The sequence below is a fragment of the Neofelis nebulosa genome, chromosome 9 (genome assembly GCF_028018385.1).
Source record: "Neofelis nebulosa isolate mNeoNeb1 chromosome 9, mNeoNeb1.pri, whole genome shotgun sequence".
Lineage (NCBI taxonomy): Eukaryota > Metazoa > Chordata > Mammalia > Carnivora > Felidae > Neofelis > Neofelis nebulosa.
In genome coordinates, this window is record NC_080790.1 from 594704 (window position 1) to 845467 (window position 250764).

A 250764-nucleotide genomic window follows, 5' to 3' on the forward strand; every position below is an offset into this window, starting at 1 on the left:
GTTTCTATTTCTCATCTACAAATATGCTCCCGATTTCTAAGCTCACGCGCCCCAGTATTCTGTATGCTTTTCAGACACAGATTTCTGTGTAATGAGATGCCCCTATGCATTGGGGTTTGAAGGACTTAATTTTGGTGTTGATTTTCCATTAATGTTTCAGCTTGTACCTCATGATGATTTCAACCCAACAGGTACAAATTTTCGTTGTCATGAGCCTTCTAAGTGTTACTTCCCCTGATGACGACAGAGATACTGGGGAGTCTCCGTTCTGTGCACATGAACTTCTAAACCTGGGCACAGGTTCGTACCCGGAGCGTGTCCATCAGGAGAGCCTGCCTGACCGCTGGGTGTGCTGGGTCCTGGGGTCGCTCCTTGGTTGCAAACTGAGTTTGCTGCCATCAGGGGGCACTCAGGACCCACGCACTGGCCCGGGTCCCCTCTCCTCGTCCCTGAACAGCCGACCCATGGCCTCCGATGGCAGAGGCCACACCTGGGAGACCCTACCTGGTCTAGTCTCTTTATTAACAGCTGGTTTTATTTAACCGCCCTTCATTCACCACGCAGCTCCCCCAAGACAGGCATCTGTGCTGCTGGCCACTGTATACATGGCCTGGGATACAGTAGGAGCTCAAGCAACAGCGAGTGGCTTTTTTCAACTTCCACCGAGCATCTAGTTAGTGGCCATGGCCCAGCCTGGCCCAGTCCCGCCCTCCTCCCTGACCTGGGGCCGATGCACACACTGTGCCCTGAAACTGGCAAAGACGCCCCACCCCTGCCCCCAACCCTGGGCAGAGGGGCGGGCCGCTTCTCACGGAGACAGAAACATGACAACGACTGAAATACGGCCACCTTCAGGTCAGCCCTTGGAAAGTGGCGGCTGAGTCAGGCTGGGATGCTGGCATCTCCCTCCCAGCACAGCTGAAGGGCCGTGAAGCTGGCCCCCCACCCCAGGTCCCCCACCCAGGGACCACCCCAGGGACCCCCCAGGGCCCCACCCCAGCCCCACCCAGAGACCACCCCAGGCAGGTGTCACCCCACGGCGGGTGTCACCGGTCTCTCTGTGATGGCTGCCTGACTGTCCCAAGGCGGGTGTCACTGGCTAGTCTCTGAGATGCCTCTGGAGGAGCTCCATCCAGTGAGAAGGTTTCGGGCCGTGTTTACTGACTTGAATTTCCTCTGTGTGTGGATCAGACTCCACCCTGCGAATTGCCCCTTGAGGACACAAGCTCCCAGACGTAGGTGGGGGTATGTGTCTCCCCAGGGACTCCAGCCCGACACCCCCGGGGAACCCGTGCTGTGCAGATTTCAGGCTGACCTGGCGAGCAGTGTCCCCCTGGGCTCAGCCCTGGTGCAGGGGCGAGGCACAGAGGGCCGCCGAGCCCACGTGTGCACACAAGGTGTCATAGCCCTGTGACCTTGGGTGTCCCTGTCCTTCCCCGGCCTCAGGCTCCTCATCTGCAAAATGGGAGATTTTACTAGCTGAGTCCCCAGCGGTAACGCTGTCCTGTAGCTCAGGCGCTGAGTCGCACCGGGCGGGACAGCAAACACTGCAACTCCTTGTAAGGAAGGTGAGGCTGGGATCAGCCTTCCAAGGCAGAGGGAAATCTGCGGGAGCAGGTGCCAGGACAGACCACGTGCAGCAGAGTGTAGATGCTTGGGCGAGATTGAAACGCGTGGAGAGGGAAACGTCAGCAGGCACGTGGAGTCCGGAGGGCGCACATGCTGCCTTGTGTAACCCCACGGTCATCCCACAGGAAGCACGCGGTGTTCCCTCACGGTGACCCGGACCTGTACGCCCTCCGCCTTCTGGAGACCACGCAGCAAGAAGGCGCAGGGGGAGGCTTGCAGGGGTGCCCGGGGCACTGTGGGAACTTCACACGTTTTCACGTCCAGCCCAGTGATGGTTTGGGGTTCACGAGCCACATTCTGTGCCAGCTGTTACAGTTCGTACACTTTTGGGAGGGACAGAGGAACCGAGCACTCAGCACCCCCCACGGTGCCTGCAGGCGGGAGCCCCGGTCCTGAGGAGCCCTGCGTGGCCCGGCGCCTCCGAGAGGCAGTGTTCTGGGTCCCACGGCAGGAGCCGGAGGGACTCCAGGGCACCCGTCACCCCGACCCTTCACTCCTCACCCCTGCGAGCGCAGCGCCCATCACCCCTCACCCCTGCGAGTGTGGTGCCTGTCACTCCTCACCCTGCAAGTGGGGACCCCTTCTCCCCTCATCCCTGGAAGCACAGAGCCCATCACTCCTCACCCCTACAAGTGCAGCACCTTTCACCCTCACCCCAGAGAGTGGGGAGCCCCTCACCCCTCACCCCTGCAAGTGGGGAGCGCTTTGCCCCTCACCCCTGCAAGCACAGAGCCCGTCATTCCTCACCCCTACAAGTGCAGCACCCTTCACCCTCACCCCTGGGAGCAGGGCCCTTCACCCCTCACCCCTGCGAGTGCGGCGCCCGTCACTCCTCACCCATGTGAGTACAGCACCTGTCATCCCTCATCCCTGCAAGCCCAGTGCCTGTCACAACTCACCCCTGTGAGTACAGAGCCCATCACGCCTCACCCCTGCGAGTGCAGCACCCTTCACTCCTCACTCCTGCGAATGCAGTGCACGTCACTCCTCGCCCCTGTGAGCAGAGAGCCTGTCAGGCCTCACCCCTGCGAGTGCAGCGCCCTTCATCCCTCACCCCTGCAAGCGCAGCGCATGTCACGCCTCACCCCTGTGAGTGCAGTGTCCGTCACTCCTCCCCTGTGAGTGTGGTGCCCTTCACCCCTCTGAGTGCAGTGCCCATCACCCCTCACCCCTGTGAGTGCAGCTCATGTCACTCCTCACCCCTGTGAGCGCGGTGCCCTCACGCCTGGTTTCTGTCGGAAGGACTCATCTCTGCTGAATTTTGGATTCCCCTGAGACCGGCGCACTCCTCACCCAGGGTGAGGGGACATAGGACTCTCCTACTGAGGAGTGGTTGTCACACCCGCTGGTCTGAAAAGATTTCGCGCCGACGCCCCCGGGAGTGCTCCCGCCGCACCCCTCCCACCTAAGGCTCACCTGGCGCCAGGGAAGCCCACCGGGCTGACGGAAGGACGTGACCTTCCCAGGCCTCCTATCAGACCCCTTCAATATAGTCCTGCTGCAGGACCTTGCTGCCTCTTCCTGGAAGTAAATAACTCTGAGAGCAGCATAAAGTGTACATTTTACCAAACACAGTCACATTTCACAGTAAAATGAAGACCCACAAACCCGACACTCAGGGGCCAGCAGGAGCGCGGGCAGGACCATCCACACCTCCTGACCAATCTCAGTGGCCGGGGGGGAGGCTTCCTGGGCTCGGGCCTCTGCCTCCCCCCACTCCCTGCCGTCCACACCCCACACACCTGGGTGCGAGGGTCTCTGAACAGTTGACGGTGCCCCCGTCGGGCTCCTGAACCAGCCAGGGTCAGCACCAGAGGCTCAGGCAATGCCAGAGGCCACACTCCAGCCGGCTAGGGAGTCCTGGCCGGACGACGGGACTTCCCAAGCGCCACGTCCACCGTGCCCACGTCCAGTGGCTCATCCAGCGGCTCTCCTGGTTCTGGAGGCCGCGGGTCTGGTCTCCCCTGAAGCCTCTCCACTTGGCTTGTGGGCAACCGCCCTCACCCTTGCCTGGCGACCGACCCCTTGCCTGTGTCCAGACGTCTCCCCTGAGGACACCAGTCAGATGGGACCAGGGTCCAGCCTGATGACCTCGCTTAACCTCAGTCACCTCTTTAAAGGCCCCATCTCCAAACGCAGCCATATTCTGAGGTGCTGGGGACTTCAGAAACCGAAGTTAGAGGACACCATTCGGCCCATAACAGGGTCATCAGACGAGTCCTTGCGCGAGGACTTTACACGAGAATCCGCCTCCAGCCGCCAGCAGCTGTGCAGCAGAACAGCTCCCTCTCTCCCCCTGCAGCCCCCTCGCTGCACCAGGTCTGTCTGTCCCTCACGGCTCAGCTTAGCCTCCCCCAGAAACTGCCTACAGCAGACGCTGCCTGGGGATCTGCAATTTCCACCGTTTCCCACGGGTAGCACGTCCTATCACAGCCTTAACTCATCGTGAGCCACTCGCTGACTTTTCTTCCCTCTTAGCTCTCCGCTGTCAGGCCCCATGAAAATGGGGACTCTGCACATCTAGTCCATCAGTGCAGCCCCCACATCCCGGTTCTGGGGGACAAGTGTCAACCGTCAGAGAACCAGGGCCACGGGGCAAGCACACCCCGAGATCAGAGGGGGACAGCAGCTGAGGGCTACTCACCAGCCGCAGAAACCATGAGGGGTAGGAACAGTACCAGTGATGCGGATGGGCCACCGCACTGGGCCAAGCTCTCGTGGCCTTGTGGCTCCAAAAGGGTTGGGACAGGGGGACAGGACACTGAGCGGCCCCCCAGACCATGTCTACAGCATCCCAGGGGACAGAGCTTACCCGAGGAGACACAGAAACCTCTCCCTCCCTGGGGAGAAGCAAAGGGGGTAAAATGTCCATGGGGGACAGCAATAGAAGGGGGACGCTGTGGCTGGCGGGGGAATGGGGGCTGGGGTCTCCTGGAGGGGCACAGAAACACCCCCCAACACGCAGCCCGCGGGAAGGCAGGGTCAGTCAGAAGGTTACAGACCAGCCCCTCAGCGCGGGGACAGAGGGTCAGTCAGAGGTGGCAGGACGCAGAGTGTGGGGAGCAAAGCACAGGCCCCGGGGCTGAGATGACAGAGCTCCAGCCACACAGCACAATGCCCTGAGCCCACGGCCCTGCTCCACGCGTGTGACGTCCAACAAGAATGAATCAGGCAAGCCGAAGGGCAGGAGAAGCCACACTCCGAAGACACACAGCGATCATGAGAACCAGAGCCAGAGGACACAGTCAGAGTGACCGTACGAGGCACGGGGTGCAAGCGTGATGCACGCGTGAGGGTCTCTAGTGGGAAAAAGGGACAGACTGCGATGCCAAGGGGGTCGTCATCAGGCAGATGAGTGCCATGTGTATACACACGGGGGCGGGGGGGGAGAGGGAGGGACACCAGGGCTCAAAACACGGTGACACAAAAGAAGTACCTTCGGTGACCTCAGGAGCTGACTTGACACATCGCAGGAAAGAATCGGGGAGCCCAACGGGAGGTCAATAGGAACTTTCCAGATGCAAAAGAATGAAGAGGACAGAGGCCCAGACACCCAGGGACATGCATGAGGTTGGAGCAGGAGGAGAGAATGGGGCAAAATGAGTCTCTGAAGTAAGACACCAAACCACCCGACGAGACACAGGAAGTGCAGAGAACAAACACTACCACATCCCGGCGCCCCGTCCCCCCAGCATCACGGGCCCACGACCCTCATCGTCCCGTATCCCGGCGCCCGGTCCCCGCAGCATCACAGGCCCACGACCCACATCTGGAAAGCCAAGCTTGTGTGCAGGGGCCAATCTGTGGAGTTCACGGAAGATGAACATAGCTTGCCTGATATCCTAGGCTCCAAGACCTGACGACAAAGGCACAGGAAAGGATTAGAATCTGCCTGTTATTATTTTTATTAGTTCTCTTTATTTGTAGCAATCATTCACTCATTTAAACCTCAAAAACATCATCGTCTTTGTGGACATGAATTTTACATCTGCTTGATGCTGAAGGCTGGGGGCAGGAAGCCAGGTGCCCAAGGTCACAGGCAGGTGCGCGGGGCCTGGGCCGACACGGACTGACGCTGATGAGGAGAGCCACAGGCCCCGACGGCCGTCAAGGCTGTGCTCTCCCCTTGTGCAGAAAGGCAAAAGAGCATTCTGAAACACTGAAATAAATGGAAAACTGAGAATCAAAAGTTTAGCAAAATTAATTTAGGTGACTATTAGAGTTCTGCAGATCAGTACAATAAAACAGTAACAGCGTTCCTTGTGATCTTGATTAAAAACACACTCGTGAGTCTTTAGGCCGGGATCGCCGCAAAGGTTTCCTCCACATCTGAGCAACGCCTTGCCTTTATCTCAAGAGCAAAGCGCATCCTGGCAGAGACACCCTGATTTGAAGGCATCGTGGAACCAAGGTCATTTCTAGGGGACGTCATCCGAAATGCGTTAAGTTCCTTTAAACAGAAGACTTGCCCTTTATATGCTAATTATTTCAGTTCAAAGAACAAGCCCGCTGTTTAAAGGACAAGCAATGTTTGAGGAGATGTATATTAGAGACTTCGTGACTGAAACAGGCGCCCGGCTTGCGGGATGCTCGGCCCCCGCTGGCCGGGAGGAAATGACATTGGCTTCTGCTTCCTCAGTAATCATACCTGACACACTAATTTTTCTGTAGCAAATAGAAATGGGCAATGTTTAGGCGACATAAACGATTCTGAAATATGTACTCCCAATGTCACTTTCCTCTCTTGGAGTTTAATTCATGAAAAACTTTTGACCTCCTAATTTATAACTCAGAAGTGGACTCAACGCCTTTATTGAAATTCAGCTCACGGTACCTTTATTAATTATAGATTTTAATGTGGCTTTAACATCTTGTGTCTCAACTTATTAGAAAAATATCTCTACTTTAGGAGACTATTTCTATGGATGAACTTGGGTGTTCTGCAGCTAATTAGAAAGTGGAAGATATGGGACCATGCTGCCTGGTCCTATGGGAACCCCACAGCTGAAGTTTTCCTTTGATTTTAGAAGCTGCCTTCATGCTGAACGTTTCAGACGAGAACTGTTCTGCTTTCGTGATGTGACTCTTTTTCCTTCAAGTTTTTAAAATTCCAGTATAGGCACCTGGGGGCTCAGTTGGTTAAGCATCTGACTTCGGTTCAGGTCATGATCTCACAGTTCATGAGTTCAAGCCTCGTGTCAGGCTCTGTGCTGACAGCTCAGACCCTGGAGCTGCATTGGATTCTGTGTCTCCCTCTCTCTCTGCCCCTCCCCTGCTCATGCTTTGTCTCTCTCTCTCTCTCAAAACATGAATAACCATTTAAAAAAATTTTTAATCCCAGCATAGCTAACATGCAGTGTCGAATTGGTTTTGGACGCACAATACGCTGACCCAACAGTTCTACATGTGACTCGGGGCTCATCATCCTTATTCCCCCCACCTCCCAAACCCCTCCCCACTGGTAACCATCACTTTGTTCTCTATAGTGAAGAATCTATTTTTTGGTTTCTCTCTTTTTGTTGTTCATTTGCTTTTGTTTCTTAAATTCCACCTATGAGTGACATCATAGGGTGTTTTGGATCTGGCCCTTGAAGCAAGGGAAACAAAAGCAAAATTAAACTATTGGGATGTCATCCAAAGAAAAATCTTCCGCACAGAGAAGGAAACAATCAACAAAACAACAAGGCAAAGTACTGAATACGAGAGCATAATGTGGTTCTCAGCTTCCAAGAGTTTATTACACACACACCCCCACACCCACCCACCCACCCACCCACACACCTTTTACTGAAAACATATGACATCTCCCTTGAGGCCAGCTTGCAGCCCCAGCTGACCCCTAGCCGTTACACACAGAAACTCCTGTTCCCATGACCCGGAGGCTCAACCCAGGTGGGTCCCCACGCGGCGCGCTCAGCACAGTGGGTGCAACCGTGCTCCGGGTACACGCATGACGGGGGCTCTCACGCTGAGCCCGCTTTGCTGGCAGCGGCTGCTTTGGATCCGGCCCTTCTCCGACTCTGCGGCCAGTGTGCTTCCCACCACAGTGAAGAGTGGCTGACACTTGGTCCTTCCTGCCTCGCTCTCGGGAAGTGCTGTGTCCACCGATGCCCAGGGCGTGTGAGCACCTCCACCCCCTCAATGCTGGTAGCACATGAGCATCACCATCCCTTCAGGAGACGCTGGATGGGCCCAAGAGCCCCAATTCAGGGTCTGTGGTCAGCCTCAGGAACCCATAGGAATCATCTCAGGTCACCAAAGCAGCCACATCACAGACAGCTCTAGAAAGTAGAGCAGGAGTGAATTCTGGAACTTACAATCCGTGAAAAGCTGTGTGGTGTGCAAGGATGTGAGCATGAGATTCAGGCTGGGTTTGAGAATCATCATCCACTGGCTGCGTGACCTTGGCATTTAGATTTGAACTTTCTGAGCCTTGACTTTTTCATTGAAAACAGATGTAAAGTCCACATAAAAGGCTTAGCGCACGGTAATCTCTGAATAGTCATTTGTGAGATTGTTTGGTCAAATGTTGCATCGGCACCGAGTTCCTGAAAATGGCAGTTTGTATCAGAAAACATACAAAACCGTATTTTTTAAAGGTTTGAGAAGTCCCTGCTTTCAGAGAAAGACACTGATTTCTTTTCATTCTCAGTTAATACTTCATTTTCATTTGAAAGAATTCTAACGCCATACAGGCCTGCAGATTAATGAGACGGTTGTACATCCGTGTGGGTTGAATAGTGAGTTCTCATTACACATTGAATATCGAGATTCCACTTCTCTACCAAATCAAAGCAGCACTTCCAAAAATACTTCTGAGTGATAATGTTATTATCACTGGTTTTTATTTCCATTTTTGCCATGATTAGTTATCCTCGCGTTCTCTTTATTTTTAATTTTCTAGCCACATCTTATAAGCAAAGGAATCTTAAGATGTGTTGGCTAACTTGTGGGCTTTGCTCTAAATGCCTGGGTTCAATCCCACCTCTTGAAGTTACTGAGTTGGTTTGGGCAAAGCACCTGGTCTTTCTGGGTTTGCTCTCACATCTCCTCATCAAGCTACAAAACGCTCAGAGTCTTGTCTAGCACAAAGCGATCACTCAAAAATGTTAGCCACAATTACAGGGAATAAAGGAAAACAAAAGTAATTTAGCAGTGGGTACTGAAGAGGGCACCTGTTGGGATGAGCACTGGGTGTTGTATGGAAACCAATTTGACAATAAATTTCATATTAAAAAAAAGAAGAATGTGACACAGGAAGGAAGATCAGGGAAGAATTGTTTGTGGCTGCGACTAAATTCATACAGCATTTATCCAACTCCCAACCACACAGAATGAAACACCATTATCAGGATTTAAATTTGAAAAAACTCACATGGCTTGACTTTCAGGGAGCTACAACTTACCATTTTACAAATGCCCAGATTTGTACTGTAGAGATAGTAATGAATTCCAGCCAACAGTGTTTTCTGCATTCTCAACATTAAATACAAGGCAATGTTTCAGAGGACAGATAAAATACAAAATGACAATACCATGGATTAGACAGCAACAGAGAAAGCTGGCTTGAAGAGACAACAGTGGAATTGCAGAAGTAAAATGGGTAAAAACAAGTGATGAGCAGGAGGCATACAGCCGAAAGCAAAATCAATATTGAAGACTGAAAGTACCGTTAGACTAAAACCCTTCAAATGATAGCACTTTTATCATCATTATAACCAGTTTTTAAAGAAAGATTTTAAAATGAAAGGAGGTTTATAACAAATAGCATATGAGCAGCTATTCATAAGACAATACAAGGCTACTTTAGCCTAAAAAGGCCACGCCTGGACAATGCCTGTCCACGAGAACTGAAACCACGGAAGCCACATAATGTCCACCAAGGGGGGACGGATAAAGAGCACGTGGTGTGTGTGCACACGGGTGTAACTTCTCCTGTACAGTGAAGGCAACCCTGCCATGGGCAACAGCACGGATGAAGCTGGAGGGTGTCACGCTGGTGAAATGGGCCGAGAAGGGCACATCTTGCGTGATTACACTTACACGGGTCCCTGGAGTCCTCAGACCTGCAGAAGCAGGGAGCAGAATGGTGGGCACCAGGAAGTGGGGAGGGCGGGGGAGATGTGGTTCGGAGGGCGTGAACCTTCAGTTCTGCAAGATTCGTAAGTTCTAGAGGTGTGCTGTGCGATGGTGTGCCTGCAGTGACTACCCACTGGATACCTAAGCAGTCATTAGTGAGTACTTACTGTATACATAAACATTCGTTAGAGAGTACGTACTGGGTACTTACCCATTCATTAGGAAGGGGGTGCCTGGGTGGCTCAGTTGTGGAAGCATCAGACTCTTGATTTCAGCTCAGGTAATAATCTCATGGTCATGAGTTTGAGCCCCGTGTAGGGCTCTGTGCTGAGAGGGAGGAGCCTGCTTGGGATTTTCTCTCCCTCCCTCTCCCTGTGCCCCTCCCCCACTTATGCGGTCTCTGTCTCTTTCAAACTGGATAAACTTTAAAAAAAAGCCATTGTATTTATTTTCAACAGTAACAATTAGAATATTCATGGAGGGGCGCCTGGGTGGCTCAGTCGGTTGAGCGTCCGACTTCGGCTCAGATCATGATCTCGCAGTCCATGAGTTCGAGCCCCGCATCGGGCTCTGTGCTGACAGCTTGGAGCCTGGAGCCTGCTTTGGATTCTGTGTCTCCCTCTCTCTGCCCCTCCTCCACTCGCACTCTGTCTCTCTCGGTCTCAGAAATAAATAAACATTAAAAAAATAATAATAATAATAATAAAAGAATATTCATGGAAAAAAGATTCCACTTATACTAGAATACTCAGTTACCAAATGATGATACTAATATAAGATGTACAAAAACTTTAGAGAGAAAAGAGTTTAAAGTTCTCAAAGACAAAAACCCTGAATATATGGGGATGTACACAATGGGTATAGATGAGAAGACATAACACAGTCCATATATCAATGGTCCCTAAATTAATCTAATGATATGATGCGTTTTCCATCAAAATTCCAACAAGATGCTGAAAGAATGCTTCAACTGAATTTAATATCTGTATGGAGGTATGGTGGCTGGAGGCCAAAGCTTCAGGAGACCAAGAGTCAGACAGAAGATTCCCAACAAACAGCAGGAATTATAAGTGGCCTATCAACTTACACAATATGTCATGGATAAGAAAAGGAACAGGTGGTCAGCAAAAGGACACAGATGACCTAGACAGATGTAACAATAGTGTATGGATGTATGACAGAGTTGTCACACAGAACAAGGGGATAAAATGAGCTATTTAGGGGGGGCCTGGCGGCTCAGTCAGTTAAGCGTCGGACTCTTGATTTCAGCTCAGGTCATGATCTCACAGTTGTGGGTTCAAGCCACATGTTGGGCTCTGTGCTGATAGCACAGAGCCTGCTTGGGATTCTCTCTCTCTCTCTCTCTCTCTCTCTCTCTCTCTCTCTCTCTGTCCCTCCCCCTCTCTCAAAATAAATACCTTAAAAAATGAGCTATTTAAAAATAAATTCCATAAAAAAGAAGATACCACCAAAGTAGATATTAGGAGAGAATACTTACAACATACATCAAAGTATCACCAGCATGTGCTGAAACCCCACTTGCACAGCATGTTCGTTGGCCAGGCAGCAGACCAGGGGCATAAAAAACAGAATTTATTTTCTCACAGTTTGGAGGCTGAAACTCCAAGATCCAGGTAGGACTGGTTCCTTCTGAGGCCTCCTTCTTTGGCTTGTGGACGACTGTCTTCATTCACATGGAGACATGTCTGTCTGTGCCCCGGTCTCCTTTCCTTATAGTGACCCCAGTCATGTTGATTGGGCCCCCAAACAGCCTGATTTAACTCACTTGCCTCTTTGAAGACCCTGTCTCCATTCTCAGGTACTGGGGGGCCCACTTCTACATGTGATTTTCACGGGGACAAAGTTCAGCTCATAATAATAACAACAAGAAAGTGTCGACTAATTGAAACATGGACAACACACAGAACACGGTAATTTGTAATAAGGAAATGCACAGTTAATCCTCTGAAAAGGTGGTCAGCCTCGCTAACATTCTGCATAAAACAGAACTCAAAAGAACCATGTGATGTTATTTCACGGGCCTAGGATTTGCCCACATGAACAGGTGTAAAGATGTGCACAAACGGGCACTTTTGCACGCCAAGGCAGATGCACAAATCGGTCGACGTGGTTTGGTCAACGTGCGGGAAGAACCTTGCAGAGGCGCTGACTCCACGAACCCACGTGTGTGATCCCCGCAGAGATCGTCACACGCAGACACTACTGAGGCAGGACTCCATACTGTTTGTGATGGAGAAACACTGGAGTCCACACAAATGTCCATCAGTAGAGCAAACACCACAACACCTTCAGTGCCCACTGTGGGCGCGGGGACTGGTGCCAGGTACACAGCGGTTGGGAACAATAAGCACTTTCCCACCCACGTAAAACTTACCGTCTGGCCAAGGTAAATATTCAGAAATTCTAGTCTGTCACTCCCCGGACAGACTGAGGTGCTGTCCTTCCCGCACCCACAAGGAGAGAAGGACCAGCCATGAGTGAGCCCAAGAAGCACCCCCATGAGTGTTCAGCACACCCCCTCCCAGGCCGATGTGCTCAGGACTCAGCTCCTCACACACCTGTCCCATCGTGGCACGTGAGCACACACCTGGAGATCACGGGCCATAATGTCTTAACCCCGTAACCTCAGTGCCCACCGTGGGACTGGGAACCCGGGGTCCCACACGCTGGACAGGATGAGCAGGAAAACATCTACTCGTCAGCCGAGGCTGGAGGTTTGGGGCGAGGTGACCCAAGAATTCCAGTGAGAGGCGAAACAGGGAAAGCAACGGTGTACTTCTTAAAGCAGGTGTGCAGTGCTGGCTTTGGTGACAGAGCAGTAGGAATGACTCCAGTGCACAGAGCGCATCGTTCAAGGTGCCCGTGACATGGGCGCTTGGAACACCTAAAGGAACAACTTCCAACAGACTCAAACACGACTCTAAAGGCTGTGTTTAATGTGACAAAGTGCTTCTAAAACACACTTGAATTAACTGCAGAATGACTCTAATAATTCTGTTTCTGCATTACATTTTCAGCTGAACTTTGTTCACTTGTCTAAAAATACCTTCCTCTGAAATCCACCTGTCATCTTCAGAATCTTCACATAAAACTTTTGAAGTGATAATGATAGTACGTGTTCTTATTAAAACCTTGAGCGAAATGTAAGCCAAAAATATTTCACATTGTTTTTCCAATGAAACCATATTTAGATACAAATTTGTTACTTACGCAACAAATATTTCTAGGATCGATTGTAAAAATATTTTTAATACTGAATTTTCTTTTTTAAGAAAATCCAAGTCAAAATAGAACATTTATTTTCCCACACCTCTATTCACATATGTAGCCTACACACTTCATTTAGAGCATAAACTATATATTACACACACATCAATAACTGTGTCGTCCTCTCTTCTTGACCTTTAAGGTCATAAGCCAGTGAAAGAAGTCATCACAAACGGCAGATGGGCAGTCTGTTGCTGCACTGAATCCAGTGAGGACAATATACACTGAAGGCTCAGAGGAACCCTGACAACCTGTACACACCCAACGCTGTATGACACGAGTTACCCACTGGCTGCAGGGAGTTCTGGAAGGCAGCCTGAGAAATTTATGTGATGAGAGAAAAACACAACAGGGAGCTGCCCCCTGTTATACATGTGCCATTTTTAGAAACTTCAATCCTCCTAGTAGAAATATCTGGAGTTTTAAGGCTGCAACCACACACTGTGTTTTGTCTTAGCCCACTCAGCTGCAAGACAAACTACCACACCCCCGGTCAGATACAGACTAGACATTCACGTCTCAGTGCTGGAGGCTGGGGGGCCCGGGTTGGAACACCCCTACTGGGTGAGGATCCTTCCCCAGAGTCCTCACCATGTCTGCATGGGAGGGGCGGTGAGAGGGCTCCCGGGAGGGTGGAGCCTCCTGACCTGATCCCATGGCCCCATCTTCAACCACCAGCACCCAGGGCACTAGGATTTCAACATACGGATTTGAGGGATGCGAACATTCAGACCGTAATACGTTTCAATGACAAACTTTGATAGTGGAGAAAAACGCAGCAAACAAATGAAAACCCACCCAACACCCCACGCACACACATGCACACACACGTGCACACACGTGCAGGCATATACGTGCGTTCAGCACACATACACGTGCATATGCATGCACATGCACACACATGCCCACAAAGCACACGTATGTACACTCACACCTGTGCACACACGTGTGTACATACATGCACACGTGTGCACACAGATTTTATTGAGGCCAAGGCTGTGCTGTAGGTTTCCTTAAAACTTAGATAAGAAATCACCTGCATTATTGTTTCTCCCTCCCCTTGCTCAAAAAAAATAGAGAAAAACTTACTACCTTTCATCCCTGATGAACACGCCAGGATGGGGCATTCCATTCGGGCAGGCATGTGGCTTTATCTCCAAGAACCATCTGTGTTTAGAGTAAAATAGGTGACAAATGAAAATCTTAGGATCTACAATGTATGTATTTTTATAAATGGAAAGACCAGATTGTTCGTTGGTTTATTCATTCTATTTAAAAGATTTGTCTAAAAACGTCTTTATGAAAAGAAACTAAAACATCAGGGCTTTTTTTCTCATTTGAAAAGTAGCAGACACAGACCTCTGCTACCAGCTACATGGAGTGACTGGGCCAAGCTTCATCTTGGGACATAAACATCCAGAAAATGGGACGGAATATTTGAAATCGGTGTCCTCGGGTGCCAGAAGTCGGGCAGCAGAGGGCTGGCCCCAGACAGACAGAAGGAATGATGTCACTCTGGGCCCCTGCGGTGGCTGTGGGAGCAAATCCTCGGGGTAGGATGTTGGATTAAGAAAACTTTAGGAAAAAGTAAGACAGTAATCATCAAAGTTGAGTTTTGGTAAGGTGACGTCCCCCTCAGACGCTACCACGGGCTCAAGAATGAAGTCTCGTCATTCAGGGACTCGGATGGTGTAGTCAGTGTGTGACTGACCCGTGTCTACCCTGCACGAGGACGGGAGCCCGGGGGCCGCGAGGCTGCAGAAGGGAGGGGGTTTCACCGCAGAAATCACTGCAGCTCTGCCCTCTCGCACCCAGGGTGGCCACCCGGGGGCAGAGCTCTTCTTCCCGGTGAATTTCACGTGAAAACAGAAGAGGAGCTCTGGGTCCGCTGTCGAGACTTAGTGTGGAACTTGCCTGGCTCGCCCCCCCCCAGCCCCCCAAAAACGCTTTCTTGCCCGGACGGCGTCTGATGGTCATCTGCTGAGGCTCTGGGCAGGGTAAGCGTTGGGGGTCCTTCCTCGCTGCTTAGGTCTCCGTGGCCCAGGCGGAGCCCAGTGTGAACGTGCGTGTCCGCGGTGCCGGCAGCGCCTCCCCGCCCCCGCCCCAAAGGACCTCTGTGCCTGTTCTGTGTTCTGGGAGTTTTTATCACTTACCCAGCCCTTCCTCTGCCTGCCAAGGGGCAGAAACTTGCTTTTGGAGTCAGAGGCCGGCGAGCAGGGGGCCTCATCCCGGGCCGCTGACCGGGTGGCACGTGGTGGCGCATGACCCCGGGATGGGCGGGGTGCCGCAGCTGGGCTGAGGGCGTCTGCCTTAGACAAGAGCAGACCAGGTTTCCCTTTGTGGGGAGAGGGAGAAGAGGACACCGGTGCGCTTCTGGTGGGCGGCGGTGAGGCCACCGAGTCAGCAAATCCATGTCACCTCTCCCCGTGCACGGAGTGGCCAGGCCACCGAGCAGGCCAGCCATGCGGCGCACAAAGGGTGACGCGGCTTCTGCGGCCGGAGGCCACCACGCGGGGCGGGCTTGCCCTTACAGCAGCTGACGTCACTTCCTGATGCCGTGGCACCGCCCACCCGCTGACCGCAGACGTCACCTTCCCGACGCTGCAGTGCCATCTACCCGCTGACCACTGACGTCCCCTCCCGGATGCTGTAGCACCGCCCACCCATCCGGCTGACCGCTGACGTCACCTTCCCGACGCTGTAGCACCGCCTGCCCGCTGACCGCCGACGTCACCTTCCCGGGGCCAGGGCGCCACCCACCGCTGACCAATGACGTTACCTTCCCGAGGCCCACCCGGTGACAGCTGAAGTCACCTTCCCGACCCTGTAGCGCTGCCTACCCGCTGACCGCTGAGGTCACCATCCTGAGGCCACGGCACCACCCACCCGCTGACCGCTGACATCACCTTCCTGAGGCCACGGCGCCACCCACCCGCTGACCGCTGACGTCACCTTCCTGAGGCCACGGCGCCACCCACCCACTGACCGCTGACGTCATCTTCCCGACGCTGTAGCACCACCCACCCGGCTGACCACAAGCCTTCTGCCGCCCCCTCACCCCTCGTGCGTGCAGCACGGTTTGGGTATATTCACACTCAGGTAACACATTTGGGTATATTCACACTCAGGTACCTAACACACGAGCTGCCGTGCACGGAGCTCAAGGATCGTATTTCTTGATGAAATTCTAATCTGCTTGCACCCCGTCTCCATTAGCTCGCTGGCTTGCTCTGTGTCGATGGCCTGTCCCGTGTTCCTGAAAACCCCTGCTGGGTGACGTCCTCTTCTGTCGTCCTTGTTTGCAGGGTAGTAAGCCTTTCCAAAGTGTTGTCTGGACGGGGGGTAATAACACTGTTCTACCTCCTCTAGAGAAACATGAAATATTCGGTCATCTGAAAATACCTTCCAAGTTGTCCCGTAACAGGATTCTACGGCATCTTTGCACAAGGGAAAATGTGAAAGAAATAAAGGATTACTCAGTAGACACTGCCAAGTGGCTTTCTTTTAAACCTAATGATGAGAGGGTTTTTTTTAAATTTTGTAAGGAATATAATGATTTGGTAAAAATATCTTTTACAACTTACAATGAAAATACGGTGAACATTTATTCTGTTAGTATTTTCACAAAACATTAGAAGTGCTCACTGTCACTGAAGTGTGCCATATGAGTATGGATTTCAGGAGTCTGGGCATAAAATTCCTCAGTTTTTCTCAGAGCTTAGAGTTTGTTTTAACTTGTTCTAAGAAATACTCATACAATGCTGAAGTGCATAGATTTCAACAATAGTGGAATTATTTTCCCTGAAACCACCCAGAACATTATTGTAACAATTCTTCATGAAAAACCAGTATGATTAACCTTTCAATTTATCTCTAACTATGGAGGATGCATATTTCAAAACAGGCTCTGGACCTTCTTTTGTCCTGTGAAACTAGCAGTATTTCATGGAAAATACGCGATGCAATCAGTGGATGTCTACTTTGGGCCATGATTTCTACTTATGAAAAAATATAGTGAATTCAACATGGTTCTTGAAAGCATTTTGAAAAGTTCTTTTTTCCTGGAAAAAAAAATCTCATAAATATGAGTAATCTTTCTTTCCATTAGTACAGCATGACATTTATCTTTGTAGGTATAAAAACATGAATCAGTTGGCAACATATTTCTCAGGCAAGATTGCAGCCATTTTATTAGCTGGTCATTAACTGGAACTGTGGAGAGAGCTGAGTCATCACGGACCGTGACAGGAGCCGGAACCTGCATTCTCGTCGCGCAGTGCAGCACGAGGTCCTCGTCATATATGTAGTTACCTACTTGTTCCGCTTCTATCGAAACAGCGACTGGTAAGTGTCCTTCTTGGCATTGGGGTTGAGGGTGTTTAGGTTACTTAGGCAAAGTGAAAATACATGGCAATGGTTTTGTTATCTGTGAAGGAAAATATCTTCTGACATTCAAAACTAGTCTTTGTGGGGGTGAGGGATCTTCTGGGGCTTGGTGCTTGCAGATCCTTTTCCTGCAAATAAACTTCAGATATATTTTAAAAGACCCTTCAACCAAAAGCCACATATGCACGCTGGTGCCTGTCAGAGAAATGAGGCAAAGAAAGCCCGATTCGTACCTCAAGAGTCACAGTCCTTATGGGGAAACAAAATGTTCACACGCAAAGTATTACAGGACAAGATATATAATAAAGGCAGTGGTTCTGCTCAGCCCTGCAAAGTGGAGTCATGTATGTTTCCCTGACATTTTTACTGACCATGGAGAAATTGTGCCTCCTACAGGTACAACCCGAAGTCCCTGACAGATGATTGAGAGATGACAGACAGATGATCGATAGAGGATAGATAGATGAGAGATGACAGATGACAGATGATTGACAGGTAAGAGATGACAGATAGATGATAGATAACAGATGATCGAGGCTGATTAGGTGGCTGGATGGATGCAGACAGACGTGGACACTGAGACACTAGTACAGGCACCTGGCGGGAAGTTCAACCAGTTCTGTGTCTTTTGTCGCCCCACAACTGACGGGCACAGTGACTAGGATTTAAGCCCAGGCCTCCCAACTTGGAATCCCATTGCCAGTCTTACTCCTGCTGGGCAAGCTCTGGGACTAGGGGAGCGGCAGGGTCTTCCTCCCTCCCGCCCCCCTCCTCCCCACACCCTCGCAGCCCCCATGTCCCCTCAGATTCGGGCTCCCTCCCTCCTAACTTTGCTCCTCCTACACCTCCTCCTTCCCCTCTTCCTTTTCCCTCCCTCCTGCCTCCTCCCCCTGCACCCCTGATTTTCAAAGCTGACGTCACTTCGCCAAGAGATCCATGCAAAGGAATCCGAGGACACAACCACATCCTTGCACACCCAATGCGGTCGGCCCTGGGCTCTCTGTTTTCCAAGTCCGGACTCCAGCGTCAGACCCCAGGCCCCCTTCTGGGCCGTGCCACATCCGGTCCAGGTGGCGTGTCTGCCCTGTGGGTGGCGCCGGGGACAGGGAGCAGCAGAGGCACATCTGTTCCTCTGCCTCGAAGCCTCATTTTCACCCCCTACGACTTCACCTCCGCAGCCCTGGACGGCTACAGAGTCCAGCTCAGACACGCAGCCTCGGTTTCACAGGTGACCCACAGACAAGTGTGCAGTGTTTGGGGCCAGAAGTCGGTGTATGGGATCAGTGCGCCCTCCTCCTGTGCTGGCTGAAGTTAAGGAGCTCCCTGTATAAGTGCCCTTGAAGAAAGCCCCACGAGGACTCAGAAGGATAACGTGCTCCCGCAACACCGCGAGCAGGGCCTGTGCTGGGGCATTGATCCCCCTGAGACGGTCGGCCGAGTGCAAACGAAGCCGTCAGCCCTGCGCCTCTGCAACCAGGCCGGTCCACACTCGGAGAGGCGTTGGCTGTTTTTCCAGCACAAGATTCATGTCGCCTTCGGGCACCCCCCGGACGAAACGTCCACGAGGGCCCGACACCAGGCATGGAACCCGCTTCTTCGCTACCTCTCAGCGACACTTCTCGCACCGGGACTGAGGCTGCTTGGGGTTCGCGGGGCCAGCGAACTGGGAACAGGACTCGCGCTTGTGCTTTCCGAGAGGCTGGAGCCAGACCTGGGCGGGCACGTGGCAGGGCGGGGCCTCCAGGAGCTGCTTCCGCTGAACACAGCCTTCCTCGCCCGCCTCCTCCTCCCCCTCCCCCTCCCCCTCCCCCACTCCCTCCCCTTACTTCTCCCCCTCCCCTTCCTCCTCCCCCTCCCCTTACTCCCCCCTCCCCCTCCCCTTCCTACCCCCCCTCCTCTTCCACCCCCCCCCTCCTCCTCCTCCTCCCCCTCTTCCATCGGTCCCGGCTGAGCACACCCGCAACAGGCCGCAGTGAGAGCGGTCCCGACTCCACAGTCACGTGGCAGAGAAGCGCTCCTTTTGCAAATTACCCGGAATGGAGCAAATGCGAGGTCACGCAGGGCCCACCTCCTGACGCCACAATCTTAATTAGCTCTTGCAGACCCGACACCTGGGGCACAGGTGTTAGGACTTCCACGCAAGAATCCGGGAGACGCTCGGCATGTCACAAGGGCCGGCCGTGTGTTGAGATTTGACGGAAGGAGGCCTTGGATGGGACCCATGTGGGCTTTCAGAAAGAGCAGGAGGTAGTTTCACGGAACGTCCCCAAGAACGGTCAGTGCGTGCCCGTCACACGCCCGCAGCAGAGGGGCCGGGAGAGGCCTGGCCTCACGGAAGCTGCGTCCGGGTCGGGGCCTAGGAGGAAGTAAGAGGGGTGGTGGCGTGAGGCCCCCCCCCCCCCGGCCTCTGGGGAGGATGCCGGGGGCCCCCCCGGAGGCAGGCGGAGGAGCAGGGACCCGCCGTCATTGCGGAGACGAGCCGGCAACCGCCCCCGGAGGGACCGGGTCCAGCTCCGCGCGCCTGGGGCCAGGGCCGGCCCGGCCAGGACAGAGAGGCCTCCGGGAGCCGAGGGCAGGGCCCACCGGAGCCCGGCTCCAGACGCTGCCCTCGCTGCACGTTTCCCTGGGCGCAGCCTCCCAGCTCGGAGCGGGTGGCCGGGCCCGGGTCTGCCGGGGCAGAAGGGCCACTTCCTGCAGGGAGACTCGCCTGAGCCACCCGCACATGCCACCTAGAACACGTGCCTCTGCGAATCCAGGATGGCTGGATTTTGATGAGGATGAACTCGGCACTTCCCCCTACTTTCAGAAGTGGAAAACGTATGGGCCTCTCGGAAATACCTCCTGTAGGTTAGGTTATTGGTCACGTTCAGGTATATCTGTGATCTTTAACATCCGTGTGGGTGTGGCTTGGCCACAAACGAGGTGTCCTCACTGTGGCCTCACCATCCCCCACCCAGGGGATTCCAGTCCTCTTCCTATCCAAGGCACAAAGCCCAAATCTTTAGCTGTTCCTCCCTTCTGTCAAGAAAAATGACGTCTAGATTCTAAGTTGTCTGACTGCACACGCTTTCCCCTCGGTCCCTCGGTTCCTCGGTCCCTCGGCCCCAGAGGAGCAGGGCACTGGCTCAGGCTCCCGGGTGCCACCGGCCCTCCCCCTCCTCTCTGTGGGTCTGGTCCTGGCTTCACTTCGAGACCTCTCCCAACCCCAGGCTCAAACCCCAAGCTTTAACGCATCCTTTATTTTCTTTTATTTTCTGTAACGTTTACAATATTTATTACGCTCTGGTAAATGAGTATTTGTAGTTATTATAATTATAATTATTATATAGTCATTGGGTTATATAGTTATTATAGTCGTTGAGGGAAGTCTCATCCTAACATAAACCCCACGTTCAAGAGTTACCGTGTCTCACTTTTCCAACAGATCACCTGTGGACATCACTTCCCCTGGTAACTGGTCCCGGGCGCTGGCAGTAGGGACTCCAACCTTTGGACTCACTGAAGGAGCCTCAGAGAACGATGTGGTTCTCCTGTGGATCCTTGGTTCTGGAAATGAAGTGCCTCGGGACTCAGTTTATTTGTGGAATGAAGCATTCAACTAAATGAAGGTAAAAATAGGGAACCCTACAAGCTTTCTGCATATAAGATACAAGAACAGTTTTTTTCAGTGCACCTGTGCCTGGCACATTTTCCTAGGGACACCGCAGTCCTCCTGTTTGCCTCCAGGGTCGTTGGTCACTCTGTGTGACATTCAGCTGGTCCCCAGGTAGTTCTCCCAGATGTTACACATGCAGCTGGTCTCAATTCCTGTGCTTCCACGTGACATTTTCATATTATTTGAAGACTCTTGACTTGGACCGAGTTAGCATAAACCTCACCGGGTTTACTGTTGTGACACATGCCCTGTGTGTTGCTGGGCCATGTGTTTCCCTGTATAACCCGCCTGGTTTTTCACAGCCAGAGATGGGTGTAGTTAAAGCGCTCCAAATCACAGACCTCCAAGAGTTGATGTACCTTTTTGATACATCTCCCTCCTGACAGGTCTACTTTTTTTCCACCTGGGCCAAATGGTAATGTAGTTTGGCTGATTTTCATGTGCTTGGACAGCTGTCCCCGGAGATCCCCATGCAGCTTGGACGACTGTCCCCAGAGACCCCGGTGCAGCCCGGACAGCTGTCCCCGGAAGCCCCGGTGCAGAATTAGGGTTTTCCTTGGAGAGTCTTGCTAATCCTGTTCACTCACTTTTGTGAACAGTTTTATGTTAGGACATGAACAGTACGTTTATCCAGTTTTCGGGAAACACAAAGCCAAGAAGCCTAGTCTATGTCAAGTGATAGTCCTGGCTCATGACCACTGCAGAGATGAGATCAAGGGGGCAAAACGGATGAAATGAAATAACAGAAATGTCAAACCTACATTTGCATTGGAAACACACACGTACAGAGTGAGGAAGAGTGGGTTAGATCATATTTCAGCTAAAGGATTTATGGGATTTTAATTGGGATCAATACAATAAGTGACACTGTGGCCAGAAATGGATAGTACCAGGTCCCCTCCATCGACTCACATGTGGAAATGGAAAAGTCGGGAGATCCTGGCACCCAACACTGATCAGTGAAGCTTTCAGCAAAATAGCTAAATAGAGACACAGATAAAAACACTCTGAAGAGCACTCAGCACAGAGCATTGGGCAACCATCTCAGGCATCAGCTAGAAATTATAGCATTTTTGGGGCGCCTGGGTGGCGCAGTCGGTCGGGCGTCCGACTTCAGCCAGGTCACGATCTCGCGGTCCGTGGGTTCGAGCCCCGCGTCGGGCTCTGGGCCGACGGCTCGGAGCCTGGAGCCTGTTTCCGATTCTGTGTCTCCCTCTCTCTCTGCCCCTCCCCCGTTCATGCTCTGTCTCTCTCTGTCCCAAAAATAAATAAATGTTGAAAAAAAAAAATTTAATAAATAAATAAATAAAAGAAATTATAGCATTTTTGATATTTCACATCCTTGTTATGAACACTTTATCATGGGAGGTGGAAATGCTGTGTGTCTCGAAATAATGTGAAGCGATCAGATGAACTAGGTTTTTGTCGATGACTGGCCGCTCCCCGAGGCGGGATGGGCTTACAGATGGCAGTTACAAGTGGTGTCGTGGGGCAAGGAAAACCGTCTCCGCCAGGAGCAGGAGGCTGTTGGGTCCCACACACCTGGAGGCTCACATTCCTGGCTGAACCAACAGCTGGAAGAGAAGTTAGGGAAGAAATCCTACAACTTTTAGGGCTTCTTGTAAAAGAGATTCAGTGATTATTTGATTCAATAACCTTGTATGTATCTTAGTAGCTTTGTACTTTGGGACAACATTCAGAGCTTTGAGAGGTAAAACAGACCAGGAGCCGGCAACAGTCCTCAGTAAGTTGCATCAGAACCCAGAGGTATAAATGCTTGCAAGTGGCAACTTTGTAAATATTTGGCTCAAGTAATCTTTTCAGATCATGTTTAGTAAGTCTTGATGTGTTTCAGTTGTGTTATGTCTGAAGATGTATTTCTTCTGTAGCTTCTACGGCCAGGGCGAGCAAGTCCAGCCCTATTTCCTTTGAGAAAGCAAACACAACTGCACCATCCCTTTGTCTCTGATGTTCTAAATGTTTCTTTAGAGCCTTTTCTTGGAGGGTGGTCAGTGCCTACCACGTGAAAATGTCCGGTGTTCTCGAGTGTGTAAGCATCCATCTGTGTGTGGGTTCTGCTTAGCAGATTGCTTCCGTTAAAAGATTTGCCTGATAAGCTCTTAAGTCGTAAGCATGCTGGTGTCTTCTGCTTCTAGTCAGTTGATTTAAGTGAATCTTAATCAAGACCCTCAAATCTCGCTCAGTAAAACGAATGGACCCACAAAGCTAGTATCTGGCCGTCACCTACAAGTTCGGAGTGGATGTACGTCTGCACACCCATGCGTATTAATCTAACCTGTGGAAGGAGGAGGTCTGTGGTCCAGAGAGCCTGATTTAACTCCGGTAATTTCCCCCACGTAGCGTCTTGGTGTGAAGGGCCGCAGGAAACACACCATGATTTTTATACTTTAGGAGGAAAGGTGGCTTTCACAATGTGTCAGAATCTTTCAGTGCAACGAACGGAGTCTGTGCACTCAGAAAACCTGTTTTGGATTTCTGATCCTTAGAAGGGGTTACTCTTGAAACACTGGAGTAACCGTGGCCGCTAGCAGGTGCTTTAACAACCGAAGTCTGAAAGTTCGGCAGCAGACTGTGGGGTACGTCCTGGCTCCCAGGGGACTGGTCGCCCCGGGAAAGACCATAAGCATCGCCTGGGACGCTGGGGGGCCGGCGCTAGGACCGCCCCTCTGACGCTGCTGCTGGCTCGGGGGCTGTCTCCAGACCGCCTGTGATTATCTTCTCAGACTGTGATCCCGCGTCTCGGTCACCAGAAACCGTTGGAATCATCAAGAAGCCATGACGAGGACTGGCTCAATCACGGACTGGCTGCCTCATTCCCTCCAATTCTGCTTGCAGACCCGAGAATGTGTTTCCGTTCCTACTGCATTATAAAGAAGCAGGAGAAAACTAGTTTCCTGTCCTGCACACGTTAATGTTCTTTAGGTCGTTTTCAAGGGTGACGCCGTGTCTTCATTAAGCGACTGGCAGAGAGACTGACCAAAAGCACCTTGGTTTGCATCTCAGTAGATGAAAACGTGCCTGCAGGTGGAGATCTGTGTGGGCCGACCACGTGCGGACTCACCGCTTATGTCACCTGTCCCCCAAAGGCCCAGGAGCGCCCAGACTTCCCTTCGTCCTCAAGTTTGCCACTTGGTGAGGCTGTGTCTTCAACACCATCACCCAGACAAAGATTTCTTGTACCCGCCTATACTCTCCTGCAGCATCACAGACCCATCATTATGACCTGGCATGTGCCAGCCAGCGCTCACTGGACGATGACACCCCTGTGCCCTGCCTCACGGCCCACAGGCCCCTGGGGACAGAGAGCAGGCAGTGCCGACCGAGGATAAGACAGACAAGGTCTACGCGGTGAAGTGCTGCTTTCCTTAATAGAAAGGAAGAAACAGAAATGAAAGTCGCTCGTGTGTTCAGAGGTCCCCTGAGAAGCCAGGACCAGAATACCTACAGCCACATGTGAGTCAGATGCACCCCTACAGACACAGTGTCAGCCGCCCAGTGACCCAGTCTTACCTCCCCTCAAGGGCTCCACCGAGCGACCCATGTCGGGACTTCTCAGGGACCGAGGGGTCCATGATCCCTCTGATGAGGCAGGACGGCGCCTGGTCCCCGGCCATTCACAACATGGAGACACAGCCATGGCCCCCGCTCTGCACATCTCCTGCAGATCCCGACATCCCGCTGTCCTTTGGATTCTGTAGTCCTGCCTCAGTCCCTCCGGCACTGCCCTCCCGTGCTCCGGGTCCCCAAAGCTTCCATGCAAAGTTCTGTGGCTTCCATGGGATGTTCCCTGGGGCCACACAGCCCCGGCACCTTGTCCGTGCACAGGCACGGTGCCCTGCGGGAGCCCTAGCAACGCCCCACAACGCACGCCTTTCGTCCGGTTTCTCTGACACAACTGACTTTAATCGCCAGCAGAGAAGACTCTTCGGCAAGCACTGAAACCCTTCAATGTGCACTGTCTACGTGGGGTCTCAGGATGTGTGTGGCACGAAAGCCAACAATGAGGGTAACACACCGCCAGTGTTGCGGTGTGGGAATCAGAGCCGTTGCAAAACTTGCAACGCTTGTCGCTGAGATTTTCAAACAGATTTTCTCCTTTTCAGATTAATTAAATAATGTATCTACTTTAAAGGACTTGCTACCATATTTGTCTTTTGTCGGTTTACACAGAAGACCATGGCAGAGGACGTGCACGCGGTCACGTTAAGGAAACAGCAACTTCGGGCGCCGGCTTCCTAAAGCGGGACGCGTTTTGTACCTGGCTCGGAAACTCCTCTCCGGAGGAGGCCTTCTCCATCTCCGTCTTTATGAGGTGTTCTAAAGGTCTTCCAAACTTTCCATGTTTTTTGGTTCCCTCTATATCTCTGTCTCTTGTTGTTTATCGTAAGCTTACTTGAAACGCTTGTATGATTTTATAGTAACCGTTCACACTGTGCTTCATGTACACGAGCGAATGTACCTTGTATGACATTTAGGATCCTTGGTGTCAGGTCCTGACTCGGCACCGTGTTGTCTGCAAACAACAGCTCCCGGCCAGTTCCAGCCGTGGCCGTGTCTGCACGGCCTTCAAGTTGAGAATGATTCATCCTCATTGCCTTCTGACGCCTCACCACTGACCCCACACACAGACACCCACATTTATGGCCACGGTTTCTGCTGGAGTCCGGGATTAGGCGCTTGGGATCTCGCAGGCTTCTCCCAGGGGGTCGGCCTGGCTGCGTCCTCATCCGCGGGCTCACCGGGGGGACCATCTCCAAGTGACGCAGGTGTAGGTGGAATCCAGTCTTGCTGCTGGGAACCACGGGCCCTCGTTCTCTGGCTGTCTGCGTCCTGAACACGCCGAGACCTCCACAGGCAGGTCATATCATGGGTATTTCTTCATGGCCAAGGCAAGAGGGAGAGACCCTGCGGAGGTGTCCTGTAACATGGAGTGCTCACTGGAGCGATCGATGGCTTGTCACCTCTGCCGTATCCTCCAGGTTGGAAGCAAGCCACAAGTCCCACCCACGATGGGCCATGGGGTTCCTCCAAGGACATCAACATGGGAGGCAGGACCATCACGGGCACTTTATAGTTTCCTGGATGCACCTTCTTACGCTTTCAAAGGTGGTAAACATTTTTAATTCAATCGAAAAGGATAATGTGACAGATACTTCATATATGGCCCATAAACCCCACAATATTAGTATTGGGCATTTTACAGAAACTATTTGCACACCCCAGACTTCATGGGCTATGCTGGGTGTGCAAACACAGTGTAGTGAACGTGCCCTGGTGTCCCCATGTCAGTTATGAGGAAGAGGAAGAGAAGACAGGAAGTCAGAAGCTTTGTTCTTTGTGTTGTGTTGTCCATATCATCAGACTGTGTTAACATACACAACACCTGTGTGTGAAGCCAAAGCTGAAGGAAAAAAGACATATGATCCCGGTACTTTGTGATGACATTCACTTTCCCTTTCCTTTGTCACCTGAGGCTCTCCCCTGCCAACTTTCCCTTGTCCCGACCCATAGGCTCTCCACCTGCTGAACTTTTTTTTTTTTAATGTTTATTTATTTTTGGGACAGAGACAGAGCGTGAACAGGGAAGGGGCAGAGAGAGGGAGACACAGAATCTGAAACAGGCTGCCGGCTCTGAGCTGTCAGAACAGAGTCCGATGCGGGGCTCGAACCCGCGAACCGTGAGATCATGACCTGAGCCGAAGTCGGATGCCCAACCAACTGAGCCACTCAGGCACCCCCTGCCGAACTTCTGTTGCTGGTTCACTGCACGCCTTTGCCCTCGACAGCCAACTCAAGATTGAATTTCAAGTAGTTGAGATTTTCCTTCTGGAAACTTCCCCCCTAGTCCCCAAAGCCCGAGTGACAAGTTCTTCCCACAGCCTCTAATGGTTGTGAAATGTGTCCTTACTTTTCCCTGTCCCTTTCTGTGCTGAATACACCAACAATGAGCAAGAATTGTGTCTTTATTGTTTATTGCTGTGTCTACAACTCACATCAGAGAATGTGAATATGTGTGCATGCATGTGCACATGTGTAAGTGTGTGAGAGTGTTGCACATGTGATGGTGTGCGCAGGCGTGTGTGAGACTAGTCATGTGTGTGTGTGCATGTGCGTGTGTATGTGTGCATGCATGTGAGTGTGTGTATGTGTGAGTGTACATATGTGTAGGCATGTGTGTGAAGGTGTGTGTGCAGGTTAAGTGTGAGGCTATGTGTGAATGGGTGTATATGAGTGTGTGCACATGTGAATGTGTGTGCGTGTGTGAGACTGAGTGGGTGTGTTCATGTGAGTGTGCATACATGTGTAGGCATTTGTGTGAATTGTGTGTGTTTGCACATCTGTGACTCACATATGTGTGAGACTGTGAGTGTGGTCCTCCATGTGAGTGTGTGATGTGCACATGTGAGTGTGCGTGTATGTATGTGTGTATGTATGTGTGAATGTTCAGGGAGGGGTGTGACTGTGTGTGTGCAGGTATGTGAGACTTGCGAGTGTGGTCCTGTATGTGTGTGTGCACGTGTGTGTGTGCACATGTGTGCAGGCACGTGTGAGAGCATGTGCATGTGGTGTGCGTGCAAGTACACAGAGCCAACCGCATGCAATGTGACTGGACAATGGTGCCCCAACACATCATCATCTGTTTTGTCTCCAACCTCGCCCTGATCTTCCCCTGCGTCCCCAGCCCTGTCCCGAGCCCTTCACGGGGAAACCGGAATTGTTGACCACGTCCTATGCCTGCACCGCATCTGCCCAGAGAACTCAGAAACTCTGGGAGAACGTTTCCCTACCCTCCCACCTCCAAAAACGTCCTGTTTCCTCTGCCCGTCTGCCCGTGACAACCTCATTACCTTCCCACAACAACTTTGTGGCTCTTGGGTCTGCAGCAAGACTCAGGCGTAAACCCTGAGGTCGATAAGCAAAGGGATTATCGGTAGAAACTTTCTTGAAGCTAGCAAAGTACTGGGGGCCAAGAAAACTAAAACTCAGAATTAGAAGTGACCTCATGAAGGTAACACGTGGGAACAAGAAGAAACAGCAGCAAAATGTCCCATGTTAGATGACTTTTCTCCAAGACCTCAGGACCCTTCGGGAGAATCTCCCTGGAGCCACATGGGAAGGAAATTGTCACGAGGGTCTCTATCACGGTGTGTTCCGTCCTGCCGGTGTCCACACAGTTCCGGCTGCCAGGCTGGTTGTTTTGAAAATCCCTGGGCTGTGCAGCCCCCGGGGGCTTCAGTCTGGGAGCCCCAGGGAGGAAGGCAGCCTCCACGGGGAGGTGCTGATTCAGACGGCACAGGTCTGAGGAACCGATGCACTCCGAGTGTCCGAGCAGCTGTTTTCTGGGGGGGAAACAACATAACAAGACGGAAACGAAAGAAATTCTTCACAATAAATAAAACTGATCTATTTTAGCTCTATTACACACAATGGAAAAGTCACACCAGAAAAGACTTATTGAAAGTTCCTCCTGGCGCCTACATTTGATAGTTGGTGTATAACCCCCTTGGGAGCTGTATTTTTGGCTCGCAAGTTTCGTAAGATGTGGTGGCAAAGAAACTGCAGTTCTGTCGAGGGCGAACTTGTTCAAAGTGACTTAAGCAAATCCACTTGAAAATGTAGTCAGACCTCTAGAGACAGCTCTCCAAAAATAAGTCACTTTCTGATTTCTCCAGACTTGAGTAAGCAAAGTCACCTTCCCGGAACGTCGAAGTTTGCTTCAGGCATCCACCCAGCAGATACTCGCAGGGCACCTACTGTGCGCTCTTCGTGAGTATTCACGCTACTGATAATGAAAACACAGACGTTTTTCCTTCAGGTTCTGTGTAGAATAGGTCGTGTGTGTATGAGTAACAATCAAACCAGGTACAAAAGGATAAATAGATTCAGAGGAGGTGGGATCCACTAAAAAGAAGGCAGATAAAAAATCTCTTTCTGGATACAATGCCCCAAACAAGGAATTGAAAGTATGAACTGAATTTCACCTACAACTATTTTCTAGGCAGAAGCAAATGTCCAAAGGGGTGTCTCGGGAGTGGGGGGTCTTTGTATAATACTCTTTAAAATCGCTAAGGGGGCAGGAACATCAAAAGTAGCTGTATTAGGGTTCTCCAGAGAAACATACTGATTTAGATATCTGGATAATATTGTAATAAAATATGATATGACATGATATAACATAGCATTATAACACAATAACATTGACATGATATGATATGAGAAATACAATCCATAAGCTCTACTCTAAGGAATGTGACCATGGGACTGAGAGACTGACAAACCCCAAATTCTGCAGGCTGGAGCCCCAGGAAGAACCAACGTTTTGGGCGTGGAGGAAGGAAAAATCCCACATCTCAGCATGACTCAGGCACAACGAGTTCCCTCTTACCTGGGGGAGCTTCAGCCTTTTTGTTCTACTCAGACCTTCAAGTGGTTGGATGAGGCCCACCCACACTGGGGAGGACGGTCTGCTTCACTCAGTTAACTGCTGTAAATGTTAATCTCATCCAAAAACATGCTCAAAAATATCCAGGATAATGCTTGGCCAAATATCTGGGCACCTCATCACGGTGTGCATTGTGATGGGGGTCCCCATCAAGTCAATACATAAAATTAGCCATCACAGTGTTCGACACCATAAAATGAGGTAAAATCTCATGACACATCCCAAAATGGAAATGTTGTGTAGCAAGGGATTTAACCTTATAATTACACAGACCAATGTTTAAATATATTTGAGCTGGGAAAGCGTGACAGCATGCTTCAATGCCCAATAGCACACTGGCAAGATAAAATATATATTACATTTAAGGTAAGGTATCTTCACACATGCAGGAGGGGTAATATGTGAGAAGATTTGCACCAATGGTTAGAGCACCGTAGTGGAATTTTGGTTAACATTTTTCTATAGTTCTGAATATCTGGATTTTCTTTTTCTTTTTTTCCAATACCTTGACTTACTTATAAACTCAAAGTAAGGGGTGAGTTTATCATTGCCCATAATGGAAAGATTTTTTATAATGACTAGAATAAGTTAGAAGTGAATTCAAAGCAGTCTTCTGAAAGTGACTGATTAAGACCCTCCTGAACCGTGATTAATTCTGCTTAGTGGAGGCAGGGGCCGGCAGCTTTCAGAGCGATCCACGTGGCACCCAGGGTTGGTGACAACAGAGGACAGGTGACGTTTCCAGGAGTGCTAACTTGCTGGTGACCTCTAAGCAAAGCTGGAAAGAGCAAAGAGCCGGGACAACAGGAGATTAACCGTGTCCCGAGGAACCTTTCTACCAAACTGCCTTCATCATCACTTCTCCTGTGTTTAGCTCCATATGCAGCCCTAGTAAGCCTTCCTGTATTAAGGGCTTATGTCGGAGGAAGTGTATTCCAAACACCTACTGAGCATCCAAATGTTTTGAAAAGATACCCTAATGTGAGTTTGCAAGGGCAGAGAATTTTCTTCAAGGCACTAAAACACTGCAAATAATCCATTGCTCACTTCTGTGACGCTGCCCTCAACTCCATCTGGTAAAGATAAATCATCCTAATAAAACAGCACCGTGGCTACATCCTGCAAGTGAAATCAGTCTTGCTTCCACTGGAGCCACACCACCTAAAACAGTTCCCAGCACACAGTGATCACTTGAAAGTAGGTGATGGAATAGTACAATTCTTTGTTAGTTCCGCACTTTTAAAAACATTGTATGACGTTCATTTCAATTCTCACAAATAAATAAGATGTAACAACTTCCCTTATAATAGTACTACAGAGAAAGAAACCCCATCTGTTTACTTATTTAACAAATACCGTGATTTTTTTCTGTGCTAATTAAGAAGTCCAGAGAGTTGAATTTATGGGGTACAAGATCCCAAAGGCCTCGTTTCCTGCGGAAAGCAACGCATAAATGAGCTATCGCGGCACAGCCAAAAGCTGTCACTCGGATCTCCGAAACTGCATCCTTGGCTTTCTGCACATGCCCCGGGGACCTGAGGGAGAGTTCTGTGATGAGTTATAACAGGTGTGGCTCTGCCCGAGAGGATGTCTGATGACATCTTGATCTCTCCCACCTGACACGCACCTGTCACATGTGACGGTCCTACCCCACTGCCCAGGACAACAGCGGATTAACCCTCAGCCACCACATCCACGTGCCCTGTCCCTCCGGCACCTTCCCCGCCACCTGCTCCCAGGAAAACACTGGATAGGAAGATAGGTAATCGGGAGGCCCTATCTGAGTTAAACCTGAGATCTCAATAAACATGAGAGATTTATAACTCAGTGTTTGCTGGTGAATTGCTCTGATCTCCCACCCCTGAGGCCTCATGTTGTTACCATACTTTCTCTGTTTTCTGTTTGCCTTTCTACCTATGTCTGAAACCTACTGGAAATATGTAATGAGATAATACATACAAAATGGTTTTTTTGTGTGTGTATTCATAAGTTTGATGTTTTCCAAAAGTACAGATTTGATGTTTGTATTTTTTTGACATTTGCCTTAAAGTGAAAAATTCACACTGAGCCCTCTGTGTAAGTGTTGATAATTTTCAAATAAAGTCATATAAAGCATTTGTAGTAGAGTCATAACTTCTGTGTCCATGAAGTTAGGTTGACATTTCAAAACAGCCAGGTAAATTCCACATCAGTTGGCTTAAATTTGCAAGGCTCTTTTCCACTTGGTAATGTCGTAATTGACTCTATGTTCTATAACAGCAAAATATTAACAAACCAATCTCTTTGAAACAGTTTACTTATTTCCATAAAAAGGGAAGTTTAAGAAACTCATTGTAACAACTGATACCACTCAGAAAATATTCTGCTGAAATGAAATATCTGATGTTGAAATATTACAATTAAAACATAAAGACCATTCTTGTTAAACGAGAAAGATCAAAATGCTTATGTTCACATCAGTAAAAAAAATAACATTAGAACATAAGGCAAATGAACAAAGCGTTAAGAAAACTTCCTACTCTGTAGAATTAATTAGCCTCACTGAAGTACACTTGAAGATATTAAGTGTAAAATGGAGACATTTCCTTAACTTGGCCCATGGTTAGCAAAGGACACATAATGTAAACTTCCTACAAATGACAAAAAAAACTATTTCTCACATCTAAAATGCTAATCTGAGGAACAATAGTTAAACAAGCATAGGATTTCAGCTTTTTCTATTGCTACTAAATGAAATAAACTAAATCAACATTCAATAATCCTTTCCTAAATAAATAAATAAATGATAAATAAATGAAATCGATTCCCAAATTGGGAAGGTCAACTGTTACCAAACAGTCTGAATATTGTGGCGGTTCTGGATATTCGACTCCAAAATCAATCATCTGGAAAACTGTAACCAACCATCAGACTGGAAAACCTGTCCCAGCGATGGAAAATTCTGCCCACCTGTGTTCTAATCAAGAAGGTCGTTGACACTGCAGAGTAGACCAGGTCTAGCGCCCCCACTTGTGCCCTGCGGGTCCCCTATTCCCAAGGTTAGCTTCTGCTCTGGTGACCGGCAGATGGGTGTCTGTGGCACCGTGAGGGGATAGCTAATTGGGCATGGAGCCCTAACGCCAGGCGTCACCTGGATGTCTGTTCATGACGGTCCCCCATGCTCCTCTTGAGGATGTGGTAGGACGACACGGTGTCCACAGCCAGAGAGAGGCTGACTCGTCGTCACCAGCAGGCTGCGGGTGCTCCAGGGACTTCCTGGGGTCCACCTCTAACCAGCAGGGGCTTCATGAGATCAAGTAAGTCAGGACAATCCTCAAAACAGGGTGACGCTTGCAAAGTCAGAGGAGCTCTTTCGTTTGCTCCTAAACTCCGGCTTCCTCTGTCCAAAGCATCGAGCCCCGTTCCCGGGTCAGTGGGGCTTGTCTCCCTGCCCCTGCTTCTGAGACTGGGAGCCACACGGACGGAAACCAGACCAAACTCTACCAAGAAATGGTTAAGATTTTTCTACCCAATGATAAAACAGGCAAAAAGAGGGGCGCCTGGGTGGCGCAGTCGGTTAAGCGTCCGACTTCAGCCAGGTCACGATCTCGCGGTCCGTGAGTTCGAGCCCCGCGTCAGGCTCTGGGCTGATGGCTCAGAGCCTGGAGCCTGCTTCCGATTCTGTGTCTCCCTCTCTCTCTGCCCCTCCCCCGTTCATGCTCTGTCTCTCTCTGTCCCAAAAGTAAATAAAAAAACGTTGAAAAAAAAAAAAAATTAAAAAAAAAAAAAAAAAAAAAAAAAACAGGCAAAAAGAAATTAGACCTCCTTCCCAGGACCCTTGCCCAGCAAGAGAGCACCAGTGTCTGGCCATCCCATTGGCAAAGAATTTCTATGTGAATAAATCAGAATTTCATCGAAAAATGCATGGCGAGAAGAGGTACAAAAATTGGGGGAATAAAAAGTAACAAATCCATCAGATTTTCTAGAGTGAGGCTTAAGAATGTGACATTGGACATTTACCTTATCAAAGTTTTTTCAAGAGATATGAATTTTAATAAACGTGTACCTCGTGTGCATGTAAAAGGGTATGAGTATCACGAAACCAGGTTTGAGGATCAAAAGTGACGATTCTGGGTTCACAGGAATACTACTCCGGACTATGACGATTCTTGGAGAGTAGCTAAGCGACGACAGAGCGTTCTAGAGCAGGAGAGAGGGAGACGTCGGTCTGTGGGGGGGCAGACCCCGGAATTTACAGGCACGTGTGCACGGAGGGCGCGCCCCTGCCCTCCCGCTGCCCGCCCTGTGCACATGTTGCCTTCAGACTTCCAGGTTATGATCTGCAGATTTATCGTCGTACCTTTTCCCGAGGAAAGATGGCGGCTCCTGCTCCGGACGCACGTGCAGCCCACGCCTGGGGGGTTGGATGCGTCACGCGGGCTGGTGAGCCAGGGAGTAAGCGTGAGCCCAGCGTCTTCACGATGCACTGGTGGGCCCAGGATGAGAGGGCTTAGGGGCAGGACTGTGGCCGAAAGCCACGGTGTCCGCCAATCGATTATTGAGAACACGTTAGGTTTGAAATGGAATTTCTTACAAAATTCTTTTTTCATAAATGTTTACAAAATAGGAATAAAATATTTTTGATAGTGAACGCACATCCAACTAGTCCTTAACCCCCTAAACTGAGGATGTTGAAATTCCATGACCACATAAAAGTATTTTCTGGGGATGAAATAATTTTAAATTAAAAGAGGGAAAGAAAGGGGCGCGTGGGGGGCTCAACCAGTCGAGAGTCCGACTTCAGCTCCGGTCATGATCTCGCGGTTTGTGGGTTCGAGCCCCGCGTCGGGTTCTGTGCTGACAGCTCGAAGCCTGGAGCCGGCTTCAGATTCTGTGTCTCCCTCTCTGTCTGCCCCTCCCCTGCCCATGGTCTATCTCTCTCTCTCTCTCTCTCTCTCTCTCAAAAATAAATGTTAAAAAAAAATTTTAAATAAATAAAGGCGGAAAGATTAATAAACTGTATTTTCATCGTTAGTGTCTAAATTATTTTTAATCTCTCTCCCTGATAGATTGTACAATTTAAGACAATTAAGTTGTCCTGTTTAACATTTTTGGACATCCTTTAAGATACAAGATCATAAATTTAGTATTTGGAAACTACATACACCAAATTTAATACTTCTCTTCCTTGTGCTCCCTCGAGGTACTGAACTGAGTACACGCCCATCTCCCCGTACACGGCACCTGACTACGACTCTGTTCAACACCCCAGCTGATGTTTATGAGGCACTCGCTCTGAGCCCAGGGAGAATGAAGCAGTTTTCACATTATCTCACTGATTGTCAAAATGACGTTAGGAGGCAAAGAAAACTGCCCTCATGTTACTTGTGGGGAAGCAGGATCCACGTGGCAGGCGACATCCTTCAGGCCACACGCAGGTCCCTGCTGAGCCCTGATCTAGCGCCTACATGGCTGCCTCCCTGAAGACTGCGGGTCCTTCAGAGGTAGGGGTGGGGGCGGGCACCTGCGCATCCCAGCGGGACCCACGGTTATGGCCCTCTGGAAGTCCAGGGAGCAGCTATGGCAGCACGTGGCTGCAGGGCACAGGGGGGTGGGGAACATCTGGTTCAGAGGGTCCCAGCACCTGGAACCCCTCTCCTGACTCTCCACCCGCGTTTCTTCATCTGTGGTGAGATGGACTAAATGTGAAGCATCTGGAACACGCGCATACATGCACGCACACATGCACATACCTGCACACACGTGTATGGGTGTACGCATACCTACACACATGCGCACACACCCCTCACGTGTGCACACAATGCACACGTGCTCATATGTACACATAAGTGCACACACATGCACACATACCCTCACCTGTGCACGCAATGCACACATGCCCATATGTGCACGCATGTCACGCACATGCATGCACACGTGTGCACACGCCCTCACATGTGCACACATGTGCACATGATGCACACGCCCTCACACATGCATGCACATGTGTGCACACACGTTCCTGCGTGCACACACATGCACACACGTTCCTGCGTGCACACACATGCACACACGCACAAGGACAGGACACCCCTCACGAACCCCTGGGAAGGCTGCCACCTGTTCTCAGAGCATGAAGCAGGGGCCCTGAGGGGGTGTGGTCATCAAGAGGTGGGAGGCTCAGCTCCACCACCACCAGCGTCCGGATCTCTCTCCAGTGGAGTCGCAGGACTGTTCGGCGGCGCGTGAGGTGAAGGGCCTTCTCAGGGACTTGGCAGGTGGCTCTTCTGCCTTGTGCCTGCGGTGGGGGGCGGGCAGGCCTAATACCTGGGGGTTTGCTTCCGGCAGCGCAGAGCAGGAGGTCGCAGGCTCTGGGCACGCAGGCCTCGAGGGTGGACGATGGACGTGCCCGGGGACAGTTCGGCCACGTGGATGGGGCACATGTGGCTGACCTGCGACTCTCGGGGCGTCACACCATCCCTTGCCCGAGCCGTGGCTCACAGCCACGTTCACGCCGCACCCCACACTCAAAGAGAACACGTCCCGCCTTTGCTATTAAGTCAATGTTTGCAGTAAGGCAGGTTTGGGTGGATCCCTTCCTATAGTTAAGGTAGAACCTTTCTATTCTTGGTTTGCTGAGAATTTTTGTCGTGAATGGACATTCACTATATCCAAGGCTTTTTTTAATCGAATAAGGTGATCATTTGATTATTTCTTTTAATGTGTTAATGTGGCAAATTTAATTGACTAGTTTTTTAATGTTAAACCAACTCTTTGTTCCTGAAATAAACTTTGCTTGGCTATAATACTCCGTGTTTGATATGTATCACTGATTATGGTTGCTGATATGTTTACCGGCTTTGCCGAGATAATTCACTTGCCGTAAAACTCGCCCATTTACAGTGTATGGTTGAGTGGGGTTTCTGGAACATTCACAGCTACGGAACAATAACCACAGTGTGACCCTACAACGATTCCGTCCCCTGCAAGGATGCTAGTATCTTCACACACGAGCCCCTGGTGGGTTTGCCTGTTCTAGACACCTCAAATAAGTGAAATCCCACCATTTTTGTCCTTTTCTGGCTGGTTTCAAGGTCCATCCACATTGTAGCAAGTATGAGGGCCTCACTCGTTTTGTGTCTGACAATATTTCGTCGTACAGGTGATTGTATGGACACGCCGGCTGTTCCCACCTTTGGTCTCCCGTGGACGTGTGGCTGTGGACCTGTGCACAGGTCTGCGTGGGGGCCCGAAGCAGCTCTCCTGCACGAAAGAGGCTGGAGGGCCCGACCCGCCCTCGTCCACAGCACGGGTGCGGGTGCCCCGCGGCCTAAGCCATGGTCATCCGCTCCATACCGGCCTTTGGCAACACAGAGCTGAATAAAATGTCACCTCCGGATTTCCTCCAGCCGCAGAGACCTCCCCGGAGAGCCCTTCCGCCCCAGAAGGCCGACCGACTGGAAGGGACACTGGCCTCTTCCCAAAGGCAGGGCTGTGCAGAGCTGGCAGCAGGCACAGCTAGGATGTCTCTGTCCTCCAGTCCTCGCCAGAGGTGCTCCTGCATAAGAGCCAATCTGACGCGAGCGACCTGGTCCGTCTCGGGAAACCGGAGCTCTGCACCACCCTGCCAGAATCTGCTGCTACTGCCTCCGGCTTCTGGCTGGGGTCCGTCTTCCGATAAAAAACGGGTGGGGGAGTGTTCCCTCCTTTTCTATTTTCTGGTTGAATTTTTGCAAGATTCAGTGGTAAACTTCTTTGGGTTTAGAATGCTCTTCGTGGGAAGCATTCACTTACAAGATTCGGCAGGCTTAGCAGTTCTGGAACATCCATGCTCCATACCTACCCCGCTTAGAAAGACGCATCGTTCAGGGATTTCTCCATATCACTGAGTTTTTTGTGTATTAATATCTGCTCACCTTACGTTCACGTCTTGTAATTTAGTGTAACCTTTGTAACTATACAGATGAGGGAAACACAAAGCTGAAGCTATTACAGCCGTCGAGAGCACAGACATCACAGCTTCTGCACGGGCCCGAGGGGGTCCGTGTTAGCCCAGGTTCCCCAGAGACCTCGAGTCAATGGGGTATGTGTCCACCCACAATGTGATAGCATCCCCAATCGTCCCTCCACACGCTGAGACAGAGGGAGACGGACCAAGGGCTGCAAGGCTGGAATCTGCAGGGCAGGCCAGCACCTCACTCATCAGGCAGAATTTCTTCTTTGAGAAACCTGGTTTTGCTCTGGAGTCCTCCGCTAATCGGGCGAGGCCCCCCACACCGTGGAGGGAACGCCGCTGTACTCCGAGGCTGCCGACCACACCTACAAGAGACCTGCACGGTGACACTCCGGGTGCGCCTGGACAGCCGAGTGGACCCTGAAGCTGACCATCACAGCCCCGTTCCCGGCTTTCAGCCAGGAGTGCTGCTGTCCTGTGTGGCCAAGTCCTCGGCAGAGAGTGGGGACTTGACTCATGACGGCACCTGTCCAGCAGAGAGGACAGAGAACTGGGTCAGTTCATCTTTTCCTGTGTCTGACTGCACGTGACTGTGTCATCTCCGCTCGGAAGGAGCAGCCCTCTGGCATGAGGACCTGTTTGCCATGGTTCTGTGTGACTTTGGTCTGCACTTGAGCAACTAAAGCTACAAGTTCTCTGTGAGTCTGTGCGCACAGTAGTTGGAAAAACGCCTTACCTGTCACTGTGGGACAGTAAATATCTTCCTGCCCCGGAGTGTACTAATAAATTAGATTATGGGGCCCTCGTAACCAAGGAACTCTTCTCTGGCTGGTTTGTAGTCTAATAGGTGTTTATATAAAACTAATATTCCTTGAATTCCAAGAAAACTGAAGAGAACTACCACCTAACATTGGAAGTACACTAGAATTTTATGAAAAAAAAGAAAGAAAGAACTTTTCTAGAGGAACCGCTAGCACAAAAACATTTTTGTTCCCCATAAGAAAGCAAATTCAGGGGCGCCTGGGTGGCTCAGTCGGTTAAGTGTCCAACTTCAGCTCAGGTCACGATCTCGCAGTCCGCGAGTTCGAGCCCCGCGTCAGGCTCTGGGCTGATGGCTCGGAGCCTGGAGCCTGCTTCCAATTCTGTGTCTCCCTCTCTCTCTGCCCCTCCCCCGTTCATGCTCTGTCTCTCTCTGTCTCAAAAGTAAATAAACGTTGGGGCGCCTGGGTGGCGCAGTCGGTTAAGCGTCCGACTTCAACCAGGTCACGATCTCGCGGTCCGTGAGTTCGAGCCCCGCGTCGGGCTCTGGGCTGACGGCTCGGAGCCTGGAGCCTGTTTCCGATTCTGTGTCTCCCTCTCTCTCTCTGCCCCTCCCCCGTTCATGCTCTGTCTCTCTCTGTCCCAAAAATAAAAATAAAATAAAATAAAATAAAAAACGTTGAAAAAAAAAAAGTAAATAAACGTTAAAAAAAAAACTTAAGGGGCGCCTGGGTGGCGCAGTCGGTTAAGCTTCCGACTTCAGCCAGGTCACGATCTCGCGGTCCGTGAGTTCGAGCCCCGCGTCGGGCTCTGGGCTGATGGCTCGGAGCCTGGAGCCTGTTTCCGATTCTGTGTCTCCCTCTCTCTCTGCCCCTCCCCCATTCATGCTCTCTCTCTGTTCCAAATATAAATAAAAAACGTTGAAAAAAAAAAAAATTAAAAAAAAAACTTAAAAATTAAAAAAAAAAAAAAAAAGAAAGCAAATTCAAAGAAACCACAGATAATCCTTTGACAAAACAATCTAGTTGGATAATTCTGATTTACAAACTCAATGTCTGATACAGTTTTTCATTTAAGTTTTATAAGGCCTCTGTTTTGTCATGACAAGTCTAGTTAATTTCAACTTCCTAAATTTCCTCTACTACTTACTGTTTGGATAAACTAACGACGTGTTTGTATCATCTTTAAGATTATAAAGTATGTATAATTATACCTTCAACTAAATGTGGTTGTGGTTCTGACCGAGGAACCTCTTCACCGCGACAGTAGTTACGTATCGTGTGCGACCTTACAAATAGTTGCTAAGATCTTTAAACTAAGACCTTGGGGGGCGCCTGGGTGGCTCAGTCGGTTGAGCGTCTGACTTCAGCTCAGGTCAGGATCTCGTGATCTCTCGGTCCGTGAGTTCGAGCCCCGCGTCGGGCTCTGGGCTGATGGCTCAGAGCCTGGAGCCTGCTTCTGATTCTGTGTCTCCCTCTCTCTCTGCTCCTCCCCCATTCATGCTCTGTCTCTCTCTCTATCTCAAAAATGTTAAAAAAAAAAAAAAAAATTAAAAAAATAAAAATAAACTAAGACCTTGGAATAATAGAACTTAGCTTTCTCCTGTTTTTAAAGTGGCTATATCTTTGGGTCATGTTAATGAATGCATCCGCTTTTATACATTATGTAGGAATTTTAAAATGTGCTTCCCCAAAAAGAGTCAGATTACGTAGCTTTGCTCATCTGCAAAATGCTTCTGGAAGGTGAGGTTCTCAGTTCCTATCTCTTGCTTTCCTCTGTGAAGTAGGAATTAACTTACCTGGTTAGAAGTTTCCATGGTTATGGGTGGTTGAGACCATCCCAGCAGCAATGGTGATGGGTATACAGATGAAATGTCCATTTAATGAAGGGAAAAAAGAGAATCATTTTCCTTAACGCTGCTGGTTAATCCTGTATGTGAATGAAGAGAGCTTGTGAATGGACATTTTATTTGCTTTGGGTTCTATGTCTGCAAATAATGAATTAGCACAATGTGTTAATATCTTGGCAAGTTTGGCTCCATTTTGATGGATTCATTCATCAGAGTTTTAAAAAGGATCTTGGGAATCCATTACAGCCAACTGCTACCTTAATGCAAAATTGACATTACCTCTGTAAGAATGACAATCTAGCCTTAGAATTTTCAGCCTGTTTTTTTTTTTTCAACGTTTTTTACTTATTTTTGGGACAGAGAGAGACAGAGCATGAACGGGGGAGGGGCAGAGAGAGAGGGAGACACAGAATCGGAAACAGGCTCCAGGCTCCGAGCCATCAGCCCAGAGCCCGACGCGGGGCTCGAACTCACGGACCGCGAGATCGTGACCTGGCTGAAGTCGGATGCTTAACCGACTGTGCCACCCAGGTGCCCCTCAGCCTGTTTTAATAGCAAGTAGTAACAGGAGGCGGCTTGCCTTCCGTGTAATCCACCGATGGCAGATATTCTGTTTCTTGCCACAATAACGTTCTGTTCCGTGTGTTCACTCTCTCATTTCTTTCATTATTAAAAAATTTGGAAATGGTTTCTCACTTGTGAGGGAGCAAATGGTTTTCAAAATGTCATGGCTTCTGTGTTCTGTTTGAGTCTGTATCGTCACCGATTCACAGGCCATTCACTGTCCAAAGACACCGAGGATTGTATCTTCATCATATTTCTTACTATTTTTTTGATTTTCAACATTACAAACCCAATCTCACCCCCCCCACACACACACACCAGAAGAAATGTTCAGGGTGACTTTTATGCTCAGACTTCCTCTGCGATGTCCCCCATGGCCAAGGAAGTGCCTCTGAGATGAGCCTCACCTTACAAAGAGATGACCGCAAGGCCGCCCTGTTTCCCTGGGATACCGCACACGCTGCTCGCGGACCACAGGTGTGAGCCTGTGGGGAGAGGCGTCCGTCCGGAGAAGCCCGACCACCAGGTGACTTCTGTCCGGTAAGTGGATGCAGGCAGGTCTCAGAGATGAGCTGTTGGGGAAGACACTGGCCATTTCCAGTGTCCTTGCCGCGTGCAGGGTGTCCTCACCTCAGGGGGGAACAGAGCGTCCAGACCTAATGAAACGACTGTGTGTTTAATGGGAAAAGAGGGTGTGACTTTCTTCTGTCCCAGTGTGGGAGTCATCGCAATATATTAACTATGTGTCCCATCATCATCAACAGCTGGGTTTGCATTTGCTCTGCTCTCCCCAAAAGCTAGAAATTAGGTTTCTGTTAAGAAGGCAGCCTTGGGGCGCCTGGGTGGCGCAGTCGGTTAGGCGTCCGACTTCAGCCAGGTCACCATCTCGCGGTCCGTGAGTTCGAGCCCCGCGTCGGGCTCTGGGCTGATGGCTCGGAGCCTGGAGCCTGTTTCCGATTCTGTGTCTCCTTCTCTCTCTGCCCCTCCCCCGTTCATGCTCTGTCTCTCTCTGTCCCAAAAATAAATAAATAAATAAATAAATAAATAAATAAATAAATAAAAAACGTTGAAGAAGGCAGCCTTGTGTCCTCCAAGGGAGAGCCTGACGCTGAGCTCTGACCCACCACGGACCCTCAAGGACGGGCTGGAGGGCCGATCAGATAACTGCGGGGTAGTACCCTGTTCCCAGAACTGCCTTTGGTTTGGTAACAACTGGCTCCATGAAACAGGTGACCCGAGAGCCAGCACAGTGAGAATTAATTATGTCTCACTGATTACGGCCATGTGTTTTGTCATAGAACAAGGTCTGTGTAGCTTTCCTCTCTATTTCCAGACAGGTTTGTATAGATGTCCCTGAAGCTCTCTCTCTGTTCCTTTGTTCCTCCCCAGAACAGACGGTTACTGTCTTAGTAACCAAGCGCTTACCATGGAAATAAAATATTCAAGAGCAAATATTTTTGCGGAATAGTTTTACTTTCAATGGCAAAGTAATCACTTTCATGGGTTCAAAAATAAATGATGCACTTTTTTTTTTTTTTTTGCCCCAATCAGTTGTGCAAATCACATCATAATGGAGTATTGTTTTGGAGACTAAATCTCATTTGACCAAGTTTGGAAAGTCCATCATTAAGAAGCAAGGATGGGGGCGCCTGGGTGGCGCAGTCGGTTAAGCGTACGACTTCAGCCAGGTCACGATCTCGCGGTCCGTGAGTTCGAGCCCCGAGTCAGGCTCTGGGCCGATGGCTCGGAGCCTCGATCCTGTTTCCGATTCTGTGTCTCCCTCTCTCTCTGCCCCTCCCCCATTCATGCTCTGTCTCTCTCTGTCCCAAAAATGAATAAACGTTGAAAAAAAAAAAAATTAAAAAAAAAAAAAAAAAAAAAAAGAAGCAAGGATGTCCTTTGTCAGTGGAACCAGTGCCTACAAAGCCTTTCTAGGAGCTGACCTTGTGTGATCCTGTGGTTTGGGGTCCTAGCTCTAAGAGCGTAAGGAATGTGTCTCCCAGGCAAATCAGGAACTCTGTCAGGTTGAACAACCTCGGGGAGAGACACACCTAAATTTCTAGGAAGCAGGCAAAACTGAGAGAGATGGTTTTCTTGAATTTGGTTTCCTACCCTTAGAATAATAGACAAAGAAAAACAGCAAAACAGTCTCTGAAATCCTGGAGGGTGTTGAAAACACAATCCTACATCCCTCACAAACAAAAGAAGTTTAGCCTCTGGCGCAAACACTGGGTAGCGACTTACTGGTGGTGATGAACAAGCTCTCGGGCTTATCCTGGCTCGTTCACGTTTCTTGCGGACCAGTGTAAACAAACCACACCCAGACACAAGGAAACCAGGCTCCCTGGGGTCGTGCACAGTCTGGGGAGGGTACCCAGCGTGGCAAGAGGAACACTCGAGGCCGACCAGGAGGTCAGAGGGTTACTGTCTGTCTCCAGTGTCACGCTGGGTGTCGCCGGGCAGACTCCCAGGGTTACCTGGTTGGTGTTTCAGGGATGGGCCCGTTCCCTGACTTTCCACATGTTAACACACATTAACTTACAGAAAAATGAGGGTGCGGAGACCCCTGTCCCACAGCAAAGGAGGTGTATTTGTCCAGTGAGCGGTCAGTCACCTCTGCAGGCACAGGAGTCCTCGGAGGTCACAGCCCCTCCGGTCTGTGCGACATCACTCTGTTGGAGGTTGTGTTTGCAACGCTAAGGCAGCATTCTTTACGTGAGCCGACGTAAGTACCTTGTTCTAACTCACGATGAATCAGCCTCATCTTCCTGCTTATTACCTCGTGAAGGCATCAGTCGAAGTCTATGGCATGTGCTCCTTTAAAAAATACTCAAATTTATGGGACTTGTCCATGCTCGTTACCATCATTTGCTGATCTTGCCATTTCTGTATGTACAGCTGTCCGCGGCTTCCAGAGTATTCTGTCACACAGGTGGTGGCCAGGACTCTGCTCACTGCTGATCAACGAGTCACGGAAGAACAGGTTAAAAGCGGGGACCAGCGTGGGACAAGTGTCTGCCAACGTGTGCCGGTGTCTACAAGCCGCAGGACGAGGTTCTCCGAGACGTATTCCTCACCACAAATATGCTTAATAGGGTGTTAACTTGGGCTGCGGAAATCACCACCATGAGGCGTGTGACGGGTTGTGTTCAACATAAAAGACGCGCGGAAGTCCTGACCCCTAGCGCCTACGCAGGTGACCTTATTTGGAAATCGGGTCGATGAAAATAAAACACGTAGAGATGAGGTCATCCCAGGGTAATAAGAGCCCGAATCCAACACTCCTGGGTCCTCATACGGAGGCCGGGAGGGGTGATGTGTCCACAGCCCAGGAGACCACAGCTGGTCAGCTCACGAGCCACAAGGCTGTACCCCCGTGGCCCCGGGGGAGCCCCCCCAACACTGCGAGTTTCTGGTCAGACCCTTCTGGTCTGAGCTGTGAGGCAATAAAGGTTCATTGTTTTAAGCCACTCAGTGTTCTGACGGCCTGAGGCAAGAAATTAACAGATACCCCTGAAAGTAACCAGTAACATCAGGTACCTTTTAATCAACGCTCGACTTCCCAGAGTTCGGATGTTTTCTGCTTTCTTTAAAAGGTAAACTACAGGGGTGCCTGCGCGGCTCAGTCGGTTAAGCATCTGACCTCAGCTCAGGTCACGATCTCACTGTTCGTGAGTTTGAGCCCCATGTCAGGCTCTGTGCTGACAGCTCAGAGCCTGGAGCCCGCTTCCGATTCTGTGTCTCCCTCTGTCTGCTCCTCCCGCTGCTTGCACCCTGTCTCTTGCATTGTCTCAAAAATAAATAAACATTAAAGAAAACAAAAAGTTAAGCTGCAAACACCTTGAAAGAGATTTGATGCTGGGCTCATTCTCAAGGAAAATTTCTAGTAGACAGCTTCTAGTTTTTATTTTTAGTGTAGACCATGTCTCCAGGGGTCACTTCTTCATTTCTTACATTTGCGACCTCTGTTCAAGGAAGGACACCCCTGCCCAGGCCCCTCTTGTCACGCAGGGACATGACCTTGCCAGCAGTGGCTCAGTGGAGGGACTGCGAATTATATCAGAGAATTAGCTCCTTCCACGAAGCTGCTATGGAAGAAAGCCATTCCCACTACGTTTTCCCTATTCACATATGAAAAAAAAAGGAGTGGGGTGCCTGAGGGCTCAGCTGGTTAAGCAACCAATCTCGGGCCATGATCTCATGAGCCCAGTCTCTGTGCTGACTGCTGACAGCTCAGAGCCTGGAGCCTGCTTCAGATTCTGTCTCTCTCTCTCTCTCTCTCTCTCTGCCCCTCCCCAGCTCGTGCTCTGTCTCTGTCTCTCTCAAAATAAATAAATCAATTAAAAGAAATAAAAATAAAGGAAGTTCAGGGCAGTTTTCTCCTGTCCTATCTGGATGGTGCAGGGAAGACATAACCCTTGTCCTTATCACATTGATCTGGTCTGTAGGCCAGGAGGGTGTTGAGGTGCACGCCAGCGATGGGGGCTGGCCCCCCACTGGGGACGTGCACAGGAAGCAGGGAGAGACAGCCGAGTTTGCATCCCTGAGACCGTGCCACGTCTGGGGCTCCAGCTACTGTGCAAGGCCACCCCACGGCCTTTCCTCATGAAACCAACCAAGCATGGGCCTTTCATTTCTTCAGAGGCTCCTGACCCTGAGCGAGTCTTTCTTTCGACCTGCTGCCCTAAGGCCTGCCAGCCTCCCTGCAGAGCCCCAGGGGCACCAGGTCCCCTCCACCCCCTCACTTCCCCAACACCTGCAGCCACAGTGCTTTTTCCATGTTTGGGGCCTTGACCCCAGGGGACACAGAGCCCAGCTGAGGGTGAAGCAAGCTGCCATGAATTTCCCAAGAAAATGCTCTCCTCCTACGTTTATGTTCATTTCAGCACTTTCCCTGGAGGTGTCACTAAACGGGCAGAAGTCAGAGCAGAAAGGGCTCTGAAGAAAGTGTGTCCTTTTCTCCTGCTGTGTAACCACCTCCAGATGTGGGCCGTCCCCTCCCAAACTCGCTCCCTCCACGATCGTGCCGTCCAGCTGGCAAGAGCCGGTCACACGTCACAGGTGCAGCTGTGTCCCTCACAATCCAAATGGTGACCTTCTAGCCCCAAACCCTCAAGATGTGGCCTTATCTGGACAGACGGTTGTTGCAAATGTAATTAGTTAAGTTAACCTGAGGCCATTAGGACGGGCCCTAATCCAGTACAATCCTCGGCAGACCGAGCAGGATAGCGCCATCTGGAATTAGGCAGAAGTCTGGGGGTGCTTCTCCAGGCCGAGGCAGCAAGGACTGCCCGCCACCTGCCAGAGGTGGGGGACAGTCTCCCTCACATCTAAGGGCCCAGCCCGGCCGGCTCCTGGATCTCAGACTTCTGGCTCCAGAATGGGGAGAGGATATTCTATTGTTTAAGCCCCCAAATCAGCGGTACCTAGGGCTGAGCCGGCAAGCACACAAGTGGAGCTTACCCAGAATCGGGGAGCATGTGTTGGACGGGAGTGGGGAGCTGGGGGCACGCAGTGGGGCGCAGAGAGGCCGTGATATGGGCAAACACAGTTGCAGCAAATGCACACGAAGGGACAGCGTGTCTCTTGATTCTCTTGACTACAACTCAGACAACTTGAAAACACCAGGAAAACCTTTCTGAAATGTGATTTAATTTTCACATAGAGTCATAAATTTTTTTTAATGTTTATTTTTGAGAGAGACAGAGTGTGAGTGGGGGAGGGGCAGAGAGAGAGGGAGACGCAGAAACCGAAGCAGGCTCCAGGCTTCGAGCTGTCAGCCCAGAGCCCGACGCGGGGCTCGAACCCACGAACCGTGAGATCATGACCTGAGCCGAAGTTGGATGCTCAACCGACTGAGGCGCCCAGGCGCCCCTCATTTTCACATAGAGTCTTGAAAGTGCTCTTACCCAGATTCATTTTCAGAAATATTGATGTAATAATTCAAAATTAAGGCAGAGATTTACACAAAATTATTCATTTCAATGTTATCATCAGTCTTCATGAAAGTTAAAATTATGGAGTTTAAATTGGATAAATAACAATTTTACACACCTAAAAGTATCTTCCCACAATATATTATTTACAAAGAAGAAAGTGGCTGTAATGTAGACAACCCCAATGGATGCCAACGTGATCAGTGATCTGTGATCAGTGTTATAACTTCACCAGGAGTGAGACCAGGTCCTCCAGAGACATTTGCTGCCACTGACTCTTGGCTCATCCGGGAAGTTTCAGCTTACCCACCCAGTCTCAGCTGGATAGAGCCTCCAGAGGACTGTCCCTGGGCTAATAGACCTTCGAGAAGATGGGTCCTTTGGGCCAACAGTCCTTTGGGAGGACCTGTCCTTTGGGCCAGTAGGAGGGCCAGTCTGTCTCAGGGTGCAGCACAGAGCTTCCGGCTCCTGGCAGACCCTGGAAAAGAAGTCGGTTCCCATGGCTCAGTGATTGTCAATGGCCTGGCTGGTCTCAGTGCCAGCTGACTAGTTCAGCATCCCTGGAGTGCTCAGGAGTGAGGGCCCCCCAGTACCAGGACCACCCAGGACAGAGCACTTGTGTTCCCCAAGTTTGAAGTCCTGATGGGAAGGCAAAGCTGTGTGCTTGTGGGCGTGTGCCTGCGTGTGAGTACCTTCAGTTTGCACTAACACGAAGTCGTTTTTCTTTTAATTTTTAAATGTTTATTTTTAAATTTATTTTGAAATTTTTAATGTTTTTTATTTGTTTTTTGAGAGACAGCATGAGCTGGGAAGGGGCAGAGAGAGGGAGAGACACAGAATCTGAAGCAGGCTCCAGGCTCTGAGCTGTCAGCCCAGAGCCTGATCTGGGGTTCGAATCCATGAACCGTGAGATCATGACCTGAGCCGAAGTCGGACGCTTAACCAACTGAGCCACCCAGGCGCCTCCAAAATCGCTCTTAAAAAAATTTTTTTAACATTTATTCATTTTGAGAGACAGAGCATGAGCATGGGAGGGGAAGAGAGAGGCAGACACAGAATTGGAAGCAGGCTCCAGGCTCCAAGCTGTCAGCACAGAGCCCGACACGGGGCTCGAACTCACGGACTGTGAGATCATGACCTGAGCTGAAGTCGGACGCTCAACCGACTGAGCCACCCAGGCGCCCCTAGACACATACATTTTTACATAAATCGTCTTAATTTCTGCTTTTCATAAAGTGCATTATGCACTGTTCACATCTTATGACTTTATTTTCTTCTCTTAACATACTGCAGACCTGTCTAATGCACATGAGTGGAGACCGACCTCAGAGTAACAGCTGCATAAGCGGTATGCACGGGCTGCATTTATTTCACCTCTCTTTATGCACAAAGGTGGTAACTTCTTTTATTAATGAAGCTTAATAGATGTGTGCCCACGAGTGTTTTAATCACGAACTGTGATAAATTCTTAGGTACAGCATGGCTGAGTCAAAAAGCTTACAGATTAACCTCTTCAGCACCTCACGTGGGGAACCACTGCCTTCCAAAACTGTCTTCTGTACGTCTCCCTTTCTTGACTCTGCTTTCCAAAGACTCAAGGACCCTGCTTTTCTCTTCAAAGAGGAACAAGGAAATCCCGTTCAGATATGGCTTAGGGTCCAAAGAATTGAAAATATATTTTTAGCTTTGCCTAGATTACTCCTGAATGGCCATTGGGTGGTTTCTTACATCTTCCAGGGAAGGTGATCAACGTTTTAATTTTCCAAGTCTCCACTTGCAAGGGGGCCTCCAGGTAATTACAACAGACCTCCTCCTCTTTCATAAATCAAGTACTCACGTTGATAATCACTGAAGGTGCACCTGATACACGGTGACCTGACTGTGTGGGAATAGGGGTGTCATCACCGGAGCCCGGACAGGGCTGAGGGTGGGTGGGGCAAGGCCCTGGCAGAGCACTGGGAGTGAGGTGGAGGGAAGGCTGTGGTCCCCCCTGCAGAAGCCAGAGGGCAGGAGGGCCGAGCGAGGGGTACCAGTCTCCAAGGACCAGGAGAGGGAACAGTTTACTCCTCTCAGTGCAGGACACGTTCCAAATGGGTGAGAATATTCTAGCAGAGCACCAAGAGAAGGAGACAGAATACATAATTGCAAGAAAAGGCAAAGCGACAGCTTCCATAGTGCAACTGGGGCTTCTCTCCCCTCTGAGTGGACATCAGGAAGTCCTCCGGAAAAAGTGGAAGCAGAGAGTCTGCAGAAAAGCAGAAAGGGGGTAAATGTGATTGCAGGGTGATGGGCGAGGGGGGGGGGCTCCAGCTCTTTTCTGGTTTCTCTCTGTGGGGTCAGGAAGCAAGATGGCAGCAGCAGAGGGAATGGGAGCAGAGGGGAAGGTAGGGAGAGAATGGGGAGGGGAGTGCAGGGGAGGGGAAGGGGAGAGAAGGAGCAAGGGAGAGGACGGGCAAGGGAGGGGTAGGGAAAGGTAGAGAGAGAGCAGAGAGGGGAGGCAGGAGAGGGGAAGGAGAGGGATAGGGAGGAAGGGAGCAGTGAGGGGAGGGACTGGAGGGGGGCAGGGAGGGGGAGGGAAAGGTAGGGAGAGAACAGGGCAGGGAGGGCAGGGGACGGGGGAGGGAAGGCTGGGGATCCAGGGCCTGGGGAGGGTGGAGAGCATTGTGAACGGCTTTGTGGTTTCCTGCAGGCTCAGGTGTGTGTGGGGACAGGTAAGGAATGCAGGGCAGCTGGGCATAATGGGTTGTGGTTTCTCCAGGCAGGTAAGACAGGGCAGGGCTGAACGGGGCGAGGGTAAGAATGGGCTATAAGGGGCTGGTAGTGGTGGATCTCATTGGTCAAGCAGAACAGGGGAGAAGTGGACACTTGTTGAGGGGGGGGAGGGGGGTCAGTGGATGGCGGTGAGGACAGGTTCCAGTCCTTGACTGGACGTGTGGAGTGAGACACCTGGGACTGACAGGTCAGTGAGCTGGAGGGCAGGACCAGGGTCTGGAAGGGGAGGGCTGCTGTGCTGGGGCGGGGGGGGGGGGGGGGGGGGCAGGTACCACATCACGTGGTGGGTGGAGCAGTGGCCCAGGTGAGGACCCTGGTGGGGCTGGGGGCTGGGGGCGGTGGGCAGGGTACTGATCCTTCACATGGTTCCCTGATTAATGCCAAGCCCTCCCGATTCCCCTGTCTGCTGCTCCCTGTGCTGTGCATCTGACTGAGGCGGGACCTGCCCTTCCCGTCCAGTCCTCCATGGAACACAGTGTATCACACAAGTTCTGTCCCTAGTGTGGAATAAATAATGAATGAATGAGATAAATGACCACTTCATCAGGTCACGAAGCAAAGGAACCCCATATGCCTTGGTTACGGCCAGGTGTTTGATGAGAGCACTTTCTTTCTTATAAAGAACGATCTATGGACCACAAGTAATGTTCTGTAGGAACAAGTGAATAAATCGTAAGTTCCGACTTCTCAAATTCATATACTTTATACATTTCTAAAGTACTTAAGAGAATGAAAGCATTGAGAAGATAACCTTATAATTATCTTCATCACGGCCAAAGTTGAGAACCATATAAAGTTGTTCAAATACTTACATCCATCTTACTTAAGCCTGTGAAAACCTAAGTATCTCTGTGTTCAAAAACTGATTCTCTCCTCAGAGCCTCTGCACACTTACATAACTGAAAATAAGGGTTGAGTACTTGGTTATGAGTCAAGCCTAAATATATTCACGCTTTATTCCTATTTGGAGACCATTCTAAAAATTGAAGTGCATATTTGAATATTCCAGTGCCTACTAGATATTCTTTAATATCTTCTCCAAATATCTTACTCAGGTAAGGATATGGTGACTTACCGCGTCGTGCGCTTTATTCATTCTCAGAAATGCTTAACACGTGTATGTGAAGAAACTCGCTTGTGGACATTTGTATGACCTGGGTAAGAAAACGTCAGCAGTGCCCCTAGGGAGGGAGGTACTCTTGTGTCAGCGATCCGCTGGACGCCGGTGAGGACCCACCGCTCTTATGTCAGTCGTACCCCAGCATCTGCAGAAGCAGCTGAGCAGCACTCGGTCAATAGCGGCTGAGCCTGGTGACTGAAAAAGTACCGCAAACTACAAGCGGCAAAAGACACAAAGATTCACACAGTTTTCGGCATTCACTTGGGCCCGTGGACACTGGTGCTATCACAGGGACTAAGTCCTCTGGAGGTGAGGCCACCCCCCAGATGCCCCCAGAGGCCCTGGGAGAAATTTCCATATGATAATCCAGGTCCCCTGCTGTGGAAGCCTTTACCTTCTCTTGTTTCCTTTTTCCTTTCTCTGAGTAGCTGTGAGCGTGGAAGATCTCACACCTTTCTTTATAATGTAACACTACCTTCTTTCCGAAAGAGCCTCAAAAAGAGTATTCACTTCAACTCCTTAGCATATAAATATCAACACATTTCCACAACAGTGTGTGAGTTTCAGACATGATTCCTATACGTATCAGTTTGGAAAGGCTTACTCGATCATAAGTGATGTTCTTTTCTTAAATAACTAATAAACTTTCTTTACTCTCCGGTAAATTTTCACAGTTTAAACAACACCAAGAAATTATGTCGTATACAAACATATTTCTTCTGTAGCAAATATGGTTTTAAACCCACACAAGAGTCTGCTGCTTGCAGCTACTCTGGGGAAACCTGTATTTGATCATCCCTCTGAAAACGAGCAAATATAAAAGCTGAATAAAATACGACGTAAGTTGTGACTGAGGAGAAGAAGCGGCAGGACCAGGACGGGCTGGCTGGAGACGTGGGAGAGAAGGGGAGCTTCTGGGGTTCCTGTGTCAGAGCTCACGGAGGCTCAGTGCCTGCTGCGGTCCAAGGGCTCTGGGGACATAGAAACTGCCTTCCCACAGCTCTGGGGACATAGAAACCTCAGCTCCATGCTACCAAAATGACCAGGACTTGAGGGACTGAGGCCACGAGAAAAGAAACCACAGCAGAGGTGGAGCTGTGGTGTCCTGTGTGGCTTTGCACCCGCTCCTCGGAGCTGCTGGAGGAATAGGGGCCACACGCAGAGGCCAAGGACCAGGACAAGGTTGGCACAGGCCGTGTGAGGTGAGGCGGGGCTGACAGGAGCCTGTGTGTTTGGGGCCACCGAGCTGATGTGCAGTGGAAGAGACACCTTCTGAGAGCTTGGTTAGACACCGGGGGACTGTGTAAATTGTAAATGCAACTGAGGATCTGCCCCTGATGGAAAAGGGGGACAGAGCTCCAAAGGCGGCAGCCAGGAAAACTCTGCACTCTTTGCAAACGCTTTCTTACATGCAACTTCAAATAATGCTCTCTCATACTTCCTCGTCCTTATTCTAGATTTTGCTGTAGACAAAAAGTACTACAATATTCCTTGCCAGTCCATCCAAGACACTTATTTTGCTTGGGGCCTACCGTGCCAGGGATAGAAAGAAGACCAGATTTCTGTGTTTCAAGAGCTTATGTTCTAGTAAGCCACTGAGTGTTAGAAGTGTTAGAAGCTCCAATATTCTGTACAGGATAGATGGGATACTAAGGAGAGAGAATTCTGGAAAGGCTCGCTCTTTTTGTGCATCTGGGTTAGAAGCCCAGACCTGCTCAGCAGTCAAAACAGGTTGTAAACTAGTGCGGCTGCTATGAAAACCAGTGCCTCGGTTCCTCACAAGACTAGAAATAGAATTACCATAGGATCCGGCAACCCCCCTACCAAAGGAGGTGAAGACGGGGCATGGAAGAGATCTCTGCACTCACACGTGTACTGCAACGTTACTCACAACAGCCAGAATACCGAGAGATCCTGTGTCCAGCAGTGGTTGTATATATGGATAGAGAAGATGTGGGTGTATGCGTGTACGTATCGTATGTCATACCTATGATATATATGCTGTAGACACATATTTGTGCATAGGCGTATATGAACATGTATGTTTGTATGTATATATATGTATATATGCATATACATATATATATGATGAAATATCGTTCAGCCATGAGAAAGAAGGAAATGTCGCCAGTTCCAGCAACATGGATGGACCTTGAGGAATTATGTGCAGTGAAGTAAGTGAGACATAGAAAGAGAAATACTGTCTAATCTCACACCGTGGAATCTAAAAAGAAGCAAAGAGGGGGCTGGGGTGGGGGTGGGAAATGGGGACACGCTGGTCACGAGAGCAGTGAGTTGTAGGGAGTCTAATGAACAGCATGGTGACTACAGGTGTTAATATACTCCACACGTGAACGTTGGTGAGAGAGTAGAGATTTAAGTGTTCTCACCACCAGAAAGAAGTGGCAATTGTGTGACCTGGAGGGTTTAGCTAATGCTAGGGTGGTGATCACACTGCAGTATGGAAGTGCATCAGATCAACACCACATACACCTTAAACGTACACAGGGTTACGTCAAGTACATCTCAGTAAAGCTGGAAAAAAAAAACCCCAGGTTGGAATCTGATGTTTGTTCAGTATATACCCCCCGCCCTCCTCCGTCAGGCGGTCTAGGGACTTAGCTTGGGGCCTCTTCCAGGCCTGGGCAGCGAGAGGAAGGGGGATCCCGGGCAGGAAGAGCCCCCCGTATGCAGGCTCCGCCCAGCAGGGCCCCCGCGGCCGGGCACGTGGGGCTGAGAAAGGGAGGAAGACACGTGGTTGCTTCTTTACAGGTTGGGGGCCTTGTGTTTTTGCGTTTCTTCCCCAAATGTGGCTCAAATCCACATTTGCATTTAAACGAGGAGTATTTGGGTCTACACCGCCAGTGTTACCGGCCCGAGAGCGGTTTCCGCGGAGCCCGGGCTGGGGGCTGGGACCGGACTCCCGACTGGGCCCAGGGCGGGGAGGCCGGGGCGCCACGGAGCGGTGACCCTCGGGTTCGGGCTGGACGAGTGCTTGGGGAAGAGCCGAGGCTTCCGCGCGCTTTCCTTCGCGGGACGGTCCCCGGGGTCCCACGTCACCTGCGGTGAGACCGGCGACGGCACGGGGGTGGGGTGGTGGGTCCCCAGGGACCCGAAAAAAAGCTGGGCTGTACCGAGTGAGGGCGGGGAGGGCGGAGGGGAGCCCCCCAATCAGACACCCTGGAGACGGACGCGGAGGGGGCGCCCAGCCCGGGGTGGGGGCGCTCGCCTCGCGCCCGAGGGAACGGAGCATCCAAGCTCTCCCACCCTTCCCGCCCCCCGCGTGCGGCCCTAGTGCCCCCTCCCGACCCCAGCCGGAAGCGCTCCCCCGGCCCGGGGCTCCTACGCCCGCCCCGCCTCCGACCCCTGCCCACCCACCCCCGCGGGAGCGCTTCGTGCCCCGGCCCCGCCCGTGCCCCGGCCCCGCCCACCCGGAAGGCAGCGCGCCCCTCCCCCCGGGGGCGGACCCCCACGTGGGCGGAGCGAGGAACGCCCCTCCCCCTGCCGCCGAGCCCGGGAGGGGCGCGGACCAGCCGCCCGCGGGACCCTCGGACGCTGGCGCGGGGCCCCGGCGCTGGGCGGCCATGAGCGCGCACGGCCCGCCGCCCCCCGCCGCCCCCAGCGGGCGCCCCGACCACCTGCTGGAGCCCGCGCGGGTGAGTGCGGCCCCTCGGCGCCCCCTCCGCCCCCCGGCTCCCCGTCCCCCACTCCGTGCCCCTCGCCCGCCGGCGTCCACCTCGGCTTCCCGCGCCCCGTCGTCTCCGCGCACCCCTTCCCGCACCCCTTCTCTTAGCCCTTCCGCTCCGCGAGTCCCCCTCCGCCCCCCGCGCCCCTTCCCCTCCCCGCCTCGCCTTCCAGTGCCCCGTCCTCTCCGCGCACCCCTTCCCGCGCCCCTTCCCCTCCCCGCCTTGCCTTCCAGTGCCCCGTCCTCTCCGCGCACCCCTTCCCGCGCCCCTTCCCCTCCCCGCCTCGCCTTCCAGTGCCCCGTCCTCTCCGCGCACCCCTTCCCGCGCCCCTTCCCCTCCCCGCCTTGCCTTCCAGTGCCCTGTCCTCCCCGCGCACCCCTTCCCACACCCCTTCTCTTAGCCCTTCCGCTCCGCGAGTCCCCCTCCGCCCCCCGCGCCCCTTCCCCTCCCCGCCTCGCCTTCCAGTGTCCCGTCCTCTCCGCGCACCCCTTCCCACACCCCTTCTCTTAGCCCTTCCGCTCCGCGAGTCCCCCTCCGCCCCCCGCGCCCCTTCCCCTCCCCGCCTCGCCTTCCAGTGCCCCGTCCTCTCCGCGCACCCCTTCCCGCGCCCCTTCCCCTCCCCGCCTTGCCTTCCAGTGCCCCGTCCGCCCCGCGCACCCCTTCCCACACCCCTTCTCTTAGCCCTTCCGCTCCGCGAGTCCCCCTCCGCCCCCCGCGCCCCTTCCCCTCCCCGCCTCGCCTTCCAGTGCCCCGTCCTCTCCGCGCACCCCTTCCCGCGTCCCTTCCCCTCCCCGCCTCGCCTTCCCCTTCCCGCCTCGCCTTCCCCTTCCCGCCTCGCCTTCCAGCGCCCCGTCCTCTCCGCGCACCCCTTCCCGCACTCCTTTTCTCACCCCTTCCCCTCCGCGAGTCTTCCTCCGCCCCCCCCCCCCCTTCCTTCTCTGTCATCTGGAGCAGCCAGTGCCAGTGGGCGGGCTCGGGGACCTCGGCCACAGTGGGCGCTCACCTCCTGGCCGCCTCTCTCTGTCCGCACCCCAATACCCCGGCTGGAAACTGGATTTGCTGTCTGACGTCCCAAAGGGCTTGCAGGAAGCGCGGGGGCGCCCTGGGCCATGGGAACGGGGTTTTCCAGAATCCGGCGTTTGGGGTTGGCTGGTTCCTTCGTGCGAGCGACTCCGGGTCCGGGGGTTTGGGGTCCGGGGGCCCGCGTCCTGGTTGCGGTCCCGGTTTGCCCCCCCCCCCGTACCCCTCTGTCTCTCCGGTGCCGGGGACACCCACAGCCCCGTGCGCCGTATTCGGATTCGGAAAATGGACGCTGTTGGGACCCCCTATTCCAGTCCCTGGTTCAAACAGCCCCCCTGCCAGCTTCGTATTGTTGAATAGCTGAACTATTGACAGAAAACAGAAATGTTGGCACAAACAAAAACGGAAAGTTCTTGGAAGCCTTCAAGTTGCCACCCACAGCATAACCGAGCTTCCTGGAAACAGTTTAGGAAAGCAGTGGATTATCAGGAGCCTCAGGAGGCTCTCTGGAGACACTGAAGTGGTTCATGCAGGTGTCACAGAAGCACCCCTGTGGGGCTCGCCCCCACGTCCCCTCACCCCGTGGACGCCGGTGAGAACCCAGGATACACTGGCTGTACTTTTCGGGGTACCTGACAAGTGTTTTCAGAGATGGTCACGGGTCCTGATGCTTCTGAACAAGGGCAGGAGTAGTAACTATGATTGTTTTTTCTCAATCTGTGAGTAGATGCCTTTTCCATCACGTTATGCATTTCTGGGATATTGTTACAAAATCTTAAAACTCCATCCCAGGTAAAGTTCTGTGTGTATTTTTAAAGTACTTTGTGACATGAACCGCTCTCCAGCCACTGCGGGTGGCGATTAAACCCGACAAGGTGTGCTTGTAGTAAGTGGCAGTAAACTGCTTAAGGAAATACAGACACTCAAGCCAGAAGCTTTCGTTTTAGTGCTGCTTCGAATTTTAAAGCGATTCCCCCCATGGTTAGAATTGTACGTTTTCCTTGAGGTATTTTTCCAACAAGTCCTGTTTATAACCGTTGCTCTTGTAGTGGAAGAATCAAGTGGATTTATTATCATTGACCCAGTTGATGAATTATTGGCAGTGACTTTGGCTTTTAAAAACTATCAACTGCAAGTCGCCCGATGAGTACTCTCCACTGTGCTAAGTGTTGATTCCTCTAAGGTGCTAAATTTGGGCTGTGCTAGGCCAGATGGAGTCTATTCACCAGTTTGGGTAAGATGTGATTAGTGCTTTCTTTGTAAGAAGAGCCTTGATTATATGATACAACCTATGTGAATTATACTTGCAAGTAAGCTCTTGTTAGGATTGGAGGCCAAATATTAGAATCATGATGGACAGCGTGGTAAGGGCGAGAATAATAACTTTGGGTACATAAACAGCAAGCTGTTCTCAGTGCTCCACTGGGCTGCAGTGTAGGAGAAGCTTCAGATTCCTCTCTGTTTAAACCCATCTAAGTATCCCGTTTACATGTTGTCTTTAAAAACATGAGCATCCAGAGCATGTAATCGTGGCTTAGGTATGGGAAACGGCACTATATGTGTTGGATGGTCATTAATTTTTACTGGGATGATTGGGGTCCGGACAACCACGCAGAATTACGAATTTTTGTGTCAGTAACTTTACGTAATGTCATTGAATTTGCATAGCTATTCCATCCTTTCTGTTAAGGAAGGAACTCCGTGCTTCTGATGAGAAAGATTGATGACAAAAAAGAAACTTGTTTTAAGCCCATTATATTTCTAGTGGCAGATATTTTTTCGGAAGTCACAAATGCAGCACAATCTTTGCAAGGACTGGTTGCTTGAATCTTGGGAACCTGGCCAAACGTGAATGTCTCTTCCTTTGCAGTCCCTTTTCCATAGCTGTTCCATGGTCTGCTCCCTCTGGGTTCTGCCAGTACAGGTGCGAGGGCCCCTGGCTCCCCACCTCCCCACCCCTGCTAAAGTGCATTGCTGGACCCCGGCTCCCCCACCCCCCACCCCTGCTGAAGTGCATTGCTGGACCCGGGCTCCCCCAACCCCCACCCCTGCTGAAGTGTATTGCTGGACCCGGGCTCCCCCACCCCCCACCCCTGCTGAAGTGCATTGCTGGATCCCGGCTCCCCCACCCCCCACCCCTGCTGAAGTGCATTGCTGGACCCGGGCTCCCCCAACCCCCACCCCTGCTAAATGCATTGCTGGATCCCGGCTCCCCCACCCCCCACCCCTGCTGAAGTGTATTGCTGGACCCGGGCTCCCCCAACCCCCACCCCTGCTGAAGTGCATTGCTGGACCCGGGCTCCCCCAACCCCCACCCCTGCTAAATGCATTGCTGGATCCCGGCTCCCCCACCCCCCACCCCTGCTGAAGTGCATTGCTGGACCCCGCTCCCCCACCCCCCACCCCTGCTGAAGTGCATTGCTGGACCCCGGCTCCCCCACCCCCCACCCCTGCTGAAGTGCATTGCTGGACCCGGGCTCCCCCACCCCCCACCCCTGCTGAAGTGTATTGCTGGACCCGGGCTCCCCCAACCCCCACCCCTGCTGAAGTGCATTGCTGGACCCGGGCTCCCCCAACCCCCACCCCTGCTAAATGCATTGCTGGATCCCGGCTCCCCCACCCCCCACCCCTGCTGAAGTGCATTGCTGGACCCCGCTCCCCCACCCCCCACCCCTGCTGAAGTGCATTGCTGGACCCCGGCTCCCCCACCCCCCACCCCTGCTGAAGTGCATTGCTGGACCCGGGCTCCCCCACCCCCCACCCCTGCTGAAGTGTATTGCTGGACCCGGGCTCCCCCAACCCCCACCCCTGCTGAAGTGCATTGCTGGACCCGGGCTCCCCCAACCCCCACCCCTGCTAAATGCATTGCTGGATCCCGGCTCCCCCACCCCCCACCCCTGCTGAAGTGCATTGCTGGACCCCGCTCCCCCACCCCCCACCCCTGCTGAAGTGCATTGCTGGACCCCGGCTCCCCCACCCCCCACCCCTGCTGAAGTGCATTGCTGGACCCGGGCTCCCCCACCCCCCACCCCTGCTGAAGTGTATTGCTGGACCCCGCTCCCCCACCCCCCACCCCTGCTGAAGTGCATTGCTGGAGAAGCAGCAGTGCAGTGGAAGAGTGTGCTCTGCTTCTGGGGTCCGAGGCTGCTGCTGGCGGTTGGTCCCGAGAGCACATTCTGGGTGCCCGAATAGCAACACTGTCCAGTCCAAGGGGCTGGAAGCACGAAGCCGCGTGGGCCAGCAGCGCGCCTGCTGTTGTGTGCGATGAGCTTGCCCCTGGAAAGGCGAGAACAGGTCGCTGAAACGTGCGGTTGGTAATTAGAGATGTGAATTACTGTGGGAGGTCATGTACGCGTGCGACCTCCCGGCAAGGCGGTCCCTTCGTTTTATGCTTTTGCTACGTGTTTCTTCTCCTTGCTGACTCATCTTTGGTTTCAACTGTGGAATTTCTGGTGAGGTCTGTGACATCATAAGCAAGATTCACGTAATTTAAAATGAGGAATCAGATTTTACCAGGAGATGTAATTGCCAGTGAACATTTTAACAAGATCCGAGTTAGAGACATGCTTATTGATCGGAAACCCCGGAGGTTGAAATCGCCTTGTTTCCCAAACGTACACACGCGGGACGACAACCTTTTACAGCAGCAGGTCCGTCTGATACCTGAACAGAGAACCTGTATTTTAAAGCTCCCGACTGTAGGTAGCTCCACTTCCCAGGATGCCCCGAGACCTGCGTTGGGAGAGGCCGACCGTATTCCATCCAGGGAAGGACTGACTTCCTCGGGCTCCTGGCTCCCTTCTGACGGGAAGGAGGGAGGAGAGTCTGTGCTGTTGGCTGAGAAGGAATTAACTTAGGTGGGCGTTTCGCCCAGACCCTAGAGCTTACCTGTCCCTGGGGGCAGCACCTGGTGACCTCGGGCCCAGAAGGGACAGTTCCGGAAGGGGAGGGGCCCTCCATGGCTGTCTGTGTCCTGTTGGCAGGGGGCAGGCCCTTCCCCCCTGTAGTGAGGACAGCCGTACAGCCGGTGGTGTTCCCTCCCTCTGGTGTCTCACCCGAAGAATGTGCTGTTTGGGTGCCCAGGGTGGTTTTGAATCTCTGATGCAGCACCTGCTATTTAAATAGAACCGACAGGTATTTTACTGAGAGAAGGAAGGGTAAAAAATGCCTCTGGAGGAAAAATGCCTGAGAAGGTCCAGAAGAAACGTATTTGCATTTTAAAGGGGCTGGTACTTGTGGTTACCCTCAGGCTGGTCACCTAGTCCTGTCGTCCAGGCGGTGGTTCTGGATGAAAGGCTTCAGATTCTTTCCAGTGAACAGTAGATGTCACTCGTCCCCCCCAGTCCGTGCCCACACTGAAGCGGCTCGACCTCTCCTACTTCTGTGTCAAAGACTAAACCTCCCTGCTCTTGGGGACCCAGAGCCGTGAGGCCTGACCCCTCGCCCCTGAAGCCCGCCCTTCCGGACCGTGCTGATCCCACATCTGCTTTGATGCCGAACAGTTATGATTTTGTGATTTTTCAACTAAAGTTATTGGGTAAAATAGTTGTGTTCTCTAAAGTGTCTGCTGTTGTAGAGCCTGTAAATGTTATTAATTAGCTATGCTTAATTAAGCAAAGACTGAAGATTTAGGGAAATAAACCTGTCTACACTTAAAGGAATGCTGGGCTGACGAGGCTGGGTTCTAACGAGCCTGGTGCCGTGCCTGTTAGTTGTTGGGAACGAATAAATCGGACCATGCCGTTGACACTTGACATCGACTCTCCTTAGTTTTGATAGTTGTTTTGAACTCTTTTGAAATTTGGACAGATACCATTTTGTTACGGCACTGAATTGCACAATTATGGAAGCAATCACACGAAATGTGCAAGTTCAGCATCGTGAATACCGTCACGCTCATTAACATCCACTCTTTATTTTTCACGCATCTCTGTTAGACTCCAGCTCGGGAGGACAGACATCCCTCGGGTACCCAGCGGGTTAGTGATTGATTGCATTGAGGAGTTAACTAGTGAGGAATTAACTGTGATTATTTATATTTTAATCAAAAATGGTTTAAATGACACACTGCAGTTAGAATTAAATCCCATCTAGAATGAATGTTCCTGAAAGGCAGATATTTTATTGTCTGTTTTATGAATTATTGTTGGTAAAAATGTAACCACAGAAATGCCATACGAGAATGTTTTTATTCCATATGAGAATTCCATATGAGAATGTTTTTATTCTTTGAGTTAGCGTTTAGAAAAATAATTGTATTTATAAAGTGTGACATAACTCTCAGTTATTCCTATCAAAAATTATAACCCCTTCCACGGAAAATAAGTACTTTATGGTTAGCAGTGTTCACAGCAAACCTTGGAGGACGAGCTTCCGGAAACTGAACGCAAGGGCTCTGGAATGTTCTCTAATGGGGAAACCGGCTTCCCTTTGTAAAACAGAACTACGAGATGAAGGGGGCCTGAGCCCTGTGCCGTCTTTCCCTCAGTCTGAGCGCTGCCCACAGCTGCCTCTGTGCTCAGCCTCCGTCCCTGAGACACGAGGGCCCTGTGGGTCCCCAGACCTCAGCCTGTGGGAAGCAGCAGTGGCTTCCAGCTCCCTCCGGACACACCCCTGTCCCACATCACAGCCTCTGCTTCACCCCTTCCTCCTTGGGGTCTTTGGGTGACCAGCCCTCCACTAGCCTTCCGGGGTAACCTCCCCCTGCTTAGGGTACCCACCACCCGGCCACTGGACACCACTGGCACCCCCAGGCTGTGTCCTCAGCCACTCAGCTCAGACCTCTGTGTCTGTGGCCTGGCTCTTCGGTTACCATCCCCCAAACCAGTCTCATAATCTCAGTCCTGAAACCCGGTTGCCTTTCTGTGTTTTCGTGTCAGAGAGTCATATAGCACCACCCACAGAGCACATGGCAGCGTCCAGACCCTGCCCTCTGAAGCTTCGGAGGCACCCATGTTCCTTCTGGCTGCCTCAGGCCCTTTGCTCATGCTGCATCCCAACCCTCACCTCAGTCCCAGCCTCCCGTTAGCTCTGCTAATTCCCAGTGGCTGCGGCAGCCCTGCTCCTCCCTGATGGCCGCTCCCTCCTCTCCTGCGGCCAAAGCCCCGGCTCCGTCCAGGCGTTCGATGCTCCCAGGCCTTGTGGGCCTTGTGGGCCTTGTTCCCATCCACATGGTCGGTGCTCCTAGGCCGCATGGGCCTTGTTACAATGGCCAGGTTACAATTTGAACCAACCTAAGTCATGATTGCCTTTAGAAAGGCATGTCTGCAGTTTGGCCAATGATGCTGTTTAGGAGCGAATGCGAGTATTTCCCTTTCTCTTAGAAAGAGCCAGAAGAGGGGCGCCTGGGTGGCGCAGTCGGTTAAGCGTCCGACTTCAGCCAGGTCACGATCTCGCGGTCCGTGGGTTCGAGCCCCGCGTCGGGCTCTGGGCTGATGGCTCGGAGCCTGGAGCCTGTTTCCGATTCTGTGTCTCCCTCTCTCTCTGCCCCTCCCCCGTTCATGCTCTGTCTCTCTCTGTCCCAAAAATAAATTTAAAAAAAAAAAAAAAAAAAAAAGAAAGAGCCAGAAGACTTGGCTACTCGTATACGCGGAGCGTAGCCGCTGACAAGCACACGCCCTCCCGATCATGTACATACCTGCGTCCGGGTGTGATTCTGTGAGTGGGAGGGAGAAGTTCTGATTCTGGCCTTTATGCTGAGAATTTATTTTACATTTATCATTAGCTGTTTCGGGTTTGAATAAAATCGCACCTTTTATTTTTGTGATAGCAACATTCTGACATTGCTTTGACAAATGAGTAGAACTCTTCATGGTAAAATATAGTTTATTCTGTTTCTTGTTTCTGTCCTGCTGAATATTACCCTTAATGATTTCTCTTCAGATAGGTGTACTTTACCAAATGGCTCATTGTAATTATCTTTTCAAATGTTTATTTATTTTTAATAACTTATTGGCGAGTGGGCCAACATGCTGTATGCAGTGTGCTCTTGGCTTTGAGAGTACGTTCCCGTGGTTCATCGCTTACACACGACACCCGGTGCTCATCCCAACAAGTGCCCTCCTCAGTGCCCATCACCCATTTTCCCTAAGTGTCACGGACTGAGAAGTACAAAATTACCTCTCGTGCCGTAAACCCCAGGACATTCAGAACCCGATGAGTTAGAAGCAGTCCTTCTAGAAAGGCGTGCGGTGTCGATGCATCATCACGGGCCCGTGTTATCTTGATGAAAGAAATCCAAGTCTGGTCTTATTCCGAAAAGTTTCATGGTTTGCGTAGCAAGGTAGAGAAATACCCACTTCTCCCCGTGTGTCACGAGAAATGCCAGAGACGCCAGGCTTCCTGCAGAGGAGGGAGCAGACGGAGGGTGGCCCGGGAAGCTGGCACCACGTGGGTTCTCCCCGGCTCAAGGATTTCCTGGGGAATGGGCACTTGGCGACGGGAGAATTGCGTGTCCTCTGGAGAAGGGCTCTGTGGGTGTAAATGTTACACCCGTGCACACACACACACCACTTACAGGACAGTGTCTGCGCTGGAATCGGAGGCAGAAGCAGAGAGGTCCAGGCAGAGGCGCTGGGTCGAGCCAGCACCACAGCGGGAGGGAGTCCCCGCGTCCTCCTGGGGCTCCTCCCTGGGCTGTGGGGGGCAGTGTGCTCAGGGGCCTTCTGGAGAGGTGGAGGTCAGGGTTTGCGGAGTGAGCACGTGACACGTGGTGGCCAGTCTTCGTGGGCATTGTAAGGGGAAGAGGCATGTGCCGGCACAGAGGAACCCCTGTGTTACCCAGTGTGGTCGTTACGCATGCAGGGCAGTCCCGGAGCCGTGGCCCAGACACTTGAGGCGGATGCACAGAAGCCCTGGGGGGACGGTACGTGGGAGCTGCGGGGACGGTCAGCACAGGTGCAGCCGGGAGTGGCTTGGATTCGGGGCAGGCGCCGGTTGTGGTGCCTGCGGGGACTCTGGGGGAGGGGCAGGAGTGGGGGTGCCGCGTGTAGGTGCACACACATGTGACACATGTGTGCACACCACAGTGTGCATATGCATCACACATGCACAGTACACACACCACAGATGTGCGTGCACACATCACATACTTGTGCACACGCACCACACATACTGCACGCGTCACATGTGCACACATCACACATGCACATCACACGTGCATATGCATCACACACATGTGCACACACAGCAAACACTGCACACACACACATACACACACCTTGCACATGCAACGCACACCCCCCATGCATATACACACACGCGCGCACATGCATTCTTCCCACATACACCAGGTTTCAGAGCTCTTTAGGGGGAGTCTCTTAGAGCCCACATTTCTGTTTTACTCTCCATCCGGCGTGGAGGGAAAAGTCCAGACCCAGGGTCTGAAGGTTTTCACACACAGAGCAGGCTTCCTCCCCAGACCCAGTGTTTTCGGGTCACGGAGCAGAGGCATTACCCACTGGGGCAGTAGGTTCTCAGTGGTTAAGCAGAATCCCTCCACATCGAGGCGGAAAAGGCAGAGCTGTGAGTGGAGGCCCGTGAGGGGCTCTGGTGTCTCAGCAAACGCCTGCTTCTTTCTAGTGAGCAGAGTGAGACACAAGGTCCAAGTGGTTTGAACTTAAGTAAGAACTTTTCCCTAAATGTGCAATCTCTGCTCTCTGTGGAGTGTGAGCTGTGCATCATTCACAGGCTTGCACGTCAGAGTCCTTGACCCTGGGGCCACAGTTTGTTTTGTGTTAACCTAGTCTAGCTCAAGTTGTTTTAGTTTGCTACCTGTTCTTTGTATGCTTGTCCTTTGGGCACCTCTCCTGGTCCACTATTCTGGCTGATTCTGCGTCCTCGGCTAGCATACCAGAAGGACTGAGAGTGCAAAGCTCAGGGGCCGATTTCTGTGGACTGGGGTGGGTTACGGAACTTCTCTGTGGCTCACCAGTAAGGTGGGGAGAATCACAGTGCCCACAGTACAGGGTTCTACGATGGCCCCGTTCGTAAACGACTGTGTTGGGAAGTGTGTAACGGGGGTACTAGTAACAACTTCACATGTTTTTACTATTATTATTAGGCAGGCTTCATTAAAGGTGAGTCATTATCATAGTACGACTATGATGTCTTAGGCGATTTGTATTCCTAATTTTTACTGTGTCACTATCCCGAGAACATAGGGCCCAAAATTTGATCTTGTGTGGTTTGCAGGTTTTGTCTTAATGAGACCACATAACTGTGTAATATGTTGTAACGTGGAATTTACACACAGCATCATCTACTGTCAGAGGCACAACACAATCCTTCTCTCCTCACTAGAAAAAACAACGCAGTGCCAGATGGCTCTGTAACTACACACTCCCGACAGTCACTGTTTCCACTGGAATGCTGCCCCAGGAATTTGTGTGTTAGGACTAATCGTAATGGGCTTTTCTCGGTCAGAAGGTTTGTTTAGGACATTACTCAGCATATTTAGGGTTTTGCCTGTGATTTTCCAATCGCCCAATGTGTCTTCTGTAGTGGATTGGGTGGTGGTTCCCAAGAAGATACACCTATGCCCTAAGAATCCCTGCAAAGTCATATGGCCAAAGGTGGGATTCAGAGAAGGGTCTTGAAAGGAGACACTTGTCCTGAATTATTTGAGCGGACACTTAAGTGTGAGTACCTGTGTTCAGGGTGGGGGGGCAGGGGGACAGATGCACGGAGCAGAGGGGAGGTGAATGGGGAGACAGAGACCCGGATGCGGCCACGAGCCTGGGAGCTGGGAGAGAGGCGAGCCTCTGATTTCATTTTGTACTGAGGCCCTCAAAGACTGGGAAGATGGCCTTCTTGTTTTGCACCACCAAGTTTGTGACAATTTTGTTACAGCAAGCTGGGACACTGACGCACCTTCAGTAAAGAATAGTTTGTGGGGCACCTGGGTGGCTCAGTTGGTTGGGCTTCCAGCTTCGGCTCAGGTCATGATCTCATGGTTTGTGAGTTCGAGCCCCGTGTCAGGCTCTGTGCTGACAGCTCGAAGCCTGGAGCCTGCTTCAGATTCTGTGTCTCCCTCTCTCTCTCTCTGCCCCTCCCCTGCTCATGTTCTGTCTCTCTCTGTCTCAAAAATAAGTAAAAAAAAAAAAAAAAAAATTAAAAAAAAGAATACAGTTTGCAAGGGAATCTGAGCACAGACCTGCAGCTTCAGAAGTAGGTCCATAGTTGTTACATTTGCTGATGCTCTGGGGGAGCTCCTCCAGGGCCCCCAACCCTGGGGAGGTCGTGTCCACACCACCCAGCTGCTGGCTGCAGCCCTGGGCATCTGTCGTGGACCCACACTCTGGGTGCCCACAGCAGCCGCCTCCCTCCTGTGTGCACCCTGCAGAAATGGACCTTTGGTCATGTCGTGTGAAAGGAAAACAAAACAACAGGAATTGGAACATCAGAAATTGGGAGGGAATATGTGGATATCTCCTTAAATCACCCGATTTATTTTATTTTATTTTATTTTATTTTATTTTATTTTATTTTATTTTTTATTTTATTTTTAATTTTTAAAAATTTACATCCAAATTAGTTAGCATATCGTGCAACAATGATTTCAGGAGTAGATTCTTTAGTGCCCCTCTCCCATTTAGCCCATCTCCCCTCCCACAACCCCTCCAGCAACCCTCAGTTTGTTTCCTTATTTATGAGTCTCTTCTGTTTTGTCCCCCTCCCTGTTTTTATATTATTTTTGTTTCCCTTCCCTTGTTTTCATCTGTTCTGTGTCTTAAAGTCCTCGTATGAGTGAAGTCATGATTTTTGTCTTTCTCTGGCTAATTTCACTTAGCATAATACCCTCCAGGTCCATCCACGTAGTTGCAGATGGCAAGATTCCATTCTTTTTGATTGCCGAGTAATACTCTATTGTATCTATAGACCACATCTTCTTTATCTGTTCATCCATCAGTGGACATTTGGGCTCTTTCCATACTTTGGCTATTGTTGATAGTGCTGCTATAAACATGGGGGGTTGCATGTGCTCCTTCGAAACAGCACACTTGTATCCCATGGATAAATGCCTAGTAGTGCAATTGCTGGGTCGTAGGGTAGTTCTATTTTTAGTTGTTTTTTTTTTTAATTTTTTTTTAACGTTTATTTATTTTTGAGACAGAGAGAGAAGAGCATGAATGGGGGAAGGTCAGAGAGAGAGGGAGACACAGAATTGGAAACAGGCTCCAGGCTCCGAGCCATCAGCCCAGAGCCCGACGCGGGGCTCGAACTCATGGACCGTGAGATCGTGACCTGAGCTGAAGCCGGTGCTCAACCGACTGAGCCACCCAGGCGCCCCTATTTTTAGTTTTTTGAGTGGCTGCACCAGCCTGCATTCCCGCCAACACTGCAAAAGACATCCTCTTTCTCCACATCCTCGCCAACATCTGTTGTTGCCTGAGTTGTTGATGTTAGCTATTCTGACAGGTGTAAGGTGGTATCTCATTGTGGTTTTGATTTGTATTTCCCTGATGATGAGTGATATTGAGCATTTTTTCATGTGTCAGTTGGCCATCTGGATGTCTTCCTTGGAGAAGTGTCTATCCATGTCTTTTGCCCATCTCTTCACTGGATTCTTTGTTTTTTGGGTGTTGAGTTTGATAAGTTCTTTATGCATTTTGGATACTAACCCTTTATGTGATATGTCATTTGCAAATATCTTCTCCCATTCTGTCAGTTGCCTTTTAGTTTTGCTGATTGTTTCCTTTGCTGTACAGAAGCTTTTTATTTTGATGAGGTCCCAGTAGTTCATTTTTGCTTTTGTTTCTCTTGCCTTTGGAGACGATTTGAATAAGAGGTTGCTGCGGCCAAGATCAAAGAGGTTTTTGCCTGCTTTCTCCTTGAGGATTTTGATGGCTTCCTGTCTTACATGGAGGTCTTTCATCCATTTTGAGTTTATTTTTGTGTCTGGTGTAAGAAAGCCGTCCAGGTTCATTTGTCTGCATGTCGCTGTCCAGTTTTCCCAGCACCACTTGCTGAAGAGACTGTCTTTATTCCATGGGATATTCTTTCCTGCTTTGTCAAAGATTAGTTGGCCATACGTTTGTGGGTCCTTTTCTGGGTTGTCTATTCTGTTCCGTTGATCTGAGTGTCTGTTCTTGTGCCAGTACCATACTGTCTTCATGATTACAGTTTTGTAGTATAGCTTGAAGTCTGGGATTGTGATGCCTCCTGCTTTGGTTTTCTTTTTCAAGATTGGTTTGGCTATTCAGGGTTTTTTCTGGTTCCATACAAATTTTAGGATTATTTGTTCTAGCTCTGTGAAGAATGCTGGTGTTATTTTGATAGGGATTGCATGGAATATGTAGATTGCGTTGGGTAGTATTGGCATTTTAACAATATTTGTTCTTCCTATCCAGGAGCATGGAATCCTTTTCCATTTTTTTGTGTCTTCTTCAATTTCTTTCATAAGCTTTCTATAGTTTTCAGTGTATAGATTTTTCACCTCTTTGGTTAGTTTTATTCCTAGGTATTTTATGTTTTTTGGCACAACTGTAAATGGGATCAATTCCTTGATTTCTCTGTCACTTCATTGTTGGTGTATAGGAATGCAACTGATTTCTGTGTGTTGATTTTATATCCTGCGACTTTGCTGAATTCATGAATCAATTCTAGCAGTTTTTTGGTGGAATCTTTTGGGTTTTCCATATAGAGTATCATGTCATCTGCGAAGAGTGAAAGTTTGACCTCCTCCTGGCCGATTTGGATGCCTTTTGTTTCTTTGTGTTGTCTGATTGCAGAGGCTAAGGCTTCCAATACTAGGTTGAATAACAGTGGTGAGAGTGGACATCCCTGTGTTGTTCGTGACCTTAGGGGGAAAGCTGTCAGTTTTTCCCCATTGAGGATGATGTTAGCGTTGGGTCGTTCATATATGGCTTTTATGATCTCGAGGTATGCTCCTTTTATCCCTACTTTCTTGAGGGTTTTTATCAAGAAAGGATGCTGTATTTTGTCAAATGCTTTCTCTGCATCTATTGAGAGGATCATATGGTTCTTGTCCTTTCTTTTATTGATGTGATGAATCACGTTAATTGTTTTGCAGATATTGAACCAGCCCTGCATCCCATGTATAAATCCCACTTGGTCATGGTGAATAATTTTTTTAATGTATTGTTGGATCTGGTTGGCTAATACCTTGTTGAGGATTTTTGCATCCATGTTCATCAGGGAAATTGGTCTGTAGTTCTCCTTTTTAGTGGGGTCTCTGTCTGGTTTTGGAATCAAGGTAATGCTGGCTTCATAGAAAGAGTTTGGAAGTTTTCCTTACATTTCTATTTTTTTGGAACAGCTTCAAGAGAATAGGTGTTAACTCTTCCTTAAATGTTTGGTAGAATTCCCCTGGAAAGCCATTTGGCCCTAGACTCTTGTTTTTTGGCAGATTTTTGATTACTAATTTGATTTCCTTACTGGTTATGGGTCTGTTCACATTTTCTATGTCTTCCTGTTTCAGGTTTGGTAGCGTGTATGTTTCTAGGAATTTGTCCATTTCTTCCATACTACCCATTTTATTGGCATATAATTGCTCACAATATTCTATTATTATTGTTTTTATTTCTGCTGTGTTGGTTGTGATCTCTCCTCTTTCATTCTTGATTTTATTTATTTGGGTCCTTTCCTTTTTCTTTTTGGTCAGACTGGCTAGTGGTTTATCAATTTTGTTAATTCTTTCAAAGAACCAGCTTCTGGTTTCATTGATCTGTTCTACTGTTTTTTTGGTTTCAATAACAATAATATCTGTTCTCATCTTTGTTATTTCCTGTCTTCTGATTTGGGGTTTTATTTGCTGTTCTTTTCCCAGCTCCTTAAGGCGTAAGGTTAAGTTGTGTACCTGAGATCTTTCTTCCTTCTTTAGGAAGGCCTGGATTGCTATGTACTTTCCTCTTATGACCGCCTTTGCTGCGTCTCAGAGGTTTTATCAGTGGTGTTATCATTTTCATTGGCTTCCATATACTTTTTAATTTCCTCTTTAACTGCTTGGTTAGCCCATTCATTCTTTAGTGGGATGTTCTTTAGTCTCCAAGTATTTGTTACCTTTAAAACACCTGTTTTAAACTTGGGTCTTGGGGCAGCAGGGTGGCTTTGTCAGTTAAGCGTCCGACTCTTGATTGGCTCAGGGTGTGACCTCACGGTTGGTGAGATCAAGCCCGAGTTGGGCTCTGTGCTGACAGCACGGAGCCTGCTTGGGATTCTCTCTCTCTCTGTCCCTCCCCCCTCACATGCGCTCGCTCTTGTGCTCACTCTCTCTCTCAAAATAAATGAAGAAACTTAAAAATAAACCTGAAGCTCCACTACAAACCGAGAATAGTTCACAGGTCAGACAGAAGGCAGCGGTACCTGGGTGCGCACACGCACACTCGCGATGCCGAGAGGATGCAACCAGGTATTCAGTTTCCAAAGTTTGCACCTGAAGCTGGGCTTTGCTTAAAAAAAAATTAAATGTGTAAGTTGAGTTTAAAATTGGGGAAGATACCCATATCTTTAAAAAATGATTTTCAATTAATTCTTGAGGACTAAAGCTTTTAAAGAATATTTTCCCTTTTGAGTTTGCTTGGAACTATATTCTAAGGACCTATTTTCAGTATTAAATATTTAAACATTTTCAGTTTTCAGTTTAAAATGATAAAATACGTGGTTTAACAAATTTGGAAAAATATAATCTTTCATTTCTTAGAGAGGTTCCTTCATTTTCCTTGTAAATATATATTTGTCAATCAAGTATTTTAACTTTTATCCTGTATTCTGTCATAGTGGTGACTGGTAAATATGGAATATAGGATTTGGAGATGAACGTGGCATATTTATTAATTCAGCAAAGATATGACATTTCAGTGAGGTTGAACAACTGAAGTTTTGTGAACATCTCAACAGTATTTCTAGAAAAATCTCCAAAGTTACCATTATCTACATTGATTGTTAGGATTTGAAATGCAATGGAAACCAGGGTTTACAGCTAAAATCTGTTGAAATCAAAATAAATGGCATTTTGGGGGCGCCTGGGTGGCTCAGTCTGTTGAGCATCGGACTTCAACTCAGGTCATGATCTTGAGGTCCATGAGTTTGAGACCCATGTTGGGCTCTGTTCTGACAGCTGGAGCCTGGGGCCTGCTTCGGATTCTGTGTCTCCCTGTCTCTCTCTGCCCCTCCCCTGTTCTCATGCTCTCTACCTCCCCCCCCAAATAAATAAACATTAAGAAAAATAAATAAATGGCATTTTAAAAAGAAATTTGTTCATTTAAAATCCAGAGAGTTACTTAAAAAATTCTTTTCCCATTTTAACTCTCTGGATATAATACAAGTAATAGATACGTATTTTATATTCTGATGTTAATATGGTGACAATGTCAAACATCCTTAATTGACGTTTAGGATATTGGAATAATATTCACCTAAAACTGTTGTGTTTCTCTAAGATTTAAGAAATTGGAGTCCAGCTCTGAAGTGCTAATAACAAACGATAACAGAGAAACAACACACGTGTAAGGTCACCTCTTTGTATAGGCAATACCTTCATTCTGGCATCTGAAACGAAACGGGGCAAAGTGGGACGTACAAAGCTTAATGGATCAGATGTAATTATATTAAAAAATTTAATCTTTATTTGTTTTTGACAGAGAGAGAGAGAGAGAGAGAGAGAGACAGGGCATGAACGGGGGAGGGGGGGGGCAGATAGAGAGGGAGACACAGAATCCGAAGGAGGCTCCAGGCTCCGAGCTGTCAGCACAGAGCCCGACGCGGGGCTCGAACCCACATCCCATGAGATCCTGACCTGATCTGAAGTCGGACAGTTAACTGAAGGCCATCCAGGCACCCCTGATTTAATTATACTTTTAAAAATTAATTTCTAAGTTGGATAATATTGGAATTTAAAACTGGCTTGACGTGAAAACATCGAACACAGTCTGCTGGGTTAACAGAACCCGGAGCGGAACCAAGAGCACAAAGTTAGGAGCTAGGAAAGAGCAGGTGAGCTGAGGAGCTTCCCACCCGGGCAGGACACAAACCCCAGAAAAGTGAGGGTTGCCTGGGCCACAGGAGTCACCCACCTTGTAAGCGCAGGGTGCACAGGTCTCTTTACTCTTCCTCCTCTGACTCAGGTGAGGACCAGCCCATGTCCTTGCAAATTGAGTGCTTCAGGCATCGGATTTATTTCCTGGTCTTCACTTGATCAGATTCCATTGCAGCCCGCAGATTCGTTTTCATTAGGGTGGAATCAAATGCTCTTAGCTTTGTGATTTCCGTTTTCGTAGGTGGGATGGGGGGGGGGGTGGGAGGAGTCTGCACAGCCCGTCCTGCGTCCCAGCGGTGGGTACTGGGATGTGCCGGGCACACCAGGAGCGTGGCTCGGTGGGCGGGCGGTGTGGCCCGTGGGGCCCTACGAGTTTCACGCTGTTCCTGCTGAGCCAGTGTGGGGTTCCAGGAGGCACAGAGCACCCGGGAGACACAGGACAGCCCTGGACCACAGGAGCAGGGCCACCGGGCCCCCCCGGAGCCCATCCCCAGCCCTTCCCCAGCATAGACACTGTGCGCAGCCCTGACAAGGGTCCCTGTGGCCTGCTGGTGGGCAGGCTAACGTCCCCTGCCTCCCTGTGACCTGCTGGTGATAGGCTAACGTCCCCTGTCTCCTTGTGCCTTGTCTGCACTGGCCAGGATTCCCGGTCGTGAACTCTTCTTACCTACAATGTTTATCTTGCTTTTTAAAATTCTTCGTCAGGAAGTAGTAGTTTTCAGTTTATTAAAGACTACCACTCGGTGGTCAAATCTCAGCCACGTGTGTGGTATCAGATGCGGCTTTGCACGGTTACTCCCGTAAGAGGGGGTTGTAAGGGTGACGCGGTTTGTCCGTGTGGGGACCGGTACCAGCCGGTCCACGCCCCTCCCCTGGGAGCTCTTGGTAGCAGCCACTTGTCCATGGGTCATACTCCCATAGGGACCAAATGCCGATTTCCCCGCGGTTCTCGGGCGCAGTCCCATCGTGCCCATGTGTCAGAAGTGCACCCGCAAGTTAAGCTCCTTCAGGCAGGTTTGCGGTGGGTTGTTCCGATCCTGGTGCCGCATCCTTCACAGCGGGGTGAAGGAGGGGGTGCAGGGACATCCTTGTCATCCCCTGAGTCTGTATCTACGGAAGTTCATCGGGGCCACAGGAACAAGAGAAACATCTCCAGGTGGATTTGTGGCCCCATCTGCCCTCAGACAGGACCTGCCTGGCACCTGCTGGGGCGTGAACCTCAAGCTGTATACGTGGGATGTCAACGCCATCTGGAGAATTTAACTTCCAAGTGAGAAGTGAGGTGTCCTGGGGTCAGTCGTGGTCCAGCCCTCCCCTTGCCCCTCCCCCGTCCCTCCCTTCACCCCTCCCCCGCACCCTCTCTCCCTCCCCCAGCCCTCCCCACACCTTCCCTGCTCCTCTATCTGCACCTCCTCCTGGGCTCACTCTTCCTCTAGACCATCCTCAGGAGTTCCTGTGATAAAGGTGTCTTTAGTACGAAAACCTCTTATTTCCCTGCCCCCTTTTTCTGGAAAGAGTGGTGGGATTCTAGTTTTACTTTTCATCGCTTTTTGAGGTTTCATTCGTTTCCTCCTCCTCCCCTTGTTGCTGGTGGGAAGTCCGCGTCCTCCCGGCTGCACAGAATGAGCCAGCAGGCCTCCTTCCAGACACAGGTGGAACCGCACGCTCAGTCTGCGGGCCGGAGCTGAAGGTCCTTGGAAAACAGCTTTGAACCTTAGACATTCTTATCGTGCAGTGCCAGTAACACATACCAGTGAAATTAGCCCGAAATTCTGAACGCACGAGGCGTCACAGTGCTGTTACTGTGGGGCTGGGTGAGAGCCCTAGGTCTTTCCCGCTCGCTCTCACCGGTGAGCTGTGCAGGCGCGGGTCGGCCCCTTATCTCGTTCAGGGTGGAGTTTCCTCGTCTACAAAATCATTTATAAGGAGACGCTTGATGACGTGGTTTGATCCTTCAGCGTTCTGTACTCATTTTTGAAAATTGAGCTCTTGGTGTGTTGCAGGTTCGGGACTAGGCATCGAGGACTCAAAAATGAGTAAGGCAGGGGCCCCTCTCTCCTTAACTCAGTTTCACGGGAAGAACTGAAATGGAGTTAAAATGTTACCATAAACTGGACGGTCGGCCGCACACGGTCTCTCTGGGGGAGCCCGGGGGGAGAAGAGGCCTGACTTTGCGCGTGAGGGGACTGCCCTGGTGTAAATACTGTCGCGGCTCGTTTCAGGCTGCCAGTGGTTTCATTACAGCTTCTGACATCCGACTGTTCAGCGGTCCGCTGTCCTGTGCTGGCACAGGGACGGCTTCCGTGAGCGAATCTAGCGGAGCAGGTGCAAACTCAGTGCGGATGCCGGTGGCCCCTGGGGAAGCAGGGCTGCCGTGCGTCTGCCTGGCCGGAAGGACGGACAGGAACCCACCCGCCCCGTCTCGCGGAGCGCCTGGATTCCGTTAGCCTCTTTGTGACCGTTGCCTCTTTGGGATCGTGGGTTAAGTGTCACATCTCCATGATCTGCCAAGATGCCTTTTGGGAAACCGGAGGGCGTCTTTAAACACACCCAGCAGCTTTGCTGCTAAGAAATTACCTTCTTCAGAAAATGGTTTTAGGGAAACCTCGCGTTGTCTGTCGTCTTTTTCTGTTCTTTTTGAAGATACCTGCCTGTCTCAAAGCTGCAGGACCAGGAACAGATCATTCCCACCAGTAAGGCAGACGTGTGGGTTTCTTTCAACAGGCGACGAGGCCATTTTCCACTCTTAACGCGATGTTTACAGTGCAGAGTTTCTTCTTTGAACAAAGTTAGTGCTGAAATTTACAGAAAGACAAGGTAATTTGATTTCAGTTGTATTAGATAAATAACGTGAGAGAGAATCATGCCACTTTTTTGTTATGAAGTGGCTATTAATCACCATTCAACATTTCTAATGGAATAAATTTTCACAGGTTAGGTTATTTTATAATTTTATGCTTTCTGTTGAGCATCTGTGACTTCTGCTGACTGGTATGTTTGAAATAAAACCTATCTCAAATCCAGAATCATCAGATCAATAGTTAATTCTTAACCGTGCACACACACCAGGCTGACCAAGTGTTCCTGTGTTAAATGCGTCAGATCAAGTTTTCAAGTTGCAGCTCAGCCTTGTGATTCTTCTTTATAGGTGAACAAGTGAGAGGTGATTTTCATAGTAGACCTGGAAACATCCCGTGATTAATAATTCATGGAAAAATTTTTGTTTCCAGTAGATTTAGTACCATAAGGATATGTGGTAGTCCTGAGTCATGGGGTCGCTGCCAGAAGAGAGAAAAGAATTCTGGATAATAATATCGACATTCCCATCCTGTTTTATATTTAAAGCAAATGTCCGAAAGTGGAATGTCAGTTTATCATCTATTTTCGTTTCTACAAAGCTCGTATATTCTAGATGTTTACTTGAAATATTTTAGCTCCGTGAGCTACTCAATAAAAGTGTAATTAAGTACACAGATCTAGTGTTATTTACATTTTAATGAATAAAAAATAAATGGTGTAGTAAACCTTGTTTTAATATTTGACATCACCAAAGGAAAATACTCTTAGTTTTCCTTGAAAGGAACACACATGCACACACATGCAGGTACACAGGCATACACACGTGCACACACATACGTGCACACATATACACATATATCTGCACATATGCACATATATATCTGCACATACACACACCTGCACACATATACGCATGTGCACATATATGCCTGCACATACACACAGATACGCACATGTGCACACATACACATCTGCACACACCCGCACACGTGTATACATTCACACATGCATATACATGTGCACTTGTACGGCTACATGAGCGCACCTGCACACACTTGTGCACGTTTGCACATGGGTGTACATATACACTTGTGCACATACACGCACACACACATGTACACTTGTGCGCTTATGTACACGCATCAAACGATATGCTTGTCCACGTACACACATGCATACCCATATACTCTTGTGCATATACCCACATGCGCATATACACACGTGCACTTGTCTACGTGCACATATACATTTGTGCATGTACACCCATGCGTACACATACACACATGCACCGACACACATTCCTGTGCACATACACACCTGCACACACATACTTGTACGTGTACACACATACACACTTGTGCCTGCACACACGTGCAGGTGTCCACGTGCACACATACATGTACACACACTTGTGCATACACACACATGTCGTCCTCTTGGAACTGTCTCTTCCTTGTGGGCGTCCAGCAGTAGTGTGCAGTGTGGGACGGCATTGCCTTATCCCTGGGACAAGAGACAGTGCTGAACATGTAAATGTATTCTGAGCAAGGCAAGGAGGAGGCAGCAGGCAGACCCCATTGCCAAAGTTGAGGTTATGGTGACGTCACCCAGAGACACTACTTGCTTGACCGCAGAGGAACGTCCAGTTTGTAGCTCTTACAGCTGCACCTGACGTCCGCACTCCGGTGCTGACTGTATTATGGCAGAGCGGAGGTTTTGTTATCAGAATGTAACAAGGGTTGATGTGAATCTACCTGCTCCTTGTAAGGAGTTTTCTTCTGTCACACTAGAAAAGACACAGCACAGGCTGCACAGTTTGCCGGCACAGATTTCTGGGCAGAAGCACGTTATATGTCATTTTTCTTCCCGGGAAACTTTTCTTTTTTTTTTGGAAAGCAGTCACCTCAATTTGTGAAGATACAAAATCCAATCATCGAGAGTTGCCAGAAAACCAAATATATATAAATCACATTCATTCTTAGACACAATCTGGTTTCTGAAGGGAAAAATGTATCCCCTGACGAAAATGAGTCGGGCTCCCCTTGAGTAACTGCCTTTTCCTCAGTTAATGTGCATAGGGTTCCAGAAAAATCTACCAAGACATATGTGCCTGCTTCCATTAAACGTAAAGACTAGGTAGTATTTTTTTCTGTTTGGCAAATGTAGAAACTGGTTAGAATGCATTTTATGCCAGAACAACTTCTGTAATTAAGATATTTCCTTTCTCCAGAATAGAATGGTTTGTTGGGTGACAAATCCCGCTTTCCTTCTCTCCCAGTTGGCCTTTTCTTTTCTAAGAAGTGGAAAACCCGGCTTCCTGGCTTGAATTTGGGGCCAGTACTGGTGATAATAACATTATGCACCTGTGTTGGGAGGCTCCCCCCACCCCCACCCCGCCCTGGCACAGCGCTGGTCCACGAAGAGACAGCCGAAAGGATTCAAATGTACCAACCAAGGACATGTTGGTTTTTAATGTCAGAGGATTTCTATAGAATAATTTTATTTTGAAAGAGAAACTGACTTGTGATAAATTGGTCTCTTGGAACTGTGGTCACAAATTCGGCTTTTTCTCCGGCTGACTTTGTGGGAACACTTGCTCCCCGCAGGTAGGGTGACCCCCTGTGTGCTCCCCACAAATTGGGTGACCCCCCGTGTGCTCCCCGCAGGTGGGGTGACCTCCTGTGTGCTCCCCGCAGGTGGGGTGACCCCTGTGTGCTCCCCGCAAATTGGGTGACCCCCTGTGTGCTCCCTGCAGGTGGGGTGACCCCCTGTGTGCTCCCCGCAGGTGGGGTGACCCCTGTGTGCTCCCCACAAATTGGGTGACCCCCAATGTGCTCCCCGCAGGTGGGGTGACCCCTGTGTGCTCCCTGCAAATTGGGTGACCCCCCCCCCGTGTGCTCCCTGTAGGTGGGGTGACCCCCTGTGTGCAGGGCTGCCGGGAGCACCCAGGCGGTCCTTGAATCGTCATAAGCGTTGCTGCCCTATCATGAATCGTCGGAATTACCCGTCCTAATCCTCTCGCAGTTGTTGTCAGTGCTAAGGTAGGCGAGCATCGTCAGTGTCATAGATAAGGAAGGAAGCAGAGGACGTTGTTGTGTTCAGAGAGCCGATGTGTTTGTTCTTTTTCTGGAAATCAAAGCTCAGAAGGGAGAAGAGGAGAAGTCCTTTTGTTTGTTCTTATTATTTCTGGGGTGTGTGTGCATCACCGGGTCACACGTATTCCCTGCGAGTAACGATAAAACATACACACCATCCCCCTGTGTGTGCGTGTGGAGAGACTGAGGTGAGACAGGCTGTATTTACCAGATGTCCCTTTTCCTCTGGCTTTGGGTGGAGGAGAGGGGACGGGGGTGGGGGGGGTGGGGGGGGTGGGACGGCCGCCAGTACAGGTGCGCGTGGGCGCCTCTGGGCGTCCTCTCCCCCGCCTCTGCCGGGGCCGTTTCGGACGGAGCGGGAAGTAACTGCACCCTTTCTGTTCTCATGTTGAACGTTGGTAAAGACGCCCCTTCACGTAAGGTGACCTACACTCAACGAGACGCAGCGTAAACTTAATGAAATCGTGCTCTCTCTGGAGAAGCTGCGTTTAGCAAATGCTGTGACTCAGATGGCCATGCTTAGCAAAAAGGTAGGACACGAGATGAAACGCAGAGAGGGATCTGGACGGCTCCGGGTGAGGCAGGAAGGAGGCGCCCTGCAGGGATGCACCGGCTCGCTGACCTCTTTTCCAAAGGCCCACCGTGCAGTCTCCGGGGTTCTGTGCGAGAATTGCTCTGTCAGCGTGCGGGATGCTGTCTCCTTCCTTACATAGAGGACTTGTTCTTTTAGTGCAGAAGGCAAAATGTAGTCCTGTTCTCATTAAAGCACAGATCGTGTTAAGGAGAATGTCCCCCACATTCTGGAAAGATAAAACATGTTAGAAAAACCAATAAACTCGTAGCATTTTTAGGATGCCTGTCTCAGGGGCTAATTTTACAGAATGTGCTTAAAATGTAATAGTTTTTCTCTCATTAATAGCTTTAAATTAAATTGAAACTGTCTCCTCTGGAGGTAACCCCATTATCAGACCTAACACACATATTTTGCACAGATTTTTTCCAGACTGTTTTGTCTTTTTATTTCTTTAACTGTGCATTTCATAAAGCACACATTTTTAATTTCAGTGAACTCTGGTTACCCAGTTTGCTTCTTTTCACTTTAGTTTTTTTTTGTTTGCTTTTACTGATCTCACTCCTCTTTCTTGTGCTAAACCTGCTGCCATAACTTTCTGCTTCTTTCTTGAAGTTTTATAGATTTTTATTCTTACACGTAAGTCTGGGATCCATCGTGGGTACTTTCTGTGTAAGTAGTGAAGTACAGACCGGGGTTCATCTATTCATAGATGGCGCTCTGACTGTTCAAGAGGCATTTTGTAAAAAAGGCTACTCTTTCCTTATTAAACCTTGTTAGCCTTTTTTAAAATTTATTTATTTATTTTGAGAGAGAAGGAGAGCATCCCAAGCAGGCTCCATGCTGTCAGCACAGAGCCCAATGTAGGACTTGATCCCACGAACTACAAGATCATGACCTGAGCCAAAACCAAGAGTCAGACACTTAACTGACTGAGCCACCCAGGCACCCCTTTTCTTTGGCCCTTTTAATTAAAAATCTATCAGCTATATCTCTGTGGATGTATTTCTGGACTCTCATACGTACACACACACACACCTCTTCTTATGCCTGCTGATTGTTGTAGCTTTACAGAAAGCCTAAAAATCACCTGTGTCTCTCACCACCCTACAGTCGATCCCTGAACAACACGGGTTTGAACTGTACCGGTCCCCTTATACATACGTGAATTGTTTTTTCAATAAATACAGCACAGTGCTGTAATGTATTTTATCTTTCCTGTGATTGTCCTAGTAACATTTTTTTTTCTCTAGCTTACTTTATTGTAAGAGCACAATGTATAATACATATATAAAATATGTGTTAATCTACTGTTTATGTTGTTGATATGGCTTTGGTCAACAGTAGGCTGATAGTAGTTAAGTTTTGGGGGAGTCAAAAGTTATGTGTGGATTTTTGACTGTGCAGAGATCAGTGCCCCAGCCCTATGTCATTCAAAAGTATATAGAAAACTTGTTATTAATCTGCATGTTTCTGCTGGTAATCAGATAATTTAATACTGAAGACAGAGAAAACCAGATGGCAACTTTATTGTTCTGTAACTTTAGGGATTATAGCTGAGTCTCCTGAAAGTCTGTTGCAAGTATTAATATCTAATGAATTTCAAGGATGAATGCCAGTCCCTCAAACAAATGGTTTGATTTTCTAAGTCGTGTGACTGTTAAATACAGTCAGTATGTGAATTGAAGTTCTGAGGGCAGTGGGGATGGAGGGGAAGATATAAGTTCTATAGTATTTGAAAGAACAAAACCATGACTTTAATTCCAAAATTAATTCTTTTTAATGTTTATTTATTTTTGAGACAGAGATAGAATGCGAGTGGGTTGGGGCAGAGGGAGGCACAGAGTCTGAAGCAGGCTCCGGGCTCCCAGCTGTCAGCACAGAGCCTGACGCGGGGCTCGAACTCAGGCTGTGAGATCATGACCTGAGCCAAAGTCGGATGCTCAACCGACTGAGCCACCCAGGCGCCCCAATTCCAAAATTAACAACGCACACTGTAATTTTGCTTCCCAAAAGTAAGTGCCTTCTTGTATTAGGATGCTTATATTCAGTAACTCACTGGAGTTCTTTACGTTTATTTTATTTTCCATACTCCTCTTAAAGCTTTTGACTTCATAATCACGTGTTGAGACGTGTGGCAATTTTTTGCCCCAAAATAATGCCCAGTAGTAACGCGAACTGATCGTAGGAGGTATTTGGGTAGCTGAGAAAAAGCATCCGCCGTATGTAATTCAAAACCAGCCAACTCCACTGGGTGGGGCCCCAGGGCCCCTTGTAGGACGCACACGCCTTCGGCAGAGAGGACACAGCTGCTCTTCCAGGAGCGGATATGAGACCTGGCGGCAGTGGTAGGATGAATCCCCCACAGTTCACCGTAAGCATTAATAAATAAATGATGAGAAGTTTCCCAGAAGACTGTACGCGTCACGTTGCCCTGGAGCTTAAACCCGGAAGGGGGTGAACTGGGCGCTGAGAGAGACCATGGAGAGGTCACCTGCTGCTCAAGGCGGGAACCGAAACGGGAGTATCTTTCCCCAGGGGCTGAGCATCTGTGTTGTGAGGCGCACCGCACAGATGAAGGAAAGAACGTTCGTTAGGACTTCCTGTAGAATATGACATATTTTTGTATGAATTACCAGCACCACGTGCCACACTGAAAAGCAAACATTTGACTGTTTTATAGAACAAAAAAAATGGAAGAATGCTTTAGCAGAAATAAGCAGAAAACAGATGTAGAAATTAAATTCGTGATATTGAGAAAATTAGGATTTCTAAGAATACAGAGCAAAGAAAGACAAAAATATGATAAAGAGGATAAAGGTATGGAAGACAGAGCAAATTACAGAAATTCCAAAGAAGAAACGGAAGAGACACAGTAATCAAAGTACAATTACAGAACTTTCTCTCTTTTTTTTAAACGTTCATTCATTTTTGGGAGAGATAGTGGGGGAGGAGGAGAGAGACGGGGAGACGGAGACTCCCAGGCAGGGTCTGTGCTGACTGCAGCGAGCTCGACAACAGGGCTTGAACTCATGAGCTGTGAGCTCACGACCTGAGCTGAAGTCAGAAGTCAGACGTTCAACTGACTGAGCCACCCAGGCGCCCTTTGAAACTTTCTTGTACAGAATTTATTTCTGGCGTCCTCAGAAATACACTGTTGACTTAGGAAATTCACAAGTGAAGGAGAACGAAGACTTGAGGGATTCCTGCAGGGCAAAGTAAGTAAATCCGCAAAATGAAATAAAAAGATGATGGTCATTAACTGAACATAATTCCCCTTCTCTTACAATTCACCTCGGGGGCACCGACCGATGCTTTGGAACGGCTTCCCAGTTGCTGGGAAAGAATTCTCCAGCAGGCACACCGTGTTTCACGTGTCAGGGCTTGGAGACGCGGCCAGGTGCTCACTGTGGCTCCCTGGGCACAGCCCGGCCGGGTCTTGGTTCCTGCTGCTCCGTATTTTCTTTACGGCAGATACATAATTCACACACCGCCCTCTTCACCCAAAGTGAGCAGTTTAGCGGTCTGTTGTGTCCTCGAGCTGTGCTGTCATTGCCACAATCCACTTCAAGGACGTTTCACAGCCAGCGAAAGAACTCCGTACCCGCCGAGCACTCCGTCCCCGCTGTCCCTCCCGCCAGGGTGCCCGTCTGCTTTCCGTATGGATCTGCCTGTTGCAGACACTTTACAGTAAGAGGATCTCACGGTGGTCTTGGTGACTCGCGTCTTTCCCTTATCATGACTTCGAGGTTCGCCAACATCCTAGCAAGTTTCAGACTGTATTTTTTGTTGCTGCAAAATACGTTCTGTGTATCACATCTGTTTATGGACGATTGGGTGGCTCCGGGGCTACCTGAACGGTGCTGCGGTGAACACGCGTGTGTAGGTTTGGGGTGGGACCTGCAGGCTCAGTCCCGTTGGCGGTCTGTGCCTCGGAGCGGAGTGTCACGGAGACACTGGGTGCCATGGAGACTCTGTTTTGGCCAGTGGGACAGACGGCTTGGCCGTTCACCACAGATTTCCAGCTCGGGTTCACTGCTTTAGAAACCCCAGATGTCAGGACGGTATCTCTGAGTGACGGCAAGTGTGTCGTGAAGGTTGTGCCTTTTTCTGCCCCCACCAGCAGCACGAGAGCGCGCCAGCCTCTGGGCGTCCTTGCTGAAACTCGCTGGTGTTCCTGCTGGAGAGTTACGGTCACAGCAGTGGATGGGACGGAGTATCTAAGTGGTTTTGATGTGCATTTCCTCAGTTCTTAAAGGTGTTAAATATCTTCCCATGTATTTAATGGCCATTTGTGTGTCTTCTTAGGACAGTTGTGTATTCAAATTGTTCACCCATAGTTTAATTGGATTCTTTGCTTTTATTCAACTATAGGGTTTTTAAAAAGTATTTTGCATACAGATCCCTTATAAAAACAGATATAGGATTTGCAACTATTTTCTGCCATTCTGTGGGTTGTCTTTTTATTTTCTTCATGGTATCACAGAGTTTTTGTTTTGGTCTGCTTTTTCTTTTGTCATTTATTTTTTGGTGTTTTATCTGACAAAATAGTGCCTTACCAAGTTCCTTTAGATTTACTCCTGTTTTCTTCCAGGACTTCCATAATTTTAGTTTGTTTTTAGGAAAGGATCCATTTTGAGTTAACTTTTGTGTATGGTGTGAGGAAGGAATACAAATTAATTTTTTAATTTTTATTTATTTTTATTTTTAATGTTTTTATTTTAGAGAGACAGAATGCAAGCAGGGGAGGGGCAGAGAGAGAGGGAGACACAGAATCCAAAGCAGGCTCCAGGCTCCGAGTTGTCAAGCACAGAGCCCAGCACAGGACTTGAACTCACGAACGGTGAGATGATGACCTGAGCTGAAGTCAGGTGCTTAAACGACTGAGTCACCCAGGCGCCCCAAAATTCATTTTTTGAAATGTGAATATCCAGGTGTCCCAGCATTGGTCAAAAAGTGTATTCTTTCCCCCATTGACTTGCCCTGTCAGTGTTGCTGAAAATTAATTGATCATATAAGTGAGGGTTTTTCTGGATTCTTGGTTTGATTCCATTGATCTATGTGTCTGCCCTTGCAGACTTTTATATATACCCTCACCCTCCTTGCTAGCACCACACTGTCTCGATTCCTGTACCTTCTAAATTTTGAAACTGGGAAATGTGAGTTCTCCAGTTTTGTTCTTTGTCAGGACTGTTTTGACCGTGTTGGATCCCTTGAATTTCCATATACTTTTAGGATCAGGTTGTCAGTTTTGGCCAGGAAGCCACCTGGCCTCTTGACCGAGATTGCACTGAGTCTGTGGATCAGGGAGTGGATCACTGGCATCGTCGTTCGGAGTCTTCTGGAGTCTTCTGACCCGCGAACGCGGGGTCTTCCCATTGAGTTAGCGCCTCAGCTTCCTTCCGCGAGGATACATAGCTTCCGAGTTTCCATCTGTTTTCGTAAAGTTGTTCCCAGATATTTCATTCCTTTTTTGCTCTTATAAATGGAGTTTCCTTATTTTCGTTTTTAGATTATTCACTGCAAGTGTGCAGGGATACAGCTGCCTATGTGTTGATCTTGTATCCTGCCACCTTTCTAAACTCAGTTATCGGTTCAACTGATCTTTGGGCGGATTCCTTGAGATTTTCTGTACATAAGATAATGTACTTTGCAAATAGAGTCTTCTTAATTTTTAGTATAGTTGAGTATTAGTTCTTTTTTGATTAGTAAGACTTTTTTTTTGTTTTTTACGGAAGTTTAAGACTCAGCAAAGTTGAGGGGAAGGCACAGATGTCCCACATGCCCTCCGCCCCTCACACATGCACGGTCTCCCTGGTTATCAGCACCCCCAGCAGAGGGGACGTTTGGTTTGGTGATGCCCGTGGACGCGGCATCACTGCCCACAGTCTGTAGTTCACCTGAGGGTCCACTTGTGGTGATGTCAACTCTGAGTTTGGGCAGATGGGTGAGGAAATGTGCTCATTGTTGTATCACACGGAGTCGTCTCACTGCCCTGAAAACCCTCTGTGCGCTGCCTGTTCTCCCTCCCCTGCTCTCCGGAGAGGGACGTGAACGTGAACAGAGGCTCAGGGAGGAGAGGCAGGGGCGCATGAGGGACGGCAGGGCGCTGGGACAGGCGGTGGAGAAAGCAGGTGAGCCGCGGCAGTGGGGGCTGTGTGTGGCCACGAGGCCTGGCGCCCGGGAAGAGGTGAGAGGCGTGTGGGGCAGGGCGAGCCGGGACAGGATCCTGCTTGTGCTCTGGAATCGGGGTGCCTGTGGAGGAGATGGAAGGGGAGACTGCCGGCTGCGGGGCCTGGGGGTGGGGGTGGGGAGGGTGGGGCGGCATGAGCACTGGGAACGGGGTGGGGGGGTGCGGCGTGGGCACTGGGAATGGGATGGGGCATTGTGGGCACCGGGAGTGGGGTGGGGGGGTGCGGCATGGGCACTGGGAACGGGGTGGGGGTGGTTGCGGGCACCGGGAACGGGGGGGGGGGGCGGGCGGCGGGGTTGCATTACAGGCACCAGGAACGGGGCGGGGTGTTGTGGGCACCGGGAATGGGGGGGCCTGGGCACTGGGAACGGGGGTGGGGGGGGCAGTGTGGGCACCGAGAACGGGGGTGGGGGGATTGTGGGCACTTGGAACGGGGGAGGGCGGTTGTGGGCACCAGGAACGGGGGGAGGGGGCGGCGGGGGTGCATTGTGGGCACCAGGAACGGGGGGGCGTGGGGACTGGGAACGGGGGGGGGGGACGTTTGCGGGCACCGGGAATGGGCGGGGGCGTTGTGGGCACCAGGAACGGGGGGGGGGGTGTTGTGGGCACCGGGAATGGGGGGCGTGGGGACTGGGAATGGGGTGGGGGGCGGCATGGGCACCGGGAACAGGGTGGGGGGGCACGGCATGGGCACCGGGAATGGGGTGGGGCATTGCGGGCCCCGGGAACGGGGGTGGGTGGGGGTGCAGTGTGGGCACCGAGAACAGGGGTGGGGGGCAGTGTGGGCACCGGGAATGGGGGTGGGGGAGGCAGTGTGGGCACCGGGAACCGGGGTGGGGGGGTTGTGGGCACTTGGAATAGGGGGGCGGTTGCGGGCACCGGGAACGGGGGGGGGGGTGTTGTGGGCACCGGGAATGGGGGGGCGTGGGCACTGGGAACGGGGTGGGGGGCGGTGTGGGCACCGGGAACGGAGGGCCCACTCTGCAGCTGCGGGGAGGGAAGGGCCCCCAGGCTTTGGGAGATCTGTTTGCAGGCGCAGGTGCTGGCCGGGCTGTGGTGGTGATGGGGGGATGGGGGGCAGAGGGGAAACACTCGGAACAGCACGTGGCCTCCGTGGGCCTGGGCTGTGCACACGTGCCGTGTGGCGGGCCATCCCCCGTGTGACTTCTGTGCACACTTGGAGACATGGCATCTGGCCTGCACACAAACTTTCAAAAAATGTTCAGGACACAACTTAGAAGCATTACGTAAAGGGTCAGTAGAACAGACTTTTAGAGCAGATCACAAAACAGACTGTAGCGAGTCCGATTGAAAATTTGCCTGCCTTACAGTGAAGACATCTACATGTATGTAGACGTGGTTTTGTCCCCCCCACCCCCCCCCCCGCCCCAAAGAAGCATAACTCAGATTAACTGATAGAGCATAGGCTGCAAAAGCACGTTTTCCATTTGTATACCGAGGATTTATTTCCATATTGTGTAAATAATTAAAAATTAACGAAGAAATACCGAAACGCCCCCGTGGTATAAACAGGAAATCCAACACATGGAAATCTCTAAGGGCAATAAACATAAATGAGGCTCGGGTGGCTCACCAGTGATCAGGGAAATGGAAGTTATCGTTCAGGATGAATGACTTCACAGCTACGAGGTTGAAGAATAAAAAACATGTTAATCCCAAGTGACGCCTCCTTAGTGGATTGTGAGAAACTCACATGCGACTTTGTAAATCTCCACAACCGCCGTGAGGAGCGGTCCGGCTGGAGAGTTTAAAACCCTCCTGCTGCTTTTACCGTGATGGTGGCGTGCAGGGGTGAGTGGGGAGGAGGCAGTCCAGAGCTGTTAAGAAGCGTACCCCACTTGTGAACCGAAGGGGGTGTTGTGGGAAGAGGCACGGGTTGTCAAGTTATAGAAGGTGTTGGAGGCGTGGTCCCCGGGGGACTGACAGGCCGGGAGGGCTGGGGTGAGGCGCCCGCGACACTCGGGAGCTTGCATAGCGGCCCGGGGAAGGGAGTGGAGGGGAGGGACCCCTGGCTTGGCGGCAGGTGGTCCAGACCGCCCCAGCTTTGCCTCCGTTAACGGGGTGTCTGCTCACGGCCGTGCTGCAGATTTCGGATGAGTGACGGCCCCAGGGGGCATGCGACTGTCACCGGCACGGAGACCCGGGGAGCCGCCGATGGCTGTTGCTGGCAGTGATTCCGGCGCGCCCCTGTCCACAAATGAACGCCAGCTGTGTCTCCCCTCCCTTAACTGAGGGGAACGAGTCAGGCCTTCCCACGTGCGCACATGCAAGCGTGCCCCCAGGCTCCGTTTCCCACAAGGGTGGTGGCGTGGAGAGGGTGGACCCCCACCCCCCACCCCCCACCCCCCACCCCCCTCCTCGGGCGCTCCAGACAAACAGCTGACGGGGGGCGATAGGTGTGTGCGTACAGGCAGAGAAAGGGGTTTATTGTGAGGAAGGGCTCATGGCGGTTATGGCGGCCGGGGAGTTCCTCCACATCTGCCCCAGGCCAGCGGCAGACCCAGGGGAGCCCGTGGTCTCCGAGTCAGGAGGCCCAGTGATGTGGTTCAAGCCTAAAGGCAGAAAGAACTGATGTTTCAGTTTGAAGGCCGTCTGGCAGGGGAATTCTCTCGTTCTAGAGAGCATCCACTTTTTTGTTCTAGCAGGCCTTCCTTCAGCTGAGGAGGTGAGGCCCACCCACATCACGGAGAGCAGTCTGCTTTACTCACGGTCCGCTGATTTAAATGTCGTTCTCATTCAAAAATGCTTTCACGGGAACATCCCAAATAAAACGCTTGACCGAATATCTGGGTGCCGTGGCCCAGTCAAGTTGACGCACAAAATTAACCCCCACGGGGGGCGAATGAAGTACATGAGTTGGTCTCTGGGAACAGAGATGCGATCCAAGTTCACTCGGTGATCTACACTCTCACGGGAGGGTACGGTGTCCCAGAGCGCCTAGGAGGTCAGCGAAGGCTCCCTGCAGGTGGGGACACGAGAGCTGAGACAGAATAGGAAAGGTGAGGAGGGAAGGCTTTCTCAAGGAGACGGAACGGTGTGTGCACGAGCTCGGCAGCACGTGGAGGAACTGGTGGCGGTTGAGTGTGTGGGTTTGTACAGCCGCCACGAGGTGACCTGTGACTGGGGGCCAGAGATGCAGGTTTTGTAGGGGCTGATAAGAAATTCAGGGGGCGCCTGGATGGCGCCGTCGGTTAAGCGTCCGACTTCAGCCAGGTCACGATCTCGCGGTCCGTGAGTTCGAGCCCCGTGTCGGGCTCTGGGCTGACGGCTCGGAGCCTGGAGCCTGTTTCCGATTCTGTGTCTCCCTCTCTCTCTGCCCCTCCCCCGTTCGTGCTCTGTCTCTCTCTGTCCCAAAAATAAATAAAAAACGTTGAAAAAAAAATTTTATAAAAAAAAGAAATTCAGACTCTGCTCAGTGCAGGGGAACTGTTTATGCAACGTGGGATGATTGATTGTTTTTTAAAAAAAATTTTTTAACGTTTATTTATTAGAGAGAGAGAGAGATACAGAGCATTAGCAGGGGAGGGGCAGGGAGAGGGGGAGACACAGAATCCGAAGCAGCTCCAGGCCCCGAGCTGTCAGCACAGAGCCCGACGCGGGGCTCGAACTCACAAACTGCGAGATCACGACCTGAGCTGAAGTCGGAGGCCCAACCGACTGAGCCACCCAGGCGCCCCTATTGGTTGTTGTAATGTCTGTTGAATGCATTTTTCAAGTACCTGGTTTGGTCGTGTGACAGACAGTGTTTTAGCTACTCTAGCACTGGAGCCCAAGAGGTGGATTAAATCTTCACAGAGCAATTCAGGTGAGGGGCTGCTTTGAATTAGGAAGGTGGCGGTGACATGCAGAGAGTGGGAGGGTGGGAGCCAGGGAGAGACGTGTGGTGAGGGGGCCGCAGGGTGACGCCCCGCTGTCTCACAGGGGCCTGATCGGCGATGGCAGGGCCAGTGTCTGAGGCACAGTCGGCAACCGGCAGGTCTGAGCTTTGGGGCTGGCTGTCCCCGGCTCTGGCGTCTGTGCCTTTCCTCTGCCCCTGGAGCCTCATCGCCAGATGGTGACTGAGAGGAAACTGAAGCCAGCAGACGGCAGCAGAACCTCAGGTCACGTCTCGGGGGGCGAGCTGCCCGCGTGGCCCATCTGTACAAGAAGAGTGCTCTCCGCAGAGTTCATCCCCCCTCCGTCCACGTGGGGTCTGAGTGTGCTGAGTTTGTGTAATGATTACTGCGGGTTTTCTCCAAAGTTGTGTTAGTGACTATCTTCTAAAACACAGAAAATTTGGAAAACTACCCCAGTAGATTCTTATATACCCATCACCCAGATTCCATAACAATGTTTTTTGGGCTTTTTTGTTTGTTTTTGCTTATTTTTTAGAGAGAGCGCAAGAAGGGGAGGAGGGCAGCAGGAGAGAGAGAGAGAGAGAGAGAGAGAGAGAGAGAGAGAGAGAGAGAGAGACCTCAGCAGGCTCCACACCTAGCACAGAGCCCGACACGGGGCTGGATCCCACGACCTTGGGATCATGACCTGGGCTGAAATCAGCAGTCGGACACTCAACCGACTGAGCCGCCCCCGCGCCCCGTGACTGATGTTTTACATTCTTCTCGTCTACGTGCATGTGCATTGCAGGTCAGGATTTCAGCCACAGACATGTCAGCCTGTCCCTCACGTCAGTCTATCTGTTATCATGATCTGAGTTTCTCACTTGGTCAAGGGAGTAACTCAGATCTCAGCCTGTCCCTCACGTCAGTCTATCTGTTATCATGATCTGAGTTTCTCACTTGGTCAAGGAAGTAACTCAGATTCTCTCTCTCTCTCTTTTACTAATGGTAAGCGGCTGGCACCATAAATATGCTGTTTAGCAGCAGTTTTTAGCCCGATGGTGTTAGCACTCGGGCTAACCTTCTGAGTCCGTCAACCTAGAAGTCTGGCCAAGTGGCGACTCGCTGATGCATTTCTCAGTGGCCTTGTGTGAAGACAGCCTTCCCTCGTCCGCTGAGACGTGCTGCAGTGCTCTCAGAAACACAGGGTCAGTGCCTCCCAGTGTCCAGCGCCCTGGGCCTTCCGCGCTGGAGCTGGGGCCCCGTCAGGACGGCTTTGCCTGCTCTTTCAGAGTCTTTCTCCTTACTTGGCCGAGCGGCATTATATTCCCAGGCCGCGTATTTACCCAGTGTGAGCCATCGGTTATGGTCACCCCGGCCTTGGGTGTGAGACAGCATGTGCCCGGAGCGGGCCGCCTGCCTGTCTCCTTGGGGTTTGTCCCGTCTTCGCGTCCTGTTCTGACGTTAAATGATCTCCGCTCACCCTGTAACCGCTGCTGAACCCAGTAATGTGGTCTCCTGCCTCCCAAGCAGTGGGGGCCGCTCTTTTTGTTGAGTTTAATTGAATATTTAGAAACCAAAGCTTCCAGGACTGTTCGCTGGACAGAGCAAGAAAAAGTATTTTTAAATTGTCGAGACTTTCAAATTTCACAGTATAAGATTTTCACCTAGATTTGATTTTTCTTTTCTTATTTCTTCGATGAAAATCTCGGCTCCTACTAATCTTATCATCCTTGCTTGTTTACTAGTCCTGTGTGTACACTGAACACTCTCCAAGTGGTAATATCAAACTCTCAGCACCAGAATGATTGACTGAAGGTTTATTTATTACTCCTCTTTAGGACGTCGTCTAGGACGTCGTCAGTGAGGAATGAACACACCCGTGCCATGTGCACAGTCCTTTTGAAATGGTTATTTTCTGTTTGTGGGCATGTTATCAATTTAACATACAATTAGCTTGAATATTTACATTAGTTTCTAATTTTGGGGCTTTCGTATTTTTCTTTTGACTTAATTCAATTTTTGAATATGTAAAAACTTATAATGTGTGCCATTAAACGCAGATAAAAAGAACTCAGAGAATCCTTGCTTCGCCCCTATTATCTACCTGAGTCCTGATGCTTCCTGTCTCCTGTGGTTACTTCGGTTACTTTCTCGTTTATATTTAGACTTTTATTTGGGGGGAAAAAGCTAAACGTATATTTTTTCTCTTCTGTGCTTCTCTCTCGTAATATGTTCTTCTGATGCAGGATTATCATACTGTACACAACGTCCCCCGTATCTTGAAATTGACTCTGTGTTACGACGTTACTAGTTGGCGTCTCCCTCACTATTCTTGGGGCTGCCATGTGAATGTCCCACCTCGCATGTTCAGCCAGTCCGGGTTCAGAGTTACTCTATGCTTCTAGGGCTTTTGCAAATACAGTGTTGCAACTAATATCCCCTCGCATGTCTGTGAGGGTACCTTGCAGTTGGAATCCAGAGGAGGACTTACAGGCCACGTGGTAGATGCATGACTTAACTAAGTGGCTCACATTTCTGCCCCTGGGGTAGGGCTGTTTTGCACTTAGCCGGGCAGCTGTTTAGACTCTAGTTTCCTTCAGATGCAAACAGTGGGGTGTTGTCACGTGTTTATTTGTGTCTGAGGTCACTGATGAGGACTGAGGGCCTGTGCTTCTGTTTAAAAATGTGTATTTTCACATTTCCATGCAAATACGAGTTTGGTGTTATCTGTCTCCTCACACCTCAGACATGAGCTGTGGTGATTTTACCTGCTTTCCTGTGGTCTCCAAGGTGTTTTGAAATATGTCTAGCAGTTTAAATTTAAAAAGCTACAGTTTTCCAGTGGGAACCTGAAATTATTTCTCCAACTTAATTGTGCAAATTATTTTTCCTTTATAGTAGTATTGCTGTGATATTCTTATTTAACTATGTGTTGACCAAATAGGGCTCTGATTATGAATGTCTTTATGCAAAGTACCAACTGAGGAGTCTGATGGCCAATTCACTTCAGCTCACTTAGATACCAGGGATCAACTACTATGCGAGGCCGGTGTGTGGGAGCATGGACCACAGAGGTGGTGGGAGTCAGTCTGCTTTCCAGGGCGTCTCTAAAATGACGTCCCCGGGGCGCCTGGGTGGCTCAGTCGGTTAAGCGTCCGACTTCGGCTCAGGTCACGATCTCGCGGTATGTGAGTTCGAGCCCCCCGTCGGCCTCTGGGCTGATGGCTCAGAGCCTGGAGCCTGTTTCAGATTCTGTGTCTCCCTCTCTCTTCCCCACTCCTCACTTTCTCTCTCTCTCTCTCACTCAAAAATAAATAAACATTTAAAAATAAATAAATAAATAAATAAATAAATAAAATAAAATGACGTCCCCAAGGAGGCTGTCATTTTGTTCTTTGACTGTGTTCTCTCACATGTGAAAAGTCTGCTGTAGGCCACCAAATCAACGTACATATTTCAGAATTGATTTTTATATTTAGTGTACAATTAAGAAATAGGATATTTCATTATAGTATTACCTCCAGAAGATTGATTAAACAACTGTTTATTAACATAACATTATAACCATTAAGGATACTCAAGTGGAGTGAAGTGATTGCAGAACTTTCCGTTAGAACTTTGATTTGCTTTAGGTAGCAATTTGTCCAACTTGAAAGTATCCAAAAGCTTCTCTTCCAAATTCTACTAAATCACTGGCTTTAATACTAAATGATAATAAATTAAACAAAGACCATTTCTGTAATTCAAAATTATGATTTGCTGACACATAGTCATACTTAACTAGTAAATTCCTTTGATTTCTGACCATAGGATTTTTTTCATTGTGTATTGTCTGCATAGGAGTTTTATTTATATCACACAAAACAACCTTTCAGGGTGTTGGGAGTGGTTGGGACAGTCATTTCTAGAACATGGGGAGTTCGGGCACATCCATGTGCCTTTCTTCTGCATTTATATAATGATGATTTTAGCCTAGGGAATTGGGAACCACAGTGGAATGATTTTGGCATGGATGCTGCATTTGCACTGAGGTCTTGAATCGTCATTTGCAGAATAAAACCTGTGTTCATTTCTTGTCTTACATCTAATTGACGTCCATATTTTTTGTTAAAGAGTTCTCTAGTAAGAAACATGATTTTATATGAAGGAAAAGTCCAAGGCTGAGTGTTGTAGTTAATACACTGGGGTATTGGGTTTTATTTTGAAAAGTGAATGAACAGGATGACATACCCGTGATAGACACCGAAATGGGGATACTGAGCTATTTGAAAACTTCGTGGAGAGTTAAGGGAGAAATTGACCTGCATTTCTCAAGTTCAGTGCCAGGAGAGGTGGGATGAATGTAGGCTTGAAGATTAGCTGAACTGTTTCATATAAATTTACCCAAAGATATTAAGAAAACTGTATAGAGGGGCACCTGGGTGGCGCAGTCGGTTAAGCGTCCGACTTCAGCCAGGTCACGATCTCGCGGTCCGTGAGTTCGAGCCCCGCGTCAGGCTCTGGGCTGATGGCTCGGAGCCTGGAGCCTGTTTCGGATTCTGTGTCTCCCTCTCTCTCTGCCCCTCTCCCGCCCGTTCATGCTCTGTCTCTCTCTGTCCCAAAAATAAATAAAAAACATTAAAAAAAAAAATTAAAAAAAAAAAAAAAAGAAAACTGTATAGAAATTCACTGTCAAGTGCTTGCTTCTAAATACAGAAAAGGCTCTTAAATATAACATTGTCTTTAAAAGAAAGACGGCTGTTTTTCATGATGTTGCGTTAACTTACATTATCTGCCTTTCAAATCAGGAATTGTGATGACTTTAATTCGGGAAATGTTATTGCTTTACTTAAAGTGAGGAACACACATTTGATTTTCTTTCTCGGTTCTGATGTTTCAAGTGAACAGAACGAGTGCCAGGGCAACAAGTCAGTTCGGTGGGGATGTCAGAGAAACACTGTGGAGCCGGACCAAGTAGGTAGTTGGTGGTGTTTTTCCAGCAGCAGTTCTGGTGTCCGATGAATCCCAGGCACCCACTGACTCGGGGAAATACACACGTCACCAAGCCCTCAGACCGGGACGATGGGGACTTACCTCCGCGATGGTCTGATTTAATCATGATGGCTCGTTCTTCCAGAAGTGGGGGTCAAACTAAGCTACCGGTGACCTGCCTGAAGGGCAGAAGCGTGTGTGCCCGCAGGCTGTGGGCTCTGGAGGGAAGGCTTCAGAGGAACAGGCTGTCCTCGGCCTGGGAAGCCGTCATGGGCCTGTGCACGCGACACAGTCGAGCATGTTTGTAAACACGTGATGCGTGCCTGTGTGACAGGCCATATTCCCGGTGTGCGAGGACCACGTAAGGCTTCCGCACGCCACCGTCCAAGGAAGAGAACGGCGCAGCTCCACCTGGGAGGACCTCTTGGGCTGGCTGGGTCTCTGGGGTTAGAGGTGTGAGCGTCGTCTTGACGGTGGAGATACACCTGTAGACCTTGAGGGAAGGAACATGACGAGTTAAGATTTACTTCGGGAAGAGAAGAGACCGGAGAAGGAGGAGGAGCGGAGGGGCCAGGTCTGGGATCCCGGATGCAGCCGGCGGTCAGGAGCGCGTGGGGCCACAGGTGAGTCATCGGCAGGTTCAAGCTCACGAGCACCTGGGAGGGCACTGAAGCAAGAGATTCCATGCCCTCTGGTTATGGGTTGAAGTGAATCCTTTTTGACTTCATCTTGAGGCTGCTCTCAGTAACAACTCAAGTAGGTTTGTTTAGTGGTGGCCCCTGGACTTTGTTCAGCTGAGAATTGGGCTGGATCCACGGGATTTATCCCGGTGGAAGTGGAGGGGAGTGAGTTACAGCCTCAGAGCCTGGCCTGGATGGTTACTCTCCTCGTGTGGAAAGTAACCCCTGGTGGGAGTGGCTGGATAAGGTCCTGGGTGTTTTCCTCCTCCGACGCAGCGGGAGGTTGGTGTCCATAAAATTGGGTTGAACCGTTCAGGCACGCTGTATTGGAGTCTGGGTGTTGGGAAACCTGTTTTTAAAACAATTCTCTGTGCTCCGCGTGTGCAAATGGATGGTGTTGAGTCTTTGTTTTGAGTGGCAGAGATAAAAAGGCTTTAGTCTTTCTGTCAAATGCAGCGTCTTAGTAAAAGATGAGGACGTAACCTAAGTCATGAGGCTACAATCTAGGTGGTAGATTGCCACGTTGAGTGTTGACAGCAGAAGTCTGAATGTCCCTGCACTGGCTTGCCTCAATTCTCTGCCCCCCTGACCCCCTTGGAGGAGAGGGTCGGTCTGGAAGAACAGGCTGACTGGCTGTGGCCCCGGTGATGACCCCATCTGCCAGGACCGCCACCCTGTGGGTATTCCGTCAGCTTTAGGGAGACCGCGTTGTTGGACGAGTGCGTTCGGCCCTTAGCAGTTTGCAAGGAGAGCTGGTCCTTGCTCACATCTGTGTGCAGAAGTGCGGCTGCGCTGGGCTCCGTGGCCTCTTGCCCTGTGACCACAGGGGAGAAAACGCACTCGAAAGTCTAGGCTGGTACGTATGAGGGAACTTACTAGAAGAGCTGGAGATGTGGGCAAAGCAGTATACGTGTCACACCCGCAAAACCTATTTCAGTAGAGGCCCCTGTGTGGGCTCTGTCTCGGCGACCGCGTCTGCCCTTGTCAGGGAAGCGAAGGCGTGGGCGTGCGTGGGCCAGGCCATGTCTGATCTGTGGGCCAGTTTGATGATCCCAGATTTACTTAGAAAGTAAAGTCGAAGAGAACATCTATTTGGAAAATTCCAAGTGAAGTGACGATCAGTGTGAAGAAAACCAAAAGATTGTTTATTAAATAAATATGTGACTGGGGTAGGTTAAGTGTCTGACTTCGGCTCAGGTCATGATCTCATGGTCTGTGGGTTCGAGCCCCGCGTCGGGCGCTGTGCTGACGGCTCAGAGCCTGGAGCCTGTTTCGAATTCTGTGTCTCCCTCTCTCTCTCTGCCCCTCCCCCGCTCATGCTCTGTCCCTCTCTGTCAAAAATAAATAAACATTAAAAATAAATAAATAAATAAATAAATAAATAAATAAATACGTGACTTCACTGAATAAGGTTACACCAGGAAGTGATACGGGAGAGTAAATTTGTATTTTCTCTACAAATGAATTCATGGTTTCAGCATAACACCAATCAAAACGCCTAGAGTATTTTTAAATAAAATAAATGGATTCTGAAGTTTCACTGCAAAAACGAGCAGGTGGGAATGAAGGGAAAACCAAAACAGGGAAAAGACGCTGACCCTCCCTCCAAGTGTCAGTGTACCGTCAGCACTGTGGTCGTCGGAACAGCATGGCGCGGACGCGAGACCAATGACGCGGATCCACGCGGTGCAGCCGGTCCGAACAGAGTCCAGCGCTGACAGCAAGGCTGTGGGAGTGTGAAGGAGACGGTATTGATGTAATCTGTTAGTTATTTTGAAAAAATATTTATGACCCGCTACATGCATTCCAAATGGATTAAATAGTTAGTATAAAGACTCAAACTATAAAACACTCCCCCTCATCTCACCCAGTGTCAGACTACACGTCTGTCGCATCATTGACGGGAATCTCGTGGAGTCTGTTTAATAAACTGGGAGGAGATCACAGGGGGTCAACTCGGGTTTTCACTTCGGGGCAGTGGGGACCTACTGGTACTGGGACGGTGTCCGGGCAGGACAGTGGTCGTTCCGGCTCCGAGTAACCATGGGGACTTGTGGTGCCTGGAGACTGAGAGCTGACCACGAGGCAGGCCGCAGGTCAGGTGCGGGCAGGGCTGCGCTGGGCGGGCGCCCTGGGAGGGCCGTGTGCCGTGGGGTTTTCCCGGAGCTCCGAGGACGGGTCTGCCTGTGACACCATGGGCAGCATCGTTCATTCATGTGAGACCCTGGGACAGACTGACTGCGTTGGAGAGATTCGAACCTTTGGGTCCCACGAGAGCATCGATTTGTTGGACTAGGTCACAAACCCAAAAGTTCTGCTTCCAAGTCAGCATGACAAATTTGTCACTTGACTTCCTTTTGCTGCATATTTACAGAATTTAGGATACATCTTTTAAAACCAGCCCAAAAGCAATACATCATTTGAATATGAATTGTTAATCAATGTCTGGAAAAGCAAACAGCTATCAGTCATTACTGGACAGTTAATTTTTGAAAGTCCTTTGCAGTGTTCAGCGCCAGATGCGGACACACGGCTTTTAATTGGAAACCGCTCTAGCGTTGTTTTATGGAATTTCGGGATTATTAATCAGACTCTCTGGTGGTGTTACTCTCCAAGCACTAAACCTGGATTCCGAATAAAATACAGGGCAGGAAACTAGTCCTCCTTCTCCCGATTTTTGGTGCCCTCGGTGTCCTCCGTGTTGGTTCCACACCGGCTGTGTGATGCGCGGACAAGTCACTAGGGGTCACGGGGTCACAGCACACAGACGTCCCCTCTGGAAGCAGGTTTGGCAAATTGTAGATGGGCATTTGCCAACATCCAAAAGTACAAATAAATGAAACTTCCAGGAAAATGAGTGAGAGAAACTCTGTGTTTCTGAGAGAATAGTCATTGTTGGCCCTTCGTGTGTCCTCTTACTTCCTCCCCCTGGAGTCCTGGCCCCTGAGCGCCACCCCCTCCCCCCCCCCCCCAGCCAATACCCAGCCATCAGGACTGCCTGCCGATTCTGCCTTTGGGGGCGTCTGGATTCCACCCACATCTCCCCATCCTTACTCACCCGGGGAATGCAGCAGCCTTCTCTGCCTTGACCTTTTTATCCTTGACCCTCTTCTGCCCTGACCTCTCCTTCCCTTCACCTCCTTCTCTTGACCCTCCTTCTGCCCTTGACCTTTTATCCTTGACCCCCTTCTTCCCTGACCTCCCCCTTCCCTTGACTCTCCCTCTGCTCTTGACCTTTTATCCTTGACCCCCTTCTGCCCTTGACTTTTATCCTTGACCCTCTTCTGCCCTTGACCTTCCTTCTCCCCTTGACCTTTGGTTAATTTTGTTCATTGTGAATGGTTGTACCGGGTGATATTTGCCAATATCGTCCGGCCTTTTTGGAGGTGTGGATTTTCAGATGTTCTTAGTTGGCCGTTCCAGAAACGTTTCTTTGGGACTGAGTCCTGTTATACTTTATCTGTGGACCTGCAAGGAGCGTCTCTGGTCATGTGCTCCAGGGCAGGGTTGCTGGGGTGGGATTCGTCCATGCGTCTTTACTGCGTAACTCAGGAGCCCGTGGCAGGGGTGCGCTCCAGTCTGGGCGCCCTGCATGTACAAGAGTGTCTCTAGTTTCTTCATATCCTCACCTAAACTTCTGGTTTTATTGTTTTCACCTATCTGTCGGGTATATTAAGCAAATTCATGGAAGTTTTGAAGTAATATCTTTATTTTCATTCAGTTCATAACCTGCTGTGTTCTTTTCTCTGTCAGTTGGTGTTGTGTTCTGATGTCTGTCCGTAAGTTGGTGTTATGGTCAGAGACTGCATTCTGACTGACCATGATGCTCTGTGGTTGCTTTGGGGCTGTGCTCCATGGGGGACTCTGAAGTGAGTTTTGTTTGGTTTTGTTTTATTTTTTAAAGTAAACTCTACACCCAGTGTGGGACTCGAACTCATGGCCCCAAGATCGAGTCACACGCTCCACTGACTGAGCCGGCCAGGAGCTCCTAAAACGAGAACTTTTTATTATTATTATTTATTATTATTATTACTATTATTTTAATGTTTTTTTTTTTTTTTTTAAGACAGAGAGTGACAGAGTATGAGTGGGGATGGGGCAGAGAGAGAGGGAGACACAGAATCCAAAGCAGGCTCCAGGCTCTGAGCTATCAGCACGAACTCGGGGCTCAAACTCACGGGGGCGAACTCACAGGGCTCGAACTCACAAACTGTGAGATCATGACCTGAGCCGAAGTTGGATGCTCAACTGACTGAGCTTTTTAAACAAAGAACTTTTTAAATTCATGGCTGTTTCTTTCAGATTCATAATCATGTTTCACATCTTCTGTACCTTTGCCTATTTTCCTTTTATTCTAATGGCAGATGGGCAGACAGGTGGACCCAAATCTCCAGCTGCCGCTTTAATTTTGTTTATTTGCAATATTTGGTTATTGGGTTTTTTTTTTATCTTAAATATTTGCCGCGTATGTGTGTGGTCTTGGTTGTTGTATCTTCTTGATTTATTGTTCCTTTTATCAGTGTTTTGTTGTCATGTTTTTTATTGTTGCTGGAAAATCTGGGGTTTTTTTTTCATAAATTGGTTTAAATTGGATTGATACCCTTTGGGGAGTTCAGATTTCCCTAGTTTATACATCACTGTCCTTTTCAACTTTTTTTGTATATTTTTGTGTGTCTTCAGTTTATTTCTTGTCTTTATTTTATTGTCTGCAGATTTCATGAAAAGCTCTTTAAACTCGAAACAACTATTTCCCTTCTGTGTGTGGGAGATCTGTTTTTTTGCAAGATAAACAATTGCATTGTCTGACAATGATGATAATTTTTTCTTCTCCTTTTCCAGTCATTAAACACCATATTTCTATTTACTGCCTTACTAATTTAGCTCTGTTTTTTCAGAACGTTAGATGGTAGTGATGATAATTGAAGTGTTTTATAATAACTTTCTGATATCTGTTAACAAGATCATAAGATTTTTCCTTCTGGTTTACTTAGGTGATTTGTTACTTACGATCATTAGGATATTATTTTGTGGACATGTAACTATTTCTGTGTAGTTGCAATATTATTCTTTTGTTCTGTTCTTGAATTCTATTATCAGAGTGCCGAAGACGGTCCATTTTTATTCCAAAGTGAGACTTTGTTCTTCATTTATTTTTGTTCTTTTTCTTTGTCAGGTTTTTTAATTTTTCTGTCGGATGTGGTGGGAGTAATTCCCTCTTTCCTATACTTGGGAATACTTCACACAGCATAGGATTTCTTTCCTTGAAAGTTTCAAAGGATGTGCTCATAACCATCTGAGCTTTGGATCATTTATAAAGATGGTGTTGGGGCGCCTGGGTGGCGCAGTCGGTTAAGCGTCTGACTTCGGCTCAGGTCACGATCTCGCGGTCCATGAGTTGGAGCCCCACATCAGGCTCTGTGCTGACAGCTCGGAGCCTGGAGCCTGCTTCCGATTCTGTGTCTCCCTCTCTCTCTGCCCCTCCCCCGTTCATGCTCTGTCTCTCTCTGTCTCAAAAATAAATAAACATTAAAAAAGAAAAAACTTTAAAAAAAAAAAAGATGGTGTTGACAAAATTGTGAGTCTGTTCATTGTCTCCAAGTCTGCTTGAGTTTTGACAATTTAATTTTTACTGAAAATTGTCACCTGCAGTGCAGATGCAGGCCACTGCCCGCTGTGGCTTTCACTTGGCATCGTTTCTCCATCGGGTTATTTCATTCAGTCTTCTCTACTTTGGCTTATAGACACTATTATCTTCTCAAGTGGCACTGCAGACATCGAACTGAAAATTTAATACACTGTCTCGTTTCCTGCAGTAATTTTATTTGGTGTAACTTTCCTCTGGTTTTTCCAGCTGATCCCTATATTGTTAGCAACTGTATATTCTTAAAATACACACTGACTCAGCCCTGCTCTTCCCACCGAGTTTCCCACTTCTCAGCGGTAGGCAAATACGGACGGTGGTTCGCTTTGACACGCTGCAGACCAGCGAACCAGTACAGGAAAGGCTGTTGTGAGTCACAGACACCCCTGTGTGGGTGCGGCTGTCTGGTGTCGCCCGCCTGCCTGCCAGGTAAGCCCGCCGTTCCCAGTCCGTGGGCACGGGCGAGCGAGAACCGGCCAGGTCAGAGCGGCTGGTGGCCGGGTGGGCACAGCTTTCTCTCGCCACCCTGGTCATGCTGCCACCCGCCCTTGGGTTCTGCACACCCCTGCACGCTGCTCCTCGAGGCAGGGAGCCCACGTGCCTGGGGGCCACGACCTAGGGCGTCCTGAGCCGGAGCCGCCCGGCGGCACCCTGTCCACACGTGGGACCCTGGCGCGTTCCCGCAGGGCGCCTGCCACGCATCGTCTCCTCCCTGACTCGTGGCACGTGGCTTCTGGTCGTGTCTGCCTCGGCCCACACTTCGTGTAAATACAGGATGTGCAAAAATACCTGTATATACAGCTGCTGCCTCTAAGGGTCTCCCCTTCATTCCCAGACAGCATGACGATGGCTGCACAGAACCCACATGATTTTTCGGCGTCGTCGTGTAGAAGCTGTTTCACGTGGTTTATGGTGTGCGAGCACCTCCATTCTCTCTTCTTCAGGTTTTTCGGTTTCTGTTTTTGGTTTTGAGAGAGGGAGCGAGAGCGAGAGAGCGAGCATGGGCGAGGAGCAGAGAGAGAGGGAGAGAGAGAACCCCAAAGAGGCTCTGAGCCGTCAGCCCAGAGCCCAGCTTGAGACTCCATCCCATGACCCGCGAGACCATGACCTGAGCCGAAATCAAGAGTCGGGAGCTTAACCAGCTGAGTCCCCAGGCGCCCCGTGCATTCTCTTAATCATTGGTAGGGTTATGTCACCAACAACTTATCTGTCCATTCAGTGGGTCGGGGCTGAGATCAAACTTGCCATCTTACTCAGAAAACCTGAAATACATTTTGTGTACAAGGGCTCGTTGAGATGTTCACAGACCGCAAGGCCTGCACTCAAAGCATACAGGTCGGTGGTTCACTTCTTGCGGAGCTGTGCCAGACATTTTTATCCCCCGGAAGGAAACGCCGTGTCCCGACTGGTCCTTGCACACGCCCCCGGCCCCCACCCCTGCATCCACTAGTCTGTGCTCTGTGGATCTTCCCTGGGCCTTCTGTGGACACGGGGTCGTGGTGTTATCCGTGGCTGATTGCTCTCTCTCACGAAGCAGTCAGGGTTCGGCCACAGCGCTCCGTGTGCCAGAACTCCATTTCTGTCGTTAATGTGATTCCACCTTCGGGGTAGGACACGTGTGTGTAGCCACACGTCACCTGGTGGGCATTTGGGTTGTTTTTGCCTGTTCTGAGGGACACTGCTGTGGACACTTGGGGACACGTTTTTGTGCGGATACGTGTTTGACTCTCTGGGTCTGTACGTGGGAGTGGATTTGGCGGCCGGTGTGGGCACTCCGTGTTTAATCACCGGGAGGAAGCACCAGGCTCTTCCAAAGGCACGTAGGGGTCCTCATGTGCCGAGCCTCACCAACACCGCTCCTTTCCACGTTCTGATGACAGCCAGCCTGGGGGTGTGCAGTGGCGTGAAACCTGTACTTTAAACCTATTTCTTGTCAAAAATGACACAGTTTGAGCATGAGAAGCCTAATGGAGAAAATAAAACATACCCATTACAGCACGGACAAAAAGCTACTCAGCATTTCAGGGTTTTTAGCCAAGGTGAAGATTCTTTAGCAGACATATCCGTTCCCCTAAATTATAAGAAGACAAAAACCCTAATTGTATGGCTTCCTTCTGTGCTTTGGGGTTGATTGTTGACCAAGACAAGTGAGTCCCCACAGGTCCAGCTGTGTCCTCCTGGTGGGTGGATTTGAGTTTTCCGGACACTTCTCTGTGATTAGGAGGACTGTCGCTCCCGCTCCTTCGGTCCATTCTCCGCTCCGCAGACATCAGTTACGTGCTGGTGAGCTCTCGTGTGATTTTCGTCCCCTGCCTGCCTGCACACGTCTGTGGGATTCGGTGGACACCCTCACTGCTTCACTTGACGTTAACACATTTCGTCATGGACTTTCTTCTAAGTATGCTCATGTCGCTTTCCTCTTCAACACGCATCCCCTTCCGAGCCGGGCTGGCTGGCTCTCTCCTGTCGTCCAGGTTATGGCCATCCGCTTTCTCTCCGAAACCCCACAGCAACAGCAGCGTATCTTGACGGTATTGAATCTGCATTGTTTTTGGCCTACGATCCTCAGGTCTGTCGTTCTAAATAGAGCATCATTAAATTACCCTTCAGGAATGTGCACTCTCGTTTGGAGAAACATGTGTCTTCCCAAGTGTGAGGAGTTCTGCATCGGTGGTCAGACTCTTTCCTCATTTTGCTGCATTTCACAGGGTCCTGAAATACTGTGTCCTGCCTCTGATCTGCAGCTGGTCCCATTTCTTTTTTCCCTTGAACGGGAAGCTTCTTGTCTGTATGTGCTGCTTGGTGGTTCTGAGGGCAGCGAGTGGAACACAACACGACAATCTACTAACCCTCCCCCCCTGGGGCTTCACCGTGGGTTTGGAGAATACATAATGATACATAGTGACGTCAGTGCCTTTGCCAATGCCTTCCCCTCATGAGGTGTTCCTAGTAACAGACGTACTTAAACAGAACAGAAGCACGCACGTTTTATAATTAACCTGAAGAAAGACTTCTTTGAGTCATACTTGGCCAGTTTAGCAAACGTGTGTAGGGTTTATAAATGTTAATGAAAAAGCGATACCGTAAAGGCCCATCCCTGCATGAAGACTGCGTGACTTTCTCGCAAGCTGAGCACACACGCACGCCAAGATGTGCGAGAAGGACGTTAAAATAGCCTGAGCATCTCCCGTGCAAGTGGGAAGCCATCGCCCTGTCTTCCCATCTGCTTCCTACAACTCGCCTGGCCCGTCAGTGAGACTGACCTGTGTTCTCACTGAAATCCTGCCCTAAATCAGCAGGCGCTGGTCACGATGAAGAAAAGTAAGGTCCATCACCAAGGCCAGAAAGTGGTTTATCGATCCCTCCGCGTCAGGATGCTTCGCTGGGAGGTCTGCATTCCTCCGGCATCTGGCCCACCAGGTAGCGGGGGGCAGGCCATCGGCCCCGTGGTCAGGCCGTCGGGTAGGACGCCTCTCGGAGGGCCGTGGACAAGGGAGGAATTGGGGGTTAGGCATTGGCCAGGTGGGTGTGAGGGGACAGGCAGGGTGTCCGCATAGAGGCCCTTGGGCGACTGTGGGTGGAGAGTGGGAGAACATCGACGAGCCAGCAGGAGAGCAGAGGAGAAGCCAAGGGCCTGTGGCAGGTGGAGGGGAGGGGGCCTCCAGGAAGGCGCTGACGCCTTCCCAGCTCTCCGTCCATGTGTCTGGGGGAAGGAGGGAGGGGCCGCCACGTACGGTCACGTCCGGTCACACTGTCGCAGGAGCGATGCAGACAGATCAGGGCTCCCTTAGGTGGATGTCACATCTGCTGCTTAGGATGGAACCAGAGAAGTTGCCCCGTGTGAGATCGCGCTGCCCAGCCTGTGACGCACGGTGACCTTGTGAGCTTCGGCGATGGCTCTCCCCCCTGACGTTTTTGGCTTTAAATGTACGAAGTGAAGTCCCATAAAAGAACACGCTTCTGGGAAATGTGGAAGACGAAGGAACGGTGGTTGGGTGAGAGATTTTAGCAGCATTTTTCGAACCTTCATACCAGGAGAACAAGCCGTGGAATTTATAGTGTGGGGGACTCCCCTACACTTCGAGAGGTTTGAGCTCAGTACTGCTGAGAGTGGGCATCTTGCCTCCACGGAAGGGAGGACGGGGCTGTTGTAATTAGCGGAGTTAACACAGGAGCGGCCCAGGCACGTGGGAAGCGGCTTCGTCCGACATCCACAGGCCCCTGAAGGTTTCACAGACGTGGTCACTCTCGGGCAGCACCTTCCCAAGAGCAAGTGAAGGAACAATAAGTTAGGTCCAGCAAGAACGTTCCGGCAAGAGAGAGTTCAGAGCGGGTCCTGCTAAATCAGGTGGCGCTTTGCCGTGTTTGAGTCATCTCGTGTGCATGTCATCTCCGTGCTCCCGTGTTGGTCTGAGAGCGGACAGTGTCATTCTCCGTCAGAGTGAATAAAGTTGTCGTCATTATGAACACACGCAGCGGCCACGAAGACCTAGTCTTGCGTAGAAGTGCAATAACGCGCCCAAAGTCACATGACCGACAGCAGGTCACACAGGTGTCTTTCTACAGGGACGTGTTTAAGTTACACGCGTTCCTCCAGCCCCTGCTGCTCCAGCCGCAGAGTGAGAGCAGACGGTCCTGATGCCACGTGGCACCCACAGCTGGCCAGGGGACGCTCCTGGCTGTGGGCACGTCTCTAGTGAAGGATTCTGGGGAGCCCGTGTGCCCGCCCGCCCGCCCGCCAGGCGGGGCGCCAGGAGGTCGGAGGGAGAGCGGGTCAGGGGGCGCTTTCCCTGTCGGGTGGGACTGGTGATGGTCGGGGTTGTCCTGCTCACCCGCAAAGGCTTGGCGACTCTGGTGCCTGCTTCTCAGCCACCTGCCGAGGCCAGGAGAGGAAGAGAACCACGGCTGGGTTCCCGGGTTCCCGGGTTCCGGAGCGTGGGTGTGGGGGCCAGCCCTGTGCAGACACCTGCGTGCAGCGCTCGGCCCCGGCGGCCACGCGTGACGGAGCCACGTCGGCTCCGGCCCCGGCAGCTGGCAGACGGGGTGCGTGTAGGCCGAGCGCGTCCAGACGCCCGACGGGTTTGCAGACGCCCTTACGGCTCCTATTTGTGTACTTTCTAAATCAAGCAGAGTTTTGAACGGGCTGTCTGTGGCGCAGCTGTTTGTGCGGACGGCAGCCTTGCGCGAGTGCGTCGGCGTGGTCGTGGGTGAGCGCGGCCGTGCCGGGAGTGCGGGTGGGCGGTACTGTCGCGCAGTCTGACCCGGCAGGACGCGGCTTTCTCCGCGCCGGCGTCACCTGGGGTGGGGGGAAGCGCAGGTTCTGTTTGGGTGGGAGGGTCTGTGGGCCAAGGGTCTGCGTTTCCAGGGAGCGTTCCGGACGCCGTTCCCCCTTGCTCTGAGCCCTTCCTCCCCTGACTCTCCTGTTAATAGAAGCATCTGGCAAGCTTCTAAAACCCTGAGGCTCAGACCGCACCCCACGCAGATTCAGGCGTGGTCTCAGGGGAGACCGGTGCGGGCACTGGTGCTCTGTGGGCGCCCGGTCATTCCCGAGCAGCCACGTTTAGTGGCCTGGAGCTGCCCTGGCACCACGGCGTCATCCTTCACACCTCGCTGGGCCTCCCTCTCGCGGGCCCATCCACGTGGCCCTGGCCTGAGGGTGCAGCGCCTGCCACCTCACCAGTCATCCTCCTGCCTCCCCCGCCCTCCTTCCTGGCGCGCAGGGTGACCACCTGGGGCCGCGCGGGTAGCGCCCTGCACGCGGCCCCTGCCGCTCGACAGGACGGAAATGCCAGCCTGCTCGCACCTGAGGCCCGACCGCCGGGGCCCAGCTGGGGGCACCCGGTCGACCGCGATTTTCACGCACCAGGAGGCCCCCTCATTTATCCAGAGACGTCTTTCCGACTCCCCCTTCTCCTCTGCGGACAAGGCCTGGCACGCCATCTTCTTTACTTAGATTCCCTCCTGACCGCTGCTTCCGTTTTCTGACTGCTTTGTCTGGTGTCAGAAGGAAGCCCCCCCTCGTCCCCGGGCTCCCGCAAAGGCAGAGGCCGCCCTGGAGGAGCCTGGCGCACGGGCCCTGCCTGGTACTTCCGAGGAAGTCGGTGTCCGTTTAATGATTATTTTCAACATTTCCTACTCCAACAAATCTTCATCCAAGTATTATCTGAATCTTTCTAAAGTCATGGTTTTCATTTAAATAGCTTTGGTTAAAGTAGAAAAGCCTTTCTAAAGGCAGAAGAAATTGCTTTAAGTAAAATACTAATAATACTTCAATATTTTGAAGAAAATCCTGGCCAATTTTCTTTTAAAAACATATTTACTCAAATCCTGTAAAAACTGTTCAGCAACGGTTATTCAAAACTTAGACTTCCCGTGTGTTAGGCCAGTCGCCGGAGCCCTGGTCAGATGGGAGGCAGATGTGCTGCCCTGTGTGGTCAGTGCAGGCGGGTCCCATGGGCTGGTGGGCGAGGGGCCGTGGTCCTGTTGTGGCGCTCACGCCCTTGGCCCGTTTCCGCTTTGCCCCCTCAGACCAGAACCGGCCTCGCCCTGCTGCACCACGAAGGGTCTGGAAGCCCCTGCGACGTCCGCCTGAAGCTGACGAGAGAGGTCCTCACGATTCAGAAACAGGACGTGGTCTGTGTCCGCGGGAGCAGCCACGGCACACATGTAAGTGCCCTGCGCCGCCGCCGGGCGTCGTGTGGACGCGCTGGGAAGGCCTAACTGGGTGAGGCCGCTTTCCTGTTTCCTTCGGGCTGTTTGCTGAGGAAGAGCCCCTCCCCCATTAACTGTCCCCAGACATCAGGTTCCAGGTGGACCCCTTTACCGTCTCCCTGACTCCCGCCATTCCTTTGCTGATGGGTTTCCCTTAAGGACCTTTATGTGAAAATGGCCCCACGCACCACGGGATGGAACGTGACACAACCTCATTGGAAATGGAAGGACATAGTGTGAGAGGTCGTCTGCTGGCGGAAACCTCAGCCGGGAGGTCTCTGTCTAGAACCATGTGCAGCGGCCATTTTCTGGTGCCTGGTGTCAGCTCTGTCCCTGGCGTCTGGGGACATAAACAGGCACTCCTGCCACTTTTGGCTTCAGTCTCTTACAAATGAACTTTTCTTAAGGCAAGAAACTTACTGATTAGAGGCAATAAAATGTCGAATAAAGATGAGGAAGAATAATTTTGGCTGGTTTTGTTTCAGTTTAACTCAAACAGGGCTACCCTATGTGGTATACTTAATATGCAGTATGCTGTACACGATGTATTTTAATATGCATTATACTGTGCGTGATACATTTCATACACAGCATACTGTATATGGTATATTTAATACACAGTATGCTGTAAATGATATTTTAATATATAGCATACTGTATGCAATATGTTTAACATACAGTATACTGTCCATGATATATTTAATATATAGTATGCTTCACACGATATATTTAATATACAGTATGCTGTATTAAGTGTGCTATATTAAAACTGTAGCCAATTTCCTGTTTTCCTTCTGCTGGACTCATAATTGGAAATATATAAATCTATGCATATACAATCTACGTCTCGCTGCTCTGTCCTTTGAATGCTCCCACCCAGGAGCTACAAAAACAGAGAGAGACTCAAGGAATCATGTAGCTGAAAATAAGTTTTTTCTGTGCCTTTGCTAATACCCCAGGTCATTCCTTTTCCCCAGTCCAGGGAGGGCTGTTGGGAGAGTGCGGGCTCTTACATTCACAGTTGCCTGGGTCCTCATGACCTTCGATTGGAAATGAAGTAAACTGGCCATTTCTCTCAAATCGGCGTTTCCCGGTAGGTGCAGATGCTGCCAATGTGATGTCTTGCCTGGGGGAGCCCGACGTGCCCCACACGGAAGCGACGCCGGGCTCCTGTGTGAGTCATACGCACACGTGGCCCTGAGAACGCAAGTGCTCGTGGCTTCCACTGGAAGTGTCCCTCTGTGCCCCACCTGTCTCAGGTCACTGCCCCTGTTCCGGATGCTCCCTGCCATCCAGGACGGGTGAGGCGACTGTGATGGGGGTGGAGGACAGTTCCTTCCGCTGTTCCTCCCTTGAATCGAGGGTCGGGTTGGACGTTGGGGTCCACCTTCCTGCAGCCCAGGCACTAAGCCCTCATTCAACCTACTGTCCCCTTCTGTCCTCTACCTGTTCTGAGTACTTGGTGGCATGGGACTGGGGAGCAGAGGGTTAGCAAAGAGTTTGGAACTGCTTAAAAAATTATCCTTCTTCAGAGTGACTTTATAATCTGTAGAGAATCCCTGACAACTTATAATAAAAACATTCAGTGTTTCTGTGCTCAGTTGTCCAGGAAAAATACATTCTTTATTCATAATGTCAGATTCTTGGCCTAAGGTTAAGTCCTTGATGAAAGTGATCAGTTCCTTCCTAGGATAAATGAGTGTGTGTTCGGACCTGTCAGTTTATGTTTATAATTTCCAGTGATTCGCTGAGGGCTGTGAACGGCCCCAGGACTGACCTTAACTCGCCCGCTCTGGAGAGTGGGTGGGGGGCACACGGGGCTTGGGTCTGTGACCACTGTGTCTGCCGGCCGCACTTCCAGTGTTCTCTGTGGGTTCCCTGCTTCTCCTCCTACAAAATCGTGGATGTTCTGGTGAAGAAACACGTGTCCCTGTGCTGGATGGTTTGGGGGGCGGTTCCGGGGGAAACAGTCAGCAACCTGAGATCAGACTCCTGTATCCCAGCCACAGAGCAGATTGGGTGCAGCCCCATTAGTTTGCTGGAGGGCTGAAGCACTGCATTCTTCAGTTGGTTATAAAAATAACAGCTGTCTTGCCTAAGAATACACCATGTGTCTGGAGACCGAGAAGACTATTTTTAACAAAGGTCACAGCTGATTTTGGAATGGGATCCAGAACACCTCTGGGGAGCTCTCACCGCGCCTGTGGAACTGGACGTTTCCAAGGAGGCCGCACCTGGCCGAGGACGATTATTCCCTTGAAGCTTATTCCGAAGGGCAGGAGTGGAAGGTCTAGTCAGTCCACGGTGCGTCAACAGAAGAAACAAGTCGGGGTTTTACACGCCGCCGAACCCCGAGCCTCTGTGGCCAGGACGTGACACTTACGTGTCAGATTCGGTGCAACACCTATTTACTGGGCACACAGTATAGATACTAAATTCCAGCAGAAACTAGCTTATCAGTAGGACCACAAGACTTAAAACTACCATTAAACGTCATTGCTGTCGTGTGTGACTCCGCCCCCGGGGGCCGGGACCGTCCTGGACACTTCACATACCTGACGTCACGTACCTGCCGTGGGTGACTCTGCCCCGGGGGCCGGGACCGCCCTGAGCACCTGACGTCAGGGTCGTTCTGCAGCCGCACATGCAGCAGGCCCATGGAGTTCTCGTCCTCGATGTCCGTTTTCTTCCCAGGAAATGGTGCTGGTGACCGTTGCCGCCTTTCGCGCTCTGACCTTGGGGCGAAGTGCGCGTGCCGCGTGCTTGGTGATCCAGCCGCGCGGTGGCGGGAACCGGCTCCCCCGACCCCGCAGGCGGACTCTGCGGGGGCTCCCCGCCTCCGGCCGCACTTTCTGGATTGCGCGCGTCCGAGACACGGGAACGGGTGGACGTGACCCTGCCGAAGCAATCGCTGCAATGTCAGTTCACGATGGATGTTATTTTTATCACAAAAGATGGAGGACAGGACTGCACTGACTCTTCCATAAAACCAGAGGATTTTTTAAATCTGCCGGTTCAACACTGGAGTTTAAAACCAGAAAATTCTTATTTCATTCATATTTCTTCCCATTGAGATCAACATGGCGTTTTGCATATTTCAAATCCTGGGATTTTCCCATTATCTCCTAAAGAGAAGGAGTGCTTATAGCATGAGAGACCTAGCTTTTTCTCGTGTTTCAGGGTTTTGTGTACATCATTTTATTTTACAGTCATCCCCGTACACGTGACACGTTGCATTTCTCTACTTGTAAGTTTATGCTTGTGGCTTAAATTAATGTGGTTGGGAAGGTCTGCATGAAGAGAACATTTTAATAAATTTATATCGTATTCGCTACCTTGAGTCCCGGCGAATTTGCGGCTGGCACATACTTCAGTGGATTCTGTGTCCTCGTGTTGCTATTTGGGACGCTAAGATTCAGAGCGACCGAGCTAAGCTCCTGGAGTTAGTCACGGGGTCAGGGCAGTGTCTCAGCTGCTCCTCTGTGAGGGTGTGACCCGGGGACGCTCTTGCACACGGATCCCCGGTTCTGGCGGGGGCTGCCAAGCTGGCGTGAGCGGAGGCTTCCGGCCCCTGGGGCTGGCGTCGGCCCACCTGCCACGACCTGGCTGCATCTGCATGAGACCTCAGGAGGCAGTCCCGGGGCCCAGAGGTCAGAGGACAGCTGACTTTCTCCCCCGCTTGGAGCAGGAGTGCTGGAAAGTCACGTCCTTCATGAGTGAACTTTAAACCACTGTAAGCAACAGACGTTGACCTTCGGGGACCTTAGGCTCGGCAACAGCCAGGTTTGTAGCACGCCTCTGGCACAGGAGGCTACGGAGGTGGCACAAGGACAAGACACGAAAAGTGACCCAGCAGACCTGAGTAGAGGGGCTGTCTTGAGATAAAGATGAAAACACACCCGGCATCGGAATATCTGTGCACCAGCTAAACAATGTATTAGATGCAAAACTCAGGCTGTGAGACCGAAAGACGTCACAGGAGTGGGGGGAGCTGGGCGTGAGGAGGTGGGTAGTGAACTTGTTAAAGTCATTTTCAAAAATTAAGTTTATTTCTCACGTAACAAGTGCCGTGAGGAATAGCAACAAACTGATATTTTAGTTTGGAATAAAGAATTAAACTTGTATTAAACTCCCCAAGACGGATGAATTTGTTATCATGACGCCTGCCAAAGTCCTGGCTATGTCTGATAAATTCTATACTCGATGCCCAAAATTCTATCATTGCTCGTTTGTGATAAAATAAATGCATTATTACTGCTTTTATCCACCTACATTTATATCCTTTCTGTGGTTCCCTTTTGCTTTCGATTCTCTGGGTCCATAAATCTGCAGTAGGTAAATGTCAAAACAGTTTGGAATTAATGATAAAGCAGAATATTTTCTTAAGGTCCTTATCTCTTATATTTGTGAAAAGCGCAGCTGGCTTCGGTTGGAAAAGAGTTTATTGAAGAGTTACCTTAGGTTTCCAAACTTGGTCCTCCCAAGTCTCTTCACATCTGAATGAATTCATAATTCATTGCTCTGGGAAGTGAGCGCACCCCAACCCTGAAGAGAAGGGGAGAACGTGGCTCGATGGATGAGGTACTGGCCCCACGGTTGTGCACTGAGCGAGCTTGTCAGAGAGGACCGCTTTGGTTGAATTAGAAGGTGCCTTTTGAGAGCACTAGTTTCCGTCTGCACATCTGCTGAGAGAAGGGCTTTCGAAACTTGTGTCTGTGGCCTGGCTGTGAGTTCGTGAAGCATCGGGACACAGGAGGGGCCTTAGCTGGGTTGCTGTGTGGACGTTTTCAGCTAAAAGCTGTACAAGTTGTGTTTCCTATTCGTTTTAACCATCCACTAACTTTTACAAATCTTGTTTTGAAAAACAAAATTGTTAAATACGACAATGCTACAATCGTGTTAGAACCTAGGTAGTTATATGATCTTCAATTGTGAGAACACAGGTTGGCTGAACCTTCTCCCGGCTTTGAATGCGAGATTCTTACAAGCTCCAGCGAGGGAGTTTAGAAGAGCAGAAAGAAGAGGTTTTTCATGACGAGACTTGACATCCTGATGTTTCTGTGACACTTGCTGGTTTCCCATAATTCTCTCCGCTGGCTGTCTTCGTGGGCCCAGGCTGCCCACGCAGAACCACGCAGATGGTCAGGTGCCCTCTTTTAGTTTGGAAAACCGTGCCCTCCACAGGCTCTCCTCTGAGCACATGCAGAGAGGGCTCTGGGGTCCCCCTCTTCCTGCTCCTGCGGGGACAGCAGTCCCATGGTCTGGGGCCCAGCCTGTGACCCCTCCAACCTCACTCTACCTCCAAATGTAGTCACACAGGGATGGGACTTCCACATAGGGACTTGAGGGGAACAGTTCAGTCCACAGCAACTTTCTGTGTGGGACACACAGTGTCATCCTTGCTTTCCAGACGCAGAAACTCAATTTCTCAGAGGGTTAAGTGACCAGGGTGCATTTGCTCCAAAAGGAAATTTTAGCAGATTGCATAGAGCACTTGAATAAATAGTGTTCTGGATTAATAACAGATAACAGTCACTTCAAGTTCTCCTGAACAAATGGTAAAGAGGCTCATTGCATAAATTTTTTCTGCTTTCACCTGTTGGGACTGTTAGTCCAGATTTTTGGTGTGCATTAACCTGTTTTGTCTCAGGTGATCATTTTCTGAAGTTTTATTTGAAGTTTCCTCCTGAGATCGGTATGTGAATAAAATGACTGATTTACAGTGTCATTTGGCAAAGTCTGTCGCAACAGAAACACACTTGGCACTTTTCCAAACATATTTTCTCTAAAATATATCCGCTTGCTTTCCGTGAGGTTCAAATGCTCGCATTAATGGCGAAAGTTGGAAAACACGATTGAATGTTTGACAAATTCCGTGCGGTGGAGATTGCTGTCTGGTGTGGAATCACATGACACTATTTTCTGGGCTTTGGTTAGAATATTCCCCGCAGAGGCACGTTGGGTGTCACCACACACGCGGCAGGGACTCAGGCTGAATGATGAGGCAGCCGGTAACTGTCCCCTCTGCCTTTCCCGCTGAGTCGCTAGCTGACTCCAGACTTTGCGGACAGAAGACCCCCACGCACCGTGGGATTTACGTCCCGAGTGTGTCTGCCCTTGGCAGGGATGAGACGTGCTTCCAGCGTTCAGCTAAGTACTTGGAAAGGCCCGGAAGGAGCCCCCGCGAGTCTGTCAACGGGCGTGAGCCGGGCCTGCTCTTCACCGTCACCCCCTCGCGGGCAGTGCGGGACACGGAGACAGTGTGATCCATTACCCTGAAGCCAGCGTCCCCGACCCGCGGCTCTCTCTCTGCGTGTGATGATACAAACGGCCACCAGCTGAAGACGCTGCAGCCACAGGACACTCAGAACACAGTGTTGCCGTTAATATCCACACGGGTAGCGGATTCCCACACGTGCGCTAAAGGAGGTACGTTGGCTCTGGTTTCTTATGATGAATTCACTCCTGAGAATGGAGTCACTCTTGGATTTTACACGTTGTGCAAGAGACACGTTGTAAACACTGGCTTCCCCCTCGGCCCTGCAGTCCCTGTGGCCCATTGCTGGCGGCTGGCATGCTCGGCTTGGGCAGGAGCCCACATGGCCCCCCCGATGGCCTGTTCCTGCTCACGGTGCTCCGCGAGCACACTCCTGATGGCCTGTCCCTGCTCACAGTGCTCCGCGAGCACACTCCTGATGGCCTGTCCCTGCTCACGGCTCTCCACGGCCCCCTGACGGCCTGTCCCTGCTCACGGCGCTCCGCGAGTACACTCCTGATGGCCTATCCCCGCTCACGGTGCTCCGCAAGCACACTCCTGATGGCCTGTCCCTGCTCACGGCTCTCCACGGCCCCCTGACGGCCTGTCCCTGCTCACGGCGCTCCGCGAGCACACTCCTGATGGCCTGTCCCCGCTCACGGTGCTCCGCAAGCACACTCCTGATGGCCTGTCCCTGCTCACGGCTCTCCACGGCCCCCTGACGGCTTGTCCCTGCTCACGGCGCTCCGCGAGCACACTCCTGATGGCCTGTCCCTGCTCACGGCTCTCCACGGCCCCCTGATGGCCTGTCCCTGCTCACGGCGCTCCGCGAGCACACTCCTGATGGCCTGTCCCCGCTCATGGCGCTCCGCGAGCACACTCCTGATGGCCTGTCCCTGCTCACGGCTCTCCACAGCCCCCTGACGGCCTGTCCTTGCTCACGGCGCTCCGCGAGCACACTCCTGATGGCCTGTCCCTGCTCACGGCTCTCCACGGCCCCCTGACGGCTTGTCCCTGCTCACGGCGCTCCGCGAGCACACTCCTGATGGCCTGTCCCTGCTCACGGCGCTCTGCAAGCACCGTTTGGTCTGAAAGCATCTATGCTTCCGCTTCCAGAGCAGAGAACATGGGTCATTGCCGTTGTTCCCACGGGATCTTTCTGAGCCACAGATGCGCCTGGCCCTCCCCTTCCTCCCACCCCAGGCCCCTGTCTTCCGCCCTCAGATCTGGTGCAGTTGGTTAACGATTGGTCAGTTTAGACCAAGCAGAACAGGAGCTGGGGATTGAACGTGTATGCGGTTTGGAGGCCTTGCTGGTTCCGGGCACCGCTGCACTTCCAGCTCGTTGCCACCCCTGGCGCCTTCACGCGTGGTTGGGCCCCGTGGGCCAAGGACCGGGAGATGGTGATCATTCAGGGGTCAGCTCTGACTACCTGAGAACGGGCCTGGGCCTGAAGGCGGTTGTGCCAGGTGGAGAGGCAGCAGGGGAGGGAGCCAGGCTGGGGACTGGTGGGAAGAACGGATTCGAAGGCGGGTTGAGATCGGGAGAGCACGGCCATTTCCTGGGGCCTGTGATCCTTGAGAAAGATCCGGAAGATCGGCCAGCTTGCAGGAATTCACCTTGGGTTTAAATAACAGCCGTAATAGGGCCTGGATCTTGTGTGTCTGTTTTTAATCCAGGTCTCTGCTCCTCAAGGTAACACTACAGACAGGAAGTGAACGTGTGTCACTCTGCAGGTGTATTTTAAAGAGTTACTTAACTTTAAATGAACGTATGTCTGCATTTTGCATTCACTCTCTGATCATGCATTTTAACCTAAACTTGTTTTGTTTTCTAAAATTTTTTAAAGCACAGAACCGTTACGCTGCGCAGACAGCCCGTTGGTGGCTTGGGCCTGAGCGTAAAGGTAGGAACGCATTCCTCCCACGCGACCTTCTTTCTGAGCGCGTGTCTGTGCTGATCGTGACGGAACGTTCTCTCTGCCTGTCTTCCAGGGAGGCGCCGAGCACAGGGTCCCTGTCGTCATATCAAAGATATTCAGAGGCCATGCAGGTAACGCGGCCAGGACATGTATGCCCACGGCAGTTTGTGAGATAATGTGTTATTGGAAATGATAAAAATAAGCACCTGTTTGTGTGCTGGGTCGTTTGGCGGCCGTTTTGTTTTGTTGTTGCCCCTACGTTACCCCTGACACGGCTCTGCCTTTTTCATGTCCTCTGAGGCCGCAAGCCCTTAAGAGAGATACTGCTTCCCCTGTGGCCATCAGGGCAGCCTCTGGAGACACGTTCAGGGCCAGACCACAGGGTCTTCTCAGCAGTGTGATGCCCGAGGACACACGGTCCTGGCGTCGGCAGTCATGATGCTCATGGAGGTCTGTGACAAAAATCGCGTCCCGCCCTCTGGGAGCGGCTTGGTGGGGAGGCCGGGATGGCCGTCGGGGACGCGGTTGGACGGTGTCAGGCTTGGCGGGGTTGGGGGGGGATGGTCGCCCCGCAGCTGCCGTTGACTCAGGTCACCGGGAGGGGGAGTGGATGTGCGGTTTGCGGCCGCACCATCCAGTGCTGAGTGGTGGGAGATGGTTGTAGTACAGTCACGTAGTTAGATGGCAGGGACCAGTCCGGTGTCCCAGCAGGCCCTCCGTGCGGCCGCCTCCACTCTGCCTGTGGGTGCTGGTCCCCCTGAGGCTCAGGGGCCGTTTGTCCCCCTGCTGGAGGAGGAGGGGAGGCAGCAACCCGTGTGGGGGAAGGGGTCCGAGGCGGTGAAAACAGAGCAGGGGTGAGTCACCCACGCAGACTGGGCTCTTGAACAGTGGAAACGTGTCCCCTCCTTCTCCCCGACCGCAGCCCCAGCCCCAGCCCCGTGTCAGAGCACATGGCAGCCCTGTGGTTGCGGGAGAGGCGGCCTCGGCCTGGGACCCCATCACCGCGTGCTCCACAGGTGTGTGTGCGCAGGGGCTGTGGCGTGGACCTGTGGCTGGAGTCCGTGTCTACACAGAATGTGAATTCCCCACAACAACCTTGACTCATTCGTGCAGAGAAGAGAGATTTTAACCGCACATTTGCATCTGCAAAAAGACCATTTCCGCCCGAAGGACATTGAGTCATCGGCTCAACAACACACGCTTCTCCCCTTGTTGAGCGAGGTTACAACAGGTGGGTAGTGTTTCATCAGGACCGAGGCTGAGACTCAGGGCCTCCGAGGAGACCAGCTTGTGAATTGCGGCCAGTGCGTGGCTCTCTTTGCATACGCCTTCCTAACACGAGAGGATTTTGGTTCTGTAGGAAGTGTGGTTTTGATGAAATCTGTAGGTAGCAGGAGAGCTGCACTGGTCTGTGCATCACGTGGGTCACTCTTGTTGACGTTTTCAAAGATTTCAAAACCGTCGTCCCTCCAGACTGGAGCGTTCCTGTTGTACTTCCGGTGATACCGTGGAGCCTAGATGCTTCCAGAACCTAGTGCGTCTGTGCAAGGGACTGTCCCTACCTGGACTGGGCCATCTGTCTGGTTCCTTCTGTGCCATGTGGCACATGGGGTGGGCTGATTGGTGACGGAAGGAGGACAGCTCGGTGTGTTTCTGTGATGTTGCAAACGTCTTTTCTACTAGTGTAGGTTTTCATTTGTGGATATGAGTGTGTCAGAGGAGAGGAAGTAGGATTAACCAGCAGATAAAAATCAGAAAAAGCTTTTATGCTTAAATTAGAGGGAAAACCTCCATTCTCTGTGGAGGGACAAACAGGTGAAGGCCATGTGCAGAGAGCGCCACCGTGAATCGAGGCTGTAGTTTTGAGAAAGGTGGCCGGTCACCCCAGTCCTCCTGTCTCTGAGCCGGGGCCCCCGAGGCAGCTGGGCCAGTAGATTCCCCCACTTCCTACTGGTCCTGCAGCCAGAATGTGCAGGTGCCTCCTGAGCAGAGTCCCTGCAGGGGTCAAAGAAGCTTCCTGTCTTCTCAGGCTGCCTCCATCCCGGCATCGGTGGCCGGTGAGCTGAGAGCCAGGGCCCTGTCCCCATCCATTGGGTCACCTGTCCCTGCACTCCATCAGTGCGGTCCTGCCTCAGTCGGCCTCAGTAGCTCAGGCCTCTTCTCAGACACGAAGACGGATGCCCCCACCCTACTGCTGTTCGGCCTGTGTTCCAGACCTGTTGCTTCCCTTTTCACCGAGTACATATCCCACACCCTGAGCTCTTTGTAAAGTCTGCATAAATGTTCAACCGACTGTGAGCTTTTAGAGACCCAGGCTCGGCGTAACGCCACTCACCTCGGAGTATGGCACAGGATCATTGTTTTACGGGCAGGGACGCCCTTGGCTGCTGGAAATCTGTGCCCAGCTGTCGTGTGCCTCTGGTGTCGGGTGAAAGTGTGGGGCCCCGTGTGCTGGAGCCCCGGGTCCAGGCGACCTGGAGACGCACGTGGCAGCCAGCACACCCGTGAACTGGTTCCCAGTCCAGCAGTCAAGTCAGGATTGGCTCCTGGAGACCGGAGACTCCAGGTGAGTGGTGGGAAGGGGGACACTGACTGGCCCTGGTGAGACGGCCGCACCCCCACATGGCCTGGGTACCTCCCTGATGTGGCAGGTGTCACTTGCCCACAAGGAAGGCCTAGGTGTTGAGGGATCGTCTGCAGCCTCGGTCCCACTGGGAACGTGATGTGCACCTGGCTTCACGTTCAGGAGCGAGGCGGCTATAAACTGTAAGGTCAAAGGGGAATGTCAGCTCGGGCTGTCGTTCATCTGTGCATTTGTGCAGCCACGTTCAACAAATCATGTCTTTGGAAGAGTCTCTGTTCTGGGCAACCAGCGGTGATGAGCCCGCCATCACATCAAAATCGTCAGGCAACATGATGAGTAAGGTATGTTCAGGCCGCGAACATAGGTTCCGCTGTGTAGGAAACTAGGCCGTGTGATGACGGACGTGAGGGAGGGTTTTGTGCGACGTGGTCTGGGAAAGTCCTCCTGCGGGTGATGTTCAGCAGATACTGGCGAGAAACGGAAGAGTGTAGCCCGGGTCGCCTCTGCGGGAGCGTGGTGCACGTGGAGAGGAGGAGACAGGGTGGTCGTCAGGCCGGAAGAGGCGGAGACACGGTGGTCATCACGCCAGAGGAGGTGGAGACACAGGTGTCGTTTTGCTGGAAGAGGCGGAGACACGCCGGAAGAGACAGGTGGCCGGGTGTTCGGGGCCTGAAGTCCAAGGAAGGAGCTTGGGTTGTATTTACCAGCGAGAAGGTGGTTTGCGGACTTTCCAAACGCAGCATTATAACGTCTGTTCACGTTAAAGAGCCACCACCCGGCTGCTGCGGGAAGTGAGCAAGAGGGACCGCGCTCTTGGACCTCTTGGTGAATGTGGGGGCAGCCGCCAGCCTCTCAGGTGCTTTGAAGGGGAGCCCAGGCGCGATTTTACAGAGACACCACGGGGACTCCTGCTGGAGTCTCTGTATCTTTAGCTTCAGCAGCATCTGACGGCATTTGGTAACATGACACAGCGGACACGGGGATCAGCAGATGTTGGAAATGCGGGTGGGGGTGGGGATCCACGCCCCGTGGCAGGTGCATGCTTAAGGGTGCTCGGAACGGGTCGGGGAATTAGAACAAAAGAAGCATTTGAATTAGGTTGATTTTCTAAGAACTTAACCTCCATGGGGAGGAGCGGCTGCCTGAGCACCTGGGGTGTGAAAGGAGGGGGCCTGAGAGGGGTCTGGAGGCCGAGGGGCCGGGTTACCCTCTGGCTCCTTTAATTCTTCAGGAAGAGCTTTCCCACCTCCTGCAAGCGCATGAAGTCCCTCTGGGGCGCAGGACGCACCCAGAGGCTCTCCCCGCACACCCCGGTGCCCAGGCCCCCTGGGACAGACCCTGGCAGACCGCGGTGCCCCGCGGCCTCCAGCCAGGCTGAGGCTCTGAGCTCAGAGGCCCGGTGAGTCCGTGATGTCTGCTCACATCATGAGGAAAAGGTACAAGTGTTTATTTTGCTTGGGGATATTTATTAATACTATATACCTAGTAAGTAAAGTCTTAAAAATATCTTTCCTTGGACGTTTAACATTCCTTCAATTCCTGAAGCCCTTCAAGTTATTATTAGAAATTTCTGTTTGGTAACTTCAAACCTCGTGAACAGGGGCAGCTCACTTGGCTTGTAAGATCACAGGCTCTCGCTCACTCTCGGGGACCTGCTGCTACACTGAGCTCCCCCTCGCTTCAGGGGGCAGTGAAGACACACCTACTTCCTGCCCTCCTGGAGTGTGCCTCATGCTGGGGAAGCCAGGTCACCCACAGGGACACAGATAAATAATGGCAGGAGCGGATCGTACTGCAAAGAAAAATATGAATTTTACTTAATGCTTTCCGTGTCTGGGCATTCAGCACCCTATCAGAGAGGGACTCTCGTGACCACCCTCGTGGTGCAGTGAGAACGCTGAGGCACAAGTACACTAAAGAGATTGTCCAGAGACACATGGCTGGCAAACGGAAAAGCCAGGGTGTGGCCCACGTGGTGAGTCTCTGAGGTCGTCGTGAGAAATTGCCCTGAAAATCCGTGGATTCACATCCAGGTAGGGGTGTCTTTGGCTGTGAAATAGCCTAAATGTCCAGTGGCCTGAAGGGATAGGGTCTGCTTTTCTGACTCAACAAGAAGCCAGCGGTCCAGGCCCCGGCATCTCCCTGTCCTTCCACGGAGTCGTCCCTACCAACGTGGGCTTCGCCTCGTTACCTGTTCCACGTTTACAGAATGGCTGCCTTTCAAGGCAGTAACCCTCTTTCCAGGTGGGGCAGAAGAGAGTTGGCGAAGGCCACCTCCAGGAAGGGCCGTCTTTTCCCGCAAGAAGAATGCTTTCCGGCATCGTCCCCACCTACTAACTGGGACTGCACCCAAGTCACCCTCGGAAAGGCCGAGGGAATGAGCTTGCGGCATGTCTTTCGGTCAGCTCTCTTCAGCCCGAGTTCAGGGGAGCGCAGGGCCTCCTCTCACCAGGAGGAAACACCGGGCTCTCCGAAGCAGTGTGAGCACGTGCACCTGTCGTGGGGGAGGTGACTCGGGGCTGGGCAAGTATGGGGGGGGGGGCGCTTGCATTTTGTCAACAACGGTGCCTTCAGCAGCTTCCTTTCCTTGGACACAAAGGGCCTTGTATGTACATTAGCTCTGCTCTTTCAAACCTTGATGAATCCTTCTTTTGGGCCACACCATTGGGCTCTTTTCCTTGGACCCTTTCCAGCTATATCCCACTTTCTTGTGCTGCTTTTCTTGTGTTCTTCTGCTGATGAAGCTTGTAGCTGGCTTCCAGCCTGTGTGCTTGCGTCTGCGCCAAGAGTGGAATCCGTAGCTGCCGAGGAGCCCTTTCCCGTTGGCGGATGAGGTCTGGGGGCAGGGATGTTCGAGGAAGTGGAGATAAGGAGAGCAGGTACGGCAGTTGTCGGGCCTCTTAACGGTGAGCTAGAAAACACTTCCTTCTAGAGGCTCCGGATTCGCACGGAAATCTTCCCTAATTTACTGTATTATGTTTCACACACAAATTTCCTAAAATACGTGGTTTTAACTACAACTGTGACTTATGACTCCATTTGTTAATAATTAACAAGCCATAAGTGGTTACCAACTGGAAAAAAAAAATCTTAGAAATAATGTAGTAGGGTTTTCCTTCCTTAAGTGACAAAACTCCAGCATTTCATAGCAGTTAAACTTCTGGTTAGTGATGACTAGTGAGTACGTGTTCCTTAAGCCTCTTGTGATTTCAGTGTCTGAAACTGATGCTGCATTTACCTTGTGAAGAAACGTCTCAAACAGAAAGCGCCCATACACTTGTGGCCTTTTATTTACTTATTATTTAATGATCACACAAAGGAATACAGGGGTCAATGGAAATAGTGAAGAACCCTAGACCCAGGACAGTAGGGTCCAGTGCCGCCCTTCTGCAGATCCGCGTATGCCCCTCCCCTCTGTCTGGTCCTCCTGCCCTCTCCTTACAACTTTCTGCATTTCCTAAATGCATCCTGGGTGCTGGTTCCTTTCCAGACCCCGAGACATGGAGGTGTGGAGCACAGGACCTCAGCCTGGAGGAAAACTAGGTCAGTACTTGAGTACATACATGGAAGTTGCACTGTTTGTGTGCGTACACGTGTGTGCGTATGTGAGCCTGTTCTGTGTAGAGTTACAGATATGTGCGCGTGCGCATACACAGAACGCAGACATAACCAACAAGAGATCAAGCTTCCTAAGCTGAAGGTAACTACCTCGGAAGGTGTGGTGTAGAGCGGATTCGCGGTTGCCAGTTAACACTCAGGGTCAGCTGTGCTCGGCCCCCTCTGAAGGACGTGAGCAAACTGCACGACTCTGGGGCTCCGTGGGTGGTGGGCGTAGGATGCCCTTCGAGGAGAGCTGGCCCCGGAGACTCAAAGGTAACCTGAGGAGGTCATTCATCCTGGTTGGGCTCTGCTCTCCTTGCTGTGAAGTGATCAACGTGGCGTTCTGGCCCGGCACCGGAAGTCGGGCCTCCGCAGCGGGTGCGCTAAGATTTCACAGGAGAGGCGGGGCAGCTGGACCAGCCGGGTCCCCGGGTTACCCCAGAGGCCGCCAGGGGCACCACAGACCCTCTGTCGGTGGGTGCGGTGAGGGACGTTCACTCTTTTCTTGAGGAGAGCAGCACATCCGGTGGGAGCCGCAGGCTGACCAGCGGCCTCTGCCGCGTGCGGTGCTGACGGGCCCGACCCTGGTTTCTCGAGTCCGGGGCCGCAGAGAGGGCATCGCAGTCTCGTGCAGCTCAAGCTGCCCTGTTGATCCCGCCAGTGAGGAGCGAGGTATTTAGCAGGCGAGGGTGTCTTCCTAGTTTGGGCCCACACCTGGTAGGTAATAGATGCCCCACAGAAATTGCTCAGAACTGGGGAGGGGGGGGGCATGTTTGGTTTTCCTCTCGCAGCATAGAGGTGTGTCACGTGGAGTTGTGTTGTGTGCTCGGAGCTGAGCTAGCCTGTTGTGCGGGGACGCAGTTCTGCCTGAGATCAGTCTCGGGTGCGCTCCTGCGTGTCTACTCCTGGCGGTGTTGAGTGCACCTCCCCAGGCCCACCTGTCCACACCTGCCCACGCCTGCCCAGGATGCGGAAGTGCGGGCCCCTCAGGGTGGCTGAGTGATGTCATCACCCAGAATTCCACTTAAAAACCTGAACCAGTGGGGCGCCTGGGTGGCTCAGTCAGTTGAGCGTCCGGCTTCGGCTCACGTCATGATCTCCCGGTGTGTGAGTTCGAGCCCCGCGTCGGGCTCTGTGCTGACGGTTCAGAGCCTGCAGCCTGCTTTGGCTTCTGTGTCTCCCTCTGTGTCTGCCCCTCCCCTGCTCATGCTCTCTCTCTCTCTCAAAAAAAAAACAAAAAAAAATTAAAAACTGAACCAGCCGTAGGCAGCAGGACACGGAGGGAGATGTCGCAGAGCCAGCAAGGAGTTCTGCGTGGGTGGGGTGTTCACGCTGAGCATGCAGGTGTGGTGAGTGTGGCCGCATCCTTTGAACTTGATGCTTAATTCTCTGTGTGGCGCTTCTGTGTCCTTGCCCAGGAGTATCCAGCGACCCTGTCCGGTCACAAAACCGTAAACGCCGGGCAGAAATTCAGCCCTTTGCGTGTGGCTGGCCTTGGTCACCCACTGACCCCGCGCATCGTGCCTCAGCCTCGTTCCCACGGCAGCTCTGCCTCGCCGGGCTTCCCCCACCCTTCTTGGGATGCAGACCCCACCCCCTCGCCTGCCCGCGTCTCAGACGCGCCAGCGCCACCGTGGTTGTGCGTGTCCGTGGAGTCGCACACAGACCTTGAGAACGTTTACGCTTTTGGAAAAGCGAAAGCAGCGTGGCTCCTCCGGTCGCCTCTCGGGGACGGAAGCTGCTCTTCGATTACCCGCTTCGTACTGTGCCGGATTAAGGGGGAGAAGAGCGTCTCCGCAGAGAACGACGTTCACAGGGAGCCTCTCGATGTGGCAGAAATGAAGCGCGGAGCTTCGTGCCGCGTGCAGAGAGCGAGCACAGGGAGGCGCTGGACGGCTGGCGGCCGTCACCCCGCTGTCACCCCGACGTCACCCCGACGGGCTCCTCCCGCTGCTGCGGCGCAGCCTCCGCCCCCGCCCCCGCCGCTCGCCGACGCCCCGCGGGAGGGAGGAGGCGCTCGCCGCTCGCAGGGCCTGTCCACTGAGGCCGCGCCCGGGGGCGGGGGCGGCCCCGTCGCAAACCTGGGCTGTCCCACATCTAGTTCTTCCGCCGCCGCCGCCGGACGCGCTCGGAGACCCGGTCGGTTCCCGGCCGCGGAGCAAGTCCGGGTATCACGGCATCGTTCGGGTGGGCGTGTGGGCAGGCCCGGCCGGTGGCTGGTTTGAGGCCCGTGTTCAGGAGACACGTGGGCCCTCTCGAAACTACCCAGAAAATTTCAACAAGAGGGAGGGAAAGAGAGGAGCTTGTGCGTTAGCAAGGGCGAAACGGATGAGAGCCAGGGTCTTGCACGCGAAACTTCCGTTGTTAAAAGCGAGTAAGTGTCCTGGGCGAAATGTGGGTTCTCATAAGGCCCCGCTGAGTGTCAGACTGGGAGCAGACACGCTGTGCTATTCGTGCAGATGTTCGCACGTGACACAGGACAGCATTTCTGCAGCCACGTGTGGGGATTTCTCTGAGGGGAAGCAGAGGTGAGGTGGGCCCGCTGCCTGCCCAGCTCTCCAGCCTGCAGAGGCCGAGCTTCTGAAGCTGCGGCCTTGGGGTCCTTAGACCTCGGGGTGTCTGAGCTAAGTGGGTGCAGCTGTGGGTCCCCTGGGCCCCTGATTTCCAGCCTTCTCTAGAATTTTCACTTGCATCTGGCGTCTCACTGCCATGAGTATGTCATCACCGTATAGATTTGCGATTGATTTATTTTCACATCCGGGATATTTCATCAGTTTGGCTGATTGCATGTTAAAGCTTCCCCCTCCCCCTTCCCTGCTTCCAGTCGGCACTAACTCCTGAATCTGTAGCCGACGCTGAGCCCTTCGCGACCCCTGCCGTCTTGCACGCCCAGTGAATGTGCGACAGGTGCCCGGGGAGCCGAGCACCAGCCGCCTCAGGAAGCAGAGGGAAGAGTCTGAGCTCCATTCTCGTAGACGTGACTGATTCAGGGTGCCGTAGCCTTGCAGTGACACCGCTCAGACCCAGGGCCCGTGTGCTGGGCTCCCGTCTCACTGCCCCTGAACCAGCAGAGGTGCCCGCGGGGCCCCCACCTTCCTGTCAGTTCCGTGGGGGAGCCTGCCTTCAGCGTGTAGAACGAGGTCCAGACACGCAGGCCCACGTGCCCACGGCGATAGCAGGTCAGCCCCTGACCCCTTCTGGGGGTCCGTGGATCTCGGTAGACCCCGCTCTGAGATGGGTTAGGCAGCACCCGACCGGAGTTGTGCGCACACAGCCTGAGACGCCCCTCCCGCTTGGGGCGGCTGAGTGCAGAGTGGGAGCAGAATTTCTCGCCACACTCGCCTCCCCCTGGTTCTTTCACCAAACCCCAGTCTACTTCCCGCGTCCAGAGAGCCGGCCCTATGGGGGAGGAGGCCGCGGGGCCAATCCTGGACCGAGTTAGGGGTGGAGAGAGTCGGATGAAGAGCGTTTCCGTGCCTCTTCTTGTTTACTGGAAACAAACCGATGAATGGCATGATTTTAAAGCTGTCGAAATAAACAGAACTTGAAACAGATAATAGAAGTGGACTCATCCTCTGGGTGAGAAATGCTGAAGCTCTGTGGGATCCTGTCACACCCTGCGGGGGCCTTGTCACACCCTGCGGGGGCCTTGTCGCACCCTGCGGGACCCTGTTGCACCCTAAGGGACCCTGTCAAACTCTGGGGGCCCTGTCGCACCCCGTGGGACCCTGTCACACCCTGAAGGCCCTGTTGCACCCTTGGGGACCGTGTCATACCTTGTGGGACTGTGTCACATGCACCTTGTGGGACCCTGTTGCACCCTGCGCTTCCTACAGAATTGCCAGGAATGGGGGGTGTTCTGGACAGGAGTTTATTTTCAGAAAATCAGACCCAAATTACTGAAGGTGATCAGTCTTTCCCTGTGATTCTACAGTCACTTGAGGATTCTGCAGAGCCCGTGTGTGCGTGTGTGTGTGTGTGTGAGTGAGTTGGGGGGCGGGGTATTTCTGAGACATCAGGGTGGGTTATACAGCAATCCAAGGTATCAAGGTTACTTTTAACAACTGCCGACACTCACTTTTTTGTTACTGGTTGTTCAATTTTAACACATAACTCTTATTATTGTCCTTTTTCTCTCTCATAAAAGTGAAGACAAGAATAGTTAAGTTTTAATAGCAGGTAATCAAGCAGAAGTCAGTATCAAAGGCCATAGTTTCTCTCCACAAAGGAGCAGTGACTTAGTGGCGATGTGGGCTTGGGAACAGATGGTCAGTGCCTGAGCAGGGATGGGGACACAGACCGTGTTGAGGGAGCAGGAGTTAGACAGCATCTTCGGGGAGGCCTGACCACAGACTGAGCCACCACCAGAGGCCCTTCCTTGGTCCGTGTGGACAGAGAGAGCTGGGAGGCGGTAGAAGGCTTCATGTGAGAGTACAGTGACAGGTGCACGGGGAGGAAGTCGTTCTGATCATGAGAGACAGCCTGGCCCCAGTAGAGTCAAGGGGATGGCTCAGTTGTACGGCTGGTCCCACAGCTGGAGACAGAGGTCCCACAGCTGCAGAGGGGCCGGTCCCAGGAATGGAAAGGGGGTGGTGGGAGCAAGGAGGTGGAGGGTTCAGGCATCTGTTCTGAGGGCTGAGAACCAGGAGTTCAGACGGGCCAGGTGGGGCTGGGAGTCAGTGGGTGTTAGGCACAGACACAGCAAGACAGAGATCATACGTGCACATGAAACGATTATATCTCCATATGTAAATATATGTTAACATCTATTGAATAGATTTGTATAATTTCGCAAATAAAGACCTCACTGTTCAGACTTTTAAGACTTCACATCTGAATGTCTGGAACCAAAAAAAGAAAAATTCAGATAAGGTTGAATTCCTTACTACCTGAGTTCACCTTTCCTATAGATGCCATTTTTCCAGAGCGACTCGGGATGAAAGTATCATTCACTGAAATTCAGTGGAGGCAAGTATGTGCGAATCACGAAGGGAGGTGTCGAGAGGTTTAGCCCTGCTCTGAAGGATGCGGCATCCTGAAATTCTGTCCCGCCTGTAACATGGTGTTCAGGGCCTCACACAACATGGCCGCTGGCCCCGCAGCCCCCTCCTCGGTCCGGCTTGCCTCACCCCGTTCCACCCGACCGAGCCTGGAGGGGCCCCTCGCTCGCGTGCTCTCCCTTTTACCGTTCGGCTGCAAGGGAAACTCTGGTGTCTGTGTTCTAGGTTTTCTGAGGCCCCCACTGCACCCACAAAGTTAAGCGTCCTGCACCTAGGGTTTTTCAAACGCCATGCACACCTCTCGTGCTGGGTCAGGACTGTGTTTAGGTGGGGACTCTACCGTGCACATTTTACAAAGAATCTGCACAGCCAGTAGTCGGTAATCCTTCTGTCGCCGTGTGTGGGTTTTCACCTGGTAGACCGTGAGCCCCTGAAGCCAGCATTGTCCTGTTCTCTGCCCCCAGCTCAGAGCTGGAGGGGGTGCAGGAAGGACGAAGGAGAGCAGGAGAGAGACCGGGAGACAGAGACAGGGACATTGGTCACACCAATGGGTCACGCGGCTTTTCTGGGCAAAGCTGCCGTGGAAGTGAGAACCCTGTTAGCTAGCTGAGATCAGTACCGTTACGTTTAGTGATGTGGGCTGTATTTCATTTTCAACAAAGCTTAATGTCATTACGATGACCAGAAGTGATATTAACTCACCTTAAACACATACAGGGAGCGTGAAGAGAATTGCAGTGTTTAAAGAAGAGCGTACTCTCTGGCTTCCAATATTTAACCAAAGACTTAAAAATTAAAACCAATCCTCATGAAGGCAGGAAACCGCAGCACCTTCTATTTGGGGCAGGTGCGTCAGTCTTCCTGGAAGCCGTCTCTGCGTCTGAGGACTGGAGTGGTAACGCGGACGGCACCGCGAGCCTCCGGTCTCTGCACGGTCTCTTTAATTAAAACCGTCTGTGTAAATTTGTCCCCAAGAAAGAGCGGAAATGCTAAAGAGTTTCTGGGTTTCCTGCTTCACGGCCTGTGCCAACTTGATGAAAACCGGGAAGCTGACTTTCCGAGAACGTGATGAACTTCTTTCCGTATTAAAGGGCTCTTGTGTGTCTGGGGAGGAACTCCCTTAACGTGCTCAGCTTGATGGGCGGGACCTGCCTACCCCCTTGTGCTGGCACTTCCCACACCTGCACGGGCCCTGGTACGCGCACCCACACACACCTGCTGCACACCTGCACAGGCACGCACGCTCACACACATATTGCACACCACAGGCCCGCGCACACCCGCGCACACTCACACTGCACACCCCTGCGTGTCGCACACACAACACACATGTATGTGCCCCCTGCACACATTCCTACGTGTGTTCACCCCACACGTGTGCGCACACATCTCACACACATGTTCACTCACAGCCCACACGTGTGCACACATGTACCTGTGTTCACCCACGTGTGTGCACACACATGCACACACATGTGCACACACATAAGCCATTCCAGTTGCTGTGGACACTGAGCTTAAACGGGGCCCTAAAAAGAGCGATGACCTCAATTTTTCTTAACACTGTTGCCACTTTTGCAACCCTGCAGCCGACCAGACAGGGATGTTGTTCGTCGGAGACGCCGTCCTGCAGGTCAGTATTTTAAACTTGAGCCTCCGCCCTGTTGTGTATTTTAAAGTGACAGTAATCAGTGATCATCCTCACAATTTTCAGCTCTCAATTTGTTGTCTACTCAGGTCAACGGCATTAACGTAGAACACGCGACCCATGAGGAAGTGGTGAGTGTGCCTCGTTTCTTATTTGTGTTCTTATATCGTAACGATTTTTCTCTCTAAGTTGTATTTCACTGAGTGCGTTCCTAGACACAGAGCTCCAGAATTGGAAGGAAAGCTTAGAAAACTTAGTGAGGGTGCTCCCAGAGGACCTGCGTGAAAAGCCCAGCGTGGCAGCGAGGCGCGTCCCGTACGCTATGTGATTGGTCCTCACAGGCTGAGCAGGGTGGAAGGAACTGCTCCTATTCCAACTGGGGGACTGAGTTCGGGGAGTGTGGACCCAGCCCCCGGGGCAGTGAGGACCGCTGGCTTGCTGGAGCACGCTGGTGTGTAACGTGGGTAGACCGGGCAGGATGTCCTGTGACACACGCACCTGGTGACCGTCTGGGACAAGGGCTTGTCAACACGCACGTGCCCCAGCCTTCCTTCTGTGGGAGAGGACTTTGTCCAGGTCAGGTCAGGTGCAGGATGCCAGCAGGGGTGAAATGAACATCCACGTGAAGTTGGGCACAGAGAAGCCCTATGTGCTCACGTGTGGCTGCGGCCAGGACGGCACCAAGGTGGGGAGGCGTTTAAGCTGGCTCTTGAAACCGAGAAGGTGGGGGATGGGTGGGTGGTGCGGTCAAGTGCAGAGCAGGGGTGGTCACGGGGGGCGAGGCGGGAAGGAACACCTCCCCCAGAGGTGTCGGTGCCCCCCACAGGGACTTTACTCTGCACGTTACAGGGAACCAAGCATAATGTATTACTGTCCCTGGGAAGGGTCGGCGTGCGTCCATCCGTCAGTGTTTATCTTTCCAAGAAGCCACCTCCTGGCTCACGTAGGGCAAAGTCCGCTGATGCGGTCCCCCTGAACTTCCACGACACTGGCACAGAGTCCCCAGTAATCTCAGCCCGTGAAGAGTTGTTCGCTGTCCCCCCTCCTCGCTCGGGGCCCTGGACCTGTGCCAGGTGTGGGGAAGGCGCTCACACTGGGGATAAACGTGTTTCTTGGTCTCAAGCGACGTTCTCTGCAAAGGTTTTGTTAGGGTGAAGAAGCCCATGACTCGGGGGGGCCTTGTGCATCACAGTGACCCCTCCTCGGTCCAGCATTCATCCAAGAAACCAATTCTTGAGTAAACGAGGTGCATACCTTGTAAACAGAGATATTCTAATATTTGACACAAATATACTTTTAAAATCACACTATCAAATTATATGTCTGCCTCCTTTTTTATTTTAGAGAGAGTGTGTCAGGGAGAGGGACCGAGGGAGAGGGCAGGAGAATCCCAAGCAGGCTCCACACCATCAGCACAGAGCCCAATGTGGGGCTTGAACCCACCAACCCTGAGATCATGACCTGAGCCAAAATCAGGAGTCAGACACTCAACTGCCTGAGCACCCCCAGGACCCCCACGTCTACATTCTTAGGTGACAGAAAACACGTGATTGCAACACTGCTAATGAGACAGATTCCATTGTTCAGGTTCATAAAGTTCATAAAAATATTAAATTTGTGAAGACCTCAGAAATCATAGTCTCACACGCTTGCCTTTAAGAGTGAATTCTAGCTTCAGTTAATTCTAAAAGGACAAATGTCGGTTTTGCTCAACACAAAGGATCCACAAAATGAATCGTAATCACCCGCATTCTGCCCAAGCTTTGGAAGAGTTCTGATACGTGATGGGGACAGAAGTCTGTTTATTTCCACGTAATGCGTCTGTGGGAATAAACATGCAACTTTCCCTCTTTTTAATACACTGTGTATTTTTTTCCACGTCGACGTCTGTCATCAGAACTGCCATGGCAGGGAGTAAGTGTCCTTGGGCACGTGTGTGCGTTGGGCGCGTTCTGAGACCCGTCACTTGAGAAAACGGAAAGTCAGAACCTGACACCTGCCTTCGGAGCTAGGAGGTGCCTGGAGAGGAGGTGACTGCTCACGCAGCGGGTCCCCGGCCACGCGGGTCAGCGAGGAGCGGGGGCCGTGGTGGGTGTGCAGGCAGAGCTCACGGCAGTCGAGGGCTGGAGCAGGGTCTGTGCTGTCCGGACCGCGTGACGGGTTTCATTTTTCCGCAACAGGGTCAGAAACCGTAGAAGACCTCTCCAATTTGTGATAGGATGTTAATTGTGGTCTCACGTAGCAGACTGAGTTCTCAGGTGCTGCGAACACACGGATGAAAATTGCCGTAATCATTAAAAATTCACTAACTTCCAGAGCCTCCTATTTAAGTTGAAATTAGTCATTTTTGTACATATTTCAGTCATCGGTAGGACTTTTGTTCTCATGGAGGCCTCGGGATGGTTTCTAAGTTCAGGTGGGTTTGAACGTAACCCACAGAAATAAAGTCAACTACATGTTGAGGACAAAATAAAGAAAACGGGTGGCGGGTCCCTTGTCCCGGCTGTGCCACCACAGTCTGCCCCAGGGGTGAGCCAGGACAGAAGGATTTCCCTGAGAGTGGACGCTCGCTTCCCCCAGGTCACCCACGACAGATATGCGTGGGACGTCTTTTACGCCTGATACTATGGCATCGGATCATGCGGAACGAGGCCTCCACCCTCAGGGTTGAGTGAGGTCTGACGGGGGAGCGAAAGCTGCACCCCTGCTGGCGGCGAGCCACCCGATCCTGCGTCTGCTCTCAGCTCCTGGGAGAGACACTGAGCCCTTGAGATGCCTGTCACCCCGTCCCAGGGACGTCGCCCTCTGCCTCCTTGTGCAACCCCCCACATATTCTCTTCAGGGGTCGGGGGTTACAGTGCCCTCTGTCCTGCTCCCATGAGGACCTGCCCAGAAGCTCTGTTGCCGTGAACTGACAGAAGATTCCAGCAGCCTTCCCATCTTGTGGGAAGGAGCGTTAGAGCTGGAGAGCGTTAGAGAGACAGGCTAAAATGCATGGATGGACGACAGACAGACAGACGGATGGATGGGTGCATGGATGGGTGGATGGATGGACGGACGCGATTAGATTAGATTAGATAGATGATAGATTGTAGATAGATAACAGATGATTGATAGATAGATAGATGATAGATGGTAGATGATTGGTGGAAGATTCCATGATAGAAGTAGATAGGTAGGTGATGGAGATGGGTGATGGGTAGGTTGACAGGTAGAGATAACTTAATGACAATACTCTCTCACTCCTGAGTTGGAAAGTTGCGGGGGAGGTGGTTCTCAACCCCACGGCACACTGGAATCAGCCAGCACCACACAGAGATTTCACTAGATGCCTTAGGGTCAGCATGATTCCTCCCGAACGTCCAGACCTCTTAATCAGTAGAGTTCAAAATCAAGGAGTGGGAAATAAAACTTGGATGGCGTCGTGGTTGTGGTTTATGAGCGAGGTGTCACGTGGCCGTGGAAGGAGCCGTGGTAGTCGAGAGTCCTGTTCACGGGCTCACCTCTTCCACCAAGACCCGGTCCAGCCCGGTCCCCAGGGGTAGTGGGGCGGGTGACAGGCAAGCCTTGGTGGACAGTTACTGTGTGTTGTGGCTCGTTGGCCCGAGGTCGATCACTGAGACCCTGCCAGAGCCCGGGGACCAGCCTGCTCTCCCAAGGAGCCTTTTCAAGACGAGAGCATATGTATTAGCAGATACGGTTTTTCTGACGTGGCTTTAGTCCCACACCCGAGGGTGTGCGTGTGATTGTCCTGTTGGCCTCCCCCAGGAGCCGCCTACAGGGCCTGTCTGCACGGACCCCCCGGCCCCTTCGGGTCTTGGGCCGTGCTGCCTGGGTTGCTGAGCCCTTACGTGGCGGCCGTGTGACTACGGTGCTGAGCCTTGTCACGATCGGCCGTCTGGAAAGTGCAGATGGGGCTGATGTCCCATCAGGATCCACAGAGACCCGGGGGTTTGGTTGGGTTCCTCGCCGTAGGGGTGCAACCTGCAGCAGTTTGTCCTTCGGCCGGAGTGTCTGACCTGCCCCAGGCCACCAGCAAAGCCCACGGGGGGGTCCCAGGCTTGCACGTGTTTGTGGGGTCGTTTCTCTCTCCCTCACATCACCAGGTCCTCCAGGGTGCTGCCTCGCTTCCCCCAAGTTGGATAAGCATGGTGTCCCCACGTAGCAAACCACGATGCCCCCTGAGAGGCCCCGGGCCCGGGTCCTGTGGAGCAGAGACTGACAGGTCGCTGGCATGGCCCCAGTGCTGCCCTCCGAAAGCAGGCTGTTTCTGCCAACAGCTGGAACCTACAGACGAGGGAAGGTCGCTGTGCCGGTGGAGGGCATCGCTTGCCACGGAGCAGAGCGCACCTGGACAGCAGTGGGGATTGCAGCTGGGGTTCCATGTGTTTGCCAGCGTGGCTGGTTTTCTGGGGTGTGAAAGTGGTGGAGGGAATCCCCACGTGTCCTGTCGGAGGCTGGCTTCTTCCCGAGTGACAGAGGATGACAGATACTTTCTGCTGTCATCTCAGAACATAATCTATCATGTTCTAACTCAGAAGGAAGGAAAGGTTTTTCTCAAACCTCCCTGATCTTACACACAAACCAGTCAGGCCCCCAATCGATTACCTCAAACCACACTTTGTTCTTGCCAAATTATGTACCACCGAATATTATTTCAAGGATTGTTTTAATGATGGGTAATGTTTTGGGGTTCTAGTAGAGAAACAGAGCCATCGAGGGAGATACTGGATTTCTGTGTGTGTGTGTGTGTGTGTGTGAGAGAGAGAGAGAGAGAGAGAGAGAGAGAGAGAGAGAGACACGGACCGACACACAGAGATGGGGAGAGACAGAGAAGGAGGGAACTCTGGAGGTCAGAGCTTGAGGCTTGAAGCTCTCAGGCAGAATTTGTGGCTTCCGCTAATAGAAATGTTTTCTTCCTCAGAGAATCCTCAAATTTTATCTTAAAGCCTTCAACTAATTAGATGAGGCCCACCTGCAGTATGGAGGGTGACCAGCTCTTCTCAAAGTCCCTGACTGCAGACATCAGTCACATCCACGAAATACCTTTACAGCAACACCTAGGTAGCTGGGTACCGTAGCCTACCCAAGTGGACACATAAAGCTGTTAACAAACTGTGACATATTGCTATACGATTATCGTTAAAATATATATATAAAGGAGGGGTGCCTGGGTGGCTCACTCGGTTGAGCGTCCGACTTCAACTCGGGTCATGATCTCACACTCCATGAGTTCGAGCCCCGCATGGGGCTCTGTGCTGACAGCTCAGAGCCTGGAGCCTGCTTCGGATTCTGTGACTCATGCTCTCTCTGCCCCTCCCCCACCCGTGCTCTGTCTCTCAAAAATAAACATTAAAAAAAATTTAATAAAAAATGGATTATCTCTGTTTGAATGATACATTAGCAGAGTCTGTTACTTTGAGTTGTAAGGAAAATATTAGGAATATAATTATGGAATACACACGAATAGTTATCTCATGGCTCAGAATGACAGTTACACATGCGGAAGGAGGGCCCAGGGGCAACCCCTTAAATCTCCCACATTCGGAATTCAGGAAAGAAATCTCCGCGGGGGCATGGGGGGAATGGCGTGGGATCCTGGAGGCGAGTGGACAGTGTGACGTCATCGCCTGGGCCGGGCATCTGAGACGTCCCTGGAGACACAGAGGAGGACGGCTGTAGAGCTTGGTGGGCAGAGGCCGCCTCAGGGGAGTCAGCGAGGGTAGCCTGCCTGGGGGCCGACAGTGTTTGCCAGCGTTTTCTGCCAAGGGCGGCGGGACGAGGTGCTGGGGGGGCGGGGGGAGCGCCGTGGGCTGTTCCTGCTCCAGGGCCGCTCACCAGGCGCAGGTGCAGCCTCCGGGGTGGGGGATCCCTGGGCTGATGCACGCCCAGAGCGGGGGGTGGTGACCTGCAGCTGACTGACCTCAGGGAGAGGAGGTGACCTCGGGGTTCAGCCGAGAGGAGACGAGGAGGAAGGTCCCCTCAGGGAGCGGGGATGAGGACGCAGCCTCACGCCCTCAGAGCCCCCCTAGAATGAGGCCACGAGGATGGCACGAGGCTGATCGGCCACTTGTGTCCCTCCGGCCACGCGGTGCCGCCTGCACCACAGGACCGATGGTTAGCGGTGGCCGTGATGCCAGAGGGTGAGGGGTCAAGGGGTGCAGTGACGGGTCCGGGAATCGGAGCTGCACGAAGAGAGTGAGGCGTCACATGGGGGCCACCCGGAGCGGCAGGTACCATGGAGGACACATGGGGTGCAGACACCCCGGGAGCTCGGCAAGGTCAGGCATAGGACCCTGTGAGTGTGGCCGGCCAGGCGACCCGACCTCAGGGAGCAGAGGAGGCCCGGGGAGGGCCAGGCTGGGCTGGAGCCTGTGAGCATGCGCGCGCGCCCCAGCCCCGCACGCGCCCCAGCCCCGTGCGCACAGGGACTGGTTTTCTCTGCGCTACAGGCCTCGTGCATGGAGGCGAGTGTGCGAGACGCGGCGGATAATTCTCGCTGATGTCTCAGCTCACCTGCCCTGCGCCACTTTCCAGCCCCTGGTGTGGACGGAGGGAGGGTTTGTGCCCACGTTCCCATGCGGTGCCTCTGGCCCCTGGGTGCCCTTAGTAGGTGGGCCCGTGGAGGTGATGGGGGTTCAGTCAGGTCATGGGCGGGTCCCGGGGTGGGATCAGTGTCCCTGCCAGGAGAGACGCTCGAGCTCACGCCGCCCACCGTTCACACCGCCCGTGGCTGGGGAGGAGCCTCACGGGTGTCCAGCCCCGCTGGCCCCTGACCTTAGGCTCTGGCCTCTGACCCTGGCAGATAAACTTCTGTTGTGGAAGCTCCCCACCAACGCGCTAAGACCCCGGGGGTTTGAATGGCTTGAGTGGCTTTTGTTAAACGCTCGGGAAAATTTGGGGTGCCTGGGGGGACCAGTCGGTTGAGCATCCAAATCTTAACTTAGGCTCAGGTCATGATCTCATGGTTTGTGGGTCGGAGCCCCGAGTCAGGCTCTGTACGGACACCACGGAGCCTGGAGCCTGTTTGGGATATTCTTTCTCTCTCTCTCTGCCCCTCTCCTGCTCACATGTTCTCGCCCTCAAAAAATAAAAAGTTAAAAAATTAAAAAATAAAAAAGCTTGGGAAAATTCATGCGGAAGTTGAATCTTTCCTTAGAAGGAAAGGTCCCTGACGTGGCTGCAGGAAGCTGAGGGCACAGGTGGGAATCTGAAGCTGGAGTCTGCAGCCCCCAGCTGCCCTGTGGGGGTGGGACCGATGTGCCCCAGGGTCAGTGACACAGGAGGAGAGGAGACTCTGATTAGATGCACAAGGCAGTTGTGTGTCGCTCTGGGTGGCAAGGAGCCGTCCGACCTCCAGGCTGCAGTCAGGTGTCTGCCCCTGCACCTGTCAGTCTTCCGGTGATGTCTTGAGGGGAGAGATGGTCTTGGAGCCCTTTGGTGAGTGTGGAGGCATTAATGACGAGTGTCCCAGACCGTTTTTTTATTGTTGGACGAGCGCAAGCAGGGAAGGGGCAGAGAGGGGGGAACAGAGAACCTGAAGCAGGCTTGGGGCTGACAGGCTGACAGCAGTGAGCCGGATGTGGGGCTCGAACTCACGAACCGCGAGATCACGATCTGAACCGAGGTTAACCGACCGAGCCCCCCAGACGCCCCCGTTCGCAGACATTTCTGAACACGCACACAAACCTTGCACCAAACTGGGGAAGACGCGCAATGAAGCGGAGCCTTCATGGCCCCCACGTGGGCGTCCAGGGCATCGCGGTGGGCAGAGGGGGGAGGGGGTCCCGTGTGCCGCTGAAAGTGCTGAATTCCTTCAGGCCGCTTGCCGCACGCCTCACTGTCCCGCAGACAACATCACCTTGTCCGAAGTGGTGTCTCTTGAGGGGCCTCGTGAACCACACACAAGGGCAGACTCACGGAAAGGTGCAGCGGGTTCTTTGGGGTTAATCAGCCTCCGCTAAACAGGTAGGAGACGTCAACGCTTGGACGCGTGTCGTGTCCAGAAAGCCTCGTGCGTGGTATTCGATCTGTGACGGCTGCAGGTGTTTATGTAGGTGGGGTGTGTGTGTCTCCTTCAAGAAGAGTCTGGAGAGGCCGCTGAAGGTGGCCACCTGCGTGCACAGATCTGGGGCTGTTCCATCCAGGGGACGCTCGCTCTTTGAAGTTTAAAGCCACACGAGCTCAGGACGTCTCGGGGGCCTCGGTGCTCTTCCTCGGATGTGGTGGAGTGTCTGCGACCCCACCTGCATTCGGGGAGGAGCCGCTGCTTAGGGCCGGGTGGCCGGTGGCGGTCTGTCGGGTCAGACGGAGAGAACATAGTGGCGAGGTTCCCACAGATGCATCAGGGCCTGCTGAGGCCTGTCCACGAGCAGAGGCCGGCGCTAGGTGCTCCCAGGCCCCCCTCCTGGTCTGGGGGCTCTGACCCCTACCATGAGCTCCCAAGTGACTTGGTCCTATGCTGTGTTTGAAGGCGGGTTTGGACCTCGTCCCTGGCAGTGGACGTGTCCCGTGTGCACCTGTCCGGAGAGCAGGTCCGACGAGGCGGCTATGGAAGGGATGGCTAGGTGTCCACCCACCTTGACCAAGTGTGAGCAGAGGCAAAGCCACAGGACCGTGTGGTTTAATCCTTACAGGGTCGGTATGGCCCGAGTCAGGCAGGAGGCCATCAATGCATGGCCACGGGGAATGAGGGAGGACATGGAAGGTGTGGGAGGGACGCCGCAGAGGTGAGTCTGCAGCCCGGAGTATTTAGGGGGAATTCGGGGCCTGGGTGTGAGGTCAAGGTCGAGGTGACGCAGGCCACCGGCAGGCGTGGTCCCAGGTCCACTGGGGTGGAGGTGCTGGTGCCCGGTGGTCGTTGTCACGGCGGACAAGGGCTCTTGTGTGGCTCTCAGGGCCGTGCAGGGGACGACAGCAGGTGTTTGAGAGATCTGGACTTGGGGGTGACAGAGCCGAGTGCGAGCCCGTAGGGTCCCCACGCCGGCCGGACAGCTGACCACCGGCCCTGATTGGGCCTGACCTGGAGTGCCCCAGCCGTGCACCCGCGTGATCCCAGGCTCCGGAGCAGCCACGTCACGTCTGCCTCAACACCAGTGAGCGTGCTGAGCACGGGAAGCTGACCGGACGTGGGCGGAAGCAGAGCCCCGTGGTGGGGATGCGTTGGCACAGGGAGGGGCGCCCGCTCCTCCCTCCAGAATTGTGCTTCAGACCCGGAGCGGGGCTGGTGGTCAGCCGTGTCTCAGCTGCGTGGCAGTGTGCGTTTTGCCGGCGTCTGACGCTTGGGTCTTTGTGCCAGTACATTGAGTCCTCACCTGACTTGACCTTCAGGGAGACGGGCCGTGTGGTGGGCGGGGAGCCCGGTCTGGTTGAATGCAGGCTCGCCCCTGCTGGCGTGCACGAGTGTCCGTGTAGATGGCTCGCCCCTGCTGGTGTGCACGAGCGTCCGTGTAGACAGCTCGCCCCTGCTGGTGTGCACGAGTGTCCCTGTAGACAGCTCGCCCCTGCTGGTGTGCACGAGCGTCCGTGTAGACGGAATACAGGAAGCGTGCACAAGCGTCTGTGTAGACGGCTCGCCCCGATGGTGTGCACGAGTGTCCGTGTAGACGGAATGCAGGAAGCATGCACGAGCATCTGTGTAGACGGCTTGCCCCTGATGGTGTGCACAAGCGCCCGTGTAGATGGCTCGTCCCTGCTGGTGTGCACAGCCTCCATGTAGACCTGAGCTCAGACCTCCAGGGGCCCACAGGCCCTCAGTGTCTCAGGAAATCACCGGCGTGGAATTCTCGGGAAGCAGGCCAGGTGCATAGGACTCTTGTTTTAATTCTGTGTTTGATCCTCTCCTGGTGGTAAAGTAGTTATTTTTTGTCGTGTTGACAGGTGCATCTTTTGAGAAACGCTGGCGACGAGGTGGCCATCACTGTTGAGTATCTCAGGGAGGCGCCGGCATTTCTGAAGCTCCCATTAGGTAAGGGCGGCAGACTGTCGGGGCACTGTCCTCCCGCGCCTCGCTGTGTCTGCACAGGACACGGCACCGACAGGCATACGCCAGGTCCCCAGCGCGGGTTCGGAGGCAGCAGGGGCACGGATAGACACCCTGCGTTTCCACGTCCGCAGCCCTTAGTGGAGGCATCCGACTACTGCGTGCGGATCAGTTGACTTCTGCGGGTGGGCTCGCTGGTCACGCTTCCTGCGTGCGCACCGACACGTGTACGGGAACTAAGGTTGTACCTGAAGTACCTGTGTAGACTTGGGAGATCCCCCGCGAGAGAGAAGACGGTAGTAAGGGCACGCTGTGAAGTGCCTGCCTCGTGCTCGTCTCCCGTACACGGCTGTGACCCAGTTTGGAGGCGACGGGTCGCCCGTCCATACAGACGTTTTCGTCAGAGTTGTCCCCATGACCCTTACGGACTCCGCCGCCGCCACATTTCTACAACAGGCGCAGAGTGGTTTAGTGGGGGCGGGGGTGCGGTCCTCTCAGCCAGAGGGGGCATTAGGTACCATCGTGCCCGCAGGGGCTGTGACTCTGCTGGTGGCCCCTCGAGGTCCAGCTCTGGCAGGGCGGGTGCCCCGAGGACGGGGGTGGGTCCCACCCTCCGTGTCGTCCTGTGGAGGACCAGCGCCCGCCCTGGGCTGGCCACGTTCTCCGCGTTTTCTCTCCCTCTTCTCCCCGCAACCGCAGAAGCCTGTGGTGGGGGGGCCGGCGCAGTCCTCTGGGCGCATCTGTGGTGGAAACCCACCTTGCAGGAGGGCCCACGTTTGACAGAAAGTCATTGAACTCCGTCGACTTCTTACTTTCTCTCCCTGAGAACCTGAGCAAATCAGTTTCAGAATCCATTTTCCCGTCAGACCGCACCGGGGTAACCAGGCCACTATTCGCCTTTCTCGGGAAAATTGATACTCCTCGGTCAGTAAGATCCCTCGGGGTCTATGTTCTTAGGAGCCCAGCTCCTCGCAGTTTGCAGAGGGCTCCAGAGTCAAGAGGACAGGCCGCGGGGCTGTGGACGGAAGGGAGCGCGCCCCGAGCGGCAGGAAGTGGGAATGGTGACCATCAGACCAGTCTTTGGAAAAGTAAACACCACGCACAGCACTGCGTCGTGTCCCGTGGGGTCTGGGCAGACGTGCACGTGCACCTGTGAGGGGAGCGGCTCGGGGCAGCCCGTGTGCAGGTCCTGGAGCCAGCGGGGCGCTACTCCCGGGACAGACTGTCCGTTGCGGGGAAGGAGGGGGACGCCGGTCCCAGGATGCGCTGTCCGTGGGGGAGGCAGGCGCCTCTGGCCCGAAGAAGGGACGCCACTACCTCCTGCCCGCGGCCAGCTGCTCTGGGTCTTTGGGCTCAGGGGGTGCATCCGTGGGCACCTCCAGCAGTTTGGAGGAGAAGACAGGCTGGGGGGGGGGGGGGGGGCTGGTCCACTCGGCCACAGTAACAAAGCACAGTGGCGGCCTGGACAGCAGACGCTTCTTGCTCTGGCTTCTGGAGGCGGGACGTCTTGGGTGGACCTGGTTCATAGACGCCTCTCCTGTCTGTGTCCTCACGTGCGGCGGGAGCCAGGGAGACCCTGGGGCCTTTTGGAAGCTCACCCATCACCTGCGTCAGGTGCCCCAACAACTTCCTGTCAGGGGCTCGGTTGAATTCCAAATTCAGCAGAGGAATTTGGAGGACACAAACGTTCAGTTCATAACAGAGGGGAGGTTCGGGTGAGATAGGGGATTTAGGGTGGCAGGTGGAAATGGAGAGGCGGGGGTGGCCTGTGGACTTCGTGTCCCCCTGCAGCATGGGGGCTGGAGAAGGGTCCGTCGTGTTTCTTCTGAATCGCACACAGAGTGAGCGGCTCTCGTGCAAAGAGCTTAGTCGCTTCTGGCCACTCTGGGCTTCCGTTTCAGACTGTGAGCACATGCTACCAGGGTTTCACGGGGGTTCTCTCCAGCAGAACGTAAAGGCTAGCAAGTGTCGGACGTGCACTTGGGTGTCACGTATGTGGCATCGTGTTTGTGGAAGGTGGTCGATTCGCAGCACTGTGCCACCAGGCAGGCCGTGGGTCCACCCTGTGGGTCGGCCTGCATATCTGTCTTGTAGGCGTCTTCCCGTGCGGATAGAGAGCTGATCCTGTAACGTTGCAGCAGGAGGAACGGGGTGGCGGGCAGGATCTGGTGCGTAGACGTTCGTGTTAGGGCTCCATCTGCCTTCTTCCAGGTGAGGTGACCTCCCGGCAGAGGGGGCGGCCGGGGTCTCCAGACCGCTTCCGATAACGCTACGGAAGCAGCAGAATCCAGGCAACCCCAGCAGCATCTTGAAGCCGGGGTGGGGGGAGGGAGTGCCCAGGGGAGTCAACAGGGAGCCTGTCCCCAGAGCCACCACAGGCCTGGGGTGGCCACGTGCCCCTGGCCAAGGGACCGACGGGGACCTCTGACCATCAGCCGGGGCACTGGAGACGTTTTGTTGAGAGATGCGACACAGCTGTGCGTAGCCAGCAGCCTCGTCACTTGCCCGGCTTTGCTGCCGATGTCCTGGCACAGCCTGGCTGAGTCCCGCTGGTCCTCGTGGTGGGCTCAGCATGCACGTCAGCACCCCCGTAAGGGTGCTCACGGCCCAGTGTGGGGGGCCAGCCAGCCGTGGCCCGGCAACAAGCCCCATGCGATCTGCCTGCCAGCCTTCCCACATGGCAAGGATGTTGAATTCTCTCTTGAGTCAATAAACGTCTATTCTTTATTTGGTTTTGTATAATCTTCAAAAGGTAAAACCTTACTATTCCAAAACACCGTAATCCCTCCGTAAATTCAGGCAGGTTCCTCTGGTGAGGCCGCAGCAGGACGGCAACTCGCTCTTGCCTGCCCCACCCTCACCCCTGCACCGGGTCATCGGTGGAAGCCCGCCCTGCACTACAGCAGCGACTGGCGGTGCAAGGACACCGGGCCCGTGAGGACAGCGCCCGTTTTCGACACCTGACCGCCACGCTGGAGAGAAGATGAACGGCCAGTGACAGGAGTCAGCAGCCTCTCTCTCTCTCCCTCTCTCTCTCTCTTTTTTTTTTTTGCATAAATTCAGACTCTTCGTGTTTTTTTAAGATATAAGTCACATAACACAACTTCCACTGTTTATTTTTTTATTTTTTTAACGTTTTATTTTCGAGAGAATGCAAGCAGGAGAGGGGCAGAGAGAGAGGGACAGAGGATCTGGAGAGGGTTCTGTGCTGTAGCACTGATCCCGATGTGGGGCTTGAACTCAGGAACCAAGAGATCATGACCTGAGCTGAAGTCAGATGCTCAATGGACTGAGCCCCCCAAGTGCCCCCAAGATCCACTATTCAAAGTGCTCGTTCACTTGAGTGGTTTGTAGTGTTTTCCGCGTGCCACGCAGCCCTCAGAGTCCAGTCCCAGAGCTCTCCCATCACCCCAGAGAGGCCACAGCCCCTGGCCCGGCCCCACGGGCCCCCTCCTGTGTCTGGGCTCTCCTGCTCCACACTCCCTGTGAAGGTGAATCCGCACACGGTGTGGCCTCTGCGTCTGCGTCCCTCACTTGAGCTCCTGTTTTCCAGGCTGGCAGAGGCTGTAGCAGGTGTCAGCCCCCCTGTTCTGTTCTGTTCTATGAGGTCCCACATTGTGATCCCTGCTTCATCAGCGGACAGGGGGGAGCGGCGGGTGGTTTGTTTCCACCTTGGAGCCGCTGTGAATAATACGGACATGAGCCTTCATACATGGGTTTTGTGTGGACATGTGTTCCTTCTCTGGGTGTTAGCTGCATGGGATTGCTGTGTCCTTCGGTTTCTCCGTGCATGACCCCGGGGGACCTTCTCGGCAGCCACCCCCTCATTAAACCCCACCCACCCTGCATGAGGGAGGCCAGTGTAATTTCCTAGGTGAGAGCTCGTTTTGTAGGCTAGAAGTTTCTATAAATATTTCTTGTAAGCTTTTTGTTGTATATTTTCTTTTTTAAATTTTCTTTATATTTGTTTTTGAGAGAGACAGAGCACGGGCAGGGGGAGGGGAGAGAGGGAGGGAGACACAGAATCCCAAGCAGGCTCCAGGCTCCAGGCTCCGAGCTGTCGGCACAGAGCCTGACGCGGGGCTTGAGCCCACGAATGGTGAGATCGTGACCTGAGCCGAGGTCAGATGCCCCACCGACTGAGCCCCCAGGTGCTCCTGTTGTATATTTTCTAACGTTGGATTGTGACTCCAAGTTTATTTTTATCATTAGCAATTATTGAGAACTGATCGTCCTGTAAATAATGGGCTTTACTGGTGGTGACCAAAACTGTATCACAACAGTTCAGATTTCCCTTCTCGGATGCTGTAGACGAAAACACACCCGTTTATCCGAAGTCAGTAGGATGACTGGCGGGGTGACCTACTCACGTTCCCGTTCGCTCCGCGTCCTTTATTTTGCCCTCTGGGACCGGCAGTCGCGTGTCCTCTGGCCGCAGCGCTGTCCTGGGGCGCGGGGAGCTTGGAGGTGCAGGGAGCCAGGGCGGCGTTGTGTCACCGTGGCCTAGCGGAGCGCCCAGGCAGAGACGGCCCCAGGGCAGCGGGTTCGCGGGGGCTGGTCCAGGGAAGGAGGGGTGCGCTGGAGCGCCGTCTTTGGGGCCCAGAACAGTGCGCATTTCCCGAGTCCTTGGGGCTGCGCACGGCGCGCGCGGGAACGTGGTGTTCGGTGGGGAATCCAGGTCCTCGTCGGTTCTGTGGGGATGGGGGAAGGGTGCGGGGGGTGGGGGCGTGGTGGCTGGTGGCCCAGGAGTCCCGCAGCGGCAGGCAGGGGTGGCGATAGTCGGCTACAGAGCCCCGCGAGCCCGCCCGCAGCGAGAGGGCTGGTGACTTCGGAATGACTGCGTACGTGACGTCACCTGACCTTCAGTTTAATCTTAGGAAGTCGACCGAGCACCAGGCGTCTCCAGCGTTAGGGGGTTCCGGCTCCGTATACTCCTTTCCTGCAGCAGGTGGGGGAGGGGGCACGCCACATCACGCGGTGATGGCTGGCGGCCGGTGTCTGTGGCAGATCGGCCACGCCGTCCTCAGCACCCAGACGGTCACACGCCAGGACCCTGGATCGGCTCAGGGGTCCGTAGGGGGCTCCTCAGGGTAAAGCCTAGATGCCTGGTTCTCGTGGCCGGTGGACTTACGTGGGCAGGTGTCCGTCTCCGTGTGGCCCCACCACAAAAATTAACAGACTGAACCTCTGAGTCACACGGGAGCTGCTCATGCTCCTATTGTGGCCAAAAATATTTGGGATCCGGTTGTCGGCGAATCTAGCTTTCTCTGCGAAGCTATTCTCAGACATCGGAAACAGCAGGAAAGCTTTCTCCTTCCCCTTGAAAGTTCACCGTCGGTGTGAATTTTGTGGAGCTGATCACAAGCTCTGGTCGTGTTGCCCCGGAGGCCTGGAGGTGGGGTGTGTTCCCCTTTACCGGAACCAGGTGCTCTGGGTGTGAGCCCTCGGTCCCGAGAGGACTGCGGTCAGTGGGTGACAGACAGAATCCCTCCAATTTCTTCCTCTGCGAAATGACGCTTGTAGTAAACATCCCCAGCAGAGGCACGTGTTTTGAAGCAGCGAGTGAAACCACATTTACGAGGCACTTGGTTCAGTTCCCAAGAAATCATAAGGATGTTGATGACAGGGTGACCAACACAGGCTCATCTCTGTCCCTGCGTGGCCACCTCACGTGACTGACCCGCAGGGCGGGGGCCCTGATGCCGGTGGCTGGCGGGTTTGGGCCCCATGTGGTGAGGAGGCTAGGGGACAGTGATTTATTGTCGGGAGCCTCAGATGTCTCTCTTTTCCAGGAAAGTCAGAAATCTGGTTTTTGTTTTTTTTTTTAATTTCTCTTTAATGTTTATTTATTTTTGAGAGAGAGACAGAGCGTGACCAGGGGAGGGGCAGAGAGAGAGAAACACAAAATCCAAAGCAGGCTCCAGGCTCTGAGCCGTCAGCACAGAGCCCGACGCGGGGCCCGAACTCAAAAACCGCGAGATACTGACCTGAGCTGAAGTCAGATGCCCAACTGATTGAATCACCCAGGCACCCTTATGAATTCTGAGATTTAATGTGATGTCTTGGTTTTTCTCAAGCAAAACCGATCTGTAGGTCAGCTTCAACTTTATCTTGCAGTTTGGTGTCTCTCCCTAATGCGATTTACTGCCCAACAATCGGCTGCTGGGGGTGCCCAGGGCACCTCCTTTCAGAAGGGCAGGGGTGGAGGTCACTCAGCCCCGTCTCTCCTTTCGGAAGAGGAAACTGTAGCTCAGAATGGCTCCTGGCCCCAGACCTCTGCTCCCTGCCCAAACACGGGCTTTTTGTTTTCAGACCCACTGTCCACAAGCTTATCTGATTTATCTCTATGTTGTCCACTAATGCAGTTGGCAATGCCAAGGAAATCAGAAAATGTCAAACAAATAAGCAGCTTGGAAATTTAGAACAGAAAGTCAGGAATAGCGTGTAGAAGGTTCTGATGTGATCCTGGTGGTAGAGAGTGCAGGTGTGGGACGTCCCCAGGGACCAGGGATGACAGTCCCCCGGTGCCGTGTGGGTGCGGATTCTGGACCCCGGTGGCACCTTTTCCTGTGAGGTGGGCCATCTGCCCTGCCTTCTGCCCCATTTCTGGTTGAGGCCAGACGGGTGTGAGGTGGCCCCAGGACAGCAGGGGACGGAGGGCGGATGTGGTGGCTCCGCGTGATGCCCGGTGTCCTGGGGGACTTCCCGGTGCCTCGGGAGAAGGGAGGCTCTCTACCTGGGGACCGCTGCCCGCGCTCCGTCTGAGTGACCGTCTCTGCTTGCCTGCAGGGTCCCCGGGGCCAGCTGGCGACCACAGCAGCGGGGCCTCATCCCCTCTGTTTGACAGTGGACTGCATCTGAACAGCAACCCCAGCAGCACAGTAAGCACAGCTTCTCGTACTTTAACCGAGCGGGGATGTATGTCCCCACACACGCCCCAGAATTAAAACGTCACTCGAGGTGGCAGGTTCAGCTAGGAGGACGTGGGGCACGATGGAGGACACCGTTGGTTGGCGTCTGGTCCCACAAGGGATGGCTCGGCGCCACGATGTAGGACATGGTGGCCGTGGTGGCCATGGCCCCCACGGCCCAGCGAGCGGGCAGGTGCAGTCGGCTCCGAGGTGGGATTCAGCCCTACTCCCACCGCCTCTGCCGGGCTCCCGTGTGCCGTGTGCCAGTGGGACATTTTCCTCCTGCCCAGATGCCTGCCCCCCCGAGAACCCCAGCTGAGCCAGAGCAGGGGGGTTTCAGCTGGCCCCTGAAACCCCTCCCGCAGAGACCCAGACCCTGTGCAGCGGGCCTACCTCGGCCCCCTTCCAGCGTGTGGGCTCCTCTCCACCTGTGTTAGCGGATGGGGATCGGAATCCCGTAAGCAGTCTGAAAACCTGTTACTGGGAATCAGGCCCTCTCTCTCTCATAAAAGGACCAGCTGCGGGACGTGTAGGGACAGCCTAAGGGAAAAGTCCAGATTCAGACAGTAACGTTCTTGAAATACCGTTTTTCATTTTAACGTTAAAAAAATGTTTATTTATTTTGAGAGAGAGAGAGAGAGTGGGTGAGGGGCAGAGAGAGAGGGAGAGAGAGGATCCCAAGCAGGCTCCACACTGTCAGCACAGAGCCCGACGCGGGGCTGGAACCCACGAACTGTGAGATCATGACCTGGCAGAAGTCAGGTGCTTAACCGACTGAGCGACCCAAGCGCCCCTCGTCCGTGCTTTCCTGTGTGGATTTAGCATCTGGTTCAGGAGAACCTTCCTTACCCCGTGCTCGTAAATATATCTGCTTGTGTTTCCTTCTCAGTGTTCGTTTGCTCTCTGTGTTAGGTCTCCCAGGCATGCGACACTTATTTCTGTGAAACGTGAAAAGTAGGGATCAGATTTATTGTCCTGGGCAAGCACGTGTCGTGACCGGTTCCTCGGGGATTGTGTGCCACCTGGGCCCTCGACCGCGTGTCCTGCCGTGGTTTATGTGTGTTCTCCAACGGTGTCAAGGCCGGAATCACACTTACCGCTGTGGACCTACGGCACACGTTTGCCACCGCGGGCCCACGTCTCCTCACCTCCTGGTTCACTTTATTTTTTCCGTCTTCTCTTTCCCTTTGTTTCTTCGTGAGAATTTTAAAAGCCTCTGATCAGATTCTGCAGAAGTCTTGGGGTTTTTATTGAAAGTGTGTGAAAGTGTGTGACTACAGGGGAAGTCATTTTTCCTGCTGGTGAAAGGATCTCAGATCTTCAATATTTTTCAACAGGGTTAATTTTTTTCTTTTTTGATCGATTCAGCAGAGGATTCTTCATTTTACTGCTCTTAGCAAAGAACGACTTTGGCTCTGCAGATCCGCATGCTGCTGGTTCCTACTCATTTTTGTTACCTTGTCCCTTTGATTTCGTTTGCATTTTTGTGCTTCCTTCTTTCTTACCACCGAGCCTGACAGGCTGCGCCCCCGTTGGAGTGTGTGGTGATTACCGATGTGTGCTCGAGCTCGGTTTTGATCGCGGACTTTGAATTTTTATTGGTCCCCCCCTTTACTGTGCCCCTTTTCTTCTTGATATTTAAATTATTCTGATTAAATTTTTCACGTGTCTTCTAAAATTCTCCTCTGCATGTCTCAAATGTGTGTACTCCATTTACATTTATTTGGAGGTGGCCCTTGAAATTTTGCCAAATGTATACTTTGCTTACACGATAGAAAGACAGCATGTTTAGGTCCTGCTGGAAGGTGCTAGGACCTTGTGACCCCTGAGCCCGAGTTGTTTCCTGATTTACCACCTGCTGTGGCTTTGTGTTTAGAAGCTGCTTTAAACTGCATGAAAAGTCACAACTTTTAGGGTTCCTGCACTCTGAAATGTTTACAGCCTCTTGTTCTCGCCACGACTTCTGCATCCGGCCTCCTTGCAGGATGGATCTCCTCTCTGCTCAAGGACTCTCGCTAGAACTTAAGGCCTGTTGGTACCAAAATCTATTTCAGGTTATTTTAAAACGGGTTATTTTGTCTACACTTGAACGTACTTCCAGCGTCTCTGGTCTCTACTGCGGACACTGGGAAGTTTTCTCTCCACGTGGCTGCGGGTCCGGCTGTGTTCCTGGGCAGCCTCCGGTGTGGTCACTGATACAGCCCTCTCCATGGTCTTTGACAGCAGCCTTCATCTACACACACGGCACCTCCCCGCCCCTCCGGCCCCCACCCCGAGCTCAGATTGCCTTTGTGCCCCAGCGTCACCTCCTGTCCCTTACAGGCCTTACCTCTTGTCACTTCTTGCCTTCCCTTGGGCTTCTCACCGGACTGTCTTCTAGGAGATCTCTTAAGATTTTTATTTCGTTATTTGTCTCAGCTTTGTACAGTATCCTAGTTGAATTGTCTGCTGAGTGTTGTTTTTTTTTTTTAAGAAAACATCATCCAGGATCATGTTAATGCGATTCTTCTTGAATGAGAGGGTGTGCACAGAGCAGGACGCACCCCCAGCAGTCCCCTCAGGAAAGGTGACCCAGTCTGCCGGAGATGTGGTGCGCACTGGAGAACGGAACAGATGGTGCGGGGGGGGGGGGGGGGGGGAAGGCCCACCCGACCCCACCCGAGGTCCCCCGGCACCTCCTCCCACGGCCTCGGGCCTCCGTGCTCTCAGGCTCAGCGTGGGGCCGGCGACCAGCCCGCTCCTGTGAACGCGTACCCTCAGCCTTCGTCGTCACCCTCATCACGAAGGGGAGAAAGAGAAAGGCAGAGCGTAGGAATGCTCTGTAATCATTTGGTTAGGTCACCTTCAAGAACAACGCATTTCACAGAATCTGAATCCCAGAGAGTCAAAACAGAGTTTTAATATGTTATTTTTTAAAAGATATTAAGACTCAAAATCCTGTAAAAAATTTTAAAGGCCACCTGCTTCGTATTCCAGATGGAAACAATAATAATCGCGTCAATAATCCAGCGGCCAGCTGGTTCCACACCGTTAGCGGCTGGGCTCTGTCTTCTGAAGCCTGTTCGGCACTGAGATCGTTCTCTGCACTCGACAGGGGACTGTGTCCAGTACAGCCTCACGATGGTGCTGGAATTGACAGGACCTGTGGATCGGAGGGTAAAGTAGACTCTGCCCTGCACTTTGCTTTATCGACAGAAGCAGGTCGGAAACATCCTCAGACTCGCGGGATGTGGACCGTTTCCGGTGGTGACGCTCTCGGAATGGTTGGATGGCTTCCATCCTCTGGGACCGAACCCGACCCAACCGAGCAGGAACTGGAGTTTGCTCAGAGCAGCCTTGTAATGGGGAGGGGGGACCCGCGGGCTGGTCCCCGGCTCTCACGGCTCGTGCCTCCGACCCGGTGCGTCTGCGCCTCTCCTTGAGGAGGCGGGGAGGCTGCACGTCCTCCGGTCCACACTGCTGGAGGGACGCCCGTGCTACCTTGTCTAGGCCGCAGCCTTTCTGTGTGTTTATTCCGAACTGAATTGGTAACTACTCCTTCCCGACGTGACCTCTCTTCCCCCGTGAGACGGGGTCGGCTCCCGGCTTTTCCTTCTAGCTCCCACACGCTCTCGTCCAGAAGCTGGGGCCGCCCCACATAGCTTAGAACTGACTTCATCTTTACGCTGCTTCTCTGTCAGAAATCCTTACTGAATATTTATAACAGAGAAGGTCTCATTCACCCTGACGCCATCTATTAGGCTGAAAGTTGCAGAATTCATTCCTCCTGTCCCCTGGACCTCCCACTCGTCTGCAGACCCGCTGGCCCCTCCTTACCTGGTTAGTGTTGATGCTTGTCCTCGGAGTGGGCTGCTCTGAGAGGGTTTCGTGTCCAGAAAGGTCTCCTTTGTCCCAAGCGAGAGCCGGCGTGCTCCCTGGGTGTTCTTGGGCTCTCGGGTGAGTATAGACCAATGTTGTTTGTCTTGAGGTGGTAACACCACCGATGTCAGTGTCTGCTGTCGTAGGTTAGTCGGAGCTCAGGTAGGACTGGACAGTGAGAGTGCTGAGGTCCCTCTCTTGTTACAATACTTCATAAATTAGTAAAACACCAGTAAAATTAAAGACCAAAAGAGAAATAAAGCAAATTGCAAAAGATAATTAAAAATCCACCAAGAAAAAAGGAAAAGAAGACAATGAAGGAGCCAAAGTAAGAAGGTAAATATGAATACAAATAGAGTAGTAATAAAATACGTTTAACTAGACTGAATTTACAGTTTAGGACCCATCGATTATTTCAGTCTCTAAGAGGACTGGCATCAGGGGTGCCTGGGGGGCTCAGTCAGTTAAGCATCTGACTCTTGGCTTTAGCTCCGGTCATGATCGCACAGTTCGTGGGTTTGAGCCCCACACTGGGCTCTCTGCTCTCAGCACAGAGCTGGAGCTGCTTTGGATCCTCTCTCTCTCTCTCCCCTTCCCTACTCGTGCTGTCCCTCTCTCAAAAATAAATAACACATTTATTAAAAAAACTCTTAAATAAAATGCCCATACTATCCAAAGCAATGTACAGATTCAATGCAGTCCCTATCAAAATTCCAATAGCAGTTTTCACAGAAGTAGAACAAACAATCCTAAAATTTGTATGAGGCCAAGAAAGACTAAGAAACACCAGATAAATCTTGAAAAAGAACAAAGCTGGAGGCATCATGTTCCCTGACTTAAGTTTTTTTTACAAAGCTGTGATCATCAAAACAGTATGGTCCTGGTATAAAAACAGACACATAGACCGATGGGACAGAATAGAAAACCCAGAAATAAATCCACAATTATATGGTCAATTACTTTATTACAAAAGAGCCAAGAATATACAGCGGGGAAAAGACAGTCTCTTCAGCAAATGGTGTTGGGAAAGCTGGACAGCAATGTGCAGAAGGATGAAATGAAAGTGAACCGATTTCTTACACGAAATAATTAAGTCAAAGTAGACGAAAGACTGAACCTAAGACCCTTAACCGTAAACCTCCTAGAAGAAATCATACGGTATAAGTGCCTTGATTCTGGTCTTGGTGCTGATTTTTAAAAATTGACCCCGAACGCAAAGGCAACAAAAGCAAAAATAAACAAGCGGGCTGTATCACACGGAAAGCTTCTGCACAGCAAATGAAGGCATCAAAAATGGAGAAGATACTTGACTTGTAAGGGGCTATTATTCAAAATTTATAAGGAACACCTACAGCTCAAGAGAAGAAACCTTACACTTCAATGAAGATTTGGGTGGAGAGGACTCGGGGCGCCTGGCGGGCTCAGTCGGTTAAGCGTCAACTCTTGATCTCATGTCAGGTGACAATCTCACGGTTCGTGAGTTTGAGCCCCACATCGGGCTCTGCACTGACAGTGTGGAGCCTGCTGGGGATTCTCTCACTCTCAAAATAAGTAAACTTAAAAAAATTGGGTAGACGAACTGAATAGATATTTTTCTGCAGAAGACATACAGGTGACTAGCACACACGAGAAGATGGTCAGCGTCAGACACCCTCAAGAAAGTGCAAATCAGTGGGGTGCCTGGGTGGCTCAGTCAGCTGAGCGTCCGACTTCGGCTCAGGTCATGATCCTGCGGTTCATGGGTTTGGGCCCCGCGTCGGGCTCCGTGCTGACAGCTCGGAGCCTGGAGCCTGCTTCGGATTCTGTGTCTCCCTCTCTCTGTACCCTCCCTGGCTCATTCTCTCTTTCTTTCTCTCTCCCTCTCTCTCTCAAAAATAAATAATAAAGATTTTTAAAAATTAAAAAAAAAAAAATCAAATCAAGACCATGATGTCACCTCACAGCTGTCCGAAGGGCTAAAGTCAACGACACAAGAAACAGCAGGTGTTGGCGAGGACGTGGAGAAAAGGGAACCCTCAAGCACGGTCGGTGGGAATGCTGACTGGTGCGGCCGCGCTGGAGGACAGCGTGGAGGTTCCTCAAAACGTGAGAAATAGAAGTACCGCATGACCAGCAATCCCACTTCTGGGAATGCTTCCAAAGGACACGAAACCACGGTCTCGAAGAGACACCTGCATTCCCTCGTTCATTGCTCGTTATTGACAGCAGCCAAGATAGGAATCAACCTGGGTGTCGTTGATGGGTGCACGGCTCACGAAAACACGGAAGCCCTACATCTCTGTCTGCAGTGGCATATTACATGGCCTTGGGAAGAAGGAAGTCCTGCCACTTGTGACAACATGGATGGACCTTGGTGGCATCGTGCTAAGTGAGAGGAAGCACAGAAAGAAAGACAGATACTGTATGATTTTGCTTACGTGCGGAACCTGAAAAATAAAAAAGAGTGAAGGAAACCCTCGCAGACACAGTGCACAGATTGGTGGTTGTCAGAGGTAGGCTGGGGGGCACTGGGTAAGGTGGCTGGAAGAGAATAGTGAAGGCACCGGACACTGCCAGGTCCACCCGTCACGTGGAGCCAGCGAGGAACCCTGGCGACGTCCTCAGCCGGTCTTGCTGTCACATCCCCTCTGTCGTCCTTCTGGCCACGTTGGGTGGGGGACCATGACTGTCACGCTGCGTCCCCGAGGCAAGTCCTGCTGGGGATGGTCAGCGGTAGGTGTTTGTGCACGTGGACCGCTCTCGTGGGTGCCTCAGCTTTGTGGCCCCCCGACCGTACCGTGCTTGTGCTCGTGGAAGCCACACGCACCGCAGAGCGCGGGACGCTGGTTATGGCGGGGAGAGTGGCTGACGGTAGCCACGGGGTGAAAGGGACGACCCAGATGGCTGCAGGGCATCAGTCATGTGATGTGTGAGTCGATAAACAGTTTCACACAAACAGCAAGTCTGTTATAAACCACAGCGGGGCTCAGGGCTCGGGGCCCGTGTCCCCAGGACGTGGCACTGAAGCCACGACTGGTACGCTGTGTATTCAGGCTCACACACACCAGTCCCAGTGAGGGCTCAGTGAGTCTGATCTGGGGGCTCCGCAGAGGGCGTTGGAAATGGGGTTTTACCAAAGGCTGTGGTGTGGTGGCAGATTCCACGGAGCCGATCCTGACCAGTCCGGCTGAGCGCCTTGCGGGGGTGTTTCTGGAGTGCTGTCTGGCGGTAAGGGCAGCGCCTCCGTGGACCATCACGCTGTCCACACAGCAGTCCCAAGCCCGGGACTGACGGCAAGCCGTGTTCATAGTGCACATAGTAAGTGCTTAAGAAAAACCCGTTTCGATCTAACATCTCAAGAATAGGGAGATGGTTATGTATATGCTGATGCATTCATGTGAGGAGAGTTTTCAGTGTTTTAAAATGAATTTTACCAAGAGCTTTCAATGGCTGGAAGATACTTACGCGATGTTAATTTTCAGAAGTGTGAGTGCCATAGGAACACAGTCATTTACAAGGACACAGAGACGCAAATGAGTTCTGCCGTGTGCAACAGTGATTACCTGTGGAGGTGAGAATGTTCAGGACTGCGGTTTCCTTGTGCGCATAGACCTGTCTGCTGGGAATTGTGATAACAGCGGTGAAAACCCCAATTTACACAGCAGTTTCTCTGTGTTTCTCTGTCAATGAGGTTTTTGCCGGCGTTCTCCTTGATTTTGATGGCTTCCTGTCTTACATGGAGGTCTTTCATCCATTTTGAGTTTATTTTTGTGGATGGTGTAAGAAAGACATCCAGGTTCATTTGTCTGCATGTCACTGTCCAGTTTTCCCAGCACCACTTGCTGAAGAGACTGTCTTTATTCCATGGGATATTCTTTCCTGCTTTGTCAAAGATTAGTTGGCCATACGTTTGTGGGTCCACCTCTAGGTTCTCTATTCTGTTCCATTGATCCGAGTGTCTGTTCTTGTGCCAGTACCATACTGTCTTGATGATGACAGCTTTGTAGTATAGCTTGAGGTCTGGGATTGTGATGCCTCCTGCTTTGGTTTTCTTTTTCAAGATCGCTTTGGCTATTCGGGGTCTTTTCTGGTTCCGTACAAATTTTAGTACTGTTTTCTCTAGCTTTGTGAAGAATGCTGGTGTTATTTTGATAGGGATTGCATCGAATATGTAGATTGCTTTGGGTAGTATTGACATTTTAACAATATTTGTTCTTCGAATCCATGAGCATGGAGTGTTTTTCCATTTCTTTATGTCTTCTTCAATTTCTTTCTGAAGTTTTCTATAGTTTTCAGCATACAGATCTTTTACCTCTTTGGTTAGGTTTATTCCTAGGTATTTTACAGTTTGGGGTGCAGTTGTAAATGGGATCAATTCCTCGATATCTCTGTCTGTTGCTTCATTGTTGGTGTATAGGAATACAACCAATTTCTGTACATTGATTTTATATCCTGCAGCCTTGCTGAATTCATGGATCAGCTCTAGCAGTTTTTTGGTGGAATCTTTTGGGTTTTCCATGTGGAGTATATGTCATCTGCGAAGACTGAAAGGGTGACTTCTTCTTTGCCAGTTTGGATGCCTTTTACTTCTTTGTGTTGTCTGATTGCTGAGGCTAGGACTTCCATCACTATGTTGAACAACAGTAGGGAGAATGGACATCCTGTTGTGTTCCTGATATTAGGGGGAAAACTCTTGGTTTTTCCCCATTGAGGATGATATGAGTTGTGGGCATTTCATATATGGCTTTTATGATGTTAAAGTATGTTCTTTCTATCCCTACTTTCTTAATGGTTTTATTAGGAAAGGATGCTGTGTTTTGTCGAATGCTTTTTCTGCATCTATTGACAGGGTCATGTGGTTCTTATACTTTCTTCTAATGTAGTGTATCATGTTGACTGACTTGCAAATATTGAACCAGCACTGCAGCCCAGGAATGAATCCCACTTGGCCATGGTGAATAATTCTTTAGATGTACTGTTGAATTTGATTTGCTAGTATCTTGTTGAAAATTTTTGCATCCATGTTTATCAGGGATATTGACCTGCAGTTCTCCTTTTTAGGTGGGGTCTTTGTCTGGTTTTGGAATCAAAGTAATGCTGGCCTCATACAATGAGTTTGGAAGCTTTCCTTCCATTTCTGTTTTTTGGAATACCTTGAGAACAATAGGTATTAACTCTTGTTTAGATGTTTGGTAGAATTCCCCTAGGAAGCCCTCTGGCCCACGACTCTTGTTTGTTGGGAGATTTTTGATAAGCAATTCAATTTCTTTGCTGGCTATGCATCTGTTCAGATTTTCTGTTTCTTCCTATTTGAGTTTTGGTAGTGTGTGGGTGTCTAGGAATTTGTCCATTTCGTCTGGATCGTCCAGTTTGTTGGCATATAATTTTTTCAAAGCATTGTCTTCTAATTGTATTTGTGATCTCTTTCATTTGTGATTTTATCTGTTTGCTTTTTTGAGAAGTCTGGCTTGGGGTTTATCAATTTTGTTTATTCTTTCAAAAAAAACCAGCGCTCAGTTTCATTGATCTGTTCTATTTTTTTTATTCTATATCATTTATTTCTGCTCTAATCTTTATTATTTCCCTTCTTCTGACTTTTGGCTTTATTTGCTGCTCCTTTAGGTGTAAGGTTAGGTTGTGTGTTTGGGACCATTCTTGTTTCTTGAGATGGGCCTGGATTGCAATGGATTTTCCTCTTAGGATTGCCTTTGCTGCATCCCAAAGGGACTGACTGTCATGTTTTCATTTTGATTTGCTTCCATGTATTTTTAAATTTCTTCTTCAATTTCATGGCTAACCCATTCATTCTTCAGTAGGATATTCTTTAACCTCCATGTATTTGGGGGCTCTCCACGTTTTTTCTAGTGGTTAATTTCAAGTTTCATAGTGTTGTGGTCTGAAAATATTCATGGTATGATCTCGATCTTTTTGTACTTGTGGGCTGTTTTGTGACCCAGTATGTGATCTATTGTGGAGAATGCTCCATGTGCACTGGAGAAGAATGTGTATTCTGCTGCTTTAAGATGAAATGTTCTGAATATATGTTAGGTCCATCTGGTCCAATGTCTTATTCAGAGCCGTGGTTTCCTTATTGATTTTCTGCCTAGATGATCTGTCCATTGTTGTAAGTGGGGTATTAAAGTCTCCTACAATTACAGTATTATCTAAAAGTTTGCTTATGTTTGTGATTAACTTAATTCCTATTTGGGTGCCTCCACATTTGGATGGACCCCTTAATTATGATATAATGCCCTTCTTCATCTCTTGTTACAGTCTTTGTTTTACATCTAGTGTGTCTGATAGAAGTATGGCTACTCCGGCTTTCTTTTGACTTCCAGGAGCATGATAGATGGTTCTCTATCCCCTCACTTTCAATCTGCAGGTCTATCTAGAGTGAGTCTCTTGTAGACAGTGTATAGATGGATCTTGGTGGGTTTTTTTTTTATCCATTCTGATACCCTGTGTCTTTTGATTGGAGCATTTAGTCCATTTATATTCAGAGTGATCCTTAATCTGGGGAAAGAAACAGGCATCCAAGTCCAAGAGGCACAGAGAACTCTGTTTAAAATCAATAAAAACAGGTCAACACCATGACATATCATAGTAAAACTGGCAGAATTCAAAGATAAAGGGACAGTTCTGAAATCAGCAAGGGACAAACATGCCTTAACCTATAAGGGTAGACACATAAGGGTAGGAGCAGACCCGTCCACTGAACCTTGGCAGGCCGGAAGGGATTGGCAGAAAATAGTCAACGTGCTGAACAGGAAAAATATGCAGCCAAGAATCCTTTGTTCAGCAAGGCCGTCATTCAGAGTAGAAGGAAAGATAAAGACTTTCCCAAACAAAACTGAAGGAGTTTGTGACCACTAATCCGGCCCTGCAGGAGGTCCTAAGGGGGACTCTATGAGTGGAACGTGGCAAAGACCGCAAAGGACCAGAGTCATCACCACAGACATGAAATCTCTAGGTAACCCCACTGGCTTCTGAACGGGCCTGATTTACCACTGCCTGTGGAGAGTCTAAGAACAATCATGTCCTATTTTGTCTCCATTATTGACGTTTCTTAAGAGATTTTTAATCTTATTGTGATAATAGTGATTTTGATTTGAAAAATATGACAATAACCTGTTGTCACAAAAGTTCATTTGCTTTTAATAACTGTATTGCCGTAACGTAAAAAAATTTATGCACCATAAGTACTGTAGATAGCCTACACAAAATATTTGAAAATAATAGACTAAACATTTCCACTCAAATTCATCAAATTCAAATAGAAAATTATTTACATTTTTCGTAGGAAACGCTGAGACCATGCTGTTCGTTCCTGAGACGTATGTCTAAATCTAGCTGCGGACAAAGACGTTAGAAGACTTTCCCGTCAATAATAGTTAATATTGGATGTCTAGTTAGCCTGTAAGAGTCGCTCCTTGTAGACAACACGGAGAACTCCTGTTTCAGCAGGATGCACCCTGCGGAAGCTGCAGAAACAGCTTGTGTGGGGCTGTGTGTATTTGCTGAGACAGTTTGCTGAGGCTCACGTGCGGCTGGTTCTGGAGAGGCCTCGGTGGCCTCGTCTACTTGGCCGCCTCACCAACCAGCCGCAGTGAGTTCCTTGCTCCATTCGCTGCAGTTTCACTCAATGTACAGGGGCCTGGCAGAGGGACAGGGGGCAGGGGGCGGGGGGCAGCTGCAGGTGGCCGGCCCGGTGTGTGCAGCCTCGGGCTCCGGTCATCTTGACACACCGTGTTCCCAGAGGAAATGAAAACAGGAAGTCAGTAAAAGCTGACGCTGTTAAGAAACTGTCTTAATTCTTGTCTATTTGTTATTTTTTACAGTTTGTTTATCTATTTTGAGAGAGAGATTGAGAGAGAGAGCATGTGCGCATGAGTGGGGGAGCTGCAGAGAGAGAGGGAGAGAGAATCCCAAGGAGGTTCCATGTTGTTAGCAGAGAACCTGACGTGGGGCTCGATCCCAGGAACCGTGAGATCATGACCAGAACCAAAGTCAAGAGTCCAATGCTGAACCGACCGAGCCCCCCAGATGCCCCCGGGTCCATTTAAAGAAAATTAGGAAACAAAATGCTTCGAGAGGTCCCTGCTGCCCAGGGCCCAAGGCCCTTCTCTTTTGCTCCAGAGAGAAGACTCACTGTTCTGAGGGGACGTCAGTGGAAACCTGACTGCACCGTGCATGTGCTTCGCAGGGATTCGAGCAAGGCTGTTTAACCGACACACTGATCGTGCTGTGCAAGAACGAAGTCTCCTTTCCAAGCTTCTGGGTGTTAAACAAAAACTTGAAAGGACTAATGAGGGTGCACCCCCCCAAACTGGCATGCGGAATGTTACAGAGATGAGCTCGGCTGAGGCCGCAGTTCCACATCCACGGAAAGTCAGCTACTGAGAAAATTCACCGTAAGCAGAGGCTGAAGTGGGCGTCAACCCGGATTTTATGGGAAAACAGGCCTCGTCGTTTCGTTGTATTCGGCGCTAACTGAGCGTGGCCCCTGTGTTCCCGGGTCAGTGCTGTGGTGTCCACGTGGCCCTCCTGGTCCCCCAAAGCTGCCATCGCTGACTCTGTTTATAGAGGAGGAAACTGAGGGTCAAGGGGGTTACATCCGAGTACTGAGTAGCAAAAATAAGTAGCAGGGTTGGGGCCAGGTCTGTGTTTGGGTTAGACAGTGTTTCTCGTTAAGGGCGTAGATTTGTGTAAGATACGCATGTGTATGTGATCACCATACTTACAGTAACACAAGATTTGTTACTCTTTGTTCATAATGTGTTGTGCACGCGAAGTGTATATGTTTATACGATGCATGCAAGTACTTAAATGAAAGGCTGAGCTGAGCCAGAGAGCAGAACTGGTGGCAGGACGAGCCCAGGATGGCATAAGGCAGCCAGCGTGGGGTGCCCGGCTGAGAGGGGACGGTGACGTTCAGAAGCATAGGTGCTGGAGCTCCGGGCCTCCTGGTTCTGCATTAAAGCATCGTTCTGGTCTGGATTTGTCCATCGCCACGTTCTGGCTTTGCAGGCAGTTGTGTTCAGACACAGGACCTGAGACCGTGGACGGACATAAGAACATGCAGCGTTTGCCACATGGATCTCTTCCAAACTTTTGTTGAGTGTGTAAATGTGACAGGTTTGTTGGCAAATTTACTGACTTAAATTCAGACACTGAAAGCGTCTACTAGGAAAATTCTAACTGACGAGTTCTTCCTCCCAAGCTGGGACTTGGGCGTGTGTGGTGATTGGTGCCAGGATGGGTCTGAGCTTGGGTTTGGGAAATGGTGCGACCTGACCGCCAGAAACCTGGCTTTGCCTGCAGCACACCGTCTCTGAGCCCCCGGCCTGTAACTGGTGACATCTCACGGGCTGGCCCTGGGGCGGCTGTACGCAAAACAGCCACGGCTGTGGTCTGCATCCCCCCCATTCTTTGGTGCCCAGGGACCTAGAGAGGAGAGTAAGAGACCAGAGAGGTCACGGGTGGTCATGGGAGGAGTAGGCACCTGTCACGGGGAAGCTGGAGCCCGTGTCCCCTCCACCCTGTGACAGCTGCTGCACATCTTGTGGATGTCCGGGACCCTCTGGCGTCACTGGAGTGAGGACGTGAGGGGTCTGCTGAGGGGGCAAGGTGGCCGTCAGGTCGAGGGCACCAGCGGCTGCTCCCTGGTGAAGGTGGCAGAGGGTCCAGGCCTCCGTGGGTGGTCCTTGTGGCCTCTGGGAAGGCACAAGAGACCCACAGACCGGGCGTGGACATATCTCACCCTAACCCTGCGGCCAGTGCTTCCTGGGGCCCTCCCGCACCTGATGTTTCTGTGAAATCTTGTGTCTGGGATAGATTTCTACTAAAATTACGTTTAATAACGTTAGGCTATTTTAATTTTATAGTTTTGTATAAGCAATAGCTAAAAACTATTCTTCTGTAGTGAAAATGTGGAATGGTGAATTACTGCTCTTACGTTAACTGGTTTATGTTCAGTATTTCTGCTTTGCAATCTCACGCGCTGCATTTGCTCTTACGTCAAAAGCACAAAATGACTCAGCAAGTGTGTCTTGTGTAGAAAAGGCAGGATCCACAGTTTCTAGTAAAATGTCGGTGTGGGGGACGAGTAAATGACAGAGGCCATCGGGCCTCTAACAGGTGCATTTCCTCCTCACCACGGGCACCTCGGCGACAGCTTCTCTGGCTGTGACAACCGTGTCCACACCATCCTGGCTGCAGTTCTGGACTAGCTCAGGGCAAACCGCAGGACAGAGGACCCCAAAGGAAGAATATCCTGCACAAAACACATTCCCTTCGCTCCACAGACGTTCACAGTCTGTGCCATTCCGAGGACATTCAATGACGTGCAGATGAAAAATTAGGAAATACTTGATTTTTAGAGATGGATGTGGCCATAAACGCCCGTAGGGGCGCTGACCCGACAGATATGACTGGATAAACGCCCGTAGAGGCGCTGGCCAGACAGACGTGGCCATTAACGCCCGCAGGGGCTCTGACCCGACGGATGTGGCCGTAAACACGCGTAGGGGCACTGACCCGACAGGTACGACCATAAACGCACGTAGGGGCGCTGACCCGACAGGTACGACCGTAAATGCCCGCAGGGGTGCTGACCTATAATTTCTGTAACGCAGTAAATGGGTGGTTCTGGATGGAGTGGACCTTGCATGGGCCCAGGTCCCTTCGCACAGCCTGCTTCAGCTCTGGATTCTTCTGTGTGAAAAGAGCAAAAGTTACTTTTCCTGCTGTTTTAAAATGTGTTACAGTAAATACGTGTTCATCTTGTTCGTTTTGTGATTCGGAGGGCACGGCCACACTTGGTGCCCAAAGGCAGGCGCCAGGTGGACCTGCTCCGGCCCCGGGAGGCGAGGCGGCTGGTCGGGGGGTGTCTCCCGCAGGGGCAGCTGGGTGCTGGGTGGTCAGGGGCCGGAGCCCTCGGGTCAGTGCTGGGACATGCCCTCCCCGGGAGCCGTGCCGCCCCCCCACCGGCTGCCCGCGGGGACGTGGAGGGGTCCGTCCTGGCCCAGCGGCCATCCTGGTGTCGCTTCTCGGGCCACCCCGCCCCCACCCCACGCTGAGCCGCTGCCCGGCCGTGTGCCCTGGGGTGGTGCTGACGGTGTCACTGTGCCCCGAACCAACCCCCAAGCCCGTGTGCGGTGTGCACAGGTGGGTGTGGGTGTGTGCGGACGTGCATGTGTGGGTGTGCAGGTGTGTGCATGTGGGTGTACGTGGGTGCGTGTGGGCGTGTACAGGCAGGCGTGCAAGCGTGGGTGTGCATGCCGGGGTGCATGTGTGGGGAGGCGTGTGCGTGGGTGTGGGTGTATGTGGGTGCACGTGTGCATGCGAGTGCACGCGGGTGGCCTGGGAAGTAGCACACTACGGAGGCCAGCCCGCAAAGAGAAGAGTTCTGGAAGCAAAGTCTCCACCCGAAAGCTGAAGGAAACATGACACTAGAGACAGAGCAGAGTCACCAAGCCTGTCCCTGAGATGAGCGTCAAGCCCGCCCTGTGCCAGCGTGATTACGGGTTTTTAAAGTAAGAAAGACGAGAGCATCGGGCGTGAACAGTGTTGAGAAGGGCCCGTGACGCTGCAGTCAAAATAGTTCGTCGCGTACTCACCTTAAATTACATGCTGACAGCAGAGTTAATTACGTGATTATGGAAACATTCTTTCCTTTAAGAACCTCCCTCAGAGCCCTGCCGGGAGCTCAGAGGTGACCGTTCAGTCTGGCTTTTCCGCCGCTCGGCTCGCCTCCCCTCGCTGAATCTCTGATGCTGAGAAAGCAGTGTCTCAAGGTTCTTAACTGTTCAGTGTTGAAATTCCGCGCTGGTATCCGGGCTTCATACCCACCGTGGGGTCTTCCTCGTAGGGGAAACACAGTGTGTGCGGAGGATGTGAGGCTTCTGGGTTTGTTTGTTTTTTGTTTTTTTTTCGTTATTTAGGGGTATATAGGTGACATGGGTCTTGTTTTCCGCAAGAAAAGAAGTGTTTGTAAAAGTCTTATGTACATTTTGTTCTAATCAATTTCACTTCTAAAAGCACTAATGTTATGACACAAGGTCATAGTATTTTACTAAGGCAGGAGTATTTTCAAAGTCTGTCTCTTCAGGGAGGTACGGGGAGAGCAGGAGGCCGAGGGAGGGGACTGTCCCCTCCAGGTGCACCCCACCTGCCCTTGGCTTTCCGGATGTGGCTCACATACCCTTGGCAACCCCTAGGGGTTTCACCCAGTGACCACATGAGGCCGTGAATGTCACATCCGTTTCACAGATTTTTAAGTGTAGGGGTAATTGGGACTTCTCACAGAAACCCATCTTCTTAAATTGCCTCTAGGTTGTGAAGGTCCCGCAGGGTTCCCAGACCAAGTCATGGTGACGAGGCGTCCAGCTTCAGCCACCTCTCCCCCAAGGCACCACACGGTGCTTCCTGTTACTGTGTGCAATACCAAAGTACGGTTGTGTTGTGTCGCAGTCTGAAATTAGATTTAAAAATGGGCCCGTACCTCCAGCAGGATGTCTCAAGGTCGAAATTATGAACTTGTGACCCACAGGCATCTTTGTCTGCTGTGCAGCGCACTTGCCATTAATTGAACGCTAAGTGGTGAATATTCAGCTGCTTGCTAGCATTTGAGTCTTTCCTAGGTTTAAAAATTACCTTTACTTTATTCATCAAAATTAGAAAGAAATCCAAGTCCCATCTTGGAGCTTCTCTAAGGATAACGCCGAGGCATTGCAGTCCGCCACGTAGAAGCATATTCTAAAGAGCCACATAAAATAAAGGTTTGGATTTGGAGTCTTTGGTCTGTGGTCTGCGTAACAAATTTAGTATACCGCCTTCTCAGGAACCTCCAGTGAACGGCTGCCTCATAGTCATCGGCTCCATGTTAGGTCAGAATATCCAAAATCCAGAACTTCAATAAAGCCACCAAACACTTGCCGTCCGTTCTAGTGACTTATTAGTTAATTTCATGGAAATAAATGTGGAAAGAAGCTGGTTGCTATGGACTCTGACCTGTGAGCCCCTGGTGGGGGCCCTGAGCTGCATCAGATAGCCCATGAGCAGGCATGAATTATACAGCACTCTGCTCTGGTATGAAAATATCGACAATCATTGAAATCATTTCATTTATTTATTTTTTAAACGTTTATTTTTGAGGGAGGGAGAGAGAGTGACAGAGTGTGAGCAGGGGAGGGGCAGAGAGAGAGGGACACAGAATCTGAAGCAGGCTCCAGGCTCTGAGCTGTCAGCACAGAGCCCAACACGGGACTCGAACACATGAGCTGTGAGATCATGACCTGAGCCGAAGTCAGACGCTCATCTGACTGAGCCACCCAGGCGCCCCAGATTGAAATCATTTTAAAATTACAGTTAATATTTCTGTTTTAAAAATTACATTTAGGTTGTGCACTGAATGATGCTTAATCAGCCTACAAACATGGACGTTTTTAAACACCCTTCTCTCTAGAAACAGACACAGTGCTTGGGTACTACAACATCTTGCGTGGCCTGGTCCTGATAACACGCGAGTGGTGTTCCGTGACGCGTGTCAAAGCGCGTGCAGTGTCAAAGTAACGGAGATTCCAAAGCCATATCTAAGCACCTGTACAACACGAATCTTAAAGAAGGGGGCCTGAGAATTTATCTCTTACAAACTCCCTTTATGATTCGTATGCACGGTGACATTTTCAAGTCCTTGCACGAGACATCGGATGTGTGAAACAAGACAAAGCAGCTGTTGGCACAGACCTCCCGTCCAGCACGGGTTCTGAGAAGATCCGTGAGCACAGGAAGAACCAAGTGCACTTGAAGAAGCCCGCACAGCACGTCTCCCGCAGTGCTAACCTCTGCCCTAAATAGTAGAAGCAAGGTGCTTGTTTTCAGGTGCTGGGCAGCCGGCCATATAAGACCGTGAGCCGTGACGGAGTGGACACCACAAGGTGACAGTGCAACTCACACACAGCATGTGGTCCTGGCGCACCGAAGAGACAAGGATAAGGACGCAGGGCTTCTGGATCAGCTAGAAGCCGTGGGGCGGGGCAGCAGGGTCCCCGGAAGGAGGTGGCGTTGGGAGCTGGAAGCGTGTCTACGTAGGTTTTGCACAAGTCCTTGACCGAATGCCAGGATACCAGTGCGCAGGGAAAGACTACCCCGTGCCCCCCCGTCAAGGCGCTGAGGGGCACAACAAGCAAAGATGCCAGAGGTCTAGCCGTGCTGGTAACGCTGCGGCTCCATGCCGGCCGAACCGGAGAAACTGTGCTAGATATGCAGCTGCGAATTCAGAAGGGCTGCGCCTCAGGCACAGAGGCAGCCATAAAGCTGCCGTAACGGAGTCTCTAAAACCAACCCTTGGAAACAAGTGTGGACGGGACAGCACCGGAGGCTGAATCCCTTCAAGTTACAGGGGTTTAGTAAACACTTTGGTTTCTGCAAACCCACCCCAACATAGTTTAAAACTCCCTACGTTTAAGGTGATTATGGTAAGCGATCTACCTGCTGAACAGAAATGCCCTGGAAGAAAACATAACCCATAGTCACTACCTTGTGTCGTCGATAACGTCTGGTCTGCAGCCAGAAACTACGAGTGACGCAAACAAGAACAAGTGATATGAAGCTAAGAAAACACGCAAGCAGTAGAAATAGACCCCATGTGAAAATACGGAATTTAGCAGACAAAGATCTTAACGCAGCACTTTCAAATATGTTTGAGGCCTTAGAGGAAAATACGGTCGTAATGACTGAACAGATGGGGACTCTCAGTGAAGAATCCGAAACTTCAGAAAATGAACAAATGGTAACCATAGAACTGGAAGCATAATAATTAGAATCCAATGCCTACTAGTTCGTCTTCCCATGGATAGAAGATGGCAGTAGGACTGCTCGAGAGACCAGGAGACAAATGGAAAACTGCCCATCTCAAGAACAGAGACAGACTGACAAATGAGCGCCAGTGGTGTGTGGGACACACCAGGTGGACGAGTCCCAGAATGAGGATGGGGATGATCAGAAGCCCGACGCACACAAAGAAAACTATTCCGATCAAACTGTCGAAAACCGAAAGAGGAAATTCAGGCAGCAGCCATATTTTAAAAAGACATAACTTACCCGGGTACAATGATGTGAATGAGTGTTTATTAAGAATTTTACATGCATGGGATAATATTCTTTAAAAATGAAGGGATACAGATTTTTTAAAATTTTTTTAATTTTTTATTTTTTAAATATGAAATTTATTGTCAAACTGGTTTCCATACAACACCCAGTGCTCATCCCAACAGGTGCCCTCCTCAATGCCCCTCACCCACCCTCCCCTCCCTCCCACCCCACATCAACCCTCAGTTTGTTCTCAGTTTTTAATAAGAGTCTCTTATGTTTTGGCTCCCTCCCTCTCTAACCTCTTTTTTTTTTCCTTCCCCTTCCCCATGGTCTTCTGTTAAGTTTCTCAGGATCCACATAGGAGTGAAAACATATGGAGTCTGTCCTTCTCTGTATGACTTATTTCACTTAGCATAACACTCTCCAGTTCCATCCACGTTGCTACAAAAGGCCAAATTTCATTCTTTCTCATTGCCACGTAGTATTCCATCGTGTATATAAACCACAGTTTCTTTATCCATTCATCAGCTGATGGACGTTTAGGCGCTTTCCATAATTTGGCTATTGTTGAAAGTGCTGCTATAAACATTGGGATACAAGTGCCCCTACGCATCAGCACTCACAGACTTTTTAAAGTAAATCTAAGCTAAGAAAATGCCACCGGGGGGGCTGCACTACAGGAAATCCTGAGAGGTGGTCTTCCAGATGAAAGGACAGGATGCCAGTGGGAGATGTGCATATACAGGGAGTGAGGAGCACCACAGGAGGAGTGTGCGTGTGTAAGATGTCTGTGCTTCCTTCTCTGAAGTTCCTTTGAAGTTAGATAGTTCAGAGGACAGAATGATAGCACAGTAAAGTGGAGGTGGTGATGTATGTGGACGTAAGAGACAGCAAAAATAGCACCAAGGGTGGGGGCCAAGCACATTGAGATGCTCTGCTGTGAGATCCTGGCACTGGTGAAGCGAGGCATGGGAAGGAGGATGTGTCAGATACAAGGTTTGAAGTGATGCGGTACTGACTCAGAGTAAACACTGATAAATTAAGAGCGTGTATTATGATCCCTATAGCCAATGAGGAGATAAAAAAGAATAATGAAAAAAATTAACCCCTAAAAAAGTATGTTCAATGAACTGGGAGAAAACCCAAGAGGAACAAATGACAAATTAGCAATGTATAACTAAACCCGTGACACGAGAAGTATATTAAATGTAAATGAACTAAACGTTCCATTTGAAACAAATTATCAGACTGAATTAGACCCAAGTCTGCTTACCATGGGAAGTATTGTTTAAATGTAAAGATGCAGATGGGTAGAGATTGAAAGAGTAGAGAATAGGTATCTTAGTAACCAAAAAAGGTGGCTTTGTTAACGTCTCACAAAGTAGTCTTCAAGATAAGGAGTGTCCAAAAAACAAAGAGAAGTGTTTTGTTATGATTAAAGAATCAATTCATCAGGAAGACGCTCTAGTCTTTTTTTTTTTTTTTTAATTTTTTTTTTTTAACATTTTTTATTTATTTTTGGGACAGAGAGAGACAGAGCATGAACGGGGGAGGGGCAGAGAGAGAGGGAGACACAGAATCGGAAACAGGCTCCAGGCTCCGAGCCATCAGCCCAGAGCCTGACGCGGGGCTCGAACTCACGGACCGCGAGATCGTGACCTGGCTGAAGTCGGACGCTTAACCGACTGCGCCACCCAGGCGCCCCAAGACGCTCTAGTCTTAAGTATGGCACACACCCAGTAATAGAGCTTCCAAATACATATACCAAAACCTGGCAGAAATGAGAATTAGACAAGCCTCTCATCATCTATGGAGATTTTAATACTCTTTATGCAGAAGTTGATATGACATGTAGACAGAACATCAGTAAGGACATAAAGGACATAATCAACCTTATGAACCAACTGGAACCTAACTGCCTTTTACAGGAAACCACACCCCAAGCCTACAGGGTGAATATGGAACGTTCACCAAGATCACATGCAGGGCTGTGATAGGCTATTTAGGACTGTAAACTCAACTATTCTGTAATTGGTGAATTCTGTCAAAGAAATAACGTGACCTCCACAGTTTTTCAGGAAATAGAGGAAGATGGAATGTATCCCACTAATTGTGTGAGGCCAGGATAATACGGGTACCGGAACCTTTCGATGGCATTATAAGTAATGAACGTTACAGACAACAACCCTCACGGATGCTGGTGCAAAAATGGTCAACAACCTGTGAAAAAACCCTAAGGGTACCACATCATGAGCAAGTGATGTTTGCCCCAGCAGCGCAAGTGGGCACAACATCCAAAGTGCAGACTTAACTGATAACACAGCAAATGTGCTGATAATATCCTCCAACTGGAAGGAGCCCAGATCTCCTTTAGCAGGTGAGTGGATGAGAAATGCAGGTATACGCAAACAGTAGAATACTACTCACTGATGAAAATGAATCCTCTGCCGATACATCTCACAGACTTCCTGCTGAATGGAGCCTTGTGCATATACTTCCTGTGTGGTCCTATTTGTAGAAGTTCTAAGAGTCAAAACTAATCTAGCTGATCTGACTTCTGTCAGACTGACGTGGCTGGAGGGCAGGAATTGCCTACAAACCGCCACAGGGAACTTTGTGGGGACGAGGTTTGTGTGGGTGTGGATGGGGCAGAATTAGCCTGTGTCGTGATTCAGGTTCTGGCATGGGGTGTATCTATTTGTCAAAGCTCATCAAACTGTGCTCCTACATGAGTACATGTTGTAGGTGGTTCATGCCTCAAGATTGCTCAGTGAAAATAAAAGGAGTTGCAAAGCCCACAATTATCCAAAGTAGGAAGAAGACAGCAATACCTGAAAAGTTGCTTTCAAATCTCTTATTCAAAGTATTACGATGACTAATATTTTTTTTTCTTTTAAAAAAATGATTTAGGGGCACCTGGGTGGCTCAGTCAGTTAAGTGTTGGACTCGTGATTTCAGCCCAGGTCGTGATCTCATGGTTCATGAGTTCGAGCCCCGCATCGAGCTCTGCCCTGACAGCACAGAGCCTGCTCGGGATTCTCTCCCCCCCGCCCCTCAAAATAAATTAATAAAGTTAAAAAAATGCCTTAAAGACGTATTTCGGCATACAGCAGAGATGGAGACCCCCATTAGTGGGGTCGGCGCAGCAGAGAACGGGGGTCCGCTCCCCCTCGCTCTCGGCTCCTGCTCACGCGCTCGGCGAACTGGGTCGCCACTCAGGGCCGCCCCTGCTGACACTCGTTCCTGCAGAATCGTCCTTACCCCTCACGGCCGTTGCCTGTTCCCGCTAGGCTATCAGGGTCTCGGGCCAGCCTGTAGGCCGCTCTTCAGACAAAGCCTCAGGCATCTTAGTAATCCTGTAAAATGTGCGAACGCCGTGTTCTCCTCGAGCAAGTGCTGATAACTGCTAAATTATATTTAGATACAGACTTCATTCCAAGGGAGTTAGAGCAAGAGAAGCTCTCCCTACACAAGGGATAAATAGAACAGAGCATAATCACCCTCAAGGACCCGGGTTCCTATTAAACAGAAGGTGCTCTGCCTCCGAGCGCGAGGTCTGTGGGTGAGTCCCGCTTTGTGTCAACTGTGACCCATAAACGTTCTTCTCTTCCGTGCCCTCGATCGCGATTATTGGCAGTATGGCTCTAACTAAGTTTCAAAAAGAGAAGAGGAAGAAGGTCCTCAGGAAACGTACCAAGTGTGTGATGAGGTTTGGACCGAATGTTTTCCCTCTTTTTACAGTTTTGAATTTCCCAGTTGTGTAGGGTGTGGTCGTGTCTCCACCGTGAAGGTGGTGTTTTCGTGCTTCCGTGTGGACGCGTGTGCGTGCACGCCTGAGGAGAGCCGGCACGCTGGCATGCCGTGTGCCACGCGTGGCTCTCCGTGCCCGTGCGTGGCAAGACGCCGGGATGCGCGTTACTTCATCTTCTCTCACTCACTTCCAAACAGTTTCCGTGTCTTGTATCACAAGTACCTGGTTTTCCTGGCGTTTCCTAGATGTGTCCATCGTGTGGCACGTCGGGGAACCAGAGGGAAGAGATTGCCCTGGGGAGGGTCTGTGAGGGCCTCCCCACGGGGCCGCCCGCCCCTGACGCACCTGCCCCGACGCTGCGCCTCCAGCCGCCCCCAGCGGCTCCCGAGGTTCCCACCCGTTCAGAATCCGTCGCGTGGTCACTGTGGCAGCGAACAGGAAAGGTCCCGGGACTCGGTTGGTTGCACATCGGTGTTTCACGACGGCCTTTTCCGCTTTAGCTCTTCGGCAGCTTTGGGCCGCGTCACAGAGCAAGCGGGGGAGGGCATGTTTTGTGTCGCCTGCAGTGGGCGCGTGACTCCTGCCTTAACCTGTGCGGGTTGCGAGGCGCTGACTGGCGCAGCCCACGGTGTCTCAGGTCCGCTCTGGGAACGCGGCCCCTTGCTCCTGCAAGCTAGAAGGATTGAGCAGCTCTGCTTGCTTTCTTTTTCTTTTTTCTTTTTAACGTTTATTCAGTTTTCAGAGAGAGACAGAGAGTGGGCGGGGGAGGGGCAGAGAGAGATGGAGACACAGAATCCGAGGCAGCTCCAGGCTCCGAGCTGTCAGCACAGCCCGACGTGGGGCTCGGACCCACAGACCACGAGATCATGACCTGAGCCGAAGTCAGACGTTCCGCCGACTGAGCCCCCCAGGTACCCCCACACAGCTGTCATTTCTTACGGGAACCTGGACAGCAGGGAACTCGGGGAATTGGCCCTTTGCCCTTGGAGCCGGCGGTGCTGAGTCGGGGGCTGCTGTGCGCTCGGGATCCTGCGTGCTGGCCGGGTGCCCTCACCCCTGCCCGGGGCTGCTGTCTCCATGCTGGGCCGCGGGCTCCACGGGAGGATGGGTCAGGCTGCTACCGGCCCCTCCCTCAGAACCCAGACGGGAACTTGGGGGTCCTCTTGCCTGGAGCCCACCTCCGATCCTGCCGCCTGCGGACCCGGCAGCGCGGGGTCGGGTCACGAGCCCGTTTGCCTGGGTTCCGTGTTTCCCACGCACCTGCCTGTGGTCTGCAGGCTCCACGGAGGAGGGACTGCTCGCGCCCACCGAACAGTCAGCGTGGCCCCTGACCCGGCCTCTGTGCGTGTGTACCTTCTGTCTCCGGACCCGGAGGCGCTCCACTGCAACGTTTGACGTGGGCGTGGCCGCAGCCCCTCGGCCTCCTGGACTCGCCCCTTCCCACATCAGTCTCCCCGAAGCTTCCCCTTTGACGTTTCTCTTCTGTGCAGTGTTTTGTTGACAAAAGAGAGAATTAGTTTAAATTCACATGGGAGGGCACTTACTTCTTTCCAGATCTTTCAGAAAATTGTCACATGCTTTTTAAACAGTTGAAATGTGTTTCCTTTGAATTTTAGGGGACAGGGTGCTGGTGGCTGTCCCTGCATTCGGTGCTGACCGACTCTGTGACTGTTGCTTCTTGCTTATCGTGCACAGGATTCACCATCGCCTTCCTCGCCCGCAGCTGACGCGCCACAGTATGAGAAGCGCTGGCTGGACACGCTGTCCGTTCCTCTGTCTATGGCCCGAATCTCCAGGTGCAAGGCTGGAACAGGAAAATGCAGGTGTGTGACCGCCGTCGGAAAGCGGGACGCTGGCACACCCCCCAGCCACCGCCTGCCCCAGAGTGTCTGTGTCGTGAGGCAAGCGTGTGTGACGTCTTCTGGTAGAGCGAGCATTTGCGAAATAAATAAGTAACAAGTCAGAGGAAAGGTAGGCACTGAAGAGAAACCATAATCAGAGCAGTAGTGGATTTGTTGTTGGCAACAGGCCTCCCGTGGTGAGGTGATTCGTGTTAGTTCTTCTGAATCGTTGATCACTGGAAAAACCGTATGTTCGTGTGTAAGTGTCGGTAGAATTAGGAAGTAAGAGTGCATTCGTGTCCAAGTTGCAGACGATTTCCGAGAAGTCATTTAAAATCTGTGGGCCTCGTTGTCACTGTTCATAAAATGAGGGGTTACACCTGCATCCGTGTCCAGTAAGGCTCCTTGTCTCCGAGCTCGGTTAATTAATCCATTTCAAAGATTTATGTGTGAAGGTTGTGTTTCCATAACTGTTTCTGCGGACTCAGCGTTTTGCTCTCTTACCAGGCATAGCGTGTCCTCTGTGGCTAACCACCGTGGCAGGGACGGCACGGTGCTGGTGAATTGCCTCTCGGTTGTACGACGGGTGTGCAGACACCTGTGTGAGCCGTGGCCTGTCAGCCAGGGAGGAGTTTGCTGTTTGCAAATTGAGCACTATCTTTGACAAAACGTGCGTGCCCGCACCTGCCTGTGGGTGTGTGCCCTCGTGCGTGCTCATGTGTGGGTGGGGGAGAGAGGAGTCCAAGGTTCTCTTCTCTGGTCCCTCGGTGAAGGAGGGAGTCTGTCTGATGACGCTTTGGACGAACGGCTACCATTTCATTTTCGGTATGAAGTGACATTACTTGCGTAGCCTCTCACAGTCAATGTGCACGTCCGTGAGAGGGCACTTTTGACACCATCGCGTGCATGCCAGCTCTGAGTCTAAGTTTTACATGTGTGGCCATTTGGAAAAGGTCAGTAGACCTGAGAAGTTAGGGAGGTGGGAAGACATGGATGGATATGTGGGTAGGTAGGTAGGTAGGTGGACAGTAAGGTGGGAAGGGAGGTAGGTAGAGGGAGAGACAGAGAGGAGTAGGTAGGTAGGCAGGCAGGCCGAGATAGGCCTGTCGGTAAACAGCCATGTGTAGGCCTAACAGCAGTCGTGGCCACAGATCCCTCTTAAAGTGTGTGTGTGTGTGTGTGTGTGTGTGTGTGTGTGTGTGTGTGTGTGTGTATGTCTCTGCCCATCCCCCTGTTTGAATAATAGGCTCTGGGAAAACCAGGGCCACTGGACGTCTTCAGGCACCTGCTGTCTCGCGGGACGAAGGGGCGGCCCGGACCAGCCTCTGGTTGGAAGGCCAGCACTCTCGTTTCCCACAGGCCGTGGCTGTGCCCTGTGTCGTCCACAGGGTGCGTGACAAAATGCTACCGCCTGACTGGGTTCTGCCAGCCGCTCCACTGCCTGGGGTGTTCAAGCGGGTGCTCCTGGTGACGGGAGAGCCGCACCCTTCAGGCCTCCAGCAGGCGCCCGCTGGGATGAGCACGTTGTGCCTATGGACAACACGCGGTTCGGGAGGGCTCCCGCTGCCGCCTCGGTGCTGCCCCGTCTCCTGTCCCGGCAGAAAGGCCGCAGAGCCGCCAGCCCATGGACAGCCCTCAACTCTTCCGGAGACAAAAACGTGTCGGTTGAAGGCCCCAGGTCACCCGGGCAGCATGTGTGGGTCCAGAGACGTCTCAGGGGCACGTCCTCTAAACACACGATTGGCTCAGTCCATGCTTGGTTGTGCTTCACCCGGTCCCTTCGAAAGGACGCCGGTTTGGGATTCCAGGACCCGGGTTGAGTCGAGGTGCGTGTGCCGGGGTTTGGAACTAAAGGCAGAGAGGACGCCTTTAGGACCAAGGGAACTGTGCAGGCAGAGTGTCCAGGGTCATCCCAGGAGGCTTCCGGAGATGGCCTGGATACGCCCCAGAAAGCCTTGCTCTCCTCGGGCAAGCCGCCAGACCGCTGGGGAGGCGCACGGCGCATGGGGAAGAGTCCTGGGTCTGGAAGGGTCCTGGAATCGACATACTGCCGGTTTCCCTTTGCCTTTCCAGGGCCCCGTGGCTTCACCCAGCGAAGTGTGCGTTTAAACAAGTAGGTGGGGAAAGATGTTAATACCTCACCGCCTCCTAAGGTCTCGCGCAGGTAACGTAAACTAACGCTGTAGGTTTAAAGGAGCTCTCAAGTATCCTGAAGGCTTGTGAGATTACAGAATTCCTAAGTTCTGCAGAAGAGGAATGCCTGACCTGAAGGAAGAAAATCACGATTTGAGAGATGTCACCAAGAGCGTCAGGCAGTCTGAGTCTGTCCCCAGGCACTGGGCACAGCTGGACTCGTTTGCAGGGCACAGACCTCCGTGGTCCTGCTCAGACTAGCCTCTCCATGCCTCTGGTTTAATGCTGGCCTCGAAGACAGTATGGACGGGCCACCTGGGTGGCTCAGTCGGTTAAGCAGCCAACTTCGGCTCAGGTCACGATCTTGTGGTTCGTGGGTTCGAGCCCTGCGTCGGGCTCTGTGCTGATAGTTCAGAGCCTGGAGCTGCTTTGGAGTCTGTGTCTCCCTCTCTCTCTGCCTCTCCCCTGTTCACACTCTATCTCTCTCTGTCTCTCAAAAATGAATAAATGTAGGGGCGCCTGGGTGGCTCAGTCGATTAAGCATCTGACTTCAGCTCAGGCCATGAACTCACGGTCTGTGAGTCCGAGCCCCGAGTGGGGCTCTGTGCTGATAGCTCAGAACCTGGAGCCTTCTTCGGATTCTGTGTCTCCCTCTCTCTGCCTCTCCCCTGTTCATACTCTATCTCTCTCTGTCTCTCAAAAATGAATAAAGGTAGGGGTGCCTAGGTGGCTCAGTCGGTTAAGTGGCCAACTTCGGCTCAGGTCACGATCTTGCGGTTCGTGGGTTCGAGCCCCGCATCGGGCTCTGTGCTGACAGTTCGGAGCCTGGAGCTGCTTTGGAGTCTGTGTCTCCCTCTCTCTCTGCCTCTCCCCTGTTCACACTCTATCTCTCTCTGTCTCTCAAAAATGAATAAATGTAGGGGCGCCTGGGTGGCTCAGTCGGTTACGTGGCCAACTTCGGTTCAGGTCATGATCTCAAGGTTCATGGGTTCGAGCCCCACATCAGGCTCTGTGCTGACGGGTCAGAGCCTGGAGCCTGCTTCGGATTCTGTGTCTCCCTCTCTCTCTCCCCCTTCCCTGATTGTGCTGTGCCTCTCTCTCAAAGATAAATTAACATTAAAAAATGACCAAGAAAAAGATAGTACAGAGTTGTTCCTGAAAGTTGGATGCGAGGAAGGAGGCGTGGGGAGGGAGGAGGAGGAAGGAGCAAAACTGTAGCTTCGGCCCTTTTTGCCTCACTTCTGTTGAGTCTCTGAAAGTAAGAGTGAAATTGTGTCTTATCACTGCAGCGATTCCATTTTTCTTCTGGGAGACAACCTTTCGTTAGAAGACAGAGCACAGAGTGTGTGTTCTTTCGTCGAGAGCAGGGCACCCGGGGGGCCAGTCGGTTAAGCGTCCGACTCTTGAGTCAGGTCATGATCTCAGAGTTTGTGGGCTCAAGGTCCAGGTCGGGCTCTGTGCTGACAGTGTGGAGCCTGCTAGGGACTCTCTCCCTCTCTCTGCCCTTCCCGCCCCCCAGAAAATAAGTGAATAAACCTTTAAAAAAGAAGAAAGAACACGTCGGGAGCCAGATGGTTTGCAGACGGGAACATTTTGAGAAGTGACGGGGCTGTCAGGATTATCCCGCTAAATACTCTGATTCCTATCACAAGGTTGGTTTCGTGCCAGGAATGGACTCCTCTGTAGCAGATTTTCTGTGGTTGGGAATCGTGCGGGTGCAGCCTCGTGGCGCCTGTGGGCCTGGTGTGGCCGAGCAGAGCTGGGAGACCACGTCCCGCGTCCCGAGGGGACGTGGCGTCTCAGTGAGGGGAGCGGCTTGTAAAGGGTGTGGATGGAGTCGGCGGTCAGCAGGACGGTCGGGAACTCAGGGTCTGATCTGCGTCGGGCTCCTGTGCTCATCACTTGGCTTAATTTTTATCTAGGAAGATGGCAGGGGACAGTGGGAAGGAGCGGGCCAGATGTGTCCTGGGAGAGGCATCGTCACGGTCAGGTTCGTCATTGGACGGCGTCCGTGTCTCTGCTCGGGGGATCGTGAAGAACCCTTGTGCTGTCTTCCTCCGTGGGGCCCACAGGGAGCCTGGTGCCCGCAGGCCGGCTGGCAGTGCTCACAGCCAGGGCTCTGGTCTCCATCCCAGCACTCTGGCCGTAAGGGTTCTGGAAGTTTCATTTTAGGGGTAGAAAGTTAGGGTGCTCATATTTGTTGAAAGAGAACGATGCCATTCTGGAAGCGTCCCTACAGACCTGGAGCTGGTCCAGGTATGCGGAGGTCTGGGAGCCGGTGCCCGCAAACCGTGTTTCTGAGCCTCAGACCTGCTGGGACGGCCGGGCAAGCCCGGCCGCCGGAGAGCGGGGGTCCTGATGCGGTGCCGGCCCGGGCTTCTGCCCGATGATTCCGTATGTCACTGGCCCGGCCTGGGTGACGAGCCTGCCTCAGAGCCGACACCCACCTAAGAGGCAAGTGAGGTCCCTGCACGAGCGGCGAATTCTGTGCTCCTTCATCCTGTGTTCCTGGTCCGCGATTACCGGCTTTAACGCCCACACAAGCCTGCCGTGCTTTCTCTGTGCGCTTTTCCAAAGCACAGACCGCGGCCTCACCATGCGTGGACGTGCTGCCCCCTCCACGCTGGCCCTGGGACGAGCTTCGCGTCATGGCTGGAAGGCGGGGTCTCGGCCGTCCCTCGGGGAGGAGGGACCCCTGCGTCAGTGGTCAGCTCTGGTCAGGTCTGGGTGGCCTGCACAAGCCTGTGGAAACCACGGAGAGTCGCCCCCACCTCGTGACCCCCCCTGCTAACCTGACCAGTGGCCGTTCCTGGCACGGGCTGGGGTTGCCTTAGAGCAGACACTGCCCGTTGATCAAACGTGTAGTGCGAAGCTGGACAGCCTCCCCGGCCAGAGACGGCGGGCCGTGCCCTCCTGGAGATTCGAACCCTGAGCCGTACCCAACGTAAACAGAGCCAGTGGCCAGGACTTGCTCCGTGGCTCTGATCCTGGGGGGCCGCTCCCCCGTGGTATGTGCCAATGTGGAAGTGCTCCGTGTCTGTCTTCGCGGATCCAGTGGTGGCTTCCCCAAGTGGCACCTCCCAGCACTCTGAGGGTCACGAGCACCCTGCCTGCGGGTCCCCACATGCACGTCGTCGTCCTTCCAAGCAGGATGCGCCCGAGTCGGGGGGGGTGGTGAACAGGCACCCAGAGCTGGACATGAAAACAATCAGGAGGGGTCTTAAAGTGGGAAGAAAGGGTGGCTGGAGACACACGTGCCTGCTTCCTGCCCACTGCACGGGTCCCTCAGCCAGAACAGAACCCCCCCCCCCCGCCGCCCCAGTGCTGCACGCAGAACAGGGGTGTTCAGTCCCGTGCCTCTGCCCTCACTTATCGAGGTCCCGTCCTTACAGGGAAATACAGGAACTGGAGGGACAGGGTCTCCACGCCACTGAGGGGGTGCTGTGCCCTGGACGACCTAACGCTGTCCCAGTGCCCAGAGGATCTGCATCGCCCTCGGCAGGGGGTCCACAGGCTCCCACGTGGCTCTGGGCAGGCCTCCCACGTTCACTCACGGGTTGGGCCCTGACCCCGGGAACAGAAGGGGACCCTGCTCTTGACTTATCCGAACAGCTTTCTAATCACTTTTGAGGACAAACCCAGCGAATCAGGTCTATCTGGGTTTCCATTCCTGCCTCGGCCTCGAGGGCAAGCCTGGGTGCGCCACACGGACCCTGCCTCCCAGGACCACGGCACCACGGGCACCTCCTGTCTCCGCCAGTCCCGCCCTGCTCTTACCCAGAGGCCGTTTTCTCCCCGAGACCGAAGGTGTCCCAAAATGCTTCCTGATGCCACATGTCTGCCAGTCTGTGAGAAGGTGACGGGGGCCCTCAGGCGGCATTCGCAGGGCGCACGGACCCCTGCCCGGGGCCCACGCGTTCCTGCGCGGAAGGTGACAGAACCACTGCAGGTCCTCAAGCTCTGTGGCTGCCCCAGCATGCTCGCTGCCTTCCAGCAGTGTCTCTGTCCCAGGAGAGAGCACACGGGGTGGCCACACGGGGTGGCCACGGCCCGTCCGGACCGTCCAGCACATCCGGTTGTACCAAACAGGTGCACGCTCAAGATGCAGGCAGGCGCGGGAAGCAGGGGCGCCGAGTGGTGACGACCACGGTCTGCGTGGTTCTAACGTACGGGAGATGCCCTTGTGATCCCCGCCAGGCAGCGTGCTGTCGTAAGAGCCGAGGTTGTAGAAGCAGGGACTGGGTTCTGTGCGTACGTGTGCACGCGTGTGCATATGCGTGTGTGTGTGTGTGTGTGTGTGCCTTTCCAGTTTCTGGCCTCGTGACCTTGGGTACGTTGATCGATCTACACAGGCCTCCGTCTCCTCGTCTCCAGGTGGTGACACCAAGGGGACCCTCTGCGTGGGATCATAGTGAGTCTAAAACCAGAGCGGTTTACGGTTTACGAACTGTCGGGCACAGTGCTGGTCGCAAGGTCGGAAGCAGCGTCAGGGAGCTATCTTTACCATTCGTTGTGTCATTATAACACACAAGGTATTTTTTGGTCTCTAAACTTTGTTACTTATTTAACTTGAAAGACTTACATAGGATTGTGAAAATAACCCATACGCTTGTTGAAAGAACGTAAGATTCGTTACGCGTCCCTGGCCCGTCTGAGAAGCGGAGACAGCGTGAGATGCTGTATGTTTTACACCCTCTTGAAAGAGAGTCTTTTCGATGCATTTTGGTGACTTCCATAAAATCAACTAACATGCTGTCAGCTGGAAATCGTTGACAAAAGGCTCTTTGGGGACACAATTTAAGCACCATGTGGACCAAGAAGTTACTGTGAACTCTTCGCTGACAAACGCCAGACAGAGCGGAAAGTCCACGACTGCCGGAAATGAGCCCGTCTGGGGAACGTTCGCTGCAGACCTCGCGATGGGCGGGGAGGCCACGTTCAGGGTCAGTGGAGTCCCTCCGGGCCAGCCTCCCCATCACCCGCACGCTTGGTGTGGGTTTGCCGAGTCACTTTCAGGGAACAGCCTCGGCGTTCACTTGTCCCGGACCCGGGCCGTCCCTCATGCCCCGGACTTACTTCCACAGTAGGGCCTCTGCGTCCCATGTGTGCCGTGCGTCAGGAGTCGCCGGCTGAGACTCCAGACGGCCTCCAGGAGCTCTCGGGGCCCAGGGAGGGTCCTGCCCCTCTGCCTGTGGCCCCCGTCCCTGAGGACCTGAGACGTCGAATCTCCGTGACGGAGTTTTGCCCGGGAAGCGTGTGTTGACACGACTCGGTGCCACGTGCTGCTCCGGGGACCCTGCTGTGTGTGTGCAAGTGTGTATATTCAGTGTGACAACCATCAGATTGGAACTTTAAGGGTCCTGGGTCCGAAACCTAGGAAGGATGGCAACGCTTCCTAGGGAAGGGAGGGAGTCGTGAGCGCTTGGAGGGCGGGGGGCCGCCAGCAAGGACGCGGAGCCTGTGCCGGGGGTGAGGATCGGAGCTGTTGGGGGCGTCTCTGACACACACACCTGTGCACGCGTGCGCACACACCCCCATGGATACGCACAGCCACAAATACTGACTCTGGGAAATTCAGAAAATGCAGGTGTGTGGGGGACCGGGAGCTGTCACGGCCTGTGACTCCGGTACGCTGGCCTAGACTTGCTGTGGAGACAGAGGTGACGTTGCGGATAAGTACGTGGGGGCCAGGGTTTCAGGCACAGCATCGATGCCACGGTGCTCGGCGGAGCCGCCCGGGCGTGCAGAGAAACCCTGTGCTCCCGGGCGCCCCCACACTCGCGGGCGCCCTACAGACCCGCCAGCTGCATTCTGTGCTGCAAGCTGACCTTTCCGGGACCTGGGCCACTTGGGGGTCTCACTGCTTCCTTTTTGGCAATAAACCGTAAGATGATTTGCACTGCAGTGTAGGGGACACATGATATCCTTTCAGTTTCAGGCCGGATCGAAGGGATCTCCTGTCTTTGTAGGTTGCAAGTGATCCCCACAAGTCCAGGTACCACCTGCCCCCGTGCGGTGTCATTGGGGCGTGGCTGTCCTCTGTGTCACTCACTGCTTAGAGCTGGAAGTCCGTACCCCCGCCCCGTCCCCCTCGCCTGCTTTGCCCATTCCCCACCTTCACTCCGGTGACCACCAGATTGTCTTCTGTATCCAGGAGTCTGTTTCCATTTGGTTTTGGTTTTTCACTTGTTTCATTTTTCAGATTCCACGTATGAGAGGGATCACCTGGCACTTGTCTTTCTCTGTCCGAGTTATTTCACCGAACGTTGTACTCTCAAGGTCCATCCGTGTTGCCGCAAATGGCAAGATCTCGTTATTTTTTACGACTGAGTAATATTCCACTGTATATGTGTATCACAACTTCCTTTCTAAAAATTTTTAAATGTTACCTGAGTCGAAGTCGGGCGCTTAACCGACTGAGCCACCCAGGTGCCCCTAAATGTTTTTTATCTTTTTTGAGAGAGAGAGTGCAAGCAGGAAAGTGGCAGAGAGAGGATGAGAGAGAATCCCAAGCAGGCCCCTCGCTGTCAGCGCAGAGCCCGACGTGGGGCTCGAACTCACGGAGTGTGAGATCATGACCTGCGCTGAGATCAAGGGTCAGACACTTAACCGACTGAGCCCCCTGGGCGCCCCCGGTGCACCACATGTCCTTTATCCGTTCACCGGTGGATGGACACTGAGGTGGTTTCTACGTCTTGGCTGTTGTGAACGTGAGGGTGCATGTACGTCTTGGGATTGGCGATTTCACCTTCTTTTGACAAATACACGTGTGGCTCCGGGGCGGGAGGGTGGTTCTACTTGGAACTTGTCGAGGGGCCTCCACACCGTTCCCAGAGCAGCTGCACGGGGGCGCCCCCACCAGCAGTGCACGAGGGTTCCCCTTTCTCCGCGTCCTCACCCACACCTGTTGTTTCCTGAGTTGTTCACGTCTGCCGCTCTGACAGGTGTGAGGTGACGTGTCTTTGTGGCTCGATGATGCGCGATGGCGAGCCTCTCGTGTGTCTGTTGCGTCTGGATGTCGTCATCGGCGAGATGTCCGTTCAGGTCCTCTGCCCGGTTTTTAATCGGACAAACGCACAGGTTTGGTCACGTGACGGCTCGGTCCTGCCCTGCCCCCCACCTGTGTCAGGGCCGAGGACACAAGAGGCGGGAGATTCCTCAGCTCCTGGTGTGAGGTGCCCACCGCCTGTGGCCTCTCTGTCCACAGTCAGAAAACGCGATTTTCTATCCATGATCCGTGGGATATTTTGGATAATTGTCACTGCCTGATTCGTGCCAGGCTCTGTGACCCAGGTGTACTGTTTGAGTCATGAGGGCTTGCGTTCTGAAACGGAAGGAGGAAACAAGGCGGGTGAGATCCACGTGCACGGGTTCCGGGTGGTGTCGCGGTCAGTGCGCTGAATCGAGCTGACGCTCGGATCGCATGTCTTCGGGGGCGGTGGCTGGAGGGTGCAGGGGACATTTACACAGGAGAGGTCGTGCGGGGGCCGGGGCTCGGTGGACGGTGGGCGGCAGTGAGGTGGGTGCCAGGCGGGTTCGGTGACCGTTGGCCACCGTTCCTGACGACTGGGGTGGCCCAGACGAAGCAGCGGGCTCCCTTAGGCACGGGTAATGGCGAAGCAGGACGGAAACCCAAGATGCAGCTGCTTGTGTTTGTGGACTAAACCGTGGACGGTAACTTGGTTCCTGTGGGAAGCGTGGCTCCCTGTGCAGAGCACAGACCTGGAGGGAGCTGGGCGGTGCTGAAATCCAGTCTCCAACCTTGTGAGCTGGGCAGGTGACGTGGTCTCTCGACCCCACTCTGGGAAGCCGAAACGGTAACCCTGTTTTACAAGGTCGCTGAGAGGAGACGTGCGTTACACGAAGAGTGCGAGTCAGGCCGCACGGTGCTGACGCAAAGCCAGGCCTGAGGAAACGGTCACCTTCCGGTCCCCTCACTGCCCCGGCTGATGCTGAGTGTGAACCGTTCACGCCCCGGAGTGTCGTCCTCCTACAAAGGGGGTGGCGTCCCAGGGGACAGATGCGCAAAAGAAGCACAGGTCACCCGGTGCTGTGTCACTGGCTCCCCTGGCGGATTTTCCAGAAGAAATGATAACTACAGTAATTACGTGCCTGCGTCCGCCAGGCCACGCTAGCACCTGCCGAGTCTGGTCCACACAGCGCGGCCCCGCAGCCCATCAGCACACCTGTTTGGGGGTGTGGAAGCGGCCACCCGACTGGGGGCTGGGGTCGCGGGTGTGGAAGCCGCCACGATCTGTCAGGTCGGTCCTCTAGCACCCACGCAGTGGGCAGGGGGTTGGGCGCACCTTGCCTCACGCATCGGGCTGCACGTGCTCAGGCGGCAGATGTTCTCGATCACACTGTAGGTGCTCTCGTAGGTGCCAGAGGTGGGAAACAAACGAACCCCGGCGTGAGTGCTCACGGAGCTCAGCGTCTGGTGGGAGACACAGGCAGGCAGCGAGCAGACACGAGAGTCGAGCAAGGAGACAGTGGTGAGTGACCGTAGGATCCTTGTGGTTCTGTTTTATCTCTGCTCCTCCTTTAGGGGGGACCCCGTGCAGGTGCTCAGCCCGTGTGGGGCACCGTGCTGCTCACACCGCCGCGGGGCCAGGGGCTGGGCTGGTCTCGGGAAGGTGACAGGAGGTGACAGAGGAGGACGCCAACTTGCTCTGTTCAGCACCATAAGGGAGAAGCTGGTTTTCTCGTCTGGACCTGCTCAGCTTTCGTCATCCCTGGCTTTCCTAGGAGTGGTGCCTTAGAATAACCGCCCTGGGGAGAACGGTGCCTGGATTCAGACTGGCGCTCCAGGCCCCCGTGTAACGTGGTACTTAGGAATGCCGCTGCCCAATGGGGAGAGTAGGGAGAGAATCTTCCTCTGCCTTCCACTAGAAAGTGATGTGCAGGCTACAGAGACAGTCTTAAAAGGCTGTATGCGAGCGCAAACTTTTCAAACAGTGAGACATACGCACAGTTTCTTCTCGCTTTGTTTGGTGAATGCCCATCACGAGCAGAATAAACACACACCCTGTCCCTCAGCTCCAAAGCGTGGGGGCCTCAAGCCGTGTGTGTGCAGCCCGCTTCTCCTCCGGGGCTCCTGTCCAGGGGCAGGAGAGGCTTTCCGGAAGCCTGGGCATCGCCGGGCCTCGACTTCCTGCTGAAACGGTGTTTGGGCGAGGCTTCGCTCCCCCTGTGGGAGCTCAGGTGTAGCTTTTCTGCGGATTCTCAAAACCTGATGCAGGGCTATCACAGAATGTGCTGGGCCTCGAGCGGTGGGTACTCTGATCTTTAGCTCTGACGACGACCTTGACCGTTGGAAAGAATCCCAAAAAGGCCGAGTGAGCAGATGCTCTGACTCCAGAGCCGCGTGGTCGGGCTCCTCCTGTGCACTGGGAGGGACCTTGTACACCAGCCCAAACACAGTTCACGCGAGATGCTGACACAGTGAACCCTCAGAGTCCATCTGGAAGAAATGAGTGGGAATCTGTTGTTCATACTGCTTTCCTAACAATTAGCCAGTGTGAACGTCCTGATCAAACGTTATTACTATGTATGTGTCATTGGCATTAACATCGGCGTCTGTATAATCTTCAATCTGTGTTGCTTTCTTTGAAGGTGAGTTTCTGAGTGATGCTCTTTGCCGGGAAACTGGGTTTGCAATAACCTTGCTTACGGCCTCTCCTCGTGCGCTTGTGTTCTGTCGCATGGTCAGCGTTTTGAAGCCCATCACGTGGGGAAGGGGGACAGATGTCGGAGGCTGTAGGTCCTGACCCTAGCCCTAACCCTAACCTATGGAGGGCTGTGTCGGACTGAGGACGCTCCCCTGGTCCTGGACGCGGGGAGGGGCAGAGAGAGCTCTGCAGGTGCGGTCCGTGTGTCCCTGGGGTTAAAAGGACACAGCAGGGCCGGATTCTGATTAGCAAAGGGGCATATGCTGAACCCCAGAGCCATGAGTAATCTCGTATATACATCACATGTAAACACTAATTCGCTAACTAATTAATTCACCCTTGTTACCAACTCCTTACCACATTGCACGTCCTCTGCCCTGTCGCGAGCACGTACGTGACCCACGGATCACGTGTGTTACAGATGCGAGCGCGTGGTATGTACGTTTCCCCGTTGTGGGGCCAGCAGTATGTCAGAGACATGGCGTTTTCTACAACAGCTTCTACACTGTTTGTAGTAAGGAGGAAATGGGCGCCTGGCTGGCTCAGTCCGTGGAGCGCGTGCCTCTCAGTCGTGAGTTCGAGCCCCACGTTGGGCATGAAGCCTACTTTAAAAAAAGAAAAACACAAGCAAAGAAAGGAGGATAAAAGATGTATCCTGTCTTGTGATTCCATCGTCACCGCACTGGTCTGTGTTCCCGTGGATCCACGTCGCGGGTGGGAACTGCCTGCTCTCAGCCTAACGGTCTCGTCAGCACTTCCCAGGGGTTTCAGGAGCAGCTTCTCTGCTTCCTTCACCGGGAACGCCCGTATTCCGTCCGCGTGGAGAGGTGGCTGTGGGCTGGCAACACGGTGCTCGGCTGACACTCTGGCTTTGAGTGCTGGGGATGCGCTGTGCCTGCCCCCTGCCCCCCTGCCCTCCTGCCCCTGTGCCCCTGTGCCCCCGCCTCTGCAACAGGTCAGGTGATAGCTGGCGGCCTCCTTGTGAGGAATGAGCTGTTTTACCACGTGCCCCTCGGCTGGGATTCCCTGCATCGTTGACCCAAGGTGTCCGTCCCTGGAGGCGTGAGTCTGCATCCGGATTGCACCCCTGGGCCTTGGCGGGTGTGCTGACCAGCCGTCCCCAGGTCCCTGGTGTGCTGAGCAGCTGTCCCCAAAAAAGTTGGGAACGTTTCCTCTGCCCTCAGTCTCCCTCCTGCTGGTGCCCCCACCCCAGCGTCTCTTGCTTCTCAGAGCCTCTGGCAGGTTTCTTCCTTCTTTCTTCTGCCTGGTCTGTGGGCTGGCGGGGACTCTGCCCACCCACCCAGTTCAAGTCCACTGTGTAGCCTCTCCGGCATTTCAGTTCTCATATCGTTAACTCCACTAGATTCACTGGCTCTTCCATAGCGTCTGTCCCTTTGTTGGTTTTCTCCTGAGATGTGCTACAGTCATCGTATGTCTGTTTCTTTAATTTTTTTCAACGTTTATTAATTTTTGGGAGACAGAGACAGAGCATGAGCATGGGAGGGGCAGAGAGAGGAGGAGACACAGAATCAGAAGCAGGCTCCAGGCTCCAAGCTGTCAGCACAGAGTTTGACGCAGGGCTGGAACCCACGGACCGCGAGATCATGACCTGAGCCGAAGTCAGCTGCTCGACCGACTGAGCCCCCCAGGTGCCCTGATATACATGGTTTTCTTAAGGAGACCTGAACGGAAGTGTCGATGACATTACCTTTCGGATGCGTTTCATTAGTCCAGTGGAGCTGCACAGCCAAGCGCTCACTGGGCCGCGTGGACAACACACGTTCACATCCTCACGTTCCGGAGGCCGGACGTCCACGTCGGGCGCATCACAGCCTCTTCCTGGCTTCTAGACGGCCGTCTTCTTGCCGTGTCCTCAAGGGTGGGGAGGGAGCTGTGGCGTCTCTTCCCATAAGGACTCCAGTCCTGCAGGATCGGGGCTCAGCCCTCACAACGTCACTCGGTGTGTGTCGTAAGAGGCTGCCCACGTCGAGTAGCAATGGCACCGCCATCATCGTGTCTTGAGCCTCAAATACCACAATGGATGGTCTCTGGACGAACTTTACTAAGGATTCTGTAAAACGAGAACTCCCAAGTTCCTAAAAGGGCAGGAGTGGCGTCCTCCACGACGACTCTCATGTTTCCTATTGAGGCAGAAATGGTCTGTTAGTGATGGATCTCAAAGTTCTGAACTTAATTTTGGTGAACTTACAAACTGGAGCAGGTTGGTCATGTCAGGGCGCTGTCACGTGTCTCCGCGTGTGGCTCTCGGCCGGGCAGGAGGCGCCGTGGACGACACTGTCTGCCTGGTGTGCACAGCGTGGCTCTCCCCTCCCTGCAGGTCCGGCGCGTTCCAGGTGCTGGCTGTGGACGGCGTCCGCACGGGAGTCCTGCAGTTTCACACGGCCCGGGAGAGCGCCGACTGGCTGAGGGCAGTGTCCGCGACCATCAGTGACCTGACACTGGAGAGCGTGAGCACACCTCCCATGACTTAGTGCTTTTGTGTTTAATCCACAGAAATAGAGATCTTTTAATTTATGATTAACACTAAAATAGTGGGTTACAAGATTAAACAAGGAAATGTACTTTCTTCCAACATACCACATCTCTGACTATAACCAGGTCGTGTTAAGTTGTCCAGATGCCTCCTGGCAGGAGTCTGGACCAGGTCAGTCGTTCGGATGCCCAGGGGCCATTTCCCTCCCTGAGAGGACCTTCCTCTCTCAACTCCTGTCCCGCACAGACACAGATGTACTCATGTGCACATAATTTCACGTATACTTTATCGGTGTGATGTGGGGAACTTAACGGGGTCAAAGATGGAATTCCCCTCGTAACTTTATGAAAACAAGAGGCATATCCAACCAAAAAGATTACGTCCCAAATATTCAGAGCAAGTATCCAGGAGACAGTGCTGTCTCCTGGAGCGATCTGTTTGATGTTCAAAGTCAATATGAAATTAAAAAATTAAAAGTAAAACAAAATGGGCTGGGAGTTAAAATCCAACTAAGTAGTAAGTTCCCACGGGAACCACGGTGTGCTGGCAGTGGGCTGGTGGCCAGAGCTGTGGACACTCACGGAAGGAGTGACTTGCCCAGTGACTGCGTTTGCATCCTGAGGCCAGCTTCTGTGCTGGAGCGAGCAGGTGGAGGGCCAGCGGGGCCAGCGCTGGGGCTGACACTGCAGCAGCACGTGCACAGCGCCCCCCCCCGCCCCCCACCGCCCCGGCCCCCACCGCCCCTCTTCTTCCACACACACTGCCTTGTTCTGAAGCTGCTGGACAGGTTGACCGAGCACATTGGGAGACTCGGGAAGGAGCGACGTGTTCGATTTCCATTCTGCAGACCTCATGGCTTCTTTCTCCGGTCAGATAAGGAGCTTCTGTAAGACCTTAGTTTTCAGGCTTGACATTTTGAATTCCTAAGGTATCTGGACGGATAAAAAGAAAGGAGAAAGCAGACGGCGGGTGGTAGATTGGTATTTGCAGGCGTGCAAGTGACCGTGAGTGTCCCTCAGTTCTGGGTGAGTTTCACACATCCCAGCCGGTAGGCAGAGCAGCGGGGAGGAAGCCGGAAATGTGGATCTGAAGTCACATTCCGAGCGTGTGTGCTATTACCCTGCATCTCCACTTCCTCACCGGTAAAGTTTGGAGATAGTACCACCTTGCGGGATTCCTGGGGGTGTGGGGGAGAATGTGTGTGATGTGAAACTCTGAGACCGTTAGAGCAGGAAGTGTCTTCCCCACTTTTTTCAGATATTGAAATTCAAGTATCTGTGGTCCCATAGCTTCACTCACACAAGATGCTGATATTTGAAAAAGAACAGCTTAAGTATGCTAATGTTGTTTTTTGCGAGTTTTGTTTTTTGCTAGTAGTTTCTTGCTACTATTGTTTTTTGCTAATATTGTTCTTTTTTTCCGCTGTGGGAACTGCTGCTATACATTTGTACGTACTCTGGTTTTTAGGTTAGAAATACATCGTAAAAGAAACTTGTTCCCAAGGACCCTTCCCGCGGCTAGTTAATTTCAGTTGCCAGTTTGACAGGCGAAGAAATGATGGCGTTAATATTCTTGTCATAGTGACTTCTCACTTCTCTCTCTTCACAGATGAAAATGGTGAATGAGGGCTGTTCTCCTTGTGACCAGGTAGGGCTTGCGTTTTTCATGTTGATCCTATAACAAGTCTCTACAGTAGCTTCTGGATTTGGAACTTGATTTGGAAATCTGGGGAGGACGAGCAGACCGAAGTCAGGGGTCCTTCCCCCAGTATCAACTCCACCAAACTGCTCAGTTTTAGCGGAAACGGCTTAGGAGGGGGTTCTGGTCCCCGGTGCCACGTTATAACCGAGCTGTCGGCACGTGCTCTGAGGAAGTGCGATTAAACAGTTGTGTCACTGTGAGTATTTAAGCCGAGAGGGTTTCCCCCTGTGTGATCTGCGTGATCTGAGCACGGTGTAATTTTCCTAGAGAACGTCCTCACTTGGAGGGCCTTGCCCCAGGGCGGCCTCTGGCCAGCAGGAATTACGGCAGGTGCGTGGGAACAGCGCTCCCGGGGCCCCGGGCTGGTCTGCAGGGCCGCGTCGTGGGGAGTCAACACCTCCTTCCTTCGCAGGGCTGGGTGCTGCCCCCCAACTCGGGACCCTCACTCGCTCGGCCTGCGAGCACCGCGAGTGACCCATCACGCTCAACTAGTTTGAGCTCCAGGTGCCTGCACTGTGAAGCCACAGAGTCACTGGCTCTTTCTGGAAACATCACAGTTGAAGCCGTCCTGTAAGGGCAGACTTTTTATTCACTGCCCATCAGTTTTCTGATTTGCCTCTCACAGGTTTGAGGTGCAGAAAACCGAGAAGAGTGAGCTCAGTTTGCTTTAAGTAGCACCCACATCTGAGTGGGTGCTAGATGGTGCTCGTGATCAGGCGTGGGCGCAGGGTGGGGGCACTCGTCAGTCTGTGCCGGTCCGTGTTTGCTGCGCGAGAGGGACAGTTAGGCCTGTGTCTAAGTCAATCCACGAGTGCACGTTTTGTAATTAGAAAAGAAACTCTAGGGCCCCCTGGGTGGCCCAGTCGGTTGAGCTTCCGACTTAGGCTCAGGTCATGACCTCGCAGTTCATGGGTTCAAGCCCTGCGTCGGGCACTGTGCTGACAGCTCAGAGCCTGGAGCCTGCTTCTGATTCTGTCTCCCTCTCTCTGCCCCTCCCCTGCTCGCACTCTATCTCTCAAAAATAAACAAACATGAAAGAAAGGAAGGAAGGAAGGAAGGAAGGAAGGAAGGAAGGAAGGAAGGAAGGAAGGAAGGAAGGAAGGAAGGGGAAAGAAAGAGAAGAAAGAAAGAAAGAAAGAAAGAAAGAAAGAAAGAAAGAAAGAAAGAAAGAAAGAAAGAGAAAGAGAGAAAGAGAAAGAAAGAAAAAGAAAGAAACGAAACTCTAAGGAAAGCTGCTCTAAATGTAACTTTTATTTCTTGTAACATTTTTCTGAATACACGATCATCTGTTTTGCCTTAGGGAGCTGAAGGAGGGCGGTAAGCTGTTAATGGGTGATAGTTCCATAGATGCCTTCAAATTCATACAGGATTCATTTTGTAGTCCTGTGCAGAAAATACTGTTTTCTCAGTCTGCGCTGTGTTTCTAACGTGGAGGCTCTTGTGGACTCTTCCACTGAGGGCAGAGCTCCACTGTCCACACGTAAAGCGTGTCTTCTCCAGGCTGAGGGGGGAGGGGGAACCGACCAATCGGTTCTGTTCTCTCCTGGAATAATTTACCGTTCTGAAATTGGATCTCAAAATTAGCAAAATGTCTGTGGAATTGTTTTTATGGTAAATCAGAGACTCTCTCGAGACCACAGGAGAGAGGGATGGTCCGGGTGGTGACCCAGAACTCAGCTTTTCAGTCGTTCAGTGTCCCCGGGACCCTGCTGGCAGGTCACTGCGATCAGGGCTGTGCACACGTGGGCACGCACAGTGTGTGGCTTTGACAGGGCTTGAACTTACTGTGCTTGGAGGAACGTGCTGACCTTTCAGGATGTACCTGTGTCTCCTGGCACGTGAGGAAGAGCTCGGGTCTGGGATTCAGAACATGCTGTGTTTCACTCTGAAAATCAGGAGTCACAGCAGAAAATCAGGAAACAGTGTTCAGGGAAACTTCAAGCCATCCGAGGAGCAAAACTCCCGATGCTGAGAGCACTAGGTAGTTACGGCTCAGGGACCTCGAGGCAGTGGGGTAATCTTGCTCGGCTTGGTCTTAGCAGGATGTTGTCACACCCTAAGCCACGCCAGTGTGATGCCAATGTCCCTAACACCTGGGTTCTAATCCCAAGTAATCTCTTCGCTGGTGACATACTTTGGCCAAATTAACATCTCAGCCACAGTTTTCTCTCCCATAAGATAAGCAAGCAGTAATGGGAAATCTAAAGACTTTTTCTAACCTCAAAATTTCTGTATTACTTTGAACTTTTTTTAATGTTTGTTTATTTTTGAGAGAGAGAGAGAGAGCAAGCGAGCATGAGTCGGGGAGGGGCAGGGGCAGAGAGAGGGAGACACAGACCCAGAAGCCGGCTCCAGGCTCCGAGCTGTCAGCACAGAGCCCGACGCGGGGCTTGAACCCACAAACTGGGAGACCTTGGCCTGCCATCCAGGCGCCTCTGAACTCTTTTTCCCCTCGGGGGCTCAAATTAGTTCATTTGGAAGGAAATATTAGAGACGAGCTTTACTGTGTGGACTTTCTGAAGAGCTACCCCCTGCCTTGTCTCAGTGTGCTTTGGGTACAGATTATCTCACATGTGCTCCAAAAACTAAACATTTTGTGTGTATTATAGGAGTTTAGATTTGTGACGTTGGGCCCTTAGGAACGAGAAGGCATGCTCTTTTTCATTCTGAACCGTTAATTCCTGGTTTTGGTATGTAGAAAAAACATACTATTTGATTAAATACTTTTAAAAGTAAACGTATTTGGGAATTACTGCAATTTGCAAAAACAAATACAAGACAGAATCGGCAGATCCTACAGAAAACCCAGTACAGATGATTTTAGACTCACGTTCAGTGACTAAGATGGCTGTAGATCTTGCCATCCAAACAGAGGCAGGTCCTTCCGGGATGACGGCCAGCCTGAAAACAACACATGTACATTTAAAATGGTCCTGGGCGAACCCGAACACGTGCTCCCTGCTAAAACAACGAGTAGTTCTGTACATTTCCAAACTACATTTTATCTAGAAAACCTGAAGTAAAGGGAAATGTGGGTGCCTGGCTCATCAAACCCAAAAGAAACCGAAGTATCTCAGATAATGTGGGCATTTTCTGTGTAAAGGGCCCAGCCTACGGCGTCGTCTCATGAACACTTACCTAATTATCTTGACTCAGTCATGTGAAAAAAAAGGCTTTCCTATAGAAATGGAATCAGAAGAGAGAAATGAAAATGTGCTCATTTATTATGAATGGTCATGTCCTCTTAATGTAATTTACAGTGACATAATCAGGTAGGTGTTCCTAAAATTATAATATACGTTTCTTGGAACACATAATAAGCCATTAGAAAACTCATAATGTAAAAGATAATATTAGCTACCCTTGAAATTATTTATGAACTACATATACCCAAAAAAGATTCACAAAGCAGGCAATGTTTCTAATAATAGCTAAGCTGTAACTTGTTTCTTTGCTAATTAATCGAGGCGGAATTAAATTACATACGGAGTTTCATTAAGTTCACATCCAATTTATAGATGTTTCAGGTTAACAATCTGGTTTTTAAGCATTTCTTTTTGTAAAACTTCATCTGGCATCTTGACCTAGGACGTCTTTCACCGGCCGTAAGAGTGAAAGCTGTCAGGAATTTGTCACGTAAACCGCAGAAGCGGAGAGGACCTACCTGAGCCCGGGCTGGGCGCCCCAGTGAGCCCCAGGGCACCGCCTTGAAGTGGCTCATAGGACGGTTTTATTTCGTAAGGTTTCCTGGCATGTCTGTGATAATTCACTCTTCGTTTTACTTACACGTGAAGCTGCTTTAAACACTTACTTTTTTTTGTAAACATGGCAAAAGGAGGAAATTAAAATGAAATTACTACAAAATATGTGTCACATCAAAATTTGGGGTAAGACGCAGGGACTTCAGCTTAACATGAGTTTGTGTTCATGCACTGAACACTTAGGTTATATCACTGCTTCCGTAAGCTTTTTGGATCCTATTCTGATTTGTTACAGCTTGCACACAAAATGCCAGTCGTAAGAGTCAAATATCGTTGTCTTCTCTTCACTCTCGTCAGGAAGTGGAACGGTAAAGAAACAGTCACCTTTCCCACGTGCGTCAGCTCTGTGCAAACTCATGGACGAATCCGAAATCCTAGCCCCTGAGAGGATGTGATTTAATACTGTGTTTTTAAAGATGCGCGGAAGGCACAACTCTGCCGCAGGCAAGGGGTCTGGTGGCACCCAGACATGCACACGGAGCCCGGCAGGTGCAGAGCCCCGGGGCTGTCCCAGGACACTACCTTTCACATCCGTCTGCTTGATCAGGGTTAGGACACCTGCTGGTTCTGGGCGTGCCCGTCTCTGCCGCTTCCAGCCCTGCGACCGTGCCCGCTGCAAAGGCTTTGCTTTAATTACACAGGCTTTCTTTTGCAGGTTGTGCACATGGGCTGGGTCAGGGAGAGACTCGAAGGCACCAGCTCCTGTGAGACCTTCAGATCCAAGTTCTTGGCCCTGAAAGGCTCTTTGCTGTATGTTTTCAGCACCGCTCCGGTAAGGACGCCTTGACATTCCGTGGGCAAGGGGTTGCTGATGAGAAGCAGCGATGGGATCCAGTGTTCGAGGGAGGCCAGGGCGGCCCCTCCCACTCACACCCCTCTCCCCGGCCCGGAGGTGAGGGCACAGAGACCGTCCCTTACGTGGTCAGAGAACCCAGAGACGAAACAAAACAGGTCATGAAAGTTTAAAAGTTCCTCTTTCCTTCACATCCCCCAAGTTTTGTGAAAATAACGAAACAGCCTGATTCAGCAGGGCCCCTCGTAGAAACCTGACGCTAAATGCCATAGTTGCAATTTTGTTTTCAAATTAGCACCGACGACGCCTTTCTCCCTGAGCGAACCAGGTACATAACGTGTGCTCTGCCTCGGCTATCAGTCAAAGCAGCTTCTGTGGGCATCAGGACCAGGAACCACAGGACCTGGGAGGTTCAGGCGTCCAGAACTTTGGATGCACTGTGTGCAGTGTCGGTGGAACTTCCTGCCATTGAAAGGAAATAAACAGGTTTCCTTCCTCTTAAGGCTGGGCAGTGTCCCATTGTGCACACACACCACACTCTTTCTCTGCCCACCGGGCGACGGACCTTGAATTGTGTCCGTGTGCGGCTGTTGCGAATAGCACTGGATGGAAATTTGAGTGTCTGGACGCCCGGATTTCATTTCCTTTGCGGAAATACCGAATCACGTGGTAGCTCCAGGTTTGATGCTTCGAGGACCCTCCGCACTGTTGTCAGTGGTGGCCCTGCCAGCTCACATTCACCGACAGTGCACGCGGCTCCCTTTCTGCACATTCCCGCCAGCACCCAGTCTTTGTCTGGGGCGGGGGGGGGTGCGTGGTGGGAAGACAGTGTCGTGGGTGGAGCCCCACCTCCAAACGCATCGGGCCGCGTACGTTAAATTTGTGTTCTTGTTGGATGGCGATCATATCCCAAGAAAGTGGTTTTAAAAAAATAAAGAATAATGAAAGGGCAGAATCACATTTTACCTCCAGGCATCAAGACAATAATGCAAGTTTTCACTAATGAATATAGTTTTTTTTTTTGTTTTAATTTTTTTTTTTTTTTTTTTTTAACGTTTATTTATTTTTGAGACAGAGAGAGACAGAGCATGAATGGGGAGGGTCAGAGAGAGGGAGACACAGAATTGAAACAGGCTCCGGGCTCTGAGCTGTCAGCACAGGGGCCTGATGCGGGGCTCGAACTCACGGACCGCAAGATCGTGACCTGAGCCGAAGTCGGCGCTCAACCGACTGAGCCACCCAGGCGCCCCATGAATATAGTTTTTTTAATAAGCTTTTTAATTGGGAATAATTTTAGATTTACCGAAAGTCGCATATGTGGCATGGAGAGTTGCTGGGTCCCAGTTTCCCCAAAGGTTGGCACCAAATGTGACTGTGGTCCCTTTGCTGAAAGTGAAACTGGACAGTGGTCCCTCCTGGTAACTAAACCAGACAGACACTGCTGTCCTCACCAGCCTGTCCACTGACGCTCTTCCTGTCCCAGGACCCCCCCAGGACACCGGCTTGGGTGTAGCTGCACGTGTTTTGATAAACCAACAATGCTGTGAATTTACTGAGGCCGAAGGGTTTTCTGAATTAAAAAAAAAAAAATCATAGAATTCTACTCAGAACAAATGTACTAATGTTTTTTAGCATTTGTTGCTAAACATCCATTCTCTGGGTTTGGACAAGGGTGCAGTGATGCGTGTCCACCATTACAGCATCCTACAGAGTGGTTTCGCTGTCCTGAACATCCTCTGTGCCCAACCCCCGCCCGTCCTGTGGCCCAAAACCACCGATCATTTACTGTCTCCGTGGGTTCCCCTTATCCAGGTTGTCCTGTAGTTGGAATCATAGTGCGTGGCCTTTTCGCGTTGGCTTCCCTCACTCAGTAACATCTGAGATTCCTCCTTGTCTTTTCGTGGCTTGTAGCTCATGTATTTTTAGTGCAGAATGAGATTCCGTTGTCTGGATGGACCACAGTTTATTTATCCGTCACCTACTGAAGGGCATCTTGGTTACTTCCGAGCTTAGCAGTTACGAATAAAGCTGCTGTAAACATCCACGTGCGGGTTTCCACGTGGACGTAAGTTCTCACCTCCTTTGACTGAATTCCAAGGAGTGTGATCGCTGGACCGTCTGGTGTTTAGTTTTGTGAGGAGGCTCCACACTGTCTTCCAAAGGGGCCGCACCATTCTGCGTCGCGACCTGCGATGAGTGAGTGTTCCTGCCCCACGTCCTCGCCAGCACCTGCCGTTGCCGGGGTTCCGGATTGTGGCCATTCTCACGGGTGTGCGGTGGGACCCCGTGTGGTTTTAACTTGCGTTTCGCGGAAGACGAGTGAGTCATCTGCTGCCTTTGTCTCTTTGCTGGGGAGGCGTCTGTTGAGGTCTTCGGCCTATTTTTTTACTCAGGTTGTTCGCTAACTGTTGAGTTTTAAGAGTTCTTTGTATGTTTTGGGTAACAGTCCTTTCTTGGATGTGTCTTTGGCAAATATTTTCTCCCAGTCTGTGGCTCGTCCTCTCTCTCTCTCTGTCTTTCTCAGAGCAGTGTTTTTAACCTTAATGGAGTCCAGCTCATTGGTTCTTCCCTTCATGGATCCCGTCTGTGGTGTTGGATTGAAAAGGTCATCATCACCCCCAAGGTCACCTAGGTGTCCCCGATGTTATGTTTAGGAGTCTTACATTTTGCATTTTGATTCTGACTGATTCTGAGCTTTTCGTCAGGCGTGTAAGGTCTGGGTCGAGATTATTTTGCACACGGACATCCCTTGTTCCCCAGTCACTTGATGAAAGACGGTCTAGGCTCTGTTCTGTTTTCTTTGCTCCCTTGTGAACCGTCAGTCACTATATGGGATTAGGAGCTCTCTCTGATCCATTGATCTGTGTGGCTCTAAACCACCTGCGGTGAACACTGTAGCTTTGTAGTAAGTCTTGAAGTCAGTTGGTGTCAGTTTTCCAACCTTTCTCCCTCAATATCGGGCTGCCTGTCGGGATCCTTTGCCTCCATACGCATATGAAGGTTAGAACGTCTGCATCCACAAAGTAACGTCCTGGGAATGGCTAGGCTGAGTTCTCACGGAAGTTAATTTCTTAACAGACATGATGTTCCGGGTAAAAACGGCCGGGATATGAGGTCCTGTGATGATGTCTCAGTCCCTCGTGAGTCTGAGCCCCTGGACTCTGAGCCTCTCCAACGTTCTCTGGTTTATCTACCCCCTTCTGTGGGGCAGGGTGGGTGGGGGACTGGACTTGGGATGTCCCTTCCCCTGGGCAGGGAGGCTCTGATGAAACCCCACCAGATTCCGCTCTGGCTGACCAGCCTCCCCGAGGGCAGGCCTGTGCAGAGCTGGGCTCTGGGACATTTCAGACGTCTCCGAAGGGACTTTCCCTGGTGTTTTCTGTGGGAACCTGGTTGAGCTCCTGCAGGTAAATCTCACACTTTTGGGGGGTCTCCCCCACCCTGTGACTGGGTTGCCCTGCAGTTTTTAACTCTCAGCAGCTCGCTAATGACAGGCCAGATTTTCCCGCCCGCCCTGGTGCCCACCATGGACTCCATGCCTCCTGACCTGTCTCAAGGCCGTGGTGCGCCCTGTGTCCTCCCCTGTGGCTCTCACGGATCTGCGAAGAGTCTGTTGAGGTTCTCACTTGTTACACCGGAGCAGGGACTTCCAGGGTCCTTGTGCACAAGCAGAAACATGTTTACTTTTTAAATAGAAAAAAATCAAACTCTCCCATCACTTAATGGTATTACGCTTGTTTAAACAAACCGTTTTCATGCATTATCCCAAATATTTTTAAATGGGGACTCGGAAGATTTTATAAGACAACGAAGAAGTTTTACTCTGAAAAACCCCAGGGAAAGAGTGGTTTGGTAGAGTAAGTTGTGCACTATAATCACTGGCTGTGGGACTAGGTGTGTTATTCCCCCTTCATTCGATAGTCTGCTCGCTTTGGGGACAGGGACAGCAGACGGCAGCCGCCGCCCCCCTCCCCCCCGCAGGGTCGCTGTGAGCCCCGACAGACCCCGAGAGACGTGTTCGTACACGTGTTTGAAGACGCCAGAGCGTTTAAAGTTAACAGGTGGACTTTGGTGTTGGTACTCGGCAAGTCTCGTCATGAGAGCAGTACCCAGAATATGGCAAGGGAATCTGACCTCGGTGTTGGCAGGTATTTCGTCCGGCCGGGGCTTGTATCCTGCGGCCGATCACAGTGTCTACTTTGCCCAAATCTGTAACACCCCCCTATGTTACGTTTGCAGCATCTGTACACGGTGACTTATGCTCTGGTGACAGAAGACAGGAGACGACCACTGGTCACGCCCCACACACCTCCGGGCCGGTTTCCCGCCCGGGCCCCACAGGCAGCGCAGTGAGCACCGCCGTGTTCCGCACGGACACTGAGCAGAGGGGGGATGGGGGCACAGGAGAGAGACGATCTCTCCGACTCGGTAAACGAGGACCCTCTTGGGAGAGCAGGGTCCAGGGGAGGTAAATTCTCAGATGTCCCCCACCAGTCACTGTCGCTGTCCCGTGAGAAAGTCCCGTATTCAAGGACGGCTTCTGAGCTCCATCAGGTCGAGCCAAAGGGATGATGTTGAAGCAGAGGAGGGAAAAGAAGGGCAGAAAGTGGAAGAGGGGCGCGGAGGGGGCGTCTGCAGTTTCCGGCTCAAGGTCCTGCCCGGAGGAGGCAGAGCCCGGGGTGGGGCCTGGCCCGGCCTCAGGCCCTCCTAGGTGCTCACACGGGCCTACGAAAGCCGGGATTGTTCTCATCACTGTGCTCTCCTTCCAGCCAGTGGGTTATTTCTGACTTGCAAATTGGCATCTGAGAAAACGTGAGCAACATGTTTTCAAAAATCATTAAAATGTGTTAATAACAGTCATGAAGTCAATTTTACAGCGTCGTACAGCATTAACGTATACATTATGTAGCAGTTCCTTATGAATATGCAGGGAATAGTAGAAGCAACTTTAAGAATGTCAATTAGGCAAATATATTCTATCATTTAAAAATTTTTCCTGGAAAGAAATAACTCATTTGAAGGTTTGTAGATTGAAGAAACACTAGATAATTGTGTGTCTGATACAGAATTATTCTGTGTCCCCTCTGGGGCTACCCGGTAGGTGTTCCCCAATAAGATTAAAGGACACCAAGATATTACATTTACAGCCTAAAGTTTCTGCTACATTCCAAGTCAGATGTGGCCGAGGAAACAAACTGTCAACTCTCAGGACTTGGGAAAAGCATCAGTGGCCTGGGGTTACAGACCTTCATGCTTTTCTTCCACGTTGCAAAGGATGGTTAGTTCCATTTTGTTGCCTGCTGGCTGGAAACGCTGAGATTTCATCGTGGATCATTTTTCCCTTTCTTGATTTCTGAGTCGCCAGGAAGGAGCGTAAGGATCAGGGGATCACATCTCATTCCCGTCCAGGGAAGTATTTCTCCGGAGACAGGCAGGCACGGTGACGGCTCCGAGTGTCACTCCGCATCCCTCCCTTCCTATCAGAGGGTCTTGCCCCTCCTGAGAGGCAGGGAAGATCCTTCAGCTGGGTCCGTCCACCTGAGGGCCTCCGAAATCAGCAGGTTACGTCGTGGAGCATCTGGTTCGCAAAGCAAGGAGTTCTGACTGAATAGGCGTCTGCTCCGGTCCCCACCGCCTGTCTGTCTCCCTTTCCTTTTAAAAGGGGTTAGGCTTTTAACCCTTGGATTATCTTCTTAAGACATCATCACAACAGGGGCATTGCCTGCACATATTTTTTTCAGTTTATTTATTTATTTTGAGAGAGAGAGAACAAGCCCACACCAACGGTGCGGATGGGCAGAGAGAGCGGGAGAGAGAGAATCTCAAGAACGTTCCATGCTCAGCGTGGAGCCGGACGTGGGGCTCGGTCCCTCAACCCTGGGATCATGGCCTGAGCTGAAACCACGAGTTGGACCCTCAACCAGCCGAGCCCCCCAGGTGCCCCACCTGGGCGTATTTTTGAGACAAGATTCTGATCTGACCAGTCTGTGGTGGGTCCTGAGGTTCCCAGGTGATGGCAAGGCTGCTGGTTCACATGGCCTCAGTAGTAAATTTACTCAAATGTAAAACCAGGATCTCTGAGCCCCTTCCCACACTGGCTAAGTCTGAATCACCCCCATGGGGCCAGGAACCTGCTTCGAAGGTGACACCTGCCTGCATTCAGAGTTAGTTCACAACTCTAGGAATGTCCGCTTCTGAGATTTCATCCATCACTCACCGCTGTCCTACAAACCTCCAAGGCTGAACTTTCTATTTCCCTTCTAATTATACAAATACACGTAGATGCCACCCATCTTGGTTTTCTTGGGGACAGCCACGTCCTAGATGGCCCCTGCCTGGGAGCTTGTTGGCTTTAGTGTTGGGTTGGTGCAGCCCAGATAACTTCTAGAGTCGTAACTAATAAAATAGAAGGTAGAGGCAGCCCTGACGGGCATCACGAATATTCTGGAGATAATTTACGTCAAGCGGAAACTTAGGAGTACTTTGTGTTTGTGCTTTGGCTGAGCCAGAGAAGGGTTCACGTAGCAAAGCTTGACAATGGCCACCATGCGCACTGAACGAGTGTGCATAGCCATGCCTATTTACAGCAACAGGGAACTACTAAGGAAGGACATTCTGAATAATGTCATTTTTTTTCTTTTTCACGGTTCTCCAAAAATAGGCAGCATTGTTATAACTGGAAAAATTAAAAATTGTGTCTACCTTCATTGCTGCAGCCTAAATGCTCTACTTTGCCCCCAAATTACCTTCCAATTATGACTGTGATTGACCTTCCCACCTTTATATTTTACCATTTTCGTGTTTTGTTAATCACAGGAGCAATGACTTACTTACCTCTGGATCAGTTAATATGAAGTGGCAACATGCCAGTGTAATTTCACATCATTAACTATTCGGTGAAACATTCTCAGGTGATGGGCTCGAAATGCCTGATTACGTCCCAGTATTTATTTGGTGGAACAATTTCAAGAAGGTCACCAACTACGTACATCATGTACTTTCATTTCAAAGACACGGTGAACCTCTGAGTATTTTCATTCTTATTTGTGTGTTTAGTTGCTGCAAGGTAGCCACCGGGTAAGCAATCACAGTCAAAATTTGTTACAGTGTTGAGTATTTCAGATTTTTCTACACGAAATATTTTCATGTACAGCATGTAAGTGAACATGAATTGCAGTCCATAGAACACCATTCAAAAGTTGGACGATGTCTTCATTATTATTGCTAAAATGGTTGTGAAATGCAATCAGGCCAATCAAAAACATGTTCGATTAAATTGGTAAGTCAATAAATTTGTATTCGTTTCTGGAACGGAGCAGACTAGTGAGTTTATCCTAAGTCTCAAGACTGGACACGCAGCACACTGTCACATACAAACTAGCCACCCTCTCAGTAAGCTCCCTAGACGAGACCGAAAATTGGTCCATAACTTAATGTATGAGGAGTCCAGAATGAATTCTAAAACTGTACCTAAGTGAGTGTAATAGATGAGCCCCTACGTTACCGACTTGTGCTGTGAGCACAAGTTCTCTGTCAAATCCCCTGCCACAGGCGAGGTTTGGTGTCCTACTGCCCTACTCATGGTGTAGAATTTAATTAAGGTAAAGACACGTTGACTCCATTGCTGTAAATGTTTAAATTTATCCAACTGAAAGTAATCCAACAAGCATGCTTGTTTTTGTGTCTACTTTAAAATTCTTCCCAGCTTTATGAGGTATAATTAACAAATAAAATTGTAAATAGCTCAAGTGAACAACATGATGGTTTGATGTATGTGCACGTGTGAAATGATTCCCACAGCTGAGCTAATGAGCACATCCATTACCTCACACAGTTGCCTTTTTTTAAACAAGAGAATGCTTATGATTTATGTATATATCTTATATTTCTTGCAGGTAAGCACATTAGACTGGGTACGGGCAGAAAAAACCTACAACCTCTGTGAGGTACTATTTAAACTTCACAAGGTAGGTATCCTTTGCACGTGAGATGTGCTCATGGAAGTAAGATGTGCCTTTGGGTTTAAGAGTCCATTGAGATAGTAAGATAACCTGAAAATCTTCTGTATTCATAACATTTCCCCATCCTGAAACCTGCCATCCTGCTGTTCACGCAGATGAATGGATGGATGGATGGATGGATGAGTTGGTGGGTGGATGGAAGGAAGGAAGGAAGGAAGGAAGGAAGGAAGGAAGGAAGGAAGGAAGGAAGGAAGGATGGATGAGTTGGTGGGTGGGTGGATAGATGGATGGATGGATGAGTTGGTGGATAGATGGATGATGGATGGATGGATGGATGGATGGATGGATGGATGAGTTGGTGGGTGGATGGAAGGAAGGAAGGAAGGATGGAAGGATGGATGAGCTGGGTGGGTGGATGGATGGATGGATAGGAAGGAAGGAAGGATGCATGGATGCATGGATGTATGGATGGATGGATGAGTTGGGTGGGTGGATGGAAGGAAGGAAGGAAGGAAGGAAGGAAGGAAGGAAGGAAGGAAGGATACATGAATGCATGCATGGATGGATGGATGGATGGATGGATGGATGGATGGATGGATGAGTTGGTGGGTGGGTAGATGGATGGATCGAAGGAAGGAAGGAAGGGAGGAAGGAAGGATGGATGGATGAGTTGGGTGGGTGGATGGATAGGAAGGAAGGAAGGATGCATGGATGGATGGGTGGATGGATGAGTTGGTGGGTGGATGGAAGGAAGGAAGGGAAGGAAGGAAGGAAGGAAGGAAGGAAGGAAGGAAGGAAGGAAGGAAGGAAGGAAGGAAGGAAGGAAGGATACATGGATGGATGAGTTGGTGGGTGGATGGAAGAAAGGAAGGAAGGAAGGTAGGAAGGAAGGAAGGAAGCATGGATGCATGGATGGATGGATGGATGGATGGATGAGTTGGTGGGTGGATGGATGATGGATGGATGGATGAATTGGTGAGTGGGTGGATGGATAAAAGGAAGGAAGGATGCATGGTTGGATGGATTGGTGGATTGGTGGGTGGGTGGATGGGTGGGTGGACCGGTGGATCGATAGAGTGTGCACAAGTGTGTATGTGCACACATACTGGGGAGAGAGTGTTTTAGTCACTGCCACTTACAGTAATATGTTCCAGGATCTTTGGTATATTATTGTCATTGCCATTGTTTTTAACAGGTCAGATACAAACCCCAGCTTCCCAGCTTTTCTTTTCAAAGTCTGGCCCAAGCGGACCAGAATGACTGATCAAATATTCCACGTCTATTAGAGGGAAAGTATTCACTGGCTAAGAAAGGGCAAAGTTTTACCAATAACCTCCATCCCAAGCTTTCAGAATCACCCAGTTCCAAAGTAGCGAATCCACTGCCAAGAAACAAGTTTTCCGTTTCTCCTGGGCTGACACCTCGTCTGGGACTCATGAGGTGGGGGTTTCCCGGGAGCACTCTGTGCGACTCCTGCTTGCTTGCAGTTGTCACGCGTTGACATATCGGAGAAGAAGACAACCGGGGATTTGAGCGGGGATTGCACCAGGCTACACCAGCCAGGAGACACGGGTGTCTCACGGATGGGCTTTTAGCAGACCTCAGGTCACACTGAATGATACAGAGGTTGGGAAATGGAACCTGAAATGCAAAACCTGGTCACTGAGCGGCTCAGGGGACTCCGCCAGGCGGGAAGAGGTCAGTCCCACCCCATCCCGGTGACCCGGGAAGCGCCTGCTTTGGGCCCAAGGGTGCTCCCAGCTGTGACTTGTGCCCAGGCTGGGGGGGGAGGCTTGTCTCTGGCCTCCTGCCCCTGCTCAGTGAGAAGCCAGGGCCGTCACCACCCATCACAGGGGAGGAGACACGGGAGGCGGTGCCCTCGGTCAGCTGTCCCGGACCTGCTGACGTCCGGCTGACCCACAGTGCACAGGCAGGAAATAAATGCACCCAGTGAATGTGCCACAGAGGGTCTGCTGTTGTGTGTGAAGCACGTGCTCTCGATGTAGACGGGGCTGATGCTACCACCTGAAATTTTACTTTGTTTCTTTATGCCTCAGTTTCCTCATCTGTAAAATGGGGTGATAATAACTTGTTGTTGTCTATTATTTGTGACCCTCTGCAGGGTTGTGTTAATTGTGGGATGACCAAACGCCCCGGCCGTAAGGAAGTGCTCGCCGAACACGGCCTTTTTAGGGCATGTTTGAGGTCCCCTCCTGCCCTCTGCATCCCGGGAGCCGTGATTCTCCCACACCACAGGGCCAGGGATGTACCTGCCGGTGATTCTCAGCCTTGTCTTATGGGGAAATCACCCGGAGGGAGCTTTAAAGCAGAGCTAATGGTTTCATTTTATTTGAGATGTGGCCCAGACATCTGTGTTCATTCTGGAAGTTTCTGCGGTGCTAACATGTGGTGCTAACATTCTGCGGTGTGAAGTCTCGTGTCGTGTGTGCAGCATTTGTGCTTTGACACCTCCTTGTCAGTAAGTATCATTTTACAACACTAATGAATTCCTCTGCGTCATTGGACAGAACCTTAGTGATGAGAGGCCTGGTTGTATTAACAACCTTTACAAAACCATGAGAATATTAGTTGTTGTTAATAATGCCAGTAGGGATCATAATTGTATGTTAATTATACCTCCTCATCTCTTTTTTATTTTTTAATGTTTACTTATTTATTTTGAGAGAGAGAGAGAGAGAGAGCGAGGAGGGGAGAGGCAGAGGGAGAGAGAGAATCCCAAGCAGGCTCTGCACTGTCGGCACAGAGCCCAACACGGGGCTCGATCCCACAACCTGTGAGATCGTGACCTGAGCCAAAATCAGGAGTCAGACGCTCAGCCTCCTGAGCCGCTCAGGTGCCCATTTCTTCCTTCCTTTCCACTCTCCTTTCCACAGTAGTTGAAACTCATTTGCTCCATTAGTAAGTCACGCACTGAAATGTGAAGTCAGAGACCTGTGAGTGTGATCTGGGCGTGTAAAACAACACACATTGTCTCAGGAATCATCCGTCCCACAGCTGGTCATGAGAGGAGTCAGATTTCAGCCTAAGGTCTATGGCCCCAGCTGAACCGCACTCTGTGGAAGGTCTCCTTGCAGGCCCACTAGTGGAGGTCAGTGGAATTCGGTTGCTGGAAGATCTGGACTGGGGGGGGCTCAGCTCCTTGCTGAGTTGACCAGAGGCCGCCGTCTCCACCAGAGACAGCCATTTCCACCATATTCTGTTGGTGAGAAGCAGGTCACTAAACATACATGACACATATGACGTGTGATACACATCCTCTATATGGTATGTAGGTATACACACGTAGGAAGAGACCACATGAAGCCCACACTACGGTACTGGCCACAGCGTGGCGGGGAGCAGACTGTACTTGGCCAGACCATGCTTGTTGCTGGGGGTGGGGGCGGCTGGTCAACCCTGGGCTTCAGTGAGGTATCAGAAGTGAGTTACGTACACTTGGAGGGAAGCTGTCTCCAGACGTCCCCTAAAAAGGCCAACAGCTAAGCCTTGACCACATCATCTGTGGCACAAGTCTGGGAGACGTGTCCTACCAGCTGGGGGCTTCCCTTCATTCTGGGGACGTTTCTGTCAAGGACTAATTTCTTCCAGCAACAAAACAGCCCAGATGGATGGAGAGCTTTGACTTCGTGGCAGATGAGGCCCAGGTCAGGGGTAAGAGGCACAGCCTTGAGTTCTCTCCGCAAGGGGAGGAAGCCGTGTCTGAGTCCCGGTACAGGAGAGCGCTGTGCCCCAGCGTGGGACGCTCCTGTGTCTTTCTCACGCAGGAGTGTGCACAGCAAAGTAGGAAGTCTGTACCGGAGCGGAAAGTAAAAATATATGCAATGCCGTTTTTCATGTGTTTTGTCTGAGAATTTGACCCCACGGAGTCATTAGTCAAAAGTTAGAAGTTTTGAATGAAAATTTAATGTTTTAAATTTTGATATGCCTCCTTAAATGGAAAATGTCCTCAAAAATAATTTTAAATTTAGATCTGGAATTTTAAGCTGCATGTAATAACAACACCTACGAGGGAAATACGTCCCCATAATACTATTATCACAGTGGTAGAAGGAACCATTATGTTGAAGTGATTCTCGTGATAATTTATACGTGTAGATTTTCATTCATCGATATTCCACAAGATAATTGTAGAGGAAAATTTTATGGCTTTTCCCTTTATTTTACAAAAGTTCCACATTGTCACATTCTGGCTTTTACATGGCTTTCCCGCGTCTGAAGTGCTCTTTTGGTGTCGGGATGTGTTCCAGAGACCGTCATTTTGTACAGACGTGCTTCGTTAATAACTGTGCAGCCATTTCTGTTTTTATCCAGCATTTCTTCCAGGAAGACCAGTAAACATGTTGTGAAATGATTAGCAAACCATTACATTAGTCAGGAGAACAGCCACAGCACATATATTAATCCCATATGGGGCAAATAATAATAATAAGGATAACTTTGTAGCATTGAACTTCTTTAAAAAGGAGATCGTATTCTGTCAGTCGAATGTCTTATTTGGATGTCCTAAATGGCGATTCTACAAAATGATGCCCCCTTTGGTACACGCCTTTCGTTGTGGATGATCACTGTGCACATATAAATCTAAACTTATTTATGAGCATTTAATTCGCTTTTCAAAGGTTGAAATAAAGTTCGATATCAGAAGAACTGGCACCATCAACAACAGTTGTTAATGATTTGTGTCAGAACGACCTTTTCCAAGTACGGCCATTAGTATTCCATCCAGGAATGAATCCTGCTGTTGTAGGTTTGTTTCTCTGACTTTCTTCTAAGAAATTACTTTCTCTGGTTCTTTCTTCTTTAAGTTTATTCATTTTTGAGAGAGAGAGAGACATAACACGAGTGTGGGAGGGGTAGACAGAGAGGGAGACACAGAATCCGAAGCAGCTCCAGGCTGTGAGCTGTCGGCACAGAGCCCGATGCGGGGCTCGAACGCACAGACCGTGAGATTGTGACCTGAGCCGAAGCAGGATGCTCAACCGACTGAGCCACCCAGGCGCCCCTACTTTTTCCGATTCTTAAATTACATATTCTCTATTTCAACTCTCATCAGAAATAGATGAGAAAATTGCATCCATGGGCTTTGATTGCACATGTAGGTTGTATGCGGCTCGCAGACAGCGGCAAACAGAAACGCCAATTGACTCTGGGGAGTCTGGTGGGAGAGGAGGGGGATGTGTCCTCCAACGGAAGAATACCCAACCTGAAATTTTTCGGTTAAAATTTAAGTTAACTCACGTTTGGCAGAGGATCTAGATAGCAGCATCTACCTCTGTGGGGTGCCTGCCCGGGGGCCTTGCTAAGCCCCCCCCCCCCCCCCCCCCCCCCCCCGTTTACATCGGAGTTAATCCTCTCGTACAGGGAGCGAATCCTCCTTATCTTTGGGCTCAGAGCCCATAAGCACAGGGTGGCTAGTAAGTTCCCGACCCAGGGTCATCTTAAATCCTATTCTGTTCCACTCCTTGGGACCCTTGGAGTCCCTGGAATCTGTCTAGAGTCCACAGTAAGAATTTTCAGCCTGCTCTCCAGCGACCCGCCAGGCAGCTGGGACCCCAGGGAAGGGGCTCCTGTCCTCCGTGAATGTCTGGAAGCCCCTCCCTTGAGCCGAGAACTTGCACCTGCATCAGGGAGGACCCTGCACAGGGTGGGGGGGGGGGGGGGGTTGCCTCCAGGGCTTTGCTGCAAAGGGCAGGGGGTCTCTGAGGGCTGGGGTGGGGTCGGGAGAGGGAGCCTGGGCCACTGTGTGACCCAGAGTCAAAGTGAGCTGTCTGTCTTCACGGTAGGACAGAGTTCTGCAACTTGGAGTAGTCCTGACACCCTGCAGGGGCACAGCATTCCTGAATGTTTGTGTTCCTCGGGACACATCCAGGTCCTGGGGGGTGGGGGAAGGGGGGAGGGAGCTGGCCCTTAATGGGATTTGCAGCTCCAAGGGGCTTAAAACCAGGTGTTCTAATGCAGATGCTGTGGGTGCAGCCGGGAAGGGGGGAGCCACTCACCTCCCACCCTGGTGGCTCATTTCTGAGCCCTGTTGACTGAGTTATCGTCTCACACGGGAGCCACAAGAAATGTCTGTGGAAATGAGCTCCATACAGACCACTAAGGTCACTGACATTAATGTTGTTCTCTGTGCTTCAGAAAGTAATGTCATCCCTGAAATCCTTCCGTGTTCTTCCCTGGGACTTCCCAGGCTGCTCAAGAGCGATCTGTATTTCCTCGTATTTGTCCGTAAAGGCAGAGCTCCGCTCACTGGTTTGAGTGGCAAAACACGTTGCTCCTTGAAAAGTGACCTTGCTCCTCACAACTGATCTAAATAAGTAATTCAAGAGTCAGATCGCCATGTAGGTGAAAATCTAAATTCTGCTCCTGAAGGTAGTGGCCATTTGGAGAATTATAACAATATCACTGAGCAATACTTAGAAAGCTAACATTATGTATTTTAAGTGGTCTCTTAAAACCGTCTATTTAAGTAGTCTATTAAAAGCTCCACTACGTGCAGAGGTACATGTGCAGACACTGCACATGGAGGGGATAAAACCCACAGGCGGCATACAGAGTAGCCCCAGCAGAACTATTTCTCTTTGACGTTCCCTGCATTGATACAATAATTATAAATGTGCAAATAAGTACCTAGAATAAATACACAGAAGTAGGAAAACTCCAGGTAATTTTAGAATGTGCTCTTTTTGTTCTGTTGTCAGAAAAGGGGACATGCGGGGTTCTGTGTGCTTACAGGGCCGGCAGGGGGTCCGCTCCTGCTCCAGGACTGGCCCCGACTGTCGACTGTCGACTGTCGGAAGCCCGCCAGCCGCGTATTAGCTCAGACCCCGTCTCTCCGCTCAGCAGCGCCTCAATCACAACGTGCGTTTGTGCAAACGCGTGAGGAGCTAACAGGCGCGGAGGGCACTGGTGTCTCGTGCTTTCTCTGTGCTGCCACTCTAAGCGCCTGACCCCCTCCTGTGCCCGCGTCTTAAAGCCCAAAACAGCCTCAGAGGTGGACAGCTAACCCTTGGCAGAGAAAGTCCTGTTTTCCTCCTACGGAAATACGAGCTCCCGGTGTAACCAGGGACAGGAGAGCGCGATTGGCCGACCCACTGGCGGCATCGCCCACACAGACGCTTCCCGAGCCGTCTCCTTAGGTCGGCGGTCTAGACAGTTACGTTCAGTACTTGCAGACCCAATTTCTGACACGTTGTGTCGGTGACTAGGACGCACTCCCGGTTTATGACGGGCAGTCTCATCTGTTGAACGGTTTCTGTGTATCCCAGGCTGAAGTGAAAGATCTGGGGGGGATCCGAAATCAGGGCGCAGTCTCTGTGCCCAGGGTTCGTTTAGGGCTAGGAACACACACCACCCCCGCACGTGCACAGGCACGCACACACCTGTGCACCCGCCCGTGAGGCAGGAGGAATCTGACCGTGTGCAGGCGCAAACACCGCTGAGGACCAACAGCAGGGAGAGGGCGCACAGGCGAGTCCTGCAGAGACGTCCCGAGGCCGGAGGAGAATCAGGAGCCCCCAGAACCCGCGAGCCGCCTACACACATCCGTAGTCTCTTCTACCTGCACACCTGAGCCACGGTGAACACCGGGGTCCCTTGGCGAGGAATCTGCCCTCCGTCCCCTTCACCGGACAAGGTGGTTCAGGCACAGTCCACGTGGAGGATCAGCGCCTGGGCAGTGCGGGTGCGCGCGTGTGTGCAGGTGTGTGTGCGTGTGGAGAGAGGGATGAGGGGCGGGTGCAGGCCGGAGCACGCTGTGAGCAGAGGAAGGTGCACGCTTACGTACGTGTGTGCATGTGTGTGCGTGTGTGAGTATGCGTACGCAAGTATGTGTGTGTGTGGACGGGAAGAGGGGCATGTGCGAGTACGTGTGTGTGTGTGTGTGGAGAGCAGAAGAGGTGCGTGTGCAGGCCAGCACACGGAGGGGAGACTCGCCGGGCGCTGCCTGCCGCGTGCAGCACTGCGTCCCCTGAGCGTCCAGTCCTGGGCTGTGCTGACCCGGGACCAGTGAGGCCCAGAGTCACCCTCTCCTTAGCCGCGTCCGCCACCGACTCGGGAAGGAAGTGCACACACCCGATGTCTGTGTGCAGAGCCCACGGCATCCAGGGCTCCTCTGCCTTAACCTTTGCTCTCGGGATGTTTCTGGACATTGGTTCTGTGTGGCCAGGACCCTGGGATGATTCAAGTACGCCTTGGACAGCTGGGGGTCCTGCGGTGCCTCGGGGGGGTTCTGAGCAGGGGTCCTTTTGCCCAGGACAGAAGAGCTGGTGATGCCCCGTGACCCGGCGGCGAGGGGCCTGGTTAGGGCCGTGTTCATGCCAGACCGGGGCACCCGGGTCCCGTGACCTGACCTTCCCGTGAGACGCTGAAGCGGACGCTGTGGTTACCGCTATTTTAAGTGGAAGCTGCTTTGGGTGGAATTTACCTAAATCTGTTTCGGGCTCATCTCCACAGCTGCCACGTGGGAGGACGGCCCTGCCCTGAACGGGGCTCCCTGTGTGGCCGGGTCCGCAGTGGCTCCGTGTCCCCATCTGGTAGCCGTGGGGCCTCGGCCCTCGGTCGGGACCCCCTCCCGCGCTAACGCCCTGACGCGTTCTGTTTTCCAGCTCTGGCTGGCGGACGACGGCTGGCTCCACGAAGACTGTCACCTGGGTCCTCCCGGCTTCGCGCCCCAGCGGCCGTTCAGCTTCAGCGTCCTGGTCGGCCACGGCCAGAGTCGCGTCTTCAGCGTGGACCTGGGGAGCGAGCTGGCCGCCTGGGAGAGGTCTTTCCAGAGGGCCACTTTCAAGGAAGTTCAGAGAAGCAGGGTAAGCGCCTCCCACCCTCCCGCGGGAGAACTCGGGTGGGGCGCGACCTCGCCATCAGGTGCGCCGCCGTTCCAGACGAAAACGAATCTTGAAAGCTGAGCATTCTGACCTGAGCCACCAGGTCGGCGTCCGTGGCAGGTGACGGGTCACCACGGGAGAGCGCGAGGGGGCGCATTTCACGTTTGCAGAGAGCCATGGGCTTTCCACGGATGGGGCAGGGGGCACGTCCACGCCCCTGACGAGCCACGCTGCCCACAGGCTGCTCCCAGCAGACGGCGCAGGTGGCTCATTGGCGGTGAAGTCCCCCGGGCGTTTGTCACGGACGAGGCACCCGGTGGCCTTGCTCCCGCCGTCAGGACCCGAGGGAGAATATGACGTGGTTCACACGACTGAGCTTCTGCCCTTGTCGGCAGGGTACGGAAACGTGCGTCCGTCAAATGCGTGAGCAGGCAGGGGTCGTGACCTCCGGCGTCGTTAACGGTGGGACCCCTCAAGGGCAGAAGGTCCACACGGCGATGTCAGGGAGGGGACTTCCTGCCAACCGTGCGGCCACTCCAGCCCCGTGTCGTCGGCCCTGGTGCAGAGGAGATCACGCCTCGTCTGGGAGCGCGCGTTCTCAATGGAAGGCCCCGCGTGGCTTTGACTCGCCCGCGGCTGCCCGGGCCTGGGGGTCCCTGACTGGGCGTCACTGCGACCTGCCAGTCTGCATGGCGACGTCACACTCAGATGTTCCTAGAAACACACGTCACGGCTTCCCCCGGGCCCCCCTCTCCGGCTGGGCGGCCCCCGGATGTGGTTCCGTTGTGCCCAGCGGCCACGTGCCAGAGGCGCCGGCTCCGTGACCCCAGCAGGCAGGTGATGCAAGGGTCCTGAGGCACTGAACACCGACTCCCCTGTCGCGGGGACTCATTGGCCCGTCCGGCGACTGTTCACAGCCCTGAGCCCTGAACACAGCGGAGAAATGGGAGCTTGACGGACACTCATCGTGACCACACTTGCAGCCCCAGAAAGTGGGAAGAAGACGGCATTCTGCGTCACCGCGTGTGCCGGGCGGCTGGTCTCCAGTGTCCCCAGCTGTGCTGCAGGCAGGGGGACATCCCAGTGTGTGCGGGAAGGAGGCGTCGCGGACGGGCACCCCAGGAGACGCACCCTGATGCCCCGTGGCCCCGGAGGCTGCCGGCCGGTCTCGCCCCTGCCGGTCGGAACAGATCGACAGTCCGAACCGCCCTGAGTGGATTACGGTCACTCTCCTTAAAGAACAGACTTTCTCCCCTGGGTCCAGAGTGGGGACGGGACACCCGTGCTTGCGTGGTCGGGAAGTCCCTCCGGAGGGGGTGGCAGCTCCCCTTGCAGAGTCCTCGGTATTTGGGCAAGTAGGGAGAGGGGAGGGCCAGAGACGGGCTGGCGGGGCAGCGGGTAGAAGGGAGGACGCCGGGTCTGCATCAGGACGGGAGGGCAGCGTGCCGGCGGGTTCCGGGGAGTCTCTCCACAATCCAGGATTGAGATGGCGAGGGTCTTTCGTGGGCAGGCGAGGACGAGCGTGGCCGCGACGGTGACCGTCCCCCGGATGAGGGGTCGGCCTGTGTGGTGGGGTCTCCGTGTACAGGACAGGAAGTTCCCCCAAGACCTCCCCAGTCTGAATCGTCATGCCCACTTTCCGAAGCAGGATCCTGCGGGATTCCTGCCCCCTGCTGTGGCATCCAGTCCCGGGGACTCTGTCCCGATTTCTCAGTTTTCTGGACTCGGAGGCGGGAAGGACAGCAGACGTGCTCTGGAGTGTGTGGCCAGTTTCTCCCTCCGTGAACTTGGGAAAAATATTTCCCTAAACTCGTTCACTTCCTCTGAAATTAACGATTATAGTGTGCACACGAGAGCCACTCTGGGAATTACACTAATTTGTTTTTAAGGTTTTTTTAATGTTTGTTTATTTTTGAGAGACAGAGGCAGAGCACGAGTGGGGGAGGAGCAGAGACAGAGGGAGACACAGAATCCGAAGCAGCTCCAGGCTCCGAGCTGTCAACACAGAGCCCGACGCGGGGCTCGAACCCACAAACCGCAAGATCATGACCTGAGCTGAAGTCAGACGCTTAACCGACTGAGCCACCCAGGCACCCCTGGGAATTATACTAATCTTAACGTGCCTCCGTGCCAGGCCGTGTGCAGTTTGTACCCTGTGTTAATCTTTTAAAGTAAATCTGAGACGCGACCCTGTTTTCTGTGTTCTTTCTTCCACTGATGAGAAGACTCACGTTCGGAAGGGCTCAGTGGCCCCTCCACAGCCCCGTCCATTTCTGCCTGATTCAGCGTCTCTCCTGTTCCTGGCTTGGACTCTGCCCCACCCGAGGCCCCGCCTTTAAACCTCGAGAAGATTTACACGTTTGTAACGTGTTCTCCTCCCGCGTGCCGCAGGCTGCGAGCTTCATCCCCCCGTGTGTCACCGCATCCCTGCTTCCCCATAAGGACGTCAGGAAGAAAGTTCTGGACTTGAACTTGTGGCCCGTTTCCTCACAGCAGCGTCTCAGGGCACCTCAGCGGGGTCAGCACCCCACAGAGAAAACCTCCAAATCGGGGGTGTGCCAGCAGGTGTTTAAAACCCCTGCCCGTCTCCAGCTCAACACGTTTAACTAATGTCGTTTCGAGTGACACCTGTGTCACAGACCTCCACAGGTGCCCTCAGGCACCAGACGGAGGTCCTCTGGCTGTACATGCTGTGTCGCCTGCAGGCCGGGGTCCCGCCGAGACTGTCCCACTGTCCTGTCCCTGTGCCGTGGTCCCGCCGTGGTCCACGGTCCCGCCGTCCACTCTTCAAACAACGTTTGCTCCTATTTCAGCATCGGGTGCACGTGATGCTGGGTGATGTGCAAAGTGCTGTGCGTTTTGTCCACATCAGTGTACCTAAATTTTAATTGTACCAGCCACATCCTGTTGGAATTTAAGAAAAACGAAACAGGATCTGTGTCCTCGCAGCAGCCTGCGGTCTGAGTATCTGCATCCGGTGGGCTGCTTCTGAGCTCACAGGACGAGGCACCGAGACCCTCGCCGTCCTACAGACAAACCAGGGCTCGCCGGCCCCACCGGGTGAGCTTTGAGGTCCCCGTGTCTGCTTAGACCGTCTCCCCTGCTGGTCGTGGGACACCTGCCGGAGCAGCGGGGGTTGCTTTCCATTCACAGATTTTGGTTCCACAGCAGATAACAGTGCTGCTTGTTGGGCCAGGACGATGCTCAGACGGGGCGTGTGGCCGGCGTCTGTACTCTGCAAACCCCCGAGAGCAGGTGCCCCTCCCACCAGCCTCCGCACCTGCAGCCTGTCCGGCTCCAGTAAACGGAGACCGTGTAAAGCTGAGGTCATGATTCTCAAGGAAACGTAAGGTGAACACGTGCCCAAAGATGTCATTTAGTTCCTTTATTAATGAGGGAAGTCGGGGTTGTTGGGACAGTCCACAGAGCCCTCGGGAAACCCACCGAACGCAGACGCTGTAATGTGGGTGCTTCCAGACGCCCCTGCTGGGTAGATGGAAAACCTGCTCGGGGAGGAGGGGTAGAGCAGCCTCCTAAACAGGCCCTCGGGTGGCTCAACCCGCCGGACGGAGGCGTCTTCCGACTCTACCAGACAAAAAACAACCGAGTTAACTTTTGCCGCTTGTTAGCTGAACGTCACCCGGCCGATGGTTTGTCCTTTTTTGCTGGAAAAGAATCTCCAGACATCATTCTTGCACTCACACGCTTGTGCACACACACTTGTTCTCCTGTCTGTCTTGATGGGAGACGTGGCAGGAGCCCGGACCGACCTCAGGGCAGCGTGGGTCACTCTACGGTCTGACGTCCTGTGGCCTCGAGCAGCCGCTGAAGCCAGAGAACAAACCTCTTCTAAGGAACTGGAAACAGACAACAGGCAGTCTGACCCAAAGTAAGCAAAAAAATACAAGTCGGAGTAGAAATCAGTGAACTAGACAGAAAACCAAAGAAAAACAGAAAATCAGTGAAACTAAAATTTGATTCTATAAGATCAAAAAATTAATGAAAGTCTTGCCAGACTGATGAAAAGGAAAAGCATTAAGAATGAGGGACAAAATGTCACTACCCAGATATTTAAAGACACGGTCAGGGAACATTACATAAACAATTTCTAAAAATTAACACAAATCTGACAACTCAGAATGGACACAATCCTTGTAAGACACAAACCACCAAGCCTCCCTCAAGGGGAGACGAGTTACCCAAATGATACCATTTGTGGTTTAAAAGTGGAGTTTTTGCTAAGTCCTTTCCCACAAAGGAAATTCCAGTCCCAAATGGAGTCGTTGATGAGTTGTACTAAACATTAAAAAAAGGAAAAACTAATCACACAAACTAACCCAGAAAATTGGAAGTAGGAGGCAATGCTTTCAAGCTCCCACAAGCCCAGCATCACCCCACGGCCAGTGTTGGACAAGGTTGTGCAAAGTAAACACAGCTATGGACCATTGTCCTTTACGGGTGTAGATAAATATTCTAAACACAGTTTTACCTAATAAAATCCAGTAACTTCTTCTATAACAGGAATAATATGTCAAGTTAAAAAATTATCCTAGGAAAATACCATTGGTTTTATGTCTAAAATCAATCAAATTAGGGGCACCTAGGTGGCTCAGTGAGTTAAGTGTCCGACTTCAGCACAGGTCATGATCTCGCGGTCTGTGAGTTCGAGCCCCGCGTCGGGCTCTGTGCTGACGGCTCAGAGCCTAGAGGCTGCTTCGGATTCTGTGTCTTCCTCTCTCTCTGACCCTCCCCCGTTCATGCTCTGTCCCTGTCTAAAATATAAAATAAACATTAAAAAAAATTTTTTTAATAAAATCAATCAAATTAATCTATCAGGCTAACAATTTAAAAGAGAAAAATCCTGGGGCGCCTGGGTGGCGCAGTCGGTTAAGCGTCCGACTTCAGCCAGGTCACGATCTCGCGGTCCGTGAGTTCGAGCCCCGCGTCAGGCTCTGGGCTGATGGCTCGGAGCCTGGAGCCTGTTTCCGATTCTGTGTCTCCCTCTCTCTCTGCCCCTCCCCCGTTCATGCTCTGTCTCTGTCTGTCCCAAAAATAAATAAAAAACATTAAAAAAAAAATTAAAAAAAAATAAAAGAGAAAAATCCTATCATCATTTCAACAGACCCAGGAAAATATTTGACAAAATCCAACTTCGTATCTGATCTAATAAACTCAGCAAACTAGAAATGGAAGAAACTTTCCTTAACCTGCTAGGAAGGCACAGAAGTGCCCACAGGTAACATCCTGCTTAGTGGCCAGAGACTGTGTCCCCGAAGACTGAGCATAGGCAAAGCTGTCCCCTGTCATCACTTGTATTGATATTTACCGAAGGCAGTAGCCAGGACCACAGCCAGAAAGATGAATAAGAGACACCAGGTTGGAAGGGAAAGAGTAAAACTGTCTTTACCCACAGATTTCATGACATTCCTACTAGAAACTCAGGTGGAATCTGCAAGAGAAGGGAGTTCAGCTACAAGAAGTTGCAAGATCCAAGGTCAATATGTAAACATCCATTTCAGTTTCCTGATACAAGGAGCAGACAACAAAAAATACTTGTAACAGCATCAAAAATATGAAATAATGTGGACAAATCTGAAACACATAAAAGACTTGTAACAAAACTGCAAAGCGTGGCTCAGAGACAAGTTAGAGGAAACTCACGTTAAGTGGAGACCTAGACTCGTGCACGGCCCAGAACTCACAAAGATGCTAAAAGGTCAGTGACCCTGCCGCCGATCCGTCGATGAGATTCCAGGTGCCATCCCAGCAGCCTCGTATGTGGACTCTGACAAGATGATTCTAAACTTCATGTTGGGAATGGAGGGACAGAAGATGTCTTAGGTAACTGGAAAAGGAACAGCAAAACGCGGGGACCTACACTGCCTGATCCCAAAGCTGGAGAAGCTGGGGCCATTGTGACCGTGTGCGGTTGCCACAAAGACAGGCAGAATCCAGAATCCAGAAGTAGACCTACACAGACATAGACCATGTCCTCTGGCACGGAACGGCCCTTCAGGGGAGGATGGAAGTCTCGGACAAGGCCTGCTGGAACAATTGGGTATTTATGCAAAAAAATGGACTTTAATCCATGCCCCACACCATCTATGAACATAGGCTCAAAATGGGTCATAGACAGGGGCGCCTGGGTGGCTCACTCGGTTGAGCGTCCGACTTCGGCTCAGGTCATGATCTCGCGGTCCGTGAGTTCGAGCCCCGCGTCAGGCTCTGTGCTGACAGCTTGGAGCCTGGAGCCTGCTTCGGATTCTGTGTGTGTGTCGCTCTCTGCCCCTCCCCTACTCAGGCTCTGTCTCTCTCTGTCAAAAATAAATAAACATTTTAAAAAATGGGTCAATGGGGGAGAAGAAGGGGGGAAAAAAGTTGGGGAGGGAGGCAAACTATAAGAGACTCTTAAAAACTGAGAATAAACTGAGGGTTGATGGGGGGTGGGAAGGAGGGGAGGGTCGGGTGGGCATCGAGGAGGGCACCTGTTGGGATGAGCATTGGGTGTTATATGGAAACCAGTTTGACAATAAATTTCATATTTAAAAAAAATGGGTCATAGAAGTATAAATGCAAAACTATAAAACTTCTAGAAGAAAATAGTAGGTAAAATCTTTCTGACCCTTAGTGATGCAAATATTTCTCAGATATAAAACCAAAACCACAATCCACATAAAAGGAAAACAATGATAATTTGGACTTCATCAAAATAAAAAACGGGTATTATTTGAAAGACAAGTGCCAGGAAACGTGAAAAAGATGCAAAAATGTGGGAGGAAATACTTGGAAGGCGTAGATCTCACAAAGGGCTTGCAGCCATAATCTATAAAGAGATCTTGAAGCTCAGTAATGAGGAAAACAACCAAACCAACAAAATTTGGGCAAAACATTTGAGTACACAGTCCATGAGAGAAGATGTGCAGACCGGAAACCATCACATGAGAATACGCTCAGAGTCGTTAGGAGGAGAGTGCAAATTGCACACCTGTTAGCAGGACTGAAATTTAAACGCCCAAGGACGGATACCACACATAGGTGAGGACGTGGAGGGATGGGAAGTCTGGCATGTGGCTGGCGGTGATGTAAAGTGACGTGACCAGTCTGGCCAGTCCCTGCATTAAATGCACAGCCACCCTAAGACGGAGACATCCCGCTCCTTGCCTTGTTGTGCACAGAAGCCTTGGTTGCAGCTGCTGTCCAAATCCTCAAACAACCCGCCTGTGCATCGACGTGGGACTGGTTAGATACGTGGGATGTCAGGGCTGTCCACGAATGTCGGGCACACCCAGCAACGCGGGAGGCACTCCGCCTGACAAGAGAAGAGTACGTTTCGTGTGGGTCGCAGAGCAGAGTTCTCGTTCTGATGAGGTCCGATTCAAGATTTCTTCTTTCCTGGCTTGTTCTTGGTGTCGTTTCTAAGATCTCCGGGTTTCGTTCCAGGTCAGGGCGGTTCCGTCCCGTGTCTTCCTCTAACAGCTTTCTAGGTTTCCCGTTTACACTGTCACCTGTGCCACGTGGGTGGGACGTGGGTCTCCCCGTCTGCGAGCCCCTCGCACTCCAGGCTCCGCGGCGAGCCAGCCTTTCCGGGAAAAGAAGGAAAGGTGGCTGTGGACAGCTCCGCGATGGCAGGCGTTTGTGTGGCGGTCAGGGCCGCGCGGTGGGGAGGGCCCAGGTAGGAGCTGTCCTCGGAGAAGTGGGCACAGCCCCAGGCAAGCTGGGAGCAGGTGGGGCCCAACAGCACTGGCCACACGAGGGGCCCCTTCCAGCCGACCCGTTCGGAAGGGGGTGAAGTGATTTCCAATCAGTAACACCCTCTGACACTTGGCGACACGAATTTAATTTACAGGTGATTTTATCAAAATCATGATTTCACTTATCGAATGTCATTAACCAGCACATTTTTTAGATACTCAGATGTCCCTTTAGTTCCAGCCAAATCCAGAATTACTTTTTGGCGGGTAAATTCCGAAATGTCCTCTCCGCCCAGTTCATCAGAACATTCAAATGACCTCAGCTTCTGGCAGCTGGGCACAATACTCAGGCATCCGCCTGCCTCACCTGGGTGCGTCCCGAGGCACATCGTCCCCGGCCCACAGGGCCCACCTGCTTGAGCCGCTCGCATTAGGGCCGTCAGTCAGCTTCGTGGCTTCCGTGTTGCTGCTGCGTCTGGTCCGCATAGACCTGCGCGTAGGACCCGCGGGCTGGCTGCCTCTTCCAGTGCGCCGTGGCCCCGGAACAAGTCCAGGTCGCGTTAGGGTTTTGTCCAAAGCAAGAGCAAACGAGTCCAGGGAGGGATTTAGGACTCTTCACATAAATGAGGCACAGGAAGTCTCATGTGGGCTGTTCGGTTGTTCCCAAGTGTCTGGGTGTGGCTTGTGGTTTCCTGCAACCACGTCTGTGTTCTTGTATTCACTCTGCCGGTAGGGCGTCCCCCACGTGCCACATACTTCCTTAGATGTTTTCATCCGGGGAAACTGAGGCCCAGAAAGGTGCCTTCCTCCACGGGGTGGCCGGGCCCGGCCAGTCCCGAACGTCCCTTCTCGCTGGACGGGGAGCTGTGATGTAGGTTTTCTGGGCGTCACAGGTAGCGTGAAGTTACAGAGGCGTTTTCACCCGTCCTCACCAGTGTGCGTGTGCACACACCTGAGAGAGATTTGCTGCCCTTTTAATATTTTTCGAATTTGTAGGAGACTGAGAAGTAACCTTGAGTAAGTCATTTAACTTTCTTATTGATTTTCTTCTTTCCGACATGATTGCTATTTCGTGTCCTGGGATGGTGCCATGACGTGTAATTAATTGATGTTTGTAAAGCAGTTGACATTGAAATATGCACAACGTAATTTCCTTAAATGCTTAAATCAATCTTCCAGATACATTTTTAAGAAATCTCAAGCTTGCGGTATTCAAAACGAAACACATCAGTGAGAGTTTTGTGACACCATGTGGAGTAGGACAGATAGGATTTATGTCTCCTGAAGAAAATAAGCCCAGAGGACCCGAGAGAAAACCGAGCGAATGTTAAGTAGCACTTAGGTGAGATAGATTTATGGGGTCATTAAAAGGTAGTTACTGGTTCGTTACCAGAAGCACCAGTTTAATTGCACAATTAAGTTTCAGATTGTTTTCGTCGTGTGCAGGAAGCTTATTGGAATTTCAGTTTACCTGCTATGGTTTTGGTCAGATTTAGGTTGAAACGGTCAACCTAATTGTGTAGCTTATGTTGATTTTGCCTAAATGCACAACATTTCCACAAGTGACCTGGAGGGGACTGGCCTCTCTTCAGGCGTCTTCGCTCCCCTCGCCAGACAGAGCGTCAGGGCAGTCAGGTGGGACCATGCCACCTTCAGGCCTCCTCTGAATTCATGTTAAAATCGAGCTTTTCTCTTAAAGTGTTACTCGTTTGGTTGGATAATCTCTGCACTGTATTCACCAGTGACCTCACAATTAAACTCATTTGATACATTTACAAACTTTCCAGAAAGGTCTGATGACCATTACCCTGATACTAGCCTGTGATTTCAATCAGGCTTACTGCTGTGTTACGTAAGCGTCGCATATGTGATGGTTGTCCGTGTGTGTTCACACCCAGAAATGGGCCAGTGACCACTTCGTGCTGCTGGTGGGTGCGCTTGGGCTGGCGGGAAGGGTGTGTGGAGCCCACGTCTAGTGTCCGGGAGCACTTGCCGTCCAGCTGGGCCTGTCCCTCACCGAGGGTCAGGTTGCTGCCACCTGCTGGGGCGGTGGGTGCCGAGAGCGTCCGGCCAGTGCCACCTCCCCGCCGGGCAGAGTAACTTGGCGGGTGCCGGCGTGGGCTGCGCCGATGGCCGTGGGGGTTCGTGGCTTGAGCTGCAGCCGGGGCTTCCCGGAGCACAGCGCTCCTGAGAACCCGCTGCGGAAGGCAGGGATGATGCGGAGTCCTGCGCACGTGGAAATGTTTGCCTGTAGACGAGGAGCAGAAGCGCTGCCTGTGTGCACATCATTGGCACTTTTACAACTGTCGTTTCTGGTCGTGGGGGTTTTGCGACTAGCTGACTGATGTTAAACTCCATTGCTAAAGACCGTTCTGTTGAAACTAATGCTCTTTTCTAGTCCAAAACATACACGTGCAGCTGGCAAGGAGAAATGCTGTGTTTCACGGTGGATTTCGCGCTGGGATTCACCTGCTCTGACAGCAAGACGAAGGTAAGGGGTCAGCAGGCGCTGCCGGGGGCCGGGGCGACGCACTGTTACGGTCAGAGGCACGGGCGTCGGGGTTGTGCCCTCACAGGAGCCCTGGCTACACGGTGCCCGCAACAGCACCCGCACCATCGCGGGCTGGGTTTCCTGGGTCCTGCTCCAGGGAAAGACCCCCCCCCCCCCCCAGAACTGAGGGAACATGAACTACCACCTGGAGTAAAACCGGAACATTCTGGTGCGAGTATGGCCCCTGTTACTGGTGGGCTCATCAGGTGCTGGTTCCCCAGATGCGCAGCTGTGGCTGGTTTCCCTCATCCTGGATGTAAACCCACGTCCTGAGCAGCTGTTTCCACCAGCACCTCTGACAGGCCTGAGTCGTCACCTTAGCCAATTATTTCCTGACACAACATTTACAATATTTTAAAGTCCAAGCTGCTCGTTCAGAGCGCAGGGCTGGGAGAGCATCAGCCGGACCAGCACTGTCTGTGCCTGGCCTGTGGCCTGCAGTGGGTCGGCCCTGAGCCAGGGACACCTCATCTCCAGAACGTTCCCAAGGGTGTGTTTCCAGACCTGCGCTCTAAAACCTTTGAATACTCTCATCTACGAATTAATCCCTGCAGCCCGTTCAGGAGCCCCTCGCAGCTCCCACAGGGGTGGGCTTGTCCTCAAGGACGTCTGGAAATGTCTGGGGGCGTCTCGTATTGCCATGACTTGAAGGGGAGTTTCCGCCAGCCTCTAGTGGGCAGAGATCACAGATGCTGTAAATGCCCGCGATGCCCAGGATGGCTGACAACAGTCAGGGGTGCAGAGCGGGAGCTGTGATCTAAATGGGGGGCTGCCAGCCGGAACCTCACTGTCGCCCTCCTTGCAGGAGCACGGGAGGCTGGGTGGAGCTTTGACAACAGGGGTCCTGGTGCTTAGAACAGCAGCAGTCTCCATTTGTAGGAACACCGAATGCAAAAAGGATTCCGTGTGCTCCATCCAACGTCAAGGCCACAGTGAGGCCGTGCACAGATCTCCGTGGACAGGTTCTGTGCACAGAGCTCTGTGGACAGATCTCCGTGGACAGGCTCTGTGCACAGATCTCCGTGGACAGGCTCCGTGGTACAGGTGCCGCTGCTCGGCCTTCAGCCAGGTCTGTGTGACCTCCGTGCTCGTGTCCTCACGATGAGCCACTTAGGAGCTGGCCTGCAGCAAGGAGGAGCCATCGGCCCCGCTGTGAACTCGTCTTTCTGGCCTCATGCTCCACGAAATCCTGGGTTCCAGGAGATCAGAGCCGAGACTTCGCAGCTCTCACCTGAAGAACAGTTTCGAGTCCTCCCTCTGCCCCGTCGAGGCCCCACGTACCCCTCTCTGGCCGTGTGTGGGTGTGTCATCTTGGGGGACGACCCCCCCCCCCCCGGTAGGAGCCCTTGAGCTCGCCATCCATCTCTCCATCGGTCAGAGGAGCCAGGCGCAGGGTCTTTATTAGCTGCAGACTTTTTCTTCTATTAAACAAGAACTTACAAAACACATCTCATGTCTGGAGAACCTTAGCAAACAGTAGTAACAGGTAACCATCCACCTTCTTTTTGTTGGTTCCAGAGAAACGAATGGGGAGTGATTTGCACGTAGCCCCAGGTGGGAACATGTTCACGGGATCGAAGGTTTTCACCATCTGTGCTCCGGACCGTGTCTCATGCTCTGTAGCAACAAGTGGCCTCTGAGTGGATTTTTAAGTCTTATAGGCAGAGAAAGGAGCATTGACCATATGATGCTGGCCGCCGGAGTGCAGGAAGGAGAAAGTCGGGGGGGCAGGTGGGGAGTGTGGCCGTGGATGCCTGGAGCCCAGTGCACGGACAGAGGCGGTCCGTGTGCACAGAATGAAGGATGGGAAGGTGGATTCTGGTAAGTTATCACATGCTCAGGGCCGATAAGAAAATTAAGCAAATGTCTGCATCTATATACATAGAGTATTTAACGTATGACTAAATATGAATTAAATAAATGAGCTCCCGTTTCTAAATAACTGATTAATTTCATTCCTTTTCAGAATGTGCTCTGGAGATTTAAATTTTCTCAGCTTAAGGGATCTTCGGATGACGGAAACGCTCGCGTAAAGCTGCTGTTCCAGCATCCAGACACCAAACAAATAGAGGTGAAGGTAGGGAACCTTGTTTGTACTGCCACCCGGCCACGTGCCACGTGAAACCTCAGAGGTCAGAGGATGAACACGTCAGTCCCATGTGCCACTGCCTCCTAGCCCAGATGGCCAGGACATCACTACAGCCCGTGGTCTGTGTCTCTCAGAGACACTTCTGTCTTGGGGTTGTGATCCCTGAACCATGTGAATCCATCCTACTGAAAATTATAAGTTCCTTATAAATGTCAGTAGGGAATCAATATTTAAAAATACATGAGGGGCGCCTGGGTGGCTTAGACGGTTGGGCACCTGACTCTTGATTTCTGCTCAGGTCATGATCCCAGGGTCGTGGGATCGAGCCCTGACTCAGGCTCTGCATTGAGCATGAGAGCTGCTTAACATTCTCTCCCTCCTCCCCTCTCCCCTGCTCATGCTCTCTCTCTCTCTCAAATAACAATAAACAAACAAACAAATAGGAGCAGCCAAATTGGAAGGAAGAGCTTTATAAACAGCATTACGCACAATTCAGATGATGACCAGACTGCACTCAATTAACAGGTCCTCGGACACAACCTCCAGACTCATCACACTGAGCGGTCAGCTTACTGTCCACAGAGGATGGGTTTTTCCGTGTTTAATGTACACGTGTTGTCACCCAGTTTTAATGGAACTAGAGACAAACCAAAGTGTCAGTCTGATGCGCTATAGAAAAAGGAAGAAAAAAACAAAAATATGGGACCCACGAGCACATGTTGTTTGGAAACAGATCCAACAGTTTGCCTTGTTTTCTGATGAAATTAGGACGCACCACACGGGACACAGCTACATCCAAAAGTCAGTTTCTAACATCTTTTTATTGAGTTTAATGAAATAATGTTCTGTGTCTACTTTTTAAGTACAACTGAAATTGTCAGAATCTGTTGACATTTTTATCTTCAGGGAGTGATAAAATCACAGCCTGAATGTAAATGCTGTCTAGGCGCGTGGGTCATGAGGTGTGTGACAGGGCAGCGGAGGGGACAGCCAATCTAGGACAGACACAGGAGGTGGCGATGGAGGGGTACGGAATCCGGGGGACTCTAGCCACCAGCAGAGAAGGGATCCCAAGAGCGGGGGGACTTGAGATAATTTTACGTTTGTGTTTGGCATTTTATCTGCACTGATATGTTGACCATGGGTCACGTTACCACTCCTTCTGGATGATGGATATATTGGCCCTTGGGGGGCAGGGGAGGAACGAGCAACATTTCCTGCTTAAATCCCGCAAACCTCCTAACCCAGCGCGTTCCGTGGGAGTGTGGGCGATGCCTTGGGAAGCCAGACTGCAGCGGGATTTCACACGGTGGGTGTTCTAGCAGCGTCTGCTGGAGTACCTGCTGACGTGGGCTCGTGCCTTCGTAACACCCAACCGCATACGTGATGTCAGAGTATGCTTTTGGCAGGTGCCAGCTCTCAACAGATCAAAACGCATCTGTTCTCATGTGTTAACGTTTAGTGAACTTTTGGTCGTCTGTGTTAATGATGGGAGGAGCTGGGAAATCTGAACCAGACAGTGTGAGATGTGGCACATGACTTTGGGGCAAGCGTTCATCTCAGTATCTTGGCGGCATGTGTACAGGCTGGACACGTTTCATTTTCCTCCCACGAGGACAGAGAGACCTAGGAGGTGGTGGGTCACAGGGGCAGACACACGCTCTGAAAGGCTGGGAGCTTGGATGGTTTGCAGGGCTGCCTTCATGATAACAATACAGTTGGAAATCCGAAAACCCACCTGCACTCAGAGATGAGAGGGAGACACATAGAAAAGTCCCAGCAAACCCAACTGAGCACATCTCCACCTGACCTGCCCCTTCGCAGACCCCGAAGCTGCTGACGGCCTCCCCGAGCCTCCCTCCAGGGCAGCAGGGCAGAGACGAGGGCAGGTGACATAGGGAGCCCAGGGGCACGTTGCTTGGGGCCCTGGCAGGGCCGTGTGCGGTCTGTGCAGGTGACGACTGAGTGAGAGCGGAGCGGAGCAGAGGGCCTCCCGCAGCAGGACAGGGGCACAGCGGCTGTCGACAAACCCCCTTTGAGCTGACACTCCACGTGTATTACAGGCCGTGAGACACAGAAAAGGTTGGAAAGACCGGACGGGGAATCTGGATCTCAGGAGAGTTCTTAGGGTCGAGGCTCTGTTTAAACAAAGAGCCCTGGGGACTAACCTCTGAATGGAGAATTTATTTATTTTTGCTTTTGCAAATACTGGGTGTGAACACTGTGTGCCTTTTCTTACAAGTCAGGAACGGGTAATTGCCTCCCAGAAAATTATGTTCGTCTTAACCGAATTTTCTGGTTAAGGGAGTGATAACTGAGGAATGAATTTTCCCTTATTAGTCATTGAAAATGTCTCTGGACCCTTTGGCTGGGGCGGTGCCTCAGCCAGCACGCCATGAGAATCGGAGGGGCGCAGGGTTGCGGGCACAGCGAGCACTCTGCACCCCTGCGTGCAGGTGCCGGACTCCATGATGCTCCCGCGGCTCCAAAACTGGCGTCCCACCGCTTTCTGACAAGGTTTGCCTGTCCTCTTCCTGCCTCCTTCTCCCGGAAAAGCCGAGGTGAAGGAACTCATCTCCTGTCGGCTCCGAGGCCGCGTTCCACGAATGGGCTGCGGGTTAGGCCCAAGTCAGGAGTGTGCCACAGGGGACACAGTGCCCCCCCGCCCTGGTTCCTTCGTCCCGAGCTCGCCCTGGTGGCCGTCAGTGCGCCTGGCGCATCTCTGTGATTCCACATCTGCTTCTCGGCTGAGCCGCCAGAAGCAGCTGGACGTGAGCTTTTTAACCAGCATTTAATTGTGTTCTAAATTAGTTAACGAAGAAGGAGCAAATCGGTATTGATGGAACCTCCAGAGACACTCACGGAAACTGTTACCAGTTTCCAACGAGGAAGGTGCTCAAATTATCCCTAAAGTAAAAGACTCAGGAGCCCGAGCCACCTGTCCACACACACGGACCCGGGCCTCTGGCCGCGGAAGGCAGGGCACGGCTCCACGGACGGTAGGTGCGTCCTCGGGAGGAGCCCTGTGGTGACGCCTCCTCCCCGGCCTCAGGGTGTGGGCCAAACATGCCCCAGAAGGAAAGACGAGGGCGGACGTGGACGCAGGTGTACTTGAGGCGTCTGAGAGCGAGTAAAGGAGGTCGCGTTTCTGAAACTGAAGCGTGGCTGCTGAGCTCCGTGGCCAAGAGCGTTGGTGCCACGGCATTTGTCATCCATACAGCCGACCCGGTGGAGCGGAGAGCGGACAACGGAGGGAGGCACGTGGACGGGCCACGGGGCGTTCCACGTGACGGTGTGAGCGGGAGGCGCCTGAGCCAAGCCGAGGTACATGTGCCCGCAGCCCCTTCCAGAACGTCTGTGCTCTTGTCTTCCACAACCTGTTCTCAGGGACGGGGACGCTCAAGCGACAGCAGGCTCACCTCCTCTCTGTCTCTTCCCCCCACGCCCTCTCGCTCTCCCAACCTCCCCCTCTCTTCCTTTTGTCCCTCCCTGTCTCCCCTGCACCCTCTCTCCCCCTAAGTCCCTGTCTCCCTCCCTTCCCTACTCCCCCTCTCTCTCCCAATCTCTCCCCCCGCAACCCCTTTGCTGCCCCCTCGGCCTGCTGAGTGGCTCATCCCAGAAATGAAGTTGCCTTCGGCTGCATGTGAGGTCAGCGGGCGCTGGCAGGTTGGGCCCGGGATGTGGAGCTGGTGGTGCCTGATGGTGCCTCTGACACGGAGCTGGGTGGGGTAGAGAGTAGGTGGTGGGAGAAGGGGAGGCGGGGGCGAACCGCTTATAAGTGGTGCCGAAACAGGAGCCCAAATTCCAGGAGGGCGAGCGAGTGCTGTGCTTTCCTGGGCCTCTTCTCCGTGAGGCAAAGTGCATGAAGGTTGCCATAAAGGACAGACAAGCAACATGCTTTATACGTTACAATGGTTGGAATAAAAACTGGGACGAACGGGTTCCAGAAAGCGGAGCACTCAAACACGTGGACTCCAGGCGGCAGAAACAGCGAGAACAGGAGTGGTGTGCAGAGGGGAGACGAGAGCCACTGCCCCGGGGAAGAAGACGGCCGGCCTGCGGCAGAAAAGCGTTGAAGTGGAAACCAAAAAGAACAAACAGAAAACACCTGGAAATGGAGACACCTCAGCCTCCTCGCAAGAAAAGGGCCTGAGTGGATCCTACCACTCGGTAGAGAATGGTTTCCTCATTCCGAATTCTTGGTTGAGAATGAGGAAACATCCATGAACAGAGTTGAAGTGGAAGTAAAGATTCCCGAAGAACTGAAACCATGGCTTGTGGACGGTTGGGACTTAATTCCCTGGCAAAAACAGCTTTTATCTTCCTGCCAAGAAGAAGGTGGATTCCATTCCAGAGGATTATGCAAATTACGAGAAACCTCGAGGAGACACAGATAATGAGTCCGCTGTGAACGAGGTGGTGGCCGGGATAAAGGAGTACCTCCATGTGATGCTGGGGACTAGCTGCTCTGCAAACTTGAGAGGCCGCAGGACGTGGAGATGTTCGCAGGCCACCCGGACGTGCCCACGTCCCAGGTGCACAGGGCACCACATCCACCGAGGTGGTTTGTACGAACTGCAGCCATGTTGGCCTCTATGCCTCTGGATGACAAGAGTCCTGCACTGTTGCTGAATTCTCTTCATGATTTCCTAAAGTACCTGGCAAAGAATTCTGCACCCTTGTTTAGTGCTAGCGATTATGAAGTCGCCCCCCACCCCCCGCCCCAAGTACCATCGGAAGGCTGTGTGAGGCGAGGCGCTGACACTCTGTTTGGATTTCTGTAAACACATTTTGGTTCGGTCCTCCTCTTATACAAATGATGTACTTTGCAAACGTTAGTGTACAAGAGAATTGGTGTTTGCTTTCTGTTTGATCCTAAACAGAGAAAATAAAAGGGGTTATGGCCCCTTTTTTCCTTTTTTTTTCATTTCAAAGTCACTACCAATGTATTCAGTGATGGACAATGAGAGACATACTGTAGTGTTTCATTGCCTAGACAACAAAGCTGCTTTTGAATGCTGCTGGTTCTATCCCTTTGACACCATGCAATTTTATAATACGTGTTAATGCCGTATGACAAACTGCTCTGACTCCTAGTGCCAAAGGTTCAATTCAGTGTATACACCTGAACACGCTCATCCGTCTGTGCTCCGTTTTTATGGTGCTTAAAGAGCCCATCCTGTAGGCCGTCCATGCTGTTCCTTAGGCATCGTCCCTTTGCTCCGATTGCTGAAGAATGGTGGCCTGTTTCACGGTTTTGTATTTGTGTCTAATGCACGTGTTAACATGATAGACGTAATGCGTTGTGTAGCTACAGTTTTCTGGAAAAGGCAATCTTTTAGGAATTGTTTTTTCAGATCTTCAATAAATTTTTTCTTTAAATTTCAAAGAGAAAAAAAAAAGAAAAGAATGAAGTAGCCTTCAGGGGTCCAGATGACGTCCTTGTCTTGGTTTTGAGCCCATTGGGGGTCACGTGTCCAGAGCCAGTGTTCACACTGACAGAAGACGCAGTTGAACCGAATCTCTGAGCAGTGCAGGCAGCCGTGCCCCATCCCTCAGGCCCAGCGCTGTGGAGAGGACGTCACCAGGGCAGAGACGGCAGTCATGTGCCGCTGGCACTCCACCCCGGCGAGCCCAGCTGTGGGGGGGGCTCCGTGAGGTCGGTAGGTCTGGGGTCATCGCAGGACCCCCGGCACAGTGTTGGACGCCTGCTCCTGGAAGGCTCCTGGCGCCCCAGCTTGTGGCTGCGGCAGCTCAGTGAGGAGCACGGGACTCTTCAGCTCACCTGCCATCCTTCCAGCTGGGACATCATCGCACTCCCATTTCCAGAAGAAAGGCTATGGCGAACCTGCCCGTGGAGCGCAGCCAGCTGGCCCACAGCCACCAGGGCACCTCCACGATCCGAGAAACGCTCGCTCCCCCACATGGGGCGAGTAGGGTATGCCAGCCATGGTCCCGCTGTCTCCAGACTTAAGACCGGTCCCAGCCTGACCCCCATGAAGCCACCCTGGCTTCTCGTCCGCTGGCCTCAGTCTGACCCCGTGGTCGTCAGCTCCTCCTCTAGGGAAGCGGTAGCCTCCCTGTCGACTCCATTCCGAAGACCTGGGTCCATCATCAGCCACGTCCACGGGCCTCTTGCTGGAGCACAGATCTCTGTTAATGTCAGGACCTGGGGTGAATGAGATATTCTGGACTAGGGACGGACAATTATGTAACACACAGTGCTGCACGGCTCGTGCTCCCAAGCCCACGGCGGAGGGTGCCAGCGTCACAGAGTTACTGTTTCCTAAGAACTTTCTGTCCCATTGGACTCCCTCTTCTTGATTATGGCTGCGCCATGGTGACGGCCCTTTCTTTAGAGAGGTTACATAACTGTCGGCGCCATTCCGATGGCCATAACAACACCGGACCTGCGTTCCTGGCATTGGGAAGCCTGGTTCCATCTGTGGGTCGTCACCCACACCAGCATCTGGCTGTCCGTTAACAAATGCTCCCTGCAGTTAGCTGTTTCTGGAAGCTTTGCTGATGTGCACATCCTTTTTTTCAAAGTAATCTCTATACCCAACGTGGGGCTTGAACTCACAACCACAAGATCACAGTCACATGCTCCCCCCCGACTGAGCCAGCCAGGCGCTCCTTGTACATGATCTTTGCAAGGAGACTTGAGAGAGTGGGCGTTCTCTCTGCCACTTTCTCTGTGGAGGGAGAATGTCATCATGGCTGTAGACATGGGGAAACTGAGGCCCGGGGTGCTTAATGCAAAGCTCACGTCACTCAGCTTCTACACGATAGAATGAAACGTGTGCACGGCCGTCCCCCTCCGCCTGTCCCCAGCACTTCCCGTGATGCCCCACGGAAGCCCTGTTTCCAGTAAACACGGAAGGGGAGAGTCCCCGTCCCTCACCCCCCACCCTGAGTCTACCTTCTGTCTGCGTGGATGTGTCCCGAGCACCACGCAGAAGTGGCTTCGTGTCTGGCCTCCTTCCCTTAGTGCCACATGTGCAGGGTCCATCCATGTGGCACAGATGAGCACTGTCCTGTTGTGTGGACACACCAGGTTGTGTTCAGCCCCTGTCCACAGACACATGGCTGGTTCCGCCTTCCAGCTGCTGCGAGCGCTGGTGCACAAGCGTGTGCTCAGCGGTTCTGGGCGTGTCCCGGGGGCCGCTGGGCTGACTTCCCACCAGCGCACGAGAGCTCTGGTTCCTCCCTACCCTCGCCCATCTGTTATTTTCTGTTTTGTGAAATCACAGCCCCCTCGTGGGTGGGAGGCGGGGTCTCCTCCGGTTTTTATGTGAATGTCCCTGATGCCTAGTGGAGTCCAGCATCGTTTCTGAGGTTGGCCACTCGTGCACCTTCTCTGGGGAGATGTCAGTTCAAGTCCTTTCCCATCTTTTAGGAGGGCCGTGTGTCTCTCTCTGGTTGGGCTGAGCGGGTTCTGTCTCCACACATGCTGGGTGTTAACCCCACATCAGAAACACAACTCATGGGTGTTCTCTCCCGTCTGTAGGCTGTCTTCACCTTGTACTCCCGTGAAAATGTCCTTTGATGCCAGAAGGTTTCAATTTTGATGAATCCAGTGTGTCCGTTTTCTTGTTGCCCAGCAACCGAGCGTTAAGCTTCCAAGTCCACACTTCATGGTGGCTCCGGAGCGGCAGCTCCCATGGGGAGGTTCTCGTGGGGCGGCTCCCGTGGGCAGGCTCCTGCGTGGCAGTTCCCTGGGCACCTCCAGTTCCTGACTCAGCCTGCAAGCGTGTGCCGGGGTTTCACAGCTGGTTGTGTGCTGTCCTTATGGCAGCTCGAGGCCTCCGGGCAGCCTGCCTTCCGCTCGAGCACAGGCTACTCACGTCCCAGAGGTAAGAGAATCTGCACATTGTGAGGAGTAGCTTATTTTTGGTTTCTGATTTTTAAACTGGTGGGAACAAGAGGAGGCCACGAATATAGAGCTGCACCCTGCCTGCTCAGCGAGCTGCGTCACCCCACAGTGACGACACCACAGGAGCCCACGGGCTTTCTTAGAAGGGGCTCAGTGACCCCTGGTGGCTCCTCTCTCCCGAAGAGTCTGGATTTCTAACAGCCGTGGCGTTACCAGTGCCGTGAGCCGCTGCCCCATCACCTTATGGGAACCCACGGCTGCCTTTGGGATTTCCAGACACTTCCTTTGCAAGACCTTGGTGTAAAAAATAAAGTGAAAGAGATAAACTTGCCTTCAAACTCAGACTTTCCGTGTTCATCCCACACAAAAGGAGCCAGTCCCCGGGGACAGGAATTTGATCTGCCCGAGCTGCCCTGAGTTTCTGGGGCTGGAGGATGGGCTTCTCACAGGTCCTGCTTCCCCACCAGCGGGTCCTGCACAGGAGCACTCTGGTGACACCCAGAGGGTTGAGCCATGACAGGTGGTGCAGGCACTGAGCAGAGGCCAGCGCCCCCGGAGCACAGCTCCCGCAACACCCCGCCATCGGCTGCTGCCAGCGACGGTGGCGGGGACCCCACGCCAAGCGGCCCTGAGAGCCAAGGCACTGTGGCCCGCAGGAAGGTGGACATCAGCACACCACCGCCCGCAAGAACAGGAACCTCCTATCCCCATCCCCGCTCAACAGAGGACAGCGCTGTCTCCCAGTGACGGCCTGCCCACTCCTTGGGAAGATGGGAAGTTGCTGCAGAGGGCAGATGCCGTGCCTTGCGTGGGGACCTTCTCCATTGGTCCCTTGTCTCAGGGCCTGCCGTGTGCAGGGCAGGGGGTGGATGGAGGACAGACCCAGCGTGCAGGTGGGGCAAGTCAGGAAATTCTGCACAGACAGGGATCTGCTGAAGGCCACACAGCGTCCAGCTGGATCGGGTTCACCCCTTCCTGCTCCAGGGGTCTGTGCCAAGGTGTCGATGAGCTTCTGTCGTGATGGGAGGCTCAGTCACTTCTGAGGCTGCATCACCTCCACCAGAAACTGTAAAGGTGCAAAAAGGGGTTTTATAGCTGCTGTCCCTAAGCACAGAGCTGTGCCAGCAGGTGGCGGACCCTTCTGGAAACAGGAAAGGAAGGAATGAGAGGGAGCGTGTGCAGGAGCAGGGGGCCAGGGATGGGGCTTGAGGGCAAAGGTCGGCGTGGCCAACTGGGCCTGGGCGTGAGGACGCGGAACACAGAAGCCAGTGCGCTGAAGGCCACCAGCTCAGGTAGCAGGAATGTAACTTAAGTGGGACAAATGTGGTTTTTAAGGACGAGCTGCACCCGTCGGTTCTGCCTGAAACACAAACAGTGCAGGTGTCATTCAGCCTGGCCCAGGCCTGGGCTGACACGTCCCCCTTCTGAGCCTTCAGAGGACACTGTCCGGCCGTCACCGCCTGTTCACGTGGACGTTGGTGCCCTGGCCGCCCTCGCGGGGCTGGGCTACGGACGGTGCCCACCCAGAAGGAGCACAGCCTTTCTTTAAAAGGTGCCAGGGCGCCTGGGGGCTCAGTCGGTTGAGCGTCTGTTGATTTCAGCTCAGGTCATGATCTCCCACTTTGTGGGTTCGAGCCCCATGTGGGGCTCTGTGCTGAGTGTGGAGCTTGCTTGGGATTCTCTCTCTCCGTCTCCCTCTTCCTCTCACCCCTACTCATGATCTCTCTCAAAAAGTGAAAAAAGGGGGCGCCTGGGTGGCTTAGTTGGTTAAGCATCCGACTTCGGCTCAGGTCACGATCTCACGGTCCGTGAGTTCGAGCCCCGCGTCGGGCTCTGTGCTGACAGCTCAGAGCCTGGAGCCTGTTTCAGATTCTGTGTCTCCCTCTCTCTCTGCCCCTCCCCTGTTCATTCTTTGTCTCTCTCTGTCTCAAAAATAAATAAATGTTAAAAAAAAAATTTAAAAAAAAAAAAAAAGTGAAAAAAGAATTTAATGGGTGGTTGGGTGCTTGTTGTAGTTGAACAGAAACAGACTTCACGTAGCGTCTGTGCACCGAGCTGTCTCGTTGGGTCTTCCCCAGCGAACCTTCATGTGACAACAATAGCAGCAGGTGCCGTGCACCGCTATTCACCTGCGTACCTGCACAGGGGCATCCCCACCGAGGCCCGGGTGCCAGTGCTGGGGTCGCCGGCAGGGCACTTGCTGAGGATCACAGACGACTGGATGTGGAATGAAAGCCAGGACCCGGGCAGCCCGGCCTCAGAGACCCTCTCCTCCGTCCACGGTGCCTCCTCCGTGTTCGTCACTGTGTGGACACCGGGCCGTGTGGAGCAGTGAGCACAGGTTGCCCGTGTGTCTGATCACTGGTCTCAACACAGGGCCTGCACATCCTGAATTAAACAAAGAACCGGCCTGAGCCTGTGAATGACAGAATAGGACCCAAGAGCCTGGCCAGCCCACCAAGTGCTGTGGGCAAGTGACACAAGCCCATAGCCTGGGCCCATTTCCCCCCTCTGTAATTGTCCCCAGCCCATTAAGGGACAAAGGTCAGACTCACTGGCTGCCCAGGATGAGGCCTCACCTGAACTTGGTTTCTGTATTTATTTATTTTTTTAAATTTTTTAAATGTTTATTTTTGAGCGAGCGAGAGACAGAGTGGGAGCAGGGGAGGGGCAGAGAGAGAGACACACACAGAATCAAAGCAGGCTCCAGGCTCCCAGCTGTCAGCACAGAGCCTGACGTGGGGTTCGAACTCACAAACTGTGAGATCATGACCTGAAGTCAGACGCTTAACCCACTGAGCCGCCCAGGCGCCCCATCTAATACACTTATTTCTACTTTAGTTTTCTATATTAATTTCACAGGGAAAACCTTTACCAGCTCTGTGGGAAATTCACTTTGTTTATGCCTAAGAGAGTATGTGTCCTTGTCAGAACACGGGAATTTCCAAATAAAACATTTCTAACAGCAGAGAAAAGGAGGTGCCCTTCACAGCCTGGAAGCCCCCCTTGGCATGTGTGAGCCCCTGCGGACTTGCGGCAGGCTCAAGACCACACTCGTGCAAACAGCCTTCCCGGAGCAGACGCTCGGCCTTCCAGTATGTGTCCCTGGGGGACAGACACTCAGAGCTGTTGGGAGACTCAGACGTTCTCAACGTCCTGGCAAGGTAACAGTGCCGAGCTTTTACATAAATAAAACTTAGGAAGTTATCATTCTGCTGTTTGCCGAAGAGGAAAAAGTGGCTTCAAATATGAGCCAGAGAATAAGGCTTCCCGGTGTGAGGCGGCAGTGTCAGGAGGGGAGTCACAGAGGACGCGGCAAAGGTCACGGGGAGCGCTTTCCTCGAGGAAGGTGGGGGACCCAACAGAGAACGGGAGCGGTCGGCCCAGGGAGATTCCCAGCAGGGTTGGAAGGTGGGGGCGTGTGTCAGGGGGGCACTTTGAACAGGTCTCCGCGTGACCCGACGGCAGATGGGCTGGACTGTCCCCTCCCCGGCCTCTGCCATCCCAGGGAATCACGGCCTCCGTGAGACTCCTCTTTCCAGACCTAACCTGCCCCCCTCAGATGTTTGGGATCTTGGTTTTCCCACGCTCTGCCGGGTGACCCCCTCACCTAGGACTCTGTGGTGTCTGTCCCTGTCTGCCGGGCGGGCCCGTCACCCTGTTGCCCCTCCCCTGGGAGCAGGGCTCGTGCCCCCCCCACCGTCCTTCCACAGGTGGTGATCTCTGTCCCGAGGGTGTGGTGCAGTGTCTCCCCATCACACTCCGTGTGCGTTCCGCACCTGCCAAGCTCTGGGGCCGGGCTGTTCCTCACGACTCCGTCTCGTCTCCAGTCCCGCCTGTGTGTGTCTCAGGACGATTACAAGGCGCGTCTGTTATCCCAGATGTTCGTCCTTGTGTTCTGCCAGCATCCGTTCCCGTGTGGCCTTGCTCACTAGCCCCGTAGCCTCTGTGTTGCCTTCGTGGGGAAGGGACAGGCTGAGGCTCCCGTGGAAGTGCCACCTGCATGTGGATCGCTGTGGCCGAGTGGAAACTGTCCTCTTAGATGGTGGTGGACGTTCAACTGTCCCCTCGCACAGGGTCTCCGATGGCTATTAGGGAAAGAGGGCACCTGACGCTGGCCGCTGGGCTTTGGAAAGGACGTCCGTCACCTCAGACACTTTCTGACAAATGCCACTGATTTGTGCACCGAGATGGAAATACGGATAGCAATGTGATGATTTCTACCGGAGGAGGTTTACTGGGGACACACAGGTGATTCTGACATCTGTACACTGATTGGATGCGTCACTCTTGCGATCGATGCCGCAGGCCCGGAGCAAGGACTGAGGAAGAAGAGCTGTCTCAGCTCCGGGTGACCTCATGATTCACACTTGGAATTCACACTAAGAAGTTCCCTAAGAAGTTCCCTAAGAAGTTTTGCTTCAAAGGAGAAGTTCTAGGTATTAAAACACTCAAAAGTTGATGATTATATAAGCTGTGAGTCGTAGTCCAAATCATTATTTCAGCCACCGTGAAATATTTAACAACGGTTCCTAAAGATCTAGGTCATTGGGACAGACATGCCACCGAAGAAAGAGGCGTGGGCGAGGTGCTGGAGGCCGGCGGACGGGCCGAGTGCAGGCGAGTCCATCCCCAGGCGCGTGCGGCCTGGCTCTCGGGACCTCACCAATCTTGTCCGTAAGATGCACACGATTTGCACCTGACGGTGCTGCAGGATGAGTGGGAGTGGCTGACGGTGCAGGAGGACAGAACGTGCCTGAAGGACAGGCTTGAGGGTCCACACAGCCGGGACGGTGTCACGGGCGCTGCAGCCGCCGGGGAGGGCCTTCCTTCTGCGCCCTCACCGAGCACTCAGTCCTCCCTCCGTGTCAGTGACTTCAGGCGCCTCGTGTAGGGGAATCACACAGGGTGTGTTCTCTGTGACCGGCTCGTTCCTCTCAACCTCATGTCCTTAATCCCTGTTGAAGCAGGTGGGAGAAGTTCCTTCCTTTTAAGGCTGCACATGCTCCGTTGGGGACAGACCCCATTTCCTTCATCTGCTCAGCTAAGTGGGCCTCCACGATGCCCCGTCCTCAAGTCAAGCAGATCTGAGAGACAAAGCACACGGCATGGCACTCCGAGAGACACGACCTGGTGGACTCGGGGGCACGGCAACCCCCCCAGTGACCCGCGCCTCCTGAGCACCTGTCACCGTCACACAGCTTGGGGAGGCGCTGCTCCGTGCATACCGTCACACTTCCACTTCTCCCCCAGTGTGGGCGGCTCTCCGTGGGGTTCTCTGTGGAGGGTTCTCCCTGGCGGCTGGGGGGGGAGGGGTTCCTCCATCGGGGGGCTCTCCGTGGTGGCTCTCTGTGGCAGCTGTCCGCGGGCGGCTCTCCATGGGGAGCTGTCCGGGGGGGGGGGGGGTTCTCCCTGGTGGCTGGGGGTGGAGGGGTTCCTCTGTCAGGGGCTCTCCGTGGCGGCTGTCCATGGGCGGCTCTCCGTAGGGAGCTGTCCGGGGGGGGGGGGGTTCTCTGTGGAGGGTTCTCCCTGGTGGCTGGGGGGGAGGGGTTCCTCTGTCGGGGGCTCTCCGTGGTGGCTCTCTGTGGCGGCTGTCCGTGGTTGGCTCTCCGTGGGGAGCTGTCCGTGGGGGGGGGGGGGGCGGGTTCTCTGTGGAGGGTTCTCCCTGGCGGCTGGGGGGGGGAGGGGTTCCTCCGTCGGGTGCTCTCCGTGGTGGCTCTCTGTGGCGGCTGTCCGTGGGCGGCTCTCCGTGGGGAGCTGTCCGTGGGGGGGTGGGGGGTTCTCTGTGGAGGGTTCTCCCTGGCGGCTGGGGGTGGAGGGGTTCCTCCGTCGGGGGCTCTCCGTGGTGGCTCTCTGTGGCGGCTGTCTGTGGGTGGCTTTCCGTGGCGGCTGTCCATGCTGGGCCTTCACTGCCTGGCGGGTGTGAGGTCAGAACTCCACACACGACTGCTCAGGTCGATGAGTGTCACCAGACAGCCTTGCTGGTGGCACGTGGATAGGACACCAGCCGGAGGTAGCTGGGCCTCTGGCTGCAGGTTCACAGGGCGCCTGCTTACTCAGTATCTGGAAAAAATAGAGTGGAGGCTTTAAATTGGATCCTGGATTTCGACCCTGTCGACTGTGGTTTTGTGTGGAATTTACTGGTGTGAGCAGAGATTCTGTGTGTGCCTTCGACACGTGGGGCCAGAAAGTATCAATGTCGCCCTCGGTGGGCCTTTGTGCTGGAGGTGCCCGGCTCCTTGTTTCGGCGCTGTGCACTTCCAGACAAGTCTTCTGGGAACCTGAAAAGCAGTTTCCAATTTGCAGATGTTAAACCAAGACCTTGAGGCATGTCGCGTGGACGTGGCAGCTCTTCTTTTGAAATGTCCCTTCAGGAAGCTCAGTAATTATGACTTGTAAATGCAGAAATTGTATTAGGTTTGTGTGAGATTTGCAAGAACCTCGTGTTCCTTCTAGCGAGAGACTTGTTAGTTCCTCTCCTCCAGGAAGACCACCATGACTGAGTCCCAAGGTGTGGGCACCACTGGCGGGCTGGCTTGGGGTGAGGTCTGCCATGAGGTCCAGGCAGCTTCTAGATCCTGTGGTGCCGCGAGGGCTGCGGAGTGAGGTGATTCCTCAGGAACACGTGTTCCTGACGTGTTCCTGACGCTGCGACGCTGTCGCAGGAGGGTGCACCTCGACCACTAAGACACCTTGCTGGTCATTACTCAGAAAAGGTGAAAGTAAGCAGTAATCAGTCATGCGGCTGTCAGGGTGAAGATTCATTTCCTGCAAAGGAACTTAATCCAAAGTGGAACGGAGGAAAGGGGCCCTTGTGGTTCCTGTACCTGGAATCAGTGGCTCCGAGCACAGGGACCTCATCGGCCCATCTGTGGGCAGGTGCCCCTCTGGGCGGGGTTCACCTTCCTGCAGATGCCCTCCGTGCATCTCAGAGATCCTGTCTTCAGAGGTGCGGAAAGGAGTGGGTCTGTGGAATAGACGAGCCAGCCTGTCATCCTGGACAGTGACATGGCTCCTTCTGAGGTCGTGTCCACAGTGTAGAGCACAGGGGGTGTAGACAAGACTTAGTTAAGCTGTCAATCGGGTAGCAAGCGTCTTAAAAAGGATTTTGATGTTTTCAATTATTTTGGAACTTTATTGTGCCAAAGTAGGAGAGAAAAAAGTCAGAATAATGCATTTAAAGCTTTCTCTCCATGGGTAGAATGGGGGTGGGGAGGGCAGCCAGAGAGGACACAGGTCACCATCAGCAATGTTAGGACACTGATGACCCCGTGGCAGCTCACTCGTGCGGGTCCGTGGCTGACGAGCGCACTGGAGGGTCGTGGGCACCTGGGTGGGGCTTTCAGGAACAGGGAAGGCCGTCTGTGACTCCTTTTTGTTTCAGGTGCATCTGGGATCTTCTGCATGGAGACAGAGGGACCCAGGAGTTGGAGTGTTTTTATTTTCTTACCTGATGGGGCACCTCTGTCTCTGTAGGAAACCTGCCCCTTGGGCATCATTTCCTCTTTCTCCTGTTGGGCTGGTGACAGCCTGAGGGTGAGCCACGGTCCTGCCTGTGCCCGGGAGCCCCACGCGCTCTGCTCACCCGCTGCTGGCGGTTCCTTCCACGAATGGTTGCACACGCACAGGCATATACACTTGTGCACACATAACATACGCATGCACAGGCATGCACACACACACCACGGCTAACGCACAGTGGTCAGTCCTACTGAATTCTGAACACCAGGAGCCCTGATATGCTGAGACCCCGTCACAACTTCGCCTAAGCACCAACCGGGCCAGGCATCAGTGGGGCCTGAGTGAAGAAGTCACTCCACCCGGTCAGGAGCCCACAGCCTGATGCAGACAGGGTCCGGGCGGCAGCCAGAAGGGGCATCACCTGTATGAGATGCAAGAAAACGAAGCCGTCAGCCTGATCTGTCAGGGGTCCCTGCAAAACAAGTAGTGTCTTCCTGTTTGTGTCCTGTGAGACCGCAGGTGTCTGCTTTGACCTCAGTCCATCCTTATTCCATGTGTGTTTGTACTTGAGTGATTTTCTGGGAGCTCAAAAAGCATAGAATCTGTTACATGTTTTTGTAATGTGCTTTTCTAAGACTCACAGCGTTTCATTTTATCTTCTTATTCTTCTTCCAGGAACTCGAATTCCCGGACCTGACAGCCGTCCTGCACTGTGTTCACGCCTTCCTAGCAGCAAAGGTGGCCTCAGTGGACCCCGCATTCATGGACAGCCAGAGCTTCGCGATGAAAAGTGCTTCTGCTGAGCGCTGAGCATTAAATTATTTTCTTAAGAAATGACTCTTTCCTGCAAATATTACAACTCTGTGTGATTTTATAATGAGCCTCTAGTTGTGATACCAATAAAACGTGTCACTAGTTTCCAGAGACGCATCACGCTTCTTAGATCTGAGAGGCCAGGGCGCTGCTGGGTGGAGCTGCGTTCACGCACGTCCGCGTCCCGGGAGATGATGCACCTCGCGGGCCTGTCTCTGAGTCAGGCCACGGTGGGCTCTGCCCCGCGCCCTCTGCCGCCCACATCACTATCCTCTAGATTGTATTTTCATAAAATGTGAGAAAATCCTGAGAATCCCCTGCTTTACTGTCCTCAGACAGGGAAGGGTTTTGTCTTCCCTTTTTGTCAAAGAGGGCTGAGTAAGGGTGTGACGTGAGAAATGAGAAGTATTCGGGAAAGGAAATTAATTTCAATACTACCTTTTCATAAACTGTGTAATTACATAATGCATCACTTAAATGCTAACTTAAACGACTTTCCTAACCTGTGAAATATAGCCTTTATCATAGTTTCCTTGGTTTTTGTACTGTTTACCACTTCTAAGAAGGTCCGCTTTCTATTTTTGTCATTGAAAGCAACTTAATGAACCCTTGAATCTTCTTTTAGGGAGACAGACTGTACTCAAAGTCCAGGTCACAGCCTCATTTCTCATGGTTGTGAGGACAGGAAGCACATAAACCACCGGGCTGTAAAGTTCCAGAAAACAGTTCTGGGAAAACAGGTAGATGTTTCCTGCAGCTGCAGGAAAGCAGGTGTGCAGTGCTGACAGCCCCATGGCCCCGCGGGTGTGGACCTGAGTGGCTACGTCAGTTCCCTGCAGCTCACCCACCTCTTGTCGGTCGGTGTTTTGGAAGAAGAACCGTTTTGGTTTGTAATATACATCGAATATTTATAATCATATATTAAACACATAATATTTAGGTGTTTGAAATGCATCTCCCTTCTAGAAGATCTCTGTACATAGTATGTGTATCATAGGTATTATATCTAGAATTCCCGTTTACATTGCAAGGGCCTCTGTGGAAAACTAACAGCAGCAGACTGTTTAAGGTGAATTTTAAATAATACTCCGGAGAATGGTGTTCACAGAGCACGAGGCAACAATTTTCTCTGCAAACATCTGTTCCCTTGCTTTACGTCACACTTCCCATCAATGTCAACATTCGCGGCAGCAGGAGTAACATTTCCACCTGAAGACCAAGTTACAGCCCTCTGCGGTGTCTCCTCCGTGGGGGCGTGCCGGCCTCCACATTTAAGGGTTCTCCGTTTCCTCACTGGAGCCAAAGAGCCTAAGCTCACTCAAAACTAGAAGGTATTCTTCTGCACCAGAGTGAAGAAATTGTGAGGGTTTTTTGTTTGTTTGTTTTCATTAAAACCAGAGATTTAAAAAATGTACCTTTACTGGATAATAATGAACGATTAATATTTTCCCAAGATTTGATGCTAAAGTTTATTTTTGTATTTGTATAAATATACAATTCTTTGAAAAGATGCACAACTTTTTAAAAATTAAAAAACAGCAAAAGTCTTTTTTTTTTCTGAAATGAGCAGTGGCCATGTGCCCACTTGTCTTTCCCTTTGCATTTCTGTGCACCTGCCCAGTGGCCACAGGAGTCGTCCCCACCCTCACGTGGCCACACGGGTCAGGCTGCTCACGCCCCTGTGGACCAGTGGGGGGTGGGGGTGGAACAACAATTATCGCTTTGGTTTGGAAACAGGACTCGTCAAAGGCGGGGGCCTGCTCCTCACGCCAGGCTGTCAGGGTGCTGGGTCAGAAATTATTTTATTTTCATTGAGATGTGCAGCTAACCTTAAAATACCAGTTTTGCATTCTAATTAGGAATTATCAGTAATTCCTAATTGTCAGTAATCATCCTAATTAACAGTGGGAATCATCTGCTGATCTCGTGTGCAAAGTCATCGGTTGTGGAGACCATGCTGAGGGCCGCGCACACACGACCCCTTTCAACTCGCTCCCTACCTGGCACGGGTCTGACTTCGTTCTCACCGTGAAGGTCAGGGAACAGGCCTCAGCCCAGGTCGAAGGCCGGGCTATTTGTGGGGCTCGGTGAGCCGAGGCCCTGGGATCCCCAGGCTGAGCCCCCCGGCACAGATTCCGTGGAGCTGGCGAGACACGCTTCAGCCCAGGGCCTGTGGAACCCCAAGAGGATCGTTGTACTTTGTCTTTGCCTGTCCCCGGAGAGTAGTAACCGGTATCTTCTAAGTGTGGCCTGTTTGCCCTTTGTTCCATTTTTGTACATTTTTCTATCCCATGTCAACAGTAGCAGCAGAAAACTCGCCCGGTGATGAAGTATGGTAGTCAAAGTGGAAACACATCCTCTTGGAAAGTATCTCAATCCATGCCGTGGATCCTGACCTAATTTACAATCCACACGTGGGCATCTGGCAGGACGCTGTTGAGTAGGTGCGTCCTGTTAGTGACCCTGCTAGCTGAACATTCATCTTGAAGGTTTATTAAGTCTTGGGTGGAGGAGGAGGAGGAGGAGGAGGAAATGCCCGTCATCCTGAAGGCAAGGAAATGAAATGACAAATACATCATCACCGGTGTCTCAGAGGACTCCCCGCGTTGGTCTGTGACCGGGGTCGGTCTGTGACTGTGATCTCGTGCCCAGACTGCTCTCACAGGCCCAGCAGGCTCTGAGCTGGCAGGAAAAGTGACCCGCTAACACCAGAGGAGAAGCAAAGACACCTGTGCGTGGTGGAGAGGGGGGTGGGGGCACAGCTGAGAAGTGACAGGAGCCAGCGGTGCTTGGTGGGGACCAGGGAGCTGGATGCCGAGGCAGGTGTCCTAGGAAGGACCGTGAGCAGGTGTGAGCGTCAGGAACAATTTTACGTGGTTCACACAAACTTTATGTTTCTCACCTCGTGGTCTGTATTTTCATGACCTCAAACGACATTTCCACGTAAGGAAAGGATCCAGCTGCATTTGGATCCCTCCAGACACAGGCAAGTGCCAAAGAACCTCTTCCCATATCCGTTGAGCTCTGTGTGTGTGTGGACCTGGGGGTCCAACCAGCAGAGACCTTGTCATAGCCAGCAACTTCCTGGCACCCCCCCCCCCCAGGACCTAATACTTGCACTCTCCACCTGCCGGTGAGCTTTCATGACTTTTCTGCCTTCAGGACGCTCAGCGTATCACAGGAGTGTCCGTGGAACCCTAAACACTCAACAAGGTCCTGGTTTATTTTTCTGTCCCTGTGGACGATTTGTGGGAGCTGACGGTAAAACCTCTCGTTTACTGGGGCCTGTGGTGACTGCCATGGGTAAATCCCTTCCCTCCCACTCAGTGACTGGTGGCCATCTGATGTCGTCTGTCCAGAAGCACAAAAATAGGGGAGGGGTAAGACTGGAGATTATACCAATTATTATCATCTTGTTTTTTCCAGAGTTTGGAGCAACAGAACAGGCAAAGACAGTTCCTAACCCAACCCTCCCCAATTCCAACAGGACTTTTTTGGGGTTTTTTTGGAAGTAAAACTGATTTATTCAACTCGGGAACCAGACTGAATGTCCTCATGGTTTCACAGGCTAATTATTTATGTATCTATTATCTACTTTTTAAGCGGGGTGCAGCTGACACACGATGTTACACTAGTTTCCGGTGTAATCACAACGTGATTGGACGAGTCTGTCCCTTATGCGGTGCACACGCGGGCGTCCCCGTAGCACGAATTCAATCCCGCCACGGCGCCTCTCGGATGCTGCGGGGCACCTGCGGGGGTCACCGCGGGGCCTTGCGGTTTGGAACACCTGGTCCAGGACGGAGAGCCCGGCCCCGTCCTGCCTTCACAACAAGCAAGGCTTGGTCCCGAGTGGAGAATTTGCCTCCGTGTCCTCCCGCGTGCGGACGGGAGCAGCCTGACCCCGCAGCCCGAGTACCAGCCTGCAGGGAGGAGGGAGGACTCCGTAACCCCGCCTGGCGGGGACGCATTTGCACAGGGGCCCGCCGCTGGCCGCCCGCCCCTACCCACGAAACGGCGCACCTGGTGGGCGTGTGCACCTGCACACACGTTACGCAGACACAGCCGTGGTCAGGGACGGCCAGGACAGCGTCGCCGAGGAAACGCGTTTTCTGTGTGTGTCAAAACCCCGGAAGGACGTGGAGGCTGCCACGGGCGCAGGTTCTGCGCGTCCGGCAGGTCCTGGCCGCAGCAAGCTCCGCGGGTTGACCGCCGCGCACGGACGCATAGCCACACGGGAAGAGCACGGCTAAGTCGCACGCAGAAATGGTGAAATGCACAGCAAAAACTCTGTAAAGCTCTCAGCAGGCCTCAGCCGGGGGGCAAAAGGGCAGTGTACGGTTCAGAAGACACTACTTACCCGACTTACGTCCTGAGGAAGAGCCCACCCTGTAAATCCAAGGAGATCCAAGTCGGGCTCATAGAGGCTTCTATGAGACACACGTGGAAGCACGACACTGGATTCAACTATTTAACATATACCGTGGAATGACCCGTCGGTGCCGGGCGGTGCGGAGCCCGAAGCCCCGGTGCAGCTCACGAGCCTGGAGGAGCGGGCGCGCCCAGCTGGAGAACGCATACGTGGCTGGAGAGCATGCGCAGAGGGCTGGAGGGCGCGCGCACACGCCTGGAGGAGCCAGCGAGAAGCCAGCCCGCCCGGCTGGAGAGCGTGCCCGCCTGGAGCGAGCACGCACGCACACGTTTGGAGAGCACGCTCTGCTGGAGAGCGCGCGTGCACGGCTGGAACCGGCCCCAAGTCAGGCACCGGGACACAGGTGACAGCAGGTCCCGACGTGCCGGTGCTGGTGGGACTGCACTTCCCGTTCCGGCTGCACTTTTCAGAAGCACATGGACAGAGCGGTTCCAAACAGGTAATCGCCCCGTGATACAATACGCTTTGTAGTAAACCCAAGTCTGTACCACGAGCTAGGACTCACGGATGTTTCTGTCCTGCTGAGGAAGCTGGTTTGTTTTATAGCTCGGCAGTTTGTAATCGCGCCGCCTTAGCAGGCTTTCCCTAAACTGGCTTAGATGGTAATTCTCGTTTCTGTGTGTTTGTTTAAAAACTCAAAGGCAGGGGCGCCTGGGTGGCGCGGTCGGTTAAGCGTCCGACTTCAGCCAGGTCACGATCTCCTGGTCCGTGAGTTCGAGCCCCGCGTCAGGCTCTGGGCTGATGGCTCGGAGCCTGGAGCCTGTTTCCGATTCTGTGTCTCCCTCTCTCTCTGCCCCTCCCCCGTTCATGCTCTCTCTCTGTCCCAAAAATAAATAAAAAATCCTTGAAAAAAAAATTATAAAAAAAAATAAAAACTCAAAGGCAGATACCTCGTCACTTGATTTCCGGAGTCTTGGTAAGGCGGCGGAAGTTTGCCGGGAGTGAGCATTTTAGATGTTCGGGCTGCGCTCAGGAACCTCAGGAACCACAGACTGGGTGACGTGGGAACAACGACGTCCACTTCCTCGGTCCCGCAGGCTCGGCGTCCGAGATCACGGCGCCAGAAGATTCGGGGGAACCCGCTCTGGTTCCCAGATGCCGACTTCTCGCCGTGTCCTCACGTGGTGCAGGGCCACGGGCCGGCAGGAGTCTCTGCTGCACGGGCACCACTCCCCCATCACGCAGGCGCCACCCTCCTGCCATCACCCGCACAGCCACGCTGGGGGGCGGGTTCAACACGTGAACTTCGAGAGGACACAACTGTTTTTAGTGCAGAGCAGTAGGACGAACATTAATTTGACCGAGTTTGTGTGTCCAAAACAGAGTTTGGGAGAAAGGATATATATTTTATTGGTACCTAACAATAAGTTTACTTGAGATGAGAATCTTCAATAATATGTGTTTATCCCAAGAAAAACTTTTCACCTGTAATAAACTTTTCCTTTGAAACCGGAATTCAAGGTAAATGCATAACACAAAGAACATGCACAGTGTTTCCTCCAGGTAAACCAGAGTTCCTGTTTGCCCTCAGGTGGGCTCTCTGGTTACTGTTTATTGTGACTCCTACGCAGGAGTAGAGTCGTATCCCCATAGGTTGGGGGGGGGGGGTTAGATTTCGGGAGCCCTGCAGATAACGTGGGGACCACCGCCCATCATGGTTCGTGAAAGGCCTTTTCAGAAATCGGCTTCGAGGCGATCTGGGGATTTCTGTGCAAAGCCCTCTCTCACCGACGCTCGGCGGCAGAGATGAGAGGTTCGCCAGCGGCCTTATGGAATGTCACGTGGCCTTCTTCCTTTAGGAGTTAGGGATTTTCTGTGCCTTCATAAGAGCTCAGAGTGAGCCTAGACGCATTTAAAAAATGCAAGGTCGGGCCACGGTCCTGGGCCATGGCTCTGCCTTATCGGCTTCAGATCTGACATCCTCAGGACTGATGAAATTATTGTCAGCTTAGCCCCCAGAGCCTTGATCCCACCCTAAAGGAAAAGCTCAAGTGACTCAACCGTGGAAGTGCCCGGAACGTGCAGCCGGACCCACAGTTGAGCACTTCAGGGTGATTGCTGGTGTTCACTTATGTATATTTTATTCAGAGAATAATTCAGTCACTCTTGACTCATTCCCTCTAATTTCAAACTCAGGGTGTAAATAATTTGAGTGGTTGTCTCTATTTTTTTATTATTAATAAAGATCTTTAAGTTGTTCGAGAGCACAGGGAACCCGGTGGCTCAGTCGGTGGAGTGTCCAACTCCTGATTTCAGCTCAGGTCATGATCTCATTGTGAGTTCAAGCCCATGTCGGGCTCTGAGCTGACAGCACAGAGCCTGCTTGAGATTCTCCCTCTCCCTCTTTCTCTGTCTCTCCCTCTTTCAAAGTGAATAAATGTAAGAAAAAGTTATTTGAAAGCAAGAGTCAGCAAGCCACATCCCGTGGGCCACATCGGATCCGTGGACACTTTTTGTAAACGTGGCTTCATTAGAACATGGCTGTGTTCGTTCATCTGGGCCTTGGTAACCCGGCACCATCAGCTGTGGTCTCAAACATGTTCTCATCCTGCCTTCCGGCCATAGCATTCAGAAAACACTCCCTGGACATTTGCTGTGTACAGACATGCTAGGGGCTGGGGACACACAGGTGCCTGGAATGTGGCACCCTCCCGCATCTGTGGAGAGGATGAGTATCCGCTCGTTATTCCCAGCATGCTCGCGCCTCCCATTCCAGGCAGAAGGCCCCGGTAGCCCAGAGAGGCTGTTCTGCGCTCTGCCCTGCAGGATGCGGGGGTGGGCAGGGGAGCTGGCAGGTACGGTGTCCCTAGTGGAGCACGCCAGGAAAGCAGAGATCTTTGGGGGGGCAAGATGCGTGGACGGGGCTTCAGGTGGCTCAGTCTTGGGCTACAAATCCCAGACAGGCGGGGAGGCCAGGGAGGGGCCCAGGAGTCAGGGGGTAAGTGCGGGGACTGCTGGGCTTCCTTGGATGTCACGTTGTTGTCAGCCCCCTCGTTCATCCATTGGGCTGTTCAGCACAGATTTGACCACTTTCTAGGCTCGAGAGTCTGAGAGCTAGAACTCACATAACACAGTCCTTGCCGTCCAGCCACAGACACGTGGGGAGAGCAGCAGGGCACGGGGCCTCAGAGCACAGAGTGGCCGGCTGGTTCTTCCCGCAGAAGGGGACTTCCTAAATCTCACCGAGCCTCACGCGTCCCAGGAAGAGTAACTCCCCTTCTGAAATGTGACCTGCACGGGAGTGACAGGTAGGAATGTGCAGAAGTACATGTGAGAGGGGCGCCTGGGTGGCTCAGTCGGTTAAGCGGCCGACTTCGGCTCAGGTCACGATCTCGCGGTCCGTGAGTTTGAGCCCCGCGTCGGGCTCTGTGCTGATGGCTCGGAGCCTGGAGCCTGTTTCCGATTCTGTGTCTCCCTTTCTCTGACCCTCCCCCATTCATACTCTGTCTCTCTCTGTCTCAAAAATAAATAAACGTTAAAAAAAAAAAATTTTTTTAAAGAAGTACATGTGAGAGAAAGACGCATGAAATTCTGGGCACCCCGGGGGGTGGCTCGTGAGCCTCTGCTTGCCAGGAGGGTGAAGGACACCTCTGTGTGAATCAGAAGTTTCTGGAAGAGCTGAGGGCCTTACACCCCTTGGACAGGTGGAGGCTGGGTAGACGGTGCCTCGGCGGCTGGAGGATTTCTGGGGAATTTAAGTGGGAATCGTCCTCGTCTTTGAGGGCAGCACACTGAGATCCGAGCGCCCCGGGCATGACTCAGCACAGACACTTGGCGCTGACTCTGGAAATCCAAAGTGTCTGGGGGTAAGCGACATAAACCAGGGGTATTGGATTTTGTTCAGAGTGAAGGCCAGGAGGTTAAACAGGCTCAGTGAGGGGGACTCTCAGCAGGTGTGACCCCAGCCCCGTCCTGGGTGCGGCATCCACCTGTGGCTTGGCCAGGGCACACCGATTCCTCCACCCGCCCTCCAGCAACCATGTGGGACAAGGGACAAATCTGAGCCAGAAAAGAGGGATTTAGGGAACACCCCAGATGCTGTCCTTGGCAGCTGTGACACCCTTGCCGGCGCTCTCTGCCGGCCTTAGCCACCATTGCAATCGTGAGGGGGCAGGGGAAGCCCCCTCTGCTACACCTTCCCTTTGGTGCTTTTCCCGCTTCCAGGCTTCCTCCCCCCAGCAGCCCACACCTGCCTGTGCCTGCTGCGCCTGAGCCCACAGATCTTTATTTCCACGGGAGCTCCTAAAGATGCCTGTTAATATTGCAACTTTCTGGCCAAGAAGCTCACGTCTGATAAAGAGTCTTTGGGCCACGGTCTCTTAAGTCAGCCTAAGGGAGTAACTTTAAAAGTGGAGATACCAGGCTTCATAGAAGTCTCTTCAGGGGCACCGTGAGGGCCGCCTCACGCTCACTGAACCTCAGACGCTACGTCTTGAAGAACAGAGTCGTGGGAGTCGAGAGTTGAATCAGCAGCCTGGGCTCATAGTTTGTTGACAAATTGATTCTGTAGAGACGTCCAATGTGAATTTGCGAAAGGTCAAGGAAAAATCTGTTTGTTTTTCCATTTATTTGTGAACACTCAAAAGTAATTTTTCCAAGGGAGGAAAGCCTGATCTGTTCCATGACTTCCTCAAGGGCACCTCGTCTCACCTGAGACAAGAATAAATGGCCGTGTTGGTCATCACGCAGTGGCCGTGACACTGTATCTGTTCATCCTTACGGTCACAAAGGTCACAAAGGATTCCTGCCTGTGCACCTGAGCACAGCATCAAAGGAAAATAGTTGATTCTTCCAGTTTTATTCCATGCAAGTTTCAGTATTTATCCCAGAACTCCAGTCCCACAGCCAGAGTCCCAGCTGCACCAGGACATACCGACTCCTCCTCACAGGGTACACGGTTCCATCTGGGAGACAGATCGCACTGGGAAGAAAGCGTAATGTATCTAGACAGATAACTTTTTTGGTAATTTGGTTATTTTGTGTAAAAGCCTGAAGTCTACCTTTTACATACACTAGTAAAATTTTACAGTGTACTAATGTCTTCAAGCAAGACATGTCAGCCCACAGAGGCCGACATCATGGCACCCTACAAGGTGAGCGAAGGCTCTGATTTGGAAAATCACATCCTTGTCTGAGCTCCGGACGTGGGTTACAGCGTGTGCCTTAAAACCATGCAGAGTTTGAGCCCATGTTGCAGGGTTAACGAGCTGCACAGCCTGGAGTAGATGACCTCTCTACACCCCGGTGTCCTCGCTTAGGAGGTGGGAGAAACCACAGCTCGGGCCCGTCTGTTCCAGAGCCCGAGAGCCAGGGCACAAGGCTTGGTGCTTCCCTGCTGATGGGAGTCCCGCATACGCCCACCACGTCACCTGCAGGTGGCGGCTGGAGGTGCCAGACCTGAGCAGCTGCAGCCACGAGACACCTTGAACCCAAACCCGGAGGTTAAGCCGCATCAGCCTGGACCACAGGTTTGCTCTGGGCATGGCTCTTCAGATCGGACACCAAGGCCGGAGGGAGGTTGGCCTGTGTGGGCAGTGAGCCGTGTGCAGAAATGGGTCTTTTCCCAAACTGGACCTGATAAATGCCTAACAAGACCTTGAAGAAAAGTGTCAGAGACGTGAGGGTCCCATAATAATTTAGTGAGTGTGGAGCGTGTGCGCTCGGGCGAAGCTGGAAGGCCACAAGGGGCAAGTCCGCGGCAACCACACCGTTAGAGGGTTGACTGGCACACACACTGAGCATAGCACCCCATCACAGGCGGCCTGTTTGGTGTCGACATGCTCTGTGAAGCAGCCCAAATTTGGAGAAATCTATGCTTACTCACCCCAGGCCTTCCCTGTAAAACACTCTCAGCGCCCGTCCTGACAGGTGTGGGAAGCAGCCCAGAAACTCATTTCCAGAGCCTCCCACCAGGAGTGCCTTGCACCAGTCCCCAGAGTTGTTATCTTTTCTCGCTCAGCGTCAGTAATATGCCAGCAGAAAGGTCAATGACCTCTGTCTGAGAGGTTTTCTTAGAAGAAACAGAATGTTCTGGAACACAGTGACGACATGGAAAAAAGAGTGTGGTGCCACTTGGCAGGTGGATGTAAGCCAACCCGAGGGGGGCATGGGGCACTTGGCATCAGTGAGCCTGTGAGTGGCTCTCATGATGGAAGGTTCCGGAAGCTTCCAGCACATCCGATAGAGTGGGTGGATTCAGGAGGGGCTGGCGCCTGGGTGGCTCTTAGGGACCTGCTGTAAGCCACGCCACGGGAATATCGTCACCCTGGCCAAAGGGCTGCCCCAACCCAGGAAGAAAGACATTCTTCAAACCGATACAGGCCCAGCGATGCTTCCGAGAAGTTTCCCATGTGATTTACCACAACCGTGAAGCTTGTGGAGTGCAGGCACCACTGGCAGAAAGCAGTGGCCACACATTCCAGCCGGGAGGCCTGCACCTGACTCGTGGGGGAGGCTGCCCACGCCCAGCTCAGGTGAGGCCAGGACAGCCTGGGACAGGCTGACTGGGCGGGGGCCTCTAGGTGGTGAGGCAGCACAGAAGCGCAGTGGGGACGGGGAGCAGGAAGCAGAGACCACCGATCCTGGAGTTTGTGATCGTAGCAAAATACACAAAACACGAACTTTACTGTCTTGACCCCTTTGAGCCTGTGGCTGCCACCGTCTGCCTTCAGTTCATGCTGCTGCACGGCCATCGCCACCCTCACCGCCAAGCCGGTGCGTCACCTCTGCTGGACCGCGCCTGCCAAGCGAGCCACCCAGGAGCCCCTCAAATACAAGCTACTTTGAAATAAGACTTGCCCTACGTTGAAGACCCAACACCAACTAGGTCCCAGCTAGTGGCAGGAACTTAACGCATTCCTGAGACTCAGCATTCCCATCTGAAAAAGGAAATGGTGGCACGTGTCCTGTAAAGATGTCATAAGGACTTCCTATGACCACACAGGTGCCATGTGTCCTCAGTGTCTGTTGATAATTACTGTTCATGTCTGGGCACCTTATCACAGAGGAACCCCACTACCCCCGTATCTTGTGCAGTATGTTGTCCTGTAAATTCTCTTAACGGGGGGGTTGTTATTGCTTCCTGAGCGAGTTGCCCCATTTTGCCACAGGGAAGCAGACGGCTGCACCACAGGGCTCACTGGGGCGCCCTCCCTGCTGGACACACAGCCCTTCAGTCCTTCAGGATGGCCTGGGCCCTCAGCATTGTGTCCTACGCTTCTCACACCTAGAAAACTAATCTTTGAAATATTATCAAAACTCGGCAGGGAGACTCCTGAGTTACAGAGGACACGCGATGCTGTAACGGGCTATTACGTAACGACCAGAAATATCTGTGATTCAAGTCTGCACATGTCTCAGGGAAAGAACTTCTCTGTCACAATGTGTGAAATCACCAAGCAGAGCAAGCGAGAAAGCAAATTGCACATTCGTGGAGCCGATGCGAGCTTTTATTGTAGGTGTGAATTTACTCTCGATTTTTAGCAAGAATCAAATATTCCACATTATCTTCTTCGTGTCTTGGCAAGTCAATCAGTAACGACTAAGGCTACAGAAGATCTTTTTTTTTTTTTTTTTAATTTAACGTTTATTTTTGAGACAGAGAGAGACAGAGCATGAACGGGGGAGGGGCAGAGAGAGGGAGACACAGAATCTGAAACAGGCTTCAGGCTCTGAGCTGTCAGCACAGAGCCCGACGCGGGGCTCAAACTCACGGACCGCGAGATCATGACCTGAGCCGAAGTCGGCCGCTTAACCGACTGAGCCACCCAGGCGCCCCCAGAAGATCTTTTTAAAATCCCTTTTATCTTTTACAAAAGTATAGATTGTTTTCTAATACGTAATCTCGTGGCAAAATTTCAAGCCATAGAGGTAAAAAACAAAGCCCTTTGAAAAAGTGTTCCTTTTCCTGCCCCTTCCCCCGACCCTCACACCTTGCACACCTAGAAATGACTGTGGTCTCATTGCTGTCTGCAGACGTCATTCTGGCCCTTGTCTGAAATGCTGAGGGCAGCGTGGCCGGGTGCCTTCGAGAGGGGCCAGGGCGCAGGTGAGTCAGCAGTGGCCTCCCCCAGGCAGTGAGCCCCCCGAGGCCGGGCCTGTGGGTCTCCAGCAAAGCTGAGACTGCAGGGAGGTCCCCCTGCCCGCTGCCCCTGCCCCCTCCTGCTGGCACCCCACGCCCTGCCTGGGGGAGTCGGCCGCCTGAGGGCACGGCTGTACCACCCGCCCCCCCAACCCACCCTCCACCCCGACCACCACTCAGGTCATCTCAGCCCTTCCTCAACGGATATCTTGCGCGCACACGTCTGAGTATTTGTCACTGGGATAAATTCCAGATCTGGGATTGTGGGTCCACAGGTGTGGGCTGGAGGGTTGGGAGCCGGGAGCCCAAAGCCAACACTTAACCCAGAGACCCCCGTGGGGAGCAGTGTGACAGACGATGCCGCCTGTGTGAACAGGCCAGTAGCGAGGGCCCGAGAGCACAGGCGACCTGATACTCCTGATGCAAATCGAGGAGTGCAGGGCGGACCCGATCACCCGGTCTGCCCTTGGTCCTGTCTGCACTAAGCGGGCACTGGGTGCTTTCGCCCGAAGGGGCCCCTGGGTGTGGAGGACCCAGGCCTCACCCGGAACAGATGTCCCATAAAGCCTGGTTCCGCCTGGGCCCGAGTGGGGCCAGAATCGGGTGGGGCACCCGGTGACCCCGAGTGCGGGTGGACGTCGCGGTGGCCAGGCTGCTGGCCCCTCTGACTGGCCAGTTAGGAGGAGAGGCCGGGCCCCGTGTGGGCCGGCTGTGCGAGCCGCCTCCCTCCAGAAGCAGAAGGGGGGAGGCCGGGGGAGTTTCCTCCCCTCCCCAGCTGCTTGCGTGCCTCTGATTCACAGACGTGCGGCCAGCTCCTCTCCGCAGAGCCGTGCTCTCCTCTGCCTGCGCCGCCTCTGCGACGGGCTGTCTCCCACGTCCGTGGCGCACTGCTGCGGTTTCAAATTGTTCCCGTGCAAACGGCATCTCTGTGCGTCTCACTGGCTTTTGCAGAGTGACAACAGGACCCATCAGGAGGCAGGGGTGACTCCAGGTGGAGGTCCTGTGACCGGCACCCAGCTGTCACTGTGGAGACAGAGAAGCATATCATCTGCGGGGCCGGCGTCCGTCCCCACCAGGGGCCCACCAGAGCCCGAGTGGGGAGCTGCCCGACACTCCAGTGGCCTGGACGTGTTTCGGCCACCCTGGGATTGCTGCCTGCGGGTGTGCCCCGTAGACGGCACGCCCTCGGGGAGAGAACGGGTGCGGGCAAACCCCGGGGGTGCAGCCTCGCAGACCACGGGAAGACCCAAGGCGTGCTCCACCTTCCTGCCACCAGCCCCTCCTCTGGATGCCGGAGGTCAGAGTCCCTGGGCCTCTGCTCTCTGCCAGGTGGAGGCGGGGAGAGTCCGGGGACCTGCCCTGAGCAGCGGGAATATGTCACCTGCAGGCGGAAGTGACAGGAGTCACAGAGTGCCCATCCCGGCAGCCTGGTCCTGGTGACAGTGAGCAGCAGGGCCCCTGACGGACCTCACGGAGCGTGGTTAGAGCAGTGGAAATGTGGGCCGGGTGTCAGCGCAGCAGAATCTGGCTTGCCCTAATTGCATTCCGTCCCTCTGTGACGCCTGGCCCCTGGCACGTGTAATTGGTCCCACCTTCCCTCGGACAGGAGAGTCTAACCTGCCTGCGGGTCACGGGAAGCCACACGTTCCACGCACAACTCCTGCTCGAAGCTGAGTGTGGGTCACGTGTGCTTCTGGAGGGAGCGGGGGGAGGGGCCGGGACTGCGATGCACAGTCCCCACCTCCCGTCCTCCGCGGCCAGCTAGCTGTACTCACCCGACGGCACCCGGGCGAGGGAGGACCTTGCTGCCCCTCGGTGCAGCCAGTTGTGGGCTAAGCGGTGTCCCCTCAAGAGTCACACGTTACAGTCCCAACCCCAGTAGCTCCAGATGCGCTAGAGACAAGGTCCTTGTGGGGGGAGTTAGTGCAAGTGAGGTCTTCAGAATGGGCCACATTCCCAGTGGGGCTGGTGTCCTTATGGGACTTGCTGTCGCAGACGGACACCCACGGAGGGACCACCACGCGCAGACGGCCCAAGGAGACGCGTCAGGGGCTTCCTGCCCACACCCAGATCGCAGACCTGCAGCCCCAGGGCCGAGAGGAATGCGTCCTGTTGTTCAGGCTGCCACCCTCGGTGACTTATTACTGCCGCCCCAGCAAACCAAACCAGACTTTCCTGCCTCCCCCCTTCAGGCCTGCTCGAACTCAGTCCTTTCACTGAATCCGTCATGAGAACACGTAAGGTCCTTCGCAATCTGGTCCTGATTTCCCTTCCAGGATTGGTTTTACACGACTAGTCTCCTGGCCGCTCAGGAGATCCAATCAGTTCTTCACATGTCATGCTCCCATTCCGTCGTTCATCCACACATTCATTAATTCCACTCATCCATCCGCCCGCCCGTCCTCCCTCCATCCGTGCATCCCTGCCTCTACCCTCCCTTCCATCGTGCATCCCTCCCTTCCCCCCCCCCCCCATTCATTTACACTTACTGATGGTAACGTATGCCAGGCTTTTCTGGGCACTATGGACAGAACCAGAAACAAAATCGACTTCTCTCAGAGCCCTCCTGCTGTTCCCTTTAGCCAGAAGTCTCTCTCCCCCAGATGGCTTCCTACCCGCGCATTGTCTACCGCAGCAAATTTTCCTTGTCACAACTGCAGTCGGATACCCTCTTCTGTGTTCCTGAGAGTCACGTCCAGGATTCTCATAGAGAATGTATCACACTCCACAGAAATGATACTCTCACGTGTCTCCCTAACCAGATCAAACCTCTGGTGGATGCAGGGAGGACACCTTACTTCTGTTCACACCTGCCCAGCATAGAACTCCGTCCTAAAGATGTTTGCAATGGTTAATGGTTAATCCAAGAATAAATGCATCATTTATTTAACTGAGTCAATATAAAAAAATCAACTGTACTGTATTCTAAATTAGGCCTTTGTTTTTGTGACCTTTGCAGGCTTTTTTTTACTATCATCATACACACACATGCACACAGACCAAAACTAGCTGGAGAGGCTGTATATTCTCTCACACTGGAATTTGGTCAAAACGACATTGAATATGCAGTTTTTGTTCTGTTTTGTTGTTTCCCTAAGTTGATTGAATTGACCGTTTTGCCCTCGTGTGAGCTGTGCCTCTAGGTCAGTACGAACAAACACCTCATCACTTTTCCCGAGAAAAAGCCGTGTGTTTGAAGATCACTAGTTGCGGATCTTTACAACCTCGTCTGGAAATCTTTCAAGTGCATTTATTGACCTTCAGTGCTCGGATTAGAGAAATACACGTGGAGAGGGAAGGTGTGCATCTTTACTGCGTATGGATGCCAGAGCCTTTTATATAAGCTACTAACTCTGAACCGGGCTGAGCCGTAGTGTTCACCAACGCAACATTTCTTTAAAATTCCAGCGTCTTTCTTCTCTATCTCCAGGGAAAGTGTTCTTTTTCACATGAGGAACTCAGCCCAACAAGAGAACAGGCCACACCTGATAGTCTCCCAACCACGTCCCTCCTGTCCTCAGACAGGACCTGGCTTGAATTCATCACCTTTCCTGTGGGCCCATCTCTCTGCAAGAATGACGGTGACAGAAACTCCGATGTGCTCTCCCCACACAGCCCTGCCCGCCCCGTGCTCTACAGTGTTACCAGCACAAGGACGTGGTCCGTCCATCCCCTCTTGACAGGGTAGCAACAACGCTCGAAACAGGCTGCGGGTGATTTTGTGTGTCACCCTCCTAATGACCTCCGGCAAGGGCAGGCGTCCATTTTTTTTCTGGAATAGGAAGCCAAGTTGCCTTCTGTTACACTGGGGAGGGGTAGGTGTGACCGTCCAAGATCCCAGGGTCCCGGCACCTGGTGAGCTGCCTCTCGCCCATGGTCGAGGGGACGGGACCTCTTCTCAGGACAGAATCATTCTGAGATCTTCGTGAAGGTGGGGACCTGGAAGGACACTGGATGCATTTGATTGTCCCCACCCGCCATTCCATAAATGCACTACATGTGACAGGGACAAATCCGCTGTGCCACGCACATTGTCACTGAAGACAAGCATAGGTCAGGAAGCTGCACGTTGCAGTTATTAATGTGGCAACACGTTCGCACAACCTTCGGAGACTTTGGGATGCCTGTTTCTGCTGGATCTGGGGCCTGATTTCTACTCAGGTCAACATTGGCAAATCATATTTGCACCATTACTTTCAAAGTACCTTAGAAAGACTTCATGTCAACAAAGTACATTTCCAAATGCCAAAGGCCCTCACAGTCCCCAAAATGACTGGGCTCTGAACTCAATGGGAATGTGGGGGTGCCACGTCTCATTACTCAGGGTCCTAGAATATTCTACATGAACACTGACAA

The 250764-nt window shown here is 52.2% G+C and overlaps 1 protein-coding gene, 5 long non-coding RNA genes and 1 pseudogene across 7 annotated transcripts; 4 read left to right on the forward strand and 3 right to left on the reverse strand.

The window, feature by feature from the left end:
• Positions 1–5518: 5518 nt before the first annotated feature.
• Positions 5519–15508, reverse strand: LOC131484273 (uncharacterized). Of its 2 annotated transcripts, none has more exons than XR_009248124.1 (3): positions 15150–15508; positions 14089–14163; positions 5519–5788 (listed from the first exon to the last, which is right to left on the reverse strand). It is a non-coding gene; the product is annotated as an uncharacterized LOC131484273 (long non-coding RNA). The 2 variants fall into 2 exon arrangements; XR_009248125.1 differs by having other exon boundaries at positions 14086–14163.
• Positions 15509–15694: 186 nt separating this feature from the next.
• On the forward strand, positions 15695–22078 carry LOC131484275 (uncharacterized). The gene is made up of 3 exons (XR_009248127.1): positions 15695–16095; positions 17130–17340; positions 20807–22078. It is a non-coding gene; the product is annotated as an uncharacterized LOC131484275 (long non-coding RNA).
• LOC131484274 (uncharacterized) lies at positions 17160–19511 on the reverse strand. The gene is made up of 2 exons (XR_009248126.1): positions 19414–19511; positions 17160–17577 (listed from the first exon to the last, which is right to left on the reverse strand). It is a non-coding gene; the product is annotated as an uncharacterized LOC131484274 (long non-coding RNA).
• A 13460-nt stretch (positions 22079–35538) lies between the features above and the next one.
• LOC131484276 (uncharacterized) lies at positions 35539–44056 on the reverse strand. The gene is made up of 4 exons (XR_009248128.1): positions 43149–44056; positions 41014–41274; positions 39992–40122; positions 35539–37960 (listed from the first exon to the last, which is right to left on the reverse strand). It is a non-coding gene; the product is annotated as an uncharacterized LOC131484276 (long non-coding RNA).
• A 9884-nt stretch (positions 44057–53940) lies between these two features.
• Positions 53941–234005, forward strand: SNTG2 (syntrophin gamma 2). The gene is made up of 17 exons (XM_058682379.1): positions 53941–54090; positions 105455–105592; positions 113743–113799; positions 113888–113945; positions 126588–126631; positions 126736–126777; positions 136526–136613; positions 143418–143509; positions 167916–168043; positions 182201–182330; positions 183965–184003; positions 188474–188590; positions 196507–196578; positions 205197–205397; positions 215505–215597; positions 217624–217734; positions 233759–234005. Exons 1-17 carry the CDS (start codon positions 54019–54021, stop codon positions 233891–233893), a joined length of 1617 nt encoding a protein of 538 aa, XP_058538362.1. The 5' UTR covers positions 53941–54018; the 3' UTR covers positions 233894–234005.
• On the forward strand, positions 220813–223178 carry LOC131484263 (mortality factor 4-like protein 1; annotated as a pseudogene).
• Positions 234006–238542: 4537 nt separating the features above from the next.
• Positions 238543–241833, forward strand: LOC131486148 (uncharacterized). The gene is made up of 2 exons (XR_009249198.1): positions 238543–238767; positions 239211–241833. It is a non-coding gene; the product is annotated as an uncharacterized LOC131486148 (long non-coding RNA).
• Positions 241834–250764: the final 8931 nt, after the last annotated feature.

Excerpts from the sequence above, each read along its gene's own strand:
- SNTG2 (XM_058682379.1), top strand. The coding sequence starts at position 54,019 with ATGAGCGCGCACGGCCCGCCGCCCCCCGCCGCCCCCAGCGGGCGCCCC. Across the intron at positions 126,632-126,735 it reads TCGGAGACGCCGTCCTGCAG|GTCAACGGCATTAACGTAGA; the intron begins GTCAGTATTTTA and ends TTGTCTACTCAG. Across the intron at positions 143,510-167,915 it reads ACAGCAACCCCAGCAGCACA|GATTCACCATCGCCTTCCTC; the intron begins GTAAGCACAGCT and ends TATCGTGCACAG.